We start from the raw sequence: 283,073 nt of genomic DNA on the forward strand, positions 1-283,073 counted from the left end.
CTGTATCTAGGAGGGGTAAGGTAAATCTACAGCACTGCATGGTTCCTTTATATCCTTCTTTACGCCCGCTACTGTAAGCTACATCACTGTCTGAATCATCATCTGTAACTTCCGCACCAGATGTGCTCCCATAAACTCGCTTTGAAGTGAGTGAGTCTGCTCAGTTGCAATGGACTATTGGCTTGAACACCTCCATGCTGTTGGGATTTCCTACTTCCCACAGTCTGCTTTTTGCAGGTCTTAAAATGGAGTGGCTGTAAGAGAGAAGCAGAAAGCAATAGGTATGATGTGCCTTCTTGTTATTAAAAATAGGGAAAACTCAGGAAAAACATACATTCCCCAGGATTATTTTCAGTAGTATGTAAGTGGCTGTAACAAACATTTTATATCTGAAATGACGAAACTGTTAGGTAGTCATGATATCATCAGGTTCTTGCTAGAACTTTGACAAAGAAAATATATGCCTCACTAATCTCTTACTTAAGTGTTGTTTGCCCAGAGAAGCTGTGGATGCCCCATTCCTGGAAGTGTTCAAGGTCAGGCTGGATTGGGCTTTGAGCAACCTGGTCTAGTGGAAGGTGTCCCTGCCCAGTGAGGTGGGAGATGGCAAGCAGGGTGGTGGCTGGCATGGGTGATTGGAAATAATGGCAGTGAAAATTAGTACCACCAGTTAATAAATAGGTATGTGGTTCAGATGCCAGAGGTGGATGGTCAGTGGCCTGTGGCAGCTCCTTGGCAGCTCCTCTCCCATGTGCTCTGAGTGGCCCTCAGACCTCCACAACCTCTCATGGCTGACAGGGTCCGAGCCTTGGCATTGTTGTGCTGAACCAACACCTGCGCCCTCCCCACTGCTCAGCATGGACTGGCAATGGGAAAAGGAGCAGGGAGAATTAGATTAAAAAGAAATGGCATAAGACATTATGGTTTTGTTGTTGCAGATCACAAATCAGCAATCTGCCCATAACCAGAAAAAGGACTTAAAATCTGATCACCACAACAAAGCAGGATTAACAATGGGAGAGTGAACATCAATGATACAGTTACTCTGAGTGAGCTACCTCCCAATAGGCTGGTTATTCTCTAATGACCTATTAAAGCATTATTTGCATTCTCACATGAGGATCCTCCACTTGCTTCTTTACTGAGCCAATCTATTGGGTGAGATGTACATGGGATGCAGAGCTATATGGAAGCCAGTATAATACTTGTGTTTGTACAGTAAGATTCACTCACATTTAACAACATTATTCCAACATTATAACCGCTGTTATAGTTTTGACTGATATATATCTTATGTCCTATTTTCTGAAGATAATATCTGCGTTAACTCTCAAGGAATCCCAAAATAGAATGAACTTCACCAACCTCTTTTGTATGTTTTCACTGACCTCATGTATGTAATATACTTTGTCTCTACAGATAGTTTATTTAGGAGGATGTAAAGAGAAAACTACAAATCAGAGATTCATTATATTTTTATTCCTGTCTATAAAACCTTTTTAGTTATTAAGATTTATGTTTGCCTTTAGTCAGAAATATGGTCTTTCACATCTTTTGTCAGTCATCTTTTGGCTTACTGAAGTTGCCACAGTAAAGAGATACTTCACATTCCCAGGTTGTCTTTCTCCAGCAAATGACCCAAACATAGTATTCATAAGATTTCAGTGTTCCCTATTGCAGGGGAGGAAAGACACAATAACACTGAAGTGGACAGCCGAAGGATAAGAAGGATCTGCTTTTACATCAAATTTCTCACAGCATCAAGTTCTTCTTTGTCATACTGCAAGTACCACAGTAGTCCAAAAAGATTCATTTAACAAAACCACCTGAAATACAACAAACACAGAGACAGAAAAAGCTTTCAGATGCAAACCTGAATAAAACAAATTTACAAAGTATAAAAGAAAACACAATGTAGAAGAGACTGACTTCTCAAGCCCCGAGGGAACAACACTTTCCTTTCAGAATTAGGTACATACAGTTACTGCGGTGTTAGCCTAAACTGCAGCCTTCAGAAGGATCAGGCTGGTGGCAGGCTGCAGAACTTGTTTCTGCACTTTAATTTTAGTACAAGGAAAAAGATTTTAATATTGCTCTTTCTTGTCTAACGAATGATCCAAGTTTTTCACATCTTTGGATGGAAACATGCTGGGCCTATTTTTTTTCTCTAGTCTATGCCCACAAGATGCATTCAGCCTCCCAGTGGAGTAACATTACTTGAGGCTCAGAGAAAGAATAAATAAATTAGTAAGAGGCAGTTGCATGAAATATATATACACATATATAGCTGTGAGGTCCTGGCCCCATACTTGGAGCTCCTTTTTACAGGCTGATCCAACAGCCTGGTGCACTGCTGGCTTCCTGCTGTGAACAAGTTTACCCCTTTTTAGTCACTTCATTACATATCTGGTGCATAATATTAAAGATGTTCTCAGCAAATGAGAAGAATTACAAACACCAGTGATGACGGAGAAATAATCAAGGAGAAGGAAGTTTCTAATGGGAAAATGGAGCCTCCCACAGAGAATTCTGCTTAAAATATCATCTTTTACTAATTGATACAGTCACTGGTTGTTGGAGATGTTTTGTTTTGCACCTGATTTAAACAGAGTTTAAAGAGTACTTAGACATGGAATTTGAAGTGTTTATTTTTTTCTGAGGCAGTGTTGTAAAAAGAGTGTTTTAGAGACCCTGGAAACTCATCAGCCAAGGCCAGCGATGCTCGAGCTGTGTGGGAAAGGGTTGGGACAGTGCAGTTGCATATCACTAGGTGGCCTAGATACTCACCCAGGTATATCCACCTCTGCATATAGGAGAAATTGTGATGATTTCCTGGATCCTTACTTCCCAGAGACCAGTGGTGCTGGAAAAAAAGGAGGAGATGAGGAGAATTAACTCACCTGCCCAGTGAAACCTGCAGTGAGGTGGGCATGGACTTGTCAGATGATTGCTGAAGAGTGTAACAAAGTAAAGGCTGGGTTTCCCAGGCTCCTTTAAAGGACTAAGCGCACATTGTAGTGGGTTTTCTTGCGCCTGAAGTTGCGAATGCAGAACGACAGTTTTCACACAGGACCCCCTGGGACCCTTGAATTCATTCCTGACAAAAAGTAGGCTGCATGCATGTGTTGCTGCATGTAGGAGTTAGCTGTTCCTCTGCCACGAAAGTATCCTCCTCAAAGTTATTTTTGTATAGCCACTCTATCTCTCAGTATGTGCAAAGCCTCAAGTTTTAATTGCCTTCTGATTGCCTTTAAGATTCATGTTTTTATGATCCTCTTTGCAGCTATTTAATTCATATAAACCAAAGCTGACTTTTTCTACCTAATAGAGTCTCTGCATTAAAGTAAGAAAACTAAAGAAAGACACACATTTCTATGAAAGAACTAACTACTTATTTCAGATGTTTTCCTGCATTATTATTTAAGGGTGTAGGAGGAGGGAGAGAGGGAAGAAACGTGCTTCTCTCTGATTCAACCACAGAGGTGCAAACCACGAGTGAAGCTGCTCCTCCAGCTCCCTTCCTAGCAAACAATGGTTCTTTGACCCAGCTTAAGTTCACTTTTTCATCTTATTATTGACTTCCTCAGCATTAACTTTGAGGAAGAGAAGTAATGCCATGCAGTGCTCTAGCTTAGTGGGAGATAGCAGCAATAGCTACAGGAAGCTTTTTTAAGCCTTTCTGAAAGCAACATATTAAAGGGCAAAAGCTAAGCTACAGCGGACGCTCATTGTGCCAGGACAATAGCACAGATACCCTCACTGGAGCTGGTTAAGATTTTCTTTCATGAAGCCTTTCATATTGTTGTCAAAAAATGCCAGCCCACTGAAACTTTTCATGGCAATGTACTGATGTACTTTTCCTCAGTAAGAGCTTCTTTAATTCGTAATATACACCCGGTCAAACAAAGAGAAGATAACTCACCGCGATCCACCGATGTTGCCATGATCTCCAAAGCTACAGTCACTCCTAGATTATTTAATTAAACTTGAAAAGAACCACATAAGCAGCAATGACACTCTCCACAGAAGAAAGTTTTTATTTTTCCAGCTCTCCTTTGTCCTTCCCTAACAGCAACACACTGTGTGTCGGCTCAAAGAACATATGTCTCAGAGAAGCTCTGCCAGGAGGAAGGAACTTGGATTACTGTTGCTAGAGGGGCAGAGCTGGGGTTTCCAAGGTATTTTAGCTATGTATTTCCTTACTTTCAAAAATGCTTATATTTCTTTTAGATTTAAAATAGGGGCTGAAATCATTAGTTGCTACAGGTCTGCTTGTAACTTAAACATTTTAATTCACTTCAGGCTGTTGCCATACACAATGAACTTTAACTTTGTTTAGTAAGATCTTAAGAACATAGTATATTGCCAGCATCAATCAAGACTAGAGCTTCAATGGCATAGTCATCCATGACACTCATGTACAGAAGGTAGAAGCATTTTGTATACTGGAAACCTCTGAATGGGAACGTTAATGCCACCAGAGTATTTCTTTACTCTGGAAGAAACACTGCCAAAGAGTAAACCCCAGTAAACTGAGACGGAAGAAAACTTGAATTAGTATCTGATGTCAAAGTATGTTGGAGTAGACTGGCTTCTTTTTGCATAAAAGGATTTCTAGAACAACATTTCAGAGCTTCTCAATGTTTCGCAGTCTCTTGTCTAAAGGTCTGCCTGCAAAAAGCAGCAGTTCACTCCATAGTGACTCACTTTAGTAAATAGAACACAGAAAACCTCCCCAATGGCGCTTTATTCTGAGTCATGTTTCTCCAAAGTAGCATCTATTCAATGTGTATGGACTGACTGTCATCTCAATCAATTAAAATTTGGAACATTGCATAAATGTTACTGGAGGAAGGGTGTAGCCTAATAGACCTGTACCTGCAATGGTGGTGGAATATATCTGCATAACAATGAGGTTAACATACAGTACTAGCCTCCTGCTTTTAGAGCTTTTGTTTGTATTAAATTGCTGCTTCTATATGTCAGGGTCTTTAGGCAGTACGTAGGAGATAAATCAGGGTAGTTGGATTCAGTTGTGTATATATGCCTATGTGTGTATTTAAATGCATTATACACACATATATACATACATGTATATACATTACATATATATACATACACATGCACAAGCTATTTTTCTACATAAATTACTTTGGTTGGCTATTCATGAAAGTATGGTACAAAAGAGAGCTTGAAGACTCATAGCAGAGTTTGGTGTGCTGCTGGCTGCCTACAGTAAGCGCACCCACAGAGATTTTGGCTGAAGTCAAAGCAGCCTTCATGGGGCAAGAAAGCCTGTCATAGCAAAGAGCCCAGGGTGGCCAGCAGGCAGGCAGGAACCGTAGGCATAGGGGCAGAGTTAAGAAGAAAGGCTTTACTTGCCTCCCAACAGCAAACTAATTGAATTAGTGCAAACTCGAGACTCCCCCAAACTTATATTAAGTGTTTGAAGCTTATTCAAGATAAGAAGATTAAACCAGATAACAGTTTAACAATTATAGTTATTGACAAACCTGACATAAACAGGCTTTGTTGCTCATAATTAAGTAGTAATCTTGTTTAACAGTATTCTGGGAAGGAAATGTGGCTTTCTCAATAAAGATAACAGTGGTGGCTCTTAACCCAGTTATACCTTAGACATGTACAAGGTCAGCATTGATGTTTGAACTTAAACCTTAACTTCCTTCATGTTCAAAGGAGAGCAATTTGTATAGAATCATAGAATCATTTAGGCTGGAAAAGACCCGTAAGATCATTGAGTTCAAGTGTCAACCTAGCACTGCCAAGTCCACCACTAAACTGTCCGTAAGTACAACATCTACGCATCTTTTAAATACCTCCAGGGGTGGTGACTGAACCCTTTCCCAGGCAGCCTGTTCCAATGCTCTACAAGATATTTTAGGATGTGTTTTATTTAATCTCTTAGATGTGGAGTTTAGCAGGAGACTGTGTCCCAGACTCCATCAACTATCTTCATTCGATCTGTTTGTTAAGGGGACCTAAGGAGACTCACAGATAGAGATGTTGGCTCTTACTCAGAGGGATACGATCTTGAGTAGTCTTTGCAAAGAAAGTTGCAAACTTCCCTGGTTTCCTCAGTTCCCTCCCTCATCCCTCCCACACACCTTTCCTGGCGGAGTTCTCTCTCTGCTGCTTTTTTTCCCCAACAGCAGGGAATCCCTGCAGCACAGGAGAATCATGGCTTCTCTTGCCTCCCAGTATGCGATCCGGCTGGAGCATCATGTGAAGGGATCATCATCCCAGTGAACCATTGTGATCTGTATGGTAGGTTTGAAAGAAGGCTCTGGCTCTCACAATGAGCTATTTCACCTGCCTGCCCTGGGTTCAGCCTTTTCAACAGGACATGATGCCAACAGTCCTGTGCTAGATCTCCAAAAGAGGTGAGAGTAGCCTGGATGGCTGCAGCAAAGCACTGTGGTGAAAGAGCACAGCCCGAGGCTGTGGAGTCATGCTGCCATTTGGAAACGCTGTGCCATTATTGTGCTTCTGAATGAGGGAACTGACACAGGAGTACTGTCCTTGAACATTCAAGCATAGTTAAATAAAGGTTTAACTGAGAAAGTATTTGAAAGGAGGTCAGGTTTCACCTGCATGTGGGTCCTGGTATCTGTTTCTTGAATAAGGCCATCAAGAGGAATATGGAGTCATGGTGCTCAACCACAGTGCATTACTGATGCATACAGTTTATTACACTGATGGTTGCTATGGACTGCAGAGTTATAATATAGGGCAAAACACAGCATGCATGTACAGAGAAATGTATGGATATTCATTTCTCAAAGAAAGAGTATGATATTTAGCTGAGTGGTGTAAAAGATTGGCTTCAACAGTAGGCAGGCCAGCTATGTGTTTCAGGAGGTGTAATCACACTGCATATATCACACCTGTGTTATGGCATATAAGTTTTTGAGGAAGAGAAAGAACTTAAACGGCTAAGTAGATGTGCTGATTTAGCTCAGTGCAAAGTGACATTTTGGGGGCAGAAAGAAGGGGTGGTTAGATTTCCGAGTGGGTTGGAGTGTGGTGTACCATTTGCATCCCCACCATTGATAACGGGGGATTTCAGCCACTCACTGTAACTATACAGTAGTTGTCCAGCTATCTGCACTTGCTTATGTATGGAGCATCTTTTAAGCCTCACTTCATATTAAGCATGACCTGCCACAACATTAGCATTATGATCCATACACTTCATGGATATCTGTTTTCACTGTCATACAGATTTTCAACCTTGGCAAATTAGAGACCCCAAATCATCATATACACATTTAATAGTTTCTACTGCTGGAATAACTTCTTTACTACTGAGCAGTTCAGACCTGTGATTAATAGCCTTAATCTTCACCTCACTATACACATATATTTTACCTGATACTGATACTATTCTCTCATCATTAGTTTTAGTAATTTAAGGTATTCTTTCAATATTTAAAAACTGTATCGGTTTCAAGTGAAATTGCAATCCACATGTTATTTAAGTCATTTTAATCTTCAAGTCACTTTATATGACATCATTTCAATTACATCCTTGCTCAATATATAGAACACTTACTCATAAAAGAGAATGAGTTAGTCAGACGTACAGAGTTTTCAAGGTCACTATATTGTTAATAAAACTTGTTAACTGACAGAGGCATTAGTCATGAAGCTGAGTAAATGCAATGATTAAGCCACTCACAGCTCCTCGCCATTCTGTTACATCCTGCCTTCTAAAGAGAGCATTTTTATTTTGGGGCCTGATTTAAACCTACTTAAGTCAGTGGAAAAATTCCCTATATCTTCACTGGGCTTCATATCAGACTGCCACCAAATAACAGAAACACAATCATAGAAGGAGCAGACAACAGGTTGATAACTCAGGCAGACTCCTACATATCAGCTCCTGGCACAGTTTGTAGCTGTAACGTTCATCTCAGCAAAACAGATGGAGCTTGACCAAGCTCTAGGTGGAACTGTAATTACAATTTATTCCTTCAGACATCCCTTCCTGCAGAAAGCACAGAATTTCCCTGCTGCAGAAAGAGTGGAATGATTATTGTTTGGACTTGATGGGGGTTTGTTGATCCCCCAGTGGTAGGCTGTTACTCATTTGCTGGGTGCAAAGGACTAAATGAGAGTATACATGCAACACGCAACCATACAAAGTGTGCAATAAACAGAGTGATGAATAACCAAATGGAGACACTTCAGTTTAATGAAATCCCCACTCAGCTTCTGGTAGAGATCAAAACAGATCAGCTCCCTTTTAGTGATAAGAAATACATTATTTCTGTACACATTACCACTCTATGCTGAATACTAATGAGTACTATGTATGTGTGGCCTGTATTTGCTCTGCTTTACTCACTGAAAGATTAGGTATTTGAATGATCCTTGCCAAACGAAAAGTTGAGAGGCTAGAAAGAAAACTAAGGCTTTGTCAGTGCCAATATGCACAATATTGGATGAATCACGTCCTATGTGGGATCCCACATCTCACCTAGTATGAGACATCTTGGATACTTCTAAATCTGAGCTAGTCACCCTGATCTCCCTTGGAAAAGGAAAAGATGGCAACTTTAGAGTGTCATTTATATGATCTCCTGTAGGCATTGTCCTTAAGTGTGAAGTCAATTATGTCATGGGCTCTAGTGAGTATACTGAGTAAATCTTCATTGACCATGCAAGGGTCCAAGGACGACTCACTTATATGTAGGTTTCCACATGGTGAGATTCATTCAAGACAGTCCCGCCCAAGAGCATCTGCTGCTGGGTACCACGAGGTAAAAGAAAGAGCAAGCTGCCAGTACACATTGCCACTGAAATAGGCAGAATTCTCCCTTGGAAATGCTGAACCACTGCAATACACCCCTTGGAAGGAGAGTCTGACACAAGAGCAAGGGAGCACGGAAGTCCGCTACAAGGAGACTGTCCACTGCAGTCCCATGTAGAAGCAAGGGACTGTCTACAAGTGAAAATATCCAGTTACATGAGCAAGTTGCTAAACAAAACCATACTTACACAATGAGTATATAAGGTGGCTACAGACTCCAGAGAGCAAGGCATTACATACACTGGATGTAGTATGTAATAGTAGTGGGGATTACTATTGGATAGTAGTGGGGGACAGGTAGCACTTCAGCCAGAAAGCTGATCTCGTTAGCACCAGCAAGACAGCGAAGTTTTTGTCATTAGATGGAGCTGTAAAAAACAGAGTATATGAACAGTATCATCACTGCAGAGGGTCACACCGCAGAGGAACAACAGCAGCAAGGTGAAGGGATGACTCCTCCTGTTAGTAATAATAATAAGGGAGCATTTAATTCAAAATCCAAGTCATTTGAAAGATGTATCCAGAAGGTACAACAGACAGCAGCAAAGACTTTGCCCTGCTACAGCCAGCTGCTACTGAAACAGCTTTTTCTAAACAAAGCAATTGTTAATCTAGCATGGTCCTAAGAAAGGAATATCAAGGTTTTGGGAGGTAAATCAGAAAGCAGCAGTCAGTGCACATGTTTAGACTGCTGTCAGCAAATCAGCTAGGAAATGCAGCTATATAACTCTGTTAAGAATTTGAAGTTTATGTAAACCAGCATGGAGTCTTCCTACATTATTGTAGAGTATGCGGTTCATTAAACAGTATATGGATACACACAAACTTCAGTTTGGTCAGCAGAATTATTTTAATCTCTTAAAATCATTTTGATCTCTTTTGTCTTTTAGTTTTGCCTGAAACTACTCTTAACAAATCTAAAGCAATATCTTAGTAGGCAAATACAGCTGGGAAAGTGGTGAACAGATTTTTTTATTGTTAGTGATGTGTTCATTATACTCATGTGAGAGTAACCCCTCTTCTTCTTTTTGCTTTTGTCTTTCCATAATCCTAGGCTGTAAGGACTAAAAAAGAAATTAAATATTTAGACTTATTTTTGCACATTTTTTGTGCATTTTTGTACAGTGCCTGGCACAGCCTGAACTGATGCAATGATAATGCACTTAGAAGATCTAGAAAGGCTGCGGGGGATGAGGCAGAGTTCAGCCAAGTGGGCAGCAGGGTCTGGAGCAAAAAGTGGAGTGGGGAGAGGAGAATTGAGGGCAGAAGTCAAGGTGAGGGGTGAGGAATGTTTGGGATGTAAGGATGGAGCATGTGGTCTGTGCTAACTGAAATGATTTTGAAGCCACAAGAATATAAAAGGCAGTAGGGTTTTGCTAAGGCACAGGCACAGACCTAGTGGAAAAGGCACCAGAAAACTGTAACACAGAGTTTCTGTGTCTGAGACAAAGATGGAGAAGCTAAAAATCAAAGATGAGGAAACACGTGGGAGAGGCAGGGTGAATAGGATTTTTGAGAAAACCTAGATTCTTAGTGCTTCTAAGTCTCCCTTGTTTTCAGAGTCCTGCTCAGAGCCTGTGTTAGTAAATGAGCTTGTTTTGATCACTTTTTGGAAGAGAAGAGAGGGGGAGAAAATGAAGTCCTTGAAAGAGATCAGTGAGAACACTAGAGAGGAGGATGACGAAACGTAAAGCTTTCTTACAGATCTGGGTTTACTTTGCATGAAGGTTGTGACAGTGACATTAAATACAAGTAAACTGGATGCTAATGACAGATTTGATCCCCACATTGTGCCACAACTATCTTTCTCTGAGAGGAGTCAGCTCTGTTTACAGAGCCCAGCTGTTTTAGCTAAGGATGAGGAGCAGACTTTGATATTATTTCTTTGAATTTACTTGGCTCTATGGAATTGAACAGAGATGAAGAGCTACTGAAATTAAACAGACGTACAAAACTGTACCAGAGGTACCAGAGACGCAAATACCCGAGACCATCCTGTGACATTTCGGTAGTATTTGGAGAAGCAAGGAGGATTTTAATTTGCTCTTCCTGTGTACACAGGAATGCCATGCTAGCACCAGCAAGCTGTGCAGGTGAGCAAGGGAAATTCTGGAGAACTCCTGACATCCATGCTAAAAACCAGCAAGTATTCATTTCCTATGCCTGAACAGCTCAGGAGACTGTAAGAACTTTAATACAAGAAAAGGTCACTTCAACTTTGAGTTTGTCTGGGGTTTACCTCTTTTGCTAAGAAAAACTGTAAATTATAAAAAAGCCAAGAGGAAATTTCATCTAGTATAAAATTGCTTATATTAACCAAACTTCCATAACTTGCAAGTTCATAATCACCTTCTTTGTGGATCAATATGCATTTTACTGCCATTCAACACTATACATAATCCATTGTCGTACAAAAGATGAGGCGTGGTATCATGCATGTGCTTCTTAGTGCTTTCAGGAGTATCAAGACTGTAAGATTTTGACTGCATCCTTCTTCGTACCTTTTGAAAGTAGTCAGGTCATCCTCACACAATGATGGAAAATTAAGGCATGGGGAGCCTAGGAGCCACAGTGGTATCTATGTAAAAAAATCTGCCCCTAAGTGATTTGCCAAATATTGCACTGGAAGTTTACAGCTAGGCAGAAAAGTGAATGAGTGTGGCTTTGTCCTAGTTATCTCTGGTTTGGGGCAGGGGGAGATATTTTACGAAGACAGCTCTAGTCTGTATGGCTTGCATGTGATTTGAAAATTCAGTGAAATGCTTGGAGAAGATGAGGATAATAGTGCTGCCATCTGCCCAGGACTTGAGCTGGGGAAACTAACTCCGGGTGATCAAAGGGAGCTGAATAGCCAGGAGAAAAAGCTGAAAAGAGCTTTAGTTTGAAGCACAATGCTTCTGGCCTCTGGCTGAAAAGAGAGCAAAACCAAGCATAAGCCACTGCGACACTTCTAATGAAAAGGGGAACCTTTTGTACTACCTGCAGGGTGGCAAAGGGCAGTAAGCACCTGGTGAGACCACCAGCTGTAAAGCAGGGATGTGAATGGGCAGCAGCAGCTCTTGGGATTATGAATGCTTTTTTGTCCTTAAGGGTTTTGTATCAGGCGGATTGCTGACAGCAGGTTTCTGTTTCTCTTGTATGAATGTGGACCAAATCCTGACTTAACACAGGCCAGCTTGTTTGGCGGCCTAGTTAAAATGGGCTTGTGGTCTCTCCATCCCAGTCTTGGTGAAAAGGTATCTGTCTATGCTGTCAAACACATTCCCTCTCCTGTTTGGCTCTAAAAACTCATTGCTGGTAGTCCAAAATGCGTTGATTCTGGTTATCATCAATGTGCTGTTCAAACAGTTTCCCATGCCAAGAATCCACCTGGCTTAGCACCAGCCAAGCAGTTAGCATCTCCAAGCAGTTGTACGAGGGCATGGACTCTATTGCTAAATTCACAGATTTGCTATTGCCATTTGTAAAGATTTGTCACACCATCAAAAACAATAGTCTTTCAGGCTGGAGTTTTCAAAGAAGTCATTGACTTTAAAGAGGACTGGAGACTAAGTTCCTTTTCTGGTGGCTTTGAAAATCAGTAATTTCTATGCTAAGAATTAACCAACTAATATTTTTGTGTCTCATTCAGTAACTTGATACCTCCTGTCCTCCAAGTCTTCTTTTGGGTCTTACTAACTTTCACTAGAAAATGTGTTTCCCATGCAAGGAGACAAGAAAAAGCAGAGGAAAGTAGGAACTCTGCATTAATAGCCCCCCAAAGCTGCCTTGTTTTTTTTCTCTAAATGTATTTCCTTTTATAACCTGTCTGATACTCTAAACATGCACACATTTTTGAAGTAACATTATCCCAGTAATTTACTTCCACAGAAAGTCAATTTAATATGAAGCAAAAGCAGGAACAGCTTAACAGCAAGAAGAGTGCCTTGATATATACACAATCATATGGATGCATGGATCTTTAATAGATATATTTATCTGTTATTATATATTATTATATATATAATTATATATAATTATGTATTATTTTTTATATATATATTTATATAATATATATGTGCAGAAGTTGTTTCTGCACCTTCTGTTGAAATCGATCCCCACTGGGTCAAATGCACCCCTAGTAAAAATTGGGTCAAAACCTACAAGATATGTACTTGTTTCAGCTGGAATCACAGACATGTTAGACAGAATGTACAAGGCAGTATTTGATCAATCAGAAATGTAGTAAATTTGTCTCTAAACGCCTTAATTCTAAAAATAATCAGTTCTGAATGGTAAAGTAATAAGCAAAATCCTCATTGTTTGTTTTGCTTTCTTCCCTAGAAATGCCAGGGTTTTCATATTTTCACTATCATGTCTCCAACGAAGAAAAATGAATATTCATTTTTATCTCACTGGTTTTCTATTATTATCTGCTAGTCCACTACATTGAATTATAAAGTTGTTCCCAAGGAATTAAGAATAATATATACATTTTTAAGGTAATACGTAAACCACTAAAGTAGGTGGTTTAGCAAGTAGTTTAGCTTGCACGTAAAAACACTTGTCATACATGGACGAGGTGGTAAATCCAAAAAACCCAAACCCTACCTAGGCACTCTGTTTTTGTAATACAACAATTCCAGTTGTAATGTAGATAACAAACAGTTGAATGGAAAGGTCATGCAGTGCACAACTGCCATCTACAATTCATCATAAATCCAAGAAGCAAAGGTACATCTAAATAGCACTTTGAAAGTAACAAATGTAGCATTTCTTACTTACTGCACTTTCTTGGTCATTAAACCAGAATACGTAATTAATCAGAATAAAAATTGTCGAAGTTGTGTTTTAAAATATGTAACTATTTCTGAAGGAAAATTCCATAAACTGTGAAACTAGTGGCTTCTGACTTCAAACACGAAGAAATTAGTGAGGATAATATTGGCCTTGCAATGGAGCAGCTGAGATGCAAATCCAAGATTTGTAGCAAGTCTGTAAAACAAACGAAAAAAAAAATCATCACAGAGACAACAAAACTGCTGTCAACAAAGGAAATCGAAATGTTATAAAACAATGCATAAAAATGAATATAAACATAACTATTAAAATGCACTGCATACAGAGCACTAGCCAGTTTTGGTAGCTTACACAAATCATATGCATTTGCCAAGTACCTCATAAAACTTGGTGTGGGAACAGAGCTGGACAGGCATCTTCTCCAGTGATTTTCCCTTGGTGAAATCTCCAAGATGACTGCTTGGAACCACATGGTTCTTACCACACTGCAGCTTCAAAAAAATCTTAATGCAACAAAGACATCACTATATGATACTATTTTTAGCACTGAAGTATGTCAAATCAATCTGGTTTTCACCTGTAGTACTGCAGCCAGCTTAAACTCTCCATTCACATCATCTGTCAAAGCAGTACCACTAACAGCGTAACTCCAAACAGATGCAGCCTCCAAAACTTACCCTGCAACATCTAAACCCACCTCATTGCCAATGCTCTTGTTAATGTTAGTGCAGCAGCAGGGGGAAAGGTATGTCAGAAAGCCACCATTATGGGTGCCAGGCAGATCAATAAAGTACCAGTTTTTAAGATTACTCCATGATTCCCCATCATGAAGTAAGGGCACAGCAGGCCAACAGCAAGTAGGAGAGCAAAAGGTCATACACACGGGCATAACAGCCCATGACACGGTGGGACTGGACTTTTAACAGGCTTTTGCGCTGCCTCAGAACATATCCCCAACAGCCAAGAAGCAAACAAGCAGGCAAGTCCTAATTTAGCACACATTTTATGCTGATAGACCTGAAAGACATCTAGTGGTTTGAATTTTATTAGAAGACTTCCATTGGGCAGGCTCTGCAATCTTCCCTTTTAATCGCTTCTCAAGGTTGCTACCCATCTACTGGAAAACCTTGCCTTCTGCAGGTACACAGATGTAACAATGATTTTGTACACTTGTATATAAAATATGTGGATCTATAGTACACAGATCATAAATGCACATTTCAAGAATATACGGCTACTTTAAGTACAATGTAATGTTTTTCTGTGCTTTGACACAATGGAAAATTGGACCCAACTCATATACCCAGAAATCCAAAATCCAGTAATTTGATGGTAAAATGTCCAATGTTTGATTTGTTTGTACACCTTCAGCGACTAAGAAAAGAAAAATCCCCTGCACAAATGGAGAGATAGTGTTGAAATTTCTGAGTATTAAAGGACCAGAAGATCGAATATTGAAACATGATGGCAGCCTGCCAAACCAAGTGAAACAATTAGGATCTTCTACTAAATTTCTAGAATTGCTAAAGCTGATTTCCCAGTTGATGAAAAAAGCTCCTTTAGAATGAGGAAAAATTCGCTCCAACCTGTCTAGTAACAGAAATACTGTATTACTAAGAAAAAAAAAAAGAAGTGGTCAGTTTGAAATAACTTCTCTGCAAGGTTTGCCCATAGTTCCATATTGTATAAATGGCTACATGTCCTGTAATCTTAGGCAGGAGTCAAAGCTGCCTGGGGTATCCGATGCTTTCTTGAACTCATGAGGGGGGTAAAATACTGGAACAGATTGCACAGAGAGGTGGTAGATGCCTAGGCCCTTGGAGACATTCAAGGCCAGGCTGGATGTGTTTCTGGGCAACCTGATCTAGTTCAAGATGTCCCTGCTCATTGCAGAGGGGTTGGACCAGATGACCTTCGAAGGTCCCTTCCAACCCTAACTATTCTATGATTCTATGATCCATCTGCAGGCTTTCAAAAGGATGATGTGAAGAACATGTTCTTGTAGTGAACACTGTTCATAGGATGATAGGATCATTCAGGTAGGACCTTGGGAGGTCTCCAGCACAACCTGCTGCTCAAAGCAAGGTTAGCTACAAGCCTTACTCAGCTGATGAATGAAAAGTTCCAAGGATGGGAACTGCATAACCTCTGGGTAACATTCTCCACTGCTTGGCTTCTCAGGGTGAAGAAGTTTTCTGAATATTCAATCTGACCTTCTCTTATTTCAATTTACACCCATTGTCACTCTTCCTCCCGCCATGTACCACTTGAAGAGCCCACCTCTGTCTCTTTGACACCCCACTATGGGTGCCAGCAAGCTGCTGGTGGAATGCCCCCTCCCCAGCTTCGCATGGCTGGGCAGGTGCAGCCACAGTTTCCTCTCAAATGAAATACATTTCATAATAGGAGGAGCAACAGGGTATTGGAAAACACAGCTGCAGATGACTTCCAAAGTCATGAAAAAATCATTCCTTCTTAAAAGCTGTGAAAATGTCAGAAGCGGAGCTCAGAAGGTCACTCTTAGTTTTGTCTCACCCTGCACCTGAGAGCAAAGCTGCCCTAGGTTTGTGCTGAGCCCTGTGAAGTGGTTCAGAGAAAAATCTCCAGGCCTTCTTTTTCTGATATCTGGACTTCTTGCTTGCAAAGGACTTGTACACGCTTCATTTACTGCTCATAACTCCCTCCTGCCCCCCTCATATTCCCACTATGCCTGATACCATGACTCAGATTGGTTACCCAAATGGCAGCGTTTCAATTCAGGGAGGCACTGGGAAAGTACAAGTGAATTCATATGTATGCCTGTGCAAGAACCTTCCAGAACACTTACATCAATAATGGGTCATTAGAAAAACAGGGATGACAACAGAAAATAAACTAATTGAGCCTAACTAGCTTTATTTATGCAGACAAAACAATGTACAAAGGTTGTGCTGGATGAAATGCTCATCTAGCACCATATCCAACAGCAGGTGATTATGGAAGGAAAACTGGATGATTATCAAAGACAATTTTCCTACTTATCAGCCTTCTACAAATTAGGGATTCAAGAATTTTGTACCCACCATGTTTGGGGATCTTCATCGACTTCTCTTTCATGACCTCTCCAACGCTTTTTGAACTCATGATATCCACAACAATCTGTGAAAATGAACTCTGCAATTCATTTTATGCCATTTGTAGAAGAAAACTTCATTTGTTTTAAACTGCTACCCTCAGTGTTCTGTAGTTCCCCATGACAAAACCCAGCATTACCTTTGGACCATTTGTAATTTTGAATAGGTCTCATCCCTATCTCAGTCATCTCTCCCCCAGGCTAAAGAAGTTGCAGTTCATTTAGCCACCCCTTACACAGCAGCCATTCTCTGTCTCTGATCATCTTTGCTACCGTTCTTTGTCTTTGTACCTTTTCTGTATCTGTTAGACATATATTTTAGATGAGGAATCCAGGCATGCACGTATGTAGTACAGAAGAGCTATAGGATTTTAAATTAACATAATAAAATGCTATCTATTTATTTTCTAATATTTTCTAAAATTCTATTTGTCATTAAATATACATAGGAATATGGCATGGACCCCACAATTTTGAACTCAAAATTGCAGGCACTGAGTAAAGAGAGCTGTTTCCCTAACCTAAAATCCTGAACACAGTACACATCTGGTGTACAGGCTGATGTCAAGAAAATAGGAGGAAAACCTGCAAAATGCTAACCACGTGATCAGATCATACAAACTCTAAAACTCACTGTTAGTTATTTTACAAGTTTGATGAGAAAACTGTTTAATTTGGATCAGTAATGACTTCAGAAAGTGACAACACAAAAAAGCCTGCAGACGGATTTCATATAAATGTGCTTTATTGCAGAGAAGTTACATTATTTACATGCTGCAACACATTACAACATAAATCTATCAAGTATTTCATGGTGGATGCTGTTGGTTGCCAGATAGCGTTGTTATAAGAACCACATTATAAAGTGAAGAGACTTACAGCTTTATATAGTCTACAACTTGGAGTAGCTAAAATGTTAAAAGTCAAAAGGCAGTGTTTTCTCAGGCCTGCCTGTTGTCATATGCATGCAAAAGCCTAAGGAGAGCAAATATAAAAGTATTGTCCGGTTTCAGGTCTATGATGCCACCAAAGCTGATGATAGGTGTGTACTGATTTATATTTTAAAGCATATAATCTTGCGTAAATTATACAAGTCTAATAAGATTGGTAGAAATCTAATTATTTATAAACCATGGCTTAGAAATAAAGGAGAAATGCAGCTTGCACATGCATTTAAAAGGACAACCTAGCAAATGTTTGTGACCTTAGTGTTTATTACCTTTTCTCTTAACAGATCTGCTAGAAAACATCGTAATTGTAGAGTTGCACTTCTCTTGGCTGAATAATGACAATGAAACTCCAGAAAAAGACAGCTAAGCAATCTAGCCAATATATGCTGGTGGAGAAAAAACTATGAAATACAGAACATTGTTTATGTCTAACTTAGTATGTCTTCATTAAGCAATGTTTCTAGCAGCATCATAGTGAAACAGACTAGTTGAGTGAAGTTTGGCCCCTCATTTTCTTAAGTGTGAATTAAAGTCCCAATTTAATCTGTAGTCCATGTATCAGTTGCTAAATAAACTGGGGAAAGCTTTGTTGCTTTCTAAAGGGAAGTTCTCCAGTTACATCAGTCTTAGGAGATGTGACTATGACAAGCCTAAAGAACCATAACAGACATTTTTTAAAAAGTGAGGGAAAGGGTCAGGATGAAGGAAAAGAAAACCAAACAAGAATATACAAGCCAAAGCCTTCCCTGGTAAATTAGCCATCGTTCTTTTGCTTGCCATGCAGCTGGGCTGTTTTACACCAGCCAAGGAATGGGCTTTGTTTCTGTGTTTCTAATGAAGTTATCTTTTTTTTTTAAAAAAAAAAAAAAAAAAAAAAAGAAAAGAAAAGAAAATGAGCAAAGAATTGTAGATAGACAGCAGTGACACAGATACAGTCATGCATGAAGGGCTCGATCCTGCCAGTGATGCTAGGGGCAGTGGTACTGTGTGGACACTTTGCTGATGTGGCTTCCCTCAGCCTAGGTGCACACTGCACCCCAACATGGCTGCTACTGAGCAAGGCAGGGGCAGTGTGTCCTCGCTCAGCACCAAGGTAAAAAATGGAGGGCAAGACAAGTGCGGGTGCCAGGGCTGGCAACTGCTCCTAAGAGTATGTCCAAACATCTCCTTTCATGACTCTTCCATGGACTCCCATTTCTGACCTCACCACCTGGCTCCGACAAAGTGCTGACTCAGTCACTGAGTCAGAGCAACCTGCCATGAGCAGCCCCCCCTCCTGTTTACACAAACCATTGCTGAGATAGGCTGCAGAACCTCCCTTCAGGAGTAGGAGAGGTGCAAGGTGGTCACCATACTCAGCAGGTTGAAACTTGTGCCTCTCTCTGCACATGGGGTCAGTGTGTTCTCCTGGAGGACTCCCAGAAAGCTGTGTTCCTAGGCTGGACTTCTTCCCATGCAGGGAAATTTAGGGTTACTTTCGCTCTGAAGCACTGATTAAATCCCACTGAAGTTGATGGAAAAGTTACCGACAAATCCCATGAGTTTCTGGGACTGGGAAGGGAGAATCTGGGCATGCTGAATCTAACCTCAGCTCTTTTCCACACTAAGCAGAAAGCTGGATTTGGGCTGCATGTGGGATGCCACTGGCACTGTGCATGCAAAGTGGGTGCACAAATGTCCAAAGCACCCAGACTCATATGCCTGACTCCCTTTCACAGGTGAACAGGGGTTGCGAGGGTCCTGGTTGGAAGGTGTGTGTTAAAGGCAAAGACCAGATCTCCTAGGCCATAACTACACCCTACAAAAGAGGGGTGGGAGAGTCAGACAGGCCCAGGGTAGCAAAGATCTAAGTCAGCACATCCCCATGGTGGAACTGAGCACCATCCAGGCTAACCAGGTTAGTTGGGCAGTTTGGCCACTTTAATCTGAAGCTAGTGAGCAGAATTTATGATTGAGGCCAATGTGTTTAGACAGCACTGAGACCTGACCCAATGACCTGAGCCAACATGTCTGTAGTTGGCTCAGGTGTTGGCACGTTCTCAGTTTGAGCTTAGCAGAGGCAGTAGGAAGATCCATCTTGATCTGTCAGCGTAGACATGCCCACAGACTCCTTTTTGTCCTTTTTAAAGGACAAAGAAAGTCCTCCTTATGCCCAGCTGGTCTAAGTCCCTCTGCTCATTGCATTTCCTCTTAAGCCACTTTTTCTATGATGCCACAAAGATCAGTTTATACTACATAAGTGTAGGTGCATGTGTGTATTAGATAAGACATTTTATATATATATTAAACATATATAAATATCTATTTTATATATATATTATATATATATTAAACAACACATTCTGTTCAGTCATCCTCATTTCATGTTCTACCAATGAACCCCATCGCTTCTCTCAAATTGTACAAGTTCTTTAGGACTGAGCTGTCTTTGTTTTGGAGTACTGTATAGATAGCCAATTCTAGTGAACAGCACTCTACCGGTACTGCATTTAGATGGCTGAGGGTTTTTTAGTATTAGTGATACTCCTCAGAATCTTCACAATATATCATCAGGCGCTGATGCTGAACCATCACCAAGACTCATAGTTGTGAATGGGCTATCTATGAATTAAGTTCATATGCACAATGAGGACTGTAGTTCTTACTGAAAATTAGCACTGTCTTAAACACTAATGTTTACTGCAAAAGTATGCACAAATAAACAAACAAATAAATAAATAAACTAAATCAAAACAAAGCATTCTGGAGAGTGGGAGAGAGATGCCATCATTTCCATTCCCACTGTCTCTTACAATTGCATATATGGGGGAAGAGTAATATTTTGGACTTCTCTCCTCCCTCCAAGGGCCAATTTTTTGAGGTTTGCCAACAGAGATAAACAATATACTGTTGTTCTATATGAATTAGCTAATACATTTCCCAGGGTTATTTGGTTTTAGTAGAATAGGTGATTGTTTCTGGGGTATACTCATTGTCATTCTTGCTTGTTTTAATACCAGGATATGCTCAGTATCATCATTGATATTTAAAGTAAGATATCTGGTTTGTTAGATGATAGTTTCCAATTAGTAACAAACAACAGATAAGTTGTCCTAAGACTTACCAGAATAAGCAGCTAAGACGACTGAATTTCCCCTATTAACAAAGTCTATGAGCATTAACAGGGAAATGCATAACAAGTAACTTACTGCGTACAAAACCCCCGAATAATACCGTATCAAACTATAAATAACAGATAGTAAACAAAAAAAAAAATTCACTATATAAGTCACAGGAAAGGAAAAAAAATAATCTCCAAAGCCCAAAAGAATTTCCCTATATGAATTACGGCTTCCATAGCCAGTGAAAGATTACTGCAATTCTATATATAAACAAAAAAGTCTACAGCAGGTATTTTAACTTACAATTAGAAGAAATTATCTGCAGATTGCATAAATGCGTTGTTGTGTCACATAATATCAAAGTTATTTGCAAAAATTATACAATCTGGAATGCTTTAATATGAGACACAACAATGTACTTAAACACACAGTAATAAGAAAATGAGAGTAATCATTATATAAAATGAGTTTTGGGGATGCATCGAGTTAGCAGTGCTATCTAGATTAAATATGTAAAGTGAAAAGTCGTCATTTTAATAAGCTGCTCATTGATACCCCTTTTTGCCATCAGGACATTTTGTGTTCCCTGCATCTGCTGGATCTTTAAAGTCCCAAGGGCAAGTTAAAGCCAGTTTTGGCATTCAGAAATAATTCGGTTGAGATCTACACTGCGTTTGTTACCACTGTATTATTTTTCTTTTAAAAGAGAAGTGATTTCACAAAGGCAGGTTTCTTTCATTGACACAGTAAAATCCTTGGAGCAGGGACCATATTCTGGGCACTGCTAATCACATTGTTGGCACTCAAGAAATAAATAATAACAACATGAATGATAATTTACTTTACTTAACTCCTACTTATTTGTAGTGCTGATTCCCTTGATTTAAGTGATGCTCCTTAGGAATTTTCAGATCCTTTTGGCCTAAGTCCCCTCTGTCTTTCCTGTCGTCTTTCTTCTCAATGTTGCTACTCCCCTCAGTCCAAAAGCCTCTTATTTTCGAGGTGTTGCTGTTTTATTTGCACTTATAGCAGAGGTGTTCGATAAAGCTACACTTCTTTCTGCATTTGGTAAATCTGGTGTATCATACTCCCAAGGGCAGACTTCAGCTCGAGATGCTAAAGGTTGCTGTAAGTAACTACTTGGCTTATGGGAGTCAGATGAAAGCACATTTCCTTCAGAAGAGGCATTTCTTTTCTGTTCTGCCAATTTATTGAGGTTTTCCTTTTCTGCTGCTCTCTGGGGTAGCTCTTCCCGCTCCCCAGCACAGGTATTAGGTGTATACCTATTAACATTCTCACGCTTCAGCGCAGGGGAGACTGGAGACTTGGAATTTGACTGGGTTTTGTCATTTTCAAAGATCTGCTGCTCTTGTGTCTCCTGAGCGGCTTCCTCCACCTTCTCTGAATATATTTGATTTGACTGCTGATACCCCTCAGGTGTCTTCAGCTTACGATGAGTCTTCCCCTTTGGCTGGGAAGGGTGGTTTTTCTCTGGCTCTGAGGAAGCAATAGACACATGTTTTTGAACTTTAGAGTCAGAAGGCACAGGACCAGGAGTTTGGTCATATATCTCCCAAGGACAAACTTCTCCTATGTCGAAATTGTCCTTGTGTAGAGACTTACCTGGGCCTGTGTCTGGATTTGCAGGTGTTTGACTAACCCTTTGCTGTTTCATAATTCCAGATTTATGGGCTTTCTTTGCTTCCTCTGAGTGGGTAGAGTTCTTCTGGTGGGAATCCTTATGCTCCCCTTTATCGGAGACTGAGTGCTTTTTGGTGGCCTCCTTACCCTTCGGCTGAGATTTAGTGCTTTCTTCCAGACTTTGTGTTTTACCTGTTAGTCCCAGAGTCTTTTCCTTGGCACTAGCAATAACACTGAGGGATTTTTGTAACACAGATGTTCTTGGATGCAGAGGCTTCTTATCGGCACTTAAGTTATGTGCACTTACTGATTTGCACACCAAAGGGACCGATTCAGTGGAGACTGCTTCAACCTTTTCAGGAGCATTTTTGGTTAACTTGTTACCATTCAATGAGTCCAGAAGTGAATTCTCAGCAGCTATAACTTCTGTACTTTCTGTAGTTAAGCTATTCGGTTCTTCTGTTTGATCCCTAACATGATCGTAAGTGCTGTGGGACTTTTTTAAGGAAAAGACCCTGTTTTTCAAAGTCTCCTCTTTTGGCTTTGCAGAACTTGTGGAATCTGGTGGGTTTTTCTTCAGTGCAGCTGTGTTCTTCATTGCACTGTGCTCCATCAGGTCTTTCTCATCTCTGGAGCACTGCCTGGTGACAGTCTCAGGGATTTCTGTAATACGTCTCATTATCGAGCGCCCCAAGCCTTTTTTAGAGCACCTTTTCTTCTGGAGATGTGGGTTATTAGCAATCATCTTTTTCCTTTTATAGATTTCAAGCTGGGCATATAGTTTCTTCAACTCATCCTGCAAAGCAAAGCGAATGGCAAAACTAGTAGGTACAGAACAAGTACAGTCAAACAAGCAGCCTGATGAATGCATTGCCTACTGCTCTAAAAATGGCATTGTACTTTTCCCGACTTTTCTAATTCTTGAATATGCCATTTCTCCACCAACTTGAATCCCATTTTTAAGTTCAACCCTTGTGCACAAACATGTAACCTTCCACAGCTGTGCATCATACAGCATGTGCAATTCATATACATTCATGCTGTATGTTTCAGATTTCACCAGGCTGTGGTGTATGCTTTCCTGCTGAACTCCACAGCTATTCTTTATTCTGGGAACATAAGCCCTTTTATCATGTAAGGTAGGAATAAAGTATTTTTTTCTGTCAATCGTGTGTTTTTTTAATGTTATCTATATAGTTATGTATAGTTAAAGATATGTTATGTACAAATGACTGGTCACACTGATACCACATATTGTTTGCACTTCAAGACAATTCAAAGAGGCCATGTAAACTGATAAACAGCTGTTGCTGTGGATGATTCCTCCTCTTTAGCCTCCAGTATGACTTCTAATACAACTATTGATGCAGTGTTTCTTCACACTAGTGAATATTTTCCATGAGATTTTCCATGACCTGATACCACAATCACTGAGAGACCTAAGCTGGCCTGTTTCAGCTGATACATGCACAAAAAATTCAAATTGATGCAATTCAGAATTTACTCATAGGAAAAAGTGTTGCTCTTAACAATAAATGCTATTTAAATTAATTATATATACCCGAATATCTTCAGGATCCAAACTATGTTCACTCCATGCTGAATTGATACTGCTGTTCAGATAGGATCCAGATCGACCCATGTCAAGCTCATCTTCATAAGCTTCTGTAGCTATATCATCTCTTGGGTTATTGCTTGAATGTGAAAACTGCAAAAAGTATTCATAAAAAAGATGTTGCCATCAGTTCAAAAGTTTACTTCAACATCACTGTAAGAGTTTACATCAACAGTTTCTATTGCACAATGATCTTTCTATGGAATTCATGTGAATTTCTGAACTCAAATCACTAGCTATCGGCATCACTGGCATAAATGGTACAGAATATCAGTATTGTATGGAACAAACTCCTATAACAATGGCTTAACTTGATAAATCTTAGAGATTTTAATAAGAAAACCCTCTCCCTGAACAGTTAATTTGGTGCTTATTTGAACCTCTTTAAAATTGCATTTAAATTAAGCTAGTATGGAAATAGACTTTCAGCCAGTATTTCCAATTAGGCTGATAAAGCCATAAGACTGGATTTTATAGTCCATACAGTTTAATAACCCTGCAGAAAGCAATTCTCCCATTTTAGATCCTGACCCTGAAAAGGAAGAGATGAGGTGGCAAAAATAGAAAAAAAAAAAAAAGGAAAGACCAGAAGGAAACAAATAAAAAAGGAGACAAGTTAATTTCTCTCTTCTACGTTTTAGCAAATGCTTGGATCAAGAGCAGAGAGAGGCTGTCAGCTATTTTTTTTATTCACAGTGATTCACTCATCTGTAGCTACTATTGTCCACACAGTCATCTGGCCTCAGGACTTTATGAATGGAACTAAACCTTGTGAATCTTCTCTTAATTCCCTGCATTAATTGGTGTGCTGAAAAAAAAGTTTGTGCAGGGTTAACACAGATAATAAACTAAAAATGGAAATGCTGGATCTGTAGTTATGAGTCAGCTTCAGAAAGGTCAACACATTTTTTACGTTAGTCTAGAAAGACATCTCTGAAGGTATGTAATAAAGTACATGAATATAAAATAGAAAATAATAAGACTATTCTAAAGACCAGAAAAGTAATTTAAAATAAAACAAGGTTAGTCAGTATCAAGGTTCCATTGATGTGTCCCCTTGTTATGACTGTTTCCTATACGTATATTTCACACTTAACAGCATGCCCTATTCTGACACAGAGGCAAAAGATAGGAGCGGCTTCATTAACCTGAAAATTGTACAACTTGAACCAAATACCTGAAAATAAGCATCATTAGGCAAGGCAGGATTCTTTCCTCCTTGTATTAGTCACATCAAAATTTTTAGTACTTTAAACTCCCGGAATTTTGAAAGCTGAAAGAAAGACTCTTTGAAAATGTATAAGAGTTTTTAAAATTAAAAAAAAAAAATATTCAGCATTTTAGGTAACATAGCAAAATATTTTATCTTCCTATTCTATCAGTTGCTAATTTTATACAGAATTGCTTCTGCAAAACATTTATCTGCCTCAGTCTTTGAAAAAGAAAAAAACCAGGAGACTCCAATACCTTAGGGATCAGAAGTAGCCCAACAGTGACTGTCACAGTCAAGTGTGTGTGTGCAAAGAACAGCATCAGCATCCAGTCAGACTGAAGTCTCGAAGCAAGAATGAATCTGAAAATAGAATTCAAGGTTGCAATTCACTGCCTTTTCTCCAGTGCATTAGATTTAACATCTTTAATGTTCCTTAGATTTCTTTTCATTGAAAGGCCAGACACAACTGGTTTTATTCTGTACTGCTTTCATATAGACTAAAAATTACATCCTCATGCTTTACCTATATACCACAATTTGAAAACAACTCAGAAAAAAAAACCCAAAGCCAACAAAACAAGCCAAAACAGAATATAAAAGAAACAACAGACCTTAAATGATATTGTTTATTCCATCTTTCTCACTCTATTTAGCTGTCTGTTTGGATGGTTTATACTGTCACAGCATCTTTGGCCTGAACTGAGTTATGGCAGCTTATATACATTAAGGATCTGAATGGGTGATTTTAGGTTAAGTAAGCACATGTACTATGATAAATTGCAGTGCACTTCATAAATACAGGATGCCCACAGATTGCAGCTACAGAGTGCAGCTGGTAAGCCATCAAAGAGAGAACCAAACTGAAATGCATTTTAGCAAGGAGCAGAGAAATGGTCTTGATTGCAGGATCATCCAGCCCAATGCTGTGGGCCCAAGAGCCTCACAAATGCTAGGAAATAAGTGGCTTAACCTCCCAAACCAAGCAGTTCCTTGCTGAGCTTTCTAAAAGAGCAGTAGAACAAGCAGTGCAGTTAAAGCTAGCTGGAGCACGCTTGGCTTATCTGCTTTAGTGAGTTCCCAAAGATAGAAATGGTAGGCAATGCAATGGATGAATGGATGTTCCACTGGCTTGTAATTTGCAGGTTTACAAAAATCATTCAGATAGAAATGACATTTGCAACTTATCCAAGTCCACAGATGCATATTTTGCAGAAGCTTTTGTTAACAGAAATAGTTTGGCATGAAACACTGGCTTATATGCCCTAATAATACAGTCATCATTTCTTGTTTAATACTTTGTACATGAGATGTTTCATGAACACAATAAAATATTATAATTATTTCTTGCAGAGATGTTGGTGTTGAGGGGTGCAGGGATATGAGGAGGCTTAGGCCTGAGGTTTAGCTAACTGAACACAACATGGGATCTATTGAAGGTGGCGTGAGAAACTGCTGGATGTAACAAACAACAGAGCAAAAAGTGAACAAAAGTTGCAGAGTTGCAGACAGTCCTGATAGTGGATGGCAAGATTTCATAGATGGTTAATGGGGAGTCATCTGAAACATGGCCAAACTTTACAGGCAACTGAAGGGAGCACTGGGGGCCTTTGGGGGAGTAGAACTTGCAAGGTCAGTGGTACCAATGGAACCATATCAGTAAGAGCATGTAAGGCTGAGATTACCCAGGTAGTGGTATCATAAGTACCAAATTTGAGTACAGACGCAGCAAAACTGGGACAAATAGTAAAAAAGTAATGAGGGTGGGTTATTTATCTGGGAGAAGACAAGGACAGAGACAGAGAAGGACTAAGGTAGATGAGGGAAGAACAAGCATGGAAAGAAGGGGGGATAAAAAGGGCTAGTGACATGAAAGCAAGTTGTCACCAACTGAGCCCAGTAGCTGATCTCCTATCTTCTCATTGAATCCTTCTCCTAATGTCTGTGTGATCTCACTCTCTATGCTGTGCATGTGTGTATGTGCAATTCATGACCAGACTTCAGGCTGGACTAGCCAGCACACGGAAGACCCACTTTGGGTAGACCCAAGCTCTCAGCCTATGACAGGGCACAGGGCGCCAAACCTGAACATGGATATCAGATTGGCTTAAGGACTGTGCTCATATTCAAAGGACCAGTGAATGTAGTGTGACTGTGAAACTAAACAGGGCGCATGTTTCATCAGGGGACACGATCAGCTGCAGAGGAGGAACAGAACCAGGTTGTACATGTTGGACCTACGCCAGTCCATGTGGCCAGCCATGTGTTGCATGTGACTGCACCAGTGGATGTGCTCCACCTACCTAGGAAACAGCAGCAGCCAAGTCCATCAGGCAGACAGAGGGGAGAAAGCTCCCAGGTCCTGATGCCCACCGGATCTGGTTAACCCTTAACATCTCCAATCCTCATATACTGTGAAGGCTTCTTGCTTGTTTTATGTGTGAAACCTTGACTAAGGCATCCACGCTATACCCCTAAAAGCAAAACAGCATTTGTAGTAGACCTTCAGACCTAGCAGAGATGAGGTTTCTATTTGAATGAGAGTTTTCCCATATAAATTTTGCTTTCCTCAGTAATACAAGAGAAAGAGCAATGCAGGAATTTAATGGTGTGCTGATCTGAAGATAATCAAGAATCCTCTGTTTCTGAAATGGGAATAATACTTTCAAAGGAAAACAAAATGCAAACAGTTCAAGGTTTTATTTAGCGCTCACATGAATCTTATATGAGCTTCGTGAGTTTTCAGACTGGACGGCTGCCTTGTAATATAGTAGGTGTCCTTCAGGGCTCCAATGCTTTCAACTTCACAATAACTCAGGTATGTCATATAAATCTGAGTCTTACATTTCCGCCCTTTCAGCTACATCCAAAACTTGGTGGGGGAAGACAGAGGCAAAAAAGCAAACAAAAATAAAAAGTGAACTTCAAAGAGACTGGATTAAGACTTGTGTATACAGAAATGGACATAATCTCAGGATGGATCATGTATTTCCAGTGCATTTTATTCATTCCTATCCATAAACAGTACATGATATTTCTTTAACAAACTGGCATGTATCACACAGAGTGCAAAGAATCAACACAAAATGTACTTTTTAAATTATTTTAAAGAACAAGTTCAGCAGACCTTAGGCTGAAGGAACAGGATTCTTGATAGGATAAACTGAAAGACCTCATCCTTTTGTGTCTCCTTCATAAGGCATGTATTAATATGCCACATTTTCCCCTTTTCCTCTCTCTAATCTAAGATTACTTTTACCAAGTCCTATTGTCACAAGAAACTTTCAACCCACATCATAATAGCTCTCCAAATGCACTGAAATGTATCTTCTAACATGGCCCAAAATATGGTTTAGGAACACTAATTAATGGGTGAAATTTTTGACTGAGAAGCTGTCATATTTGCTATCATCAATACAAAAGTATTGTAACTGAATTTTCTATCAGGAATGAAAAGAAAATGCTTCTATCAAATACAGATTTTAAACACTATTTTTGAAGATGTTTGTGTTATTTGTGGAGTAAAGAAGATCTCGAGAGTATGTGGATGTTGAGATGTGGGGTTAGGAGAAGTTGAAGGAAACAAAAAGTTGCAAGCCTGAAAAGTGCAGTGAACTTTATAACAATGATAAGGGAAAAGGGCACCTGGAGGGAACAGAGATGAAAAATTCATTTTGCTGTTCTTTACTCGGAAATAAAAAATATGCCTCATGGAAGCAAACATCAAGCAGGCAGAGACAAATGTGAGTTCCAAGACAGACCAAGGAACAGAGAAAAGTATTTGAAGACTGTCAGTGGAGTGATTAAAAAAAAAAGATCTTAGTAGATAAGGTCTGTCCGGAGGCAAAGGAAAGTGTGAGAATGTCACAGAAATTCATTAGGATATCTTACAGGATGAGATGAAATTCATGTGATCTTGCTATTTTGAATATTCTAGGATGAATTCATTTTCACAGGGTGCTCTGTAGGAAAGGCATATATAGCAATTTTCATGTAGCTCTGGCAAAGACCTTTATTTATTTGTTACTACTCTAATAATTTACAAGTATGATATGTAGAGCTCATTATAAACTTTACAAGAAACGCATGCTTTATATTTGTTATAGCATTGTATGCATACCAATTTTTTATATTGGCATATAAACCACTATGCTTCATGCACAAACCAGTACAATTATCTTAACATTCAGCTGCACCTTGCCAATCTGTTACACACCAGGAAAAGTTCATATAAACCAACATTCTTACCTGCTGTTTTCCTAGGGATACAAACCAGTGAGCAGTATGTAGGTGACTGAAGACAGACAGTAGTTTTGCTTTATCTAATTTCTCATATATGCTGAACTTTGAGACAAGACCATACCAGCTAGCTATACTGGAAAAAAACCCTAATTATGCAATTAACAAGTTGATTGTACATATTCTTGAATCGTATGGGATCACTTTTAAGTTTAGTAATCACTTTATCTGCAGAATTAAATATTTATGACACCTTCCATTATGCATCCTAACCCATTCACCCATTTTAAGTTGCACCATATGAAACCTGAAAGATAAATAGTTAATTACTAGATCTACAGATCACTTGCCTAATTGTATGGAATATAGCAGAGATAATGAGCTCATTGTGAACTGCAACAGCCATATAACGTGGCTCATGAAATGCTGATGGGACTGTCCGCACTGCATAGCAGAGATAAACACCCCACAAGAGGAATAAAAATTCAGCTGTGAGAAGAACAAAAAGAAATAATTTGCAATTAGTTTTATAGATGAAAAAGGAAGGAGATTTGAAGTACTATAGCATCTTCTGTATGTGTGAGCATCTATGTAAAGACAATATATGCTTATACAAGTATATATACACACACATAGGCATTCAAACTCTTTCAGGTACTGTCACTGTACATGATAGATTTGGTTTTAATTTTACACACTTCTTTTCTTCCAGATCAGGAAGCTTTGCATTCATGGTGTTTCAGTTTTTCAACTGACAAATTTAAGACAATGTCTAATAATGTCTCGCTTGCTTTTCAAATTGGTACTACATAAGTTTGACATCACTTAGAATAACAAGAATTTTTATTTGTAGCTCTGGTTCTTGTTATAGAGGCAGATACCAGTGCTACAAGCTTTTAAAGACAACAGTTTCATTTCAAAGGTTTATAACTCAGATATAACAATACATTTTGCGTTTAAAAATATCCTCTGTTCAGTTAAGTCTGCTGGTGCCCATAATATGATGAGTCATTTCTGAGGGTCTAATATAATTATAACAAATGACGTATTTCTCTGTTAGGAGAAAAATGAGTAAAGGAAGAAAGGAGTAAGGGGTCAAGATCATCTTAAACTATCCTCTTAGAGCTAACTCATCTGCACCCAGCATTCCTCTGACTTCAGTTTCCACTGAACAGTCTGCTGTGCTTTGTTTTGATTATAATTGAAATGATTTCATATCCATCTTGAAAAAACTGCCCTTTCAGAAGAAAGCCCCACGGCCAGGTATAAGTAGAGCTAGTGCCTGTCCCTCTTGCCTTGCAATCTGGGTTGGAAGTGTTTGAGTGTTATCCAACGACATGCAGTTCCGCGTTAGATGCCTGTAATGCCAGCACTGCTCTAGACCAGCTTCAGAAATATTGTGTTATCCCTTTGTTACTCACACACTGTTTTTGCCTTGTTGAATTTTTGCCATAAAAACTACAGTCAAATGTAGTATAATAGAAAAGTAGTCCCTTTTCATAGATTTTTTTTGCACAATATTATTATACTGTAACTAGAACTGGTGACTGGTGACATCGCCCTACTGTAGTGGATCAGCAAATCATTACTGGTCAGGTTTGGATAAGGACACAAAGGCTTGTGAACCCTGCCATTAGCAACAGATTGAAATAAAACGTCTGCACTGGATATTTCATGAGACAGGTCCTCTGGTTCCTCTACTTTTAATAGTCCAGAACTGCTGTAAATTACCTATATTGTATTGTTACAGCATTTAGAAACTTCTCATTTTGCTGTGAATTTCAGCTAAAATCCTAAGAGACAAGTCTGGATAAAGTGAAAATGAATTCAGTTACACAGATATCTCTGTGGTCTGACAAGAGTTCAGTTTGAACTTTGAACAACACTTTGCCTATTTCTTACTTCTACCAAAAATAGATGGCCTAGCTTTATGACCATTATTTTTACTAGAACATATCCTACATAAACCTGTCAGTTTTCCCAGTTACATAAAACCAAACATCTGAAGACGCATAATCCACACATGCCACTATTTTTGTGTTCTTCCTCACCAAAACTCCAACTATAATAAACCTTTTGACTAAGTAATAGTTTGACTTAGGACCTTACTAAGTTTCAAAATGAAAAAAGCATGGTATGAATCTTCTGAAACTGTGTGATGCGGCTTTTTTTGCTGAGCTCTACAAAAGCACATATGCAGATATGTCTTTCCTACTCACACACACACACACCCACCCACCTCACTGCTTGGGCAAACTACTTCCATTTCATTCCTAGATAATGAGCTATGCTACTAGTGAAGTCTATTACTCTGGTTTCATAAAAACACCTACACAGGAATGAACTACCAAGCCATCTTGCTCCTGAAGTCTTCTCTGAGCAAGTGAAATGCAAATTTTGCTTCAATGAAATAAGATTAAGGGCTCCCTTACAAATGTTAGCAGTTTCGGGTTTTCTCTATAAGTACACGTGCCTCACATATGCAGAATCATGGCACTGAAATGTATTGCCCTTCAAAGCACTGTAATTTATTGCTTTAATTGCTCTGTATTGATTTAGAAGAAACTGAAAAGGGGAAAATGGTTAGCATTAGGTCACTAAAGCCAAATCACTGTATTTTACTGTCCTATGTTCTATGGAAATTCTTCTTATTAATATGGTTCAGAAGGTATTCCCCAGAACATGCCAGAGAGCCTATTTCCTCTCATTTTGCCTTTCATCCAAAGTCTCCCTGTAGTAAAAACCCCAACATTATCACCAGAACTGAAGAGATGAGCTAACTGTGAAATAACAGACATAGTCCACAAAATTGCCCATGGCTCATTCTTCTTTCTCTTCCTCAACTGAAGTGAGAAGAGCCCAAAGTCTCTTACTGATTAAAAAGTGCTAACTGAGGCTGACGCTTTGAAAAAGTTTGGCTTTTAAAGGGATAAAAATACACGTATAAAACTCCATATGCTGAAGGTATTCCTATTTGAACTAAAGAGCGTGGGCCAAATTTTGCTTATTTTTAGAAGAAAAAAAAAAATAAAATCATCTCTAAGTTTGAACATTTAGAAGAATTTTTTTGTTGTTTTGTTTTGGTTTTGGATACAGATTTGCATATAGTTATCTCAGAGAGCAAATGAATGTGAAAAAGCCACACTTCCATCATAAAAACCAATTTCAATGAGCTGGGCTCATTTGATCTCCAGATCAGTTTTCAGTTTCCCAATCATAGTTACAAGGAGTGCCCAAGACAACAAGAAGACACTTCAAAGTATTACTTTACTAGAGCATAATAGTAGTTTGCACCATTTAATGCATAATGTTTTTATAAAAGCTTTACATTTAGAGCAGAGTTGGCATTCCTGTCTGCAGATAATAATTAGTGTGACATCTGGTACGCAACACAAATAGGGAATAGCTTTTAAATCACAAGGTAAAATAACAGAGTTCCTATGCTTGCTAAGCCATACAATATAGATGTTACAATAATTTCATTAGCAATAACAAACAAAACAGACTGATAGAGAACTAATTTACTAACTAAACCACTAATTACAGAGCTTAAATGTAGCATGTAGAAGCCGTGCTTGAGGAGGGAAATTAAGTTCATATAATTAGCTACAAACTACTAGTGGAATTTGTAACAAAAATCTGAAGGTGTTACAAAATTTTGCTGTAACTGTTTTTCTATATGGCCTTTTTGGTTTCTTAATATAAAATAAGGCGACATACTAATAAATACTAATGTATTTATCACACCAATGAAAAACACAGATATAACTAACTTCAAATTGAGGTTGCCCTAGAGGACGTCTGGTGGTCCCTTCCAGCCTCAACCATTCTTTGACTATGTGATTCTGTGATAGATAGATAGATAGATAGATAAATGGAGCACATCTGGCCACCATGCAGCAAGGTTCTTATGTACCACTCATCTCTGAGGTCTTGTTAGTTCTGCCTATGGCCCACTAGTGACTGTTTTCCGCCTAATATCTTTAATGATTAAAATTGGTGAGACGTGGTATGAAATTTCTATTTGGCTTGCTGAATAATTTTCCACTAAAAGCCTGGTGTAGGAGAGTGACTTCCTGACCAAACTCATATCTTAGCATATTGCAAACCTGCCAAGACCAAACTCAAAGCTCAAAACACATGATCTTATTACTTTAAGTATGATTTATCATAAGGCTTGTAAATTAGCCCATTTTACATATTAAGAACAAGAAATATCTTCTTTTCCCCTTCTGAAAAATTATGGAAATTCCTAGGAGAGAGAGCTGTCAACAGCTGCCTGGAGAGAAAACGTGAAGTAAAAAAAAATAAAGCATAAAAGAGCTCTGAAAATACTTGCAGTAGCTACTCTGTAATTGTCCAAACCAGGCATTCAGATTTCAGGTGCAAATCTCTGACAGATAAGAGAGTAAGACAAGACAGAATTGCTTTAAAGGCATAAATGGATACAGACATGAATGGAAGGTAAGAGATGAAAATATAATGTGACCTCAATATGTCATGCGCACAAATGAATTAATCTTTAAATATGTCTCTTGCTCATCACTATCCATTTCTTATCCACATATCCTTTTATCTGGTCTTTGCACCATCTAATAAACCTGCTTAGTTATATTCTTTAGCATTTAAATGCCATGATTGTTTCTTTTATTTGCAATACCCATCATGTTTTCAGAAAATGAAGTACTTTGGAACACTTAGCTTGGTCATCCAGTATACTGTAACAGACTCATGCCTGATGCCACAGCCTGTTACAACTAAGAGCATGTCATGTCTGCTCACCTGGGATTTGTTTAGGCTGTTGCTCTTATTCTGCATCTTCTGATAAGGAAGGACAATGATGTATGTTCACAGTTTATGACATGCATCTGCTTTATAGAAAAGGGAAGGCTCAGGGTTGGTATTATTGACTTAAACTTTGTCAGAAGATATTAGATAATACATTCACTAGGTTTTGCTAAACACGCAATTGTCTGTGTTGCAAATCATTCTTTCGTATTTAAAGCCAGTACAAGGCAAAGCCATGTCAAGACAATCTCTGTGACATTTTCTTTCAGTGTCCATTAGCTGAGTTTTGTCATGCATTGCACAGCACAGTGAATGCAGACTGACCTGCTCCCACCTGCCCAGCCCCCAGCACAAGTAAATTCCCATGTTAATCCATATACTCCCTCATTGCCTGCTCTGCAGATGTCTGTACTTCACCTGACTGCACAGAACTGCAAAACAAGGTATGATGACTGAACGCAGTGATGAAGTCACTTTCCTCTCTTTCAAGATTCGGAAGTCACTGGGAACTTCCTTACACTTGGGCAGGTACGGGAAGAGAACACCCACAGATGACAAGTGGAGTAAAGGCAGCAAGGGCACGACTTCAGGAAAGGTAAGAAAAAACAGATTCAGAGAAGGAAAGATCATATAAAGGCAACATGAAAAATCAAGAGGTGTGAAACTGGATTTTTGAAGATGGCATATGCACCAACTCTTCTTAGAGGCCTTAGGAAAGTACTTCATCGTTTAAAGACAGCTTTGCTTTGCTGTCTTTAAGAACTGGACAGCACTAAAATAAAAATACCACATATGCAGCCTTAACTAATTCTCTTCTGCGTATACAATCTTCAGTTAACTATATAATTTCTTAAAAGACCAAACTCATCTAATGCATGTGACAGAGCAATTCCAGAGATAAATCACAGTTGGGTAATGAAGAAAGCTCTGTAATTTGTTGCAAATAGCATTTATATGTCTAGTGAATGAGAAAAGACCGCAGGTGGAATAAAAGAGCGGTCTTGCGTACATGCACAGCTGAATTCTAACCTTTTCTGTACCTCAAGCTCCTGTGCATATTAAAGACCCTACTAAAGACAAACTTTGCAGAGATGATCACAGAGAGCATTTCTCTTGCTATTTGGATACCAACCTAGGCATTTTTGCTGCATTATGCAGCAGAACTAAGCACACAAGGCTGTATTTGTAGCCAGTGAGACCATACGTAACATGTTATATATAGATTTGGCTAAGCTTTGTAACTGAGCCAAAGGCATTGCAAAATGGGCAGCCAGATTAAATGGACCATACAACCCTAATCTCATTGTGTCTCAGCTCTGGCTGTATGAAATGGGGATAATACCACCCTGTCACTGAAAGATGACAGCAGAAATAAATTTACCCACATTTGTGAAGAGCTTAAATCCTAAACTGTGAATTTCCTTCCTGCCATGGTCAGGAAAGGAAAGGGAGTTACTTCAGGCTGTCCTGGCTGCTGCTTAGGCCTCCTACCCTACCAGAAATGTCTTTCTCTTGTGCTTCTTCAGGGTGTGCTCCTGGTGGAGATGGCTGTGGGCTAGAATTGCTGCAAGGAACTCCCTGGAGCCAGGATACCCATCCCTGTGCTCACATCCCTGCAAAAAGAAGACACCCCTGAAAGATTAAAGCCCACTTTCATGACTCTCTATGATGTTCTATGTCTGATCGCAAGCACTGTCATAGGCCAAGAACAGGCGACTGCTCTCCAAAGACAGTGACACGCTCTGTGCCCTTTCATTACACTAACAAGGGAAAGCCCATTACAGCTGCAGCTTGACCAAATTCATTTGGTATTCTGAACTTTGCCCTGTTGGCTATACAGTACTCTTCCAACAGTTACACCATTTTTTCCTCAGGTTTTGGACAAAAATTACTGATTACAACTCTACTTATATCCACAACACAGCTACAACAACTCATCTACTTCTCCATCACACTTCATCTCATACAGTTTAAATTCCCTCTACTGAAAGTGTGCTATGGATCTGGAAGCATGGCTCTTCCATCTATTCATCCATTCAGGGTGCCAGCTGGAGCTGAGCATGCACCATTTTAAAATAGGAAAAGAATTGTGTCCTCAATTGCTCCTGTGTTGCCAGCCAGCACAGCACAAACTCTTTCTGCCTCACTGCGTCCAATCTCCCACCTGGAGAGTTGCACCATGTCATAGGAGAAGTTCTTTTCTTTAGCTGAAAGGATTTTCATATGTTTCAACGAACTGTGATTACACGTTGAAGTCTTTTGTATTAAGTCCTTCCTAGCAAATTATAAATTACCGGAGCTTCACCTGTCTCTCTGACCATATCACAGCATTGTTTTCATTAGCTAGGCACAGCAATACAGAGACCTATGTATGGAGAAAGAATTAGTGGTGCCAAATCCCGACCTTTTTTCTGTGAGAACTTCCGTGGCCTGTGACTGTGCAAGGCTGAGAAAGAAGACAAGGGGTCTGTGGGCTGGTGGGGGACGCACCACACAGCCACAAGACTGCCTTGCTGGTCCACTCAAAGTAATGCAAGGGACATGCTGTCCCATGGTCTGTGGGTCCCATGGCTTGAGGGTGACCTAGAGACAGCTTTTGCTGACAAAGGAGACATATCCACTGACTTGATTGTGAGCAACATGTCTAGGAGTTTCACTGCACAAAACCTATGCCAGTACTTAGGCCTACAGTCTCTAGGATCTCCCCTAATTTCTGCATTTCTCTTAGCCCTTACACTCATGCATTTTACTCCTTCCTCTACACAGATGTGCTGTTCTGCCTTACTCCTTCCATAGTCCACTGTTATTACTAAGGGCAGCTGGCCACTCTTCTGTCTTCATGTGCCCCATTATCCTCTTCACTTGGATGAAAGAGGAAGAACAGGATCAGAAAGATCTACCAACAGCAGCTGAAAGCAAGCTGAATGTGGGACCTCTTCTCTCACATCTTAAGGAGGATGCAAGCAAATGCCAATGGCATTCAAAGTATGTGAAGGGCTGGAAAAACTTGGAGCAGTACAAGGAAGATATTGAGGTGCTGGAGCAGGTCCAGAAAAGGGCAACAAAGCTGGTGAAGGGTCTGGAGAATAAGTCTTACGAGGAATAGCTGAGGGAACTGGGGTTGTTTACTCTGGAGAAAAGGAGGCTCAAGAGGGTACTTTATCACTCTTTACAATTGCCTGAAAGGGGGTTGTAGTGAGGTGGGGGTCGGTCTCTTCTCTCAAGTAACTAGTGATAGGACAAGAGGTAACAGCCTCAAGCTGCACAAGTGGAGGTTTAGATTGGATATCAGGAAAAATTTCTTCACAGAGAGGGTGATCAGGCATTGGAATAGACTGCCCAGGGAAGTGGTGGAATCACTGTCCCTAGAAGTGTTCAAAAACCATGAAGATGAGGCCCTCAGTGCCATGGTTTAGTGGTGGTCTTGGCAGTCCTGGAGTAATGGTTGGACTTGATGATCTTAATGGTCTTTTCCAAGCTAGTTGATTCTATGATTCTAAGAAGTGAATTCCAAAAAGGGTGGTGCAAAGACAAAAGGAAGTCAGAGCATCTTCCAGCCTCCCCAAAGCCATCTCCTCCCGTGGGTGGCTTGCAGAAGCATCTGAGTACGGCATTTATCAATACATAAACATGCAGCCAAAGCAACCCAAATATGGTTTCCTTAGCAGAAGTACTTCATAGAAATGGTGCCTAAATAAAGGCTATGGGATCTCACCTGAATGTAACAGACACCAAGAAAAAGCAACGTTACCGCAGGCAGTAATGCAACCCAAACTGCTCAGCCTGGGGTTCCAGCATCTTTGTTCCTCTTCCCCATACCTTTTCCAGATTTACCATATCCTAAAGATGAGGAACATAAACCACACACAGTGTTGGTGATGTGGACTGTGAAAGAGGTGCCCATGGTGGCAGGAGGAGTGGGTTACAAGTGGGAAAGGGACACAGCTGAAGGCTCCTTTGTAAAAAAGGATTCTTTGCCTATTTTATACAGCCCTGGCATTATCATTTACAGTAAGCTTTTCACAAGTGATCACTATTTTTGCACTATACGTTTTCTGAGTATCTAATGTGAGAACTAAAGCAGATCCTCATCAGTGTTGAATTCTAACAAGTGCCTCCTGGTTGGGCTGTCCACATGGAGGAGGCTATAAACAGTACTCTGAAAAAAGCAGTCCCTCGATTTCTCAAGACAGACACTCAAAATGGATAGCTACTGTTGACAAGTTTGGCTATAATCTTTGTACATCGATGCTAAGGAGAACATGGCCTAAAAATGCCTGTTTAGAAATCAACAGTTCTTTATTCATTGCATGCTCTGAACAACACACCCCGAATATGGCATAGGGCCACATTAAATGGGGATAACAAAAAGAAATAATAATCATTCATTCACTGAATGCAGCAGGCGGCCTGTAGAAAATTTAATAAAGGGCCTCGTAAGGCTGTATTACAATGCCCTAGCTCAGAACTGTACAGGTGGCCTTAATGCCCAATCTGTCAGAGCCTGTCCTGGCAACTCATGCCCTCTTTAGATGCACAGATTATATACGTTGAATATCAACAAATGAACAGTAGGAGGGAGTTCTTTTGTGAACAGTCTGAAATACTCACTTTGTTCCTTTTCCTGGCTGAGGGCATGCAGTAATCATGGTGCAGCCCTGTGTTTGGAATCCTCTTGGTGCCCCAGCCCCAGAGCATGACCCACTGATTAGCAGGCTATGGCAGCCACTCCAGCCAGCTGTGTGGGAGCAGCACAGCTCCTGCAGCCAGGAATCAAACTGATGCTGAGGAAAAATACCCCCTGCACTTAGTTAATACGTGTCACTGCTTCTGGTTTAAATAAACTTTGAAAAACACATACAGATTGCAACACTACAGCTCAAATCCTATCCATGCTGGGTGAAACCCTGGCTGGGCTGAAGTCAGGAACATCCACCTGCCAAGATGTCACCTCTGCTTTTTATTTGTGTTTGTGCACACATGTTTACCTCTCTGCCTGCCTTTCTCTCCTGCCTGAGGCTTTGTTCATTTAACTTACTATTTTGCTTTTTTTTTTCCAGCTTCTGGGAAGTTCTTTTAAACCCTGTACTGATATCTGTTTCACTTCTAGGATTTTTTCCCTCAGGATAAAGAATAATAGCTTGATTGGTGACACTGCAAGCCCTCAAGTACCAAAAGCTCATCGCATGGTTTTTTTTTCCCCTAACTTGGAATATTGTCTGTGACAGGTGGAGGTATAGAATATATTCAGGCCATAGGAAAAAGGCTTTGTAGGTGAGCATTTTCAAGCAACTCAGGTCTTTCTGTAACATCTCAGACTGTCAACCATGCCATCGTTTGTCAATGAGACAGATGCCCCACCCTTGAAAGTGATGCAGAAATGAACACAAACAAAATAAAAGCATCTAGGCAAACAACAAATAAGCTACCCACACATATCCAACCTCAAGGAAAATACATACTAACTTACATTATGTTTGTAGATAAAGTAAGATTCACTGAATGCTAATTTTTCTCATCAGCATATCACAGAGTACAGAGGCAATGCTAGAAATGGTGACAACCCTTGTGTCTAAGTTTGCTTCTCTCACAGAGAGCATCCTCTTAAACTTAATGGAAATGTAAATATAAAACATTCACTCCAATAAAAGTCTCTGGAGATAGAGCCTAAGTAGCATGATTAGTATGAAAAATGCTTCATAAATCCTAACTCCAATAATCTCTGGTAGCATAAAGGATTCATCTCATTACGACTTTCTAACAGAGCCTTGTTCATTCTCACTTCACTAATCTGCGACCTTGAAAATTCCCTCTCCGCATTTCAGTAAAGTGTTGACAGCTGATTGGAACAGGGAGGTATTCCAGCAAGGGCTACAGGTGACAGGCTATATTCCAAAACACACACTAGTTTTATGTAAAATACTGTGCCTGACTAAATTAAATAACAAGACTTTCATAAATTATCACCCAGCATTTTTATTTTAGCATTTTATATTAAATATCATAATCTATCTTTTGCAAGTCTGCTGGCTGCTCCTGGTCAATTAAAGAAATAAAAGGGGTTTTGCACTATGGATATTTGTCCTGACATATCTCTGAGATGAAGTATCTAATTTTGGAACTAGTTCCTACTAGCTGTAAGCTTCTCAGACTACTAACAAGGAAAATCTTGAAGTGCGTACACACACACACATATATATTAAATATATATATACGTACACACACGCACATTAGTACAGACTTATAGGTGTACATCCTCTGGTACCACTAATGTGCCTGGATAGATTACTGAAGACTTACACAAACATAACTCTGCTTATAAAGTAGTTTGGGTAAGAAGGCACAATGAGAGAACATAGGAAATTCTGCCTGATTTTGTTCAGGCTTGAGAACTGGCTTTGCCTTTACTGCCCTTGAGTGTATTTTGGAAAACATTTTAAACCCCTCTAATTGTAAATATACCTTAAAAAATCATCTTGGGTTGTTTTTTTTTCAACACTAGGCAGACAGCAACTTATACAATTTCTTACCAAAAATGGACTATTGATCACAATTAGGTATTAAGATCTCAGTTGTTAATCACTACACTACCATAGTCATGTATCCAGAGGATAAAAATGTTCATTTACCATTACGCAACAACCACCACTATCAAAGTTTTATTTAACTACACTGTATTACTGTCTGTGAAATGCAGTAAAATTTTGATGCAAAATGGGTTTGTGCAAATGACATCAGCATTTCACATCTAATTCTCTTTTGTTATTAATTTTACATCATCTCTAGTGACAGTACTATTCCATTACTGCAAAGTATAGCTATATTTTATCTGTACACCCCTCCAAAAGGGCCCAAATCAAGATAAATTTCAGAATGTCCTCCTTTATACCCCTTTCTGCATGGTTTACCAGTGAGCAGATTGACACATGGGGTACCAGTGTGCCTGACTGCCTCTGAGATCTTACAGAAAGGTGAGAAGAGCAGACCCCAGGGGTAGCTTGGAGCCATGGAAAGTCCTTGGTGAAGCTGGCAGCAGTGTTTTGCCCTTTAAAACTTCTGTGTGCTGGCTTTCTGTACACCACTCTCAGAGAAAACACTCCTCATACCCAAGGCTGCTTCTGTCCATCTCATCTGCACTCTCATGTGGAGAAGCCACCATTATCTCTCCCTAATCCTCAGCAGCCAAGCTCTTGTTAGTAGGGTGTCCATGGGGGAAGCAGGGTAAGGGCAGAAAAGATAAGAATTTATTTCAGCTTTCAAAACACTGATGTATTTGAGATAGTGAGTGGCACCCCTGGGCTGTGGTAGAAACAACAGCTTTAGGTTCAGAAGCACTGAAAATGTTCAGCCGATGGGAGGAAGCACATTATACTGTATAACTGAACCCTGGCACAGGGAATCCACTCTTTGTGATAAAAGTAAGGAAACAAAAATGAGACATTTTTCTCCTTGATATGAGTTCTGCAGGGTGTCACGTTTTACCTCCTGCCTATCCCAAGCACTGAGAGCACATCAAAAAAATGCATTAAGTTTGGATGCTTGATGTGCATTTTCTATTCCCTTTACTTTGATAATAATTTTTGTAAGGTTATGAATGAGTGGTCTGGCAAGTTCTTTCCCTCCTCACACATGAGAGCTCTGCCCAGTTCTGAGGTGCAGAAGCAGAGTGTCCATTAATCTAGCCACTATTTCTCACTTTAATACCACAGAAGACCTAGATACCTTCTGCCTTCAAAGGTGAAATTTTTTGAGCACCCATCACTTTTTATTACAATCCAAGTTACAAACCTTTGAAAGTCATAAAAGTCTCAGTGTACTTTAATTATGGTTTACTTATCAGCCCATTTAAAAACATATATGCCAATATTTTATTTCCCTAGAAGCTTTTCACATTTTATCAGGCAGTCTGAAAAAACTTTAAGATATTCTAAAAGAACAAAAATGAAAAGGCAACCAAGCTTTATTTTAGAAATTAAAAGATAAGCTAGAAAATGAACATACCAACAGCCATCATGTAATCCCAGCGGTCTATGAGGCACATATTGAAGATCAGGTAGTCAGATGTTTGCCCTTGGCCAATGAGCGGAATATTTCTCTCCAAATTTTGGGTTACTGCAGAAGTCCAGCCAACAAGAAACCAAAAGACTATCAGGAGAATAACAGCCAGCATCCTCATCACTCGCCCACCTGTCATGTATGGAATACGCTGAGCAGTTCGGGACAGGAATACCTTCAAAACCCTGAAAAATTCAGACAGTGCAGAGTTAACAGGAGCACTAGCAGTGTTGCAGGAACTGGATCTTCATCTTAGTTCACTATCGGCTTAGTAAAAAAATTACCAACATTCTTTCCCCTGACAGTATGTACAAGAGTGAAATGTGAAACATTATTACTTTCATATTCATCGTATTTAAATGGAACTGATTGCTGCCCAGAGAGTGCTACACAGCAATAATAGAAAGTATTAACTATGCTTATGTTAGAGACGCACATTCACATGCTGTGCTGTCAAGCTGTTTTGTACCTTCCAGCTCCCAGTGGAAGACTTCTGTCTTTGGAAAAGGGAAGGTCATTTCCGTAAAATAGCAACCATGCGTGTGAGATTTCATTTTGTTTTGACGCTGTCTGTTTGCTCATCCCCAATCACGCTATTTCCAGAGAAAAAAAATTACATTTCTTGGATATTTTTCCCATAGCCACCTTGTTCCTTCTTGGTTTTCACTGAGCAATGAAAATTATTTGGTTTAAAATGCTGTCTCTGATATCCTCTCCTGTGGCCTATGGAGCGTAAATGGTCAAATGAAGTCAGATTTGCAGCCTAACCAGAAGTCACATTGACTTTCTCTTCCACAAAACTGTGCATTTCACAAAGTTTGATGCTTCTGAGACAGTACTCCTTGTAGACATAACTGTGGAAGGCACTTTGCTCATTAAGTGGTTTCTGACTTGCTCAGGGACAACATGTTTGCCAAGCTGGGACAGAACCATGATAAGAAAAGCCACATCATATGTTAGACACATATATCATGTAACAGCCACCGAACACACACCACTCAATTTAAACATATTTGCACTTACTATTAGGATAGGTTTACTCCCACCAAGAACTGTTCAAGGAAACATCACCTGTATTTCCTACCCATCACCACCTGCTAAAGCAGAAAAAGGTCCTGCTTGGAGCATGAGTGCAACCAAAATTTGATGAAATAGCCTTGGGAAGAGCAAGTAGTTTGTTCATGTAGCACAGAATATCTCTTTGTGTTGCCTGCAGCATGGGATCTGCCAGGAGCATCTAACCTCTCCCTAGTGTTTTCCTATGAGAAAAGGAGGCTGCGGAGGCTGCCACTGCAGTGCTTCTGCCTTAACCTGGCTGAGCTAACAAGGCTGGGCAGTGAGGAAAGGCTATCACAACCAGATGGGCTGATGTTTAAACACTGAGATTGGGATGAGGAGTGTTTTAAAGAGTAAGAGTCAGCTGTTTCAGTGATTTTGTCCTCAAAAGCCAGGTGGTTCCTGATTCCTGAGCATGAGCATGTTCAGTGAATATTCTTGATGTGCATGAAGGGACAAATTATCACTGAGGTTTATGGAACTTGAATTTTTTCAGAAAGCCGAGCTTTTAAATGCCCTTGTCTGTTCTCAGGCCTTTTCAGTGTACCAAGCACCAAGCCATCTCCAGAGCTGCTCCATGGCCAGGCTTGGCTTTTCAGCAAAAAATTAATATCACTCCAGATTAATATTTATGCTTATATTTGTCTAAGAGAAGGCAGAAGCAACTGGCGTTGCCTCTCAAACAAATAATAGAACAGTGTCTTTTAAGGCAGAAGCACAAAAGCTTTTCCACATCCATAAAAATGAATCATCGTTTGACTACAAACACAGCCTTCACAGTGTGCATTAGGTGAAGTCAGAGATCTGAATATGTTCAACATTATTCAGCTGTTTCCCTCCCAACAGTTACCCCGCAGGGAGTCACAGTTTTTGATCTTTCCATGTTTGATAGATGTTCTGCTCTCCCTTTACAGATGCTAAGTGGTTTATGTTGGAAGCAGCTTCTCAAAGACTTCAGGCAGGACAGACAGAAAACTCCACAGAGGCAAGGCAGGCTACTTCCCTCTACATTGCTTAGTCACAGCACCACTGTTCCAGGGCAGCACTAGTAAATCCTCATTTTATTGTTCTAAAAATCAGTAAGCAAAGGCTTTCCTCCTCCCTGTTGTAAATGCCAATCAATATTTAGCTTCTCTGAAGAGAAGAAAAAATTATTCTTTTTGTAGTGAACTGGAAAACACCATCTTTTCACAGCTGTAGTTTGCCACTTGATAAAAATCTTGTTGTACGTTTCTGAAGGTTTAAAATTAAAGAAATTATACAAACCAACCCAGAACTACTAGAAACATTTATTTTCTTTGTATTTTGGCTCTCCAAAGTCAATTCTTGGTGATTCTACTGAAAGCCAAGATGTGAGCCTTTTCTGGACATAACAAGGCAGGACCCACTACATTTTTTCCAGAACTAGCTAATTAACTGCTAAGTAGGAGACAGTTTTCTAAGGGAGAGGAGTGGGCTGCTGCTACATTATTGATCTAAGCACAGTGAAACAAATAACATCTTGCAGTACAGCCGTAAAGCCCCCTCCAATTTAGATCAAACCATGTCTCTTTTTTTTCCTCTTCTTTTCACCAAAATAAGCATCCACCACCATTTCTTCCTTGGACATGCAGGCCTACATGTAATGCAACCTTTTTTTTTTCCCCATTTTTTTTCTGAGAAGCTGTACGGAAAGCTGGGTTGGATTTGTAGTGTTGACAATCTCCTTTCCAGAGGTTGTGGCATAAAAGTAGTCTAGCAGAACACAAGCTCCAGAGTTGCAATTTCCTCATCTTCCTGCTCATCACCTCAACACTGGCTGATGTGCTCCATCTCCTCTCATGTCCTCTGTATTACTGAATACGTATGAAAGCAGAGACGAGTGCCCAGGAGTTTTCCCTCCCAAGAGCAGCCCTACTCACCAGGCTGGAGGGTCATTTGCCTTCCAACATCTCTGACTCATATGCTATCAAAGTTCGCCATAAAAAAGTTGAATCACTGCAATATTTGACCAAATTGCCTCAGCAAACATGTACTGTCTGATGACTAATACCCTCCATCAGAAAACTGGGGAGTTCTCCATTCAAATGACTGCTCTGACTGCTGGGTAGACAATACTCAGTTCCCCTTTTCTGCACTGTTTTATATCTATATATTGGATTGAACTACCTATTGAACAAATGAGAGAGATTTCTCACAGGGAGGAAAGAAATGAAGGTTGCGGGATGCATGTACACTAGGAAATTAATTATACCCAGGGTTGTCCCTGGCACTGATGCCAACCAGCAGGTAACAGCAGGCATCCCTACTATTGCTCTCCAGCACAGGGCAGCTACATGCCTGTGCCAGCTCCTGAACCACACTGCGAAACAGCTTGGGAGCATTCAGGTTATTGCAGACCAAGGGCAGGCCAGGGACCACTAAAACAATTCAGCAGGATAGAAGATGGAGTTCCAGCACCCAGGAATGTTCTCTGATGCTACTTAATTTGTGAATATAGATGTAGCCCTGGATTCAAATCCCTGACCAAATTAATGTTTCATTACGTCAATGTCAACTGGAAAGACGACTCCTCCTGTTCTGTCTACCCCCAAAATGCCTTGTAGCGCCAGGCAATGCTCTGGTAGAAGCTTAGGGCACTGTTTTATACATAGGGCCTCTGATCTAAAGCATAAGAAGAAAGTTAACTATCTTTCTCAGCATCCTCTAACTCTTCCCCCAGCTAAAATCATTCAGCATATGCAATCCACTCTTATGGGCTGCTGTTGGATAACCAATCATTTTCAGTGACGTGTCATCAGCTCTGTCTACAGGCAGATCACTGCAATGTACCCTACCTGCTTTGCCGGAAGACACAGCTGCCTTCAAGCAAATCTTTGACCTGCTTGGAATCAGCAAGCAAAGCACATGGCTGCTGCTGTAGAAGTTAAATCCTGAGATGCAATGTGTAATCTTAGAAAATAAATAAAACCATACTAAATCTTCATGTCATATCAATAATCTGCTCTGTGAACAGAAAACATGCCCCTCAAACTATCAGCTGAATGCATAAGCGGCAGGAACAACAGGTGAAGGATCCTGTTTTGACAGCAATGACCTGGCACAATTTGTTTATTTTTTATTTCTAGCATCTGTCATTTTGTGGCTCTACTGAGTCATCCTGTCAAACTGTTCTGTTCCAGACTGATGATTTTTACTGTGATACGAAAGCTACATCAGAAAGATAACGGGTCAAGCTCTTATGAAGAATATTGCCCTCCTGTGGTGCAGCGATTATGTTTTATCTGTTTTTTCTGGAGTAACAGTGAACATGCCGCTAGTTACTTCCAGTTTGTAAACTGATTTGAAATTACTAGAAGTGAAAAGGTACTGATGGCATATGTATGGCACCATGTCAATAGAAGAGAGCCTACACTTGATACTTGACACGCAGGTACACACACATACACAAATAGTGAGTGCAGGTTTTCTTTCCACAAAAGGAAAGATGACTGAAGGAAGAACATCAACACTTCAGGCCCAAGACCTCACAAATCATAGTTAGATCCACTCATACCACCAAGGCTTAAGACCTCACAAATCATAGTTAGATGCACTCATACCACCAGTTACTGGCTCTTGGCTGGGAAGGATAAAACTCAACTGAGAAAAATGAACAGCTTTCTAAACCACATCCCAGCTGAAAGTTTCCAAATTAGTCATCACCTACTTCCCAAGTGATTTCTCAAGACCTCAGCATAGAACAGACTTGAAGTCCAGCACTGAAGAAGATACTGAAATTGGGATTATCTTTCACTTTATTGTGTCTGATAATCTTGAACCTGAGCAAACATGGGCTAAGAGCTGTGGCATGTCAACAGCACAAAAACAGCATGGCAAGACCTGCATCATATGCATCATGTCCTTTCTGCCCAGCAAAAAAGTACAACTACAAAAAGAAGTTTCAGCAATTATTTGGGTGTATGAATACTCCTCATACTTCTACGCCAACCTTATGAAGTTCAACCAAGCCAAGTGCAAGGTCCTACACCTGGGTCGGGGCAATCCCAGGCACAGCTACAGGTTGGGCAGAGAAGAGATTCAGAGCAGCCCTGCAGAAAAGGACTTGGGGGTGTTGGTTGACGAGAAGCTTAACATGAGCCAGCAGCGTGCGCTTGCAGCCCAGAAAGCCAACCGTATCCTGGGCTGCATCAAAAGAAGCGTGACCAGCAGGTCGAAGGAGGTGATCCTGCCCCTCTACTCTGCTCTCGTGAGACCCAACTTGGAGTACTGTGTACAGTTCTGGTGTCCTCAACATAAAAAGGACATGGAGCTGTTGGAGCAAGTCCAGAGGAGGGCCACAAGGATGATAAAAGGGCTGGAGCACCTCCCATATGAAGACAGGCTGAGAAAGTTAGGGCTGTTCAGCCTGGAGAAGAGAAGGCTGCGTGGAGACCTCAGAGCAGCCTTCCAGTATCTGAAGGGGGCCTATACGGGTGCTGGGGAGGGACTCTTCATTAGGGACTGTAGTGGTAGGACAAGGGGTAACAGGTTCAAACTTAAACAGGAGAAGTTTAGATTAGATATAAGGAAGAAGTTCTTTAGAGTGAGGGTGGTAAGGCACTGGAATGGGTTGCCCTAGGAAGTTGTGAATGCTCCATCCCTGGCAGTGTTCAAGGCCAGGTTGGACAGAATCTTGGGTGACATGGTTCAGTGCAAGGTGTCCCTGGCCATGGCAGGGGGGTTGGAACTAGACGATCTTAAGGTCCTTTCCAACCCTAACTATTTTATGATTCTATGATTCTAAGAGTCCCATCATGTGTGTTGCCAGTGAACTTGGACACCTATCACTGATAGCCACCAAAATATCTCAACTCGACACCACACTTGCAATAAATCAAAGTGTAGACAATAGAGTATCTCCCATATTTTTCATTTCAGGAGATATTTTGTATAGCAAATGCACTGTCAAGAAGACCACTGCCATGAAAGGCAACAAATTCTTAGAAGAATTGACTAGCCCTTCCAAGTGCACTGGATTTTGTTATGGACAACAGAGCATAAACTAGCTGAAGGCTAGTCTGCACAGTGAGACTTCATCTTCCTTGTATCTTCCGTAGAGTTTTAAAGTGATTTCCTATTGTAGAAAAATAATATAATACAAATTTATCAGATGTATGGCTAGAAAAGCAAGCTGTGAAGAGGAGTTACAAAATGAATTTTACCTCAGTGCCTGGTAAAAACTATCATTAATAAGCAAAGACGTATGGGTCGTGACTTAATGCTAACCTACTCTGTAAACTAGTTTCCTAGATTAGTTTTAATACTACATATATAAGGGTAATTCTACAGTGCTTAAATGAAAGTTCCCCTTCTGGATCAATATATTTCCAAGAGTTTGAGCAGACTGAGGAAGGTAGGAGGGAAATCACATGCTGTTCAAGTGAAGGCTCTGAGTTTTGGGAGGCAACAGGAATCCAATAGATTTCCCACCGCAATCAGAACCACTCACTCATTCCCATGTGAGCAGCACTGGACTCAGCCTCATGCATATTTAATAACATGGAAAGAGCCTAAAAATATGACCTGCTTTGATGAAAGTGTATTGATTTGAAGCAGCTTTTGTCTGTCAATCTGTAGTTAAGCCTGGAATGAGCAAACAAAATTATTTGTTATTTCTTTCAATGTAGCCTAGATTCTAACATTTTTCATGCTATACATATGCTTTTTCTCCTTTCACCTGCAAGACTGAAGTCTCACCTAAGAAACGCTCAATTTCCCAGTGGACTACAGATCAAAAAGCCTTCTCTGTCTGCAGCCAGTTCCAAGGACCGTAGCTGCAGTCTTTTGACAGACCAGCTGAGGTCTGCTTTTCCCCAGCGCCTCCTCTCTCCCCAGCTCACTGCCTTGCTGCTCACATCTGTTCCGGCTGCCTGCTAGCTCCCATTGCAGGAGACACTGAAACTGTGTGCTGTCTTTTGCAATGCTTTTGTTCATACTGCCATATCATCCAGGCAGGTCTCATCAGAAATGGATGTTCCTCAACTTGATTTGCCCATCCTGGGTGTGTGCTGAGGGATGTACCTAGCACTGAGCAGCTGAGAGGTAAGAAGGCTCAACAAGAGGACTTGCCATGTCACGTAACTAGGTTTCAGTGATGCTGGGACCAAGTCTCCTTATTCATGAAATCCTCATCTGCTTTGTGCTAATTATCTCTTCTAATAAACCACTTACTGCACTAATACCCTCATGAATCCTGCTGAGATTAGCAGAACTACAGAGTGTCAGTGAAACATCTGACCCTCCACTGTCAAACTCTGACCAGGCAGAGCTGTCACAGGGCACACCATGAACTATGTAAACCATTAAATAAAAAGCCCATCAATCTGTCCCCAGACAACTAGCAGTGATACGTCTCCTGTTTGTCAACTTTTCGAGTTTAAGGCTACATCACACAGTTACTTTGGTGTCACCCAAATCAAGAGCTCACAGCCACAGAATCCTGGGTGAGATTCCTAAAATTCTGAAAATCCCAGGTCCTTGGGACAGGGATTTATGAGTCTGCTACAAAATGGCTAACATAGTCAATTCAGTAATTTCTTCCTGATAGGTATGTTTAAACAACTACAGCCCTCACTCAGTAAAAATGAGGTTAGCTCCTCCAACATTTTACTCCATAAGCAAACCAATTTTGTTGAGCTCTCTTCTTCATTCTAATTTGAGGTGGTTTTGTGGCAGAAACCTTAATTCATAGATCCTTAAGGCTCCTGCCGCTAGTAGTGTAGACTGAAGATTATAAATCCTTCGGCCTATACAAGCTTTGGCTAAGCTAATTATCTGCTTCTTAAAAATCATCAGGTGGTTACTATCTTTTTGTAAATCTAAAGCCATTCAGTTCTTTACCCTCATCAAATACTTTGACAACAGGCAGTACAAAGGATCTCAAGGTCATTATTTCTCAGGAAGTTTACACTGTGAAAATAGTCCAAGGAACTGCCTCCTGGTAATCCCTTCCTACAAAAGGTCAAGAACGTTTTCAAGGCGTTCATTACAAAATTTGTGTCACTGAGCACTGTGGAGTTGAACATAAAAGAGCCAACTCCCCTCCTGATCCCGGCTCACAGTGTTTCATTTAACAAAGGCTGATGAGTAAAACCAGCCGGGATGACACAAATTCCCCTCCTTGTTAGTGCTGCTCCACACAGGCATCCTCTCTTGCTGAAAACATTCACAGACAATTTCAACAACCTTTTCAAATGTCAGAGGCATTTTCTAGTGATCAGCAATAAGGTAGCCCATCAAAACCTTATGCCAAATCTTGTATTTTTATTCTTAAAATAGTCACACTACAGATAGGGAGTCTTGCCATGGATAAAGCCCAAATCCAGGCCAAAGTAAATTTGGGAGTGGCTATATACCTTGATACAGAAAGATTTTCTTTCCTTTCTTCTCCTTCTTAGTTCTCTGGCAAGCATTCTACTTCTGATCAGAGAATGATAAGACCCACTTAAAAAAGACAGTACCTTTTCAGCACTTTTAATGTGGCCAAAAAACCAAAATACCTCCTTCCTTTTAAGCCAAAGACAGCAGATATTCTGAGCTGTTTGAATGATACGAAGAGTTGCAGCTTTAAGAAAAACAATGCATATGACATTTTCAACGGGATCATAAGAATTAGCAATCCATAACAGCTGTGCTACATTTCACCACTTTTATAGATTTATTAGGTTAATTTATTTAGGTACTATATAAGAAGAATGCAAAGCTTTTCTCTGGATCAAAAAGTAGTGAACAATAATTTAGTGAGCTTGAGTGAATTACAATTCACTCTGATTGCAGTTGTTTATTGTGAGGACTGAACTATATATTCATAGCATATTTACAGATCACTCTACTTTGCTTTTTGAGAAATGCAAAAAACAGTAGCCAGCAACTGAAGGAAAACAACATAATTTCACAGATAAATGTCTTCATGTTCATGATGGATGCTTCATTGTTTTCCTCTTTGTATTGCATTACACATGTAGTTAATATGATATTGTATTTTTTAGTTCATGTGTTACAGTGCAGATTGAACAAGATAAAAAGATTTCAATAAAAATATCTCATTACTTTTTTTATATCTCTAATTACATAGCAAGTTTCTATGCTAAAGCAGCATAAAATGAAACGTGCTGTTATGTGATCTCTTTTGTCTTACTAGATGTCTTAACAACACTAAAACCTATTAATTTTGCTCTTACAAGAGTATCATACCACTCTGTTACTGAGTCTTCTGGAGCAGGACCTGAGATCCTACAGCTTGCAGTCCACATGTAGCTCTTCACCCAGGCTGGGCAGTTAGCTACTGGCTGACATCCCTGGGACCCCATTAATGCAGAGACCAGTACAGGTGTTTGTTTGCATGGTCTCCGTTGCCCCAGCAATGAGAAGGTTTCCCATCCCTGCTCTAAAGGAACAAACCTGTTGATTTACAAGATCTAATCACAGAGTTTGAGTTTGGATTTGTCATCACAGGAGCTTCAGTGACCAAATGATTTTTCCGAATATTCCACTTGTAAGAGATGAAAAGCAGAGCAAAATTCAGTTATCTTAGGAGTCAAACTGTGTTTTCCTTACACAGTTTCTCATGCTGGTGAGATTTTCCTGAGGATCTTCAAAGTCCATGTGACATCTTGTATTAGCTATATTTGTAAGATACTAAAGATAAAATTCTTTAAGAAATGATGGAGTCAGTAGACTTCTCTGACAAAAGTGATATTGCCCTGTCTGACAATGGACTGCTGAGCAAGCTCAGGAAGAGAGAGATCTGGGAGGCAGCAGTGGGTGACAGTAGGAGACCTGGAACAGATTGAGGAACCTGGAAACAACATTCCCAAGAAACAGAGAAGACTGTGGAGAGCTTGATGCAATTTCAAAATTCATTAAGCTGGATCAAATCAAGACCTGGCCTGCAATGGCATCGTACACAAGTGAAGAACTAGGCACAAACACTGCTATTTCTGGTCTGATATATCTAGTTGCTGTGAGTTTTTTTTCCATTAAAAAAATCAGTCACTTTGACCAGTCAACAGATGCCTAATTTTTTCAGTTTTCCCTTTGCCTTTTTTGGAGGACATTCCTGCAGGAGAAGGTACATACAGCTCAAAGCCGTTGCTGACTATGGGTCTTGCTGCATTGTCAGAGGCCATTCGAGAGAAGTATTTTTCGAAATAAACTGTTTTAAATATATTGCCTTGAAAAAATTCCAGTGAACAGAAAGAGACCAGGAGAAGTTCTGTATCTGTGGAGTGCTCACGAAAGCACTATGCATAAAATCTTTTGGCACAAAAGTATCTCCTCACAAATTTACTTGCAAGCACTTGTTTCATTTTCTGCTGTGAAATGACGTTCGTACACAGTACTTTAAAATGAAAATCCATTATTAAAGACGCAGGAAGCAAACATCAGCAATCGAAGGGACAGGAACCTCTCCCCCATCTTTATAAAATGTAATGCATCACCATTTTTATGCCCTCCTATTTCTTCAATATCTTTTGGAATGTGTTTTTTTCCCTTTCCCTTTTCTTCTGCCAGAATGTTTCAGTGCTGGAAGTTACTGTGAACTGGTGAAGAGGGGTTACAGCTGCCTCCGTATTAAATGACCAGAAGCATGTACGCCTTTACATATTCAAATAAAGCCATATAAATGTTTAAATTTTTTACATACATATTGCTCTCAATCATATCACTTAATTGCTAATCATACACAGATATGGAAACCTTAGTAAAAAAAACAAACCAAACCAAAAATCCTGAATTTCAGCTAACATTCATGAAATTCACATAGTGGAATTTTCCAAAATTCTTGCTTTTCCTTCAAATTAATACAGTTAATATGCGGAAAAATCTCTTCTACTAGTTCATATAAATGAAACATGCACAGTTCTTACATAGCAGCCCTCAAAGTTACCTATCTTGTTCTAACAAAATAAGAGTTACGTAATCATGAACAAGAACCATCCAAATCTGCATTTCTTCTCAACTATGAGGACACTGAGTAGGAGGATGCATTGAAAGGTCCAGTCTTTGGTGTGTTCTGCTCTCATTTATGTGCATTCATTACCATGGCAGATAATTAAACAGCACAGATGTAACAGAAAGAACTTGTCTTACTATTTTATTTCATTTAGCTGTAAGAAAGAGTAATCACACCCACTGGACACAATCCTCCTCTCAGATCCATAATGCAGACTTCCGCAGTTCAGCAGAGCTCAAGAAGAGGTACTGGGTTGCCAACACCTTTATTGTATGATGCAAAGCTGACAGGAGTTAATGAAATATGGTACAAAAAGCTGCAGAAAGACACAACTGTAATATTTAGTTATAATATTTGTTGAGGGTTTTTTGCCCATTTTAATAAAATAAATGTTAACCACTTTATATATGATTGATAGGCAGCAGTGTTTTATATCAACCCTTCTGAAAAAGCTCTTTATCAGCATTGTGTTCTCCTTCCACTTGTGGAATGAATATTAACTTTATCTTCTGGTTGCGCAAGCAGGTATCATGGCTAAGACCTTCATGTGTATTTGAAAAGAAAGTTTATTCTTCAGCTTGTCTGCAAAAGATAAGATTCAAACCACTCTTACAACAGATAAAATCAGGAACATCTCCACGTGTTACGAGAATCAGCAGTGTTACCACCAAAAGAAACTGAGACCATAAACAATGCTAACTTCTTTGGATAAAACTTCCATGTGATAAAATGTTGTTATTATTAAGAATATTCCTTTGCAAATGTGCGCCTGGAGTAGATTACACTGAAGGCAATTAAAATCCTGGCAAGCGTATTAAAGCTCATCGGGCATCTGGGAAGTTTTTGTGTCTCTGGTTGATTCATTCACAGAATGCCAGAATAGCCAAGATTGGAAGTGAAAAATTAAGAAATTGCCTAATCTAACTCTCCTGATCAAAGCTGGACCAATAAGAGCAGGTTACTCAAGACCTTGTATAGCTGGGTTTTGAGTTATTGGTCTACATTAAGCATCTCATACAGCAGGAAAAGGAAGAGGCCAGTTGCTGGCATGGAGAATCAGTGACCCTCTTGTAGAATAAAAAGTGAAGCATGCAAGTTAAGTGCCAAAGGCTTCCATGCCTTACAGTGAAACTTCCAGGTTCACAGGAGATACTTAAGGTGCAGGAATAACATCACATATAAATATGCCTCCACTGTACCAACACAGAGGCAGACATGGCTACTAAAGGTTGCAGTACTACCCACAGATCTTCCTTGCTTTGGCAGTCTTTTTATTTTACATTTTAAAATCCTCTATTCTTATAAGCAACAATGACAAAAAGTTCCAAGCCATGTTCATTTTTTCAAAACCCTCTTTTCTTCCGAACACAGATGATGCAGAGGACAAACAGACATTAGTTGGCAACCAAGCTGCTAGTCACGTAAATTCCCTGACATATTGCCCAACTTATTTATGTTTCCTTCTTAGCATTCACTAAGAACTTTAGAAAAAAGGAAATTCTACAGTAAATGTTAACAGACCAAAATCGAACTTTTCAGGTCCAATCTCACTCATACTCCAGTATGTCAAACACCTCTCCTGATGGAAGAACAAGTAAAGCAATGACCATGTAAGAAAATGAACATCAGTATGTGCACAGCAGTTTGTCAGCTAAAGCAGAAAATAAACTATGGCCAGAGCAAAGCCAAATACAGAAGAATGAGAAGAATGCATCTCTTCTGTTTATAATACTACAGTAAAGGGACAAATAACTGAAAAATCCAGCAACCAAAAAGCCCCAGCTGTATAAAATCAACATCTGATAAATGGCTGAAGAGAGATGGATTCTTCTGCTCTGATTAGCCTCAGCTTGTCTCGTGCAAGCAGCATGGAACCCAGCAGTGCAGACCAGCCCCATGTTTTTGCATATGCTATTTCTGCATGGATTTGGCATGCTACTGATTATTGTTATTGAAACAGATCAGTTACGTTCATGCTCTGGAGGAGACAAATTGCATTCTGTATGTTCTGCTTCCAATGTTTCACGTAAAATACAACATACAATTAAAGGAAACTTAAAGAAATGTAGTCCAGAATCACTGTATAGTGTCAGCAGTATCTGGATAAAATGAATCCTTTCATAAGCTTCCGTGTTCTATTGCCAGGTAAATGCCCATTCAACTATGTTTACTCCCAATATGTATAAGCATGTGTAGCAATCAGAAAATGCTAATTAGGTTAATTATGAGCACTTCCGAGGAAGCTACAGTTTCCTGAAAACTAGTTTCTGAATGTCTGTCTGTATTTAAACTTTGTGAAAATAATTAAAGTTGCATGTTTTGACAAATACTTGCTGTTCCCTCCCCTGCAGTGTGTAACACCACACTGCCAGGAATCCACCTCAACAGCCAGCGCTACCCCCTGAAGCGACGGCACTAATGGTGTCCTTAGAAATCTCTGCTGATCACAAGACTGGAGTGCTCCATGGATGGGTACAGGCACTTTGGGAAGGACAGAATGGAAGGGCAAGTTGTTCTGTTTGTGAGCAGGCAGCTCGGACGCATGGAGCTCCGCCTTGGGACACCAGCTGAGCCAGCTGAGAGCTTATGGTGACACTGTGGTGGGGGTCTGCTACAGCTTGCCTGATCAGGAATATAAAGAGAGTAGGTCCTGATGTAGGCCTTCTTCAGATAACTGGTGGAAGCCTCATGCTTGCAGGTCCTGGTTCTCATGAGGGTTTTCAGCAACCTCAATGTTTGATGGAAGTGTAACACAGCAGGTCACATGCAGTCCAGGAAGTTTCTGGAACACACTGACAACTTCTTGATGTGAATGACTGAGGAACCAAGGAAGGGAGGCACTCTGCTGGACATTATTCTTACAGAGAAGGAAGAACTGCTGAGGCTGTGAAGGTCAGGGACAACCTAGGCTGCAGAAACCATGAATGGTAGAATTTAGGATCTCGGGAGAATGGAAAAAAGCTTTGAGCTCCTCCAAGCTCAAATGGATCTTATCAATGTGCAGGAAATCAAGCAAAGGTGGCAGGAGGTATGCATGGAATGAACAGGGAGCTCTTGACTAAACTCAGACATCAAAAGGAAGCATACAAGAAGTGGAAGGAGGACCCGGGTGACTCAGGAGGAATATAGAGACACTGTCTGAACATACAGCAATGAATTTAGGGAACCCACCAGGAGTTCATTCTGGTGAGGGTCAGTTCAGCTGGCAACAAGAAAGGCTTCTAGAGGTGTAGAGAAGCAAAAAATAAAAAGTCTAGGGAAAATGCAGGCCCTCATTCAGCAAGGCCACCAGGTCCTCGATGAATGATGCAAGGACCTGGTGGCAAATGACACAGAAAGGACTGAAATACTCAGTGCTGTCTTTGCCTCAATCTTTACTAGTAGGACTTGCTTTCAGGAATCTCAGGTCCCCAAGACCAGTGGGAAGTCTAGAGCAAGGAAGATTTAACCTTGATGGAGAAGAATCAGGTCAGGGAACACTTAAGTGAACTCAATATACTGAAGTCCATGCATGAGTCATGACAAGATTTGTCCAATGTCATTGTGAGGCCACGCTCAATAGTCTTTGAAAGGTCACAGTGATCGGGGGAGGTTACTATTGACTGGAAGAAAGCAAATGTCACTCTGATCTTCAAGAAAGGCAAGAAGGAGGATTCCAGGAACTACAGGCTGGTCAAACTCATCTCAATCCTTGGGAATGTAACAAAAATAAATCTTTTTGGAAACCTTTTCCAAACACACGAAGGACAAGGTGACTGGGAGTAGTCAGCATGGATTTATGAAGATGAAATCATGCCTGACTGACCTGGTCTTCTGCAAGAAGATGACTGGCTTGCTGAGGGAAGAGCAATGGATATTGTTTATCCTGACTCAGAAAGACTTTTGACACTGTTTTCTATAAAATCCTCATAGACAAGCTGATGAAATAAAGGTGAGATAAAGGACAGCGAGCTGGACTGAAAACTGGCTGAACTGCCTGGCTTGGAGGGTTGTGGATTAGCGGCAAGAAGTTCAGTTGGATGCCAGTCACTAGTTGCGGTCACCAAGAGTCAATACTGCAGCCAACACTGTCTAACCTCTTCATTGACAGCCTGGACAATGGAGCAGAGTACACCCTCAGGAAGTTTGGAGATGGTACAAAACTGGGAGGAGTGCCTGAGAGACCGGATGGTTTTGCTGCCATTCAGGAGGATCAAAACAGGCTGGAGAAATGATCAAGCAGGAATCTCAAAGTTCAGCAATGGAAAATGCCAAGTCCTTCAGCTGGGCAAGAATAATCCCATGCAGCAGTACATGCTGGGGGCTGACTGGCTGGAAAGTGGCTTTGTAGAACACAACTTGGGGATAGTGTTGGACACCAAATTCACTGTGAGCCAGCAATGTACCTTGTGGAAAAGGTGGCCAGCAGCCTCGTGGCTGAGTATATCTGAGTACTCAGCCTGAGGCAGAGTATATCTAGCAAGTTGAGGGAGATGGTCCTATCCCTCTACTCAGCATTGTTGAGGCCACATCTGGAGTGCTGTGTTGCCACACCTGGAGTGCTGTGTCCAGTTCTGGGCTCCCTGGTACAAGACAGACACGGACATACTGGAGCTAAGCCCAGTGGAGGGCCACAAAGGTTATTAAAGGACTTGAGCATCTCCCATAAGGGAAGAGGCTTAGAGGGCTGTTCAGCCTGGAGAAGAGAAGGCTCAGGAAGAATCTTATTGATATATATAAATATCTGATGGAAGGGAGTAAAGAATATGGAGCCAGACCCTTCTCAGTGGTGCCCTGTGACAAGATAAGAGGCAATGGATGCAAAAAGAAATCCAAGAAATTCCATTTAAACATAAAAAACCCCTTTTTTGCTGTAATTGTTGTTAGACAATAGAATAGGTTGCCAAAAGAGATTGTGGATCTTCATCCCTGGAGAAATTCAGAACCTGACTGTACATGGCTCTGAGCATCCTATCTGGCTGAGCCTGCTCTGAGCAATTAGGTGGGACTATATGATCTCCAGAGGTCCTTGCCAACCTCGACTCTTCTGATTCTGTAATCTTTGTGTAGTCAGTATACAAATGTACAGATAGATGGAAAAAAATGTATTTTCTTAGTTTCTGAAACAAGCTTTTTATTCACACCTTAAATCTTAAGATTTAATACTCTTCAGAAGTATATTAGCATTAGAAGTATAGTTACCTTTAGAAGCTCTTTTCTGTAACTTCCATGGAACTTCCATGAACTTCCTCAGAGCTTTGACTGAATATTCCATAAAGTATCACAGATTCTGCTCTCAGGGGCCCACTTCACTTTTATTTCCCAAATTATTACTAGACAACATTGTCACCCATTTTAATGAAGGCAGTAATGAAATACTCATACTCCCCTGCAAGGTTATATATATCAATGCAACATAAAACTTCAACAAATAAATGAAACATTCTGTTCATTTGTCATTCTGCAATAAAAAAAAAAAAAAAAAAAGTCAATTGCAAGAAAAATTAACTCTCATCTTCTGTGTTTCCTGTCATATTGCACAGGAAGAAATAGCCTTATCTGATAAGCTGAACTCTGAAAAATGTTGATTTTTATGTTCATGATAAAATAATAAAAAAAAGAGACAATTTAAGGTCAAAGGTTTAGTTGTCATTGGTTCTAAGCCAATATATAAAAACAAGGAAAATGTGTCTATTTAAAGATAAATGGAATTAGAATTATTCTGCTGCTCTGAAGGAGCATTAAGCAAGCGTAAGGGAGAGCTGATCTGAATGCCACAATCCTCAAGAAGAAAGAGGTTTATTGCTATGAGATGGATGAAACACTCAGAGGTTCTCACTGAAATCAAATGTAAAAGACCTAAAAGATGCAAACCCAGGCAATCTACCCACTTGCAGCAATGAGACCCTACTGACAACAAAATGGATGAACAGAATGAGAGGAAAATGCAATAAGCTTGAAGCTCCATAAAACCTGCAAAGATGAAGCAAGGATGAAGAGTCCCAGCTCCACTCTGAGGTCACACACAGAGTAGAAAAGTGTTGATAGCCATTTTTTTAAGAGGTGTTGTTTAAACAGAAATATTTCAATCAGAGAGACATCAAACAGTGCTAAGAACTGCTGTGGCAACGACCTTCCTTCACAACCCAAAGAAACAAATGCGGGAAAAAGGAGGAATTAATAAGACTCTTTTGTTATTAATAGTCAGATATTGCCCCAATTCAGACTTGGTGACGTCCATGCAACAAGAACTAATCACACAAGAAAAAGATTTGGACTTGTAAATCTAGCAAGCAGCTTAAATGTGATGTTTCATATAGCATGAAGACAAAACCAAAACAAATTAGCCCAGTCTAGGTGAACATGAAGATAAAAGGGAACAGAAAACATGGCTTGTTTTGATTGAAAATAGTCTTGAGATACATAACTTTTTTTCTGTATTCTATGTGACAACTCTTGCAAATGGCATTGATGATGCTGACTTTGCATGCTAATGCAGATGCATGATGACAGACCTGAGGCTTTCCAGGGTACAGCATGTAGCCAGCTCTTCATACATCAGAGCCTGCAAGGGCTTCATCCAGGCTGCAACAAGCTAAGGAGCAGCTAAGCTTAAATGCTCACTGCCTCTGAGAAGGTAGCTACAAAACCCATCTCACTAATTTTGATCTCCAGTATCTTCAAGAGTCACTTGTTGCTCTGACAAACTAGCAAGGGAATAGGTAATTTTGGTTCTCCAGAAGGAAAATGAAGACTAGATAAAAGTATAACCTGGCCCCTGTAAGGCTACAATAAAAGAAAGAATGTGAAAGAAACATGTGGATGCCCTAACAAGGGAAAACCTGGAGGACATGGACTAGACCAAATGCTGAGGCATCTGTGCAATACCATCATCTTCAGCAGGCATTTCAGGATATGGCGGAGAGATGCTGTATTAGAATAAAGCACACCAGTATCAGGACTGGAAGCACCATGACTTTGTTAGTGAGGTGCGTACCTCAACTCTTTGTTAAGAGTTAGGGTTTTTTGCTCAAGTTGGCCTCAAGTTGTTCCAGAGGAGTCTTAGATTTTAGGTTTTAGGAAAATTTTTTTCACTGGAAGGGTTGTAAAATATTTGAAGAGGCTGCCCAGGGAAGTGGTTGAGTCACCATCCCTGGAGGTATTTAAAAGACATGTAGATGTGGCACTTGGGAAAATGGTTTAGTGGTGAACCTGGCAGTGTTAGGTTTATGGTTGGTCTCAATGATTTTAAGGGTCTTTTCCAACCTAAATGATTCTATGACTGGCACACTGTTGAAGGGCTCTACTGCTTTCAGGCATCTGCATTACACTGTACCTTGTGGGAGAAAATCAAGTGTCAGCACTTGTTTGGTACTTCTGCACCATGCTTCAGTGCATGGCAAATGCCCACTGGGGGCATGCCTAAATTTTCAGTCAGGAAGACAAAACCTAAGTGTGATTTTGGTACAGAAAGAACTCTAGAACAGTCATCAAAGGGTCTAGGTATCTTTGACGAGAGCTAGGGGCTCTGGGCAAAGATAAACGAATACCAATATCAGAATGCCACATGAGAGAAACAGCAAGCACACGAACAAAGTTCAAAGAGGAGTATAAACAGGCAGTGGCTATCACCATCATGTTTCCCCCAAATAAGAAAAGGATATGAAAACACATAGAATGATCAATAAGGATTTCGTGTCTTGCCTGTATCAGTGATCCTGATGGTTCAGCTGCACAGCAAATGTGAATGCAAATCCCAATGAAGAATGTGAAAAACAGTACAAGTTTGTTCATGGGGCTTCCAGCCCTGAGGTTTTGACATAGGAAGCCAACAAATTGAACTGAGTGCCAGCCAACATTTCTGAGGGACACTGACAAAGTTTTCTTGAAAGAGACTAAGCCACAGAGAAAACTGAACATTGCACAATATATGTCCTTGCAAAACCCTACATTCTAGTAGGTTCAAACAGTAAAATGGTCAATGTGTCTTTTTTATGCGTATAATAGGGTTTTATTCATCAGAGCCCAATGCTAGCTGATACTCACCAGAAGCCATCAGTTGCTACTTCTAAGAAGAGTTTGACAGTCAACACATATAGGGTTTCCAGAGCAATACACAGGCTATTTTCTGAACAGCCAAAGTATGATTTTCAAATTGAATAAAAACTTGGAAGAGATTTCGTCATTGCAGCCACATTCTCTAAAGCATCTGAAAAAGTGCAGAGGAGCAAAGTCCAGAGCTGGATTATGTTAATCCGATTTAAAAGAAGAAAAAAGCCTCTCCGGTCCAAGATAGAAGGCAGACTTACTGCTGCGGAAAGATCCCACATAAAGTAATTAAGGCTATTACTAAGGCATAGCTAGGACTGTAATTCCAGCCCTTTCATTAGTTTCAAGGGTCTCAGCACTCTATGGAGTTTTGTTCATGGCCAATGAGAGTGATTTCTGAGGTGCTAGAGAAATATGTCAGAAGGAATAGATGACAGTCATTTATGCATGGAAGGAAACCATAGGACAGCTAGAAAAAACATGGTTTAATAAAAAATTATTTCAAATATAATGTTTAATACACAACTTTATAGAACAAAACAAACAGTAGCATGAAAAAAGTCCTAAAAGCTTGTCACATGTCAAAACTAGAAAGACAAGCAAAAGAACAGAAGATCTGAAAAAATATGCACACAAATTTGATTGCAACATCTGGAAATAAACAGTTTGCAAATTGTGAACCTTATTTCAGTGAGACAATGGTACCAAACAATTCCACACTTACACATATAAATTCTCTTTCTACTACACCTGATGAAACTGCCATGGTACCTTCTGTCACTGGCCCTTGTTTAGAGGCCATGAATTTATGTAGTTGGAACTGAAGTATGATTTCAGACATGTAATGCCAACTTCCATTATTCACAACTGAATAGTAGAAAATGATGACAAAGTAATGCTGAAAAACATATCGGAGAAAGACCCTGCTTCACCTACAGCAACAAGGCAGCACCAATGAATCCCTGGTTGATGCTGCCTAACTTTTTTTTTATAATAGAAAAATGAAAACAAGAACTGCAGTCTGCACTGCTGAAAACTGATGCCAGAGTGAGAGGTGCTTAATGGATATACGAAATGATAGGAAAGGAGAAACAAAAAGCTTAGGAAGATTTGTGGTCACAAGAGTGGCTGCCGCTTCCCAACAAATCTGTGCAAGCCAATGCTTGAGGCAGAGGCTGCCCAAAGCAGGGGCTTTACCACCAGCAGCCCTATACTCACACAAACTTGAAATCTTCCCTAAGCAGACGTGGGAGGAACAGGAGGCATCTCCCTGAAATCCCAGCAATGGCAAGAAAGATTGTTTTGCTCAAGAAGATTCAGAGAAGTAATAGATGTTGCTGTTGCAGAGGCCAAGTGCAGAACATGGCTCCACCAGGACGACTGTGCTGCTATGAACTGGCAGAGCACAACTGGTGGTGATGGCTGCGAGGAGACTCAGAGGCCCTTGAGTAACTCAGCGCTGCCAACTAATTTAATTCTTACATTAGGAATAGGCACTCAACAGTCTACCCTGATTATTAACCACTAATATTTTTAGATTTGCCCAGAAACAGAGGCTCCAGCTTGAACCCTATACAACTAACTGTAATTATGTAGAGAGGCTCACATTTGGACATGAAAGAGGTAGGACGCACATCAAAAAAATTAAAACTCAGCTGCATGTAAAACCTGCCAGTGCACTGTACTGCAATGCTCTGGAACAGCAAAAGAGTTTTAATTTTTAATAAAAATATTCTGTGGTAATTTTTAATTGAAAATATTACAGATTAGGTCTGAAAGGAATTGCGTGGTACTTGCAACTGAATTAATAAATACTGAAGCTTTCTTCAGGACCTACTATCTATGGATTGCTTCTATGGATTCCTGAGCCTCAAGCAGCTAAGGCAACACTGCCTTAGCCTTTCCAGCTCAGATCATGGATCTAATACATTGCATGTAAAATTCTTAGAGCACCTTGGGCATCTTCAGAAAAGCATATATGAGGATAACTCACCAATGTACAGACTGGTACAATGCTGCCAAGCTTTATCCCTGTGTATGTTACAGTATGCCAACACACTATTTTATGTCACCAGTGGTTGGTTACCACTGGTCAGATAAAGACTCGATTTTTCAAAAACGTAATGGCAATTTTTGGCCATCACAATAACCCAGAAAAGAGGAACTAATATCTGATAATATTTGTCCCAGGCACCAGTTTTCCCAGCCCTAAAGATCTGCATTAGGGTAAAAGATCAGGACTGATTTCAAAGCTGCTGGCGTATCCCACTAAACAGTACAAAGATAAATACATCATTTCACTTTATAAATATGCTTAATTTCTCAATAGACCCATAGTAACATGAATGCTATAATTTCTATTGTATGTTCGTAAAATAAAGGCCAAATATAGGACTAACCATTAAATTATATAGCTTGATCAGTTGAAGATCATTACATTTTTCTATAGAAACTCCTGTAATTTGTAGTAGTATTTAACCTTAGAATATCTTTCAAGAAGGGATTCAGTCTTGATCTGAAAGCAGCACAAAAAATTCCTCATGTCTCCTGTTAGTTTTTTCTCAACAGCTAAGCACCCCTCTGAGAAGAATTTGTGCCAGATTGCTCATTTGAATTTCCTCGGCTTTGGCTTCCAGCTACCAGATATTATTAAACCTCAGTCCAATAGATTAAAGAGTCTTTTGTGACTACTTTTTCTCTCCCTGCTTGTTTATACACCACCCAAGAAGTCAGTGCTCAGTCTTTTTGCTGATCTAAAAAACAGATCAGGTTTCACAGTATCAAGCACTTTTCCCAGCCCTCAAATACTTTCTAAACCACATCCACCTATTGCAAACCTCCTTTAAGAATGCATCTGAGGAACAGGACATAATGCATTTGTATTAGTCTCAAAGATGTTACCTCTTTGGTAACATCTTTGGACATGGAGTACACAATAAAGAATCTCCATACCAAAATAATTGAGAAGGATGCCATGATCAAGGTCCTTCAGCAATGGTCACAGAAGGACCCTGGGAAAGTCGACAGTGCAAGCCTGCAACCGGCTCGGTCCATCCCCTCCATTGCTGCTGCTATGGGTGTGCATTCACGCCAGACCTCGCTCACCAGCAACTGACCCTGACTTCCTTCCGATCATCCCCCCAACAAAGAACGAATTTTGAGGAAACCAGACGAACTCAGCAGTGCCCAGACGAGTTTGGCGGTGTCATCAGCAGGCAACAGCCCAACACTACACACCTTCCCTCCTGCCCTGAAAGACTGTTACAAGAGATGGAGCCTGACGTCATGGACTGGATGAATTCAGCAATTTTATAGGGATTGGTCCATGGACTAAGGAATGATATCTCTCTCTTTGTGTGTGGGTGTGAGTGTGTATATATATATATATGAGACAAAAGTGATGGTATACCCAAAAAAATGTGGGATCTGAGCATGACGTGAATGGTATGGAATAAGGAGTGGATATTGTCCTGGGTTCAGGTATAGCAGTCATTTTTTCTCCTTCTTAGCAGCTGGTGCAGTGCTGTGTTTTTGACTTTCAGCCTAGGAACAACGCTGATAACACCGATGTTTTTAGTTGTTGCTAAGTAATGTTTACTCCGACCAAGGACTTTCTCAGTCTCATGCTCTGCCAGGGAGGAGGGGAAGCTGGGAGGAGCAGAGATGGGACACCTGACCCAAACTGGCCAAAGGGGTATTCCATACCATGGCACATCATACCCAGTATGCAAACCGGAGGCAGTTGTATCCTCTCCCCTCACTATTTCCCTTATCATTATTATCATTGGTGGTAGCAGTAGTGGTTTTGTATTATACTTTAGTTACTGGACTGCTCTTATCTCAACCCGTGGGAGTTAAATTCTTCCGATTCTCCTCCCCATCCCTCCAGGAGCGGGGGGAGGAAAAAGAAGGGGGAGTGAGCGAGCGGCTGCATGGTTCCGAGTTACCGGCTGGGCTCAAACCACGACACTGCTGCAAAATCAATCTCTATTGATAACCTCTAAAACTCCTATTCTTCTCAATTTTGTGTCTTTAACTCGTCCCTAACTATGATCTGTCTCTTGGCTGCATTCAAGTGTATCTCTTTAACTAAGCCCAAGTTGCCAAGCAATAAAGATTACTTTTCATTACTATCCTTTCTGAAACAAAACTTACCGTTTCACCAAGCTTTGCATTATCCTCAAATTTTATGATTAATCATTTTGTGCTTGGTTCTTCATTGGAACTGAAAATACTAAATAGTATCAGGCTTCCTCCTGACCCTTCACAGTAGCCCACCAGAAGCCTCCCCTCCCATCATGATTTTGCACTGACAATCAGCATATGTGATCTGCAGATCTCTGCTTCCACTTAACTCTGATCAGCCCCTGTGTGAGTCATATACTTAACTCCTGCTTCACACTCCTCCACAAATAGCCTGTAACTCATGTATTGCAGTGCAATGCCTGGTTCCTCTTTCATGCCATAATCCCACCCAGCTGGGCAGCAGATACCGTGTTCAACTAACCAATTCTGCCCTTCCAAAATAATGAGGAACCCCTGCCAGTCTGTACAGCTACATTACTTGTATTGCAAGTGCATGTGCAAAGATGCTGCTGCTGTACCACGGCACGAAGTTTTGCTACTTGAGTGGGTCCTGAGCTTGAACAAAGTCTCTGAGAGGATGGGTTCCAGCTCCAGTTCTGAAGCCCTTCTGCTATCATGTAATCTGATGAGCAAATCCAGTCCTTTCTCCCATTATCTGCCATGGTGCTCTTGCATGCCACCAAAAGACATCTGAAAGGTCTTGTAATTCCTGTGGATCATTGCAAAGGGCCTTCCAACCCACGGCTGTTTTTTTTCCCTAATTATGACAGCAATATAATTTAATATTAAAGCCCCAGATACTTTCTTTACCTTCTCTTTGAACTTTCCCAGCCAAACTCGGTCTACTACGACAAAGCAAAATGCGTGCTATATTAAGGCGATTTAAAAAAGCAGCCCTTGGAACTGTACAGCTCTATCTACAATATTTTATATAAATTAAATATTAATAGGAATATGTATGAGAATATTTTCAGGATCACTGTACTCTAATAATCTTACATACTTTGTGTGCTGCTGATTTTTTTTGCTTAAAGATAATGTTTATTAGTCCCAATTCTACACTGTGCTCCATCAAGATTAATTCTGCACTGAGTGTCTTCATAACAGCTGTGCTACATTTTATTAGCGTATACATATAAAAGTAGCTATTTTATTCAGAAATATGAAACAGAACCATTATGCTGTCTAGTTAAGGCTAGTTCTTGCTTGAGAATGGCAGGGATACAAAAGACTAAATAAGATTTTAATAACGCAGATTTTAAAAGGAAAAAGCCACAATAAAGCAGAATGTGACTCTTATTTAATCTAGAAGAACTACAAAAATGAGAATGCCATCTTCAATGTGCATCATACAGGAATGCTATATGGAATTTACTAACCTCTCTAAGTTGTTATCTAAAGCCCTGGGGTTTTTCGTATGCTACAAAAATAAATAAACAAACTAGCAAAGGTTGGCTGCAGGCAAGAGAAATGAATTACACTCAGGAAATTAATTAGGTTAAAACATATTAACAAGAAAACAGATTTTTCCATGACCTGTCTAATCAGTGAAACTTTGTTCGTTATGAACTCCTACTGTATGTGCACAAAACACTTTTTCAGCAAATCCAACTCTCTTCCTCACTAAACTGTACCTCCCAGCCTTTCGCTCTGCTCCAAGCCCTTAAAGCCTCCATTTCTCTGCCATTTCCCCCAGCATCCAGGCACGAAGTACAGTGTGGAAGCCACCAGCAGCACGTGCCCACTGACCACCCAGGAACACCAGGCAGAGAGGAACCTGCTGACACTGTGGGTTTCAGCAGGAACCTTTGCATGGTCTGTTTTCTGCCCCAACACTGTTTTTCTCAAAGCTTTGTAGAACCAGTGTGTACAACCTGCTATTCAGTGCTATCTTTGAAGTCTCTTCATCAGAAAGAAGCATCAGTGATGCAAGCTTCAAATAATGCAAATGACATAGGAACGCATTAATATTTTCCATGTACTGCTCTCGTTGTTTGAACAAAGATGGATAAATGTGCTACATGTGGAAAAAGCAGTGGAAAAGGACAGGGATGCCCTGCTCTCATGTAACACTTACTTTTTCCAAATTAAATTAAATTAATAATAAATACCAAAAGTACCCGATGCCTTTCTTTGTTCTCCATGTCTCTCTTAGCTGGCTCTAGGTACCTCCCTTTCATCTGAGTCATCAGGACAAGAAAATGAAGCTGATGATAGTGACGTGACAGTAATGAAGGAAGGCTCTTTTTTAATCTTCAGTTTCTGCACTGCTGCTGGCTCTGATATTCAAAGCAGTGTCATGAAGCTCTCACACAAACACAAATTGAAGAGAAGAGGCACAACAAGGAGCTACAGCTGCAGGAGCATCAGAGGCATGGAGCTCCAGCAGCCCACAGCAAAACGTATATGGCTGTGAGCCCTTCTCTGCCAAGCACTGGAAAATTTGGAACCTTCTTGAGATAATTTTCCTTGCAGAAGAGAAAGTGGCAGTACAAAACACGTATCTTGTCAGTGCAGGATGCTTATTTTCTAAAGTCCAGCTGCCCTTCTTTCTGAAGCCGGAATGATAACACGCAGTGCTCTGGCAATAATGTTCAGCCAAGGGTTCAGACTGGGCGTCTCTCCCCTCTCCAGAAAAAAAGTCTTCATGCCTTCATCTGCCTCTCTGCAGGGATCTGCACAGACTTGCATACCAGACACAGCACTTACTGCTTCTCTGATGGCAGCTTCGTGCCTGACCACATACCCCTTCCCTTCTCCTGCTTAAGGCGACGTAGCCAGAAACCAGGGAAACAGCACATCGAACCTCCTGCTATGATGGTGCATGGAAGATACAGAAACATGGTGTCACTGAGCTTTTTCTGTATTATCAGGAATTAAAGTTAATAAAGAAACTTGAGATCACACCTTTGTTACATAACTGCACAAAACTAACATGAGTTTTTCTCTGTATTAACTGTTAATTCAAACCCAATTCCTAGAGAAAGCCATCTTGGAGTCAATACTAACTCAGGTTGCAGCCTGCGCACTTTCAGCAGGAGAGGGGAAATCATTCAGTTAGAGGAAGTCCCACAAATCCCTCAGAAAGAGAGTCAGATAAATCATCTGTACCTTCTTTCCCTCCCCTAGCTACAAGAGGAGGTTATGCCATGACCTCCTCTTTCATGTTCTCACCATCAATGCAGACCTCTACCCAAGTGCTTCGAGAAGCAAACTGACATCTTGGATTTCTCTGCTAGCATCAGTCTCCTCTTCTGTAAGATACTGAACTGTGACACAGAGAATCACAGACTCTTTTGGGTTGGAAAAGACCCTTAAGATCACCAAGTTCAACCTCAAACCTAACACTACCAAGACAACCACTAAATCATGGCCACCACTAAGTCATATGTCCACCACTGCACACTACCCACACTGGTCTTCTCATCCTTTCTTTATCACCTACAAAGATCTGTAGAAAGGGCCACTACTTGCTCCGACTGTTCCAGATGGCAAGGCACAGCAATGTAATCTTAGCATAGCATTTAGAAGAAGTGCAGAATTGCCTCACAGTGTTAAGATCTTGTCCTCCCACTAACACGCCCATCCCACCATCACTACTTAGAAAAAAGCCATTGTATGTCATTGTCTTGTTTTCCATATCTGGAGCATTATGTTCTCCATACCTTCTCATTCTCCTCACTTCCCCACTTTCCTCTGTTTCTCCTAGTAATATAAGAAATGGAGACTCCCACAAACTAATGACCCTGTTCTTGGGTTTCATTCTCCTAAAATGTCTGTAAGCTGTCCTCTGTATACACACACACATATACATATGTCTGTATGCATAAACCTATAGCTTTCTTCCTTTCTTACGCTTTAACCCAGAGTTAAGGATTTTGTATTAATCCTGACACCAATATGGCAGAAGTTCACAAAATACTGAAAATAATGAGATAATTCCATAAAATACAGTGCTCATAAAAGGACACAAAGAGTCTTCAGAAATATACTGAAAGATGCAACATCAACAGCTCTTTTAAAACTAAAAGGTTAAATCTGAAACATCATTATTCCTTCAGAGAATTATTTTGAAAAATTCATTGTTGAGAAAAGTATTTTTATGTTCACAGGTCTACAGCTGTATGTCTTAAATTAAGCTCATTTCCTTACCCTCAACCTTCCACCCCCATAAACATCAGCTCATTATTTTAAAAACGCACAATGAATAAGAAAGAGGCAATTTAAGATGAGGCACTGTAGAAACTGACTGTGACAGGTGTTGAAAGAATGAATCAGTACGACTTCCCTGTTCTTTTACTCTTCCTTAAGCATCTGCTTTTAGCTACTTTTCTGATTTCTCCTTGATGCTTGACCATAACAAAACCTCAGACACCTCCTTGGGAAGTGGGAAGCTATGGGGGAAAAAAGCCACAAAGAAAACAAATATTTCTAGTGCCTCCTACCTGGCTTTGCATAACTTTCACATTCCAGTGCTACTCAAAGCACCTCATTTGTTGAGAAATACAGCTTTAGACTTTCTAGTTACCCTTAATAGTCACTTTTACACAGGACTGGTTTTCCCATTAAGCTTAGAAAAATCATAAGTTCCTTGCTAGCAATCAGTTCTTCCCCCAGGCAAGACACAGGCTACCTGCAGGTGGGAACCAGTGCTTGTCATGAGTATTTGTGGTGCCTGCAGTTAGCCATTCTTCAACCCTGCAATGACTGTGCATTAAATTAGACTGCCAAAAATTCTACCACATTTCTATTAGCATCGTATTATTCCTAATTAGCATAATTGTTACAAGTATATGTAATAAAACATATCATCTAACTTGACTCAGTCTTTTGCAAGGTGCTCTCCTGGACTGAAATACTAAGTACTAAAAAGACCACGATATAAAGAATGTAGGAGACGAATGGTCAGGATACCCTGATGGAAAACAAAGATAGATTCCTAGAGAAAATAATTCTAGATTCATATACTAAATAGTTGGGGTTTTTTCCTCTTCATTCTTCGCAAAGAAATACAGAATTACTCAGGTTGGAATTACCTTACAAGGTCATCCATGCTCACAGCAGGCTTGACGCTGAATCTAGACCAGTTGCTCGAGGCTTTATCCAGTTGGGTCTTGACAACCTCCAAGTATGGAAATTCACAACCTCATAGGCAACCAGCTCCACTGCCTAATTACCCTAATAGCAAAAATGTTTCCCCTAACCCTGGCGCTAATTTATGTTGTATAAAGTTGAAATCTCCCTTTTCAATTTGTCATCATCTTTTGTTCTCCCAATACACACTGATGTAAAGAGCATGGCTCCACCTTCTCAGTAACGTCCTTGTAGGTGTCAGATAGCTGCTCCCAGGTCACTCAAACACCATCTCTTCTCCAGGCTGAACAAGCCCTGTTCCCTCAACCTCTCCTTCCAGGGCAAGTGCTCCAAGCCCTGAACGTCTTGATGACATTTCAGTGAACTCACTCAAGTTCATTGATGTCTTGGGAGAGTCTAAAACTGGACCCAGAATTGCAGATATGGTCAAAGGCTTGCTGAGTAAAGTTGAATGATCACTTCCCCCAGCCTTCTGGCTGCTGTCCTGTTAATACAGTCCAGTCTGCTGCTAGCCTTCATTGTTTTGTGCTGATCAAGGATAAGGATGTAGTTCATTCTTGGTTTCCTATTCAATCTTTGTCATGTTTGCTGACCCTGTCAGCAGAGGTGCCAAGTAACACCAAACAGCTGAATAAGCAAAGCAGAAGTGCAAGATTTTCTGCCCAGTTTTGCAGCCTGTCCTCACCTCATACAAACAGAAGATCAACTGCCCTGTCAGGATATTACTTCCTCACATCATGTAAAATCATATAAACAACCTCTTAGGGTAGCAGAACTGCAATGACAACGTGAGCCTTCCATAGTCTTAGGCTGTTTCTCTATATATCTGAGCTATAGATAACAAACGATACAAGCAAAGTCATCAGTTCTGTTATCTCTTTTCTATAGTGCCCTAGTTGTTACTCTTTTTGCATCAGAAATTGATCATTCCAGAAAATACCACGAGGGTGTAGGATTTTCTGGATGGATTTCAATGCAAAGATGTGGCCAGACATAGTATTATACAGTCAGAGTTAACCGGCCAACACGTACACTTCTAACCAGGGACACAAATAAAAGAGAGCTGCAAGAAGAGGCTCTATTTCAATGGGAAAGTAGGGTTTTCCACCAAAAATGTGACATGCCAATAGTGCAACATAAACCACAAGATATTCTCAGTCCTCATTCAGTTTACTAGCATAATATCAAACCTTGTCTTTCGAACATGCCAACACAGTAATGAAACTAAGATGAACAAGCCTACTTTGTCCGAGATGTCCAAGTACCAATATATACACACTGCAGATCTCTTTGCTCCAATAAGAATACTTACAGAATGTATCAGTAATTTTTTGCACTGAAGTTTAAAGAAGAAAAAACATTAAGATTTTATCCAGCAGACCCAGAAAAGGCTTCAATTTTTAAGGGGACTGTAGAAGTGGGACTTGAAGTTGGGTCTGTGAATTGCATGTGAATGCACTGCCCAGAACTTCTGTGGAACCCAGAACTTCCCACACATTTTTGCTGACAGGCACTGATATTTGTAAGCACATAGCCTATCTGCTGTGATTGCCTGAAGCAATCAGCCCTTGACTTATGAGCCATAAGAAAACATAGTAAGTATATACACCATTCTGTATTGTTTTACCCACCGTTGCTGTATCTAAACACCTCTCTATGAACACTTTACAAAGAAACTTTTGAATAGTCTACAAACACCTCTGTATTTCCTGTGTTCAAGGAACATACATTCACCTCGTGTGAAAAGGGGTTCTTGTACAATTTCACAGCTGATGTATAGATTCTTCATCGAATCCTGTCTGCATTCACAGTTCTCTACTGGGATTAGTGGCATATAATTTGAGCAATCATGAGGAGAAATGCACAGTGGTTTTAAAAATCAGAAACGGCGCTTGTTTATGATAATATTTGCAGCTCTTCCATCTACGTACCCACACAGATTGCACATACTCCCACAGAGATGGAAATTAATATGCGAAATACCTGTGCAGTTTGAGCGTCACAGTTCCATAAACAGTAGCAAAGCCCAGAAGACGAACCCATCTTAGGAGAACACAGCGAAATACACTTGGCTCAAAATACAAAATGACAACCTATAGAACAGAAAGATAGAGAGAGCTTCAGTACTGTTTTAATGAGAAAGTAGTTCTTCATTCAAATGCAGAATAGTTGCAAAACAGGACAGCAGACATATTTCAGCTCATACTGCTGTATATTTAGATTTTCTAGTAAAGTGGCGGGAGGATCAGATCAACCAGCTGGCACAGTTCTAGGCACTAACTCCTTTTGAAGGGAGCTGGCAAAAGCCCTATGACAGACTGTGAAGTGACAACACTTTAAAATGTAATTCCACTGACTTTTCTTAACTGAGTGAAAACATATATCCAGAGAAGAGGATAGACCAGACAAGGACATTTTCCTTAAGCTATTCCAGTAATACGCAGCTGGCCTAATTCTGGTTCGATGGACTGTATTTACTAGGTTACACTTCAAAGTCATTACTTCTAATAAACTAGCAAAATGACAGCTAGCCATTTTCCTCTACCTACTATTCTGATACACTAAAAATGATTGCACTAGCCTCTCTCTGTCCCAAACCCCCAAATCTCGATGTCATATTTGACCTTTTCTTACTCTTTCCCATATATTTTCCCTCAGCTATACCAAATCTCCCTATGCATCACCACCTGCTTAATGAAAATAACCTATTTGTTCACTTATGGATTTATCTAATCACAACAACAGAAAGGTCCTACTGGCCTTTTGCTCCATCTACCAATTACCATGCATGAGAAAAACGCTCAATAAACAATAACATAAAGCTACTTCTGCAGGTATGGTGCTTATAAAAGCATCATTCACAAGTAAAATGTCACCCTTATCTAAATCAGGGCTACTCAAATAGTGGACTTGGTCATGATCTGAACCTGATGTCCATTTCTTCTCATTACAACAGATGTTTTTCCTGGTGTCCAGACGGATCACCCCACGTTTCTTCCCACTGTGGTTCAGCCACACTAGGAACCTGCAGTCCCAGGGATTTGGTTGTACACTGCCTTTAGCCCACCTGAAGACCCTGCTTGGTCCAGCAAAGCCAGATTCGGTGCATCCCACCTGTCTGACTAGAACATGGTAAAATGACCCAAAGCACCATAGTATAAGTTAATTGGATAATCCTGGTCTAGAGAAAGAAAGCACTGAAACATTTCAGGCCATCTGCCACAGCTTCATTTAGAGTCAGTACATTCTGGCAGTAGAGGTAGTATTGTGCCTACCGGCTGCCACATGATATTATTTTCCTAAGTAAATGCTTTCCTATGTGGGAATTCAAGCCCAGGATATTGGCCAAAAGCCCAGGACTATGTCCTTTGGGTGACACAGACATATTTAGGAGAGTGGGGGCAAAAATGGCAGACATGTGGGCTGAGATAGAAAAAGCTGTTGTGCTTCGTTGGCATGTTTTTTTCACAGCAGAATCAATCTATTTCTTAAAAAAATATGGTTTGTTGAAGCAAACCATGGTGCAAAATTTAATCTGCTTTTTTTCACTGTTATTGGACTGACATGTTTCAAGACAGACATTTTCTGGGAATCTGACAAATTCTGCATGTAGGGAAGGCAACAGAATGCAGCAAAAGGCCCACTTCTCTTTGGAAAATCAGCTGGAAAACCAAAATGCATCCACACACACATGAACATGCTTATCTAAATAGAGCAGATAGCAAGAAGTTTCTCAGAAGGACCTGAATGATGCAATGACCTCTTATCCTAATATTATACACATTAGGATAATTGCAGAACCAGAGCAAAGCCTGTAGCAGTAACCCACCTCCTGAGGTTTGCCAGGGGGTGGAAAACACCCTGTTTAATCTTTGATTCTTCCAAACTAGAAAAACCATGTAAAAAAAACCCTAGCACACAGAGACTCTGAACATGCCAAAGCTGATGTGAAAGCAGAATTTTTCATATTATTGAAATGGGTAGGTCTGCAAACTCTCCTGGCAAAGAATTTTCTGAACAAGGGCAACAGCTCTCTTTGCCATGCAATCTGACACAGCAATTTTATCTGCAGTTGCTTGCTGAAATATTAACTGCTTCTGCCTAGAAAATCTCACTGATTTGCATTGAACCATTTGTATGAGCAGCTGAGGCATTTGGCTAGCTATCAACCAAGAAAACACCACTTCGAATGCAGCATGGTGTGAGCGGACATGTGGCAGCTCACCGTGAAGGCTGCAGAGGCAAGGCTCTGTTGGTGAAAACTGTTCTCATTTTCTTGTTTGAATTATAGACAAATTTTAACTACTACTTTGCCTAGTGGTTAAGTACATTGTAGAAGTAAAACTTGATTCAAGTTGATCCCCTTTTGGGTCTTCCTGTGTTTAGACAATGGAGAATAGTTACTATAGTACCATAGAATGGTTTGGGTTGGAAGGGACCTCAAAGATCACCTAGTTCCAACCCCCCCACTAAAGATTACAAACCCCTCCCACCCAAGGGTCAACACCCATTTCGACCTATTTTTCCGTAACCTGCATATTACAGTCTGCTCTGGCAGGGCCCATTACAAAATGGTCCAACATGGACCAAGGTTTTGAACAGGAAGAATTGCGACACTTTTGCTTGCTTTTTAGGTTTTCCAGAAGGTTACTCTAAGAATACGTTATTCTTAGGGCTTGCCGGGATGTTCAGGTGACTGCCCTCTCTACACTCTTGTCAGCATTAAGGCACAACTTTTAAATTGAATAATCTTTAATAGATTGGAGCCAAGGGGCTACAGAAACACTGCCCTGGAAGCTCAGCTCAACAAAAGCCATGCTCAAGTTTTTCATCTTGCTAGAATCACATTCTTGTAAAGAAAATGTATCTGGTGAAAAGTATGGCTGCTACCCTCCATCCCTCACTCTCCCTTGCTAAAAAGACAACAAAAAAAGAAACATAACACGGAGAATCATAGAGTGGTTATGGTTGGAAGGGACCTTAAAGATCATCTAGTTCCCACCACCCTGCAATGTGCAGGGATATCTTCCACCAGACCAGGTTGCTCAAAGTCCCGTCCAACCTGGGCTTGAACACTTCCAGGGATGGGGCAGCCACAGCTTCTCTGGGCAACCTGTGCCAGTGCCTCACCACCCTTACAGTGAAGAATTTTTTCCTCATGTCTAATGTAACTCTCCCCTCTTTCAGTTTAAAGCCATTCCCACTTGTCCTACCACTACATGCCCTTGTAAAAAACCCCAAACCAGGTTTCTTGTTAGGCCCCCTTCAAGCACGGGAAGCTGCTCTAAGGTCTCCCCAGAGCCTTCTCTTCTCCAGGCTGAACAAGCCCAACTCTCTCAGCCTGTCTTCATAGGAGAAGTGCTCCAGGCCTCTGATCATTTTTGTAGCCCTTCTCTGGACTTGCTTGAGAAGGTCCATATTCCTCTTGTGTTGGGGGCACCAAAGCTGAATGCAGTACTACAGGTAGGGTGCCCTCGAAGAAGAAGTCTTGGTTTTGTTTTGTATCAGCCTGTTCTACCTTCTGGTTATCAAAACCCTATTCTCTACTGTTATTCTCAGATAAAGGCTTTCCTTAAAGTGACAGACAATACGCAGCAAAGGGTTGATGAGTTCCAAGCTAGGAGCGTAGGATGAGCACAGGATTCACCCACTCTTGTTCTGCTCTCAGCAGAACAAGGGAATCCCTCTGCAGTTCTAAAAGACTACTCTGCCCACCAAAAATCTGACAATCATTCTTTTCCCCTTTTTGCTTTTATAATGCACTAGACCATGACAGCCGCATAAATCTCATTAAAAATGCTCAGAGGTTTTGCTGATGGAAGTCACAAAACCTATTTACTGTGCATAAGGAAATGTGATATCCTCTGTTTCACTAGATCCTGAAATCCATTTAAATACTAGACATCAGTTTCTGTTCGTTAAACACCAAAGAGCTGGGGAAAAAATGGCTGGAAACCAGCAGAGAAGTCAAACAGTGCCTGTTCATATTGCAGCTACTGCAGCTGTGCATGAGACTTCATAAACAGTGGCTCGTCTTTGTCATTTGGACAAATGCATTTAGATGTTTGCTTTTAACCTCAATGTATTTTAAGCTATTATTACCCTTGCCAAAACACTTTCCCAGTAGTCACGCCACCACTTGTGGAGTCAGAGATGAAAAGACTTTCTAAGGTCATCAGCTAACTGTCAAGTATGTTTAGAGCTGGAGAATTACGGACATGGAAGAGAGACTTTGCTTGCTGACACAGCGATCAGCCAGCTCAGTTATCAGCTGACACAATGAACAGATGCACATGCTCTCTAAAGACAACAGCTAAAGTTGATGCAGGCACCTTGCCCACTACAGCAAATCTTTGTTATCAGGACAGGTAGGACAGTAAAAGTGCAAAGAGAACTAACATTTAACAATTTAATGTTCAAAAGCATAAAAGACATTGTCCTGACAAGAAATGAGCAAATAACGAGTTTTACAGCCTCAGTGCCACTGCTCCTTAAAAGATATACAACATTTAGAGAGGTTCTTTATAAGAAAAAAAAAACTAGCACAACTTTATCAAACTATCAGAGCTCTGTGATGTGAACAGTGAGCAATACTTCCATGCAATACAAAATCCTCTTTGTTTTCCAGATTAACTGTGCTGTGCGCATTATAACACAATAAATTTTGCCCTTCAGCTTGTGCACAAGATCCAGGTGAAAATATTTTAAATAAAAATGCACAGTTGTCCAAGGTGCACTGACTGGGATTCAGTCTGCCTAAATCAGGCATATAATTTCTACCTACATTGTAGGGGTGTAGTAAATCAGGCCTACTAATTTAAGTTCCACAGGCAGCCCATGGATAAAGGCAGGTACCTTGAAGGACCTTGAAGAAGTTTAGGACTTCAGCTACTTGAACAGTATCTTTGCCTAAAAGCTTCATATAATCATCGCCACTGACTAGAAAGGTACTTCAGCACTTATTTTAGGGAAGTCCCTTCACTATATGTCAATTAATAATCTGCATTAGGAAGATAAGACAAAAACTCTGTAGCCAGCTCTAACAATTTTCTAATGTAAGATAAGTTGCTTTTAACTTCAATTCTTAAGCCATAGAAGTCACATGAATAGATCCAATCCTCATTTTCTTTTTCAATCATCAAATTTCTACACTCCATGTTGAGAGGGAATGGGCAATGCTATAATGTCTCAAAAGATCAGTAGTCAAACAACAAATCTTTTTAAAAATACATGGAATTGTCATGTAAAATTTTGAGCAGGACCTTAACTCACATAGCTGCAAAGCATTCACTTTTGAACTCTTCTTATTTTTGTCCTCAGTTGCAGAATCATAGAAAGGTTTGGGTTGGAAGGGACCTTTAAAGATCATCTAGTTCCTAGTGCTGTGGGCAGGGATGTTACACATGTTAGATACATGGAAATGAGATTCAGAGCTTAGAATCTGAGCATCAGAATTCTCTGTTTATGGGTCTGAAGTGGAAGTCACCTACACTAGACAAAAGAGATGCAAAAGTAATACTTTTTTTCTCATTTTCAAATAACCAAATTTCTCTTAAAACTGTGCCCCATTAACCCAGAAAGCTTTACAGGAAAACTACTTTTTTATTTAACTTAACAATTTGCTGCATAGTTCAATGCGACACAGCCATTTAAGATAATGCCTTTTGGGCTAATTCCATTAACGAGTATCTAGGAGATACTGTGAAGAGATACATCCGATCTGTTCCACTGCCCAACACCATCTGCCCTTGCCTGGCTGCAATAGCTGTCTTGGGCTGTCTCTAGGCAATTCTGCTATGGAACAAGCCATCAGATGCTTCTTCTTGGTACCCTGCTGTGCTTCGAGATGGGCAGTTGTCGATATTTCAGTAGTTTCTTTCAACATATAAAATATCCTCTAGGGTAACCTAGTACATCAAGTCACCTATTAATGATTCAATCCCAATACTGAGAAGGGATTTCCTGCAACAGAGATGCTGTTTGCAATATTAGATAAGCTTGCCATCCAAACTCATAACAGTCTGGCACTATGCTTTCTAGAAAAGGAACCAATCCACTTGCATATGGGCACACTGCCATCCTAACAGATGGGCATGAATAGAGGGATTCATGAGCCTGTGTACACTGCGGGTACCACATACCACTGTTCGAAACGTGACTCACAGCTCAGAGCAGCTGCTTAAATATTAGTGAATGCACAACTCATTATCCACTCCTGTACCATCAACAAATATTTCCGGTGCAACTACACAAAACATTTTAGACATATCGTAACAGTTGAATACATACTTAGGCTAATTACATAAGGACACTTCCTTCCATCTCCATCCCATTTTTTTAAACCACATGTGCTTTCTAAGCCATAACATTTTATTCTAATAGACCTGTGGACACACAGTACCACCAAACCCTGTCATCCTTGAAAATCTCACAATTTTCAAGCAGAGCTGTGCTGGATCATTAGCTCAATGCCCCTATGAAGCACACAGTTGCTGCAGGAAGCCACAGTAACTATTCAGTAGGTTTTATTCTTGCCTTTGGATTGGAACTAAACCAGCTCCTCAGTACACAGCATTTAAGGCTCTCTGCTGCTGGGGGCAATGCGTTTCAGATGTATGGCAAAGTCAAAATAATTAGAGCCGTTTAAGATCTTTTGGGTTTCTTCATAGAAGACCAGTTTTTTCCTAGCCACCCACAGAAAGTCCAGCTTGAAATTCTGAAAACCTTCTTTTCCCTCCCACTATACTTTCAACTGTGGCTAGGTTTTCTTCATTGCCTGCCTTAAAATAAACATTAAGCCTCTGGCTGTGTTTCAGCTAAGACACGTCTTGCCTGTAAAGTCTTTTGGGATACCATGACATAGTATATGTGCATAACTACCAGGAGCGGTGTAAGATACAGGGAGAAACTTCTAGAACTGGATTCATCAGAATGCTTTGCTATCAAAGTTTTATTACACTTTGGATTCATCCCCATCAGGCACTAACAGCAGATCTTTAAAGCTCTTTATGGAACATATATTTTACAGTGGAGCTCATTTAATATCCTGAGAGATTTATCTCGCGAGTAAGCAAACAGAACCTTCAAGATCATTCTGGTTTTATACAAGACTGCATATTTAGGATCGCTTTTTATTGATATGTCTTTGATTATGCTAATACTTGACAGGGCACCTCTGAATAGGTTATTTTGAGGAAAATGAATGTCCATGTGACTTCCAAGATGGCGCCATGTCTTTCCTTCAATTTGAAGAGAAAAAGTGGTATGTCACAGATCCTAACAGCTCTGGAAATATTCATTTGTAAGTGACTTGAACACATGGCCTGAAAATCCACTTATTTGCCATAAATTCTAGCCTCTAGTTTGTTACCAATGATTCAGCTTCATTGTTCCTATTTACATTGGCCTAACGAATAGCATTTTCAAGAAATACAAAGCTAACACATAATCCACAATATCTCTAAGAAGAGACATGCTTGTACTCAGTAAACAGATTTGTTCACAACAGATGAACAAGATAAACTTGTTATGCCCAACAAGGTGCGCACATTAGAGAAGTGTATTCTGGGTTTTCCTAATAATGGCACTTCCTTAGTTTATGAGAGACATCAGTTGATGCCCTGGCTGCATCAGTTATAAACGCTAAGGGTTGCAGGGTTCCCCAAGGGTGAACTCACAACCAGCGAGAGAAAGGGGATACAAAGAAAGACAACACACTATGTCTGTATTCTCTTTGGGGAAAGAAAAGTGTTATGAACTAGTACTATCAAAAGGACTGGACCTCTGCCCCCACGCAGCTGCAGGAACCATCTGGGGAATTGAGGAGAAACAGAAATTACCTTGAAACCAAACTAAATCAAGAGACGGGTTATGACATACCTTCTCTGTATCTGTCCCCAAACACAGAAATTAATGCCTAGCTTTTCACTGTAATAGAACTTATTCTATTTATCTTTAACTGTAGACTTCTCAAATACAAAGAGAGATTTCAGTGGTACTGGCTCAGGGAGTGGTGATCTTAAAACAGTAAAGCATGGTCATTCAGAAAGTATTAGGTCTCTCAGCCTAAGGGGCTATAGGCATTGAGCTGCTGGCAGTGGCAAATCCAATTTCTTGGGGGCACATATTTGCCCAGAAAAGGTGCCTTCCTGACCATTGTGAGTTACTGGATGCTTCAACAGTCAACTGAATGTCCTAGTTTACCTACTTCATATGTGAAGAAAAAAAACCAAAACGAAAACCAAACCAAAATAACCCCTTTCTTATTGGATGCACTTCTATAATGTTTTCCTAACAAAGATGTGACCACCAAATAAGCAGCAAGAGAAACATGAGCTGAAACATCTCTAATCAAAAAGATAAGACATCCATTCAACCCAGTGACTTGCCAAATACTTGACATATTTTAACAGGGTTAAGAATATGCTAGTTTCGTTTTACGAGTAAGTGCACTATGCAGTACAATATTTTATTAAAAAAAGGAAAATCTAACAATTCATTTTAAGACCATGTCTGTGATTTGAAGAAAAAGGAACCTTTTAAAAACATTATGGCAGTCTATATTAAAATAAATCTTGCAAGAGCTGAAGCTAAATCAAGGCATAATAGACTAAATTATTCAGAGCAACTTGTCAAGTATACTTAATGCAAGACACAAGTCATAAAACAGACTCTCACAGATGTCTGCATTTCATTACAAAATGGCTGAAATCCCTACAAACATACAGTGCGGAAAAGGGATTTTGTGGAGTATTTTCAAACAGTGACTTCTACCTGGGAAAAGAAAACGTGCAGCTATTTAGAGTTCCAAAAATACCTTATCTTCTCATCTCAATCTAACCAAGCCAATGAAGTATTTAATACCAAGTTTGTGAGAAAAAAACTACCTGATGGTTCCAGGAATACCTCTTTCCTGGCTGCATGCTCTCCCTGAACTACACGTTGGGCAGATTCAGGGGCTAAGGTAGGAATTTTATTGACATAAACTTTTAAAATGGTTACTTGGAAAAGATAATAGGTACAAAAAGTCTTTGAAATACCGTGTTAAACCACAGCAAAGCGCAGGACAGAACTGGCTGTTACCCTCTGCAGGAAAGTTTTTGTCAATATTTGTTTTGACAACTACTGATTTAGAAAATCTCGTTACACAAAATATCAGCTGAACATCTCAGTCCAGCCGCTGCTTATTAGTTTACTGCAGACATCACTGCCGGAACTATTGACTTTTCATTTTCAGCTTATATACCTGTAGCAACCACAGCAGCGGGGACAAGCCAAGGGCCACAGTGCGACAAACCTCCAGCAGAAGTGGTGGGAACACTCCACCTCTTCATGTTCCCAAGTAAAGAACAGATGCCGGTCTGGGAAATCTGCTTTAGGTAAACTGAAGCTATCAGCTTCAGTAGAGGTAATTGGGTGAATTGTGAAAATGAGCAACATACTCTGATGACATGATCATGGTCCCATTGGACTTAAATCTATATTAACACTATTAAGCAAATGTCTTTAACATAATTAATTAATTATAGGTAATTAACAAAGTCCAAAAGAAACCAGCCACAGCTTCAATCTCAAAATTCACTCCATAGTAAAAACTATAGAAATAGGAAAGAAACAATTTCTCTTCCTACTGTTTTTCTTATATTTCTCACAGCATGCGGATATGAACATTGTTGCCTTCCAAAAAAATTGTGGACAGTTGGCTTGGGTAAGAGGGACAGAGTGCTCATGATCTTTGGTTCTAGTCAAAAGGAAAAAAAATGTTTTATATAAGTCCAGGCAAGAAAAATACTTACGCGCTGTTGAACAGATACTGAGAAATTATTATGACTGAGAAATTAAAACAAACTTAGCAAAACAAGTTTCTATATTCAAAACAATCAACTTTCTGGAGATTTCTCTCAGTCATATATGAACTCGAGGTAATTTTTAAAGAACGCATAAATCAGCTCTGCTCCTCTTTGCAGCACTAGAGCAGAGCAGCCTGCAGAACCAGCCCTCTTCTGCACAGAACATAGGCACATGCACTATGGATCCACTTCTTTGGGAAACACATCCATAGGCAAGTCACTACTTACCTACAGATGGCTCAGGGATGCTGCAAAGCAGTAGTAAAATAATGGCCTAATTAAGGTGAAGTGGATGTGATAAATGTGTGAGTGGGATTACTACCATGGTTGCCTGGAAGAGCAGGGGACTGATCTCAGTGAAGAAGGAGACCTTTCTTCTTACGTGTTCCCAAGGCAACTCTTTTCCTTCAGATTTTTAACTTTTCCTTCACAGAACTTATATTTTGGGATGTATTTCTGCCATTCTGGTTCTTCAGCATGGACAGAAAAGAAAAAACTCAATCACCTCTATAATTAGAGAACAGCTGAGATAATGGAAGGACTACAGTCAAGGAAACATACTTCTTATCTCCTGACTGAATTTAGGCCCCCATGTGCAGGCGAATGAAGACTACAGCAAACTTCTGTCTTCCTATTTTGACTGTCAGTTGGCCATGGAAAACATACTAGAAATAAATTCTGCTATTGCAGATTTGCTGTTGCAAGGACTACCATTTGTCTAGGCTTGTAAAGCATGCACTGCATTTCTGACCATTGCTCTTGCTACCCAAGAAGTGCTGGGACTTGAGCACTCTTTCAAGTAGGAGCTCCCAGCTCTTGGCATCTGAATTTGAACTCGGACATAGCTGGGCCTTTACATTCCTTGCTATGCACATGCAAGATACAGCCAGATCAATTAATAACATTTTTACTCTTCTAGAGATAGGATTCCTATCTTTCATGCCATTTAACCAGCACACTTAACCCTTAACTAGGGAAATCTGCCTCACCAGCTTTTCAAGTCCTTGCATTAAGGTGAACAACTAGGTCTCAGGAGACATTTGAGTCCTACTTCTGTCACAGCACTTCAGAGGAGGAAAATATTCTTAAACAAACAAAAGCAATACAGAGTAAACACTTAGACGGTGCAAAAATCAATGCTCCCAAAAAACCTCAAGATCCTACAGGCATATATTGACACTAAGATGCTGCAGAATTTTATTCTGTGTTTATGGGTATATGTGTGCATATGAGGGGATAGCTGTAAATAAAAATCAAACTTTTTTTTTTTGGTATGTAAGTTCTACATACACAGACATTTCTTAATCCCTTTTCTGGTTGGCATGTATGCACGTGTGTGTACATAAAATGTACAAAATTATTCCCATGCTTGTATGAGTATTTATCTATCTATATATTTATATACAGAGTAGATTTGCTTTCCTTGTGATTTCTTTTTTGCCTGCAAAATCATGATTCTCTTTCAAATGTTAGCTACTTTTCATACTGATTCTACAGCACATTGATTCCAAAATAGCAGCATAATTCAATTCAAGTGTATCTGTGCCAGTGTTTTCTTCTTAATGAAAAGCAACACAGAACTTTATTGGTATCAGCCTCCCGCAATCCTAAGCAACTCTGAAATACACTTTTAGTGTAGAAGGGATCAAGAGGCATCTCCATGAGCCAGAAAACACTCCTTCACATGGTATGTGAGAAAGTCATATTCTCTATATTCACTCTCCTCCATCACATGCAGCTAGTGTGATTTGATACTTATAATCCCTATATTTCTACAGGGAATAGAAATCTGGAGTGGTGCTTCTACACACCTGACCTAGGGAAGACAAGTGAAACACATAAGTCCAAGACAGTCAGCCTAAGATCCCTCTGTATTCAATGAAGAACATCACAGAGGGCAACTCACATCGTCGTTCTACAAGCCCCAAGATGGTTTATGAGCGCTGTCCACCAGAGTTGCCTGCTTTGCTCCTCAGACTATAAAGGGAGCCTAGGGGTAAAATGTGACATTCAGAGTTGAAATTAATAAAAAAAACCCTGCACTGCAAATAGCCACTCCAAAGTTTTAGTCACCGTTCCCAGCACTCTCACCACTCTCTCCTTCCGAAATGAACTCATATGCAGCTAGTAACCTGGTAGACCATATAAATCACATCCTTCAACTCTGAAATACTACAGAGGAGAACAAGCTGGAAGAAGCTTCAGAACTATTTAGCCTAATTTAATATTTATTACTACTTTAAATTGAGGTTCTCAAAGGAAACAAAGAACTTAGGACAATTCAACTGATTTAGAAAGAAATGGGCCTATAGCACAGTGTATGTTTCACGGATTTTAAGGTAACTATTAGGAAATGCAGAACACAGAAATAAGATGGCAATGAAAGTAACAAAGACATTAGCTTGTTGAGGGCTATGATCTGAATGGACAGGTGTTAGCTCCATTACAGAAGAAAAATACAGAGGTCTTAAAATGAAAAGCAGTGATCTCAGACTAGTCACATTGAATACAAGCTGTCAAGAAGCAATCTCAAGCAGTATATCGGCAACATAGCTGGATGATCTCAGAGAAGCCTGAAAAGGATTCTTTACAGAGTGCAGGAGGAATATTTATTGAAAGGTACAAGAACAACATACTCGACTCTGAAAGATCAGTTCTCAAAGCTTCAACACATGTAGGTGGCAACCAACTAAACAGAGCAATGAATCAGAACACAAATCTCCCTTTGGACATGCTGCACAGAAGTGTGAAGTAGGAGGGATGGGTCTTGGAGCAGATCTTGAGGAAATTGCATGTGGCCTTGAAAAAGTTTAGTCTGTGGAGGTCATTGAGCAGTTGATGAGAAGTCTGAAGTAAAATGGTTCAGGGAAAAGAGGAATCAGGTGAAAAGAGGAGTTGCACATTGTGAAACCACTGACTGGAGGAAACTAAGGGTAATAAATTCTCCACCTCTGGAAAACCAAGTTTCATGACACCTTAATGATCTGTATTGCTGCCCATCACCTAAAAAATCGGCAACAGTAAAATCCCTAAGGGATAATAGGCATATCTCATCTTCCAAGAATCACATTTGCTAACCTTTGCATACATTCTGGCTTTCCATAAAACTGCATTGGCAAATGCACAAGTAAACATATTGATGAATTCTTGATTGTCTGACATGGGCAATTTCTTTTTCAAAAAGAAACAGATAAACCACAAAAGCATTTGAGATGTAAGGTTGTACCGGTATCTTTGATCTTTAATGTCTTTTTCAGTTGTCATAAAAAACATAAAAAACTCTTCTCAGGTCCTAAAGATTTGAATTCAAACACTCAGAACAGCATTAGGATTTGCAGTCTGTTTTGCTGAACTATGCTTTCTCTGTAACTTACTGCTTGGGTTTTTGTGATTAAAATTGCCTTTTAGTTCAATCATGTAAAATAAGTGCAGAAAAATCAATTGTGCATAAGGAAAAGAAACTCAGAGGAGCCAATTTTTCATTACTTTGAAAATTTAGTGGAACTAGACAAAATAACACACCTGTCCTCAGTGCAACAATCAGCAGGTTTCTGAGGCAAGTCCTTGAGAGTTAATGCTTTAACCTGGAAAACAACCAACTTTGAGCTATGTTTTTCCAGTGATAACAGTTGAGGTCCATATGCTACTCACTGCTCATACCTAAAAATAACTTGAGTATTCATTGAGGCAGGTATTAGAAGCCAGGTCTCCCCCTGCTAACCAACAGGTAACCTAACCAATTGGTAAAAATACCTTTCCTACTACACTGTAGAGTTAGAATAATATTTGTGCTTATACCCATTTACTACTGCCTAACAAAGCAATGTGAAATGGAGCATTAGCAGCATAAGAGGCTGAACACTTCTCCTGCTACAGCATTTTAGAGCCAAAGTGCTAAAACCTTCTTCCAGGTGGTACAAGTTTGTATCCTCTGAGCAAGAGAGGGGAACTGAACCCCAGTGTCATATCCAGAATGGAAACAGTATCGAGTGGTATGCTGGATAAAAAAAGCTATCTATAGATTGCTTTTTTTACCACCTATACTTGGTAAGGGTTGCATGAGCACCTGAAGGGAGGGTTCAAATCTGCAGCCCTTTGTGAAGGAAGGCATTTTCCCATGCATTAAAACTAGGCAGATCATAAACCACAAATCCCTCCCTCTTCAGCACGTCCAACTCGTTAAGCTAGCAAAGCGGGCGTGCTGGCTTCTGTGCCTCTGACTGCCAGCACACAGTTCTCTAGCGTTAGGAGTACCCCACTTGACCTCAAGGCACCAAAATTAGGCACTGCAATCTGAAGTTGCAATGCATAACCCTATGGCTAGAAGCTGAGTCCTTAAAAGACTTGCTGTGATAAAAAATGAAACTATGTTAGGAAACACGTTCCCTGCTAATGGCTTAACTAGTGAACCATCTTTGGTCTCCTTTCAGGGACACTCACCAAAATAGCAATAACCAGTACCTGCTGGTTCCCTCCTGTGGCTGCAGCTGTAAAAATAATTATTAGAAATACTGATCTTCGAGGGCAAGATCTCTCATTTGCATTCCTGACACACCTCACCTGCACAGTCCACAAAATGCATTCATCAGCAGACAATGAAACAGCAAAAGGAGGCTTTCTTCCAATGTGCCATTCCTTTCCGAGCACAGAGGGAGTCCTCCAAATATTTCACCATTTACCAAAGAAAAGGCTCACTCTCTACCAGGAGAGACATATTCTACTGCATTTTGTTGTTAGGCAGTCCTCTGCATTTAACACAAATTATTTATTTACATGAACTTCCTTCTTCATCCTCCCTACCAAGCTGCTTGCGGTGCTGGATAAACAACGCAACAATAAAAACAACCTAAAAGCAGAAGGACAAAATATTTAAGAGCAAAATAAACAGTTGTCACCAGAACTAAGAATGAGATGGTAAATAGAAACCAAAATAACCAAACTCCAGTGAGGCAGGGAGAAACACAGCACTATTTTTAAAAGAGAAGTCAGGCTGGTACAAGAGATAAAAAGGCAGACAGCAATGATACAAAACATCCAAGCAGGGAGACCCCATATCTGAGGCTGGCCAAAACAAACACTTCAAGACCCACAGTTAGATGAGAAACTGGGAGTACTGAGAAGGCCATGACCTTGTTTTTCTTCAAGGATCTTGAACACTTACTATATATATCACAACTACTTATGACTTAAAACAAACCCATTCAGGCAAATTTTGACAGGATTGCTTGTGACACGTCTGAGAAAAATGCATTACATTACACAGTCTAAGGGAATGAACCTAGCAAGTTCAGTGTATCATGCTACAAAACTTCATCTACTTTATGAAAGACACACATGGAGGGGAAAAAAACATTTCTTTAAACTTGCTTAGGTAACTACAAAATCTCAAGAATGTCTCCCATGCTCTCTAGACCAACAGAATACTCAGACAATATTTAGCTACAGGGACTTCTCTATCTGCTATTTCTTTTCCTCTCTTTCACTCCGAGTGTTTTCAACTTTTTTCTTTTCTCTGTACTCTACCCACATTTCTTAATCAGTTAAGATTAAACATTACTTGAAGTTAGATTAAGGTTCCAAACTTTTTTTTCATTTGTTGAAAATAAGAGTGTCTTTTCCAACTTTACTGTCTTTTCAATAATTCATTCTCTGACAACTTGTTTGTTTGTTTCATGTCTGTGGCCTTGTCATTAATATAAAAACACCCATATGCTAATTATGGTATAAAATAGGATTAGTTATCTACTATGAAATTAATTTCATGTGTACAAGTTCTTGATCACCTCTGATGTCTGCTATACACATTGGAGAGTTAAAACAGAAATGCGTGCCTCTTACAGAGTTACATCATTGAATATGAAAGGCTTTTGATGCTATGACGTTAGCCCATTTACAGACACTTGAGGAAATTCTGAGATACTAAAGGTTTCTTTTCCAAATGCAGTAAGCACTGATGGCACTTACCCTAAATAGAGGAGATACCCTCCCTGACAAAGGGAGTGCTCCTTATTGTTTATTAACTCCCACAACCAACAGCAGTAATTATAGCCCTTAGAAAGTCATCTTGGCTTGGGGTCAAACTGATCAAGTTTCTTTTCCTATAAACCTAGCAGTCTGGCTTGTCTTTTGGTTCCAGAAAAGTTACATGAAGAGCAGCTAAAAATTAGATATTCTTGGTGACATCTGAAATTTACTGATACCTTACTGTTACCAATACTAAACCTATTAATCTTGACTAAGACTTACATTGTAAGTATTTAGAGTATGTTCTGATGCAGGTATATTCCAAAATTCCTGGATCTTCATAAAATAGAGCATATAACTGTCTAACAGAGCCTTATGTTGAATTAATGGTTAATACCCATATTCCTTAGGGTTTGAAAAGACTTGTTATGTCAGCATTTTGCTTTTTCTTCTTGTAGCAATGACTGGTGATTACTTTAACATAGAGTGCCTGCTACTACAGCAGTAACTTACTTGGATTATGACTTCCAAGATGTAAATACGCCTCAAGGCTTGGAAAGTAGATACAAGTTTAATAAATACAGATATGAACAGCTAACTAAAAAACCTGTACACAGACTTTTACAGATGAGTTCATTACAGATTTCAAGGCAATGCCATCAATAAAGACAGAAAAAAATGATGAGCTGTCTCTCCATGGGTCTGGAAGCTCTGACAAAGCCTCAAAAAAGCATTTCAGTGGTTCAGCATGCAAGCGGCTTTGGGTTAGGAGTGAGCTGAACATTGAGAACACTTCCTGTGTACCCCAATACATGCTATATTTGAAAGGACTAGGCAGTTAACAAATTAAGCAAGATTAGTAGATTTAGCAACATACTACTGGAATATATAAAAAAATTACTTTGAACTCTGACGAATATGACAACTTGCACACTTTGATTGACAGGGGAGAAGAGATCTGAACATTAAACCATAGCTCCAAGGTTTAAAAACAATGGTTATACTAATTATTTCTTACAGAAAATTCCCAAATTTAAAAGGAAGATAAAACTCTAAATAAGATACAACACTCGGAAGAAAAGTGGAAAGAACTTCCTTATGTCAATAAAACTTCCTTTACTTTTCTTCCTGAATGTGATTATAGTCCGTATAAGTACCAGCATATACTATACAAAATATACCTGTTGGATATACATGTAACAGGTTTAAACATGCCTTTCAGTGAAAATGACCAAAAAGCTTTTGATCATATGGGAAAATTAGTATTAATATGCATTTAATTAAAAAAAAAAAAAAGTTAAACAAATAATTACTCAGATTTCTCTTTATCCAAAATTGTTTGTTCACCAGACTTCGTACAAACACCATGAAGCAGAACCAAACCTCTTTGCAATATGCTCTCAGACAGCAGGTGCCCACAATGGTGATGTGCTTCCGCCTGAATGGCAGCTAGCCACGGCAGCCACAGAGGGCATGTCTTCCTCTGAGAAATTCATAACAAAACTTTCCTCCGCCACAAAGCACCAAGATTCCAGCACACCCAAGGAACATGCTCCACCATTGCAGTGGATCTGCCCATGTGCACCATGACACATTCAAAACTTATCAGAATTCATGAGTATGTACACTATGACTATGTTTTGCATTTCCCTTCAGATTACTTTTAAAACCAATGACCCCAACACTAATAAAGTTTCCAGGTATTCCAAATGACTCCTTAGGCTTACTTTTGCCTGCTTTTTAGCTTGCTGCCTTTCTCACTACCCTTCAGTCAATCTCGCATTGGATATATAAAGAAAGGATTTTCTATTGACTGCAACAAATAATAAGAGGAGAAGACAACAAGTAACTGGTAGTCCTTACTTGCCAAGGGGCCTAAGGCATGTAAATGAAGTTACATTAACTTCAAGACTTACACACAGATGTTAGTCACAAAAAACTTGCCTAACCTAGCATGCACCTGAACCCCCTCCAGCACTACCATTCCACACAAATCAACTGTCGTGGTTTAAGCCCAGCTGGTAACTCAGAACCACGTAGTCGCTCGCTCATTCCCCCGTTTCCTCCTTGCCCCGCTCCCGGAGGGATGGGGAGGAGAATCGGAAGAATTTAACTCCCACAGGTTGAGATAAGAGTAGTTCAGTAACTAAGGTACAATACAAAACCACTACTGCTACCACCAGTAACAACAATGATAAGGGAAATAACAAGGGGAGAGGACGCAATTGGTCACCACCCGCCGACTGATACCCAGCCCGATCCGAGCAGCGATCTGGGCCTTTCGGGTAACTCGCCCCGGTTTATATACTGGGCATGACGTGCTGTATGGAATACCCCTTTGGCCAGTTTGGGTCAGGTGTCCTGTCTCTGCTTCCTCCTGGCTTCCCCTCCTCCCTGGCAGAGCATGAGACTGAGAAAGTCCTTGGTCGGAGTAAACATTACTTAGCAACAACTAAAAACATCGGTGTTATCAGTGTTATTCCCAGGCTGAAAGTCAAAAACACTGCACTGCTCCAGCTACTAAGAAGGAGAAAAATGACTGCTATAGCTGAACCCAGGACACCAACCCATGTAACTCATGCCAGTGCGGAACTATGGAACATCTAACTCCCTTCTGAGCCCTCGTTAGCTGTCGGCATGTAAGAGCAAGACTTGCTGGCAAGGCCAGACCAAGGAACTGAGCAACCTCACTCAAGCCATGGAGAAGCAGTTTTAAATCCCTGATCAGTTAGAGAAAGTTCGAAGACCTTTATCTGTAACACCATGCCAACTGTGAGACAGCTCAGTGATCTGAACCTGGCCTGTTCTCAACCCACACTAGCAGAATGGAATTCTGCTAGCAGAATAAACTGTGAATGCAGTCTAAATGGAATGCTTGATTGCATTCACCAGGACAGTCTGTACCTTAGACCTCAGGTCAGGCCTCTAAAATCAGTCAAATCTGAGTTACAAATTCATGGTTCCCTGACTATTCAGTAGAAGACTGAGGCATTTACTTAAGTAAAATTGGGATCTCTTCTGGCTCTTGCTCTTTGACATTGTAAGCATTCCCACTGTTCCCCTATTACCTTAAATCCTTCAGATTGAGAATTTCTAGTGGGAGTGACGGTTTTTCTTCTTACTATTGTCCGCTGCTTTTTTTATCATCTGGTCATGCAAGTGGGGTGCAGCTCCATAGAAATCAGTAGAGTAGTTCTAAAATACAGTCCACATGGGACTGGAATCTGACTTTTTTCTGGTAGTATTTTTATAGTTTAATCTTTTCAAGCCCAAATCAAATATTCTCAGATCATTCTCATAGAATACCTATCATCTCTGGCAGTATAAAAACAGTTGCATACCACCAATCCTTTGAGAAGATGAAAAATTCACCATCAAATATGTCCTTGCTCACATCTTTAATAAAATATTTTTAAACACTTTCATTGTTATTATTAGTAACAGCCATTTGTAATGTGATTCCTACTCATTGATCAGGACCCTGCTGTGCACGGCACAGCTATGCCAAACATCCCTGTACCAAAGACTTCATAATTAAAATATGAGATGAGAAACCACAAGTCAATACAGAGGAAGCACAAGGAAAGAATAAAAGATTTATCTTCTACAATTATGTAAGTGGTGGTTTAGGAAAGGAGAAGAAAGCTTGCAAGGAGTACTGAGATATAACTATATGCAAGCAAAGAACAAGCACTGAAGGTACAATCTGTGGTTTTACAGGTGTCTTCTATAACATGTAATCGTGACAACGAGAGGAAAGCCAGCACTATATCAAAGTACAAGATGTCACTTCTGTCTTGTTTTCATTTCTCTATTGTTAGTTGCTCAACTTTGGATTAATTCTCCTGTTGCTTTATTTGACTTTAGCAGTGTCTTAGTTCTCCGGGCAAAGTTCCCCATTTTGCTTTCTCACTAATATCCTTTCCTTTTTCTCCATACACTGCTTTTACTAATTAAACAATATACAACAAGGCTTTAGAATCCCATCTTATTTAAAAGATTAACACCAAAGAATAATGAAAATTGTGGATGATTGAAATAATTTCATATAAATCTGAGAAATTATACACTGTAAGAGAACTGTATAAACATGTTATTTTCCTCCACTTGCAACTTGTTGTGTGATGAAAAAACATCTCATTTCATTATTTTCTATGGGTTTTTTGTCTGTATATATTACCTTAGAATTGCTTCTTTTATTTTTTTTTTTTTTTTGCTTTGAAACCCACCCATCCATTTCCAGTAAGAGTTTTGATTAAATTGATGTATTTCTCTCTTTGCTTTTTTTTCCCCCAAGAAAGTGCAGAACTTACTGAACTATATCATGCTACTACAGGAAATCTACTTTGGATTCATATTTCAAGGAGAGATCAGTACACAGATAATGTATATTGGCTATGAAGGACAAGATAATTTTTAATAGTTTCCTCAAAACCTGCATATATTTGCAGATCTGTACTTAGTCCCACAAAGACAGTGGATCTAGAAATCAAACAGTTTTTATAAAACACCGTTTGCTGAAAAGACTATTGCTTTTTCTATGTGGGCCTAATATACAGTGTCACATGCAATAAGGTTTATATTACACAGGAAAAAGCTATTTGTTTGCTTTAGTGAACATCTTCTGTTCCACCTTCAGTACTACTGCTACTTCAAGAACTGCCAAGAGGAAATACAGCATATATTATACACTAGTACTTGTTGATGTGCTTGGATAATTTTATATTGCAACTTATATTTTAGTTGTAAACTTGTCTCTGCTCTCATTTAGATTACTCTTTCCAGTTCCCCTCTACAAGTAAAAAGCTAATTTCTTATTTTCATCAGGTAATAACTGGTTTTGGGGTAAAAGCATTGATTTAAATCCCACTAATCCCTTATCCCAGAGTTTAGAAATGAGAAGTTTAAATGTACTACACAGTAATGAAAACTTCCCACTATTATTATTACAAACCTGTAAGATTTTTCCAGTGCAAAGATTTCACTAGTTATCATATCATTTTGCATGTAAACTGAAAACTGCTTAATAACATCTAGCAGTTGGTATTAAAAACCATAAAGATATCATTCCATGCATCTTCTCGGTTCTCAGAATATAGAACAACTGACTAAGGGCAATCTCATCGCTGATGGATGAAGTCTCCTTTCTTAGGGATCTCTTCCAAAAACATCAACTTTTCTCTTTCTCCATTGCAATGCATTGAATTTCTCATCTCTCCTAACCATTAATCATCTTCCATGGTGTGACACTTTAAGTAGATGGTTAGGAAATATTAATGCGTTCACATACATAAAAGAAGAGGGACTGAGAAGAAAAACTGAGTGAGGAAAAAAGCATATTTTAACTCCTGTATTATTCACAGTGAACAGGCTTTGAGATGGAGATTCTGTCTTTCCCTTTTCCTCTCTGTTGATGTGGAGCACTCTGTCAAATGACATGGAAGTTTATAGGTAAGATATCATATTTCATCTCTCAGCTGTACATTTTATACCAGTCTGTGTCTTACCTTTAATATCCTAGCCTCATATTCCAAGGCATGGTGAGTTATCATACCACCCATGTCACTCCGACAGCACTGGCTTACAATTGCACTCAATTTCATATCAGAAACAGCTTGGTAGAATCAGATTATCTAAGTCAAGTCTTCCTTAGGCATGAACTGCTTCTGCTTTCATTTTGCTTCAGCTTCTTCTTGATGCAGATAGCAATAACTCTGAACTACAGAAGCAGGCAACAGTTGAGCCAAGCAAGTTCAGCGAGATTTAACAAGGTTCAGGCTTTTCACTTGACTACAGTTGTTGCTCTGTGCATCTCAGGTATGAAATTATGAATAAACAGTGAGAAAGGACATTTGGTGGAAAAACATGAATATGCCCCTAGTTTCACTGAAAGACACCTGGGTAAGTGAAAACAAATGACAGAAATTTATCTCCCATTAACATATAGTCTCTCAGGCGCTAAACTAATTAGTGAAGGTAAACCACTGACATCACGACTATGCTATACTGAGAATATGTCAAATGTTGAACACAACTTTTAATATTTTCCTTTCTGTTACAGTTCAATCCTGGCTCATCTATATTAGCAAAAACTCTTGTTACAGTTTAATAAAAAATGTGGTATATCATTTTTCATCATTTTCCTGTAAAAGTTCTATCACATTTATATACCTGAGAGAGCTTTCTTCATGTGTTGATTTTTTCATAAACTTAACTCACTGCAGTAAAATTTGAACATATTCTAAAACATTGTGCATATTGACCCAGTTCACTTGCTCAGTGGTCAATGTGATTATCAACAAATGTTTGGCCAAGAAAAACATTCCCATCCTTTCCAGCTTATATGCCACTGAGATCCAACAAGAATTAGATAAAGTACATAATCATTCATTAAGACTTTTTTCCTGTTTTGTTACTCTAATTCAGCAGAAAAGTGGGGCCAGGTAAAGGCTTTCACTAATCAGATTTTTTTCCTACTAGGTGTTCTTCAGTAATTCCTTGGCTTGCCTACGGCACTGCTGTGGTCTCCTGCTCAAGTGCTAGCCAATCCTCTAATGGTTTAGCTTCAGATAGCAGGGCAAAGAGGATGAACTATTATAGCATAGTTCCAGGCACTAGTAAGGACTGTACCATTAATACTTCCAGCACTATTTTCTTCCATATGAATGTACCCATATTTCACCCATTGATAATTTTTGTGTGTCAATGATTAGAAAAATGTCTATGATTAGAAAAGAGCTCCCCGCAACTTCCACTTTTCAAACGTAGCAGATTTTTAACTTGTGCACATGTTATTACACTGTATCAAAAAAAGTTTAAAACTCCTGGCTAAATACTGTGCATTGTTTCTCATGATTGTGGTCAGGTTTTATAATATCACTTTGAATAGAAGATGCTAACGTAGGGTCTTTATCCACAAATTCTTATATATGCAAGGAGCTGTATTATGCAAGTTACTTTAGCAGAATTGAGTAAAGACCACAAGATCTTGCCCTGCTCCCCTCACCACAAAGATTAATTTCACTGAATGAAGGGCTGACAAGACTGTACCACATACGTCCCTGCAAGCCAGCAGTGCAAGACAGTCATTTAAAATAAAAAGGTCAATGAAAACCCAATGTGGCAGTTGGTTCAGGTCACCGACTGCTGTCCTTTTCTCTCCAGCTCTAAGACCTGGCACACACACATACACTTGGCTATTCAGTGAACCTAGATTCTGATGAATGTGTCCTTCAAACTCAGTTCTCAAAAAAGCTTTCAGAGTAGCAAAAATAACACTGTTCTCCTACAATCCTGTACTGCACCTTTGGATCGAGGGAAGGAGGAAATCAGGTTTTGTCTCAGTATCACAAGCAGTGTCACAAGTATTAGTGTGAGAGTCCAAGAAATGAAAGAATAGTAACATCAGTACCTGTACCTTCACTGACCTATCTACAGCCTGCCATTTAGAAACCTCACTATATGTTCCAACAGCATCACATATTTCATCATGATTCAAAACCTACAACCATGTAACTTTATTATGTGCCTGCACACTGCCCAGGTTTTTAAGACCCATCTGCATAAAGCCCTTAGTAACTTCGTCTTATAGCTAGTTTTATAATTGACTCTGCTTTGAGCTGGAAGTTGGACTAGAGACCTCCCGAGGTCCCTTCCAGCTTGAGGTATCCTGTGAATACAGCACAGACATACACAAACACACAGAACTATCTCCTCACCAAATTCCACCTGTATAAATTCTTAGAATTTATTATGTCATAGCTCTATTGAGTTTCCAATAACCCAAACATTTGTCATATACACAGAGATAATTTGAATAAAAAACCCAAAACTATTAGTTTACTAGTTGCATGTTAACTTCAAAAAGTATGTTTGTCTGATAAGGACACTGACTGAGACAAACTATTGCATAAAAGGACAAGGGGCAATGGCTTTAAACTAAGAGAGGGTAGATTTAGACTAGATATTAGGAAGTTCTTCACTATGCAGGTGCTAACACTGGCACTGGTTGCCCAGAGGAGTTGTGGCTGCCCCATCCCTGGCAGTGTTCAAGGCCAGGCTGGATGAGGCTTTGAGCAACCTGGTCTAGTGGAAGGTGTCCCTGCCCATGGCCAGAGGGTTGGAACCAGATGATCGTTAAAGGTCCCTTCCAACCCAAATCATTCTATGATTCTATAATCTTCTGCCCAGCTCCCTCACTTCTCTTCCCAAGCAAGACAATGTACGTATAAAATCCTGTCAACACAGTTATTCATAATCTGCATTTTCCACTGCTGAACATCTAATCCAAATAAAATGGAAAACCCCTTTTCTAGAGTACTAGGGAAATCTGTAGCAATTATCTCAGAGCAGCTAGTTACACTGCGTCCTTGGACTTTAGTGACATGAACACTATACTGAAGACACACAGGTTCTTTAGCTACTGTGAAACAAGAACAATAAAATGACTGGTGCTTATTGTAAAAGCTTTAAAAACTATTTTATGCATAAAGAAGATGTAGTTACATGCTGAAAAAGAATCAAGCTAAAACATCTGGGGTATCAGAGCAGGCTTGTAGCACTAAATGTGTTGGGAAAAGCAATTTTTTTCAGTTGGCCCCAGTGAACATTAACATGTAAGGAATAAACAGTGGCTGAGCTCTTGTAATTCATCCTTTATAGGCATACTTGCGGGACAAATGCATAAAAGTATTATGCACTATTTCATTTTCACATTCATTAATGCCAAAACCAGAGGTTTCCAGTGACCTTCTCACTCTGATCAGGGCTGTGACTGATGGAGCTACTACAGCCTAATCCTCCACTCATGGCTCACTTTTTTCATGCTAATGTATATACATTATGTATGTACGTAATGTATGATTATTTGAGAGCAAAAAGCCCACATCCACATCTAGGCTCCACTGCTCCCCACTTTCTATTCCTTCTCATATCACAAAAGGGATAGGTAGGTCATTCTAGCTTGAGTGTGAGAACGGGAGTAGTACAGTCCCAGAAACAGATCCTAACACCTATTACATGCAACAAGATGTCTGAGAACAAAGTTTATTGCAGGCTTTTGCTACCGAACTGCCTCATGAGCATTAGGAAGTCAATGCACTGCTGCCCAGAAGCTCCATTTCTCCAAACTTATAGCTAGATTGCCTCACTATAACTAGAGGTTTGAAAAAACAAGGGATAGCAGTAAAGACAAGGAATTTGGATTCTTAAGCCAAAAAAAAGAGAAGACTGAAGGGAAAAATCCTAACAGTCCTTAAGAAGATACTCTGCCGCCTCCTAAACTAGTTCATCTTATGGTCTGAGCTTGCTGTTATAAAGATTTTCCTCGCACCATCTAATAAAACTTTCACTTGCTGGAATTTAAACCCAGTACTTCTTATCTGCTATGTCAAGAACATGCAGAAGAAATAATTCCCTTCCTCTTTGTGTCATGGTACTCACTAACTTTTATTACTGGCTATAGAAATTATATAATAATACTGCATGGATTTTGGAGTGCATTTTGGAGTTTCAGTTAAAGTTGACTAGCACTGTGGAAAATTTTTAATATATCAGTTACCTAGGGTAGAACTCATCACCATTTGAGGCAAATACCCCAGGCTTTCTTTATAATCAGTTAAGCCTTGGCCATGATCTAAGTCTAAAACTAGTCCTAAAAGGCCCCGTTTCTTTTCACTAGCTACTTGGTGAGCGTAGAACTGTTTCAGCTATGGATACATATATAAGAAACACAGACTCATAGAAAAGTTTCATTTGTGAGGATGCTCCAGATGTCATCTAGTCCAGCTTCCTGCTCAAAGCAGATCAAGTCACTCAGAGCTGTGCCCAGTCAAGTCCTGTTACCTCCAAGGATGGATATTCCACAGACTTGGACAACCTGTTCCAGCATTTGACCACCCTCACTGTAAAAAAAAAGTTTCCTGGTATCTAAATCAGAATTTCCTATTTTCCTACTTGTGTCCATTAAAGATGTCTAAAATCAGCTGAGAGCTGACCCCTAACGCAATTAACAGGCTACTCTTTTATAATATTGTGCTTGTGCTCACTTTATTCAACGGTCTTTGCAGCATGAAAAGAGTTTTCAAAGCTGTGTTATTGCAAGACGTATTTCAAACATTAGTAAGATATGGAGTTAGAAAAGGCTAGGAAGAAAAGGTTAGGAAAAAAAAAGCTCCACCATAGTTAGTATTTCTGGAAAAGGAAAGTAATGAGAATCCTCCCATCAGATGCCAAGTATAGAAGTTAAGAGACTCCTCCGTAAGACAGTCAGCTTTTGGCTCTCTGTTCAAAAACTAAGAACAAAGAAATATAAGCAAAATCAATTAGAAAGCCCAGTGTTCATTTGGATGAGGTCCATCGATAATTGGAAAGACTAAGTAAAGGGAAATCAGAGATGTTACTATGAGAACTAAAGAAAATATAAGAAATGAGTGTCTCAGAAATGAGAGCTTCCCAGCAACTCCTGGGTAAAATCTATGCATTTGTAATAGACAAAGCTCATCTGCCTGCTTATAATTCAGGAAAGATCCATGTGTTGTTATCAGTACAGCAGAATTTGAATAATAAATTTTGGTGGAGACCATCATTTGCACTTCCCGTTTGGTTAGAAGGGCATTGTAACAGATGTTTTTCTCACCAAAAGCGGCTGGCTGGTGATATTATTTTTCAATTAATGATGCTACACTATGAATAGATTACTGCATGTAGATACAAAAACAATGACAATCAGTGAAAGAAATTAAGCGATTAACAAAGTAGGTTTTGGTTTCTGTTTAATTGGAGGGTAAGGAAAGTCAGAGATGCAATAAAGCCCTTCTAGACACAGTGAAATTTGTATGCTGAAGGCTCTCAAAACAATCCAAGACAGACTGGGTGAATGGATCTAGAAAAACCAAGAATTAGTAAATGTAGAGAGACAGAGAGTAAAGACACAAAGGACTTACAGCAGTGTTGGGAAAATCTAAGGGGATTTTGCTTTTCAAATAAGAATGTAATTTTGCACTGAATCCTTAAAATAACTGCGATTTGCATTATTTAGAACTGAAATACTGTCATTTTCTCTCTTTACATTGTACATGCAATTACATGTAAATTACATGTAATTAAATTACAGCTGTGTAATTCTGCACTTAGCATGAAAGTAAAGCTTTTTGGTTTTACCCTTTTAGAAGAAGAGATGATGCAAAGAGGAAAACAGTCTTATGTTAAAGAACACTTTAATATAGCGATGCTTGTCTGGCCCAAACTTCTGAACTCCATTCTGTATTTTAACTTGCATTTCATGCTAGCTATGAAAACATAGCCTAACGCAGGTGCATAAGAGGTGAGATCTATATTAATTAGCCTTCAATCTCTAAGTACACCTCTATTGAAAAATAAGAACCAAATCAAATAGCTGAAATAACTCTACCTCTGTGCATGTGTATCAGCAGAGAGGTCATCTTTAACCACATCAGCGAGTTACAGAATATTGCCAATTCTCCTCAGAAAAAAATAAAAACATCGAATAATAGAAAGAAGTAACAGAAAGAATAAACAATGGATATGACTCATGAGAAAGATGATCTGCTTTGCACGTATGTGTCTTAACCAATATGATAATTGATAATCTATGCTCTGCACCTTGCTATGAAAACCTGAGTGTGAATGTCAGCTGGTACAAACGAGACTCTCCATTCAGAGCTCAGGTTTTCTTTCTTTCCCACACCATCCTGCTCTGCATTGTATTCCTTTTCCAGACAATAACCAGGTGAGCACATTTAGATATTGTCCATGTACAGCAAAATGTCAAGAGTTCACATTTCCAGGACTCACACCCATAACTGCAGAAACACAGGCTCTTCTTTCTTAAAGATTGTATAATAGACCTCTCTGGCTATGCTTTACAGCCTTCACACATTTATCGTTCCACTGTCTTGCGCTGGATCAGAAGTTGATGAAATCTTCCTTGCAGTGCATTGAGGGATAGCGATATTGAAATCTGGGTATTTCTGTATCAGTCCCAATGTTCTTTTTTTTTTTACAAAACCATATTCTTGCAGTTGATGAAATCAGGATTAATTTCTCTGTCTGAACATTAAGATGATTTCCCACTACCAAACTCTCTACATCCCTCCCCTAAGATCTGGAAAATAGAAACAATAATTTTTTGTTTTTCAGCCTGATCAGGAGTCATAGCCTGATCAGTAATTACCTACATAATAAAGAAGGAGAGCAAACAGTGGAGGAGCACAAAACACAAAAAAAAAGTGTCTAACAGAGTGTGTTCTCAGTGGACAGCTTTATATGGTATAAGAATGAAAAGTGCAGAGAAGAACAAGCTCTAGTCCCAACTTGGCTAATCAGGAATTTTCAGCAAAAGATTTTCCCTCAGAATACATTACATTGTCAGAAAAGAGAAAAAAAAAAAAAGGGGGGGGGCAGGGAAATGTTTAAACATCAGTGAAAAGCTGAGGGGATGATGTGGTTATCAAACCCCTCCCTCTCAGCTCCATTTCCTTTCCTCTCTTCTCCCTCTGCATTTAAAGGTTGTGTGGATGGCCATCTCTTGGCACCTGAAGGTAGCCAGCCACCAAAGAATGTCCTTTGTGAAATAGAGGATCAAGACAAAAACTGGTAAAGAAACTGAAGAATCAGTGACAGATGAGCAGACTGCAGACACAGCAAGAGCTATGAGGCTCCTCGCACACTTCAGAGTTGAGGCTGTGCAAACACTTTTTATGGAGTCTCGGCCTGGGGAAGCCACTACAAGGTCTCAGGGTTCTCTAGGAAAGCACAGAGGAGACAGCCATGGAAAGGAAAGCCCTCGTGTTAATGCTTTATGCTATGAATTTCTATAAATGCTTCACAGCATCTCCACACAGGCTGACGAAGCAGTGTGTGGGCTTTCTGTTCTGCTCACTGGAAAAGAATATGAAAGAAGCACTTGTATAACATAGAGAACCCCAAAACTTTTCTTCCTGGCGACTGCAAAGTGAAAGATGAAAAAACACATAAAACAATCCTAGAAATGCACACACTTTTTCTTCAGAATTTAAAAAGCATGCATGATTAAAAAAAACTGTATAAAAATTCCATTGGGGATTGTGTTTATTATAGTATTCTTCACACCTCATTCAACTACACTTGTAGTACTCTGCTACTTGTTCTGCAACTGCTAAGAAGTTCTGTTTTCCAGCTAGTCTCTCAGTAACTAAATGATGGTCTGTACAAGCACAGAAGATTGTGGCTACTAAGGAAAATAGAATGTGAATATATTTTAAAATAATCCAAAACTCCATCTTTGTTTCTTCTGTCTCCTGATATGCACACTATCAACTTCATTCAATTTACGTCCTTTATCTATTCATTATATTGGTTTTATGTGGCAATTAACAAACTCAGGTTTTCTGGGATTTTTGAAAAGAGAAAGGACTGATATTTGTATGAGTTTTGTGATGTATTCCTCATGTGACTGTGAAATTATTTTTTTTCCTACTTACAGCATAGGGATAATAAAACATCATTTTCCCAAATACATGTTATTGCAAATCTCGCCTAGATTCAGAAACATCAAAATGTATGCCAATAATACCCTGAAATAATTACTTTTTATACTACATTCCAAAGAAATACTTGGTATAATCAGTGTCTTCCTTTTACACCCCTTACATATTTTTCCCACAGGATAGCATAGAGAGGTATCGTCTTTGAAAGCAAAAACTCAGCTTAACCGAGAACACCTAAAAACTTTTAAGTAAAAAACACTGGAAAGTTCCTTAAACCGAAAATGGAGTATTACAAATATAGGAAAACGTTTGAGTGTTCTTAAGAATACTGACTGAACACAGCCCATTTTATAGTCAGATTAAACTAATCGTTACATAAATAGTTTTGACATTTATATGTTCACCAAGGTGATTCAATGTATTAAGATGTCAGCAAGGATGTAATTTTTCAAAAAAGCTATAGTTTGACTTACCGGGAAGTACAGAAGAAGTGATCCAAAAAGAATGGTTTCCAGCAGCACCAGCCCTGAAGCCCTGATACTCTAGAAGACAAAGAACAATACAAACCATTAGAAAATTCTCTCTGTGTCATATTTACATGCTGGGTTCTTTGCAGCAGGCACCTTCACTTCTGTCAGTATAACGCTTCCACAGTAATGCTTATTAAAGTGCGGTATTAAGCTGTCTGTCATATTGGCATGCTCCACATTCCTTAATTCACAGGCCCATTACAATGGTTGTGTTTTACAAAATCCAATTTAAAAAATCATTCTTTCCTAGGTTAGATACTATTCAACACACATTACCTGGATACCTTTTGAAACTGCTAAAATTGCTCTCAAGTGTGAAGAATTATGGATCGTGGGAATTACAGATATGAATTTGACTTTAGAACTTGTTCTGTACTATTTAAATTTCAAGAACTCCTTTGAACATTTTGACTTATTTAATATTAATGACTAGGCTTCTACAATACATATGAATAATCTACAATTTTAATGAATACAGACTGTGCTCTTAGATTGAAAGCACCCTTTATTTTTCCTGAAATTTTGTACTAAAATGTCGATTCAGACATTAACTTGTCAGGATTATGAAATACCATGGCATTTCCTCACTCATTCTAATTCAGTCTTTCCATTATTGTTTTCTTACATTTTAAAATTTCAAAAAGTAAATTCTTTTTTCTAATACAAAATATATTTCAATAAGTTTGATGATTTATGTATAGTGCATCTGCATCTTAAAGACAAAACATCAACACTGCTTCCCATTTCTTTAACCGTCTCGTTCCCCTGAGATACTGTTTCATACACTGCTCTGGAAGAATGCTGTGTTTTCCTGACTCCAAGCAATGCAGGCAGATAGGGCAGCAGAAGAGGCTGCGCCAAGAATCTTTTGAAAAATCCCCTTCTTTTGCATCACAAATTCCTCTTGTGGGCTGGAATCAGTGGTTTGTGGTAATCTCTCTAATGGTTTTAGATGGGAGTAGTTGATCTTTCAGAAGTAAGGCAATCATTAAGAAAATAAACTATCTATCAGAATGGATTCACAGACAAATTTTTGGTGCCCTGAGGTCCAGTTTCTGTTTACTGGTGGAATTTTCTAGATAAAATGCAGAGTTTCAGTGAATCTAGAATCTTATTCAGGTTTCCTATTTCATCATTCATTTTTTCAACTAGTTACTTTTACAGCATCAATGTATTGAACATAGGTTGAAAGACATGGAGAAAATTCTTGGGAAGACTTTTTAATATGAGACAATTATGGAGCTACTCAATTTCTAGCGATGGTGAAATCTGCAGCCATGGTTGTCCAAAGCATGTATATCAGCAGAGACATTAGCAACATCTTACACAAGTGTTCACCTCAAAAATTATAATGAGAAGTTACTACCAATGGGTATTCACATAAAAGCTTGTGCTTTAAGGAAAACACTAAAATAACAGCTCCAGGACCATATTGGTGCTACTGATGCTGTATTAGTCACAGATAAAGCCTGGAGGGAGAATTATGAATGGTTTTCCACTGATTATAATGGCAGCTGTTTGGTTCAACCACTGCAAGATTTTCTCACAAAAATCTTGGGACCACAGCTCATTTCCTTATTTTTTGGCCAGAATAATGTATTCAAGAATCATTATTCTGGCTCCTCTTTTGTATGCTTTTCCAATTCTTTCACTTTTCCTTGTGGATCTTAACTTTAGACTTTCACATTAAGAGTTTCATATTAAGCATTGCAAAACTGTTCTGCTACCTCTCTCTAAAATCGCACCCTGAAACTGAGACATATATATTTTTAGCAAAATTTTCATGGAAATTATATACTTCCATGAAATGTTCCTTAAAAAGAAAAAACAAAACAAAAACCAGCAAAAACCAAAAAAACAAGCAAACCCAAACACCAACAAATACCTAAAATACTGCAAACATCTTCATGAATAGAATATGACTGCATTAACAATTGGTGAAACTTGAATACTGACCAAAAAGTGCAGCTTATATTTACAGTGGGTTCCTACAATGCAAGGCATTGGTTTCAAGAACCCAAATTTAAATGGTTTGGATTTTCTTTTTCTCTATTATGATGTTGGGTAAAGCATAAACATAATCCCAGCAAAAAGCTAGGAAACTGATAACTGAAAAGCCAGTGTCAGGTTTTTTAGGCTCAAGTGATCCCATTGTTCAATGACATATCAAATTCAACTGAGTCAGTACTTTATAGAACTTGTTTCTGTCACTTGGATAGATGGGCAGCCTCACCCACTAGTCTGCTGATGTAAAGATGGTCCAGCACTTCCGTACTGTATTTCCCCATGCAATAGCCCTGCCTCATTTCATATGTAGAAGGATGCTCCAGAGAGACACTCACAAAACATATATATCAACAGACAAAAAATTGCCCAAAACACATTTATTCTGTATTTGTGAGACAGTAATTTGTTATAAGCATCCCTAAGCAATAAACAAAGACCCCAAGGGATGATGCTATCTTCCATGGCTGCTGTAATAAAATTGTTAACGTACCCATATTTCTGTATTCGGATGCATTCAACTTTTTCAAATAGCACTATAAAAATCAATACATATAGACAACTTCTCAAAACTGCTTTCTGCAGACACTTCTGATCTAGTATAACAGCAAAAAGCTGGAAATGAATGTTTAGATGCTGGTTATGAAGTCATCAAATGGAATTCTTCCAGGTTACTTTAGTTAAGAAGTGACTAGACTCCCAATTATTTTATAGCTTAACTGTTTGAAGCTATGGATCATGGACACTGCTTGGATATGCATACTAGAAAGTGCAAATATTTTTATAAATTATAAATGCAGCATGAGTTGTTTCACACTTCTAATGAACACATAAATTTAGCCTGAGCAAGATTTAAATTTCGTGTACGGCAGATGAAAAAAAAGCTTAGAAAGATTAGAAAAGGTTAAAATTTGCCTCTGATAGCAAAGATTTCACACTGTGTGATGTCAAACTCCCAGCAATACAGCATAAATTAAAAAAAAAAAAAATAATTATAGGACCGTGTCCACAAGACTCCTTTTGTGGCCCCAACTCTGCCATTGCTGGGATCTCCACACATTTTGAGACAATTTTTCTTCACAACGTCTTTGTAAGACAACAGCACATTATTCATTGGGAATTACTTCAGAAGGGTCTGCCCAACACAACACACAATACTGGCAGAGGTCATTGAACTCACATCTCTCACAATTGATCAATACTCAAACCACTGAACAATCTTTTTTTTCTTATTTTGTACAATGCATCTGTAAATGCCAGAATAGCCACAAAAGCAGCTGAAATGGGTATCATAAGGAGAAGATGGAAATGATCTAAAAGAGCTGGTCTTCAGTCAGCTTCTGTGTGAACACACTTTTCTAAACAAGGCCTTTGCATCCTGATCAGTCTTTTATATCAAGCTTTTTTCCAGGCAGTGTAATCATAAGATAACCTGCAGGGGCAAAGAACTTCAGTGTTTCCAGCTTTTCTTCCAAAACAATGAATTAACCCATGATTTTCTTGTCACCTGTGTTCTGGTATAAACCATTCTCTGTGAATTCTGCCTATGTACTTAATTCAAAATGAGCTTTAATCCATGCTTTGCCTGTCTTTGATACCTGGAGAATGGGGGTTTTAACCCAACATTACAAATACCACAGCTGCTTTTAACATACATTGGAATTTTTGCAAATGGAGTAGACATTCTGGCAGAGATGAATGCCATTCACAGCAGTGAAGAAAAGCACAACCAAAGAACTATTTTTACATAAGTGTAGAGAAAAAAAAAAAAAAAAGGATGGAAACAGGAGTATCATAATTATCCCAAACTACATTTTTTGAAACTCTGATTTTTTATTTTCTCTGCTGCAAAGATATTTTAAAATCAAAAAAAGTAACATGAAAACTTTTGATTTAGAGAAAACACATACATCAATTGAAAAAATATGTAAGACTTTTTTCTTCCAATAACCTCCATGACAGCCCAAGAGGTATGGTCCAGGAAGCAAGGTTTTCATCCAGCACTGAAGCTTTAATAACAGGGAAGAGCTAAAGAGGAGAAAATCAAACTCAAGCAGGATGTTTTTTAATTAATTTATTAGATAAAGATATTCTATATTAGATAGACAGTATTGCCAGCAGTCTCTGAGCACCAATTTTTCCACCAAAAGTTGAATCTTCCACTGTACAGACTTTGCAAATGCAGGACTCTAAGGCATTGCTGTGGACAGCATCCCAAATGATTAATTTTATGGGAATCTGCAAGATACACAGCAGTGAATATGCCCACATACCTCAGGGGAAAAGCCTCTGCTCTTCTAAGAAAACAAATAAAAGAATGGGAACAAACGATAACCTAAAGCCTCCACCAACTGATGTCCACCTGTATGGTCTGCACAATTAAAGTTCTCCAATGAAATTCACAGAAATCAAGGAATTTTAGGAAATAGCCCTGAAATTGCATGCAGTGGGGTTTTCTTCCACTTGCACGTAACGTTTGCTTAACTCCTTTTTCTCTTCCTTAACAGCTGCTTGGGTTTTTTGCATCTGCCTTGCTTGCTGGCATTTATTTTGGTTTTTGCTTATTTATTGCTGGCTGTTCATCTTGTGTACAGTTTGTTTATTGCCACTTCGTCTGTGTGCTCATTTCCTTTTTGGGGTTTTATTTCTATGTTTACTTATTTGTGTCAGTAAAACTGTCCTTTCTGGGTTTCCTTGTCTCACTAAATGGTTACATATTGCTGACACCTAAGTGATATTGCAATTTATTTTGCTTCTAGTTTCATACTAACTTTCATACTTAGCTTAGCTACCTCTACCATACATTTTCCACATTCTCTAGGTTTGTTTGCTTTTTAATTAACTGAGATCTTAGTTAAAACAACATTATGATGGTGATGAAGATGTACAAGGAGGAAAAATAAATATTGAATTAGGCGTTAGCTTCAATCCAGCCTTCATCCAGAAACACTGGAATCAAACCAAAAAGAAGCAATTTAAATAGTATGGTAGGTATTACATTAAAGGTCAAGGCCAGATATGTATTGATATCTACCATCTTCTGAAAGAAGATGAAGTAACACCACACAGCTAAGTAAAATGGTAACTACTGAGAAAGTCATCAATTAGCTGACTTAAAGCAATACTATTCACTAAAATTATGTCCAGGAGAGTCTTACAATTAGAAGTTTCTTGTTCTAATCTACTTTATCCAAAGAAAGTAAATAAGGAAAGTTCCAAGTCTTGATATTCTCTATGACACCTAATAAAGGGAATATGAACATTACAAACAACTACTCATGAGCTGAAAGAAGATTGACATATCTTTTTCTTTTCACAGTTCCCGTTATCAAGCATGCTTTGTATCTAATCACTAAACACTCTAATATGCCACAATGTGCATAATAAAATCTAACTAGTCTCACAGAATCACTGACCAATAGAAATATTTGTTGAAATGGAGTTCTACAAGTAATCTAGCCCCACACTCTGGTCAAAGCAGGAGTATTGCCAACACTAGACCAGGTCAGCCACAGCTTTGTCTATTCAAGTCTTAAAAACCCTCAAGAGTGGAGCTGGGGAACTGATGTGTTACCCAGCTGACTCTGGTCTGGCACTTCTCTCCTAGTGTGAAAGTTTTTCCTAATGCTCAGCTTAAACCCCGCAAGCCATAATTTGTGACTGTTGTTCCTTGTTAATTCCATCACTGGCCATTACTAAGGAGAGTTTAGATCTGTCTTTGCAACCACCTTCAAGTAGGCTGCAACTAAATTGCCCCTTAGCTTCCTCTTTGCCATCCTACCAAAGCTTAGCTCCCTCATGCTCTACCAATACATTTTATGCTCTAGTCCCCACTAGTAGTCATCCACTGGACCCTCTCTGGTTTTTCCACACTCTTTTTGAACCATTGAGCTCAAACATAGACCCAGTATTTCAGAAGCAGCCTCACTAGAACTGAGGAGAGAGAAATAACAGCTTTCCCCTGTCTGCTGACCATCCTCCTGTTGCCCACTAGATGGTTTTCCTGGATTGTGGCAGAGCTCACTGTTGACTCATAATAAGCCCGATTTCACAGGAGTTTCTTGGTCTTCTCCAGCCAGGCTGCATTTGATTAATGAAAGTATCAGGATAAAATAAAGACTTAGACATACTACACATGAACAGCCTTTGTTAAGATGACTATCAAGGGAAAGGGTTTTCGTTGAGCTCCCTCATCCATCTCATTCCAAGGCTGTGCTTCAGCCAGAGTTTTTTATCTATCTGACTACTGGTTTCAGTTTTGGATCTGAGTGAGCTAGAACTGCATGTGCGCAGAGCATAAAACTGGAATTTCATTCTCTATTCTTGGTATTACCTTCAGATACTCCATAAAGAAACTGACCAAAACAAGATGGCAGCTCCTGGAGAAAAACAGAAATGGTGACTACAAGAGCTGAGGAGCAAGCACGTGTATTCTAGCTCTCGGATGTCCCTGGAGAAGAATGGGTGAGGACAGATCATGCTCATGTCACAACGCTTCAAAAGTGGGATTTCAGTGTTGATGCACTGTTTGGTTTGCTGCTGAGCCTTTCTCCGTGCTACGAAGGAGCTATTCATCAGCATCATGCATGCGATGATCATATAGTGTAGATTACTTATGAAATTCATGAGTGAATGGGGAGTTCCTAGATAGGGCAGGCCAAATATCCCCTATCTTACCTTCTGTTGCCCCCTCCCAATTGCCTTAGCGGAGCACACTTACTTGACTAGGCCTGCAAAAAATACTGTTTGGAAAAATTTCTGCAAATGACTTGGAAAGACTCAGTCTTCAGTCTATTCCTAGGCACTGTTTTTCTAAAGCCCATTTAACTTTTTTCCTGATCTTGTCCCATATACCTTTTCCCAACTACATGTACGTTGTTAATGCTTTCAGTGAAGAAGCTGCATGGTAAAACTAAAGTGCTAATTTTCAGAAATTTTATTTCACTTTAAGTTTACCTTTAAGAAATAGAATATAGAGATCCTTTTTTCTGTACCTGAGCCTGAGCTACAGCAAGCAAGATGTTGGCTACTTGGTTAAGAGACAAAAGCTGGATCTGCCAGTTCCCAGGTTTACTGCTGACATTTAGAGCAGAAAAGAGTGGAACTGCATTTCATTGTGGTAGTTATTTTAATACTGTTCACACCTGGATGACAATTACTAGGAACTAAAGAATTGGCACAAAAGCAACTGGAAGGAGTCCTCTGAATGGTGCTGTCATTATTTTTTTCTTATTTTCTTGATAATAAATTCAGGCCCTGATTAGGACTCCTACCCAGGAAATGGGAAAATTCAAATGCCATCGCAAGGCTATGCTTTCATTTTATTGTTGTTGGTTGATGTACGAAATTCAAGCTACTCATTTCCCAGCTAACTGCAGGAAACACTCTTGACTTCAAGCGAGAAAGGGCTGTGCCTCTTTTGAAAATTTCTCTGTAAAATAATCAAGATGAAATTCTGTGTCCTGTTCAACCTCTTACCACACTGACAAATACTTTTAATGATAATTGTTCTATTTGAATAATAGCCTCCTAATAGAATATGGATTGCAAATACAGTAAATTTCATAGCAAAGGCCAATTTTCCAAAGATAGACCTACAGTTATGTGCTGCCACTTAAGCCATACTGGCAAACTGTCAGAAATTTCTGGCATTTGCAGGTTTTGTGCAGTATTCCTAAACCATATAAATATAATCCTCTTGGGTTTTTCATTTCTCTTTAAAGAATACTAACACAAAGGTCATTTTTTTTTTCTATTACTAGTTATAGCTGAATTCAAATAAAACATAATTATTAAATTTACTTTATACTTGAAAAAAAATTAGGAAAAGCAAAGGTCAAGCAGCCATCAATCATAAATCAATTTCATTCAAAGTGCACAAGATGTCAGGGAACCAAGAAATCCCCAAATACTTTATTTTTCAACTCATGTGGCCCTTGATCCTTTCTGTTATACAAGTAATGAAATATCATTATGATATATCATGATGAAGATAAGGTGTTATGCATTTTAAAACATGGGTCCTGCTGCATATAAGTTGCACTACACCACCTACAAGACAGATACTTGAAAGAACCAGTATCTTTTTATGAACAACCCTCACAGTGAAAATTGTTAATATCCCAAGGACATCTTTTCTTATAAGAGCAGGAATTTGTTCCTTGGGGACATACTGCTTAGATCAAGATACCTGGTTCTCATCAAACAGCAGTGAATATATAGACAAAGGAAAATCAGTAATGAGGGAAATAATGCCTAAGTTCAGTTTCAGTCTGCTCACATCCTTATGGTTAATATAAAAGCTGAACACATAAAATGATTATCATAAAAATTCTGGATCATTTACAGTTCCTGTTTCACTAGGTTATGCATTCAATTAATGCTGAAATTAAATGAAAGGAAGATGCAAAGGCATTATGGTCTTAAAGAATAAAATGCACTTTAGTATTGATAGTTGTTTAATCAGCAAGAGACCAAACGGAATTTACAGAAAATGTGATGGAATATGACACCAAATTTCATAAGCAGGAGATAGAGCTCAGTTAGCACGTTCCCCTGATTTAGTTTACAAATAGCTTCAGAATACCTGAACTGAATTTCAGCTTTCTTATTCAACATGGCATCACCTGCTACAGAAGGTAATACCACAGCTCACTAAAACAGTCTGTATAAATTGTAGTTCAACCATGTAGAAAGAAATAATTTATGGTAAATTACCGGAGAAAAAAAACCCAAAACAAAACCAAAAAAACCAACACAAAAAAACAACTTGACTGCAAAGCTCAAGATTTGTAATATCTCGGAAAAAAACAAACTGAGAATGATGTAAGAAGGGTTACAATAAATCTGATAAAGATAAAATATCATTATTCACATGATTGGGAAGGCAAATGAACTATAGATGAAGAATATTATACTAATTTCAAATCAAACAAAACCTGGATTTTAAATCCAACTCCATTTTATTTTATTCACTTTTACTTTACAAGAGCCAAGTGGCTAAACTAATAGCTTATGATTGGATTGGAGAAATGCTGATCCCCCAAATGGCGAGATTTTTCAGCTCGTCAGAATTTATTACTGTAAGTAATAAGTTTGGATCATAGATTGCATGTTTCACTGAAAATAAAAGCACATTTGCCTTTGATGGAAATACTGCTATGTATAGCTTAATTATTCTTCCAACCACTGTATTGCTGAAAGCCCCAGCCTCAGGTGAGCATCAAGTTATCGTGGGTCCTGCACAAGAAGTCTGTAAAAAAGACTGTCCTTCCTCCATAAAGATAAGGGACAACACAGGGATAAGGACGGATGGGAAGAACAAAAAAAGACGGAAGGCAATATCACTTATCATAACAAGCAACCAATAGTCCCAGCCTACCAGCATCCCACCTGTAGTCACATACTTTGTCAACGCTTGGATCTGAACACATGATACAGAGAGCAGGGGATGCTCTGAAAAAGCTGCTACCAAGCATGAGGAAAGTATGAAGGGAGCAAGGGGTGATTTGAAAAACGTAACAAGACGATGATGATGGAGGCTGGTGTTGACACTTATACATCAAAGAAATGGCATCAGGAGGGAAAGAAAAGCTCGTGTGGGAGTTCAAAAACTAAAATGTATAGCTCATGTACAATGTCAACAGGGAGATGCAGTAAGGACAACACAAAGTGGCAGGACAGAAAATTGCATCATTCCGGACAGAGGCAGGCCATGATTGTGAGGCCAGCTGAAAGGACATTGCAGTAATCAAGACACAACATAACAAATTGAAACAAGAATTTTAGGTCTGTAGATCAGCAGAAAACATGTATTAAAAGGGAAATAGAAGGAGTTCAGTAAGGCTTAGACATACCTGGAGGCTAAGTGAGCTCCAGAATCCAAAATGATGTTAGATAATAACCAGGTTGCTACAGTAACTAAGAAAGCAGTAGCTGGAATGTCTTAAAGGGAAGAAGGAGAAGATCAAGGTTTCTTTTCAGCTATATTGATATTGATGAGAAGATGTCAGAGAAAAATGTCAAGATTTTATTCCAGACAGTGGGAGGCACGGCTGGGACAGGGAAGGGGGAAAGCAGTCTGACTGTGTTCACAGCACGAAGTCCTAAAGAGAAGCTGACAACATAAGGCAGCTGCTTGTGAGCCATAAGCCTACAACTTTCGGCCAAAGAAATGAAGAAAAGAATGAAGAACAGGCATATGTTTTAGTGTGAAGGATCTGTGTTCAGCTTCCACCACATGATACGGCAAAAAAACCCACCACATAAAAAGCAGCACATACAGTTTCTCTAAGGATGCTACCATTAAAGTTTTACAGTAAAAAAATATTTAGTAAAAAATGCAAGGCTTTTCCTAGAATAAGGTTTCCAACACAGTTTTATTTCTGCTATTTGAAAGTTCACATACTACGTTTTTTCTGATATTGTTTTCCCAGTTTCTTAATGAAAACTATTCCTTCCAAGTGAAACTTAAAAAAAAAAAAAAAAAAATCATTTGCTCATATTCAAATGTACTTCTTAGTTATACTGTTTCTCAGTGTCAAAATATGGTCCAGACACTGGCACACTGGAATGCAAATCCTAGCTGTATGAAACCCACATTTCAATCTCCAAACCTTGGCCCTGTTTATGGGCCAAATGTTTTTCCCAGAGACAAAGAGCTCATCAAGCAAATGACTGTCACTATGAAATTCTGCAAGCCTTCCTGGTTGAAAAGCCCCTCCACAACAAATTGGACTCACACCTGGAAAAGTTCTTCTTAGACCCTTAAAACAAAAAAAGAGCCTTACTTCAGACAGAAGTCTGCTCTTGGAGATGGAGGCATGCCAAAGACGTCGTGCAAGCCACCAGGGACTTTGCTATTGTTATTGATTGTACAAGGAAGGTTCACAGCAGCATACAACTCCAAGACAAATAGCAGGATAAATAAATAATGTCGCTGTTATTCTGCTGACATGACAGGAGGTCCCTTCCCAGCCAATCTGCAAATGCCCATTCACAAACCCAAATGAAACTTCAGGTAAATGCAACTGTCCTGAAGTTACTGCATCAAAGAATCAGTGGGGAAAGCTTATTATCATGCGAAGTCTACTCAGCTTCCCTACAAGGGCCATAAATACAAGACTCAGCAAGAATTAAAGACAGAGTAACACACAACCAAAAATCTTACTGGTTTGATCAGTTTAATTTCTAGCTCTGAAACAGTTTTGGAAAAATTATTCTATGTTGTAAAAGTTGTTCTCATTAGAAAACATACACTGAAATTCAAGGATTCAATTACCTTTATTTTACATAATTCATTTTAAAAGCAAAATCATACTGTAATACAATTAAACTTCTATATGCCTTTAAAGGCTACTACAGCCTTGTCTCTGGTGACAGCTATCTTCCCAGCTAGCACCCTACACTGAAAGTACACTCCTATCAGCTCCATTAATTTAAACTTTGGGGCTCTATGTTGCAGAGTTTTGTGGACTATTGGTGGAACGATATTGGTGGAAGTTGGCAATGATTCATAGACTGCAAGGTCTTAAACAGCAAGACATTAAGGTTAAGAAAGTAAAGGCCAAGAATCACTCTCAATACCAAAGTGGAGCAAACATGTCATAGTCCACAGCTGATTCACATCACTTCAAAGGCAATGCACTTGCTGACAAACTGAGTACTGATGAAAAGTCATTCTTAAGACCTAACTTGTCTATTAAGGGTAGACTCTGTCTAGACAACACTGTATATAGCCTTTTTGTGCTCACTACTGCCGTGCTCTTCTCATTATCTCTTCTTCATAAGACTGAACTGAAATAAACCAACACATTTTGTATCTAGATCTTTATTTTCTTTACACTTCAGTTTTATCTTAGGCCTAAAGTGTCTATAGTGGAACGAGGTTTATTCTTCTATTCATAACCACTTCATTCCTTTAAGCCATGTATTAGAATGCAAATTTATACAGATGTGAAGCCTTTGGGCTTATGAAGTTAATGCCACAATACTCTGCAAACACAGGCCAATACCACCATTGCAGCCATGCCTACTGATGCCTGTTGTCTTTGGGAACTCCAGCAGCCATTACATCACCTCTGATTCTCTACTGCTGCCACGGGCTAACAGCTCCTGCACTTCTTATCTTTTCAGAATGGCACTCTGCAATTATTTATGTGGGAGTTAAAAACATACAGCATCCCTAAAGGCATATCTTAACTACGCAGAAAAATGGGAAAGGACATTTTATGAGTCCTGGTTTATGAATAAAGGAAATGAGAATACCACTAAAAACAACAACAGTTTTGAAAACAACATCACCAGTGTCTTTAAAGCTGAAAAGCTCAAGACTACAATAAGCTTGCCTGAGAAATCACAAGAAACTAGGTTCTCACCCTAGGATATGATGAAGGAAGGGTTTATAAAGCACTGCACAGAATGTGTATGTGCTGAGTGAACTGTCAGGTATGCCCACCATCACAGCATGTAAAGGCAGCTGCTCCATCTGCGCAAGATCTCTTCCCTCTATCAAGTTTCCACTTCAGCTGAAATGTCAGAAATCGGTGTCTAGGGAGAAAAAAGCAGAATGTGCACCAAAGATGAAAGGCATCCAGAGAGAAGCACATCAAGATGCCACTGTAGAGTTAAAAAAACCCAACAGGATTGGCTGATTTACATTAGCAGAAAAAGGTATGTTTGCAAAGCCAGCATGCTTTAATATTTAAACATGTATCACACATCAATAGCCTGTGATTATCTCACTCTGAATTACTGCATCCTACATGACTGCAGTAAGGGAGAAAAGACATTCCTGATTTCTTAGTATTAGAAAGGGGAATTACAGGATTAATTTGCATGTTGCCTTTCCATCTACGCACAGTTTTGTGCAGTATTTAAAATCACATTGTTCAGGGACTATCTTCACAGTTTTGAAATCAGATTTAGCAGAACACTTAAAAGTATTTACGCTAAACGGAAAAATAGAAAAGTGGTGGCATAGAATATCTAGCCACCCTGAACTCCAAACACTGGAAATCTGTATTCAACAGAGTGTAAAAACCATATAAAACCAGTCAGTTGCTGTTATTTGCCACAGTTCCCTCAAGAGGGGTAAAATGATTTATTCCTGTTGATGATGAGCCATGTGGTCTTGTTAACTTTAAGTTTGTTCCTTGATCACTGTTCCAGATACAGATTTTTCTCCTCTCATTAAAAGCACTTATATTTCTGTATTTCCAACAGTTCTTGAGTTTTCATAAATGAGGGTAAAAAAAAGATGTAAGGTTGTTTTCTTATAAATTTCAAATATTTGGGATTGGAAATCATCTTCAATAAGGCAGAGCTCTTCATTTCAGTGGTCTCTATTGCAGCTCTTCATCATCGATAATATCATATGACATCACCATTCACAACTACTGTTTTGAAGACTCTCCTCTAAATATTTTTCCATTATTTTTCAGAGCTGAAAACATCCTTTTCCAAGCATGTTTACTGTTGTCAATTTTACCTTGATGTGCTGGATTTACATCCACAGGTACATCAGGAAGATGAAAAGACCAGATTCCCTCAAATGTTTCCTCCAACATGCCAATGGTTTCCCTAAACCGCTCAGACCCTGGCAGCACCACAGTGCATGACAAAGATGATGGCGAAGTAGCTTGGCTTTAGTGCAACTACTCTGAAGCCTTTAGTGTTAATCTGAATGAGAATTCACAGCAAACAAGACCCTTCTGAATAGGTCTAGTGTGAGTCAAGACTGGCATCACATTCTCATGTGTCTTTCACCACCAAAGCAGCAATTAGCCTCTTCCACGCTATGGCTGAATTCAGGTTCTCTGGTGTCTTTGGCAGTAGTGGTTCTTAGCATTTCTTAAAGGCACTTACAGTTCCTCTACCTGATAGCTCTATGTTTGAGTTCGTATGCCGCTATGCAAAGGTCTGTTATTTTCGGCTCTTCTTTCCAATTCACTTGAAAAGGCAGCCCAATAGCTGATGAGCTCTTTAGGTTCTCTGCAGGTAATGTCCTTCCACAGTCCAGTACTTTTATAAGAATGTGTTTACAATGCAGATGGTTTCCTGTCTAAAGCTCTGGTAGATCTTTAGCCCCCGAAATCCTATGTTAACTTTGAAATAATTTAAAAAATAATCTGTTTTTTATTTATATTTAAATATTCTGTTTCTTTCTGGTACCGTACAGCTTTGCTACCACAAAGTTTGCACTGCATGTAATCAATGCTGCAGCTGGTCACTCCCTGTTTGAGCTCTCCATTGACTCATATAACACTACTTACATAGATTAATTCTCCTATTTTATTGATGCTTTTTCTTAAAAAATCACTGTCCAGCTTCTTACTTTTAAGAATATTTGCTTTAGCATCAGTGATTTCTGTCCTTGCCTATCCAGCTACTTTTGTTAGCTTAGCCTCATACTTTTTGGACATGTTTTTAGTAGTAATGTTTGCTTTATCCAACCAATAATAATGCCACAGCACACAAGGATGTTTGCTAATGTTCACCTTGAGCTGATTTGTTTGTTAGTTGTTCAACTTGGAGAATATTTTGCACCTCTGTATACAGTCTTGAAGATGTGACTGGAGGGCTGAAATTTACTCTGCAAGATCCTTTCATAGTCTGTCAAGGACTTTGAAAACAAAAGAAATAAGAGGAGCCTATTCCCTTATACACTCCTCTACAATTGCTAGAACACATACGTAGTTCATCCAAACTGCTGAGTGCCTCAGTTGAGCCTGTTCCTTGTTTTGCATCCAGTGTCCCTTTACCTCCCTTACACTGCCGAGGCCTCAACATGCCAGCTACAGTATTCAGCAAGATCAACTTGTCAGGGCAGTCTAATAAAAGTCAGTATTTCTACTATTCAGGAAAAATCTCTTTTTCTCAGGCTTCATTGCACAACTCCCTCAGTGTCATCGAACTGGTGCTGTCAGGTGCTGTCAGCTTTCTGATGGGATTTCATCCATTTCCATCTCCCAGAGTTTTTCAGCCTCTTGCAGATTGTGTCAATGCCAGGCTCAGGGTTTCCAGCTTTCACTACTGCTTGGCATGAGTATTGTCTAGAGTAGTTAAAAGATTTCTCTGAAGTGATCTGCACATCTGCTTTCCCTTCTGTATTACCAGTGAAAATTTTTTTCTTTTTTCTGTGTTTGGCACATTTCCTCAATTTACTCTCCTGAGGAAATGCTTTGTCTTTTCCCATTATAGCAGTAGCATCTGCTTTATCTGTTACATTTTTCATCTTTTTCTGTCTTTCCCTACAATGCTTTTCACTAGTGGTTTAGCTTCTGCTACTCCTTCTGTTCATTCTTTCTTTATTTTTATTCTTATCATGTTGGAATTCTCCCTTCTCTCGGCAAAGGGCCACATTTTCTGCCTGTGATTTTCTCTAGTTATGACACTTGCGGTTTAATAACATTGCTAACATTGCTAATCCTGGGGCTGCTGAGTCACTTTCACCTGTGTTTGACAAAGCCTCAAATGAAACCCTCAGCACCGATCTGAGCTTTCTCACAGGATCTTTCTGCAGTTCCATTTTGTGTTGTTTGCCAATGCTGACTACTGCTTGAAGTCACTAATTGGCAGTTTCATTTACAGGTTGGCAATGCCAAGACTCTGTTCATTGGTACCAGTCATACTTTGGAGTAACTGTGTTTTGGACAAAGGAGTTGAATATTGCTTTGCCGTGCATCAAACGTGCAAGTCTCTATGAGTAACTATAATGCTTTCGAGAAGAGGCATGAAATCTAGACTCTACCATCCTACCTCAGGTCATTGCCTGTGCTGTATTATTAAAGAAGGAGAACAGCAGAGAGTGATCCTTCTTTGTCTGTCCTCCCAGGTTCCAACAATAAAAGTTAGGGACTTCCTGCACTAGATGTTTCACCAAAACACTGTGTTTTAACAGCCAATAATGGAAATATCCTTCATGAGTCCTTCTAAACTCTATTTGAATTGATTTATACTTTGGCATCCATGTTATTTTTGGCCAGCAAGTGACATAAACCAACTGAAAGTTCTGTAAACCACCTACTTGATATTTTTAACCACTTGAGATCCTTTGAACATCCTCTAGTGATATCATAAGAGGAACCATGATACTTGTTCACATGTCAACATGTCTCTGTCTTACATACTTTTATACCATATTTCCTGCACTATCTTTTCCTCAGTCATTTCTTGGTTACCTACAAGAAGTGTAGCTCGGCCCCTTGAGATCATATTTTTTAAGAGCTTTTGGTGGCAAACCTTAGCAAAAGTACTTTCATATCCACACACTCATAATCCACCTTCACAGAGCCATAAATATATTTGTAGGGTGTCACATTCTCACAAAAGCCCACTTCCCACACTCATCCATGGAACAAGGAGTTCTATTTTTTATTATTGTTCCTATGAATTTGTAAGTTGTGTAAGTTGGACCTAATGATCTTTAGTACTTGTCACCATTAAGGGAAGTCTTTGTAAACACAGATGTCACATTTCCTATCTTCCATTCTTCCTCTACTGCTATTAATGTAAGCAGTAGCTTACTCCACAGCAAATAATTCAGTAGTTCTGTAGAGTTCTTTCAGAAACCTAAGAGGACTCTTTATAGGAACCTTTAGACGTTCTGAAAGAAGAAACTTGAAACTTCAGAGACTTCTAAAGGTTCCTCTAAAGAGAACTCTGGCTTTTAGAAGCCAGTCATCTGGCTAGCTGTAGGCTTTGCCTATTTATTACCATTCATTTTGTCAAGATCTTTCACTCACTGAACCACTTCAGTAGATATTTACCAGGTTTCCCTGTAGCTCATTATTATTGTTACATCCTAGGTCAGTAAAAAAGATCATGTCAAAATGGAAGTCAGATTGTCGCATTCTGTCAATAACACTTTGGCAGCAAATGTTGAAAACATCTCTGTTCTCATTGCTATGTTCTTTGGAAGCAGATCACAAGATCTTTTATCAACGGTGGATCATTTAGTAACTGGCTTGGATCTAGCATGTATTCCACACTATTGATGAAACAAGCTGATGAGTGACTCTTCCACAGCAGTTTTCATTTTAAGTACTGTTCGGTCATAGTACGTGTAACCACTATGCTACAAATATCTGAAGTATTTCTTCTCTAAAATACTTCTGATGTGCATCTGCTCTTAGTGATCTGTTCATTTTTTTGCAACCAAGGTTGTCACTTCCATCGTGATCTAAAGGGTCCTTATCATTCTTTGAATTATTACACTCACAATATCACAGTCAAGGTGCCAGAGGTGTTTCTTCCCAAAGTGCTTTCTGTTGGCAGACCTTAACCTCTCAGGACCTTAGTTAAAGTCCTCCATCCTTAGTTAAGACTTCCATTTACCAGAAGCATTAAGTAGTGTGTTGCACAGTCACTTTTTCTAGAGTGGTAGTCTGATCCCATTTGCCTTCTCATTTTACTGAGCTCATTTTACTGATCAACAAATGTACCAAAATGCCACAAATCTACTTTTCATTCTTTTCAGCACTGGAGCTTAATTTATCATTTTTTTACTCTTAACCCACATCTTTTGCTCTTTTAAAGACTTTGAAGATTGTTTCTTGATATGGTAACAGTACACAGCTCTTTCTGCTAGAAAGCTGTACTAAAAATTACTTTTTGTAACTATTTGAATATTATAGTGCCACATGTGGGAGAGAATCCAAAAAACATTCTTCTCTGACAACCACCCAGCACAATGGAAATGAGCAGTTTAACAGAGTAACTTTAATCACAGACAGATATACTAACCTAATTAAAAATTGTTTCACTAAGAGCTGGAAATTCTCAAAATGAAGATAATCTGGATATATTTCAGTATCTGTTCTTTCATTTTCATTATTCTTCCCCCTTGGCGGAGAGTACACAACCAGCTACTGGTTTTCTTCTTTCACTCCAAATTCCTGTCATGATCCAATGTAACTGGCAGTTTTCTCATGCAAATACTCATTGTTCTCAGTATGTCTGCCCTTCATACAGCTTCTCATTTCATGGTAATCACACAAGATCTTTTTCTTTTTAAAATCATGCTGTACCAACAAGATAAAAGAACATAAAAGGAATCTAAGAAAAAAAAACTCAGCTGAATGGCATGGAAAGCAATGGAACATCTATTTATCATTTTCTATTCCTTGAAAACATTGATCATACAGGAAAGGACTGTTAATCACCATATTATTTTTTTGGTCTTATTTTTCCTCCCCTTTTCCTTGTGAGATATACACTTAGAGCAAAGCCAACACTCTTCTAAGGTAGCAAAATTATAAATGAATCCATCTCTGTCCAACTGAATGAAATGCAATGTCTCAAAGGCATCACATTGTTTTCTGGAAAAAAAGAAGTTTTTGTTTTATGTCTAGTTGTCATTCAGATGTCATGACATCTAATAGTAAAAAAGTAATCTGGAAAAAGATAAGCTTAAACTTTTTCCTAAAGACTGAAAAGTTCTTTAGAAACAAGGCAAGGTGTGTATGGGCCTCTTTGGTATTGCTTTGGTATTAAATATTCAGATCTCATCTGCTTCTTTACTTACAGCCTACTTTGGAGAAATGGCTAATCATCACAACAGTAAAAATGCGCCTTTCATTACTAGCAGGTTTTGTGAAACACAAGACTTCTGTAGTATGTTTAATAAAGATGTATCTTTCTTTTACTCAAGTGGATATGTATATCAGAACATAATGTAAGTGTTCAAGTGCAAGAGTGTACACAATTTTACTCATATCTGATCTCAAACTACTTATAAGAAAATATTGAAATTTCTTACAAAACAATCAATATTTCAGTGTGGAAAAATAATCAAGCCAAACTTGCAATAGCTGCATATCAAGAAATCTACTCTGTTTCACTTTGTAGGTCTAGAGGGTAAAGTTTTACAAGAAATGCTTCTTTCAGGAAGCTGTCTATGACATTAAAAGCAAGTTACATCACCATGTGGCCTAAAACCTCACAAAATTGAAATGAAGTTCTCCTAAGTTAATGTTAAGCAACTGAACAGATGCCTACAACAGACTTTTCCATAATGAAAACTTTATAAATACAATTAAGTCTGTAATTTGAATCATTTTATGCAATATCATTAAATACAAAGACTCTGTCAGAAACAGAAGAGAATAAAACAAACACTGTTACTGCTCATTCTGTGATTTCCTGCCAGGATATTAAAGTCTTTCAAAATGAACCACACATTTGCAACACAGACACTATAGGATTAGGAAGACTGTGGGACCAAGAGTACCAAAACCACAAATGGAAATGCTTATCTAGTTATGGAAAGTGTATGAAGCTATTAATTTCAACAGTGTAGCATACTACTGTGTGCACACCTACATCTCCTAAATATAGGTAGTGAATATTTGCCAGCTTCTATTTGTTCCTTTTTTTTTTTTTTTAATAAATTGGCAGTTTCAGACAATATTCTGTATTTACTGAGGCAACAATGAAATTCTAAGACATGTTACATGTTACAAGGTTCCAAGTGAGGTAAAAGCAAAAAGTTCATTAGGTTAATACATAAAACGTAACCACAGCCTGCATCAGCAATTTATAAACACTCCTTAATATATTCACACTTTAGAGAAAAAAATATCTTTGACCATAGGACCAAGATTAAACTCTCTAGGAACTAAAATTATTTGGAAAGATTTCTCTTTGATATAATCATTCTCCAGCTAGTCTCTCAAATTCATTGAAATTAAACATCATTCCCAGAAGTGGTAAAACAAACTTTCAAGATCCCGAAACTATAAATACCCACATGCCTCCTTAGATACCTATATAATTGGCTTAATTTTCCAAAATTACTTTGAACATAGTAGTTTCCTTGATTTTTGCTGATCATCCATAAATGTAAGCAGATTTCACTGGGAGACATATGTTGCTCAGTTTCCCACCCCACTAAAAAAAATATAAATACAATACATAAACAATTTAGGTACCTCCACACCTAAAGCAAAGCATTTCTGTTTGTAAAATCCATCCCTCCTTGAGTTGAGCTCCTTACCTGAGAAATGGACTGCCAAAATGAGAAGCTATAACATTAATGAGTCTGTACCACACAATGAGCTGAATATCAAAGTAAAAAACGTCTGCTTACCTTTGCCTTGCGAAAATGGTAGACTACCAGCATGCTTATGAAGTCCAGCAGCATACAAAGCGTTTGGAATGAGATGATAGCCAGCCGTAAATACTTGTCCTCCTGTGCATAGCAGGGAGTATCATCTGTACAGTAAGAACATCCTTCCCTGCAGGGCAGGCAGGTGTATACTTCCTCTGACAATTCACCACCAGAAAAGCGATTTTCTGCGTCCTTTCCTGAAAGCATCGGGAGGGTAAACGGGAGACACCTTTAGTTGTACAGGATGGGCAGTTCATCCATACAAGAGAAGTCTTCTGCTGATTCTTTCCCTCCCTGTTGGCCTTTCTCGCTGAGTTACAAAATGGCTTGCCCCAGCTGCTTTTCTCGTTTCACTCTCCTTTTGTCACGTTCAGAAAACGCAGACCAATTTAGACACGAGGGAAAGTGAGCTTATTAATTGCCAAAGCTTTCCTACTGAATTTAAAGTGGGCTAAATCTGCATGGAAATTCTTCGAAGGAGACTTCTGAATCGGGAAAAAATTACATCAAAGATTTGGGAAAAAGGAAAGAACTTTACACAGGCACACGAACAGCAGACCCATTAACTACTTAATGTTCACAGTACAAGCTCGGATCCTATTTCAGATTGTTCCTCGATTTCATAAAGATGCTATCTAGTGAATTAATTGGCTTCAAATTAGATAAACCCCTTCTTAATTAACATCTGTGCATCATGATGTTGCATGATTGCACTACTCTGTCCCCAAAGCAAAGCCAGTGCACTTACATTAAGTATAATTTTCCGTTGTTCATACAGCACACCAGAAATCTGGAAGACCTACTGGCAAGTTAACATTTTGTCTACAAAAATCTATGATTCTTGGGCTGATATCTTGTCCATCAAAGCGGACCCAGCAACAGAGCAGAAAGGAGGATTCCTTTTTTTTCCTGATCCATGAGCACTTGCCCATAACCCCTGAAAGACTGCTTACCCTACAGGCAACAAATGGCGTAAAAAGGTAAAAGAAAAAGGGGACAGAAAAAGACTATTGTTAAATAAGAAGGAAAACTGAATTTGCTGAAGATGTTTGATGTAAGCAAGACAGCCTTAGGAGCTTCCAGAAGCAAGAGAATGTGGCTGAAGACAAATCAATGGTGTGTTAAAATGTGCGATGACCTTTCTGTTTTTCCTAAGACTTCACCAGCCTATCTCCACAAAGAGATCTTCGGTCAAAACTGCTTGCAGGATTCAGGTCTAGAATTCCTGTACTGGTACCAGTTTGAACCTCCAAACACATACTACAGCCATTTTAACCATGTCATCTTTTTGTTTATTCTTTTTACAGAATGTAGCTGGGTAACAGGGTTAAGGTTCCTTGAACCACTGTTTTTTCTCCCATTACTTCAGTCATTTCCAGTCTCACAATAGCTGTCTCACTGTTCACTTTTTGAAATCACCTGTAGAGCTTGGCAGATTCAGCTGCATCTGGATAAAATTGAAGCAGTTTTTTATTACTGGCTGTATCAAAACTCATGTTTATGTTAGCTCTCAGTAATGCATGCTCAAATCAAAGTGACCCCAGATCATGTAATTACACACTCCAACAAACCAGCACATGAAAACACTTTAATGAGGCAAATTTCACTCTATGTTAGCTATTTAGAAGCTAAATATCAAATCTAAGGTAGCTATATAGGCTCCTCCTTCTATATTAAATGGAGAAAATAAAGGTTATTTGCCTGAAGAGTTACTTTTCCCATCTAAAGACAATTTCTGCCTTTCTAAAGCAGCAGAAGTACCCTCCAAGGGAGCCCTGCTCTCAATGCTGACTGCAGTTGAAACCCAGGTGACTAACACATGCCAAGCATACACATTTTAGACAGCTGATATGAGGTAAAATAAATCTCATCCTCATCCCTAATGATCAATGCTGTTATGATCTCTAGCCACATTATTTTTGTGCTTTCTGTGGCATTTGGTATGACAAAAATCTAAGAATTTTTTTTTTATAGTAGTTAAATCCCAACTCTATCATAACTCACTGCACTGCAGGAGGAACCAAACATCATCCTTACTCTACCAAAAGATTCATACAACCTAGACAAAAAGCACTATCACAAAGCTGCCTTCTGCAACACTCCACAGTATGAAAAGGGAAACAAATACTCACCAGATAAACTGTTGAACAAACTGTGCTACTTATGCTACATATATACAGGACACACGATATATATGTCTCATATATACGTGTGTGTGTGTATATATATATATGAGATAGTACTAAGTTATCTTGGCCAATCTACATGCAAATCACATCAAATCCATAAAAAACAGGCCAACCCATGACATAGGTCAAAAGATTTAATATCTGGAACTTAGGGCTGTGAACAAATAGGGAATTCTAAAGCTTTCCTAATATTAAAAGTTACTGACCTTTCCTCTACAAGCCCCATCACTTTTTACATAAGAAAGCAGAGTTCGAGAGTAACTAATATAGGAAGGAACTTGGAAGTTTTATTTGCAGATCTGTAGTATGTGGGCATGATTTTACAAGTACCAAGTAATATAATCCCGCACACGATTTACCAGTACAAAACCCTTTCATCTGTATATAGGAGTAGCACAGAGGTGCAAATCAAGTGTTGAATGATACTACAGGTATTTCTGTAGTGGAACGGGAACAGCTAGGGTTCACACAAGGCAGGAGATAATACACACAGTCATGGATCAAGCTTGCTGAAAGCTACTCATTCCCAGGCATTTATACAAACTGCTCCTGCAGCAGAGAACTGATGACATGAACCTTTGGCTAAAGGATGGTGTGAAGAAGCTGGGGATGGTATTCACACGAAAGCAGGAGGCAGAGAAGGATGCCTTGTTACACCTTCAAGCAACAGCTTTACACCTGTGACTGCAGCATGAGCTCTACTAGCGTAACTGCAACAATTTCGGCACAAAATCTGTGCAGAAATTACACTTTGGTCATATGATGAAAGTAACAGACATCAGCTTTGGGCATGCAGTTTATATATTTTCCCTCCTGAGTATCAACAGAGTTCTGCTTCTCTTATGGTGAGCATCTCAGTCTAAAGTACCACACAATGTGTGTCCCAGGCAAGCATGGGCTATATGTTATTCATATCATAGAGCCAGCCAGACTATCCGGCCTGACCCATCTCTAACACCTCATCAGGAAGTATAAAAATTTGAATGCTCCTTTGAATTCTCCTTTGCAGATTAAGTAAAATGAAAATGTGTTCAAGGCCAGGCTGGACAGGACTTTGAGCAACCTGGCCTAGTGGAAGGTGTCCCTGTCTATGGAAGGGGGATTGGAACTAGATGATCTTTAAGGTCCGTTCCAACCCAGACCATTCTATGATGATTCTATGAAAACAATTAAAGCCTACACAAAGCTAGAGGTTAGGACATTCTCATTTGCCCTGGACAAAGAGAAAACTACTAGAAAATTTCCTCAATACTTGTGCTTGAGCACAGATGCCAGAAATATGTAGCAAGACTTCTTTTCATGTTTTTAAATTTATTTACAAATCAAATATTCTTCAAGTGGGTATGTTTTACAGGATCCCCAAGAGTATCATGAATGACAAACCAAAGGGCTAGAACTCCTTAAGTGATTATATAATCTGAGAGTTGCAAACCACTGGGATTTTACTGTATAACCCTGATGAGGATAAAAAGGAGCCCTGCATTATTAATACTAGCTCTGTTCTCTTTTTTTCTATTTTTTTAAACTCATGCAAAGGCACTTACTCTGAAAGCTGTTCACTGAGAAGATGTTGGGATCATAGAATCCAGCCTTGCAAATACATTTGTAGGCTCCGAGCACAAATCCAAGGCCTTTAATTGGCATGCACTGTGAGAAAGGAAAAAAGAAAAATCATGCAGATGATTATACAACTATATACTCAGATGTACATTCAAGCATAAAAACATTACAAGATACTGTGAGCAGAATTCTAAGAATAAATAGGCAGCCCTTCCAGTCTGACAGTATTTTCTCAGCAACTTTTCAAATAGTCATATCACTCCAGTATTTTTTTTTTCCCTTGTTGCTCATCACCAACAAACAGCAAAGACCTGCAATCAAATCTGTCCCACTGATAAAATGAATGGTCACGTGCCAAATTTGACTCTTGTAGTTAAGGCTCTAGGTGGACATCAGACGGCTGTGCTTTTTCCTGAAGAGTTTCCAGCACTTTTCCCAGCACAGTAAGTAGGTTTCAGATGGCTGGAGCTCACGCTACCTAAGGAAGAACATGGACACCCATAGCCAAGTCACCAACCTTCCGCAGGCAGCATGTGTTGGTGCCCCCACCACAACAGCAACCATACCAGAATGGAGACTGACCTGGTCAAATCAAAGCCAACAGCTGCTTAGAGAAAATGGCTGCAGAACTAAATCCAACCTAGGTGAAAGAGACCAAAGCTATGCCAACAGGAGCCCCATGCTTCTGAGCTCTCTTGTCCCTTTTCGAGGAAGTAACGTGAAACAAGTTTTATTTTAACCTCACTTTTGCTTAATTTTGACATCAGGACAACCACAGCAAATTTCTTACAGTGACAGAACATCTACTGTCAGACCATTTCTGTACAACTCTGCCTAATAGAGAGGGAAGAAACAGTTCAGCAACATAAAGGTAGAAACACTGGTAAGATCACTTTCCCCCAGTACAGCTTATTTCACTTTATCAGATCAAAGTAGTTTACTGTACTAGATGACTTTCCCATCCATATGGGTGTGCCTATATCAACTTGCCTCCATGAACAGGAACAAGACACTAGCAGCTCCTCAGTGAGCAATTGAATGATTTAACTAAAACACCCTCTGTCCCCTCACTTCCTTATGTTTCACTTGTTTGTGACTGCGACTTTTGAATATGCTTCAATCTCTTAATGCCCACGACTGGGAGGAATATGCAGAGAACCTGGCTTATTAAAAAAAGAAATCTGCATTTCAAAAATCAAATGCACACCAAGATAGGACAAGTCTGCAATAACACTCAAGAAAAACTGGATTTTCTTATCTCAAATTTCAGCTTTGTGGCATAATTCTGCCTGATGTTAGGAAAGTCACTTTGCTTTTCTTTGCCTCAGTTCCCCAGATGGCATTGTCTTTTCTTGCACCTTTTGCCAATCTGATGTCCATGCATGCAGTGCAGGCCTGTGGGTGCTATTGGAAAACAACTAATAAACAGAAAACTGGTATACAAGAACAGTGAAAATTCATTCAGCCCTTGCATAAACATGGAAGTAAGAAAAAATGGAAAGAGAAGGCACAAATCATTGTCCTTCACATTTCATCTTCACCCTACAGAAATGTGACTGTTGACAGAATGGAGGACAGGAGAAATCAAAGTGGGATGAGGGTGTGTTATAGTCCAATAACAGCAAAACGTCTTTAACCCAGTACAAAAATGTAGTTAAAGTAGTAAAAAGCATTTTTTTTGGGAAAAATCTGTTCTGCCTTTCTGGCCTCTTGCTTTGTAACAGGAAGGTACATGCTGCTATAGAGACTGCGTTTGCTTTTTGAAGGCAAGGAAGAAAAGAAGTAGCTTCTACTGTATTCTGAGAACACAGCAGCAACCCTCGTACCACATCCACAATCCACTTCCACTGAACAAATTCTCATATAAAGTGTATCGCAGACTCTATTAGAATAGAATGAATCTATTCTGCATTAGAAGAAATGCTTTACTGATGATCCCTTCAAACACATCCAATACTCACGTACACACAAGTCTGTAAAAGTCCGTAACTTTTATTCTACTGCCACTGACCAGTCTAGAACTTTAAATTTAGCAAAATATTTCAAAACACTATCTTTCCTTGGTCTAGAATATTATCGTTGTTTCCAGTCTTTGGCAGCTATAATGCATACCTTAAAAACCATTGGTCAAATTCTGCTTCTTGCAGTCTATATAGTCCCATGCAAAGGTGTACTAGGGTCAGTCTGTTATAAGGAGGGATGAAGAGAAGGAGAGAAAGCAGCCTAGATCCCTCTAGATGCAGTTTCAAACCCTGAAATTCCACCCTGCTCAACACCGCATGGAAAGAGAACAATTTACAGCCTGACTTTTTTAAACAAATTGCAGCAGCTATGCAAGGAAGAACACTAAATATCATGGGCTGAAAACGCAAAAAATACTTTTCCTGGAAAGAAAAAAATACCCTTCTTTTTGCCAACAATATAACAGTTACTATTATATTAACCAACAGTGGTAAATATTATGATGAAAAAAATAATAAATGAACTAGGAGTTTGCTGGTGTACATAAGGAATTTAGCAAACCAAGCCCATATTTGTTTAATCAGGGTTCTTGTGTCAGATACAGACGCTTTTCCTGGCTGTCTGTGGGTGAATCCACATAATGCATAGCAGACACATCCAACCAACTTTTCTCCTTGCTCTGGCAAGCGGCACCCTGGTTTCCAGTGACCCCCATGGCAGACCCCAAGCCTAAGCCCTGCAAAGCTGTGCTAGCTCAGCCATGGCAGCCCACAGCATCAGTCATGGGCTTCAGACCTCCAGGACCACAGAGACTGAGCAAGCCACAACAGAACAGAACCCACAACAGCCAGTAAAATATTAATCTGCTGCTGAGTTACTTAAGATTTGACCCATACAGAACTCAGCACCAAAAAAAGCAGATGTGTGAAAAATATCTGCCTCCACATAAGCAAAAAAAGGAAGCATAAAACTGACCTGGTTTCAGATTTCATTATAAATGTGAAAGTAAAGCTCTGAGAATAAAACTACCATATTCCTGAGTATTTTTTAATTCATCAGCAGTCATTGGCTTTTTTAAAATCATGCCCTATTTAATTCATAGGAGCAGCTACCATAGGTTAGATCAAAAGCTCCATTTCGTCTTGTATCACATCTCTTCCATGCCCAGCAGTCAGTGTCAAGGCAAACAGTGAAAGATGCAGGGTGGCTATCGAGTGAGCCTTCCCCCCTATGCCCTTCAGGACATCATTCTCCTAAATGAAATTTGCATTGCTTTACCTTCCAGCCAGTAGTACTTATAGATGACTTGGTTACAATTAAGATGAGCTTTATCATAATCTTTGCTAAAAAGAGAATAATAGGTGCCTGTACCATTCACACAGCACATTTATTCCATCTGTCTATTCTCTGGTATTATACTTTCAGCTTTACAGTATTAGTATAATACAACAACTCCCAAGCCTAACAAAGTATGCTTTAAAATAAACAGGCAGCTCAAAAATAAGTTATTCAGCGAATATTTATCTTGAAATTCTTTATAAATATATAGCTCCTGAATTAACACATACACAACATCTAAACCAGTTTAAAAGAAAAAAAGGTTGTATTGGTTTAATTTTATGCTGCTTGTTGTAAAGGACAAAGTTGGAAAAATTTAATGCAACAAAGAATAACTTTGTTGGAAAGAAAATAAATCCTTCAAATAACCTGTGCAATTGCTTTGGAAGTCTAAGCCAAATCTTCTAGTGTAAGAGAGGCAAAGCCCTTCATCAGATCTGATAGCCAGAAACCAAGTGGCAAAGTATTCAGCAGATACGCAAAGCAGGTGTTACATCCACAACAAAAAACAGAAGAGAACAGGCAAAAAGAAACTAGTAGTTTAAGAGAAAGTGTAGGGCGCCATGTCCTACATGTAATTGAGAAACTCAGATAAACCACTAACGCTAAAGAAATCTGTCCTGAGGCATTCTGGAACAGAAGGGTTAAAAACCAGTAATTTTAGATTTTCTTTTTTTTTTTTTTTCTTAAAGAAGTCAAAAAATGCAGCCAGACTTGACTTGAGTATTTCAAGTTTTTCAAAGAGCACCTCTGAAAATCTGTATTTCCACAGACATACAGCAATGAGGACATCTCCCTTTTCTAACGCCAGCTCCTTGCTCAAAGGCCGTAATACAAGCAAAGTCATGATGGATAAAGCTTACAGAAATAATGCAAATAAGCCCATATTCTTTGCTCTTGTTAGGAGTAGCATGGAGGGATTGTCCAGAAAATTTGACATATGTGAAGAGTCATTTTGTGCCTGGCATATGATGGCAGTTGGAGAAGATTGGTGTCCTGAGACCCTGAGAGCTTCTTTCTGATCCTGTTTACCATGTGGTCAAGCACGCTCACTCATAGAAATAAATGAAAGAAGATAAAAGTCAGAGTAAAATTCTCTCAGTCAAAGTCAGTGACAGCTTTGTCATTGAAAAGGCTTTACTTGTATTTTCTCACTTCATTTACCCTTCAAGTGCAGAGTTTTGTGTTACAGTGTGTATGCAGCCTCAGAAGCAAACAGTGAGCACATCTGCACATCCGAGGGCGTTGTGTACTGCCTGGGAGCCCCCTGCTTGCCTCTGGCCAGCTCAGGAGGCAGCCAGCCTGCCAACAACACTAGTCGTAAGTTTTTTCTCTTCACATACAAACTCTTCCTTCAAAAGGGCAGGACAATGGTTGCCACTTCGTAATTTACACTGCATGGTTGCACGATAGGCCCCTATAGCTTTTGTTGTCCCTTCTGAGTGCGCTGGTGGAGTTAATGATTTTTTTAAATTCAAGTTTAAAAATGTGTTTTCCAACAACAAGGGACTTCCAATGACACTGAATTGTTTAAATCCTGAGTCAGGCAAATCACAGCAATAGCTGATTTGATTCAGCTTAAAGCAGAGGTAGCCGTCAGGACAATATTTGCCTTGACAGCTTGATGCTTTGCTAAAAATTTCCCATTGTTTTTTAATGTGATTTTTCATTATCCTGGTTTTGTTAAGCCATGGCATGAGAATTAATACCAATTGCAAGGAGCCTCAGCTCATTTACACAAATAATTATAATTTACATGTTACTACTGACAAACCACAAACAGAAAAGTCAATGTTAAATCATCCCCAGCTCGAGCAGAAGGCATTCACTAAGTGTAAAAAGACTGCAGTCTTTAACTTCTGATTAACCTCTTCTGCAATGTGAATCAGTTTGGTGACCGAGCACTATGTCTGGGGGCATACAGGATTCCCTTTTGGTTCTCATCTCCCATGATGCCAATGTTATCAGCCCATTGGTGGACAAACATGACAAAAATGCAAGTGCTTGCGAAAAAAATAAATAATGGTAGAAGCAGAGCATTTTACAAAGAAATGGAAGAGAGATCAGAAACATGCACAAATCATAGAAGTTGCTTAGAAGGCAGAGAGGGGGTAAAAAGTTTAATTTAGCAGTGTTTGAAAGCAAGTTACTTGGGGGCCACGTAGGAGCTAAACAGAAAACTCGTCATCAAAGCACATGGAGAACCCAAGGTCAGCTTATGAACTGTGCTTCCCACAGTCAGGATCCTTTACAGAATGATGAAAGCACAACAGTTACAGCAGTTCTCAGAGGATGGGTAGCTTGGACACTCAAAGGTTCTCAGCAATGACAGATTTTTCATTATTGCTGGAATTACCTGTGCAGGCTACAATCAGGCTACTTTAAAAATCTTTTTAAAAATCTCTTCATATAACAGACTGGAACTGTCATTAGTAACCTGAATATAATTTTAGAATACATGCTAAACAACTAAATTACGATCTCTCCTAGAAAACTGTGCAGCAATTACAAGAGAACCTGTTAACAGACACCAAAGGGACTGAGAATTTTATAGCCATTAAATAAAGTTGCGTGATTAATTTAAAGGCACTTTCTCAGGACTAGATTTCCTTGGTGTTGAAGATAAATTAAGACTTTTTTCCACTACTAGCACAGGTTAAATTGCCTTTAGAGCAAAGTCTAATTCACTTCCTTAGCATCTTACCTACATTAGAGGGAATTATCTTAATACTGACTCTACCCATTTTTTCCTACCACCAGGATATTTTGAGCTTTACACATAGACAATACTGGAAATATCAAACATTATCTGCAAAACACCTTCCAGATGCTGTTAAGTAATATGTCAAAATACACACAGTTCCTTTACCTCTGGATGTCTGATTCTGTCAACTACTTCTGCATTCATCTGTACTTGGCAGCAAGTGTTGTAGAAGTTTTCACAGTTGGCCTGCCTCTGCCAGTAAATGCAATTATCTGCACTATGACAATACAAATGACCTTCATTCTGAAATCCATTTTGCACATTTATAAACTTTATTAAAAATATTTATTCCCAATACTAAGAACACACATTCACATTTTCTGCTGAAGGCTAATAGGAAATTCTAGAATAGCCAGTCCAAGCCAGTAACTCATCAAGAGAATTGTGGAGTTTAAGCAAAGAAAACTCATTTAGAATAGGAAAGAGAGTGCATGGGAATTGCCCAGACCATCTCACAGAAGCGCACGGCCAAACATCTTGTAGACTGCACCATTCCTTAAAAACAGTCTGACTGTTAAAATACTGCCAGCATGGGTAGCCTGCTGGCCCTGCTAGTTGGAAAGGGAAAAAAACCCTATAGTTCATCCAAAAGCTAACATATAGCTGCTATAATAAATGGGTAATTTAGATGCATCAAGAAGGGGAATTTCTGTAATTTTTATTGCATTTCCCAGCAGCCATTGACATAATTATTTCTTGACCCTTACACATTATTTTTAGGCTGATTCCATACACTAGGAAGACATACGTGATCACACTGCAATTGTGTGTAACAGTTTCTGTCTGTTTTCCCAACCCAGGGTAACTTTTTGAACCTCCTGGCTGGTTCCAGATAGTGCAGTCGGGGTGAAAAACTTGCTAAGTTCCTGCAAGCTTCATGAAAATAGCATCCTGGTAGAGAAGAGGGACCCTATCAATGTCCCTGCTGAGGGAGAGATGACATCATGATGACATACCTTTTATTGGACACTAGAGAATGCTCTCTGAAATATCACAGTCATAAGAAAAGCTTTACCTGGCACTGGTGCCTTCTTAGACGTCAGCTAACAGCATAAGAAAATGCATTAGGAAAACAGGCTACAATAATCTGATGTTCCTGTTCCTCGGCATTCAGTCCATCTTCAGGACAAGTTGGCCCATTTTTCCAGAGGTTTTTATTACTCAGGACTGCCAGGAGTCTTGAGTTGAGTCCAACTATGCGAAGTTCAGTAAATGATGCTCTTAGTCACAAAATCATTTCTTACTGAAGTTCTACTTGAGTATTTTATGTGAAACATGATTGAGGAAACTGCTGCATGAGGAATATGAGTTTTATTATCTTTGCTCAATTTTGCAGTATTTTTTCTTTTTATATTAGTGCAACATTAGACAGCAATTGAAGGAAAATACCCACCTCAATGGTACCTGAGTGAAGACACAGCATCTTTTATCACAAAATAGAATCTGACATGATCAATTAAATGAGCCTTTCTGTTTACTTGGAGGTCACTGGTAAAACAAAACTCCCAGCCAGAATCTGTCCATCAGCAGCACATATTTTGAAAACATATTTCTTTCATTCAAGAAGACACTCCAGTCCTGCAGCAGAGCAACTGCTCCATCCATGACTTGATCAATACCCTTTTATTAATTTTGCTTTATTCAGGACTGTAGCCTCTACAGTTTGACAGTGTGTCAGCTCATCAAGAAAGTTAATCTTGCTTACAAGATAGTAACAGAGTGTGAGCTTTTCTGCTTGTCACACATACCTCCATGGTTCCAGCCACAAGTCTCCCATCCCCTGGGTTGGGATGTCCCTTAGAAATGGAGCGCACAATTTGCTAGTTTATTCAGCCTCTTCTTTAGCACTAGGTGAATACAAGGGTTTTAAAAAATGCACTTGGGCAAGACATATAGGTATATGTTTAGGTAACGAATCAGAAACAAAAGGTTGTAACTAAAACTAATATCAAACAGCAGTACACTGTCTAGTTGCTTACTGCTTCACCCAGGACGCCAAAGAGAGATCAGCCATGAGAGTACACCATGAAATCCTGTTTTTTTTCTCTGAACACTTGCTTTCTTCTTGCAACCTTTATCAGTTTTGAGGAAAAAATGCTCTCATTTTGAGTAGTAACTGTCCTATAGGTAAGTCCTCACTTCTAGGTCTACAGCTAGCCAGAGGATTGGTGGTCCAGCTCCCCATATGGAGCCACCATATTGTAGACAGATACCCCAAAAATCTTTCCTCTGTTCTGCTTCCCTTATGTCAAATTTGGACTCTTACTTCTTATCCAAAGCCAGTGTAGCCATGGCGATTCATATCTCACTCCTCCATCACCTTCTGGAGCTGGAGGGTTTGGCCATGAATGTAAATTCCTTGGAAGGCTCTCTATAAATGACCACTTCTGATACCTAGTGCTGCTTCTCTCTGACAGTCATTATTTTTCCCCCAGGTTTGCACTTAACCCAACAAGGCTATTGCTGTGCCCTGGTGATTAAAAGCCACTTTTTCCATTCCTGCTCAACTGCCATTTTCTGCCCAAGCTGACCTCCTCCTTTATACAAAGCTACAGCCAGCCTCCATTTAACATTACAAAAGCCACCCATTATAAAGTTGTTCTTCTGAAGCTGGTGGTGTAACACCAGCTGTGATACAGACCTGTAAGAAGCATTCTTATTTTAACAGACTGAGAATAAACTATTGTGTCTAGACATGTACATGAAATATTCCCTTGTCCTCTCCAACACCAGTCCCTGTGTCACAGAATCCTCTTGTAACAGAAATTTTAGGCAGGTGTCTAACCGGAGCACATCGCTCATAGCTTAATGAGTCCGAGAGCTCTGCTGGGGCTTTGAGTCACTGTTATGCCACAACCTCTCCAGAGCAGCTAGGACTCAAAAGCATTCCAAGGTGGTTTAAAAGCTTGGTAGTAGCCCTCCTCCACTGTGAGACTCCAAGCAGGACAGCTTTCTTCTTGTATAAATCTGATGTATAACTAATCTTTACTATAAAAGTATAGCCACGTTTAATTAATCTTCCAAGATGTATAACAATACACACACAAAAATGAAAGCTAAGTTCAAATTTAAGCTGGAAGGATGAAATACACTTTCAGTTTTAATTTGTTAGGTACTCTGCTTTCCCTCGGTTCAGCAATGCACTGGTTTTTGAGCCAAGGTCCCAAACCAGCAGACAGCTTAACCAATTCTAAAATGAGCTCCCTGCTAACCCCAATGGCATATGGCAACACCACGGTGATACAAGAAAGATGACATTGTTCCGGTTTGCAGTGGGAGGCCAAAGCAAAGTATCAAACAATCCCTGGAAGCAGAAATTCTGGAACTTTGTATTCCGTCTCCTGCAGGGTAACTACTGGTAATGCTATCTGAAAAGCACACGACTGCAAATATGGAAGCCAGTTTCCTAGGGATCATTAAGAATGTCAGAAAATTCAGCAAGTTCACACTAAAACATGGGAATCAAAGTGGCCTTCAGGGAGTAAGGTACCTGTCACCCACCAATTGTATTTAATGAACTCAACTGAAAACAGGTCCTAATGAATAACAAGTAACATGGTACATTCAGTGGAGAGAAAGCAAACTGGAGTTTTCTCTCTATTATTCAACAGCTGCCAGGAGCTGGTTCACAAAGCAGGATGGACTCGATCTTTTCTGACATTGCTAAAATTAAAAAGGAAATTGTTTTCTATTATTTATTACAGAAATGCACCTCTTGTTCTCAGACCTCTCAGAAATGGTGAAACAGCATCTGGTAGCAGTACACTGCAGACATATAGACCTCGGCAGGCAGTAGGATGCTTGGAAGAGTTTGTCTCAGACTCAATAAAATGTCAAGTTTACTTTCCATCTGATGGAGCAAACCCATTTTATTTCTCGCAGCCCAGAAAGCCAAACGTATCCTGGGTTGCACCAAAAGGAGCGTGACCAGTAGGTCAAAGGGGGTGATCCTGCCCCTCTACTCTGCTCTCATGAGTACTTGGAGCACTGTGTGCAGTTCTGGTGTCCTCAATATAAGAAGGACATGGAGCTGTTGGAGTGAGTCCAGAGGAGGGCCACGAGGATGATAAGGGGGCTCAAGCACCTTGCGTATGAAGACAGGCTGAGAAAGTTGGGGCTGTTCAGCCTGGAGAAGAGAAGGCTGTGTAGAGACCTCATAGCAGCCTTCCAATATCTGAAGGGGGCCTATAAGGATACTGGGGAGGGACTCTTCATCAGTGACTGTAGCGACAGGACAAGGAGGAATGGGTTTAAACTTAAACAGGGGAAGTTTAGGTTAGGTATTAGGAAGCAGTTCTTTACCGTGAGGGTGGTGAGGCACTGGAACAGGTTGCCCAAGGAAGTGGTGAATGCTCCATCCCTGGCAGTGTTCAAGGCCAGGTTGCACAGAGCCCTGGGTGACATTGCCTAGGTGAGGTGTCCCTGCCCATGGCAGGGGAGTTGGAACTAGATGATCTTAAGGTCCTTTCCAACCCTAACCATTCTGTGATTCTATGATCCTATTCTATGAAACCGCTATAGAAATAGCACCAAAGACCTGCCAGCCTTAATGTGACACACACATGCATGCATGAAAGCCCCTCCTCACTCCATCCATCATCATCTCGCTTTTTAACTCTCACTTTGAAATCACTTGAAGAGGTTGCAACACAGTTATCTCTTCTATCAAGTGGCAAAATCCCTGAGATCAGTGTAACTAAAGCCAGGACACATGAAGGCAGAACCAGGTCATTTCGCACATGCATAATTTCTATTGTGAGACTTCTAAAATTCTATCTTGACCACTGACTTCATTAAAACAAACAAAAAAACCTCCCAAAGGCAAATTGTATTAACATGTTTCTGTATGGTGAGTTATAAACCAGCCAAGTTTGAACACAAGAGTTTCTATAGAGTTTTATTGAGTGTGAGGCAAAGCCTCCCAAGTACTGTCATTGCTTCATAGATTCCAGGAATTTTCTGGATTCTATATACAAAAGTTGTAATTCTATAATATAGTGAATACAATCCTATAATATGATAACTATATTCAAAAAATTAAAAACTTAGTTATATTATAGGATTGTATTCACTATAGAATTATAAAGCTTCATGAATGGATCACGGCTTATAATTACCCTGACCTGTAAAAAAAAGTTAATATTGGCAGTGATGCTGGTACTGGCAGAGCAAGTTATAGACACTGAAGTTAATTATATTCAAAGTAAAGTAAATCTGGGAAATGTACTGGGATGCACTCAGCATTTGGCTACTTTTCAAATTACAATCTACTGTAAATGCACAATTTCATTTCCCCAATGAACTTTTATAGGCTTGTGTTAGAACAATTAGCAGTCTTGTGAAGGAAAAGTTCCCTGCTTAAGGACCAAATGTAAAGAAGTGAGCAGGCAATGAAACACCTCCAGCTACAGAACGCACCCTTCCCCCAGCAGTCAAGTGAGTGCCAGGTGCCCCTTCATCCACCTCCAGCTCTCACATATGAGAGGGGAAGCATAGGCAATTATGTACTGCAGCCATCATGCTTTTTTCTCATTATGAAGCTGTGGAAACAGCTTCAAGACAGAAACACTACTTTCAACAGCACTCTTTAGCACCTTATAAAATTTTACTCTGGTATTCATGGAAACTATCAGTAGCCTGAAAACTGTCCCACTCCCTTAGAGATATGTTACAGGCTCCTCAGCCACATCTCATCACTAACTCCTGTTACAAGACTGAAATAAATACATGGCTGGAAGTGAAGACACCTCATCCTGCACTGATCTCTTACTAATAAAAGTGAACAGTACTGATAATTTGAAATAATAATTACATAAATCTACACAAATACCAACCATATAAACTTAATATTAAAAAAAAAAAATACATAACTCATACTTAGCCACCAAAAAAACATGTCTGCATGGAAACCTGCACTGAAAATAATCAAAATAATCACTAGAGTGGATATTTAAGATCACCATCAGTTAGCCATAGCTAAAGCAACAGAGAGGACCCTCATGGATGGTTTGGCAATAAGAAATTTCTAACTGTAAGAGTGTAATATAGAACAGTATCAAGCAAAATTCCAAGAAAATGTAGACAGAATCCACTATAAACATGTAATGTTGGGGGAAGTGGGGGGGAGATGATGAGAACAAGCCTGTAACCAGAAGGCAGCCTGCTGGAGGAGCAGACAGGTGCTGCGGCCCAGCCATGTACCAGGGTAGTCTCCTTGCCTTTCTTCACCACGTTGAACAGAACTGGTATGTGCCCTCAAAAAAAAAATCACATCAATTGAACTAGTATTTTTTATGAAAACCTCTTTCCATCAGAAAACTGCAGCTAAGCTCCTCTTAATAATTTATTTAATTAACAATATAGAGGGAGGGGGGGAAATCTACTATATCTTATTATCCCAAGGACCCAATCCACCGTCATCCTCCCTCATATTTCTTCCCCAACCCAAATTCTTCCCCAATCACTAAATCTTCCAAAGCAAGCCATTTATCTTCACTGGCAATTGTGCTGCTGAACCTCAAACTACAGCTGAGGAAACACATTTGAAAGGCAAACCAGCTTCTAGTGGCATAATGTCAAAAGCAGCTGAAAATACACAGTGGTTCATCAAAAAGGACAATTCTTCAGGAAATTATTAGTGGTTATTTTCAGAATCACAATAACATGCTTCTATGATTCTACGCTCAGAGCTGTGCAGAACAAAAGACATATACAGTCTCTGTCACATTAGGTTTATTGTAACAGACACTTGAAAGACAAAATGAGAAGGATCCAATTCTGTTCTCATTTGCCTTTGTTTTAAATAAACAGAATTCCAGTGACTCCAGTGCTTCCAGTCACCTTATTGATATTACTGGCTAATGATGCGAGCATTAAAGACACTCTGTTTCATTCTGCTTTTATACTTTTTACTTAATTCCTTTAATATAAATTCATTTGTTGAGACTACTAAGAAGTTATAAAACCTAAAGAACAAAGACCATCATCATCTCAAGTGCCACCCACAACATCAGCTTCCAGCAGGTTCCGGAAAGACCCAAGGTAGGGCAGCCTTGCTGCTCTTGTCAATTAGCAAATAACACTCATTAAGCCACATTATTTCCCAGGTCCTCATCAAATTCCAGCTTTAACAGTGAATACTTTCCTAAAACTTTAATCCCCAAGTCCTGTTTTTCAATTCACAATTTCAGCAAGCCCCTCTTCCTTGCTGTAAAGTGTACAGTAAACTTGCCTTGAGATGCCAACCAATTGCTAAGTTTTACCATTGAAACAGCTGGATTTCAGTGTTAGCAGGTAGAAAAAATCCCTGAGCTATTCTTGAAGTCAATAAAGTGGCCTGTGGGATCTGTGAAGGAGGAAGAGAGTTATGATTGTTAACAGGACTTGAATTATTTTTGCTGAACATCCTACTCACCATAATCAATGCCAGAGATATTATGGACACACCCTGAACTTTACAAGTAGGACTAACAAAGATAGGATTTTTCCAAGAAAAAGCAAAGATCCTTTGGAATATCTATTTGTAGCATCACTTGAGATTACGGGAAAAAATGGCTCAGAACATAACACTGTGCCATGGCCTGATACACATCTTTATTGGACAACAGAAATAGCTACTAGGTTGCAAAAAGCCTGTCTCAAAAAAGCAGTTCTACTGGCAGAACTTCTGACAGCCCGGAGACACCTTTTCACTCTCAGTAGATTAGCCAATTTCTATGCAGCAGCAACTCAGTGCTGAGCTATGAGAATTTCACAGTTTCAGTAATCACCTACATCTCTCCATAGACAGCAAACTCTCCCTTTATCATGTAAACCCATCGTACTTTTCATGTCCTAAATTATCCTTCGTGCAAACTGCCCGCTGGATTGGAAAGGCCATGTGCAGCAACACACAGGTTGTGTTTACTCTTTCTGCCCTCATGCCTGTAGCCCTGTTTGCATCCTTGGGAGGTTTCTCTACCTGCACAACCTGAAATGGTGTCAGTTAAAGCTCTCTCTTCTCTGCCCTGCTTCACATATTCCCTTATTCCACTTTCCTTTCTGGTCTAAGACACGCTGCTTAATTTATAGGAAAAATGGGGAAAAGTTGCTAAACGGTTTTAGGCCATCATCCTAGCATTCACACTTCTTACACACATCTCCTTAATTGAACGTGTCAGCAGCTCCTTAGAAATTAAAATTGTTAGAATATTACTCCTATCAAGATCATGCAGATTTCAATCAGGACACATATTGAAAAATTTCATCCTTTAAAATAACAAAATTATATTAAACTTATTGTCCAAATAAATTACCTCTTTCATAGAGGTAAGAGGCACTCCCCAATTGAAGACACTAACTTCATATATATTTTCTCCTCATTTGCTCTCAGAGAAGTAGGCGTCCTAGGTGAATACGTCCTATGGCTACAATACCTTCTTTGCATGGGAGATTCTGCCATCTTCTCTGTATGTTTTGCTGCTTACTCTGAAATAGCTGCTTGGATTTTCATGGTTGCCTTGCTGGAATAAGAAACTACCAAAGTAAGCAAGACCATCAAAACGTAGTCCTAAAATAAGGTGCATAACAAAGCTGTTATCCTGTTATCTGTGGAGATGTCAAGCGTTCCTGAGCTTTTGGAAGAATCATTTATACAAATATTTAAGCCCTCAAAGCCAACACATTTACCAATCATTTAGACATAATCATCTTGTCACTTACATACAGCTCAACAAACATGTCATTGGGGAAACCCTACAGTGTAATTAACACTGGGTTGAGTGACAGCTGAAGAAAAAACATCATAAGCATTTTCATCCAAACCTGAAAGGCAATATCTAGTATGTCAACACTCGCTTCACCAGGAAGATTAATTTTTCCCCATTTTTATTCTTAATTGTACACATGTAGCTTTCAATTTAATTTCACTGAGTATTTTAATCATGGCTTGGCTTTAAGGTTTCCTGTTTAGCAGCGCAGTCCACATCTTTACTCTCAGGAACACAAGAGATCAAGCCACACTGTCTGATGGCACAGTTAAGAGATCCAATGGTCAGAGAGGAAAGAAAAGAGAAAAACTTACTGTGATTTTTAGGAACCTTCAATTTTGTAGGTAAAATTTTAAAAAGAAACAGTGCCAGTTCCACTCCACTAACCATATTTTCCTAAATATATACTGTCCAGTCTTCTAAAGGAACTGTGGCATCAAAAGGCCTTTTTTTGCTGTCAGTGTTAAATTTCACAAAGTGAAACAACTTGCAGTCATGTTTACTTATGTTATAATATATTTCCTCCACTTTGACTGCAGAGATGTAAGCAGAGCTATCTGTCAATGTATCATTTTAAAATACAACTGTTCTCTAAGCAGCACAACAGCCCGGAGCTCCAAGATGCAGCAAAGTCTCACCAGCATATCTGAATTCTGCATAAAGTGCTATTAGTGTCTGATTAAATATTAATTACAAGAATGTAGTTGTACAGCATTTAACTGGGGAAAGGCCATTAGTGAATTGCATTTTTTCTGCCAAAAAATACCTAGCACAGCACAATTTCTTACTTTCTACCCTATTTAATATAGGTCATAAGGAGGCAGTAAGTGGCCTGAAAGCATCAATCCCACCCAGCGGCAAAGGCTGTGGTCCACCGTCGTCCTCACTTTTAACCAGATAAAATCCTGGCTAGAACACATGCCTGCCAGACATGAGTACTATTTGTTTCAACAGAAGGAAGAGAATATCCAGTTTCAAAGAGAAGCCAAGCCTGTAAGCAGGGAGCCAATGCCATGGCTACTCCTGAAGTCCCCTGTGCTTCTCCTCCCCTGCTGGCTGATGCCCTCACATCCCAGCTGCTAACCATGCAAGGGTACCCGCTGACCGCACATGGACCACAGCCATCCTTCTCGATGAGGGAAGGACCATCTCAGCTACCCACACATATTATTTGCAGATCAGACCGAGGACCCTTCCCTTGCTCCCTGCCTTGTCCAGCTGATGCCTGTCCTATCCTGGCGAAGAGCACCAGCTCTACCCGCCAGCACTGCCAGAAGCTACGCAGCAATGACACCGCTTCTTCCCCTAACAAACTTGTGTTGTGTGGTGGGTATACTACAAAGACTCAAATTCTACCGAGGTGAGCACAACTAATGCCTCCATCAAAAAATTGGGGTTGTTCCTATTTTGCTGATTTACAGTGATGAGATACGGGCTGATGGAAAGCTCTAGCACTACTATGGGCAGGGCTGAGCAAACACTTTTCAACTATTATTACCAAAATAAGAATTGTTTGGGTAATATTTAAACTCTTTGACTGCCTATATCTGCTCCAGTAAAAAATACTGGTGAGGAGAGGGAGAGCTTAAATTCTGTATGATTAAAACATTGGTTCAACAATGGTTGCAAGAATGTCTTCCAACTGGGCACTGACAAACCAGGAGTACCTATACCTGCCGTAGTGTAGTTGGCATCACAGGTCCAGGTCCTTCCCTTGCGCTGAAGGACCCAAACCTTCATCTCGCATCCCCAGAGACTGCTCTAGCACTCAGAATTGTTCTGAGAGCAGTTCCTCTCAGACTCCTCTAAGCATTTTAGTTCAAGTCTCTGAATATGCCTTAGAAAAAGTATCTCACCTCTCAGATGCACCCTTTAGCCACCAGGCTACTGGTCCATTCACACCTTCTCAGTGCTTCCATGCCTCACGGCAGCACTTAAATAAAGTGATTTATTAAGTGACACTAGTAGGGTAGAGTTGAAGTAAAATTCATTTCCCATTTCCTCACACCAAAATAACACCCTCACATATTTTTTCCCCACACACTTTTCTCCTGTTCAAGGTGCCTTCTAGGCTTTCAGATGTTTGAACTGAGCATTGAAATATTTTATAGCACTCACGAGAGTGACAGATGGCAGAGACACATGGTCCATGTCCAAGGGACTCACAGCCTAGAGAAGCAGGCAAAGGTGAGGCAGCAGGATGAAGGGAGCAGTTTGGTGTCACAATTTCTGAGCTCTGGGAGATGCCCTCCCCCAGCTTTGCCATTTAGTGCTGGGTCCTCTCCTGGCTGCCTCCCTTGACTTTCAGGAGACATCTTTACAATCCTGAGCTGCACCAGCAGGAATTGCTCTGCTGATCCTTTTCTTTTTTTTCTTACCCCCTCCCCCCCTTTTTTTTTTCCCACTTTTTTAATTTCGTTCAGAGTCTTTTGCTGCTTCTGGTTTTTCCTTCCTTTTCCGTTTCTTTGTTAGATCAGTTTGATATCAAACCTATTACCACTTTCGATTAATGAATGAAGGCAAAACTCAATCACACTGTTCTTCCCCATAACACAGGACACATGAAATGCTTGGGAATTAAAAAGTCGTCAAGCATAGGTTTATGTGAGCTAAATATTATTTCTATTTTTTCACAGAAACTTATGCAATCAAAAAAGGACACTCATCAGAAGCACTTATAGCTTGGCTGGAGCAGCTAGGCACCCTCAGTCAGGATGAACCAGCTCCCTACAGCCCTGTATCACTTCTGCCACCTTGCCAAGGCACTTCCTCTCAAGTGATCTCTATTACCACATTTTCAGTATTTTTTGTGTCTTCAGAGCAGTTGCTATTGGAAAGCTGGTAACCTCTAAGAAGATTAGAAATGAGGCATGCAACCTGGTGGAGTACCATCACATTAAAAGCTCCCAAGGGCTCTGTAGGAAGTGCTTGTCCCACCTGGGGCGCATAAGAAACAGTGCTGCAAATAGCACCATGTGCAGAAGTATGAAACTATGCTTGGGGACAGAATTTGAGGACGTTTTTTCATTCCACTTGTTCTTTGCCTGCAGCTTCCTTAAATACATGTGGAATTGCTCCACGTGACCCAACTTCCTCAGTTTCTACATTTTAGAGTTTTACAGTTACAGAACAAGCTGAGCTCAAGATGGTTGGCTTTAGTTGTTGCCTCTGCAGTAAATACGTTACACTGAATGCTTAGGGAGAATGAAGAAAACCAGATTTCTTCTTAAGTGTTGTCAGCATAGGATTAGCCTACTAGGAGATGAATGCCAAGGAACCTCTCACTAGGCAGCCTGGATTCAGGCACTCTGGAGCTGCAAACACCTGGGGGGAGCACAGGCTTTTATTTGCAGATACACTTGATCCTAGCTTACACTTGTAATTATTTGTCACTGCTCATCTCCATAGAAAATAAAGGATTTACACCTTTTCCAATAAGTGGTTTAAAATAATATGTAAGGGTTTGGTGAGTTTTCAAACGTATCTTACAAAGACAATCAAAAGTGTTCAGTCTGCATTACCTAAAAAGCAGCTAGTGAAGAAAAGCAAACAAACCATTATTATTCCCCCTTCTTTTACTAATGCTTTTTTGTGTTCTGCACACCTCAATATTTAACTACATATTTTTCAAATGAATAGATGGAGAGCTGCAAGCACTATTTGAACATTACAACTAGGATTACTGTGCCATTTCTCAGGAGTCACAGGGAAGATTTTTAATACGTTTTTCCTTCTGTAGTTTTGCTCTCCTTTCCTATGTTTTTCAACTTTCTACTGCAGCATTTGAAAACAAAAGTGACCCAGAAAGCCCAACAATTAATTCCAGAAGCAGTGATTGCAACAAGAAGTTGGTATAACAGATTTGAAATAGGCTAGTGCTCTAATGCCCCTGCCTTCCACAGTCAAAAGTCATAAATCCTAACTCATTCTTTGAAATCAGAAGCGTGTTGCAGATGCAGACAGCTCCAGTTTCACCTGGGAGGCAATGAGGTGAAGTCATTGCATAAGAGAGAAGAAAAATATAGCCAGCTGACTATGCACCATTTAACTCAACAGCTCCCTAGTGGGAAGCATCATCAGCAGGGGTGCAGCTGACAAGTGAAATGCTGCTTTGTATAACGCTTTACTACTCGTTTGTGTGCTATCGGTATAGCAAATAGTCAAAAGGCCACAGAGGAACAGAGCCCCATCAAAGCAATCTGCAATCTGCTGAACCCAGGATATACCCTTAACAGTTAGTAGGCAAGAATTCAGCAAGCTTGTAGGTTGGCGCAAGGCTTTGTCCCTTGAATTTTGTTAGAAATTAGTTTTCTCAAAACTGCGTTCTCAGACTGTGCAATGCTTGACAGTACTGACAGAATGTAAGGTCCTTGTTTTTAGACCTTAGGCTATACAAAGGGTGGGTGACAATAAGATTTAACATCTCTCTTGCTACTCCAGATGCCTTTGTTACCACCTAAAAAAAAATTCTACAGGTAGTACAATGAAGGAAGTCTGGTTTCTTAACAGATGTACCTCATATGAGATTCACTGTGAGGGTGGTGAGGCACTGGAGCAGGTTGCCCAAGGAGGTTGTAAATGCTCCATCCCTGGCAGTGTTCAAGGCCAGGTTGCACAGAGCCTTGGGCGATATGGTCTAGTGCAAGGTGTCCCTGCCCATGGCAGGGCAGTTGGAACTAGATGATCTTAAGGTCCTTTCCAACTTGAATCATTCTATGTTTCACTGGGAGCTCTACTTGAATTCATCTTACATGGCTGGGACACTTAAAACACGCCCTGCACTTGTGCAGCTTCTCCTGTCTGAAGCAGATGAAATCACTCCACATCTTTCACCTCATGAAGAGTTTTCACTCTCCTCCACTCCTTTCTCTTCACAAAGCATCTAAGACCATAACATATTCGTGACCATAACCTCTATCCCACTGTCATATTGGCCAACTGGCACAAATTTTCTGTGTGAGACAACCCAACAGTCATGCAACACAGTCACAAATGCATCATTTTCATGGGAAATGAGATTAAAATTGCAATAGAAATATATCCACCACAGTTTCCCCCCACTCCCATCACTCGCAGATCCTCGATTCTGGGCTCATTACCCACCAAGCTGCAAGACTGCCCCAAACTTAACCTGGATGGCTGGCCTCCAAAGCAATTCATAGCAGACTCCCTGTTCAGCAGCACTGGGGTACTGGAGTGTGCCCACAAATCTACCGAGATCTGAAACTTCTTTATCCCAGGGCAGCACTGAACACTATTAGAGAGCGTTCAATTTCAGCACTTTTCTGCTGTTGAGCTTTGCCCATCTCTGCAAACAAAACTTCAACTGTATGACCTGGATCAAGAGGTGCTTGGAGTCACCTGAAACACAAGAGTGAGAAATATATTTGACACTTTACCAATTAAAGTAGAAATCATCAGAAAAAAAACCATTGCTTTTCTTAGGATCATTTATCTCCACCATAGCTTCCATGTCTCTACAAGTGCTGCCACAGCTGCAGATAGGTTAATCTCACTACAGCTATGTCGATCTAACAAAGCATCTCTTATGCCCAGTACCACTATTTGAGTCAAGTACAACAGACAAACGTTGTGACATTAGGATGTTAACTGCCTCTGTAACCATCTAGCAGCAGAAAGAAGGGCTCGTACTGATTGATGGTATCTTCAGAAGAGAGGGAACCATCCAACACTACATGCTTTCTGAGCAAGGGGAGTATACTAGCCAGCCAGCAACCCCATGCAGCTAACAATCATCTGCTCTATTTGATAGCATGCTGAGGCACTCATGCCCACCACCACTGCCATGACTTCTCCTTCCAAGTATGGCTCCTGCCCTGTTCAAAGCAGCAACTAAGCAAGGATAATGATATAATAAATACTAACTGCTTATTGATTAATAATTACTTTGATTATCATCTGCAGAAACCAGCTTCCTGAGCAGAATTTACCCAGTGGCCTCACCAGCAGATACTCTATCCTTCCCTCCTAAAAAAAAAAAAAAAAAAAAAAAAAAAGGCAAAAAACAAAAACAAAAAAACCCAAAACATTAATAATGACCATAAACAAGAGTATAAAGGTTTCCTTATGGACTTCTCCCAACCATGGAGTCACTTGTCTGCAGCCTAAAAGGATCTGCTCCAAAATCCAAAGGTCCAAAGATCATACAAAAACTGCCTAAACGATTTGGTAAGCATCACTGACCTACACCGAGCCAGAAAACACAGTAGCATTTGGTCCATCCCTTGCCACATTTGTAGCATTGATAGCAAGCTGGGCAGCCCCAACGGGCACCATTTCAACTCACTGGAAATTTCCTCACATCTGGGGGGCTGCTGCACCTTGTTGAGACAAGCATTGTTAATTGGACTGTCCTCAATCTTAACCAAGGCTGCAGTTGCAACTTTACAGATAGGAGGATGGACTACAGAGAACTGCTTATGAAAAACAAAATGTACTTTCTAATCTTGTTTTCCCAATGGATTCAATTCAGAACATTCTGATTTACACACAGCAAGAAACCTATTTTCTTTCCCCACACACCAGGAACATGTCTTTGCTACCCCCTAAGCAGTGCAACAATGGCGTGAAAAGATTTCTAGAATAAACAGGAGTCAGAGCCTAGGACACAGACAACATCTATTTTCTTTTTCCTCTTAGTAAGTCTCCAAAATTTTAATAATTATTAGATGTCTTCACTAAGAAAGAGCTTCAATGTCATAACAGAAACTTATAAAAAGCAAGAAAATGCAGGAACTGAAGTGTCATTTCACTAAGGTAATTTTTTCATTTAAAAAATAAAATCAAGTTCAAGGTTGAATAAACCACTATTGGGTTTTGCTATTATCATTACTGACAGATAAAAATGTCTTTGATTTGTGTGCTGCTACTCTTTCCAGTGAAGATATGGGTACACATTTGCATTTGTGGTTAGCCTTCTGTTTGAATTTAAGATTTGCTTTCTGGTGTATTGGGAGATTCTAATAACACTCTGATAAGATTTTTAATTAGCAGATATGTACTTACACTTTCAGCTAAATTAAGGATGAGGTTTTTTGTCTGGAATTTACATGATTTTTCTTTCATGTCTCAGTGCCTGTGGACTGAAAGCACACAATGCTGATACTTCTCTCAAAGTGACTTTCCTTATAAGGATTTAAATTTTATATACCACCTTCTTTTCAAGTCATTCAGTTCAAAAACACACTTATCTAGGAACTAATGAAGTGTTTACATTAGGATCATTGTATTGTTTTCATAAATAAAAAAAATCACACTTTCCTTAACTATCTAGCAATACAAATAGCTGTCATTCCAAATATGCAGTATCTTTATTATTCATAAGAATGGTATTAAACTGTTAAATACACATTTTGACATCTTTTCATCGTATTTTTCACATAGTACTCTGGAATGATTAAAAGTTTCAATGAATCTTCTCTACTCCAAACTCCCACATAAAACCAGCCAAGCAGTTTGCCAACAGAAATAATGGTGCGAACAATGAATACCGAGTGGCAAATGCCTAATAGCTAGACATTTGTAATATAAACAAGCGTACAGAACATATGTGACGAACATGTTCTAAGAAAACCAGAAAAAGTGGCTTGAATTTGGAATATTAAGTTGTGGAGAAAAGCTAAGGCAAACCAAGAATTAGCCACCAAAATACTGTGTGAATGTCTCTGCAAAAAACATACCTAAGAAGTCAATTTCTAAAACTAATCTGTATGGTTTTCGGTTTTCTCAGTGCTAACTAGTATCCATGAAATAAAAGAAACAAACAAAAATACCAAAGTTGCACAATAAAGAATTTAAGTCAAATACAGTCAAAATTAGTGGAAAAATTCCTCTTGCCTTATTACAGTGTTTATACCTAACTCTACATAAATATCAACATGAAGACACTAAACAGATTTCTGAAGAAATAGAGTCCATAGCATTCTAACTGCATTTTCTTTTTGCTTTAGTAGCTAACTCGGTTGCACAGCATCTTTGCTGTTTGTAACTTACTCGTTCTGCATTTCATGCATTTCATCTCCTTTACACCACAAGGCAAAGGTTACTCCAGTAGTAGTAGTTTCCTTCTTTTGTTTTTCTTTTTTCCTTTCCTCCCATGATTAACTGCATATTCATATATTACCACAACTCTTCCCCAGATCATATGGGAATAATTTCAATCTGTCCCAGGATAATTTCTGTCATTATTGGCTATTCATTCCCATTAGCAGCTGTTACCCATCCTGTTATTCAACATAAAAATGAACTCCTGCATTATCCAATCCCTGCATCACAGTGATGCCAGGGTTCCCCTCCTGCCATCCGAGCAGTTTGTGGCAGTGACAAGAAGACTACCACTCTTAGAAAATTTGCAGAGGTGCAAACCACGCCAGGTTGGAAGGGGTTCCGAGCAACCTGGTCTAGCGTGAGGCGTCAATGCCCACGGCAGGGGGTTGGGACTGGATGATCTTTAATGTCCCTTGCAACCCAAACCGTTCTGTGATTCTATGAAACCAAGTCATCTCACTCATACGCGTAACACACATAAGTTTACCAGCTGCATTATTAGGCTGTCAGGAGTGGCATTATATATATAAACCATTCTGTATCTGACTCAGTTGAAGAGAAGTCAGTGTTTACAACTCAAATAACAGTAATAAACAATGGTACAAATATGCCAGTGTTCAGTATGGTGAAACCAGGCAGTGACATTGCTTCCCAGGAACTAACTGATCCTGGAGCATGGAAACCTGACTTTTATCTCCAGCGAACAGCAGTTCAGGGAAGCAGAAGCTGTAGTGAGAGATCCAGGTCTATCACTGCTCTGGACTTCTGGACAGTATTAGGAGAGGACCATGAAAGGACAAGTGATCGGTGGTCTCTATGCTCCCACTTCTAGACTAAGGAAAACCTTCTTCCCATACTTTGCGTCTTTGCTCACACTTTCCTTACAGAAGACACGAGTCTGTCTCAGATGTGATAAACACCTAATACATTGCACGTCAAAGGACTACAGCATAAACTGTGAACTGTCTGCTCTAAGTTCTGACCAGCTCTGCTGCAGCTTCTGACTGATGGGAATAAACAACAGTTCAGAACGTGTTTTCAGCCCCAGTCCTGCACTGTACCATAGCTCCCAGGAGCCTGCTTTCTCAGTCACAGCTCCTTCCTATGGGAGACATCAATCACTAAGATTGCTCCCAGTAAAGCTTTGGAGAGCAAACTGCAGCCTCGCTCCCCACATGCAGTTCCCTTTGCTTCCTGAATTTTCCAACACAACTCACCATGACTGATACCATGCCAGTGGGAGGGGACCATTCCTGACCACCACTCTGACACTGCTGGTGATGCTCCAGCCGTAGTGAGCCACATGTACCTCTCCACTGCAGACTCTCTGCGCTGTCCTTTCATGGCCATTTCATTAGCTGCATTTCTGAATGCCCTACACTGGCTCCTTTCTCTACCATTTTCTCAAGCCATGTACCATAAATATTACACATTTACTTGTCTCTGAATTGATGTGACTGACTGTTCCATTTTACAAATCACACCCAGCTCCTTCCTGATGCCATTTCCAGCTAAACCACCTGGTCATCTTTTCATTTGTTTTTGAACATAGCAATAGACTTCCTGGGATGACTTGCCTGCCCTTGTCTTCCACCTTCACCCCATGGTCCTGAAATTCATGCGCCTGTGACCCTTATAGCACTGCTTTATCTGACACTGGAAGCAAGGAGCAGAACTTGGGATGGCCCGCCCAGCAAACAAGACAAAGACAAGAATCGCAGGATACTATCTGTAACTGTATAATCCCAGGCTGTCACCCCTTCTTCATTCAAGACACAGGCTAGATCTGGACTCGGGACAAATCCCAGTACTTACTGACAGTGCCTGCTGCCTGAATAACCCTTGCTTCATTTATTGGGGTAGTAGAGCAGTGCATTAGAGGACTTGTCAGATGATTTTGGGATTCAGATAACTGAATGTGCTTCCCTGAAGAACCTGTTTCTATCCCTGCCCAGACTGCAAAGAGTAGATGTAGTCAATCTGGCAGACTTGAGCTCACCCTGCCTTTTCTCCAAGTCAACATGAGGTCACCCTGCCAGTAAGCTGATCCAAGGCCATGTATCTCCACAGCACAATGCCCAGGCTCATACGCCCTTTGTGAGAAGTCAGGCACTCACAGCTGCATGTAAGGTGCCTGGAGTCAGTAGTCAAGTGTTTACCAAGAATGCTGTCTTTTTTTCTATGGAGGTCATTTTGGTTGAACCTCATCACACTTTCCTCACTGCTGTGATAAAGATATGCTGCTCGAGGCACTTATCCTGAGCTCTCCTGACAGTTTTCCTATCAAGACAGGAAGCAAAAAAGAGTTTTCGAAGAGGCAGAGATCTGCTGAAGCCTGGGCATAGTGGACTTTGGTTAAACCAAAATCAAGAGAAGCAAAGCAGCAGAGATCAGAAGAAAGAAACAAGCATCCAGCAGATGACATTGCACTCACATGTTTTGCTACTGCAGAGGGAAGCCAGCTGAAGCATTCTGATAACCACACATGGTATGATCAGCAACTTTAACAGTTAGACAGATGGGAGCAGGAAGTAAAAAAGATGGCATAGAAACAACGCCCAGGAGTAAATAATCGAAAATAATCCCAGTGAGAGCTGCCTTAACAATGCCTCTAAAATTTGTGTGCAAAGAGTCTTCCGAAGGCCACTACACAAGGAATCTGAAATAAATGGCAGTGTCAGAGTGCTCAGCAGCTTGCAGCTATTTGCAGGTTGGAAGCACCCTGTGTGCTGAGCACCAGGGTTACAGACTCACAGGGTGCTTGTTCACCCTCCCAGATGCACAGCAAGAGGCACAGATCCCGGCGGCACTCAGTCCCAGCGGCAGGAGCAAGCTCTGCTGGCTTCAGTTCACACCCGCCCGGTCCCAAAGCACCCTGCATGCATCAGCTACATCTTGCATGGAGGTCACCTCTGCCCCTGGCCCCTGCCACCTCTGTCAATGGATAACAACTGCTGCAGTTCTTCCTATATATTTGTATGCAATAATAGGACTCCACATATTTCTACATGGCCTATCAAACACAAGGTATGTTGCACGCTTAGTTTTACTTGCATAATGCTAAATCTAAACTAGTATTCCCAACAGTGTTTTATAGCTGAAATAACCTGTAAATCTTCTAAGAGTTAAAACACTAAAAGGATGCAGACTGTGCTGTTCTATTTTTAAAGAGGCAACTACTGCTTTTCATTTTAGCAAACATTTCTCTTCATTCTCATTAAAAGGAAAAGCTGTTTTCACAAGGTTTGATAGAAACCGAGTAATGGATAGCTATATGCCTTGTGAATCCTATGTAATTCCCAGCTTTCACAAGCCTTCAGAGTTAACATAAAATAGGAAACACCCAGCCAACACTTCCTATAACTTAGAAACAAGCACTGGGGGTTAATATGCTCAGAATGACTCCAACGGTAACCTTAGAATAAAGCTCTGAACAGAGTTTGATGATCAGATGGCATGCACCAAGGTGTCAAGAAATAAGTGTATTCAAACACTGTGAGACATTGTTTTCCCTCCCCCTTCCTATGATCTCTGACCCTGCTCTGCAGTGATCATACTCCACAGCTTTTATTTTATCTAAAAAAACTCCCTGAGAAAGTTACAATAGGTGAAGTGATAACACTGTAGACATAGCCTACTTCTCCCTTTGTGTGGCAGTTTTCTGAAATACTCATAAAATATGCATGTTTTAAGCTTCTTCGTGGCATTGACTATTGTGCTAGACAGCTTGATGAAAGCAGTGCAGTAGCAAATTTAAAGGGACACTGCTAACTGGTTTGAGGCCTTAAAAATGGTTTGACTCAAATTCAGCATCTGTGTTTGGAGGTGTTGGGTATTAAACGAATCTAATAGCTACAGAAATGCATGCTGCAACAAATATCTTTAATTAAGAATAATTTGAATTCTTTCAAATTATATTCCATAAAGTTGTGAAGTCCCTTCCAAAACATGACTAAGTAAGAATAAAGGAGAAAGAACTTTTTGCACCACAAACATCCCCGACAAAGATCTTCCACTATTCCACTGAATTGCTATCTTCTGAAAAGATGGCCCTAAAGTAAAGATAACACCACAGGAAAGTTCAAGCATCTTGGTTAAGTCTGAAAACTTTTCAGTCTCAGTGACAAAACCTTCAGAGAAGCTAACCCCACTTCAGCTCTGAGTATGCATTGCTTCATACCACTCAGGAACGTATCCAAAAATGGCAGATGGACTTCAGCCTTAATGCTTCTTCCATTACTAGCCTTGATGACCCACCCATCCATTCCCTCCAAAACAAGTGCAGAACTTGGGTCATGAAGGCCCTAAGTCTGTTGACAGTTTTCCTTAGCAAGAGCTAACCAGGCTTTTAAGCTTTCTGAACAGATGCTGACATCTGAGGAAGGCACCGAACCTAAGTACTCCTGACCTTATACGTGGTGTGCAGCCTGGCAGGCGCACAAGTACTGACAAAGCAGGCTCCCTGCAGAAGGCAGCCGCTGCAGTTGCCTGGTTGAACATCTGTCCTTCTCCCCCATTTTTCTAACAGTTTTTAGGTTGGACCAGTTGCATAGGACATGGAAAGACATAGGTTTAGATCCCTCTTGTCTGCACAAGGTTTGGACACCTTTTAAATCCCAACACAAAGCATTAACTGCCAGACTCTGGACTCTGCATGTGAAAGGAGGTGAAGGGCAGGAAGTGGAGAGGAGCACTCCTCGGCCATGTAGCTGAAGCATTATAAAACAGAATTAAAAATTCATTATACAAGACAAAGAAATTATGTGCGCAGCAGGAAGAATGCAAGCCTCCTCCATATCTAGGGAAGTCCCTAACTATTTGGCTACAGACCAGCATTTTCCCCAGCCCTTTTCTCCCATCTGATTCATCTTGAATCCTTGGTTACACAGTAGTATCAAGTCAACAAGAAGAGAGGTGAGTGTCCCAGCTAAGAACATCGTTAGCCTGGTGGCATACTACTCCTCTGATCCGAGTGGGTTTGTGTTCACTCAGAAAGAAAAATATTGGAATCTGGTCTCCTTCATCCTGGGTGAAAGTTTTAATTACCAAGCCATTGCAGAACAAGGATACCAGCAGCAGCTCTTCCTCCAGCTGTGTTTTAAATTAAGAGTGAGGCATGGTGGGTTCCATGGGAGAAAATAGAAAAGGCTGCCCATAATGAACGGGGGTGCTCAGCAGCATGTAAAGAAACTTCTCTGCTGCCCTCGCTGGATTGCCAGAAGTCATACAACAGGTCAGCAGCAGAGCAGAGAACTAAATCTAACCTGCCTCCTAACCCAGTGCCCCTTTTGCTGCATCGTCTGAGCTTCCAGCGTTGAAGTAAAGCTCAGCAACCCAAGATTGCCCAGCTTAACACGAGTTTGCCTTGCAGAGTGCTGAAGCCTTTCAGCGCATTTCCTCTTGGACAAATCCAAGACATACACACACTATTCCTCCCCTGCTGGTTTTATGTCTAGATGCCATTCCCCTACTTCGAAGAAAAGGTACAAAGATGCAGAAGGACAACCTGCCCAGCCTCTGGGTAGCCTTCTCAGAGTGCAATGGCTATGGTGAAATGATCAAAGCAAAGCAATTTTTGCTGCTACCGCTCTTCTCTGGGTCCTTTGAAGAAAAGAAATAACAGCTCACCAAAAAAAAAAAAAAAAAAAAAAAAAAGAAAAAAGTAGATATTTACTGTTGCAGTTTACACAGCACATGATCACTATCCAGCTTCTTTGGCTTTTGATACAGCTGGTGACACGCTTCCTACAGCTATTGGAGGGAGGAAAAGCTGATTTTCAGACATCAGTTATTTCAGCCTCTTAAGGCTTTTCACTCTCCTTCTCACAGTTAACTGGCAAAGACTCTCTCTAAAACAGTGTCTCCCAAATTGCTGCCCATGGAGCTTGGCAGTCAACGGAATAACATCTGATAATGTCAAAGGAATAATCTATACTTTATCACCATCACCTTCTTCCACCTTCCCCTCTCCACCAAAAGGATAAATCAAACTAACCATCACCTGCTTAAAGATTTTCCCTCTCTTTTGTTACCCCTCTCTACCGTCTACTTAAAACTGTGGCTCGGAACATTTCTCAGTGTATGGCAGATAACACACTGATAGACAGTAGGACAGTCTTAATGCCAGAAAATTTGGAGTGACTCATCTTCATGAAAGCAAGCCATGTGAGTCACTGCCATGATGACTCAGAAGCCGGAGGAGAAGGCACCTTTCTGAGAAGAAGAATTGAAATTGTCCTACTTTTCCAAATATACAACTTAGAGAGGAGCTTCCCATAGAGGTAAATTTGGGGGGAAAGGAGTGAGGGGGAATTACATCATCAAAAAGTAAAGAGTCAACATGTATATTTAGTAGAACAAAAGAAAACCACCACTGACATTGTGACTCACCATATTTTCATTATTAGACCCCCTATTTAATAAATAACGTCCATCTTTTCTTGTTACGGCAAATCAAACTGTGTTAGGCTTTTTGGTGAAGTGCTTGATTGCCTGACTTCATTGACCATTCAATAAATGATTTCATGAGTGACCACAGGAAAAATAAAACTCAGAAGACCTACAGCTCATTAAAGCTGTCAGCAGAAGTGGATAAATGTGACACATTGAATAACAAATTGTAATGTTTCCAGATGTAAACTTGATATGGCATTTATCCATCATGCTTCAATTGATGGCAACAGCAATATCTGATTGGATCATCTAAAACAAACAGTACGACCTTTTAAGTCTGCTTTTCATAATTTATATGTAATCCATAAATTATAACTCTGTTTATCAGAAATTGTGCAAAGATCAAGCACCCAAATGTGATGGCAGAAGTCATGCACATTTCCCTGAGAAAATGTGGTCTTCTATGGACCACATGTGCTCCAGGCTATGTGAACCACAAGGCAAAACAGTCTTTGTAGAGCTTACAAGGCTTTTCTTTCAGGGTCTTACACAGAGCTACAAGGGAGAAAACCCATTGAATAGAAAAATTCAGCTACTACAGAGACAGGTAAGCTAGAACACTTCATCTGGTATCTGGTCAGAGCCATCAAATTTCAGCTAACCTATCCACTGAGTGCTGAAGCAGGTGCCTCAAAATGGTCTCTCATACCCGGGACCTCACTGCCAGCACGGATGGCTCAGTGCCAAAGCTGAGGGCACACTGAACAGCATCGCACAGTTGTTCATCATTCATCTTGTTGCGTGATCAATGCACTTCCCCCCCTCATGATTTTTATCTGTCTTTTTTGTCTGCCTTCTATGTCCTTAAGCTCTCTACGCAGTCTCTTCTGTGATCTCACCTTCCAAATTTTCAGTTTCCTTTTCTAAACTCTGTGAAGATAGTTTTGTTCAGTTTTTTTTTTCAATGCTGCCAATAGGATCTGCACTACTGTCGAGTAAAATGTCCTTTGAGTGCTTCCAGTGTTAAAATCACTTTATTCTTCAAGTTTCACCCCTTTCTGCCAGGTTTGTCTGTAAAAATCTGATTTTTCTTTCTTAAAATTGACCATCCTACCCCTGCAGCTGTTTTGGCCACATCCTTTTACACTGTCGCATGGACTAGACTAATCAAGGGCTGTCTCTAAATACGGCTGTCTCTAAATACTTTCTCTTCAACCTGCTTCACATTCCCTTGAATTTATTTTTGTATTTAATTTTAGTTGGGAAGACCAGGAACATGCAAATGAACTCCTGAGGTCCCTTTCAATCTGAACTGCTCTCTGAGTCTATCGGGTTGATAGCCACTGTGCCTTAAAAGAAAAGCAGCAGTTTATTCCCAACCAGAACCTAGCTATTTGAGAAGGCACCACCATTTGAAGACACAGTTTACAGTGCATACCTACCACCCAGGCAGTTGCACAAAGAGATGCTTTAAAAGGCTGTGAGTGTTCAGATACTCCATAAGGAGAGGAAGCACATCAGCATGCAAAGCAGACAGGTTTTGCAGATGTTCCTGGAAAACCTACCTGTTGTTAATTATTTTGAATATTTAGCCAGACAGCCAGCAAAGCTGGCTCTGGCTGCTGAGGACATTGCTGCCCTGGGTGTTTATTCTGCCACAGCCACGACCGAATTACTCAGCTCTCACTCTGGCCTTACCATCAGCAGCTAGTAAAGGTGAGTTTGCATTAAAGCCCAGGATGGAAAAACAGTGTCCATAATCCCTTGCTGGCACCTTGTGGCAGGGGTGCCACCTCTGACAGCAGGGAGGTACAGAGAGCTGGGGCAGCAGTGTTTCAATCTATCACATATAGGTTTGCCAGCGAACATCTATTAGAGTCTGGAATTTCTCTGGACTTCAATTCAGGTAATTGTTTGTCTTCTTACAGGAGACTTATGGATGCAGGTGGAGCAATGCTCCCCTCTGACATTTCTATTATTACCTCAAAGGTACGTATAGATCTTGCCAACATTTTCTCCAGCCGCCAGCTCTTGTACATATTCAAATTTCATGATGCCTCTGCTTGATTCACCTGAAAAGGTCCAGTGACCAAATGCACCAAGTGCCAGCTCTTTCCAGAAGCACATTGTGTATATTTGAGTAAGTAGACTGCTATTGCTAGTTCAGTAGAGAGTGACTTTTTACAAGGGCGTGTAGTGAAAGGACAAGGGGAAAGGGCTTTAAGCTGACAGAGGAGAGATTTAGATTAGATCTTAGGAAAAAATTCTTCACTGTGTGGGTTGTGAGGAACTGGCACAGCTTGCCCAGAGAGGTTGTGACTACCCCATCCTTGGCAGTGTTCAAGGCCAGGTTGGACAGAGCTTTGAGCAACCTGATCTAGTGGGTGTCCTTACCTATGGCGGGGGGGTTGGAACTAGATGATCTTTAAGTCCCTTCCAACCCTAATCATACCATGATCCACATTGAGGAGGCTGAGCTCCCCAGTCCCTCTGCACAGCCAAAACACTTGATCTGCCTCCCGGGCTCTTCCTCTTTATCAGGCTAGATATGTGGCAGGCGTGAATCAGCAGAATTCCCACCGGCTAATAGAAATTTTACTATCATCTTCTGACAAGTTTTCTACCTCAGTTGTCACAGACATATTGCTCTTCAGTTTTCCATAGTTTTTAGTCACCTCTTAAAAACAAACTTGAGTTCACACCACAGTTATTTATTTTGAAGCAGCAAATACAGGCAACTTAGAAGAAAAAGCACGAAATAGAAGCAGAAACCAAGCCAAAATGACTTGCTAATCTGTGTGTATATATGCGATTATATGGTATTGCTACTTTTCCTGAGGCACACTAATAGAGTCAGTGGTTTTGGGGCTGTCTTCAGAAAGACAAGCAAACAAATTCCTCTGACACAATTGTGTTTGTGTTTATAAAAGTCTGATTTCCCCGAGCACAGGAGGAATCCAACAGCAGGAGATAGTGGGTGTGTTGATGCTGCAGGATGCAGTGCAGCTTAGAGAGATACCATCTCCAAACAGGCTGGCTCAAACTGCTGCCTCAGCAGCACACAACTCCCATTTGGGCCAGCACATCCATTCAGGTTTGCGGGTTAACTCCTTAACACTTTCAGTATCTTTCTTTGGTACCCTGACTGTAGTGCTAAAAATCAAAGAAAACATGATGGGAGCACACCAAAGCAAGTTGCAATGGTGGTGTTCTCAGCCAGTGTGCAAGCCCTGTGGAGCTGTTCGGAGCCGCGCCCTGCTCTCTGCAGAGCAACCAGGCAGTGCATCCAGGACTGACGCCTAGACTGCTCCAAGAAAGCACAAAAGTTTCCTGAGCCAGAGTGACTATTCCCTAAACCAGGTGCCCTTATATTTAAGCGTCTCCAGTGCCACTGCATGCCTTGCTGCTATTATTTTTCCTACCCACCCAGAATAATTTACATGAGACTTCAGGAGCTATTGCAAGGTAAGACTGGATGTGGGAACAATGCAGTCACTGTACCTTAGAAAACATATTTACACCTTACTCAAATACATGCATATCCTTAAGGAATACCAATAAAGGGAACTTCAGTGGCTCCAAGAGCTAAAATCGGGATTAGGCTCAGGCTTGTCCATACTCTTGGCTCAGCCTGTGAGCCCCCCTTTCTCCCCCAGTGCCCAAGCACTTTTGCTCTCTCCTTAGCTCCTGCCATTCCCTCTGGAAAAAAAAAGAAAATCACTCAGAGGTGCTGAGTGTACAATGAGGACATTTATTATGCCCTGCACTACACCCCACCTTGACAAGCTGCTTCTGCAAGCAATTGATAAGATCCTGAATTACATCAACAACAGAAATTAGCATTGCGGCACAGCAGTGTTAATGCCTCTATTAATTCACGACCTCCATGAAACCAAGGCCAAAATTCACGGTCATCACTTACAGGAGATTCCAGGCACAGCCCAAATCAGACGATCAGCAAACCATATGTCTAATGATAAGGTATTGATACTATTTGACATTGAAATTACTTTAGAACTTCAACTCACGAAGGCTATATATTTTAATTATGAAGTTACTTATAGCCTTGATAAGAGGATAAAACTAAGTCCCTTCTGCCTACCCCTGGTTGCTGAGCACAAGGATGTTAAAGATCCTCCTTGCATTCAGGAATCAGAATAACCCATCTTACTTGTCCAAAATAACATTGCTCTCAAAACTAAGTTCACAAGTGTTAACTTTGTGTTTGTCATCATGTTTGAATATAAATAAATAAATACCATTAGGAACAACTGCCTACACCTTAAGATACTAGAGCAGTATAATGTTAAATTGGCAGTAAAAGTAAATTGTTCTGTTTTCACTGGTGAAGAACACAGCTTAGAATACAACAGTTGTATACATAACATACATAATTATAAACATCTGTTCTGATTTAAAGAAAATTAAAAGTATATACATAAGTAATTCATAAGTAATAAAAAAAGTAATTCATAAGATGCTGTTTACTACAAAAATAACAGATGCAGAAGTAGATTTTTTGAAGCAGATAGTGTTTTTTCTTGTGTTCGCAGCCAGCTGAAACATAATGTGAAGTTATGCAGATAAAGGAGCAACATACATGAATTTACCTCTCGCCATCTTAGACATACCGCTGCACTGCAACTGCAAGGACCCATGGAAACCAGCAGTACTTCTAATTCAGAATTATCTCTGTAAAACCACTTGTCCAGTTTATCAATTCTGACAGAGCAGTTTGCTGTACTAAAAATGGTCCCACCATACTGTAGGCTGGAATTACAGCATTATTCATTTTTAACCAGATTTTTCGGGGGGGGATGGCAGGGGAGAGGACATAAGGAAAAACAAACTCCTCCAAACTACTTTCTATTGCAAAGCATTCTTGAGTTCAGTGTCCAGAAACTGGACTCCGGCAGGTAAGAATTACGGAGAAAGCACAAATTGCAAGCCCAGCCAACAGAGAAGAATCCTGCTAGAGCCAGAAGTCAGAATCGTGCCTTTCAAAATCTAGGCTTGCTAAGCCTTCCTGAATTAATAAAGAGAGAAGCTAGATACCTTCCTATCTTTTCCTTTTCCACAATTCCCAGTTCAAAATATAGGTTGGTTGTGCAATCTTAAATTCCCACTTGCTCTGCAAGAGCTAACGCCTTCCTCCCTATCCGAGAGTTTTTACAAAACAAGATCTTCAAGAAACACCCTGCACGACAAGCAGAAGTTCCAGAACATTTGGATGGGACTGCTCAAGTAAACATTAAGGACATCTGTTCTGAAAGCTAAACCAGTCTTTGTGGTTTTATATGAGTAATATGCTAAAAATGGATCATAAGTGGTCAAATTCTGTTCTCAATCAAACTTAAACAACTTCAATGATTTCAACACTACCACCCTCATTATCTCAGCTGATATGCATCACTTCTGCCCATTGGCAAAGAAGCTGCAATGTTCACTATATTTCAGGATGAGGTGCTTTCCACAGTTGAAATTCTCTCTTTTCATTGTTTCTTCACTGATAATTTTATTCTTGCTAGTCTTCAGTCTACTATAACAGAGTCATTTCATTCCACTTTCCACATTTTTCATCAAGTTGAGAATTGCAGTTTGAAAAAAGTGCAGGAGGAGAAAGGCAGAAATGGAGAAAGACTGGCATTAGCATATATTTAATCCACTCAAATCACACTTCTGTTCAGTCCAACAGCAGACTATGAGCTAGTCACAGCCATGGGTAACACAGTGGGATAGATTACCAAAGGAACTAGGGAATTTCTCATTGATTAGAGTCCTTAATTTCACATTGTGGGTTTGTCTCAAAGACATACCTGAGATCAGCTATAATTTATCAGACTTGACAGCTTTTACTTACATCCTAGAAAGATGAATTTCCTCCACAGCAAGAATTAGTGACATTTTTTGCTTTGAATTATGCAGGTGATCAGACCAGTTACCAGCATCTTCTCTATATAGCCTTGAAATTGGTGAGTCACAGCTGAGGCTATGAAACCTGATTTTGAGTTGCCTAGACATTCCAAATAAGTATTTCACTTTGCAGACTAGTCTCTATCTCAAACAACTGCAAGGTGGCACAATTTCTCAAGTTACCAGGTCCTGGCTGTTTCCAATTCTTAGTATTCCAATTCTTAGTATTCATGTTTCTCAGCTTTGGTTTAATCTAAGTTCAAAATTAGGAAACTTCATGTATGCACACGCCATAGCCCTGGAGTAAAGCAATAAACAGTTCTAGGTTGTAGGCAGCAAAGAAAACAAAACCCACCAAATATTTTCTTTCAATAACAACAATACATTAATTCTGATCACTGCTAACTTTTAGTCATTTTGAGATAGAAGAATACAAAGTGATCTTTTAATCTGTATTGTATTTTGTGTCTTTGAAGAATTAAAAGAATAAAAATTACTCTAGTGCAAGACTCAGTGAATTCAAATTTCCACAGCTCCCCACAGAAAATCGTTCAAAGCTGGGAAAGTTAATATCTCACAGGCCATCAGCAGCAGAACAACCCTTGCGCTAATGGAACACAGCAATTCTCAATTACCAAATGGTAGAAAGCATTCTATTCAATTCCTGGCAAGAGGCACAATAGCAGACATATTAAATCACATAATTTCATTTTTACTTTCCTCCCCCCTCATTGCAATTTGGATGTGATATTAGCAACCAATAACTCAAGAGCAGCCAGAAATAGAGATCAGATCCTTGTACTACCCAAGAATAGCTTTAAAAAATAAAATAAAATTTCAAAGGCTATGAAGCATTAACCTTCTTTAACTTTTTTTTTTTTTTAAGTATTATATACTGGATCCTTAAGTCATATCAGAAATGGGAGGAGGCAACATTAGAACTAGGTATCAAAAGATTACATCTCACAATTCACAGTAAATACTTACTTTGGCAAAGACAGAAGTAATACAAGGTTATATAAGTATTTCAAATATTATTTGTACCCTGTAATCTCTTTCAATAGCAGTAACATAAAGCACCCTGCAATCGACTGCAATGTATTCCCTTGTCTCATTGCTTTTACACTGCAGTAACCAGCACAACAGCAACAAAAAAAAAAATATAATTATGGCTGAATTTGATGAGGGGAAGTCCACAGGGACCAAAATCAGCCCTTCAGAGAGTATCACACTCCAGTGGCAGCAAAAGGGGATAAATATGAGGCTCAACTTGGGCCTGATGTAGAAGAAATTGAAGTCAGTGGAGTTAAATAAAATTTTCCTACTTTGTCTCACCCCAAAGGATTCTCAAAATTGACAAAAAATAGATTAGAAACTTCTGTAAAATTTCACAGAAACAATACAGAAGTTGTAGCAAACTTCCAGTGATACCACTACACCAAATTTGAAGTCTCTAGTGTTTTTAAATAAAATTTAAAAGGACAATTTTTCACTTCATGCCTCGACTTTTACAGTCATTTTGTTCCAAAAGTAGTCTAGAATGATATTCTGCCTTTTGTAGTGCTGCTGTCCAATCCAAGCTACTGTGAGAAACCATGTTCAAGTCTCCTTTCAAATACAGTGCAAACCAGCACCACAGGAAAACCCAGAGGGTCTCTCCATAGCAGGGAAAGGATTTGTCACCACTTTTACATTGCTGCAAGGACCAAAGGTCTTCTCTCTCCACCATTTTCATTAAAAGAAACCACTTTAAATGACTGTCAGATGTTGCCAGCTGAGAATATAGGTATCAAGCAATGAGATTTTTAGCTGTGTTATTATGACAGCTCAGCAAGGTCTCAGACACCTTGATATTACATGCATTAGAATAACATAGAGTACACCTGCCAACAGGCAAAATTGCTTTATATTGAAAGAGGTCTATGCTAATTGCACAAACCTGCAGAGGAGTTAAGCACTAATAACTGTGATCCCAGCAGTATGGACAGCATTGAGTAACCAGGTGGAACTAACAAAGCCAAGAAAGAATAGGTCATTTTAAATTAAATTGATATATTTATGGGTTTAACTGAAAATAACTATATCTGGAATCACAGTACATATTACTTGCATACCATAATAATTTGAAACAGCTACAAACTTGTGTATTTTAGGTGTACACAAAACACAAAGTAATAAAAGAGCAAATCTGGCACCTTTTTTCACTGCGCACATACATGTGTATAGTGTATGAAAACCATTGTTTAAAAAAAAAAAGTAGCAAATGCATTATATGATACACTGGGATGTTTACTGGGTAAAAAGGGAGCTATAAATCAAGCAGGATAGCTAAACTGAACCAGTGTGGGCTACTTGAGGTGCTGTGAGTGGTAATTCTGCTATTAAATCATGTTCATAACTTAACAGTGCTGAAACTAGAGGCTAGAAGACTAGAAGCTCACACCTTGCCATGGAAAGCTGTCCTGTGCTGAGCTACTGCTCAGCTCCAGAAAGAGAAATTCTGCGTGTAGTGAGTGTTGCAGATGAGTTAATAAGCCCCCTTGTTGGCAAGAGTTACCAGCTCAGGACAGCCAGCTCAACAAATACACAAGGAGTAAACAAGAAACTGCCATCTCACTTGTTCACCCTGGAAAACCAGGGTTGAATGAAAGAGCCTGTATCACAGCCTCAGACTAAGCAGCCATGAGAGCCAGGCATGTATTAGGAACCACTCCCTGCTTGAGGGACACCACAAGTTGTCCGTAGCAGAACTGAAGAAACTATTAGCCATCCACAATCAAAATATAATCATATGTAAAGACAACTTTATACTAGGAGCTGTAGTGTAGATTTCCAATTTTAGCACAGATCTTTATAATTATTCAGCTTCTAGGAGATCACTGTACAGTTACATGTGTCCTGTCCAAGATTATGCTTGTAAGAGGATATCTTGGGGAGGGGGGAGAAAATCCACAGGTTTATCACTCAGTAATGTATAATGATAGGCAGAGAGCAAGGGGAGACTTCAGAAAGCTGAGCAGGAGAGATTCACTACTGGTTTTAACCCTTCCCATTCTCCACTGAGGTAGAAAGCTTTAGCTACATGGTGCCAGCTACCACTTTCTGTTCCATACCCTAGAGACCTCAGCTGGCTTTCCTAGTATGAGCATCCTTTGAAGAAAGCCATCAAGAGCACAGGACAGCCACATTAAATCAGACGAAAGGTGCAAAGGCACCCAGCATCCAATCTGGTACTTTCACTAATAGCAAATGTAGGGAAGCCCGTAAGGACTGGTATAATACACAATGATACTTCTCTACAACACTCTCTCAAATTCCAGCTCAGGGATAAGTGGTGGTACACCACTGGATTTCATAATCCCCATTTGATTTTGCTTCCATGTGTCCAAACATTTTTTGAACATATGTGAACTGTTAGCTTCTGCAATGCTCTCTGTCAAGGAAATTCAGTGCTGAACTATTCAGCACACAAAGGAATTCTTTCTTCTTTTTGTCACCTGCTTCATCTATTTGGTATCTTCCTTCCAAGAATATCATTGTTATTGAAAGAGAAAGTATCTCTGGTACCACTTGTGGGAAAAGAATAAAAATCAAATCAGACAGATCTTGATCTCCTTGTACACAGTAACAAACCAGTGCTGAAAGAGAAGGTTAGTACAAGATGGTGTTCTCCAAGCAATGTGAGAAACCAGAGCCACCTTCTCCAGGGGAGAGCTGTATCCCAAAGGCTACACCAGTCCATTAAGACTGGTGGTTGTAACTGTAGTCAGTAGCAGAGATTGCAGAGCTCTGCCCCAGGCTCGAGAGGAAGTCAACTCATTGCCACAAGTATCACAGTGAGGAACCAGAATTGTTTCTGGGTCTGCCAGCCTGTTTGGGAGGGATGGGAGACAACACTGAATACACTAATAGACTAATCAATAAAATTACTCACATCCAAAGGAGTTAGGTGCATGCTCCAGTGTGTATTTATATCCAGCCATTTAAGATTTTTATGTAAATGTTGAAACACTTCTGACTGAAACAGGAATGTGCAACATATTTTCCACAGAAAGCTCCTTATAAACTGCGTTTCTCACCTGAACATGGCAAGCAGTTAAACATGCTAGGGTAAATAACCATGGACTTAGGAAAGTTAACTAACATAGAGCTAGTCCCAAGGAAGGGAGCTAAAAGTAATGAGGAAATAACCACCCTACAACAAGAAGCAGAATTGCAGAAGTTTCATCAGGACAGGCTTCCAATAGTAATATAATTTCATAGAATCCTGGGAGACCGACAGTAGACCTTGCTTTAAAAGCAACTCCTGCTATGAATACACGATAAGCTGAGCTGATCTGTACCAGAAAGCCTACAAAAGGCACAGTCTTGTCTGATGGCACTGGTAACAGATAACACACTTCAGGCTTGGAGGCAGATGACTGCCATCACATGCCTTCCAACTCCCATACCAACACAGAGTGCAGTCTGGCTGCAGTTCTTAGCACACTCATGCACTAAATTCCCAATAGACATCTAGTCCATACTGTACAGAACTATTTTTAAAATATTCCAAATTTAAGAGATATTCACCTGTCTTCAACAGAAAGCTCCACTTTGATTCTGCTACATATGTTCTAAGTCTCAATGGGTTTGCATTTTTCCAGTTCGTTATTTGGCAAAAGTAGTAAATGGCCTTTCCTGTTCACTCTTCTTTGAACAACTGTTTCTCCAAAATAAAATGCAAATCTTCAACAGCTATGTTATGTGTACATATATACACACACAAAGCCATGCCTTTTCACATCCACTATCCATTTAATGAAAAATCAGACTATTTTCACTAATACAAACAAGAACATGGATATATTTGCTAAGGAATCCAAGATGTCTTCCTTTTCCCCTTGCACACCATCTCACTTGTCTATTAATTTATTGAGCACATTCTGCTATGTGCTTCATCAACCCAAAAGTCAATTTAACGCTTAAATAAGAAAAATAACCAGACATTTATAACTAGAACAACTTCAGGTTTTTTATTATGATTTTTTCCCCCATTTGATTTAGTTCCAATTATTAAGTGTTTACTGTTTTAGTAGTTGATTGAATTTGGGAATGATGCTTGCTGACAAATTGTACATTCTGCTTTTCAAACATTACCCAGCGGGTTCTGCTGGTGTTTGCCATACCAGACGTGTGTGTTCCAAACTGTGCTTTCATTGACTTCTTTTTAAACTAGAAAGAGCATTATCTGAAAAATCTGTTCCAAAAACAGTGCTAAAGTACTAGCCTTCATATTGTAAGTCCTTTCAAATATTAAAGACAAGCAAGGGCAGGGGGATTGGGAAGGATCTTTAATGTCTCTTCCAATCCAGACCATTTAATGACACTCCATGCTGTATGCTGTGCAATGGAATAGGGTGTAAGGGTCAAAGTGGACTCCAATGTCAACCAGCCATCAGCACACCAACTGATGCTACCTACCACTCCAAGCAATTCTTTTGAGGAGGCAAGGGGAGGAGGCTACAACCCTTTTTGTCTTAGTTCTCACGCATGACCATGGTCTGCTACTTGGATAAGGATGCTAAGATGTGCCCTAAAATTAGAAACACTTAACAGTGTTTCTGTTAAGTTCAACAGCTCACATGATGTTTTCAAGATTAAAGCGGACTATGGCATAGGTACTTCAAGAGAAAAACAGATGCCATAGGGATAGGCATTGCCTCTCTACACTGCAGTCATTGTTCTTACAGTAAAATACCGTGTATTGATGTACACCCCAAATAACACCATGATCAAGGAAACCGCTGCCAAGTGCAGCCAAACCTCTGCAGTTCCTGGCCTCCATAAACACAGCCAACACCTCATGGAAGCCAGGTGGTCAGTACAGGTTCCTGGTGTCTTCTTAGGCAAGGCACAGCTGTGCGTCCAAGTCCAAAGAAAAAAAGGAATGGAAACCCTTTGGGTCTTGTGCTCCTGACACCTCTCGGCATGGCTCCTGACAGAGAAAGCTGAGAGAAAGGACAAGGAGGAACAATTCACAGTTTCTTGTAAAATGGCTAAAGACAGAGAAAAACTACTGTTTCCCCTGCAAAATGTGCTACAGTAAGCAGGGGCAGGGAGCTAAGACATTTTGCTCCAGTCAAGTCAGCATTTAAGCCTGGCCAGCCTTGTAGGATTTTGTGTGCGTTGGCTCTCATGGAGAACTCGGGCATGAATTTTAAATATTAAGTTAGTGGTTTTGTTGTTTTCAAGATAGCAGAGTATCAATTCTAGGAAGACTTCTGCAGAAGATTGGAAACAAAACTTTGCAAGACTGAAGTGCTTTCATTTGCTCTACAGAATTACCTTTATTCTGTTATGTTAGTGACAGCCTAAGTAGATCATATTTTGCTTTCCTTAAGTTTTGAAATATGCCTATCAAAACCCATTACCACAGCAGCAGCCATTCCTACTTGAAGCCATTAGCCAGCAGGAAATAACAAAACTGTTCAGACACAAGCAAGAAAAAAGGAGCAAAAATTAGAAATGTGCTAAGACAAGAACAGGCTAAAAATATCAGTGAGCAAGTTTCCAGATATAACTGAAATACAGTCATAGAAAACACATCCAGCTCCCAACAAATGCTGATGCTTGCTGTACACGGGCAACGGTCACTTACTTGAAGCAAAATTTTACACTATATAAGAACAGAGTAAAATCTCAGAACTTGGCTGAAGAAGCTAAGAATACTTCTGAAGATCACAGATCTACTTTTTCTGTGCTAATAGAGGAAAATCTGCTTCTCCCAGGCCAAGAGCCACATGAACATGAAAACCTGTCCTAAGTGTACAGATTGAAAAGGATTAACCATTTTTCATAAAGTCTTCACTTAAAATTCATTACAGCATTTATTTTGACTCACCAAGTTTGCCCTTTAGTAATATTTAACTGTACCACAGAGAGGGAAGCATTTTACTTTTATACTTGATTGACAACAGTAGCTCAGGGCAAAAGCAGACCAGCATCTTCAGGGTAACAGAGAGCCAGCTACTCTATTTGGAGTGTATTGGGCCAAGACACCTAGAAAGCCACTGTAAAAGTCCTAACCACCCTGTGAATCATTCCCACTGCTGACCACTTACTGTGATCTCCACGCTCAAAAACACAGACTACAGAACGACACAGGCACTGCATAGCAGTGCCTATGGATGTATCTCACACTGAAGCAGTGAGTTGTGGTAAAGGCTACAAAGCATAAAAAGGACCAAGACAGCTCAGCCTTGCTGTGATGCTGCATCTCTTTAATTGGTCATTCATTTGGCTGGACCTTACTAAATTGTAGGTCTTCAGAAGTTAAGTGCTGTTAATTTTAAAATGCCACAGAACATCTGATAATCAGTTTTATCAAAAAAGATTTATAATGAACAGTAACAGTAATATTTTAGAGGAAATTCAAACCTTCAATGAATAACCTCAGGAATTTGCAATAGGAATACAAACTAATTTCTTCTGTTTCAAATACATGCACTTTTTTTCTGATCAAGATTTTTGTAAATTTTTTCCCCCCATATTCTGTATGGCTACTTAGTGCATGAGGTCTGCTCTCTGAACGGTTCCACAACCCTACAAAGTCATCAGTTACACAGTCGAGGCTCAGAAACAGCTCCATTCCTACAGCTGCGGCTGGGGGTGAGGGAAGTTTGTAGAAACAAAATCTCAGGACAAAAGCATCCTGTCTATTTCCATTAGGATGCCACTACCAGGACATTCTGTTTTCAGAACTGTCCCAGCCAGACACAGATGTCTAGACATATTATGTAGCTACTACAAACCTGAAGCTTCATCTGTACCCCAGTACCATCCTCCTGCTGACAAGCTACTGCTGAAACTACAAAGGAAAAGGGTGTATGTCCAATAGGCAACACTGCCCTTCTGCTACAGAAACATCCGCAAAAAACTTCTCATTCACATGAGCAGAACAAAATTTCACCCAAAATAAAGACGCAAAATACTTCAGTTCTGGATACCTAAAAGCACTAACTCTTACTTGCAAGAAATCCAGGGCAAATAGGGTTACTGGAGTCTTCTGACACCTACGCTAAAACCAGGCTTGGGCAGGTAACTTGGATAGTATGTCAAAGATAACTAATTTGAATGGATAAACTCAGTCACTTTCTTTACCTAATATCAAATTAATAAGCAGCTACTGTAAAGACAGACCACCAGAAATATTTCCCTCCTTTTTAACTTACGGGAAACTCCTCCTGATGTCCTATGAAATGGAAAGCCAAAGTTGGAAAACTACTATTTAAAAGGAAGGCATAATCAAGAACAAATGCTACTAAGATTACATAGGAAAAATAGGAGTGTTATAGCTAGTTATGAAGGTTCACAGAACATGAAATTTAACATAGCTGTACTTGAAATCATATAACTAAAGGAGCAAGAAGCTAAGGCAGATCATGACAGCATTAGGGAAAACAGTTACGCAGAACATGACTGAAGCTCAGATCTTCAGAAAAGAGAGTCTGATAACCACTGAACTTGAAATCAGGGAAAGTTATGGATTTATGAAGGATTGGAAATTAGTAATCTAAATACATTACCAATTACTACTGACTGCTAAGACAGCAGGGTTGATCCAGGCATATATCATCAGGAGGGGAATACTGCAAGAGTGAATAAACAATGCTAATCTACTATGGCATCCATGAGACCATAATTAAAAGACAGTGGCCTGTCTTCACGTTCAAATTTCAGAAAAGATATGGACAAATAAAAGTAATCAAAAAGAGCTATAGGAATAAATCAAAGGTTGGGAAATATACACCATGATAATCTAATTCATTAAAAATGATAACTTAGTTTCATAAATAGTTCCCTGCCAGACAGATTTCTAGTACTGATAGCCTCTTTATCCAACAAAATGGCCTGGCTCATTCCAATTATTAAAAACTGAAGTTACATAACCTCAAAATGGAAATAAGTTGATTATTTTTGCCAGTTAAAGTCACAAACTTTTGGAACAGCCTGTCTTCTCATGTGGGTGTGGTTATAAATGGCTGGAAGAAATTCAGCCAAGATCAAATACCTTTATAGAAACCTTGTTAAAACTGAATGAGTAATTACAAACATGCTGTGGAGACACAGGCAATTGTTTAGTCAGAATTATATGAAGACAGCAGATCCTCCCAGCCCTACTTGACAAGCTATTTTAAAAGTTTCAGACTTCAGTGCATCAGGGCAACTCCACTCATTTCAGATAAGTTATCCACGACTCACTTCAAGACAGACGACATCAAGCACTGGCACAGTGACTCTGAGTAACACACTAAAGATTACAGCATCCAGTTCAAACTGAAGTAAGTATGTTTTGAAAGTTTTAAGGAAAACTGATACCTAAGCATGCTATATTGTTAAATATTGCCGACAAAGGATGTTAATTGATACTATTTGGTATTATGCCATCTGCTCTTTCCAGTGGCATGTTTTAAACGCTGCAGGATGTAACAGACATACCAGCAACAGGCCAAACAAAAAAGTAATTATGGTTGGTTCAAGTAACCCACCCACTTAGGGAGGCATCCTAGGTAAATACTGAAGTACCACGCACCTGCAAGCACAGTTCACTTCAGATTTCCAATTCTTTTTCTTATCAGTTACAGATATATAAACACACTATGTGCATGTAGCTCGCATTTCAAATTCTCAAGAGCAGAAAAAAAAGCGTAAAAACATCAGTGTGTACAAAATTTTTGAAAATCACTTCCTAGTTACCTCCAGGCTACATTCAGTTTACAGTTTGAGTAAAGATACCATCCAATTTGGGTTTTCTATTTCCCCACAAAAAAGTTTGAGCCACTCAGAAACAAAGGTAAACATTCCAGTCACATAAAAGACTGCAAGAGAACATAATATTTGAATATAATACCAGGAAAAATATCAAATACTGAAGTAGGGAGATGATATCATCTCTGAATGCAGCAATGGTGAAGCACATTCTGGGATGTACGCCCATTCCTGGCATATATGTTTTGGGAAGGATCAGTGGTACACTGGAGTAAATTCAGAAAGAGAACCATAAAAATGAACTGAATACCAGAAAACGGGCTTTATGGGAAGACTTCTTCTTGATAAAAAGACTGAGTGGTTCAGATTGAAACACATTTTCACAAAGGAGGCAAGTTTTATTTGATTACCAACCAAGTATCTGTAGTGGAAGAAGTTAATAGTAAAGGAGACCTTTAGATACAAGGCCTGTAAAGGTTGATATTTACATGTTATCTAGGAATCTGCATATGACATTTATGATTAAAAGCAAACCAAAGCTAGACAAACAGAAATACGGAATAAGTTATTTATCATGCCACCAAACAGACTATTGAAATGTAAAACAAGAGGAGATCTCCCTCTCCAAGTCATTGCCTTGTGGTCTACTGATTTCATGGAGGAATTTGTAGGTAACTTGGTAACCTGTGCTGCACAAGGGCTTGGTCTTCTGATTTCTTTTCTCATGAAATAATTGCACAGAATTGTTTCACAAACAATGTAACAAAGAAATCCTGGAATACTCTCTTTGAGTAATAATGTAAGACAAGAAGGTTTCTAGTCTAAATTTTTAACTTGATCAGTTAGGACTACAGCTGGTGCATTTGATTTTTGATTGCTTGACCTTGAAATACTCATGGTCTTGGCATTCTGCAAAGGTAGAAGACAGGAAGAGCAGCTGCAGTTTATTACAATGATAATACAGTTAAAACAACCACAAAGACTTTCCTGAAAGCAAGAGAAAAACAATCAGAAATAAAAGTAACAGCAGACTGATGAAATATGGCTGTTCCTTCTGCAAAAATGGATGACAGAATCCCTTAGCTTTTTTTTTTGAGTTGAAAACATTACTCTACTTTTAATGTTTGTGGTAGGTAGAGCTAGCCGGGACGAGGGTGGCAGCAAGAATCATTTCTCCTAAGAAATAAAGGATTACGATTATTCAGCATTGCTATTGATTAAAAAAATATTTTAGATGCCAAAAAGACACACATAAAACTATGTATTTTTCTTGCTTTTATGAAGCCTTAATGAAAAATGTGTCTTCACCCAATGACAAACCAACTGATCTTAATCAAAACAAGCTGTGGATGCAGAGTCTGATGGCTCTTATCTGTGTTAACCACCCAATAAACATTCCTCTTTCCCATCTAAGCAAGGAATTCCTTGCAATCAGCTAGTATCAGACCTTGCAAAAAGGACTGTCCAGACTGAAATGTCTATTTATTACAAAAAACCCAGAGATTGACAAGATCAAGACTGAAGGTGGAAGGACAAAAGAAAAAATGCCTGAAAATAGCCTTTAATAGTTTCTGATTAAATAAAAATGGATGTTTTAAAATCACTTTGTAGTGGGGGACAAAGAAGTGAGGATTCCTATATTCTGCAACTCTTATATTAAATAGCACTTTTTTCTAACCTCACTTCACTATACCCAGTAGAGCTGTCTGTGAATTGAGGTGTAACTGAAGTACCGAAGAGTAATAAGCATCTTTCTCAGAGAATGCAATGGGAATGGTCCTGTATTTCATGAAACTTATATTCATTGTGCCTCTAACAACAGAATTGTGATACAATTTGCACATTATTTTGTCTTTCTACTGATAGAAAGAGATTTCCCTATTTCTACTAAACACTGGTAGGGAGCTATGCAGTGGTCCACATCAACACGAAAATTCCAGTATTTCTTTCTGGTCTATTAAAACTAATAATCAGTCCTACTGCTGTGTCAGTGCTGACAAGTTAAAAAATGTGAATTTTACTCAGTAGAGAAATTATCATTTTTGCAAGAGAACTGAGACTAAAGAGATTCTCAGTAGATAAAAAGATGACATCCACAGGGCTGAACTCATCTGTTTGATTTCCCCAAACCTCTGTTGCTGCCCCTCCCCATCACGAAACAACCCCAAACACATGCAGTTTCCTTTGCCCAGGGAGTCTTACCAAGCTCACTAGATGATGCATAAGCACTCTTACCATTCTTCGTATGCCTTTCTCAGTCTCCAAATAAAAATAGCTTGCTTTGTGACTGTCAGACCAGAGAGGTTTCTAGTGTTCAACTACTCAGACGAATGCTGACACATCCTTTTGACTACCACAGGCAAGATTATGCCATCCATTGTGGCATTTTTCTGAGCTTTTTTCCTCCTTATATAGTTCATACTTTTTCGACATTACTTATGAAGTATGGTGCCCTTTAAGTTTTTATGCAACACTTGGGAAATCATGTTTTCACCATGAAGAGGAAACTATTCAGCTACCTGTACTTAACCAGGCAACATACAGACATGTTGGCATAATCTGTCTCAAGCTGCATTATCTATCTTCCTTCACTACTGCTACCTGGCATAGGTAGACGAAAGTTGTCTTACAGACCAATTTTTGTCACTTTTATCCTTATTTAAATGTGAAAATACCTTTGCCAGAAAAGAGTGACACAAGATGGACCTATCAATCCTTTTCACTATTACAAGCTTCCTCTCAGAGGCATGTAAAAAAAGGATGGTAGTCCACACATCAAAAGAGAGTGGTCTTGTACTCTTTTCTGACTGAAGTTTTACAATGTACTGTCCTCATTTCTTCAGCCAGCTCTAAGCCAGACTTCCTATCAGGAATGCAGTTAAGCTAGTGCTGAAAATTAAGGTTGTGTTTCAGTATCATTGAGGTTTAAGTCCTTCTATCTTGTTCCTGATGTTTTCCTAATCCAAGACCTTGAACCAATACACAAACAGATTCAAGGTCAGTCTTCATTTGAGAGCAAAAGACTTCAGACAGCCAACTTTACTGCTGGCTCCTTTATTCCTGTTTCTCTTTGTTTGCAGCCTTATTCAGAAATGAGGGTCTCAAGCCTTTCTTCCTAGCATTGCTTTGTTGATTTGGGTTTTTTTTACAAGGTCATGAAGGTCTAACGACCCTATAGCCACTAAACATAACACAGGTGTTATCATCAAATTCCTGAGAAGTGCAATTCCTCAATTTTTCCACTACATTCTTAGGAAAAAAACCCAGAACTGTAGAGTGCTCAGCACCTAACAGTCACAAAAGAATCAAACTTTCAAAGTGTCCAAGAGCTGAGCTCTGCTTCCAAAACCAGCTTGTGTATTTACAGTCATGCCTTTTGGCTTATTTTTCTTAGTTTCCAGCGGGAATACACAACCTAAAAACCATGGAATTTAGTAATGGTTCATAAATAAAAATTCCATTTTGGTACTGTCAACCATACAGGGTAAGCCCTGCCAGTCTTTTCACAGACTACACGTGGATACTACTTTCCTTTCCTTTCATTATTGGCATTGCTACCTACCAATTAATTGACAAACATTGTAGACAAAGTGCATACAAATACTTGGGAAAAGTAAAGTCAAAGGAACATTTAAAGCTGAAACATTAAAACACTGCACTGGAAACTGTTTAGATACATTACTTGCATTTAACACTCAGTGCTAGACGCAATACTGAATTATTGTAACTATTTGTAAGTTTGGCTCTGCTATAGACCTAGACAGGAAGAAAGAACCTTACCCAGGATTACCCCCCTCACCCCTAACTTCACCAGCAATACACACACAGATCTTCAGAGAAAGGTGCTCCTCAAGTGCCTTAAAGACCAACTAACTTAGTTTCAAATGGATAAACAAATTTTATTCTTAGTTCTGAATTCAATCATTGGTATGTATATGATACACTACTACAACTGGACAAACTTGAACCTGATTTTGTTTCCTATAAAGAAGCAAAAGCAAAGAGCACATTAATTTTGAGATTTCAAGTTGAGTTTGTATGGGTGGAAGTTAAAGTGAAAACATCTGTAAAAAATCATGAATACAGAAATCAGATAGTAGCCACAAATATAAAACCAAAAGGCAGAGAAGGAATGATAATTAAAAACCCTCTGAGTCACGTTCTGTGACTCTTGTGGGAACTAAACACCTTTGACGTGACAGTTGCTAGAGCAATGCCTCAGGTTGAAATTGCTAATGAACACAAGGCTCAGTGATGATTTGACAGCCTAACTCGGAAGCAGTTACTTGGAATATATGCAGTCACATTCAGGTAAACCTCATGTAAGCAAGAGGAAAAAGTAATCCTTTATTAACCTGTCAGTATTCATCTTCAATAACCTTCAAGTATTTTATACCTTCCTGCCAGGGTAAGAGTGAGACATGCATGAAGTTTCATGCATGTTTCTTGCTTGCATGAAACAAGCAGCAAGATATGCTCCCTACCATTCAATATTTCAGCTGGGCTTTTTCTTAAAATACCTAGTTCTCAAATCAGAAGTTTCTCACCCACCCAGGCACACAATTATAAAAGCAAACTCAGGTACCAACTGTAGCAATAAAACAATTCTCAAAAGTGATGCCTGCTGCTGGAGTTTCCCATTTTAAAACTAGGTCCAGCCTTTTATGTTGGGTAAACTGCACTGGGCACCCTGACCCTGATCTGGCTTCTTACAAGCCAGCACCAGCAAGAACATTGTTAAAATTAAAGAAAAAAAAGAAAAAAAAAAAAAAAAAAAAAAAAAAAGGAACAAGGGGGTTTTAGCTTCTTCATTAAATGGAAGGAAATAGATCATATACAAAATGCATGAACTGGGAGCAACAGAGATGAATAATGTATCTGTTACTTGTTTGCATAATGGAGTCATTTAGGTCTACTTTGACTTCTCAGGCAGAGCAAAAAAGTAATGGTTTTCCCACCTTCCTCCAAGAAAGTCCTCAGCAGGTCATGTCCTCCTAAAGGCCAGAGGATGCTACAGAATACTAATACTGTGGGGACATCTATAAAATAGAATAGCAGTTTTTGGCACTTGCATTGGTAAAATACCAACTGCTGGGCATCTGCCTGATTTCATGAGAGAAGCTGAAGCACTCAGGCACATGGCAGACAGATGCCCAATTGTGCTCAGATGGCAAGACTGCATATGGAAGTGAAGAACAAAGGCATTTCAGAGAGGTTCTTTTAATGGATTTAGGGTCCTTTTCCTCACAAACCAACCATACTTCTTGCAAACTTTCAATACAGAAGTTTCTCCCCAAGTAAGCATTTTAGAAAGCTCTGAAAACTTCTAAATGCTTTCAAAAGCCTTAATCAATACTTTCTGAATTCAAAGGCCATATGGTAACATCCAGTCATTTGTAGGGCAAAGCTTTGCAGTGGGAGGTTCAGTCCTAAACTGAAGTCAGTTGCAGCACTGTCCAATGAGGAGCAAAGATGCACATTTCTAAGACCCACACCAGACCAGCTTCTGTCGATGTTACACATAGTAGCCATACTTGTGCAGGTGCACATTGCATTGCCAACTCCTATGGCCTTAGGGCAACTTTCACACAATTGTAAGCTTCAGGTCTTGGAGCTCCTGCAATAATCTCTCAAACACCTTTCATTCCAGTATCCGAACCAATAGTATTACAAAAGTAAAAAAAGTAGTTTTCAAAGTTTTCCAATTCAAAGAATTGGAAGACAAAGTATCTTGGACTCTGAGCAATAAAGCCAGTTTTATGCACTAAAAATAGAGGGGGTTGCATTCTTTTAGACCTGCACAGTTAATTCTTTGCTCCTAGCATCTTCTGGCATGAACCTTGAGATTTATAAATGACTCAGCAGTGTGAACTTTTACAGCCAAACATCAGTGAAAACACAGTAAAACAACAAAAAAACTCTTCAAACACAGCAGATTCTTTGTCCTCATTTCATCCGAAAAATTAAGTTAACAGTTCCCAAAGGTTTGGTCCTGCAGCTGAAGAGGACTACCTGGTCTGCCCAAACTGTTATCATGGCTCTTATGTAAGAATTTAGGGTGTAGGCAGATATTGGTGTACTTGAAAACCCCGAGACCACCTAACTGTACGGGTGCTCATTATCGTCTTTATGGGAATGACTTCTTGCTCTGCTCTTTATGAAAATTTCTTAGGAATCCATGTTTTCTGTAACGGCAGAACTATACTCCTACCAGGTAAAATAATGTCTTATTACAGAACAGCTTTGCCATTACTTTCATTCTGGATAATCTAAAATTAACGTTAAACCCAGGGATTTTCCAATTTAAAAAAACCTGTCTGATAGAAATTTATGTACAAGAGAAATATAAACTTAAGAGTCTAAAATGTAAGTTAGTTCTAACTTACGCTGTAATAGCTTCCCTCATAGTGCTCTACTGAATAAAACCGTCTCACTTTCCTCAATGAAAACAATTACATTATAGGATTGCATTTTTCTTGGTGTTAACAATTTTAAATTTAATAAAATGGTTTTTTCCCCCCTCTGATTTGTTTAGTTAATATCCTCACTATAGTCTCTGAAATAATTACATCCTCAAGTATGAGGCTCCTGCTATCTTTCATTACACTTTGGGGTTTTTTAGCTAAGAAGCCTGCTGATCTCTCTTCCTCATTGCTTCTCATACCTGAAAGCACCTTTCATTCTATCAGTAGAATATTGTTGTAATTTTTAAGTTCTAGGATAAAAAAAAAAACCCAATAAGAAAGGATCCTCTCATTGTGATCTAGAAGATGCTGAGTTGTGTTTTACAAAGCAATAGCACACAGCAAGGTGCACTGGCAATGCATCAATACCACTTGGTTCCTCTGTCAGAATTCACTTGTGTATGCTGAGAAACTGGGCATTAATGCTTTAATCACTTCAAACATGACTGTATACAGCCAAATACAGCCCCACTTTTAAATTACTGCTCTTATAAAACAACTAACTTAATAGCATCATTTTCACGGACAAAGTACTTAGCTTTAGTCACTATAAATATTTTCAGCGCAAGCCATAAGAAAGAGCAATTTGTTTCCACGTTTCCTATCCAGCATCCCTGACTTCCTATCCAGAATGAGGAAAGGGATCATCCAAAATTGCCCAGCCAGGTCTAAACCCATCCCAGTACTGTTAATTACTGCCCTAAACACTTGCTTTGTTATTGATAACCAGATTCATTACAAAACATAAAAATATCTAAAAAGAAGAAAAAACACAAAAACCATAGGCCTTTCCCACTAAGTGGCATGTTTTCCCTCTTTTCCCTTTTCCTTGGTTTGAATACAGTCTACTTGATTGCAAACTCTCCAATTTTGATTTACATTTGCTTGCACAAACATTCACTTACATGGCAATAAACATGCCTGTATACCTTACATTTATGATGTAGAACCCATCACACATTTTCCCAGCACAAGTGGGCTTTTTTAGGGAAAAGTTCTTAGCACTGGTCTCCATAAAAACTAGGGCAAGTCTGGCACATGACATCACATTACAGAACACATCATCATCTCTGCTGAAGAGGCTATACTAGAGGCCCTTCCTGTGAAGACTGGATAGTGCCTCAACATCCAGGACCATCAGATCTGAATTGTCAGTTAACAGCATTTTGACAGAGACAAGAAAAAGCAATTCTTTGTGAGAAAGGGGAACAGATAAAAACAACACTGTTTTGAAGGAGTGCTGAAAAAAAAATGCTCGTTTTGGAATCTACATTGCCAATATCTTTAGACCTTTTGACAACTCATTATCTCTCAAATAAGTAATCTTTACCTTTCAGTCAGAGCACAATGTCTTGGGTCAACTCTTACAAGATCAGTGTTTGCAGTGGTTTACTTTATACAGGTAGGAAGAAAAAGAGAAAAAGACAAAGTTAAATAAGTCTAGAGTCCACTGTTCTGAACCTAGATTTTTCCTTACAATGCCTGCCCACAGTGTTTTGAGGTGAGTGTGTGAACAGTGCAAGTTGCTTTAAAATAGCTGTGCCGTTTCTCTAAAAACTTTTCTTCTGTGCAAAGACTGTCAAAGACTGTTACTATGAGACTCCACACTTCTTCATGTATCTATCCTGAACAAGATTCACTCAGTTCATATCTCTATCTTTTCCTCCCCAAAGCCAAACTGGCAGTCCCAGGCAAGCATCCAAAAACTAGTAGTTATTTTTCTTCTTACAGTCTATTTTCAGGGAAAGAGAGATGTGACCAGTAGGCTGCCACAGCATCCCAGTGCATTGCTTCATTTCTCTCAACAAGACTAATTCTGTAACTGAAATGTAGCAGGATATTTAAGAGGGCACAGAGAAAGTAGTTAGAGGCTAACTGGACACCTTTCCTTGATTTTCATTACAGAGACAAGCTCCATATGGATTAGGCTTTAACTGTCCACCAGTTAACAAGTCTGAGGAAGACTCATGAATAAAAAAGTTTCTTCTGCTATTATTCTATTTTTGTTCAGCTGTGCTAAGACGACTTCTCACCTATATGAGCAGAACTGGTTCAAAATAGAGATAAGCTGCTGATTTGGTGAGCCAGATGCTGCCATTTCTGCATTTCCACCTCTCACAGAAGAGGCAGACACCTTCCTGTTACCCACCTGGAGCCACTCATTCTGTACCAGCCTTTGCTCCAGGAGTTTTACAGCAACCACATTAACTCCTGTCATCTTGAATTTCATTACTTTACATTTTAAAGCTTTACACAAGTTTGGGGGGGGGGGGTTTTCCACATGCATTGTGCTGTTAATGGCAAAAGCTTCATGAATACGAGTGACTGAAGCAAAAAGGAAAACAGTTCTAAAGGAGAAAGCTCTCTAATGGGGTTAGACTAAAAATTGTACAGGACTGTTGTTAAGTTATCTAGGTTTGGAAGACTCTCAGCCAATTTGGTTTAGAAAAAGACATCAAAGGCAGTGAGATATTTACTGTATTTCAAAAACCCTCAGCAACTGAAAGAAAAACAAGACCAAAGGTACAGATGATGAAATGATCCAGCGCTTCTGTGATTTCATTGGCTGTATTTTAAGGTAAAGAGGAGTATTAGACCACACTGCTCCAAACAAAACACCTCTGCCTGGATCCCAACAGCACGTGAAGGGCTAATAAAGGTCTTCCAGAAAGGTATCTGGTCTGCATTTGAAAACCAGAGAGAGAAGAGGTTGGACCATTTGGATTTTATTTTCATGGTTAACAGTGCAAGTATCACCACACTGCAATGCATTTGCACTTATGGTCATCAGGGCAAAACAACACAAACAAATGCCTAATTATACCTTCAGCCCCTCAGCCTCCTCAATGGCCCTGGTATCAGACAGCAAAAGGGATTTCATACAGGCAAGAGGAAGGCCCAGGTCCAAGGGAGAGTGCAGCAGTCTTCTTCCCTGCATGCATAAACATTTGCACACTTGTACAGTACTCAAGTGTCTGCTGGTTTCAAAACTCACTTCAATCCAAGACATTCCAGCATATTTACTAGAGGCACTATATAAACTAGTAAGAAAACAAAAATAACAGGAAGAGAGTAATAGATCAGAAATACAGCTAGAAACGAAAGCTGAAACTCCAAAGCATTTCACCAAATAGTCACTTCGTAGAGGAGAAAAAACAAAAAGCAGATTTACGGCACAGAGTTGCACACAAACAGCTTCATTTACATCTGCATACTTTCCCATACCAGGAACACAATATAAAACTAAGGCTAGGCTAAGCTTTTAAAATTAAATTTTTTCTTTAAAATAAGACTGCAGAATCAAGAGCACAAATTCATACAGTTTCTGGGATTGTTGGCTTTGGGTTTTGGTTTTTGTTGGTCCACCCTCCCTCCCCCCCAGAAAAATAAAGGCAAAGCACGGTGTGGATTTGGCAGGGGGGAGAAGGTAAGAAGGAAAGAGTCTGATTCCAATTATGACACTGTATCAAAAGGCAAAAACAACAATGGGTAACATCCAGGACAGTTGAACAGCCCCAGGGCCCCACTGCACCAGGCGCTAGGCAGTCAGAATTCACCTCCACTCAAAGAAATTGCCAATGAAAGTAAACATTAAAAACACATCACTACACTGGTGGCTATTAATACAAAGCTGCTTCTTGAGAGGTAAAATATGACCACTGAAGTCTGCAGTCATTCCAAAAAATGAAGGGAAATGCCACTAGTAAGGTAAGTGGTTACTTTATTTCAGAAAATAAAAGGGTTCTCCTTTCCAAAAGGGGAAGCAGAAACTAAAGACTCTTTTTTAACCTGCACAGAGGTGCTCCAGAAAACAGAATGAATGCCTGCCAGAAACCAGTCTGACCTCAACGATTTGGATCATGTCCACAGAGCTATACTTACAGTGAGTATGTTGCTTATACTGATGGTTAAATTGAACAAGATCAATAGTACCTGAGAAGGTGATAAAGGGAGAATGATCCAGTGAATGGTGTGCTGATTAGCCTTTGTTACAAGAGGGAAGAACATACCCCATTTGCTTTCATTCTCCATCCAAGATCTAAAATACCTCATTACAGAGGATTCTCCAAAAAGCTGGTCACAGAATGAAGCACAACAGGGACTCTGAGGGTCAGCACAACAGGTCAGCAGCTCCACACATCTTGGTAGAGATCACAGATTACTGCTGCTGTTCTTCCAGATCAAACAAGGATTGAAATCATATTAGTGAGAACTGTCTGCATGCTCCAGACTGAAACACCAATTCCTAATTGAAAGCTATTGCTATGAAATCATACAGCTATGGAACATCTGAATGGATAACTATAAAACATACTCACACTTGCAATCCAAAATTATTCATCACTTAATCAAGGCAAGAAATAATATGGGGAGGGGGAAATACCCAAGGACTGTTCTTTGTAACTGTGTTTATATCTTTGGAGATAACAAATGGAATGGAATAAGAGCACAAAGTCAAATGTTTGATGTTTGCAACTGACAACTGAGACCCTATTTCATTGTAAATAAGAGTTAATGTTAACAGTGTTATTCTTATTATGTAACTCTTACTAAGAAGGTAAGTATTCAGCTGTTGTACAGAACTTTTCCTTTTCAAGCCCTTGTCTTCCTCCATCACTCTTCTCCTGATAGGACATTGAAGCTTGTAGCTCTAGCTTAAAGGGAGCCTTCTGCAACCATAGGATCCCACTGACATACATGGTGCTTTACAGTTGTAACAAAATGTAGTGTTATAATGTATTATTTTGTTAAGCCATGATAGAAAGCAGCTAGAATGATGCATTGATGTATAATTAAAATGAACTCTCAATCACCTATGGAAATGAAACATAACTGAGATATGCATTAAATCTATAAAACACTTCTTTAAATGTCTTACTAATACTTCATTAAAATTGTTTTTTATAATTACGCAGAGTACGTAGCAATAAAGCAGTCCCTTAGAAAGCAATAATTATTATGGAGTCCTGTCTTGCAAGAAAACTCAACTTCAAAATTATACTTCATTCCATTATCAAGAAAAAGTTTATCACAAAAATACTCCAGAAGAGTCATATCAGGATGATTGAAGCACTTTATTTAGACATTTATTTCAAATGAGCATCCTATTAGTTATCTATATAAAAATTCTGTATAATTGAAATACCAAGAAATGCCTCCTTCAGCTATCATAATGTAGTATTCGCTTTGAAGGGCTCTGGAACAATATGAATTGAGGAGTTTCAGCTCTTCAGGGCAAAGGTTTGCTCTCACCTGCTTAAAACTAATTTGTGCCATGTCTTGTACATACTGGAATATAAAGATATTTTACCGTGCCTTGTAAAAGTTTACAAGTTCTGGAGTGCTGCTTTATTTGACGTCCTTTCTTGGATGACAGACAAGCTGTTTTGGCTGAGCTAAAAACCACAATGACTATCCAATGGTATAAGATAGATACAATTAGCAATGAAACTGGATAAATGATATCAAAAGTTTCTAAATTGCTCAAGAGAGAAAAGCGTCACTTTTGGTGGGCCTGTGACTGGTAGATATGTTTCTAGAATTGCTCAAAATGTTATCACCAAGCCATTTTCCATTGCCATAAAAGAAGACTTTGTCAAAATATAGGGGCAAAAATGAGATAAAGATAAGGATTAAAATTAATGCACATTTTTAATAAATGTTTTATCAGTCTTTAAAATTATACAATTTCCTAGTGCAGCTCCCCAAAATACATTCTTCCAAAAGAATTTTTTTTTTTAATGTTAATTCAGGTGTTGGTTTCTCCATTTCAAGATGAAAACAAATATTGAAATGTCAATTTCAAACAAGCCAGTAACAGTTTACTGAATAGCCGTAGCAAATCTCTATCTCTAGGACAGTATCCTACACATTGTAGACCAATTTCCTCTGCTCAGAAAACTCGTATTTTATAATGCAGTGTATGTTGTCCAAATAAATCCCACTAACATGTCTATATTACAGATCTTTACCCCCTTCAAAGCTTTAATCATTAAATACTTCAATAAGATATATGATGGGATAAATATATTTCAACCCTAGCCTAGCAGAGGAATCCTGATCCTGCTGCAAGAAGAAAAACAATGCAGTATTACAAATTCAAAATTGTCTTACTTGTCTCCATCTATTTTTCCTCACCATCTCTTCCAAATAAAGGAGAAATCAGTAAAGATAGTAAATATTTATCTTAAGATGTTGGGGAGAAGTGGTTTTTCTTTCAGTACTTATTTGCAGCAAGAAGAGTAAAACCTTAAAGGAGATGAATAAGAAAGAAAAGCAGTAATGCAGTGAAGCTCAGTAATGGCTTATAAACTATCCAAAACATAAAAGAAGAAAAGAAATAAAGATTAAAACCCAAATGTTCTGCATTCCCATGTTAGTACTGGTGCTTAACATATTCACGATCCAAAACAGCACAGGATGACAAAGCAATGAAGAAACACAACAGATGTCAAGCAGGATAGTAAAGACTATAGAGAACAGAAATGTCTACGAGACCAGCCCCTGCTCCTTGAATGGATGACCTAAGAGCCATCAGTTTATACTACTAGCAAATGCAAACTAGAAGAACAAATCAAATTAATTACTGGGATTTGATCAAAAGCATAGGTAAACCAAAAGCAATTTTCATTTGCAAAAAAACCATTCGCCTGCTACCAGAAGTCACCAACAAAAATGATGGCATTTGAATGTCTAGCGCTATAAAATTGTGCTCCAAAAATAAAACTAACTGAGTTTGTTTCCATTAAGGATATTACTATGCCTCAGTACATAGATTTGAATATGAAGATTCAGTAGCTATTCTCTCTAGTTTTTCATCTCGGGATCTTTAATACGTTTTCAATCTAATTTTGATTTGTTAGAGAAAGAGAGGAATGAACTGTCTTCTCAAGGCTAATTTAAACTTGTCTCTTCTGCAGGTACCATGAAGTATAAAAAAGGCAACATTTGCTACATCTAGTTGTTTTTTTTTTTTTAAAGACAATTTTTTTCCAACCGGTTTACTGTTTCTCGAGTCCATGTTTTTTCAACAAATTATTAACTGTAGAATACATGCACAAGCAGAATTTCCATATTTTATCAACCAAAAAACTCTCTGCGGTATGTTGCTTGAGTAAGCAAACAGCTAAATATGCAAGTCAGGAACAGAGTCTGCATACTTCATAGGATGTTGGTGTCCTTTGCAATGACAGCAAGTGCAGCAACAGTGCGTTCAGCTAAGAGGAGGTTAGGTGACTTCATTTTTGACCAGAAAGCTATCAAAAATCAAGAAAAAAAAAATAAACCACACTCTGAAGCTGGTCAGAAACAGGTTTCAAAAATATATCAGGATGCTTAACTCTTATCTGAAGCATGGGGTGGATGCATGCTGTAATGCACCCTAAAACCCCACTCTAAAGGTGATCCAGTCTAGGCCCTGGCTGGAGCACATCAGGACTCCCTTTCAGGTCAAATGTCAGTGCACTGTTCTGCAGAAACCAAACTGTGGGGAGGGTAATTGCACACCTAGACATCATACTTCAGCCTGAGCCAGAGTGTCTATTGGTTTAGAGATAATAATTTTGCCTCTGAATCCCAACTGTAAGATGGGGGTAACAGTCTTTATATTATTCACAAGATATAGGAGTGCTTGCATATCTTCCAAGATAGGCATACCAATTCTCACATAGGATGGACCAGATGCTTTGATACTGATATTTATCTAATTGTGCTTAATGCTACTAGAGACATTCTTCAGACATTGTACAGTCCTCTGAAGGTAGTGATAAAAAATGAAAGTTCTGAATGAAGCTGTCCTCTGTTTATGCCTGGATCTGACATAGCTACTGCCACTTCACAAAGGTAACCACAGCCATTCTGCCAAAGGAGAATGGTCCGGCCTGGCTGCAGTGCTCAAGCTCCTTGTTGCAAGGTTTTCTGTGGCTTCCAATAGACCCCCATCTTCCTTTTCTTGCCCCAGCCTGCCAGTTTCTCAGTTGCTCTCCAGGGAAGAGCTTTTTCGCTGTGCCCACCCCCCTCCCTGTGACTTCCTGTTTGCTCCCATCAGTTATATTTTGCCCACATCCCCCCAGCTAACTCAGCTTCTGGACCTCACCTCTTTCCTTCCCAAATCCGATGGGGAGAACCACCAGCTCACCTAATTGGTGTTGCCTAACTGGATGCTCTGTCAAGCAGAGAAAGATCTGAAAGCTGTAGCAATAGATCTGAAAACTGGTAACTGATGCAATGCTATCATTGCCTGTCAATTGCAAGAGAAACCAAATACCTCCCTGCTATTTTCATTCTTGCCAGACAGCATCATTCAGCCAATCATCCACAGTTTTTCACTTTTTAACTCTGTGGGAAGGAAAACAGCAGTAAATACGACTGACCTGGATTAATTTAAATGCTCAAGTTAACACTGCTAACTAGGATGAAAGGAATTGTTGGAAATGTTTTCTTTGAGGAAAACACTGATAACCAAAATTAGCTCCTGCAAAACAGAGGCATTTAAAATTTTTGTCTAAAAAGGCTAAGATGCTGTAGCTAAGCAACCTCGCTCTTCCCTAAACTGAAAGTTGGTTTTCATAGCACCTTGTTTATCACTGAAAGCTCTGACAAACCACCACCCTATTTTATGTAATTTTATGTAATGTCTGAGGGAGTGCCAGATTAGATCTGGTATACTGTCACAGGGACTTTTCCCATGAATGCAAATGATGGCAAAGTTATTTTTAAAATAGCATCCAAAATGTTCTTTTGTCTACTGCATGCTCTTCAAATGCACTGAGTTGTGCAAGCAGCCATCACTCAGAGAATAGATATGCCTTTCTGCTTTTGGAGCCAAGAAGCACTGGCTACATTTTCTTTATCTGTGTACTGAAATAAGCCGCTCGCTCCCCTTTCTGTGTTAGGTTACCCCTTCAGCACAGGATTTGATATAGCATTTAGTATTTGTATTCTACCGCTAAAGATCTTGTTCTCTTCCAAGAGAAAATGTATCCCGACGTATGCTCTCTACCCTGGTTTAGGTACTTCTCTTGGCCTATCTTGGATATAATCTGTAGCCCTAAGGATGACAATTATTTCCAAGTTAGAAGTTCACTATTTTATATAAATCCTGTTCACTCAGTTTGAATCAAACAGCTTTCTTTTGATTTTTTTTTCTCATTCTGACTGCATTTTTACTAATGGACAGGACAGAAAATACATGCAACTAATAAGCAAAACCAATGATACCGGATATGACCCACTGGGTTACGACTTAGGATGCTAATCTCTTCTCAAGCTTCCCCTCCTATAGAGTATGAGTATTAACAGCCTTTTCACAGTTCGACAAGGGCACTGGTAAACACCTGTCCAGTCCCTGCCTTCCCCTTTTTTGGTAGTCTGTCTGTAATACTACATACAGTATAATAAAATATGATGGTCCTAAATGTTTTGCTAAACAGAAAAAAAAAAAAACCAAGCAAAAAAGATTTTGGCTGTACTGCTCATGTGTTTTCTTTTCTCAACTGGTTTTGTTTGTGCAGAATAAATACACACACAGTAGGCCTGTGCATCTTCCTACACAGATATACACACACTATATACAAAGAGCAATGCAGCTTTTCTGTTTACTCTGCCTCTCTCATTCCCTCTAGATATTTTTGCATGCTGTCATTTGTGGAATACTGTTGAAACCCAACGGGATGTCAGCTGAGCCTGCCTCGCATTGCAAGCTGTTGGCAGCCTTATTAAAGATGGGGGAACAGTGTGGAGTCCGCTGCAGTTTTTCACAGACTGATGCTGCTGGTTGGAAGTGTTTGGCTGAGCTCAATGGGCTTCAGACTCTCCTCAGCCTTGATTTTACTGTTGGAGTCTCAACAAGGACTCCAAAGTTGTTACTAAAAGTGCCAGCAGCTGCTGCCAGCATGTACAAGGAAGGAATTTAATATTAAAAAAATCCACAAATATCAAAAGGTTTTAAAGAGTGCAAAAATGCATGTTTTCTTACCCCATAACCAGCCTTGCCTGTACAATGAAATTAATTTGGATTTGTTATAGGGTAACTATATTTTTTCTATGTTTGTTAATTTCAAAGTTATCTGCAACATTTTGTTCTCTACTCAGTTCATTTTAATTATCTCTAACTCTGCAGATGTTACCCACCTCATTTGTTGTAGCCCCACTGAATCCACACAATCATAGAATAGTTAGGGTTGGAATGGACCTTAAGATCATCTAGTTCCAACCCCCCTGCCATGGGCAGGGACACCTTGCTCTAAACCATGTGGCCCAAGGCTCTGTCCAACCTGGCCTTGAACACCGCCAGGGATGGAGCATCCACAACCTCCCTGGGCAACCCATTCCAGTGCTTCACCACCCTCACTGTAAAGAACTTCTTCCTTATATCCAATCTAAACTTCCCCTGCTTAAGTTTGAAGCCAACATGCCACTAATTCTTCAGATTGCAGCATGTCTGGTACAAGACCATACTCAAATGCTTGCTCAGCGTGTGTACTTAATTCCTCTGGCTTGTATGTGTTGTCTCTCTTACAAGTAACCTCTATGTAAGTTTTCTTCTGGAAATTTTTATATACCTTTGTACTAACAACGTGTTTCTAAGGGCCTGCTCGTGATACCATACAGCAGACTCTTAAGGTGTTTCTCCTTTCCTAGCAGTAATTAGTTTACCCTTAATTTCGCTATATTTTCATAGTGTTAGGGAAGAAGGGAATTGACTATCTGAAATACGGAGCTTTATGCCTTAGATTTAATGACACTGGCTGCCCAGCCACGTAGTATGGGCTATGCAGTAAACAGACTCAGCGCCAAATCAGAAGTTCCCTACAGCAAAGACTTACCAGTCACTGGAAAGGCTATGCTGCACTAAACACTAAAGTCCCCTAAAAAACTAAAGAGAGGAAGGAGGATCTAACTTAAGCAAAATTGGAAATCCAGAGATCTCCATTCTCTCCCTTACTCTGCTGGAGACAGACTTTGTAATCTGAGACAGAGCATTCCAGCATCAGCAGGTATTTCTGTATCTGCCTCTAAGAAGATTAATGAAAGGATGGGGAATATCATTTCATTAGTATTTATAAGGCAAACTGTGGAAAGCATTGCCATACAACTATGTAATTTACCCTTATTCCACAGGGTAAATTCCAATGAAACAAAGTGTGAAAAGCAGCATATGGGTCCTGCTTGTAAAGAAGTCCCCATCAGACTGAGCTCTCCTAAAGTGGTGACCATAAGGTAAGAAGAGAGAAAGCTTCCCTATAGATTGTTCCCAGCAAGTCCCCATCCCTAGAGTCACTGCAATTAAGCAAGGAGTCTTATACTCTTCAGGTACAAGAAAGAAAGGCACTCCCTGCTTGAAACTTTCATTAGGGAGAGATTTGTATTACCTATATATCCTTCTCTTAATCGTGAAAGCACTGGTGATTTAACACTCTAAACAAGTGCCATGGAGAAGGAAGAACAGCTGGCAGGTTTTTGCACTACATACAACTTGAAAAGCCATTCATGAAGTGACATTCATCTCCTTACCTATGTTATTAACACCTTAAGGTGTGAACATGAGCCACCTGCATACACAGCATCACTCACTAAAGGACTTCTGCCCTAGGATGTGTTTTAATTCTTTTGCATCACAAGAACTCTCTTATGGACTACAGCATCACAGTAAGCTTATTTAAACAAACACATGCGACCATCCAGCATGAAAAATAAAACATCCTTTGTAACATCCGCAAACATTGTGCTTCCTATTGTCAAAGCAGCACAAAGCAGCAGTGGTTTTACACCGATATATCAGGTTGGGCTCAACATTAGTAGAAGTGCTGTATAAAAAAAATTATTGTAAATTATGTAGAGCAGTCTGTTAGCCCTAAAAATAAGGAAAACACTATGCAGAATGAACAGGGGCAGAAAGAAAAAGTAAAAATCATGTGAGTCTGGTAAAAAAAAAAAAAATCTCTGCAAAGAAACTTGCTTGAGCACAGCCAGCTTTACAACACCACACCCCACCATGAAAAACTGCTCTGTAATTTGAATTCAGAAGTCAAAAAGTACTTAAAGCAAAAAAACACCAAAAAAAAAAAAAAAAACCACCAAAAAAAAAAAAAACCAACCTACCACATTTTCAGAAATACCAAAGAGGAGGTTTACAAAAATTTCAAGTTTTTCTTGCTCAGAAATGCTAGTAAGTGAATGCATCAAAACCAACTCTTTTCCAAAATTTAGATTTGTCTTTGATAAATTGGCACAGAAGTGCATGAGGTACCTACTCTCACAGAAAATAAATGGGTACCTTTGAAAACAATATCATATGCCAGAATAAAAAGAAAAATCATTGAATGCATTTTGTTTTAAAGTTTCATTGAACAAATATGACTAGCCAGGCTGAATGATCTATGATATGCTGACAGACGGAGTCAGACACAGACCTTCAAGAGAAACGGGAAGCAGGAAGGAGCTGAACAGAAACATTTAGTCAGCTCAGTCAAAATGTTGGCATTCCTATTAAGAACTAGCTAGAGTATCCAATTCCGCCTGTTATTTTGTATCATTCTCCCAAAAGCCCATGTATTTCTGAATAATTATTATTAGCATTTGAGATACTTTTACTGTATTTTGCAAGGCTGCCCAGTCGAAAGTGACACTGACATTAAAAGCCTATTTTGATTTTGAGTGCAAAATAACTGTCTGACTTGCAAGCAGAACTTCATCAATCATTTCACTGGCAATATTCTTTTCCTCATAGCTGTTACTTCTGCATAATAACTTAGCTTCTGCTTTATCAGTAATATTAATGCCAATACTCCTGAAATGCAGGCACTCCTGAAACTCATGCATATCATAACGCCTTGTGCAGAAAGATCTTTTCAGCCTGGAAACCACAGTTAAAAGTCTGTCAAATAGGTAGCATTTATACTACAGAAAATTATTCATACTGGAGAGACTTGTTATTGAAGTGTAGCTCACTCCTTAGGGAGAGACATACCTCAGAATTGTTGAGATGACACCTGTGCGTCCCCGAGAACCACCCCTCACTGGAACACTGGTCAATGTCCACCTTCTGCAGATTGATGTCCACTTTGACAACACCTCTGAAAACACAGAAAAACAGCCTTGAACACAGCAACTACAGAAACAGGTTCAAATTCTTTATGATGCTGTAACCTGAGAAGTGGAACTACCTTTTTCTTCTAAATACAGAATTTCATAGAATTGTTTGGGTTGGAAGGGACCTTAAAGAGGATCTAGTTCCAACTCCCTGCCATGTCCATGCTAGGGACACCTTCCACTAGACCAGGTTGCTCAAAGCCCCAGTCAACCTGGCCTCGAACACTGCCAGGGATGGGGCAGCCACTTCTCTGGGCAACCTGTGCCAGTGTCTCACCACCCTCATAGTAAAGAACTTCTTCCTAATATCTAACCTAAATCTCCCCTCTTTCAGTTTAAAGCCATTCCCACTTGTCCTATCCCTATGTGCCCTCGTAAAAAAGACCCTTTCCAGCTTTCTTGCAGGGTCCCTTTAGGCACTGGAAGGCTGCTCTAGGGTCTCCCCTGAGAAGTGGCATAACTCCCAATACACCATCAGAAGGTCAGCACAAGCCAGGAGTAGGCCATTGATATCTGTGAAACCCCCCAAAGAAAAAATAATGTTTCCTAACACACAGGTCCTAAAGAATTGCCTGAACTGTTTTAGTTCTATGCCAAGAACATTCAAGTTTTCATCAAGTTTCCCTCAAATTTGTTTGAATAAAAAGCTAACGATCAGATTTCAAAGCTAAGACTATTTTATAATCATCTCAGAAATCACAAGGAAAAAAAAAAAGCTGTAAGACTGTAGCTCTTTATTTTTAAAAAGCCTTCAAAAATTTCTTTATTCTCTCTAAAATAACCTCCAGAATTACTTTGTATGTAGAATATTTATAGCATCATCTTGTGAGAACACATTTGTGACTGCTTCACTGTGCTGTCTGGTTTAGCAAAAACATCACTATGCAGCTTCTGCTAGTTAGATCATTACATGGAGTCACTCATAACAGATGAATGCTCTGTACTGATTTCTTAAGTCTAGGGCACCATTCCTTTTAAGTCAACCATTTCACCCACTTCAGACAAAAGTTCTATTTCCACAGCCTGAACTTCCACAACTATAAACACCAACATCCCTCCTTTCAGGCTGTGGACTACCAAAGGCATGACCCAACCTCTATCTCAAGAATACCTCGCTCACCTCAAACCATGTTGCATTTTTTAATTAAAGCTCAGTGTATGCAAGAACAATAATAGAACTGCAAAGCCATATATTTGAGAGAGGCCACTTGTGAACAAAATCAGAGCAGGAATAGGAGTGAGCTTGATCAAAACCCAGGACATTATTGCTCGCTCATACCTGGCCCCACTACAACCAAGTGCAAAGTGCCCATAACAGCTATATTTAGGCATTCATTTTCAGACATGCTGTATAGTCATTGGAAAAACACACATCATTTAAGTGATCTGAAGAATGCATTAGGAAGTTATGTAGGTTTGCCAGTAGGAAGTGAGACAGTATAGGTGCACTTCATGCCCCTCCATCTCCTGCCTAAAATCTAAGTAATCTGATACTGGGCATACTTAGATATTACCTGAAATATTGAAGTACTGGCTCTAGTAAGTTCAGTTTGAAATAGTACACACAATGCTTCTTAGAATATTCAGAAATATTTTTATTTTATAGCTCTGTGCCTTTCCACTCTTGTTTTGAACAACAGCTTCTCCATGGACTGCCAAAACTATACTTCCACCCCAACGAAGTGAGTTTTTTTCCTCCATGTTCCAGGTGACAAATGACCTCCGGGGAAAAAAATGCCATAACATACACGCTTATCTCAACATGTTAACAAGCTATCTGTCTCGGACACTCACAGAGGTAACTAATTCCTCATCTGGTCACATGTAGATCCCACCAGATAGCATTTCTAATTTTCTGGATCTTTCTGAGCTCATTTCTGAGCTTATATTAGCACGGGAGCTGGGGACAGGACCTGTTCTGCAGGTGAATCCTAGAATCATAGAATAGTTAGGGTTGGAAGAGAATAATTTCGCTGTAGCTGCATACAGGCACAAAGCAGGTAGTGGGACCAGGACCAACACTACTCCTTGCTCTCCTAGTTAGTGTTATACACAGAGCAGCTTGGCAAGGGGGTCTCAAGCATTAGCATCATTCTGACTGCACTAAAAAAAAAAAAAAAAAAAAAAAAAAATCAATTTATACAGTAGGAATAAGTGATGATTCATCCTGATTAGGACTGCAATGGGTCTTTATTTTCTTTACAAGGAAAGCTTTTCCCTTGTGTATATTTTGTTTTTAACTGGTAGGACAGGAAACTCCCCTTTCCCCCTACAAACACTTCTGCGAGGAGAGGTACAGATGGCAAATTAAGGGTAAACTAATTACTGCTAGGAAAGGAGAAACACCTTAAGAGTCTGCTGTAGGGTATCACGAGCAGGCCCTTAGAAACACGTTGTTAGTACAAAGGTATATAAAAATTTCCAGAAGAAAATTTACATAGAGGTTACTTGTAAGAGAGACAACACATACAAGCCAGAGGAATTAAGTACACACGCTGAGCAAGCATTTGAGTATGGTCTTGTACCAGACATGCTGCAATCTGAAGAATTAGTGGCATGTTCTAGTGGGCCAAAGGCAGAAAGCAGGATAGCACCCTAACACCCAGAGCCACGTAATGAAAAGAAAAAAAAAAAAAACTTCCAGATTTTTCACATCAGAATTGATTAAATAACTTGTATCCTTTGAAAACTCTTTGATATGATTATTTTGTTCAAAACATATGTGGAAATCAGATTCATATAGCAGCTGTCACCTCTTGTGATCATCCTGTCCAACCAACCACCTGCTCAAAGCAGGCTCAGTTCAGCTGGGTTTTTTTAATACTTCCAACAATGGAGGCTTCACCACCTCTGGGAAACTTATGTAGTGTCTGACCACCATCACAGTGTCAAAAGAAGTTTTCTGCTATTTAAATGCAGTTTCTTGTATTTCTTTCTGTACTTTCACCAACTGCTCCTGAGAAGAGTCCAGCTGTCTCCTTTACGCTTTTCCCTCAAGTATTTACACAGATGTAAAATCTCCCTGGAGCCTTTTCTTCTCCAGGCTGAACAGTCCCAGCTCACTCAGCCCTTCTTGTCTGTCAGATGCTTCAATCTTTAATCTTCTTTGTCACCCTTCACCAGGCTAACTCCAGTATATCCATGTGTCTAGGACTGAGGGGCACAGAAGTGGACACAGCACTCCTGATAGGACCCCCCCACGAGGCTAGGCAAAAAGGAAGGATCACCTCCCTCAATCCTCATCAATGCGCTTCTCACAGCTCAGGAAGCCATCAGTCTTTTTTGCTGCAAATACACATTGGTGATTCATGTCAAATTGATGTCCACCAGGACCACAAAAATGAAAGTGTTAAACAAAGCTAGCCCCACTATCACCCCTGGGTTATATCAATAGTAACTGACCTCAAGTCATCTATATACAGAAGGTTACTGGGTTAAATACTATTTCCCCTCCATAAGCCCATGCTGACTACTCCCAATCATATTCTTCATGTATTTCAGAGTAGTTTTCAGGCAGATTTTCTCTATTGCCTTCTCAGGGACTAAGGTGAGACTGATCAGCCTTGAAGTCTTCTTGGAAGACATGAAATACCTTGGCATTTTCTACATCCTCCGTCAAAGTCCACTGCCCCACTCAGCAGCAGGCCCACATTCTCCCTAGTCCCAGTTTTGCTGCGGGTGTACATAACTTCTTTTTGCCCTTCATGTCCCTCACCAAATTCAGCCCCATATGGGCTTTGGTTTCCCTAACCACACCCTGACACAGAATCATAGAAACAGAATCATTTAGGTTGGAAAAGACCTTTAAGATCATAGAATCCAAACATTAATCCAGCACTGCCAAGTCCACCACTAAACCATATCCCTAAGCACTGCATCTACACATCTTCTAAATACCTCTAGGGATGGTGACTCCATCACTGCCCTGAGCAGCCTGTTGCCATATTCAACAACTCTTTTGGTAAAGAAATTTTTCATACTATCTGACCTAAACCTCCACTGGTGCAACTTGAGGCCATTTCCTATCATCCTATTGCCTGTAACTCAGGTGAAGAGACCAACACCCATCTCACTACAACCTCCTTTCAGGTAGTTGTAAGACAGTAATAAGGTCTCCCCTGAGCCTCGTTTTCTCCAGGCTGAGTTCACTCAGCCATTCCTCATCAGAACTTGTGCTCTAGACACTTCAGCAGCTTCATTGCCCTTCTTCAGACACGCTCCAATACCTCAATGTCTTCCCTGTAGTGAGGAGCTCAAAACTGAACACAGTATTCAAGGTGCTGCCTCGCCAGTGCTAAGTTCAATTCCCTAGTTCTGCTGGCCACACTATTTCCAACACAAGATGCTCATGTTCACAGTCATAGTTATGCTCAGACCGTGCCTCCATATTCTTCCCAGGTTACCTGACCCTGCTTCCATTTCTTATGCACTTTCATTTTTTGCTTGAGTTTTGCCAGGAGTTCCCTGTTAAGCCATGCAGGAGGCCTGAAAAGCATCCAGTTTAAAAATGCTTTTACACTACTTCCAGAAACAGTACAAAATTCTTCCATTTGTAACTAAATGCATTCTACCTTTGCTTCTCTTGTGTTAAAATTTTTCTTACAAGAATGTTTGCGTTCCACAAAACCCAATCTTCATGAACTCAAGACAAACATTTCTACTTATGCTTTTCTCCTTTCTGCAACTCTTCTGTAGCACAACTTCAACTTCTGATATGATTAAGCTACTTTTTTTTAAGAAAAAAAAAAACACCTCTTCTCCAAGGTTTACAAATTTATGGGGTGAAAATTTACAGGAAAGAAAAATAGTATAATCCAGAAGAAGGCATATGAAAACAATCTCTCCTGGCAGTTACAGTCTACCATAGGCTTTCCATTTTTTAACGACATGGTGCATATTATTCTGTTTTCACTAGGCCTCTGCAATCTATGTTCATGCTTCATGGTAATGTCACAGTTCGGTTGAGGTAGTAACAGGGTCTGCAACTACCTGATGATATAATGCTTTCAAAAGAAAGGTTTCTTTAAGCATACATGTGGCATTTAGAGAACTGCATTCATTTGGGATGCTTTGCCATTTTAAAACACCATCTCAGACTTGTACCCCACCGTTATTACACATAGAGTACACCAACATGATGATATATTTCTGAAATTCATCTGTGATTAATACAGTAGCTGGCATAGCCTGTTTGGCCACCCACATTTTCAGTTATTTTTGATTCAGCATTCGGAAAATGGAACATATGGAAGAACACATCCTCCTAGAATATATATGGACCAGCTACCTGCAAGTGTTGCATTTATTGAATTAAGTGGGAGTAATTGCAGCTCTGCTATCTTAAGAGATCAAGACAAATATCAATGGCTTAAGAGTAGACTCAGCTTGTCTGCATAACACATTCATCCACACTGACAGTGCTATCCGGTTGAACTCAAGCCACAGTGATGTTATTGCTGGTAATTATGTACCACCTTGCAAGTAAGTATATTTACTGTTATAAGGAGATTAATAAAATCTTTGTCTTCTGCCACAATTTTACAGTCCTTACACAAGAAAAACCCCAGATGCTTAAGGAGTGCACATTCATGTCCAACATACAGTTAAAGAATTAGTTGAATTGTATGTAATAGATGATGATTGAAGAACGATGTCATCAAGGATTTTCTGTCAGGTCAGAGGTTTGATTTAAGAGGCTTTCATGTCTGTCTTAATTTCCAGTACCACTGTTTGTTGGCATGCTGTTTGCCTTGAAATCTGTGCCAGAAATTGATTTAAGCTTATTTTCCCAACCTACTAGCTATCTTGATAGTTTCAGTAGTTATAATATTTCATTGTAACAACATGTTGTAAAACTTATATGTACAGAAGAATTTTTTTTGCCTATACTGTTACATCAGAAAAAAGCAGGAGCATGTTCTCTTTCTCCCAGCCAGCTTAAGCCAGAACTGTACAGAATAGTAGCCTGCCAACATTTAAATGGTGATAAACAGTATCTTTGTCCTCCAGATCTTCAGAAGCTTTTTGGCACAGAGGTTATCACAGCTCAGCTAAACAGACATTGAAGTTTGTCTTCTAAGTTTGTACACTTATTTTCGTGTTCATAAGCATTGCACGGAGCCATAATTAAGGTATAAGGCATGGCTGAAACTGACACCATCCCCCAAATCTAAATGCCTACCTAGATTCATGCTGCCATAATCACTCAGACCTACACACTGTCCTTCATAAGTCCTCCTTACCACAAAACAAGGAGATAAAAAAAAACCAAATCCTCCACAGCCATCCCAAATCTGCAAGTGCCCAGCCCTCTAGATAAACACACACTGTAATTAGTATAGGAAATGTTTCCAGAGCAGATATCTTTCCTGACTATTCTCATTTTGGAGGCTGACACTTTCAAGAATATTAACTTTCAAACAGTGCATACTACCCGACACCTGAGGCTCCTTCAGTGCACCATCAACTGAGCATCCAAAAATAATTCTGGTATCAAATGCTCAAGTGACTTTCAGCCATAAGTCTTACTGGCACAATCAGCAGCTTCTGCAGGTTCAAGTTGCTTTTGAAAGTTAAGATTTAGGTTTCTGCACCGCTTAGGCATTTTTGAAACTATTACCTCTGCATATCCAGCCAGATTCACAAAAGGCTACTAGGACAGTATATACAACATGGTTTTGATCTGGTCATGCAGTTACCGCTGATTTCTTACTAATAGGACAGAGACAGACTTACCCAATTTCTCAGCCACAGCACAACTGCTGCTTTTAAGCACACATTTTCACAGGAGAACCAGCTTTCACTAAAAATAAACTTAACTGAAGTATAAGGTATATCTGTGTGGGCACGTGAATTACGATTCACCTGTAAAAACAAAAAATCCCTCTAGGCCATTTGGAATAGTACTACAAGGGCAGAATACTTAAAGCTGAACCCTCTGTCTGAAGAATTATTTCAGATTTAGACCTGCCTTCAGATTTATGGCATGCAATGCTGCCTCTCTGGGGATTTCCCTGCAGTTTAGTCAGAGAGCTTCCTAGGTACTTCGAGGGGCAGTGATTTCTTTTTTTGCTTGAGGATACTCCAGTTGCTGTTAGCATCTTAACTGTCACAAAGCATCACCTTGTATAGGAATGCAAGGTGTCAGTGATCGTGGGGCACCACTTACTTCAGATTCTCCCTATGAAAATAAAAAAAAGTCTTACAGCTAAATTCAAGTTATTTAGTAAGAAACCTGCACGGCTTTTTAATGCTGCCATTACTTTCCATGGGGTCAAAGACACAGGTGAAAGAAAGAGACCTCAAAGAACAGTATAGAAAGTGATATAAGAAAAGAGGCTGGAAATAGGAAAAGCTTTTGAATTAGAAGAATCCTACATGGGAGAGACGGCCTCAGCCTAACTACCCAATCTTCTGACGATGAAGATTTAAAGGTAGTAAGTTAATTTTAAAAATGAAAAGTGGAAGCCAACATTAAAAACAAAAACAAAAAAAAAAACCACCACACAAAATATGTAAGACAAAACCAAAAGCCATTTTTAGAAGCAGCATGTTAAAAGCTTAGGCTCTACTACTAAAAAGCTTTTCAAATACCTCAGAAGAAGGAAACCTGAAGTAGAATCTGTAAGGCTTATAGACAACCAAGATACAAAAATTGCTTGCAGTAGAGGCAGCCTTTTGCAGAAAAAAATTTATTTTCATCACTGCACACTTCAGAGCTAGGAAGGCTCCAACCTTTGAGCCACTCTAGAGTGTATCAATGCAACCAATGTCAGCTTTCACATGCAAGGATATTAACAAGCTGAGCAACAACTCTCCCTTCTTTGTTCCACACACTCACAGATGACAACAAATGGGCAACCAGTGACTTCATATAATTTGTATCTAAATCTAACACAGAGAAGATGAATGAACACTTTCCAAAGTATTTTTTTTAATCCTAAGAATCTTCATTAGATTCATGAAGCAAATTTAAAAACAGAAAAAACACTTTTTCCCAGACATTTCATAATTATATTATGGAAGCTAATGCCAAGACATATTGCAGAAAACAAAAAGAGTTAAAAGTGAACTAGAATCATGGAGGTCAATTATACCCATACTCACTATCCAGACTCGGTCGGTCTGAAAAACTTCCCTTTTTTTACTGCTTATTATTCATAAATGGGACATATCCAAGGTATGAGAACTTGGCACTTCTGTTGCTCCTACGTTTTTCCCTGAGCACCTGCCAGAAGCTGCTTTTGGAGAGAGGGCTAGGTAAGCATTTCATCTGACCTAACACAGCAATACTTTTGTTCTTACCCTTAGGAACTTTTAGTCCTCTAACTCAGCCCACCTTCATGAATAGACAGAACAGGTGACAGTCCTGGATCAGAATCTCAGATAGTAAGGACTGTCACAAGTCCATTCCTTTCAAAAAGGCTTTCATAACCTGCTGTGCTGGAAGCCTTGCCCAAAGGGAGTGATGGCAGAGAACAGAGGAGTGGAAACAGCAGTTTGGCCCAAAAAGGTAGTTCCTTTTATGGCAACTTACCATGTGCTACATAATTGGGGACATAAATGCAGTATATGTTTCAATCTTACAGTCATATTTAACTTATTTCTTCAAAGACAAACTTCTCTTTCTCCAATACCGAAGATAGCTGAATCATGTTTCTATAAAAAGAAATCCCTATTTATTGTTCCTTCTGTTACACTGCCATCCAGTTTCCTATCTTTATCCATGACCTCGTACAAAAAAGGCAGAGACATAACTGGTTGCCTAGAGAATACCTGAAACATGCTGGGGGGTTCTTTAAGCACACAGTAACTACAGGAAGAGGTTTCTTTCATCTCACCTCTTTCCAGGAATATAAGTCCAAGACTTTCAGAAGTTCTAGGAAATAAGTTACTCTCCTTCTTAAAACCTGTTCAAAATCCACCCACATTTTCAATCATGTTGTATGGGCCTTGGCATGTTATAGAAAAAAATGCCTCACCATCTTAAAATATTTTCAGGATTATACAACTAATGCATCATGTTATAAAAAAATTAGAGAGCCTCCTTAAACAGTTAAAAATCAATTTTCTTTCTTATTTCAGTACCAAGACTGAAGGGAGATGGGGTGGGTGGGAAGACTAAGAAAGAGGGCCAGAGGAAAAAATTAAGCCATACTTAAAAACTAATTTTTATAAAGTTTTATGTCTACATTTATGGTTATTTTACCAAACAATTTAACAGCTATGAAATATTTAGCAGAAGATGAAATAACGTGCATTCCCTAAGAAATTACTTACTTGTCATATATACTTCTACCTCCACAGTTTAATTTGCCTTCAGTAATGTTTCCTTAACTAAGAGCCCCATTATGGCCTAATGCTGGAGTGGTCAGAATCATTGTTAATGGTTCAGTGGAAATCACCACATTAGACTGCCTTTAGGGAAGAAACAGCTAAATTTAACTGTGCAATGAAGATTAATCTTTGCACTCAGGAAAACCTTTCTAATAATTGGGAGAAGTAGCAAATGTCAGGAAGAAAAAAATATTAAGAGGTAACACTTGATTCAGCCACGCTTCAGAACAAAGTTATCAAAAATGCTCCAGAACACATCATAGTTCAAAACGAAAACAATTTTAAAAAGCCTTATTTATCTTGCTGATTGTGTACCTTTCTGCCAAAACAGCCATTATTCCATTGTATTCTCCCCAAAATCCTTTAAAAATATTGCAAATATTGCCTTGGATTTGGTGAAAAACCTACCTGCCCTTGCTGGAACATGGTGGAAAGGAAAAAAAAGTCCCTAAAAATCCTAAAGCTATTCTGGCCTCCTAGATTAAAAACAGCACAAGAACAATGACCAGCTCCCCAAATGTTGACATATTACAACATAACATTAAGGAAAATGAGAACAGCACACAAGAGAACATTTTGAACTACAAAAGCAGCAATTCATTCATCAGAGTTTGAGGATAATTGATGTCACTGCACAAGGCTGAAACACTGCACATGAATCTGACTAACCGCATTCAAGAAATGCTGGAACAAGACTTGAGAAGAGGGACCATGGCAACAGAGAACGTGTAACAGGAGACTGAAGAAAGCTGGTTTGTGTAGTCTAGTAAACAAAGGTGGAAAAGGGACTGCTGCCTATAAATAGGTCAGGGCAGTAAACATCAGTGCAGAGTGCTTTTTCAGACAGAGGGCAGCTCTGGAATAGAAACAAATGGATGAGAACTGACTGTAAGCTCAGATCTGAAATCAGAAGCAGCTATCCAACCATTAGGCCTGTCATGCCAGTGGACTAGAGAGTCAAGAGGGAAACTCACCCACTTTAAGATGGAGATTGGTCAGCTGATGACATAAAGTGGGCTTGTGACAGCAGGAGATTGACTCATCAACCCAGGAGGATCTTTTTTTAAAAAAACTTGCATGTTCCTATTAGCTGACTACTTGCACATCTGTCTTCCAAATCGAGTGATCCTCCCCACTGGCCTTCTAGCAATGAAAACCTCACATTTTCTCTCCAGGGGCCAAGCAAGTACTTTTAGAGAAGGAAATGTGCTCACAACATGCAGCTTCTCAGACCTTTCTGCTTCCACAGTAGGGCTCCAAAGAGAACAGCTGGATCGCCATGAGCCACGAAATATGGTTCAGTCTCATCATGTAACAGGAAGAAGGAGGGTCTCTAAAGATCCATGACAAATGTTATGGTGCTCTACCCTCTGCAGCACTAGAGTTGTAGAGTGACTAGGCACATTAGATAGTGAATTCCAGCTGCAAACTGCATCACCTTAGACTTTTAAAGAAAGGAGATAGGAATGGTTAACATCACCAAGTGATAACTTCTAGTCCCTGTAGATTCTAATTTCTGAATGAAAGCCTACACTGTATTTTGTAAGCAGGTAGTAATGTTCTCTCCCTGCACTATGGGTGGTCCGAAGTCCGGTGAATGCAAACAACAGAACATCAGCAAGCACTGCTAAGCAGCTGTGGACAGCCAGCATGCTAGCTTAGCATTGCTCATGTGGTCCCACTCGCTTCAACAGCTTCTGGTACATTTATCAACATAATCAAGTCGTCTTTAGTTTCTCCACTTCATCTCAGTATCAGCCTACAGTGCTAGCCTTGGCAAAACCACCATATTCTCTCACCTTCCTTGGCCTTCACTTTGGACAGTTTGGCTGTCATCTCTTGAGAAGGAAAGGAGGAGAGGGTGGGAGGTGAAATTTAAGATGGATAGCAAGCTGTTTGCAAGAGACCCCCCCACCTCTAACACTCACTTCCCCTGCCATATGCACTATAACCCTCCACAACATGAAGAACAAAGCTTTTTTTTTCCCCCCTCTACTTTCAGAATGTCATCGACAGCTGCAGTAGTAGCATGTATTGAACACACCAGTAGCAATCATTAGTATTGCCTTCATTAATTCTTTCCATTGCTACGCCACATGACATATTCATGCAACAGAAGAAATACCAAGAAACAGAAGCAACAGTTTTTCCTTCTGTAATCTGAAAGAATTCTTTTCCACCAAGATAGTGTTCCTAAATGTCTCTTAACCTAATGTACCATGCCATAAACCTAAGTCAGCAAAGAAGAAAGTACATAAACTGTCAGAATATTCAAGGAGCATGCACTAAATTACCACCAATGACCTTCATGCCAGACTATTAAATGGAAAGAGCATGTAAACTGATCCATTAACATATTCCTAACAGATGGTTCAGAGATACTTTGTTGAGAGAACCAATGTAGCTTTCTCAAAGATGGAGGTTAATACATACTGCTTTTACGATATGGGCCTTAAACAGGAATTTAAAGTTGAACCATTGTGTCACTTATAGACAGATGGTGAGGGGAAATAAAGCTTATTTCAAGAAGTGCCTTATAGTATTAATACTAATGTTCCAATAACTTCATTAGATTTCACATTTTTGTATTACATGCTTATACTTTAAACCATTTCTTCTCTTAAGAACTCACACTGAAGCTGTATGCCCATCAAGTATAGAAAATATCACACAAATATTCAAACACATCCCACAAGTCTTGAGAAGTGTATTTTGTTTATAGGATTTCCTATGTAGCTGCAGAGTTACTTTCAATATCCCAAACAGTAAGCTTTTATTAGAAGACAATATACCTCAAACTAGGAACAGAGGAACTACCAGTTAGCCTTGCCAGAATATGTGTGTATGTGTGTATATATATGTACTTTTTTCCACCAGCTTCCTTATATAGTTACCAAAAACATGCTGACCCATTTTCTTAGAAATGCTTACCAACTCATCTCTGGTTTTGATACAACAAAACTTTGTTAGTTCCGTCCGAGCTATTGCTGTCCTACAACAATAATACAACACTTTGAACTTGCACAGCATACCCCATCACAAGATCTCCTAAATTAGAAGAGGTTCTCCAAGCTTACATGTGCTTAATGGATGCCCTTTGAAGTATCACACAACAGGCTATTCTATTTCTTCAACTGAAGTGACTCCCACATGGTAAACAGAGGGTGAGAAGATGAGGAAGTGAAGGCAGTGCTTTGTACTGCACCCAGGAGGACCTCTACTGGTTGCCTTGGTTGGCTGGGGTTACTCCAAAATGGACCTAGTGTGTTCTCACACCAGAGCTACCACAACAAAAACCGACACCACTGAGATGCTTCCTGGCATCGGGATCTTGGCACAGAGCTGAGATCGAACCTTTAGACTTCTGCTTAAAGGGATATGGGTTTGTTTTTTTTTTCCTCTTCGCTGAAGTCGAGACAGAAGTTTCTTTGATTTAAATTGATATAAAGATCTAAATTCTCAGGTAGCTAGTTAGTAGCTGCCACCCCACCCCAGCCTGGTAGTTCTTCAAGTTATGTGAACCTCTGTCCCCAACAAGAGAATATCAGCCTACACCAGTTTGCATCTGCATCCTGAAGTTATAGAACAGAACACTGCATTTCAATGATCTATAAGTTTAATGAACTTTTCTGGACCACCTGCAAGGTCCAGAAGACTCCTGCTACAAAGCTATTCTTGTATTTTGGCATTGAGAGGAATTCAGCAACAAGCAGCCTGCAGATGAGCTCGTTTTACCTTAACCCTGCTAGCCCCATAAGTATGAAAGTTTCAGGGCAAAAGGTGATTCAATAGAGAAATAAGTAGACACTCTTTAGTCAAGAGTTGTTTGGGTTTTGGTTTTTTTCCAAGGATGCATGACTGCATTCATACCTGTTGGATCCCACTGGATTTCAGAGTAAGCCAAGACAACCAGTGTTCATGAACACTATTGCCTCACCACCTAGGTGTGGCAAAATCTCTTCAGCATCTGCTGTGTTCTTGTCTACCTTTACCTACTACTGATTTGCAGCACAACACAAATTCTGTGCTCTTCTCGCACCTGACAAATGCCAGCTGCTTCTGGGCAGTGGGTATTCCCCAAGGGATAGTGCTACTCTTGAGCCCCACCACAAAAGCGCAAGCGCGAAAATCTAGCATCTTATACACCACAGGTTGCTCTCATATTTTGGACAAATCCCCCTTTGCTGTCAAGATACAAAGACACAAGAATGGTCCTTTCTATACCCTCCTCTCTGCCAGTCACAACCCTGTAGCAAAGTCCTGGGGTAACAGGAATAAAAAAAGTAATCAATTCTTTACATATGCCAAGCATCAGCTCCGCAGCTATGTAACCAGGGGGTGTCCCCAAGGCAAGCTTTCCAACTGCCAGTTCAGGCTGTAGCCACATTCACTACAACAGAACTGCAGTCACAAACATTTACCTACAAACATACTGACCAGGCTTGAAGTACCCCACAGTGGATGTGCTCTGGAAGCCAGAAATCACAGCTTACCAGCATAATAATGTTGATTCCCAGCTGGTTAAAAATCACAGCTGGGGTCAAACTATGTTTAATTACACAGTGTAGCAAGAAATTGACACCTCAGTAAACATCTCCCTCTTGTAGTCAGAAATAACTGCAACTGGCAACTGCTGCTTTCCTCTCCGCACCTGAAGCACACCAGGAGCATAGCCCACACACACCCCTGTTTCAATGCATGTAAAGCAAACACTGTCTTACAGATGGAGATGAAAGTGATTCTTTTACTGAGCAACTGCTCCCTAAGGCACACTAAGGTAGTGCTTAACAGGAAGGCCTGAGGTTGCTCTGCGGTGTGACTGAGCAGCCAGTCTGGCAAGGGTTGGTCAGGTCACTCCAGAGACACAGCATGCCCTTCCTTAAGGAAGGGGGCATAACCAAGCCCTCATTCTACCCCCTTCTCGATAGGAAGCAAACAGAGGAACACTCCTCCTACCTGAACTCGGGGAGGAGGTTTGGCCGCAGCCCATAGAAAGCCGCTGAGAGAGTCACCAGCCAGCCAGGTTTGTAATTCCCATTCTCACACTCCAGGTAAGGCGAGGACCACCTGATGTGGTTCTTATCGGCAGTGAAGCTCTCCCACCTCTTCCAGCTGTTCTCTAAAGTTCTGGGGCCCGCGTTTAAGACCTTCCTATGCAGATGTGGCCTCCACTTGCGCTTCAAGCTGTGGAACCACTCCGTTTCCACAGAGGCGTTGGCCAGGCGGTGAGCCGAAGAGGACAAGTCCTGCAGGAGGACCTGGCTCTCGTGCCTGCTGGCCTGGAGGAAAACCTGGGGGGTGGAGGAGAAAGGCTCCGTGCTGAAAGTGATAGCTGCCCTGGAGATGTTGGGGTCCCCCTCCAGGAGGCTCCTGATCAAGGCGCGGTACCACTCCAGGTCCTCCTGCAAGTTCTGCTCCCGCGACTTATTGCTCTGGAGAATCATGTTGAGAAAGTTGGTGGCATGGGTGAGGGTGTCCAGGGCCCCGTGCAGCGACGGGTGCGAGGTGAAGCGCGACTTGCCGGCCAGGCTGGCCAGCTCGTACCGCCCGGAGCAGTTGGCACGCCGCAGCTCCCGGGAGTCGCCCGTGTAGAGGAACGAGGCCACGTCCTGGGGTACCTCCTCGGCGAGCCGCTGCGCCAAGATGGTGCTCGCCGTAGAGCGGCTCCGCGGGGCCGGCGGAGGCTCCCGGCTCTTGATGTGGTTGTAAATAGGCTGTCTCCCTCTGAGCGCCCAATCCTGGCTGCGCACCGCCTGCCCTTGGCCGGCGGCGGCCCCGAGCCCCCGCTGGGCGAGGAGCAAGAGGAGAAGGAGCCGGAGCAAAGCCATGTCCCCCGGCGCTCCCGCAGGGGCGGCGAAGTGGCTGAAGACGGGCTTCGCGCAGGCGGCCGCGGCGCAGGGGCACGAACGTGCAGAGGCAGCCGAGCGGCAGCGGGGCGGAAAGCGGCCCCCGGCCCGCGAGTCACCTGTGGCGGCGCCGCCCGCGCCTTCCCCAGCGCGGGTCGCCGCGCAGCCCCGCCGCCGGCGCGGAGTGGCTCGCAGCCCCTCCGGCGACGGCAGCGGCCGCAGCGAGCCCGTCTGCGCCTCCTCTCGCCGCGGCCACCGCGCTCACTGAGCTGCTGCCCAGCGCAGCGCGCAGGGGCGGCGGCGCCCGCGCCCGGCGCAGCGCAGGACCCCCCCGCGGCGCCCCGCCGCCGCCCGCGCTCCTCCGCTTCGCATCCTTCAAGCGCTGCTGCCGGAGAGGGGGGACCGGGACTGCCACTTGCTGCGGGATCAGCAGGCGGGGCTGCTGCCGGGGAGCCAGCGGGCGAGCGCCCGCCTCTGCCAGCACTGGGCTCCCCGAGCGAGGACTCCCGGCTAGGTGAGGCTGCCCACTGTGCAGCTCCGCCACGGCCAGCTGGACGCCCCTTCCCCGCCGGCCCTTATAGGTGTACGCCGGGCGGCTGCCGCCCTGTGTGGCAGCCTCGGCTGTCAGTCAGCCGGCAGCCATTCACGGGGCAGGAGGACGGCGCCGTGCGGCGCGGAGGGAGGCGGTGCCGCCGCCGCGGAGAGGCGTCGAGGCACCTCGCTTCACCTGCCGCCGGCTCAGCTCGGGGCGGGGCGAGCTGTCTGCTGCAGCTGCAGCTGCTCCGCTTTCCCCCTGGCCGAGGGGCGCAGGTCGCGGGCGGGGAACCGGCCCGCAGGGGCTCCACAGCGCCGGCCCTGCCGCGGCCGGGGCGCTGCGCGGGGCTTGCCCGGGGAGTGTGGCAGCGACACCTGCTGGGCGGGCGAGGGGCGCGTCGCTGCGCCACAGACCCGGGGGCGGCCGGGCGGGAAGCGCCGTGCGGCGGCCGCTGGGGCTGGGGGAGGCGGGGGGTGCCGGCCGGTAAGAATACCGCCACCGCGGGGGCACGGCAGGAGCCCGGCGCTCCGGGGGAAGGCGGCTGCAGGCAGAGCCGCGCAGCGTGGGCTGGTGCCTGTCCGCTGTGGGGGAGGCGCGCTCGCCTCAGGCAGTTCTGGGGTGGGTGACCAAGTGGGCGCAAGCCTGAGCTTCGGCTTCCCTCGGGAGGCATGGATCAGCCGGGCCGCACCGGGAGGGAGGAGGAAGGCGTTTGGCAGCGGGCACGACGCTTGGGTGGGAATGGGCAACTTTGTCTTCTCCAGGCCCACGACCCAGATGCCCCCATCGTCTGCAGATGCTGTCACATTGCCCAGGCTTCTTGCATGGGCTGCCCCATGTCACCTCACGCATAACTCAGAACGGCCCAGACAGGCTGCATCGCACTGTAGTGGGAACTGAGTCGTGTCCCTGTCCCTTCAACTACAGTGGCTGGCTGATTGTATTTCTGTAACCATAACCTTTCGTCCTTTTTTTAACTCCAAGGTGCTAATTCCTACTGCTGTCTTCAAAACTAAGCAAGCTCTTAATCCAATGGCTTTCATCGCTGACCTGCAGAGCACCTGCGTGGAATCAAAGCAGCTCTGGCTGATCACCTAGCTTTGCCCCTTGCTCTGCTGAAACCATCCTTGGAAAAGCACAGGTGGATTCAAGAGGTAGTTAGGATTTTCCAGATAAGCCATGAGTTATATGGCCATCATGATCAGTAATATGGATCTAGTTTGCAGAGCGTGTAAACAGATGTTTAAATTCGTGCATTGTCGTTGGCAGAAGTATTCACCTGCGCAGTATTTTACTGTTGAGGGGTTTGTGGCAGGAGGCAGGTAGCAAAGGGTGAGTTTTTAGAGGAGGCAGCCCACAGCAAAATCTCCTAATTACAATTAATTCAATTCTGGCTTAATATAAAACTCAATTTTGAAATTCAAAAGTGCAGATGAAAAAAGTAGTAAAAAGAGGATCCTCTTTTTTTCTTTCTCCCACACACACATGTGCATGCACATCCTATAAGGAGCAGATTTCAGTCATGCAAAATATATGATCTAATTTTAAACCACTGACAAGATGTGCTCCTTAAAGCATACTCTTATTTTAGAATTATTTGAAACTATACTTAAAAGAATGGTCGTTCTAATACAGCTAACTATAAATCACATTTGCAATCCATAAATCCTAGCGATGTAAATGCACTTTATCTTTACATAAGGTGACCTTTAATAATTATAGTATCACGTGGATAAGAGAGAAAGTTATAAATGCGCCTTTTTTTCTGGTTGCATGCAGATGACAAGGATATTCACTGCTTAACAATAATTTACTTGTTCTGAACTTTCCCTCAAGTGAATAGCCTGTGAGATTATTTCAGAACCCCATATACTGAGAAACTCAGAAACTGATATTTATGGTTTAGCACAGCACAGGGAGTCTGTGTTTCCAAGTCTGCACTGAACAAATACCTAAAGATGCAGTATTTGCTGTGGATAAGTGAGAACCAGGGCTTTTGTCAGGAGCAGCTGTCAGGACTGAGCTAAGCTAACATGGGATCAGTTACATAGGGACATATCAATGGAAACATAAACAAACAAGCATTTTTTTTAACAGTGTGCCTGTGCTGATTCTCTTTACTGACTGTCACAGGCTGCTCTAAAGGAAAGGTCGGTTCCCCGGTGGTAATTTTCTTCCCCTAATGTAGCCTGACTATTAATATCCATCTAAATTGCACTCAGGCTGCTAAATGGCCACATTCACACATTGTTAGGGTAATCAAAAATCCCTTAATGTACCTGCATAGTAAGCTCCTTCTATTTCTTGACTTCAGCGAATCATATCATAGAATGGTTTGGGTTGGAAGGAACCTTAAGGACCATCTAGTTCCAACCCCCCTGCCATGGGTAGGGACACCTTTCACTAGACCACGTTGCTCAAAGCCCTGTTAGCCTGGCCTTGAACACTGCCAGGGATGGGGCAGCCACAGCTTCTCTGGGCAATCTACCTCACAGTAAATCTACCTCACTCCTCATAGTCCTTCCAAATTCCATTTTCCGGCAGCATCCACCACTCCCCCACCCACTTGTCCTTCACTAACATTCCCAGAAGCTGTTGTTCTTTAACCCAAAGGTTTGCCAGGAGCAAACACACAACGAGTTAGGGCACAACTCCAGCTGCTGGAAGTCTCTCCCTTACCTCAAGAGTTAAAAGGCTCTTTCTCCCGTCTTACCCGTTTGCTCTGTGTTTGTGCTCTCTGCACTACTGAGAGAGAGAGGAGGAGAGGTTAACTAGAGGACTTTCTTATTAAAGGGTGCTATGTTCACTGTTCAGTTTCATACAGCTGCATCGCAGAGGATCCAGCGAGCCTTTCTTTATCCTCTTGGGCTTCCTCCTGCAGTCAGTTCAGACTTGCCTCCAAACAGCTGTTGTGTACAGCCGGGTCCAAAGTGAGGTGCAAACAGATTTTAAGCCATTGCAAATGTGCACCTCCTTATGGCTTTGTAAAAACTGTGCTGTGGGATGCAAAGCCCATCATTCAGTGCCCAGATCCAGGGCACTGGCAATATGGAAAGATAGTACCCTCTTAAATTAAGGAAATCTACCAAACATTTTATTTACAGGAGTTTACTAGGGATTGGAAGAGATGTAGGAAACTTTGATCATTGTATTTTTATTTTGGTATTGAAATGCACTGATGATCCTGGCCTGTCATTTATAGTCAGTTGACTGTGTTAGGAACCTGTTCAGCTGTGACCAGTACAATGTGAAAATGGACTGGGAATCCTTGAGACACAAAATTACTGTGATTGAATAATGTTTTCTCTGTTTCTGCCTCAGTTCTGCCAGAGCTGCTGCTTCAAGCCATCCACCAGCAAGGAATCGAGGCATCTGACCACTGTCCTGCATATTTCTGAGTTGTTAACAACTATCACAATTGCTGCATGCAAAGTACCTGTACATGAAGGGTTTTGATTCATTGTATTACCTATCAGGCTAGAAGGCTGCATTTAGACGTGGCGTGAGCTCAACCTGAGTCTAATTACAGTGTAGAAAAAATAGCAGTGCAAAATGTTACCAATTTTTAACAGACTAGAGTAAGTGTAACCTACTTTCTCCAGATACGATCTGTGTAAAAAGATCTTGGTTTATCTGAACTATTTGCAATGCTAGAAGCATCAGAATTACTGCACTTTTAAAACCAATTGGAATGAAGGAAAGACTGTTCTAGCCGTGAAATGTATTTCAAGACCCATTTATTAATATTTGTCCTAAACTAATTAGGTGATACAAAGAGTATACTTACTAAGAGTAAGTGCTAAAATTCTGAGAATGATGCATTTTATTTCTCTCAGAAAACAGAAATAAAATGTTTATCAAAATCATTGCTAATGGTATTTAAAAACAGATTAAAAATAAAGTGATTTTGAAATAATAGTACTCTTAGCTTGATTACCTAAAGAAATAATGTTCTTGCAGTCATATTTTTGTCTGTCTGATGAGTCCCTTCTGTCTGCCAATAGCTTCTGATCTCATTAGTTAATTTCAGCTAAGTCTGACAGCATTGCAAAGGCCTCAAAGTTTCTACAAGCTTCTACAAATCTTGTGAAACTCACATCTGGATCAAAGAAAGCAACCCACGTCAATATTTGTGCTAGGGAAAAACTCCAGAGTGACTTCAACAGTTACACGGTGTCTTTGGTCTTTCTTCTGGCCGCTTATATTGGCCAATAGCATAAGTATACCCTAAAACAGCTGGAGCACATGGGCAGCCTCCCTGCTCAAGAGACAGGGAACAGCCAAGGGGGCTGGTGACGGAAAGCTCACAAAGACAAGAAGGAGCTGGAGGTACTGTTGGTGGTGGGCACAGTGCCATGAGGCTTGAATATAGGATGCAAAAAGTACACAGGGGCTGGAAGAGATGCTGGGCTTATTGCAGGAGAGGATGACAGAGATAGTGAGTACAAATCCGTTGTAAACCAGGCTTTGTTAGTTCTCTTGTTTCCTCTCACAAATGAAGTAAAAGCACCACCTAAATATTTCGGGGGGCGGGGGTGGGGGGGCAGAAATAGCCAAAATGCAGAGTACAAAAGTTCTTACTTAGAAACTAATGGAAGAAGACGAAAGAGCTTACATGTAAATTAACGTTCACTTATAGTGAGAAATTGAAACCCACTCAATATTTTCTTAGAAACACTGGGACAGAAGGAATCTCGCAGAGGTTACCCAGTCAGCACTCCTGCACTGCAGCAGCATTACTTACAACATCACTGTCTCTGGCGGGAGTTTATCCGCTGTCTCTCAGAGAACTTCCAGCCAGGTGGACTCCACAGCCACCCTACCTTGTTCCAGGTTTCATCACCTTAGCACCAAGTGTAGGGTGAGGGGGTTCCCTAATATGCTAAAAGTCTTCTTTATTTTCTTTGTTTCTTTGCTTTCTTCTCAGAGTACAATCACTGTAAGCTAGTATCTGTCTGCAAAAGACCATTTTGACTTACTCCTTTTTTTCTTTCCTCTGGGCTAAATGAAACAAAGTTCTATGCTTTCCAAAACTGTTGTTGACCCTTCTGTTCTCTTCTGGACTGTCCATTTTGTTAGCCTGTTTCTTTACCTGTCCCAGGCAAGGCCTCCTGCAATGAATCTTCTGCAGGCTATGTAAAATTCTCTGTTAATACACCCCACATGGATGCTTGTCTACTTCTTCACCTTCCCCGCTGTATGGACAACTACTTGAGTCTGTAATGCTATGTAATCCTCATAACCTTTCAAAACATATTGCTGCTTAGTTATCCATTTTCTTTTTTTGTTTGAGGATTTGAGCTCTTCTTCTGCTGAGTAGTAATTTGCACCTGTCTTTGTTGAATTTTACCTTACTGATTTTAGGCCATTTTTCTGACTTTTCAAGATTATCTTTAACTCCCATTCTGTTCTCCAAAATGCTTGTAACCATCTCCTTGTTTCTTGTAGTCATTTGATTATTTTATGACCTTTTATTTCCTTACCAAATTTGTTCATTGTGGCTGAGATCAAAACCTTCAGGAACCTACTTGAAATGTCCTCCTTGTTCGACAGCGTACAACTGATACTTACTTTTTGAGAATGACTTCAGAGGCAATTTCTTACCCACTCATGAGCTGCCTACACAGTATTTCCTTAGCTTCCTGGTGAGAACCTCATGCTAAGTATGTAATGTATGTTGCTGATGCAGACATATAGCACATCCACTGCTTCATCGCTATCCATGAGGTCAGTTATGAGTCAAATAAGAAAATTCAGTTTGTTTCATATGGAGTTTTCTTGACAATCCCACTCTGGCTGATTTCAATCAATTCAGTATTTTCTAGGTGATTGCTACAAAGTAGTTTAATAGTTATTTTCTGAATCTTTTGGTGATATTTATTTCTTGGGCGTCTTTATAATCTCTCTGATGTCGTTTTCTGAAAATACATAGTATGATTTTTTTCCAACTTTAGAATCTTCCTCCCAAACACTTGGATTGGCAAGTGGTAGTATATATTTGAAAGATCACGTCTTATCTCCAACAGAAAATGTTATTCTAGATTAGGAGAAAATTGTCTGTCAGACAACATATTGATGGCTTTGACTCCTAATTGTTTATGGAGAACTTGCATCTGACATGCAGATGTATCTAAAAATGCAGATGCAGGCTCTGCATTTTAAATAAACACTGTTCAAAAGTTTTGTAAGATTATCCACAGTTGGGAAAAGATAAAGGCATGCTGAAGTTAAGGTTGCAAACAGTCCATTCTGCTTGTACTTTATGACATGATTTGAATGTTGGGAAACATTGCACACATATACTGAGAGTTGTTAGTGCCTTGGGACTGTGGCAAGGACACACAGCATAATGCACTTACTTACACTAGGGAGGGCAAAACTGCAACTAAGAGAACATACCAAAAGAAGTCAGATCCCTGAGACAGTTTCCATTTATTTATTTATTTTAAATTAAAATAAAGGCAAACCATAAACATCTGCAGCTATAAAGGCAGAGTGCAACAAATGGAATAAATAAATAGCCTAGTACCTGGGCTGCCTTCACAGAGTGAATCTCACATCCCCATAATTTCCAGTATAAATGGTGTGCCAAATAAGAACATTAAGTGGGCAATGCCCCTGATAATGGTAGAATAAGACTCAGTGCTGTATCCAAAAGGAGATAGTAGCGTTTCAGGTCCTGCGTTATGAAGCCTAAGAGGTAGCCTAAATCCCCAGCCCCTGCAGCAGAATGAAGAGCTGAACTCGGCTCCTCAGCCATCCCTAGGAGAGCAGTAACACGCATGGAGGAGGACGACTGCTCACTCCCCTGTTAATCTGTTCTGGCTGCAGCGAGGACAGCATTTGACTGCAGCCTCTCACTCAGATGGTAAAAATATTTCTTGTGCTTAGCCACTGAAGTCATGTATTTGGGTACAGATTAATGGATGTCTGCTAAATCTCAGCCAGAGGTGGTGGTATTGCTCACCTTCAGATTAATAGCCAGTGCCTAGAACATTTCTGTGGCAAGTAAGAGATGAAGGACCTTCTCAGCAGGAGCTTCAAAGCCACAGCTTTGAGAAGACAGCCCAACAGCAGACTGCCAGCCTGGCAGGGCTGGAATGAAGTGAGCAAGAAATGAATAAAAGATAAATGCACCAAGAAAAGAAAAAGGAGAAATCACCTGAAAAGTAAAGTTAAAAAAAAAAAAAAAAAAAAAATTATAAGCATCAGAAAAATTAAATCTCAACTAGCACACGCTATACTGAGTAGTTAAGTTTCCTATGAGTACCTTGCCTTCAGTAATGAACCTGTTGATTACAATGAGCATCCTAATCAATACAGTGCTTTTTAACAGCTTAATATAATTCATTCAGAACTATCAGGGAAGAATAATTTGCTGGGTAAGAGCACAGACAAGGTGGGTTTCTTTGTTCTCTTATGACAAGAATAACATTCATAGTATTTCAACAATATTTCAACAAAATTAATTCTTTTATCAAGCAATAAATCAAGAATGCACACTATACTGCCAAAGTCTTATCCTCCTATCCTAATCCAGTCAGTACAGCAGTAAAATGCTATCTGTTGTCTCCTTCCTTGGTTTCTCTCTGCTGGAGATTTAGGGCATTTTCAACTTTTTTGAACTTTCAAAGGCGTGACCCAAAAGACGACAGTATGGTGACTACTTTGGATTTACCCGTATGCCTGGATTCAGGATTCTTCCTCCCAGTTATTCTGCCAATGCCTTTTTTTCCCAAATACATTTCAAAACTAAAATCATCTTGCATTTGCTTTCAGTTACATAAAATAGAATAAATTGTCATCTGATGTAGATTAGCATATCTTTCCTGAAGCCAATGAAATTACATGAGTTTATATAGATAAGTATTTGCCCACTCGCCTTATATACAGAAGGCAAAATCCAGAATTCTTATTAAAATGTTTCAAAAACCTACATCCTGTTACATTTTGTTCTAGGAATCTGCAGATGTCAGCTAATGAAAATAAACTTCAAAGGGCGGAATCATTTGAATTAATTGGGAGCTAAATCACAATCTCAAAATAAGTTCTGTTTGGAAATGGTTGCTTTATACCGTGTGGTTAAGTGAGTATTAGCCTTTTAACAGCTCTGGTGTTTGATGCAGAGCTGTCCACTTGAAATAAGAAGTAAATAGCTGAAGCTACTGACCGTGGGCCTTGAGGTCTGAGGCAGCCCTTCCTCATGCTTCCATGCTGATAAAGTATTCAAGTAAACTGTCAGTTAAGATGCTGGTTTTTATTTTTCTTCTTGGAAGAAATAAGATTTCTCCAAGAAAACCAGATTACCCTCCTTTTACTGCTGTCCTTCTGCCCCATGCCACATTCACAGTGAAGCCAGAGGCAAGATGTGGTAGATCCTTTGACTCCTATTAACAGTGAATGAGAAGGGAATACCAATGATATCAGAGAGGGAAGGAGAAAGAGAAGCCAGGGTAATTAAAGTTTCTGACTCTTTTTTGATAACTTGTAAAAAGAGAGGCTCTGCTTGACTGTATGTCAGCCAGCCTGCTCTCTGGAGGAGAAAGGTGATGTGCTGAAGGCAGTGAAGTGAGAGGGGGGCAGTAAAAATACAGCCTCTTGTCATATGTACAAGTCTCCAAAACATCCATCTTTTTAATTACGTGAACAGTTTTAATGGACAAGAGGGCACATGGCTGGATAACCATGAGACAAAGTCTTCAGTAGTCATATAAAACCTATAGGGCAAGGACAGCAGACAAGCAAGATTACACAGCCATTTTCCACAGCAGCACTGGGGTGCGAACTGTGTAGGGTTGACCTAGACTCAGGAGTCCTCTGGCATTGCAGAGGGAGGCCTGACATGAAGAAATAAGGCAGACAATGGATAGGAGTGGGCTGGCAAATACACTTTCAGGTCTCCACTGAGATTGTCATCACTAGTGTCCTTTATTTGCAACTGTGGCATTCATATTTCCTCATGTGGATCACTGACCACTTGGACTTGTAGCAAGTAATGATGCAAAGAACTACATCCTTCATACAGATGGTAAAGAGGTCTTTTGGGGCTAACTGCTTGTGGTCTTTGAACTCAGAAAAAATCCTATAGATGAAGAAATCTCTTCAGCCAATCCACCATTCCCCTAGAATCCTCTTGAAAATGAATGCACAAAAGCAGAAAGAGAAATTCTGTACATTTCTGTAAAATTGGAGACACTCAAGCCTATGGTTTTCAACTGAGCAAGGATGACACTCGGGAAAAAGTGTTTTTCCCTGACTGATTCTACAAATTGGTGGCTTCCAAAAAGATTCGAAGCTAATGCAGATGACATAGAGGGAGGACTCAACCATTATTGTCAAGAGGAAAGCTAATTTCAGAGGAACATTTCAACTTACCTTCTCTAGAAAGAGTGATGATTTCCTGTGAGAAAATAAAAAAAGGACTACTCAGAAATAGAAGAGGATAACTAGTTTGCAACACCTAGCTTCATTCTGTAGTTCCTCTCGCTAAGACATATTACAGTCAGTGGTTCAATTTGTACATTATCTCAATCCAATAAACATTCAATAAGTGTTTGCAGCAGCAGTCCAATACAGAACTTGATGGTGTGTCTCTTTTGCCAATGTATGCTAAAATACCAACTCTGACAAAATCTGTGGGACTGACGTCCCTTGAAAACATTTAATGAAAGAGAGTGGAAGATATGGATAACATAGCTCTTGACCCTATAAGTCCTAAGTCCTTCACTCTGTCTGCCCTTGGTGCATGTTACATGGATTGAAACAGGAGCTGGATAATACTGTAAAGACAGCTCAAGTACATCCATCCCATGCTGCTGGGCAGGATTTGTGGAACGTGGGCACCCTTCACATATAACTATGCTGAGGACCATTCAGGCCAATGTATTTTTTTTACTTACTTGCAAGTGAACGTCTTCTAGTTTTACCCTGTGTAACCTTCAGCTTTGCTCTCAGCATCAATCATTTACAGCTAATATTTTCAGCAAGTGTAAGCAGCCTATGCACCACTGATTCTTTTGAATCACAATGTTTTAGTTAAAATCATTCTGGAAAGTGAGACTTGGACTCTTCAGACTTGGGCAATTCACAACGTTTTACTGTTTTTCCTCCACAGATCTCTAAGAGTTACGTTAAAAGATATGTAAAGTATCTGTTCTCTTCCACAAACAGGAGAGGCATCTTCTGTTTGATAAGCCAGAACTTATCAGCCATCTTATCTCAGATCTGCTATTTATACTGCCCTTCTGCAAATGTGTTATGACTGCCCTGAGCACTGTTCTAAGGCATTTGCCACAGAACTGACAGATTTCCACATCTGAAATGAGCACAGCCCAGATCAAATTTATACAGAGGCTGGAACTCAGTCCTCGCTTTGGATGGCTGCATGTGGGAGTGCGTGCACGTATGTGTATTTGTGTGGGAGTATCAGCATTCATTTCATAAATTCTGTTCCTGCTGCAAAAATGACTTGTATAGCGGTTTATTTTAATACCAAATTGCAAGGTTAGTTCATTTTACAAGATGGCAATTTAACACATTGAGAGAAGGAGGGAGAATAGATTTCTCCTAAGATCCGCAGTGTCTGTGATGCTCTATAACAAACAGAGCAGAACAAAATTCTGGTGACCATTTTGATGAAAAAGTGAATGTGCTCAGTGAGCAAACAAGAAGCAGTCAGGGAAATCAGCTATGAGACTTGATAATCTTTTCCTCTTCCAGCCATTCCATCTGACTTTCTGTAATTTTATTTAAGGCAGAAATATTGTACTTTAGGGGCTTTAATGCTTTTTTTAATTAAATATGCTCAATTAGTTTGTGAAGAAACGTTTCCCTATAAAAATCAGCTGCGATACTTGGTGAGTTCCTTCTTTCCCTAAAGCTAAAATCAGCTTTAATAGCTTCCCTCTTAACTCTAGAAAAAACATTCTATAACTTTGGTACTTTAATCTCCACAAAGGCCTTATTGAAACAATCACAACAAATGAAGATTGAAGAATAAAAGCAAGCTGGCTTTAGGGCTTCATTACACTAAACATGGGAAGAGAAAGGAAGTATGTCTTCAGAGCCTACACAGTACTGTAGCTTATGCTACACAAAAATGAAGATCTCAGCGGCCTGCAGCTGGCTCGTGTCCCACTGTCCCGGCAATCCAAAGCAGTGGGAGTCTCCTTTATTTCTGCCCATATGAAAACTTTTCACTTGACATTTGGATGTACCTATTGGGTAAAATTCACATGCTCTGCTTAAAGCCCGTCATACCTGCAGGCTCTCGGTGTCCTAGTGTCAGGGTTACTGTTCAGTGTCCCACAGGCTCACCCAGGAGGGACCCATCTTTTAGGAGCATACCTCCCAGTAGCCCCACCCTGACCCAAGCACAAGATTGTGTACGCTTGACTGGGGCTCCCTAAGCTCTGCCTGAAACCCAGGCACTGTTAAATGAGAAGGCAACACCACACAGTGTGGTACAGACACTGGCTTAGTGTCTGGGGGCAGTGCTGCAGGTGGATCTTCTGCTGCCTTTTTCTTTGCTATGAATAACAATGCTTTTGTACTAGCAGAATGCCATGGGCACTGGGTACCTCCATTAAACTATCAAATGCTACAAAAATAATCCAACACTGAAAAAAACAAAATCCCTTTCCTTCCCTTACCTTCATATTTTGTTTCACAGCTCTGATCCTGTGATACTAATTAAGTTCTCTGCTTTTGTCTCTTTCATTGTGCTCTTAATGGGTTCATCTATTTGTGCACACACACACATACATCCACATGCTTTGAGCCATGCCAGTAGGAAACTGACTTAACCGTGTTGCTTTTCTACTCCAGCCCCTTTATCCCGCCTACATTTTTAACCCTGAGAGACTCCATTGAGGCAATGTCACAGCAAGCATTTGGAGGACAAGGAGAGGATGGCACAGCTGGCTCACACAGCTGGAAAGGAGCAGGGGACAAGACTGCTCCTTCTTCTTGGTGGAAGAGCTCTCTCAGCATTTCCATTATGCCCAGGACCAGTGCCTGCTGGCTATAGCAAAGACTGCAGTGTGGGAGGTAAGGGTTAAGCCAGCTGAGGTCCAGGGCACATATTCTGGCTGAAGCTTGCAGTGCTTTTACTTTTTTGTGCACCCTGTGAGCTCCACAGAGGTGTGTAGCTGCTGTTCTGTTCACTGCACTGCAGATGTTCACGTGTCACTTTGCTCTAGGCCATCAGACTTGATAAATTCCTATGGCAAGCAGAAGATAAGCTCCATGTTTAGCTAAGTTGAATTATACCAAGTCTATTTTCATTTCCGCTACCCCAGGAATATGCATTATGCATGTGTTTTACATTTATGCCAATTGGACTCAATTCTGCATCTTCCTGTTAGCTGAAATTATTACCTTTGGTTTTGGCAGTGGTGTGATGATGCTGTATTTACCTGAACATTGAGGGATTTTAACTCATGAACCCACTCAGCAGCTTAATGTATTCTGCTTCAAGACACCTTATTTTGAATGAGGATGTGGAAATTTACATGGTCCTATCAGTAGCAATGGTAAAGCACCCTCCACAGTCCTTTAATCTTTCCCATCCCTTGGAGTTTTGGCCTCTGTGGGGACAATATGTGACAGGGGGAGCAAGGGCACAGTCCTGAGGAGCAGCACCCAGCCTGCACAGATAGTTGGCCTTGCCACTACCATGTGTGTTTGGAAGCACCACTTCCATGGCAGTGTTTGGGCATTAATGCCAACCTGGGGCCATTCCCAACAGGCTTTCTGGGCATGGCCACCCTGTTCAGGGGTCTAAAAGCATTTAGCCCTACAGGTGCAAATTGCACTGGACCAGTCAGCTTCTGAATGATCCCTGGGCTGTTTCACAGTATGCAGACACAGCTTACAACTCTTGCCTGAGTTTGCTCCCGTCTTTCCTGTTTTCTCCCCATAGATTCAGCCATTTCAAGCTCAGCTGCACCTCTCCAAACAGGCACGCTCTCTCTCTCCATCTCTGCATTCTTATTTGCAGCCAGCACTCGGATGTTGCCTCTTTGCTCCCTTTCCTGCTTTCAGTTTTGCCAGTCCACCAGCTATTTTTCCACCATCTCCCATTTCTTGCCATCTGAAGACTCTCTCCTTCAAACCTTCTGTAAATTCCTGCTGCTCTCCATCTTTGCTATCTCCCTTCTTTCTTCTTCTATTGATTCTGGTGGCAGCACCCTGGCAATAGCACCTTTTACTGGGAAGCAATAACATATGATAGTAGAGATTTTAAATCTTGTAGTTCTTCCTTTTTTCTCTCATTCCTTTTTCTCTTGGTTATCTTCTCCATCAACTTTCTTTCCATGTCATTTCATATTCATTTCCCACATCTTTACAATTCACCAGCACTCTGCTATTCCCTCTGCTTTGCAAGCTCTTTTTTTCTTTTTTTCCTTTTTCTTCTTTATAGGTGGAGGCCACTCTTAATCTTTGCAGGAACTATTCATCTCTGTGTAACACCTGCCATCTTTCGTGCCCTAGCTTCTCATTTTACATCTGGTCTGCATTGCATAGTCTAGTCTTCAGCTGGGTTTCCTGGTGCCTTTCATAGCTTTCCCCACATCATTTTTAATCTTTTCTGTACTGCTTCTCCCTTCCTTTTCATGCCAGAGGCAGAAGGGCCCTGTTTGATAGTTCTGTTTCATAGGAAATTAGCTTTTAACAGCGAAGAATACCAGACTGCAAACACTGTTAAAACTAGCGCACATCTCTCTAGGTCCTGGTGAGTTATAGCGTTGGAAAAAGATTTATGCCCCAAGATTTCTTATTCATCCTTGGGGTTTATGCCAATCAATTTCATCTAGCCCAGAGGTTTTGGCACTCAGTTGATCTCTTTTTCCATGTCTGTACTGCTGTGCCAGTTTTAAAAATCGTTGTTTCACCAAAAACCTTGTCCTGCTGTTCTCAGTCACTCACATTTGCCACTAAAATGCACACTGCATGTATACTTCTTGTCTAGGATAAAATAGTTTCTCAGAATTCCTTACTTGTAGAGCTCCCACAGGCTTCCCAAGCAACATGACCCCTGTCCCACCAGCCTTGCTCCCTAGCCTTGCTTGTCTTTGTTGCAATGTCAGCCTATTTTTCTTGTGCCAACACAGTGGATGCGGTGAACTATTCACTCTTTCCTCTCTCCAGGTACCAGTTAGATTTTGCACATATCTGGTTTCAGCCTTCCCTTCTCTGGATTGAGCTACCACAGGGATTTCAATCTTTTTTCCTTGGGTCATGTTTTCTAGAGCCCTGACCATTCCTGTGTTCTCTCCTCAGGTCCCTCAGGATCTCTCTCCCTGTCAGGTTACTCATACCAACACACTAACCCTGCTTTACTGATGAGAGGCTTTTGCCTCTCCATTCGTCTGCTCATTCCCCAGTAAAGTTTATACTTACACTCTTCTGTATTGGGAGGAAGCCTCAGTGCTAAGGTCTGTGGTTTATATATGATCTAAACATAAGTGTGAATGCTCTGTCATCCTTATAACATAGGGTATGTTGCTTTTTCCTAACAATACTTCTCTTAATTCTCTTAGTAGCAACTTTGGGCTGAGGGTACCCTTGGTTTCACTGCCAATTACTGTAGTCTGCAAGATTTTACTTTTAAGTAGTTCATTTCATTTTCACTAGCAGCTTTTTTTCTCCCGAAAATAGCAGGGGTTAATTACAGGATTTGTGTTATCCATCAGTATTTCATTTCTAGAGTTTCCTGAAGACATATAAAGGGCCAAACACACAAAGTTCAATGCTGTATTTCTATTTGAAATAACTGAAGGATATAAATCCACCTACAACCAGTGACCTTTCAGGATTTGCAGCATTAGATGACATTGGAAAAACTTTGACAAATGAAAAATATAAGCATTGAGGAAAAGTAATATCTGGGATCCCTGGTGTAGTGTTTGGAAGAAAAGATTTAATAGCAGTTATTTTACCCCTTGATTTATTCACAACTTTTGCATCTGTCCTCAGGCCAAAGTGCTCAAACTCTCCATAAAAATTTCACATTTGGCCAGATTTTTCCTCTAATGAGATATTGGCTGCCTGTGGTAGTTTTTTTCTCTGAGAAACGTAAGTTTTTCCTCTGACAAAGGTTGCAGCTAATGTTAAGCCTGTATTTCCTTACAATAGCTTTGTGGCTCTTAACAATCCTGTAGGAAATGAGGATGCACAGAAGGGCAACACAGTAAAATGAATGGTGAGAAGTTGCTCTGAGCAATACGTAGGACCTATCAGAATTGGGTGTCCACCTGCAGACATGCACAGACACACGCAGAGTGTGTTAAGGTCACAATGTGAAATTTTGCACTGATGTTTATTACAAATCTCACCAGGGAGTGTTTTCTACTTTTTAAAACTAGGTTGACATTAATATGAAAGAACTATGAATGCTGAAATACCATTTCTTATGATAGATAAATCCAAGACAATCAGCAACACCAGTTCTTTTACCCAAGATTCCTTCATCTCTAGCTTTGTTTCAAGTTTTGCTCTCAAGTCATGCAAACTCAAGTAAGTCTTTCTAAACCTTGTCTGGTTCCCTTCTTTCAGTAGTTCAAATAGCCTTATATTGCTTGTGGATATTGTCTACCACAATTTTAGTAAAGCCTTTGGCACTGTTTCCTACAGCATTTTCCTGGAGAAACTGGCTGCATATGGCTTGGATGGGTGTGTACACTTCACTGGCTAAAACCTGCCTGGATGGCTGGGCCCAAAGAGTGGTGGTAAATGGAGTTCAATTCAGTTTCCCATGGCTCAGTACTGGGGCCAGTTCTAGTTAATAACTTTATAAATGATCTGAATGAGGAGATTGAATGCACCCTCAGTAAGTTTGTATGTGACACCAAGTTGGGTGGGAGCGTTAACCTGCTGAAAGGTAGAAAGGCTCTGCAGAAGGATCTGGACAGGCTGGTCGATGGGCTGTGGCCAATTGTATGAGCTTCAACAAGGCTCAGTGCTGGGTCCTGCATTTGGGCCACAACAACCCCATGCAATGCTACAGGCCTGGGGGAGAGTGGCTGGAAAGCTGCCCAGAGGAGAAGGACCTGGGGGGTTTTGGTAACAGCTGGCTGAACATGAGCAGCTTGTGCCCAGGCGGTCAAGAAGGCCAAGAGCGTCCTGGCCTGTATCAGAAATAGCATGGCCAGCAGGGCCAGGGCAGTGATCATCCCACTGCGCTTGGCACTGGCGAGCCACACCTCAAATACTGCGTTCAGTTCCGGGCACCTCACTATGAGAAAGACATTGAGGTGCTGGAGCAGTTCCAGAGAAGTCTCTGTAATATTTCTCACCACATGACGATATATATCAGCTCAAGCTCTGCCAGTAGGCAGCAGAATTCAGATAACTTACCTAACCCAGCCACAAACCTTGCCCAGAATGCCACCCCCTCCAAGTCACACTGATTTCTTAAGTGCTCCTGTGCCATGTATAGCTTATGGACTTTTACAGGCTTCTACTCCTCTGAATGAAACCAGGAATATTCCATATGATAACTTTTACCTGTTGATGTTTCATAAGAGAGTCTTCATCTGTAAAAAGCTTGTGCACTTCAGAGCTCTTCATTGGGCTTTAGAGATGAGATGTTTGAGTATGTGTAAAATAGGGTAGATTTTACTCTCCATAAACAACAACATTTTCATTTCTTCTTATGAATGCAGGTTTAAAAAGAAAAAGAAAAAAACCCCACCTGAAACAAAAAGAGCTTATCTTTACTACGTAATTGCCACGATCTGCCACAGGGATCTGTGGCTATAATAAAAACAGCTATCACTCCTGAGATCCTCTAGGCTGATTAAAGAAACATTACATAAAGCTGTAAATTCAGTGACTTAACAGCAGCTGAATAATTCTACCTGAGCCAATACCCTGGGACCTGCAGTGGTAAAAGGCAATCCTCTGACATGTCAGAAAGTGGAATTTGCATTTAATCCTTAAGGGTAAGCTAGAAATTTAGTTTTCACTTTGTTTCTACTTTAGAGTTTGCAACCTGAATAGCTATGAAAAGCTCTTCCTGGGAGGCTGGGCAGCAGGAATAGCCATTAAATTCTTACATGGCGTAGTCTTATGAGTGGAACCAGCTAACACCTTTGGGGCGGGCTAACAAAGACTCCTTACTCAGGTACGGTACCCTGAACATCTCTGTGTGTGTGGGCAAGTATGCGGGGCACCCATAGCAGCACCCATCAGGCTGCCCACCCTGGCCTGGCCTCCCCTCCCCAGCCAGGGGCCTTAGGAACCTGCAGCCCGGGGGATGTATAATATAGAAACAACATTAGGGGGAGCTCCACTACCTAGTCCAGTTTTTCAAAAGAGCTTTTGTGCCAGTGGCAGAGCAGTGGCTGCAGTTCTCGGGAAACCACTGCTTTCCTGTTCAGTCTCAGGCTGCTGTGCAAGGGTAACGAGTGCTGGTGAGTAATAAGATCAGGTTGATTACAGGTATTTGCTTATTGGAAAAACTGGCAGGCAGCTAATCCCACCCTTCAAAGTGGCCAATTACCAACAGTGATTTTATAACTTCTGGCAAAATGTCAGAAATGCCACAGAGTTACTTTTAACTATAGCTAGTCTTTACATCCATGGACTGATTAGCTAATGAGATCAATAATTAGTCATGGGAACTTTATGCTCCCAGGTTGTGGTGCCTCTACAATTAAATGTTTTGGCAGTTTCCCTGCAATTTTTAGGGCTTATGACCCAGGCAGTTTACCACAGTAATTATCCCAGAACATTTGTTCTGTAGTGCTGCAATGTGCATAATTTAATTCATAAACACTCATTAGAGAAGAAACGGAGAAAAAGTAAAATGAAAGTTCTGATTCAAAGGGGATGGGATGAATCTGAGTTACAGAGAATAAATGTGGGCAATTTGCAGCAGAGTGGTCATGGGGAAGGGCAAAGATGGGTACTCTAGGAGGGTGGAGGAGAGCAGCTGAGATTGGAAGAGACAACAATGTCTATGTAATACTACCAGAGATATTATTATTGTCTTTATTTCTTCTAGTGCTGGGACACAAAGATCAAGTCTAGGCTAGGAAAAATAAAGTGCTTTTTATTAAATGGTCTCTTACCAATCTTAAAATGCTTCCTTCCCTAACTAGTCCCCTGAAAGCTGTAGCAGTGGTCACACAGCAGTCCACAGTTATGCCTTGAAGCACATTTTTAAGCACCTAAGACAAAAGGAGGAGGCTTTGTTTTCAGGTTCTGTGTGCACCATCTGCTGAGAGGAGACATACAGACTTTGAGAAGGCTGCCAGCTGGCTGGCCATTCCTCTCATTTCAAATAAACATTCAACATGTTTTCAGTAAATTCTGAATGATGGAAGTCTGCTTTTTCCTCTCTGCACTCCTCACTGGAGAGGGTGACAGCTTTTTTTCCCCCCCTTGGCTATTTATATATTTCCAGCAAGATGAACTTTCACTTCAGATTGTAATCTCATAAAAATAGCCCACACGTAGTAATAGTCATTATTAGGGTATTATATCACAAACTTTAAGGGAGTTATTAGCTATCTGAAGCAGGCTAAAGAATAAGATCACTTAAAAATCCTTTACTGAGCCAATACCTGAACTATTCCAAGGATGTTCCAATAAATGAAGAAATTTTAAAGAGAGATTTTTCTTCCTAACTTGTTTCATTTTAAAAAGTGAGGAATGCAGGCAGCTCTGGCATGAAACACAAACACTGAACTACTTCCACTGCATAGTGATCCAGCATACCAAGTGAATGTCTTGTCTAAGTACAGGACACTGATAAATACCATGAGTCAATCACTGTATTTAGCAAAGACCCTGCAGCCAACACTGGGTGTCTTCAGGAGTTAAGATCCCAGATTTACGTCTCTGAGGATGCTCATCATCCATGGACATCCAGGTGTTCATGCTTGAAGTGAGCGGGATGGAGCAGTCTGGCATGGAGAAAGACACTTCTGTGATCTAAAAGCAGCACACGCCTGAGCTACACTGTCACCCTCAGTAGGACTGCAACACTATAACACTGCTTTCAATTTCTATGTCAACATTTGCCAAATAAAATCACGAAGAGTATAAAGGTTATTGGAGTACCTGGCGCTCCCCACCTCTCTTTTTTAATGCCTGTGAGAATATGCAAGCAATCAAGTCATTGTTATTAGAGGAAATTCCAGACCATCAGCTAGTGCCTGATAATTGCTCATCTGAATGCTCTTCCTTGCAGGACATGTGAGGTCATTTTCTCCTCTTTCACTCACAGATAAGCAGTCTCAGACCCCTTGATCTGAAGAGGTACACTCAAATACCGTGTAGCTCAAGCTGTAACTCCCATTTTGTCTGCTCTCCTGTGCCTATGACCATACCAACACCGTTATTCACACAGACATTAACACCCAATTTCAGATTCTTAATCTGTCCTAGCACTTTCTTCCATCTGCTGCTTTGCATCTTGCATAAAAGAACATAATTTTTGTTCAAATGTTTAATATCTTATGAGCCATGAACTATATAAGAGGTTTCATTGTACAACTTCAAGTGTAAGTACCAGGTTTATGTCACAGGATTCAGAGTGTTTTGGGTGGCAAAAGACAGGTGGACAGACAGACATACAGAACAATGTGTACTTTGAGAAACCTGGATAAAAATATTCATAGCAACAGCCTGATCCTTCAAACAAACATTCAGGTCAACAACTTTTCTTGGGCATATTCTCTTACCACCTCAGTAAGCACATGTAAAATTATTCACATGCATAAACATTTACATAATCTTTCCGGGGGTCATTTCACATCACCCAGTATTTTAAGCTCATCTTTTTCTTTGGTGATACATATTGTTCACACACAAGAAGCTAAATCAAAAGCACAGTGACATTTACTGGTTTAAATTCTTTTGGCTCAAACCATAGGACAACTTCCTTCCCAAGAGGATGTGTCATTCAAAACAAGTTCTGACATAGCCTTTCACCCTCCACCTACCCTAAAAATGTAAAACATTTCATATTTGGCTCATTTCCCTCTGGGACAGAGAAATAATGTAAGTGAGAGTACATAGGAGATTTGTGTCCATTAATTTACTGGCAATACCAATAGCCTGTCCAATGAAGTAGGAAGGAAGTATAGTTCATTTTAATGGCAATTCCTATTGTAAGAAATATTTCACATGCTGAAATGTTCCGTATGGCCATGAAAATGCATCCTCATGCTACTAAATACAGCCTAGGAAATTGTTACATGCAGAAACATAAACAAAAAATCCCAAAAATAGTATAAAAGAATGAAGAAAACAATTAAGTTAAGGAAATTCCGAACGAAGGTGGTAACTACATCAGGCAGCGGCATAACAAATATAGCTCACATAAATAAACCGAGACATAATAAAAGGTAAATTTACTGATGTGCATTCCACACTACTCATATCCTGCTGCATTATTTCCTGTCATTAATTACCCCATCTACATTCAAATAGTATCAATCACCCAATTGGAAGCACAAGTTAATGAGCAAAATTTCATACTCTGGGGTCAAGTTCCTTTTCCTTCATTTGTCTTCATTAGCAGCACCTCTCAAGGCTTTCCCAAAATAGAAGGCAGTGCATTAGTCAAAGAGATTTTAAAAGTCACACTCAAGAATGCTCAGAAATAAAATAGTAGGATTAGCCTCAGAGCTCTTCGGATGAAATGGAGGTGGTGGTTGTTATTAGAGAAGATTACTAAAACTATGTGTCTTGCCTTCCTGATAATTTTTACCATCTGTACTCTTGACTGGGTGTCCCATTTGCCTGGCACCTTGGCACTGAAGGATGTATAAATGCTTTACAAATTACTGCCTCGTCTGTAAACCATAAACCATAACGACTTTCCTTCTCTGGTTACTCCTGTTCAGTACATTGCACTCAGTGAGTTTCCCTTCACAACACCCTATCCTTTCTTCCTGCTCCAGTTAAACTGGGCTTGCCACTTTTCTTCCCAAGGACAAAGCAGGAAAATCAGCCACCACTGCTATGCCATAGCATCTGCACAGAAATAAGGAGACCAATGCAGCCATGGGATCGCCACACAGAGGTCCTGTTTCTCCACACCCCCTCCTGGGGACTTCCAGTCTCTGCAGAGTCCAAATACCTTAAAAAAATACTTATGAGCAGGAGCTGGGGAGGCAAATAGGAAAGTGGGAGGTTCCTGCATTCATTCTAGCAGGTAATACATTCATCTTACGTCCTTTCTGCTTATAAGGTTCCAGGGAAAAGGAGAAGGCCGCATCTCAGGGAACCCTTCTTCATCAGTAGCCAGGGTCAGCTTGAAACCTCTGCCCTTGAATCACAGTTGGGAAAATATAAAATAGCCTTATAGTCCTAGGAAATATTTTTGTCACCACAGATAGGCACCAACATGAGGTGAAAATGTGGCAGTTATTGAACAGCTCCAGCAGTCTGCATTCACATAGTGAGGTGAAGCATCAGCCTCATTGAGAGGCCCTGTGGACCAGGGCAAAGGAGGTACTAAGGGAGGTCAGTGGCAGTTCTTTCATAGCACTGTGCAGAGGGAGGCAATCCCCATTCAAGGAACAGGAATGACTGAAAAGTTCAAGGTGCACAGTCCTACCTGAGCGCTTCCACCCTGATCTGGCTGGGCAGAGAGGATAGAAGAAAGGCTTGGCTTGGTCTTTCTTAGTTTATAAGAAGCTTTAGCTAATGAGTCTGAGTGGATATAGAATCATAGAATAGTTAGGGTTGGAAAGGACCTTAAGATCATCCAGTTCCAACCCCCCTGCCATGGGCAGAGACACCTCACACCTAGACCAGATGGGAGGTCATGCTTAATAGATGGATCATATTTAATAGATGAAATAAATAGAAAAAGTAATTTACTTAATTTCATCATCTATTTCCTTGAAAAAGCTCAAGAGAATTGCAATGACAGACTCTAGATAGAAAATTCTTTCTTCAGGAAAACAGATGCTGAGCTGCAGAACTGGGCCCTGGAAGATTAGCCCAGGTCCTCATAGAGCAGTCTGGGTCTTCTTTTGAAGAAATCTTCTAAATGCAGTTTGAATAATTGGCTCATCTTTGGTGTTTCTAGATCCATAGACAGTTCCTGTGAAAGAAAAAAAATAGTCCAGCCAACATTTTGGCCCTACAGAAAAGCCATATTGGTAACACTGACAGCTGCTAATAAGACAGCTGTTATTGCTATCAATTTTCTGTGGAAAATAGACAGAACTCTGTAGCCAAGCCTGATAAAAGGGGTATAAGATTGATTTTTATACCAACTCTCCATGTATCTTGGTCAGTCATTTATACTGGCAGATTGATAGTAAGTGGAATCATGATCATTTTGGAAATCTGTCTATCAGCAATTTATAAATTCCAATTAAAAACTTCTATTACAAACTCTTAGTATGCGATAGCAACTACATATTAAATTGTAAACTTCAGTTTCTGAGGCTAATCTGACTTTCTTTCCAGTTTTTCCGGGGAGTAGATGCCAACACTGATGGCAAAAGACAAATGTCAAGATTTGCTAAAGCTTATGTGCCTCATACTCAAACAGAAACCTTCGTCAGCAGTAAAGGTGGCCAGCTGAAGAAAAGTGGCTAGTGTCTACACAACAGATCCTTTGCTGTAAAGACTTTAAACATCTGGTGGTGGTGATTAAGGGTTACATGATATGTGACAGTGATACCCCAAAGCCCTAAAACTGTGAAGCCTTATGATTGTACCTGTACAAACTAAGTAGTGGTGTGCTGGAGTGTGTGACAAGTCAGCCATTAGACATTAAGCCTGTCTGTGATCCCTAAAAGAGCTAACAAAAGTTGAGTCAAGACAACTGTGGTACTGCTTTGAGAGTGACCAGAAAATGACTAAGTGTGGCATTAAAAGACATGCAGCATGAACTGCACACGCAGATGTAGAAACTTCTTGAATAATCTTAATTATTCAATATACTTCAATATTCAATATTATTGTGAGCTTTGGTATGGCAGATCGTGTAAAATAATCTAGAAGTCATTTAAAACAAGAGAGGTAGAAGAATGTGACTGAATGTTACCACAAGCCTCAGCCTGACTTCAATCATGCTAATTTAGGCTAATAGGAAATAAAGTAACAGGAAAGCATTAGAGGCAAAGAGTGAGAGATAAGCCTTGACATCCTATCTGCTGGATTAACAGAAAGAAGCTAGACTGCAAGCAGCAAGGAGCTATATCTGCCGGCCTTGAAAAGACGGAGATAATTTCATATTAGAGATAAGCTATTATAGGAAGAACTCAACCCATATCTGAGCTCATGTTCAAGGAAAGATTCATATCTGCAGATGTCTTGGGAGCTTCCTTAGAGCTCAGGCGAGTTTAGGTAAAATTTCTCTCCTGCCAGAGAAACTGGCCCCCTTATCAGTGAGTGATCTTCAAGTCAAGACTCATGGCTTTCAGCTATAATTCCAACTCCAGTACCTGTTATCAGAAATTTGGTACTGAAGCCTTATAGAAACTTTTGCTGTAGCAATATTGCATTGTCCTTTTTTCACTCTTTTTATCATGTGTTCAAAAAAAAACCTCTTTTTCCATCCACAACAGTGAGCGCATAATTTCTGTGGAGTGCATTCCTTGGACTTTCTTCCTTTCAGCTCAGGTTTACAGATCAGCAGCTGCTAATGACAGGATCCTGCTTAGCACATGCTTAGTATGTGGGTAATATAATTAAACCATTAGAAAAATGCAACATGGCCATAGGCAAACTAATAAAAGAATGTATGCTGTGATGTATAGGGAAGCAACTGAATTGTGTAAAGGATGATCGCTGACTGCACCTCTGCACCTCCTGGCTGATCAGCTCTCTGTTCACACCAGGTAAAGAAATCTGCATTACAAATCCAGTGTCAGGCTGAAGTGAGGAGGTCAGAGGGAGAAGGAGGTGTCCCAAAAGAGGTGGCTTTAAGCAGGCTCCAGGGGCAGCTGCCCATGGCCATTGATGAGCAGTGCTAATGGTGACCAGTGCCCACTGTCAGCAGCAGCTGATAGGATAGTCAGCCCTGGAAGGGGCATTCACCACTCGGGACAATGAAAGAAGGCTCCTTCACTTCCCAGCTGGTACCTTGCAGCCAGGTATGCGTTTCCATTAACCCTGTGAAGACAAACTAATCCATCCAGAAGCTGGAGCTCTGAGAAGAGCCATGCAATGAAATGTGTGAGGTGGAGGGTTTTTTCCCTGCAAACCTGCAGCCAGGCCAAGCAGGCACCAGGCTGGTGCAAGGAAGGCAAATCTCATTATGAAACACAGCCATCAGGTCAGCATCTGCACAGGGCACTTAGACAGGACCACCTGATGGTGTGCAAACCTCTATGGGTGCAGGAGTACAGGGGCATTGCTCCAGCATGCCCTGGAAGCATTGCAGAAATCCCTGAACCTGCGGAGATCTGAGCAAATGTTTCCAAGAGCTCGGTGGTGCTTGTGCAGGGCAGCTTGGGCCGGGGTGGCTTGATCCCATTTATGTTGTGCTCCATTTGAGCAAGGAAACTAATAGGTCTCTTGATGTAATTTATTAGCTTGGATGAAGCCTGATGTCTGTGTTGGGGGACGGGGAGCAGGAGTTTGTCATGAACACTGTTGTAGTGCCTGTCTAAAGGTGCATACACTGCATTAAGCTTCTTCCCCCATAACTGCTTTGGCTTGTCTGCAGTTGCGTGGCACTGCAGGGCCACAGCTCACCAGCTGCCCCTTCTGACCAGCTGCCTTGCCAAGATGCTTGTCCTGTCTCTCTGCTTCAGTGCCCAGTTGAATTTTGAACAGTTGGACAAACCCAGACAGCCATGGTCCTTGTAGCTGTGGCCCTTGTCATTGCGGGGAAAAGCTTTAGCACATGAATTGGCTGAATCCACAGCTTGTGAAACAAACAAAAATGAGCACAAACATATTACATAGAAAATCTTGTGATTTTAAGCCAATCTCTTCCCTGAGGATCATTGCCAGTGGTATAAATACAGCTAAATGGAGTTTACTTATCCTGAAGGAAGAAGTTCTTTACTCATGAGGGTGGTGAGGCACTGGAACAGGCTGCCCAAAGAAGTGGTAAATGCTCCATCCCTGGCAGTGTCCAAGGGCAGGTTGGACAGAGCCTTGGGCGTCATGGTCTAGGGTGAGGTGTCCCTGCCCATGGCAGGGGAGTTGGAACTAGATGATCTTAAGGTCCTTTCCAACCCAAACCATTCTAGAAACCAGTTTGGTTAGGTTGCATGAAGGGTGCTATACATAGTAGAGCCATGACAGATAGGTCTCCTTTCCTTCTCCTGGAGTCTGCCTACGTATGACCCCAAACATCCAGCTTCCAGGCCCATCGTGCAGCTGCTGACAATCATGTTTCCTTCACTTGAAGTGGGGCTAGTTTCTGGTGCTGTTGGAGCTGATTAAAACTCTTCACAAGACCAGCTGATGAACCAAGACAACAGAAACATTGATCAGCAGAAAACAGCACATCCTGAATATTTAGGAGTAAAATTTCTTTAATAAATGATACCCCCTCTTTCTTGATGGCTGGAAGTGTCTCATTTGTGACTACTGAGTGAGCAGCTTCCCCCCAGCCTCCTTGCACAGCAGAGTCTGTGCACTATCATGCTCAGGAAATACACTGAAAGTACTCAAACAGGGTGACATAGACTTGTCATGCACTGACTATCTGTCCCAAGAGAAAGTATCAACCTAACCTTGATAGAAGAAAGAAACTTTTTACAGTGAGAACAACCATTCACTGAAAAAACCTTCCCAAGGATGTGGTGGAGTCCCATTAATGCAGATTTCCAAGATGGGCCAGTCCCAGAGTGCTAGATAGTAGGCTCCCTTTCCCTCAAAACGTTGGACCAGATGGTCTTTTGAGGTACCTTCCAACCTGGGCTGTTCTGTGATTCTGTAATAACAGTGAATATGAGCTCCTGAAAATATAAAGCAGGTGATCACACTTCACAGGTCTCTGTTTCTCTGTTGGCTTTGACCAACCATACCTCTGAACCCACTGCAGCCTGGTAAAGCAGGCAAAGGCAACCTTAGAATCCCTTCGACCGTAGCATCTCTTTCATAAGCAGCAGCAGCCAGGACTCTGCAGGAGCTGAGAGTTCTGCAGCGTGTCAGCACCCAGCCCCGTGCAGAGCAGCTCCAGCAGCAGGGACAGGGGTGACATCCCCAAGGCTGAAGACCTTTTCTCTCCCTTTATTGTGAGATTAGATACAGGTAGTTTGGCATATTCCTGTGCACAGGGAAGTCTGATTGGATTCATTACATCAGCATTTGCATACATTAGCATCGCCACTGACACAGAGCAGCTACTATTATGTAACTGTCCCTGTTAGGAAGGGGCCGTCAGTCGGCCACCTACGGCGCTGGCAGGAGGCAGTTTGTTGGCGGAGAGACTGCTGCAGCCTGCTCTGCATGACATGTGTTTGACAAACAGCACCATATCTGCAGGAGACTTCACTATCTGTCACCACAATGACATGTGTCTGCTCTGCCATTAAAAGGGAAATCTCTCTATTTGTATGTGTGTGTGTGAATTGAAGAGGTATTGTTTCAGCAGCTTCTTACCTAAATAAATTATGAGCGGGGTGAATATAAATTTTCCATTAGACTTTTTGTCCCGTTTTATAAATCATAACAGAAGCTGGGAGATCTTTCATGTATGACTTTAACCAGAAGCACATGCTGAAACAAAATTTCTTATCAGTTATTCACAACTTTTTGTAATGTATAGAAAATGACAGGCTCTGTAGCACAATCAATAAGTAGTTGGTATTTTCTGAATTAGAAGACTTTTCATAGAAATGTAGAATCATATAGGTTAAGATCATAGAGTCCAACCATTAACCTCACACTGCCAAGTCCACCACTAAACCATGTCCCTAAGCACCACATCTGCACGTCTTACAAATACCTCCAGGGATGGTGACTCCACCACTGCCCTGAGCAGCCTGTTCCAATGTTTCACAACAATTTCGGTGAACAAATTTTTCCCAATACCCAGTCTAAACCTCCCCTGGCACAACTTGAGGCTGTTTCCTCTTGTCCTATCACTTGAGAGATCAACACCCACCTCACTCCAACCTCCTTTCAGGTAGTTGTAGAGATTGATAAGGTCCCCCCAAGCTTCCTTTTCTCCAGGCTGAACAACCCCAGTTCCCTCAGCCATTCTTCACAAGACATGTGCTCCAGACCCTTCACCAGCTTCATTGCCCTTCTTTGGACACACTCCAGCACGTCAGTGTCTTCCTTGTACTGAGGGGCTTGATGGCATTGGAGTAAGCACTCTGATTTCTAAAAGGTTTTGTCTGGTTTTCTTTCACTGGAAAACAAGCACACCATATGACACGCTTAGAAACCCAATGTTAATCTCAGCTCCTGACAATGACATCATCCCCTCTGTGGGTCCATATGAGGTCAATTCTACTGATGGAAGAACAGAAAATTTCTGAAACAGAAATTTTAATTACTTTTTGATACAGAATTTGCCTGGAATGTTTTGCAAACAAGACAGATACCATATTTAAAATTATTTTTATTTTTACAAGTAATACTATGTATTTGGTATGCAAATACATGTCTCATGAAAAAAAAAACCCAAACAACAAAAACATTATCAGCCTGGGAGGTGCACTGCTTTATCACACAAGTGTCCTCACAAACAGGACTGAAGATCACAGATAAGGAGCAAAACCTGAGCCATTAGTGGCTGTATGGATAATACAGCTAATGCAAACAACAAAGCAGTTCTGCAACCTGCAGAAGCCATGACTTTGCAGAGTCACATCTTCCTGCTGCTCCGGAGGACTTTGCTGATGATTAGAGTCCTATGGTCCTAGAGACTGCTTTGTGACAGCCACGTAAGCTGGGTGCTGCTGGTGGGTCCTCCCAGGAAGCTGGGGATAAGTCTGTTTGTGACAATCTCTGTGATAAGTGCAAAGCAGCCCCTATTCTCAGCCTCACTAGAGATAAAACGTGTGATGGGGAAATAATGGGAAAGGTGGTGAGATACTGTCAAACACCTGCCAAGGCAAAAGCCAAATGTCATTTCCTACACAATGCTGCTGTATCAAAAAGGCACTGTAACAGAGTGCTTTATGCAGTGGAGGATCAAGATGGACAGTCTGGCAGCAGTTCAGTTACTTTGGATGAGCAGATCACTGCTAGTTTTTCTGGAGGACAAGTTTTAGCTAATTGATACGCAATGCTAATGAAGGAACCTAAAAACCACAGGTCAAAATCAAAACTTCATTTGATGGAAGAGACCTACCAGTTACACTGAAATACAAGATGACATTATACTTTTTGCTAAGAGAGGTTTGAAGCAAGGCTATTTTATTATTTCTGGAGATACATGAGTATTAAAGAGAGAAGGCACGATGATGCTGTCACATTCCCATTTAGGATACCTCTTCTGACAAGACTGTTTTGGTACAGTCCTCACCATTTCCCAACAGTGGATTGCACATCTGATAACATATAACGTGTTTAGTCTGTTCTGTGGACACTTCTTCCTCACCACAGAAAAGGAGCCACAACACAGTCAAATTTGGAAAGAATGTGAGAAACCGCACTAAAACCTGAGAGGAAGTGCTTCAGGGAGAAAAATGCAGCTACCAAACTGAATTCGACCATGATGTTCTTCAAAATGTGTTCTGGGCTCTGTCATGCCCACAAACAGAGAGTACCACACTTTTGCAGAGCAAAAATACCTCCTGCCAGACATTTGGAGTGTGCTGCAAAGCTTTCTCAGGCACAGAGCTGGATCATCCATCAGGAGAAACACTGAGCTCCATCTATTTGCCAAAAAAAAAAAAAAAAAAAAAGAAAAAAGAGAAAATCAGCATCAGGTATCATTAGAAAAGTACGGGGGGAGAGGGAAGGGGGGGGAGGTGGAATTAGTCACAACTTGATAAAAATAAATAGCTTTTAAAAACAAAGCCATGCTTTGGTGAGCATACAGCCAGCACTTTAGAAACAAGCTGTTCTGCCCTTTGCTCTCCTTGATGAAAGGTGGATGGCAGCTCCCTGCTGCACATCATCCCCACAGCCCCCTCTCCAGAGGACATGGTGCTGCAGAGATAAAGAAGCTGTTAGAGCAGCCGTCGCTTCCCTCCCAGATAAGGATGACTAATAACTCACTCAGCAGGCCCCTCTTTTTTGGAAGTGCCATTCTTAAAGGCTTACAATTAGTCAAGTCTGACTGAGGAAAATAAGGTTTCCCGGGGAGTGGTAACTAGCTGAGAAAGCTAGTGGCCCCAGATGAATCAATTAATCCTCATCAGCCAGTCCCCAGAGCAGCAGATTGGTAGAGGTCACTGGGGCTCTGCATGAAAGCCCACTGCTACCGAAGTGTGAGCCACTGTGCACTGGTACCCTGGGCGTTTTTAGAGGATGGGTCCCCATCCATCCACCAGTGTAAAATCCTGGCATGACCAACCTGCCTGCAAGAGAGACCACCAAGCTTGCTGTGCCCTAATGTGACATTGTCTTGATGGGCGCCCCAGTCACGGTTTTACTGAAAGCTAAGCCTGCCGTTCATGGGGCTCAACCGGAGGAATGCTGGCTGTTAGCAGCCCAAGCCTGTGTGGTCTTGGCAGGAGGGAGGGCAAAAGCATCTTCACACCAGGACCCTCTGCCTGGACCCTGGTTTTAAAGAGATGCTGCATCTCAGCTGCCGTCACTAATGTTTCATAAAATCTGTGCCCCATACAGCAACATAGATGCACTTTTTAACCCCTTGCTGACTTTTGTTGCTGTTCCCCAGTGCTGCAGCTAAGGCACAGAATTGAGTAGGTTCAAGCTCCTGGAGAAAACTCAGTGGCAAAGGCTGGGGTTGGTGATGCCCGTCAGGAGCAAAGCAGTGCTTTTGCTGTTGCTGTGGAGAGTTCTTGCTGTCAGCAAATTCCTGAGGGAGGCGATGCCAAAATTTAAAGGCACAAAAGCAAAGAGGATTTGTGTCTGATAAAGAAGGCAGGATGGCACGACTACAGGCATGCTACTGAGGGGCCTCAGCTCTCCCACTGCACTGATCCAGGCACAGTGACTGCTGAACAAGAAGAGACAGGAGCAAGCACTCCATTCCCTGTGTGTCAGCAAAGGGAAACAACAGTCGGATTAAAGCCTGCAGACTTCAGTCAGCACCCACTGCTTACGCTGAGAATTTTGGGCTGCAGATAGAGGTGGTGTAGATGTTTACACATAGCATTTTAAATCAGTTCCTGTGACTCGTCTTAATACAAATATTTTCCTCACTGAATGCAGGCATATAAAGATTACCTGTGGAACTGCAGCCACATTTAACTACTGCCATGTTGTGAATATCAATAATTAAATAGTAACCATTCTGAAGATCACAGGAGACAACAGCCTGAACTTACGATGCTGTGAGGAAAGATTTTCCTATAATAGCTCTGAGAATGTCTTAAAAAACGTCTCGTGAGACTGCGTGTTTTCCATGATCTATGTAGCAACTCTTCAGCTTTCAAGGGAAAGCAATATGAAGGATTAAACCAACTGTAACTAAAAAAATTCAATTAAGAGAAAAACTCTCATGAAATGGCACTTTCATTTTACAACAAGTATATGCTCTCTCCTGCTTTCCCCAGCCACATTTCTCACCCACCAAAAAACAATTTGCCAGCCCTATGAATATAGCACAAGAGGAGTGCAGCAGAGTCTGCCTGCCCTTTGCATCGTTGGGAAAATGGAATGCTGCCTTCTACCTTTCAGCTACCAATGTGCAGGCACTGCAGAAAACCAGCCAGGCTTTCCAGCATACGGGTTATGTTTAAAAGGACTGGGATGAAAAATGTCCATTGTAAGCCAAGCAAATAATCTGTGGTGTTTATTAAAAAGATAATAGGCCACCCCACAATTGATAGCTACAGTTATGGCTCTAATACTGCTTGTTTTACAGGACAGAGGAGGATTGGAGAATGGTCCTGAAACACAAAACCGGGCAGGTGACCTTCTCAAGGCAGATTAGGTAGCTACATAATGATCAGTATGAAATGAGCTGGTAATATCACTCCACTTCTGGAGGCAGTAGATACTCCCATTAGAAAAGTCATCATTGAAGCTATCGTCTTTCTTACCGGAGGCAGACAATTCAGTCCCGGGCCTCCATCCCTTCCCAGAAATGGTCAGGCAGGGATGTGGGTGCTCAGGCTGCACTCCTGGTGCTGCTCAGCAGGCAGGCACAGGTATTTGCCTGCCCGGGGTCTCAGGGCAGCAATTCTACCAAGGCAGCAGCTCTTGTAGATGGAAGAGCTGTACCAGTCCATGCTAGCCTGGCAATGCAAACTGTTACAGCCACGTTGGTAAAACTCCCTTAGACATACTCATATTGGGGATCAAGGTCTTTTTTCTTAACTTTACCACCATGGACTAGGAATCAAAAATCTCCTGTTATTCCAGAGATGTGGTTTCCCTATGGGGATTTATACCTGTTCATCCATATTGGCTTACATGTATTAGAACAAACATATCAGTAACTGGTAAATATCCCTAAGCTGTTTGGAAGTATAATGGAGACAAAAAAGGCCTGGGGAAAGGGAGAGAAAGGGAAGAAGGTAGAAGGAGAGGAGGCAGAGGGCTTATCTGCTTAACTGCTCTCCAAAGTAAGAAACCTTGGAGCTACATCCGTAAAGTGAGGTTTTTAGGGGATGCAGACAACCCTTTCACATGCTCTTTATCAATTCCAGGAAAGCTGATGAGACTCTCTTTCTGAGAAAGCAGGTGGCTCTGCTCCATCCAGCTCTTTGCAATCACCTAATGAGATCATTTCATCCAGAAAGGCTGAGCTGAAGAGCCCACACTGCACAGCAGCACCGAACAGCAGAGCAATAGGAAAGTGAAGGGCGTTCAAGGTTTCAAAACCACATCCTCCCTCATCTCAACATGATCGAATCAGTGATGAGATGGCGTCTGCAACAGCCCTTGTCAGCGATGAAGATAGAGCGACCGGTCCGTCAGCCAGCGACTGGCGGGTGAAACGGAGAGCATCCTGGTCCTGGGGAGAAAGTAATGAAGCTTCGTTTCCCCTGCCGTCTGCTCTGTGACAGATAAAAACTAGATTTTGCTGCTGAGTTTGTCAGGTGATAAATTCAGGTTAGTTTCAGGCAGGAAATCCGGAAAATGCTTATGAATGTTGTCGGCTGCGGGTGCACAGCAGGGACCCTCGCAATGCCTTTCCCACCTAACAGGAGTGACCTGAGCAATTGCGATGCTGTAGAAGTTTAAAAGCCAAGCAGAGACCTCACACTTCATTATCTTAAAGTTCAGGTAATACACAGCCAATGTCACCATCCCTGTAGCATCAGGAGATCTGTTCTTCCAGCCACTGATCTTTTTATGCCCTTAAAGAAATAACCCATCTGTCTTGTCAGTCTGGCAGGATTTCTCTAGTACATCTCCCTGGCTAAGGGGGAGCCAGCCGGAGTTCAAACTCTTTTCCTAGTTCATCATGTCCAAGGGGAGAGTGCCACTGAAAAAGAAAAAACCAAAAACCACAAAAAACAAACTCAAAATTCGGGTGCTGGATTTACAGCCCTTTCTTGTGGTCAGTCTTTGGCTGGGCAGGAAAGGGGGAAATGTCCTCATGCTGTTATTCCTTATGCCATAAGCAGTGCTCTTTGACATTGCCTTTTTTTCTATCCTCAGCTCTACAGCAGGACTTTGGGGTTTGGAGAGCTGATTTCTCTCTTTGGCTACTGCTTTTCCTGGCTGCTCACCAGTGATCATGGAGGAGCTCAAGGCGGGAAACATATTCCTGAGGCACCACTGAGCATCTTCAAAGCATGAGATCCTGGGTTCGATAGAAGCAGTTTAATACAGTAGCTGTTTCCCACTGAGCTACAAAGCACCAAGATAAAACAAATGCCAACTGTCTAAGTCAGAGTTTAGGTTTCTGTGCTGCAGCGAGATACTAATTTACCTGGTTTTGATGTGGATAGTGCTTTTGTTTTTTATACAGCTAGAGTAGCATTTACACTCACTTGGGGATAAGCAAGTTTAGGAATGCTGAGTATTTGAAAATGCATTACTGGTGGGGACAGAGAGGGAAGCTCTCCTTGAAGGCAGGGAAGAAGGACCTAGGGCAGACAGCTAAGTCGCTAAGTCCCATCCCCTGCTGTCACATAGCCCACATAGCCCATAGCTACAGATGCCAGCCACTTCTCTTTGGCAAAATAGCAAAGCATTTGCTCTGTGAGCAGCTTGGAGGGCTTACTGCAAGACCTCAGTTTACGGGGTGGTAGAAACTTTCTGACTTAAATATTCTCTCTGTATGTCCTCTCTGTATGCTGGTTTGTGAGTCGGTACCATCCTTTCAATAGATGCATCTCTTCTTTCCCAGTGTTTCCCCTTCAGTGTATCAGCAGGCAGGGATTTGGTTTGCTGGGCTCATCCTGCAGCCACACAGGACACCGACAACCCCTAAGCAGGCCAGGAACATCCCTGAGAACACTGACTGAGCTCTGCAAGGAGTTCATGCAGTTATCCCTCAAGTGGCAGAGCAGCTTTGCTCTCCAGTCCATGCCGATGGGATAAAGTCTTATGGGTCTCCCTGATAAAATCACCCCAATGTGAAAGAGAAGAGAGCAGGAGTCAGAAGAGGGTCAGGACAGGGCGCATGAGCCTGCAGGGTGGCTGAGACAGCCTTTCATTCTGCCCATCACTAAACTTTATGCTGAGAAATGAGTGAGTTTTCTATTATGATTTCTTGTTGCCATTGTCATCTACAAAATGTGCTGTGTTTAAAAGAGGTTCGTGCAAATATTTAGTTAACATGCTTTAAACATCACTGCATGTTGTCCTGGTATGAAGAAATAATGTCAGGACTCTGTTTTGATCAGGCTTTTCCCTTGTAAGACATCTTCTACTGATAATTTGGGTCCTATGTAGAATCCATCCCAATTAAAGCCCCACTGTAGAGCTGCGTGACTGTTCCTTCCCCTTTGAGAACAGCACCTGAACCATTCTTAAAGGGATGCAGTGGCTCGACTCCTGTAATGTGCCCCCATGCCATTGTGCCTAGGAGGAGAACCCTGCTGTGGTAGCAGGCAGGTGCAAACAGGGCAGCCTTGCTGGGGAGGCACTAAGGGGTTGGCACAAGGTTTTGTTGTTCCTGTTCTGCAAAGCTCCTCAAAGTCTCAAGGACATTCTTTAAATTCCTTTCTCCCTACCTGTTTTTTGATAGCACGTATATAGCTCCTTTTCAAACACAATGCTGAAAGCCCCAAGAATGAGACAAGAGTAAGAATGTTTCAGTATTTAAGCATTTCATTGTATTTGAGGAGGCCAAAAGCTTTAGTGCTTTGTTCAGCTTTAATTTTTATCATATTCAAGAAATGCTATCTAGCTCCTGAGATTCTCATAAAACAGGGCTGTTTTCCTTCAGTCATCACAAATGACTGGAGAGCACAAAAGGTTGTGAAAATAGCAAGGATGAACTGAGCTGCAGCAGATCTGTGCTTTCATGAGGTCAGCTTGAAGATCATGGCCAGGGTTTTCACATTCAAATACCTAAATATAGAGCTGTGCATTGCCAGGAGCCTTTATGTTCAGAGCTGGAACATGATCAACAATTTCTAAAAAATTCTCTGTCTCATCTAATTTTGGGTACCAGAAAGCAAATGTGTTTCAGAACACAAGTTACTTTTGGAAATATTGAGATTTATTTTCTCTCGTGTCATTCATGGGATTACTTTGTTCCATGACTGCGAAGGCAAGATCAGGGAGCAGTGACCTGAGATTTCCTAGTACTAATATAATATTACTTATGAATGTCATACCAATAATAACCTGGTTATCCCACCCTGTTCATTCAGCACCTCCTCAGAGCAACATGAAGTCTATTTTCTGGCTTTAAGGCAAAGCAGCGCTTTTGGGGAAAGCACTTTCCAAAGGGAAAGAAACATGTTTTGCCTCCCTGGAGACTTTTCAGCTGTGCCAGTGTACATTGTGTTAACCGCCCTATTTGTTGCTGGGGTGTGCTTCTGCTGTACATCCATGCACAGTGCACTGTTCATGAACCCTGTGCCACTGGCTAGTATTATTAGGAGTAATTTGATGTCATCACATGATAATCCATGGATTGCAACAGAGTAAAATATCTGTTACCAATTTGCCTCTGGGGTCTAAAAGTGCTGACTAGTCTTTTTTATCCTGCCAAACCTGACCCCTTGGCAACACGATTAACATTTCACATTAAACAGCCCTTAGTATCAGGGATGTTTATTTAGCCCCTAACATAGCCTTACTCTGAAGCATGTGTTTACCTTTCCATCTTGGAGTATTCCTTGTAAATGATAGGGCCTGTGCGATTAGTTTCAGTGCACGCTAAATTGCTGCAGTAGACAAGGGTCTCCAGGAGAAACACCCTCCCTTTCCCTGCATCGCTGCCGAAGACCTCTGCACCCCATCCATCCTGGAGCAGACTAAGAGACTGAAGACATATTGCACTCATTTCAGTGATAGCTGCTATAAATATTAAGTGGACTGTGTGGCTGGGAACATCCTGCGGAAAGCAACCATGATATATAATAAGTCATGATAAAAGTACTAGAAATGCCTCACAGTTTGTCAGCTGATGTATCTTTGCAGAGGAAATAAGTACAAGGAGAAGAAAACTCATCCCTAATCCGGTCACTCTCACATAACTTCCTTGCATTGGCAGGAGGTGGTTGAAGGTGTCATTAGGTCTCAATAGGTCTTGTGATGGCTTGGCTCCCTGTCCCTGGTCCTAACCTCTGCAGTCCACTGAAACACAGCCTGGGAATTTGGAGGTGGGTCTCTCCCATTCCCACTTTGCAGAAAAAATTCCATCTCTCTCCCCTGCTCAGGATGCTGCTGTCTCTCCTGCTTCCTGATGGGGAGAGACTTGTACCTCCCTGAGGTCTCCGCTTCCACTTGCCCTCCAGTGCTGTGAGGTCATGGACCGATGCATGGAGGAACTTGTTCTTCTCCTGAACTGCCTCTATCTTCTGGTTCTCCCCTAATAAAATGAGTTGTTGGTTTAAGATGAAGCTGTCTCTCAAGTTCTCTTCCCATTCTAGTAAATGAGAGGACTTGTTTTTCAACTTGATCTGACAGTTTAACCAGTTACTCAATCAAATGCAAGACCAAACATTATGACATTTTTCTTCCTTCTGTAGGCTGTAGATGCAACTTTTTCCAAACGTCTTCCTACTTTTATCTAACCATTCACTCACACATCATTCATGAAACAAAAATGGGCAGGAGCTGTGAAAGACGGAGCCCCTAAAGATTTAAGGAAGACCTTCAGCTGGTACAAATGGCATTTCTCCAGCTGGCCAATGGAGTGCTGCAGCCTGTAGAGCAGCCAAGCGACCAACCCTTGTGGTGCCTGGACCATGGGAACATGGCATGGTGTGTATCACAGCGTCCAGGCTGGAGAGGGAGGCATTGGAGGCATCCTCAGCCACGGGAATCAGAGTCGAGACAAACCCAGGCTCACCTCACTTTGAAGGAATGCCAAGAGCTACTCCTAACACAGGAAAATGGGTGCACTTTAATGCACTTTGCAACTTTAGGCCCATAAACAAGAGAAAACTGCAGGCCCCTTTTATAAGCAAGATGACAGACAAGCTCCGTAAAGACTACTGGGTGCTTCCCTGTTGCCAACCTGCGTTGACCTCTGGCTGCAGCTGTGGGGTCTGTCAAGGACCTCATCACAGTGCCACACATTCCCAAGGAATGGAAACTAGAGTAGTTTTGCTTTAACATGTGTAACTACTTCTGCCTCCTGCTCCCAAACTGTACCTGGTGATACCCAAACCTAAGAGCCAAATAAGGATTCAGATTACTTTCATTTATAGAATGACATCAAGGAGTCAGAGAAAAAAAGATATGTTTTCCCTTCTTTTGGAATAAAATCTAATGTAAAACAAACAGTCTCATCTTCAGAAGTCAGATTGCTCTAGTACAACAGTCAGAAGCCGATCAGGCTTACAGACAAAAAGCCTCATCTGTACCGAAAGGAGAAAGTTATGCTGGCAACTATTTGACTATCAGTTCAGGAAAGGGAATCCCCTCCAGGCCAATATGGAAATGATGGGTGAAGAGAGTGTATCTTTGCTGCCGTGATATTAATAGCTCATTTGCAAATTTTTACCCAAATCCGTTCACTTCAAAAGCTCAGCTTGGGGACTGAGAGAGACCTATTTTCAACAAAACATTAGTCTCAATTAACTAAATGTAACTAAGATGATAAATGAGGTGAAAAAAAAAATAATAAAAAAGGAAGCAGATAAAACTGGTGAGGCCATTAAACCTATAAAGGGAAGATGCTGAAACTTGGAAGGCACCCGAATATAATCCTGCAAGGATTCCAAGGCAGGGTCAGGAAGGAATAATGGGGCCCTCCCAGGCCAGAGATGCTGAGTGGCCAGACGGTATTGACACAGACAGCCAAACAACAGTGCAGCCCACAGCAAACACTGTGCACTAAGGTGGGAAAGAATTTTAATGAGCAATTTCAGCTTCATACGTGCTATGAAGAAAGGACTTGGCATCGTTCCCAATGACAGTGCCCTCCAGATGAGAGACTAAGTCGCAGCATCCTCAAGGGAGGATGAAAAGAGATAGCAATAGAGTTTCTTTCTTTCTTTCTTTGATCCTGATATACTAATAGTAACGTGTATATAAGAGCTATGTTGGAGCAAAAAGAGCAAGCTGAAGAATTAAAAATAAAATAAAGTAGAATAAAATCAAAAAAAACCCCAACCCAAACCTAAAATAAAATCTAAAATAAAACAAAAATAAAATAAAATCGTAAATAAAACTAAACTAAACTAAACTAAACTAAGTAAACAAAATAATAGAACCACAATAAAATAATGACAACTGTTTTAAGGCATTAATCCACAGTTTTATGAACACCTATAGCAGGTCATGCACTCTTAGGTAAACAGTAACTTATTTAACCAATAGTGTCCCTTTAAAAGACTCTTTTCTGGTGTCTTCAGAAGGACCAACATCCCATTTATCTCAGACGAAGCAGATGTACAGAAGCAAACAATACTTTGTGGGATGACAGGTTCTGCCCTCAAAAACACCGTGGAGGAACCGATGCGTACAGTGAAGGCAAAAGGAACAAAACGCTCTTCAGGGGGCATTAGAAAGCTCAGCTGTCTCCTGCAAAATATCTGCAATATGTTATTAGCCCAGGGTAAATGAGTCACATGCTTCCCCCAGAAGCCACTGCACCCCAGCCGGGCCAGGGGACTGGCAGATGGCTGCTGGGGATGCCTTTCTGTCCTGAAAACCAGGAATGAACAGAGGGTGCCCCTGAGCACAGCTGATCTCTTAATGACACACTCGTGGCAGCTCATCCCCAATTCCGACGTGCCCAGGAGCTCTCCTACCCCGGGTGGTGTCAGCACCAGAGCTGGTTTTGCTCTCCTGAGCAGAACACAGGCTGCCACAGCATCTTTGTGGCCTTTATCCTGCTTTAGGCTACAAAAGTAAGATATGATAAGTTGGCAAAACTCCTGAAAAAGCCTACTAATTAATACCATTGTAAGGCTGAAAGAGCAACGTGCATGTTATTTGCCCAGCTCTGCACCACAACATGCCATGTAAGCCCTCCAGGAAAGCAGCATCTTTAGTTTTCTGAGCAATTTTGCTGCCATGCTATTGTAGGCTCGGCCCCCTCGTGAGAGCAATTCCCCAGCCAAGCTGAGGAGGCAGGGAAGCGTTTGCTTCATCTGCTACTGCCATGGCTTGTTAAAAGGATGGACCCTTTCACTGTCATTCCATTCATTTCTGTTTGATCATATTCAGTACTTCTAACCAGCTTTTTATAAATCAGAGTCCTGCAAGAAATCCCAAAACTGAGTGTAACGGAGACCCAGGCACATACAGTGCTTGTATCTGGGTAAAGAAATGCCTGTTAAACTTTAGATGGCTCTGTGTGATGCTGAATGTGCAACCTTGCTGCTATTCACATGGCTTCAAACATAGGTCTTTCAGCAGCCCTGAGCCAGCTCACACAGCCAGGACCACCTTGGGTGTCATCTGGATGTTGCACAGACACACTCGTCCTTTCAAACTTTCCTATAGGAATATTCAGGAACTGGAACACTTGAAAGCAATTAAATGTTTGAAAGGAAAGATATGCAAACTGTTTGTTCTCCCACGACCTGTGAGTAGTGACATTTTTCTAGCTATTTGCAGAGGTTATCATTATTTTTGAGAACATAAAGCAAATCTTTTCAGAAAAGGCTTTAAACTGTTAAATTTTTTCCTTTTCTTTTTCCCTAGGTAGAGCCATAAACCTTCAGTGTTTTCTACATCAGTGGCTTCCCTCAGATTTTTCACTTAAAAATCAAAAAGGTAAAACTTTAGCTCAATAGATTATTTCCTATTACTTATTTGGGCATTTTTCTGTAAACAAGACTGACTACTTAATGGAAAGTCATCTCCTGTGTTTCTCAAATAAGAAAGTAGCTGCTGTCCCAGAGGCAGCAATAATTGCTTGAATGGCAGTGAATAATTGCTTGGTAACAGCCAGTGCAGGGCTTTGCTTTTCATCATGAACCTATTCCCTACACAGAGACTAATTAGCTACTGCCAAAAGGAAAAGGGAGACTTGCAGAGCTACTCAGCCACTCTCATTCCCAGTGATTTGCAAGGTGTTTCCTTACAGCTCCCAAACTCAGACCAGCCATGGTCTGACTCCAAACCCTTCCTTAGCATGTTTGGCCACTTGCTCTGTACCCTTCCTCTGGGATGGGGTTTACAAACACACTGCATTTTTTCTGTCTCTGGAGCAAAATAAAATCCTTAACCCTCAGCTAGTAAGGATGAGCTCTTCCAACCAGGCAAGGGGCTTTTGGTTAAACAGCAAGTGGTGGGGCTGTATTGCTGCGGAAGTACTGACCATCACTTTAATAGAATCATACAATGGTTTGGGTTCGCAGGGACCTTAAAGATCATCTAGTTCCAACCTCCTGCCATGGGCAGGGACACCTTCCACTAGACCAGGTTGCTCAAAGCCCCGTCCAAGCTGGCCTTGAACACTGCCAGGGATAAGACAGAGAAACGTAAGGGAGAAGTGGATGGGACAGACATGTGGCTCTTCTCTCTTCTCTGGAGGCCTCCACAACTATCCTTGCTCAGGGTTGTCATGCCAGGTTGACCTTGCCCTTGAAACTTTAGGAAATCAAGAGTTTAGATCAACTCTGTCTCTGTTGTCTTCTAACACTACGCACTCTGTGAAACACGAAGACCCAGCTTATAGGGTTATACATGTACGCACAGACATAACAGGAAGAAATTTCAGGAGTAAATTATCTGTGATGGTAGAATTAAATACTATATTCTAAAGGGAATATATAGGGAAACTGAGCTAAGGCTGCCTTGGAAGTTATGACATGGTTATTTCCTACTAGTGAAATGTATGACCTTGGAACTGTGGCATTTCTTCGCCCAAGATTTCACGTCATATTAGTAGGGAGCTTCAGTAGGTTCAATCACGGACTTGACAAGTCTCTCCAGTGACCATGTCCCTTGTTGTCTTTCAGCTTCATTACACATGGCAAGCATGAGGGAGGTGGAAAGAGTGAATGAGAATTTTAATTGCTTTGGAAAGCATGATGTTCTGTTCATGTCCAAATGTATATGGAGTCATTTGTTGGGGTAGCTCTTTTAGCCTGTGTAAAACAATAATGAAAAGGTTAAGAGGGAATGCCATGGATAATGATTTTAAAGTTAATAAATATATAATTATTTTCCAGTCTGCCTTTTGCAATAATCCAGCCTCGCTCCTGCTGAACTCCATGGTAGTTTTATGATTCACTTGAAATGAATCAGGTGGCAGAGCTATCAAAAAGTAAAATCCAGCATTTAAATAAAACCCTTACTCTGAAATTCCAGGGTCTTCTTCTAAGATATATAGTACTGTTACATCCTATTATAGATGTAGATGCTAATGTTACACAGATTCAGCCAGATGGTCAGGTCATGGACAAGAAAAGACTAATTTGTAACCAGCTTAAACAAATGAGCTTCAGTGAAGCTGCAGATTGTATTTCCCAATGATAACATCATTTTCATCATTTACAAGGGAAGTTCAGCTTCTTCTTGCAGTCTATTTTTAATCACTATTTGGAAACTGTATTTTAAATATTTATTAAAGCTTAAAATATTACCTTATCTTTTAACTGTTATCTGTTATTGCCTTCCCTAAATACCCAAATTAGCCCAAGGGCTCTCAGCAGTGCAGGTAAAACCACTCGCTATGGGGAAGGACAGTGGTACCAGGCAGCTGCAGTACTGCACCAAGAAGAGAGGACGAAGGGGGTGGGATGGAATGGGGAAGCTGGCACTGGCAATGCAGAGAACCAGCCCCATGCTCGCCACGGGTGTGATACCCACCTGCTCCCCACAGCTGGGCAGTGAAGTTCCCCAATTCCTGCACTCGTGATGCTCTGAGGGAGATGCGATAGTACTGCTGCACACAACAGTCACTATGGCAGCACATTGCCTCTCCCAAGACTTCACAGTCAGGCTTGACATCTGCAGTTCACAAAAGCCTTTGATGAATCAAGAGCGAATCTTCCCAGTTTTCTCTGGAAGTGCCTGGCAAACACAGCTGCATCTTCCAATACAGCCTCCAAGCTACTGTTTGTTGTGTCTTTTTCCCATCAGGGCACCCATACGAGTGGTTTGGGATTAGGCACCTTGCCAGCCCTCTAACACACTCTTATTCCCCTTGGATGGGCTGTATAAAGCAATGGGCATTTGCTTTGCATCTTTATTCTTGGTCCTGGTTCCCAGCTGAATGCTGTTCAGACTTCTTGTGGCATAACAGCACCCAGTCTCCTCAGAGCAAGATGCGGATTTCTGGTAGTTACTCCACAGTAGTGACTGCTGATTTTGTCTCACAGCAATGAGTTAATTCCCCTCTCTTTGATAACTCAAAGCGTTCCAGTTAGAAATTATGCGTTAAAACTGAAAATTAGCAGTGTTTTTATTTTTTTAATAATAAAAGCAACCAGCATTTCCAAAAATACTCTTCTCATTTATGTATCAATCACCAGGCAGAAACTGCTCTTGAATTATCATTGCTTGTAGGTAACTGCCTTAACTTTACAGATAGCAGACCAAAGTGCTTATTTTTGTTATCATGAAAGAAAAACTCTTATGTCCTTCAGCCTGCCTACATTTCAAAGCCCATCTGAAGCAGAGCAGCAGGTGTAGCAGTTTTTCGCAGTCAGTTGAAAATACTGATGATGAATTGCGTATATGGCCTTAGATCTCTGCCCCTCCTACAAAAGACAATCTCTAGGACTAGGCTGAATGCAAACTGGGCTGCACAGGACCACCTGCTCTCCCTGTGATACATAATACGTTTTCCAAGCCCAGATGCAGCTGGAAATTTAGTGAATCCAAGTTTGGAGGAGGCAACTAAGGACAGTGGGGTATAATGGAGTGGGCTGCAGAAGAGGATCATTTATTTTCCAGTTGTCAGGCTGCTGCAAGTCTGGCTCTAACACGTACCTTTTGACTGTTCAGCAAATGCCCCAAAATAAATGCTATTGTACACTGTGCAACAACATTTCTGGCTTCAGCTTACACCAAACACAGACTGCTTTGCTTAGAGGAGCTTGGGCAGCAGCAGCTGCTACAGAGCAGGAGCTCACAGTGTGACCAGGGAGCCTTCCTTCCTGAGTGCCTTCATCTCTTTCTTCTGTTGAAGTCCCGCTTCTCCAGGTTCCTGAGGGATTTAATCAAGTTGGCAGCTTAGTTCATGGGATACATTTTCGTTTGTCTGTATCTAGTTCACACTTCATAGCTACGGAGATCTCTCACCAATATAACATCTCACTGCTACTTCGCAGTTAACGTTCATGGGGGTTTTGTTCGGCTGCACTGGGAAAATCATCTGAGAACAAAGTTTATAGGCCAAATTGAGGTCACATCTTTCTCTGTAATAAACAGACTTCCAACATGACAGACTCATTTCTTCCCAGATAAAAAAAGCTCCTTTTTCAGCTACCTTTTGTTTCCTGCTTTTTGCCCAATTATCAGCCTAATGAGCCAACTTTCCACTTATTCCATTACTCTGCATCAGAGACATTGTACTGTGACCTGAAACTTTGCCAAATGCTCTAAAAAGCTATTGCACTCCCTCTGTACACCATGATATTAATATCTTCAAACAATTCTGCTACATTAGTGAGTTATGACCTTTCTTCCTAACACTACAATCACTTCCCCATCTTCTGTCCCTGACTCTTGGTTGGTTTTCCATCACTTGTTTATTCCTCTCTTTAGTTAAGAATACTCTGAAGGAGTTTCTTAACCACTTCAAGTACCAATTCATATCTCTATTTCCCTGAATGTTTCTATTTATTTTCTAACCTTTAAGGTTTTTCTTTAAATATCAGTTGGCAAGTAGTGAGCATCATTCGTGCATTTGAAGTTACAGCTGAAATCCACAAAATCTCATTATATACTCACTATATTATATATTATATTATTAAATATTTATTAAAGCTTAAAATATTACCTTATCTTTTAACTGTTATCTGTTATTGCCTTCCCTAAATACCCAAATTAGCCCAAGGGCTCTCAGCAGTGCAGGTAAAACCACTCATTATGGGAAAGGACAGTGGTACCAGGCACCTGCAGTACTGCACTAAGAAGAGAGGACAAAGGGGGTGGGATGGAATGGGGAAGCTGGCATATTAATATATATATATAAAATATATATAATATATATTATTATATACTCATATTATATATTATATTATATATTATTATATATTATATATTATTATATATCTCATTATATTGTATATATTTATATACAATAAAAATGTATCAATTGGTCTGATTGAAACTAGTGAATGAAATGTAATTTTCACTATATGCCAGAAAGGATACTTTAGGCAAAATCAGAGTTAAATTCCATTTCAAACTTGGTCCTCAAAATTGACATTACAGGGACACTGAATTGCCAACCATTTTGTGTTTGCAACTTCATTAAAAAAACCCCAACAAATGCAAACAAACCCAAATAAGCAAACACCCCCCCCCCCCGAAATTAAATGGATAGAACCAATGTATACTTGCAGTCCAGTTTAAATTATCCAAGTAGTCCCTTTTAGTCTAATGCCCTTTTGCTTGCTTAATCACCTGGTTTGAGAAGTGAAATGAAGGGATTGGCAACAAGAAATACGGTGCTGGCAGGAACAAGCCTGTTATGAAGGATATGCAGAGACAACGAAACACAGCATCTCCAGTAAAGTTTGAGGAGCTTCAGAGCATGTGCCAGATGGCACACACATTTCTTCCATGTCCGAACCAAGTGAAAACCAACACAAGTTCAATAAGGCTTTGCTGCATCTAATGACATCCAGTTATATGCATAATACACCCAAACATTAAGCCTATAAAGGCACGTAGGCACTCCCAAATGAGATAACTTCTTTAATCAGAAGGATTTGAAGGCAGCTGAGAGTCTACTTCTGCCACATTTGAAACGTGGTATGCTTCTGGAGACAGCTGCTGGCTTTAGCCATGGCAGCAAGGGGGGATCTGTGCCAGGGCCCAGCAGCCTTCGTGACTGCCATGACTGGAAAGCAAAGTAATTTTTGTCTGGGTGCTTGTGTAAGCAATAGTGCAGGCTCTTTTGTCGTTAGTCCGTACCCCAACCCTGGATATGCATATCAGGGCTGGTAATATTGCTCTTGCTCCTCAGCCCTGATGCTAAGCTGGGCACCTGCATGGGTAGCCAGAGGGCTGCCTGGCTACTGCAACACTCCAGGGCCACCACGCCAAGCCCGCCAGTGTGGACACTGGAGTCAAGAGCAGTGAGAGTGCAGTACCGCATGCCAAGTGTGCCTTCAGAGTTATATGATGCAAGTGATTTCACCAAATGACTTGAGAGCAAAGCAGTAAAGGGTGTCAAGAGGCACTTTTGACCAAAGGCTGATTGGAGAAGCATCACTCAGACAGCTTACGAGGGACAACTCAGGCAAGAGGAGACAAGGATCACTGCAGAAAAAAAATATGGGAAAGGAAAAGGGAGAGAGGGAAAGAAAAGCATATGAGGTGGCTTCTGTTGCTTTTTATTGGTATGTCAGACTTTGTATTTAGTAAGAAAAGTATTTCAGTCATGTCAAAATACCCCAGTAAATCAGTACAAGTCCTCAGTTGCAGACATGCCATCTTCTAAGTGTTTGCTTTCTCCCTCAGGTTTTATAGATCCCATGTCAGCATTTTGTCCCCAGTCCCCAAGACACGCTCACCAGCTCACCACTTGCAGTTCTGCCTGGTTTTACTTTTCTTATCTTGCATGGTCTCAGTTTACATAGTCTCACAGCTCAGCGACAGCTTTCTCAGTGATAGTGAGCCTATGTCAGGCAATGGTGCTGCACAAACCCAGCCAGGGGTCAAGACCAGCCGCAGCCCTGGGCCATGGACCGTGCCACATTCCTAAGCCTGACTGCAGGGCTCAGGAAGGTCGTGAGGTCCCTCTGACATCTCACACGCACTGTGTAGCGGGGACAACTGCATAGGCCAGATCCCACCTGGACCTGCTGGTGCAGCACACTGGTACCCTCAGGCATGCACCTCCCTTTCAACACATGATCTGAGATGCATCAGTCAAGATGGCTTTCACAATGATCCTATGAGCATGATCGTTTGTGAGCACAGTCAACTGAAATAGACATACAATCTATATATTTGTATGTTCCAGTACTGAAAGGCTGGCTGTAAAGAAGACAGACACTCCCTTTTTACCAGGAGTCACATGGAAAAGATGAGAGGTAATGGGCACAAGTTACTCCTGGGGAGATTCTGACTGGACACAAGAAGAAAATTTTTCACATTGAGAACAATCAATCAGCCACTGCAATAATCTCCCCAGGGAAGTGATGGATTCCCCAAGACTGGACACTTTTAAGATTCGGCTGAACAGCGTGCTGAATTTACACAGATTTCTCAAGAAAACCAAAGCTCCACTTTTACAGCAAGATTTTAAGGCCAGAAGTGGCCTGGTTTAGTCGTGGCCATGTTCAAAGGAATTGTTTAAGGAGTCAGAATTTCAATCTTGGGCATTAATTCACACACACTTGGCAGAATTGTGTTCAGCTTCTGACTATTCACTGGATCTGATTTTTGTCACTGTTCCCCCCCCCCTTACTTTCTACATATCAAAGTCTAATTTTCAAAATAGCTCTTAATTTTTGTGTCACTCATTTATGAATGTGAGGAAGAGAAAGGCAGGAAGAAAACACCAACATCCCCTAATCAGTTTGAACAAAAAGAAATGTTGCAAAAATCACCACTTTCAAGCTTTCTGAGAAAGAGATCAGCTTATCAAATATCAGCACACTCAAGCATGTACGCCTCTCCTCCTCTTAGGTCAAGTTACAATAACATAATAATGTCTTCTGGCTTTCCTCTCCACTGAGAATTGCTGCGTGCATGCACTTTTCCTTCTGCTCAGAACTCATGGCAATTTGTAAAATCCTGCTGCCTGATAGCTGTCAGAAGGAGAGGTAACGACAACACAGTTCACGCAACTTCAGTAAGAACATGCTGCTGGTACCTGAAAGGGTACCTGATTCCTCTGCGGAAATAAAACTCTTGATTTGCAGTTCCAGCATCAGCCCGAAAGGAACTTAATTACATCAACTACAAAACGCTTATTACAAGATTTTTATTTTTTTTTTTTTAATTTTATGATTCTGGTATTTTGAGTTGTAGAGTTCAATTTACAAAGACTGATTTTAGATTCTCCTGTGAAAAGGATTAGAAAATTAAAAACCAGTTATGCTAAAATGACTTGATGATAACGGGTGATCGTGAAGAATTTGAGGGCATTGCATACACATCTGCTTTTCAAACCAAGAAAGAATTACCAAAGTGGTCTCAATGACACTCCAAATGTGGCTTATTTCTTCTGTCTAGCCTGTAAAATCAGATCTACAAAGTGCATCCTCACTAACATCTACTGCAGTTGGCAAAGAAGGAAAAAAGGAGACAAGGCAAAGGAAACATGGTGCATACAGAAGGGAATTTAGGAACACGAAACTGGGCAACTGTTCCGGGGGAACAGGAAACAACTGCATAATGAAATTACATTCATAAGTTGATCAAAACCCATCTTAAATTAAAGTGACAGAAAACTCATTGGGGGAAAGTTAAGGGACATGGAAGGTTAAAGAGACCAATTTTTGTCTTTTTCGGTCTTTACCCGCACAGCCACAGTAGCCATAAGGCACAATAACTCACCCGCTTCTCAGCTGCACAATTACTTTTAGGCTGTTCCATTTATATGTAATTTGATTTATGAAGCACATCATGCAATTAACACAAGGAACAAAACCTCATTGCTAAAGATGACGCTTCTGCTGCCCCTGACCTGACCGAACAGCCACCATGGTGGGAGGTGGGAGCCTCGCTCCTCACCCTGTAAGCTTAGCACCACAAGCTAAATGCTCACAGAAGGCACATTTTATTTTGGATGGATTTAAAAAAAAGAGAGAAGTAGTTTATATTTCTTCATTTCCCCCCGTCAGCTGTCAGCTGTGCCTTGCGGAAATGAGGAACAATTTGTGATATTGGGCGCTACAGAGATCTTAGTAGTTTGTCAAGTAGTTTTCATCTAGCTTTTATACCGGCTCTGGAAAGTTCACTTTGCTCTCAAATCTTCCTGCTCAGCCTCGCCACTCTGCATTTTGAAAACGGGTTGTCTGTGTATCAGGTTTGATTTGTCTTCTGTAAAGTAATTCAAGTGTTAGGCAAAAGTAACAGAGTGGACAATTGTGTCTGTTTCATATTCATGGGCCGTTGAGAAGGAAGGGACTTTGTAACTAACTCTTTTCACAATTATATAAATGAGTAAGAAAGTAAAAGCTTTACCATCAGTGACCCAGGAGCACAAGGAACAGAGATGTTGGCAATTCAGGTGTTGCACACTTCCTGGAATCTGGACTTCAAAGCTAGTGCTAAGAGTTTGAAAATGTAACACCTTTTTGCTTTTTGTAAAGGCAGTGAGGACTGGTTTTCTGTTTACAGTAACCATCTTCAGCAATCAATATAAATTCAGAGACTCCAGCATGTTTTCTTGATCACAGATACAGTAAAATATATTATTTGGAAGTATATTAAATATTTAAGTAACTGATAATTTTCTAAAATGTGTATTTCTGGATTTCTGAGACTGAGGAAGAGAAAGGGAAGGAGTGAAAGAGATTCTATATTACTAACCTGGATAAGCAAATACCCATGTTGCATAATGACCTCTGTATCCATCCCACCTATTTAAAAACCTCACGGAAGTGCTTTATAAATTTAACTTTTCAATAGGCAAACCTGGTCATCTATTGAAGGTAAAGAACTAATTTCCTTTGGAGCACAATTATTCCAGAAAAAAGAAGTTCATTAAAAAATGTAATTCAGGGTGATAAATCATTTAGAGCAATAAAATCACTTGCATGAACAAACACAGCTTCTGTCAGTAATTGTGCTTGCTTGCCCTAGGCATAGGTTTGTTACATATGGGAAGTGATAATACTTGTGGTTATAGTTCCCAGTATCACATTTTCCTTTCCCAGTTCACATTCATAGCTATGCTTATCCAGCAGCAGTTACATAAGATGCAATTCCAAACATTTATAACCCACCTCTTACAAACAATAAACTACACCAAATTAGCCCCTGACGTGCTTTGTACTAGCAAAGCAATTTGCAGATCCATCATGAAGCATCAGTACTATTATTTGTCAGCAGTCAGTATGGCCATTTTTTCTGACAGTGTTACCTGCAAGTGCTTGTTATATGAACTTATAGCGGCTGTCACGTAGCTGAGAGACCCTCAGGCAAAAGGACAAAGTCAGTGTCATTCATTTCCCCCATTTATGGGAGCTGGAGTACCCATCTATCTGATTTGACATCACGAGATGTCCCAGAACCAACATCAGCAATGGCCGAGACCACTGACTTCCAGTGGTGGGGCCCATCGCACCCTACTCGTTATGGCATTTTGGGGAACCCTGAACCCTGCTGTTGCCTTGACTAACCTGTTTCACTTGTTCAGCTGTGTATATTTCTACTATGAACTGTCCTTCAGGATAAGCCCTCTCCACATGACAGCTATCAGCTCTTGAGAGCAGGGAATGTTTCTTTCCTCAGTACATTTGTTTTTCCTTTTTTAAACCTCCTCTATGGGACAGGCTTCTTGCTCTTCTCAGTGGAATCCTGTCCCCATCTAGTCACCTAGTGCTATGCCTAATTACTACAAAGAAAATTCAGTGTGTAACTTAATTGGAAAGCTAACAGCAATAAATCAAACAACACTGAATAATTATTATGTGTAACTTTGTACTGCAATTTCCATATCCTTGAGATAGAAATTTTCACTTTACCACATTTCTTTAAAATTTGCAGCAAGTGTGAGATGTTCAGGCCCTCAAATTTCACTGGTACTCAACATGAGACACTATTAACTCAGCAGGTTTTCCTCTGCAGTCCGTGTGCCAGCAGGCAGGTTCTACCAACCTGATCATTCTGAAAGGGCTTTTTTTACTGACTATTGCTTTCAGCAAACAAAAATTCATATTCTGTTTTGCATAGCCACCTTTGAGAGATGATAGAGGTATAACAGCATGTTAAGAAAAAGAACATCTGCTTAACGTCAAAGTAGTACCCACTCGCTCAGCAAAGACTGTCATTAGTGTCAGCAGCAGATGCAGCCACTACTCTGTCCTCTCAGCTGTGTTAAATGGTAGGAATCAAAAGCAGAGGACTTGGGCATCAGCAGGGGGGCAGCACATGGAGCAGGATTAGCAGGAAATGTACACATGCATTAGAAAGATGCCATGGAAGTTTTGCTACTACAACGGAAAAAAAAAAAAAAGAAAATGAGTTTTCATAATCCTTTCTGTTGACCTGAAATAGATTTGAAAAAATTCCACAACTTACATTGTATTCCAGCTTAAACACAAACTTAAGGTAATGTCTTTTTTTCCACACCAAAATGCAACTAGGGCACTAGCTAAAATGGAAATGATTACTTAGCTCAGGTCCGATCTTATAGAGTCAGCAAAAATGAGCAAAGTAAGATCAGGACCTTAACCATGGCGGGGGGAGTGGGGAGGGGAAAGCAAGTATAATATGCATGTCTCTGTTACATAAAATCTAGTGCACTTGCATTGGTTTAGTAGGTTGCACTATGCTCCCTTCATACTTGTATTTAAGGACAAAGAATAACAAAGTATTTGAATTTAGCATGCAAAGATTACAAGGAACTGAAAAAGATATAAAGCCAGAAAGAAAGCAGGGCTGCCTGTGGGCTCTGCTATCAACTCGGATGACCGGCATTTGAAAATATGTTGCTTAGTCATTTTAACATTAATCTATGAAAAACTCTCCCGTGCACAGCAAGACATAATATTTATACTGCTTTTTCCTGTGAGCACTGTTATCTGCTCTTCTCTATCCCAAAACTCATTGCAAGTCCCATATGCTGCACCATATTCAAAACCACAAACACTCGGGTTTAGCATAGAAGACCATGGTATTATTTATGATCTTGATCTAAATATTAAAGAATTGTGGGGTTTTTATCTTTAGATTCTTATATTAAAGCAAAATTGAATCAAGAGTTACAGTTGAAAAGTCTGTAGCAGCATATAATGCCATGAATTAATGTGGTGTTTCGCTGACCCGGAACCATCACATCTTTCTGGGTACTCCACGTATCATTGAGTATTAACCTAATTTACATCAAGGCTTCTTAGTTAAATTGCTGTTAATTAAACTTTATAAAACGGCAAATACAAAAGGCTCATATAATATTACAAATGCTTATGCCAGCCTTTCATTTAGAGCCCTTCAAAACCTGCACGAAATTATCCTGTCTAGCAAACTTCTGCTAGGAATGCCATCTTGTGGTTAAAAGCTGTATATAACAACGCTTCGAGGTAATTTAAACTACATTTTCACTTGCAAAATACTGCTTTTGCAGAAATGAGCTATTCGTGTATGACTTTTCAGAACTGTATTCTTTTATTAACCATTCTGGATGAAAACAACGGTGAATATGGCTTTCCTGTCCTCATGTGTGTACAACGCTAATTAATCATGCAGGGAGCACTACTTTCATTAGGAGATGGGACGCATTTATTAGCATTTTAAACAGAAGCAGATTGCCACATGTACTTACCACTCTATTTAGATATAATTTAATGAATTATTCTAAAATGTATAGAAAATACATTTTTCTCAAAATACATTTCTAGAGCAGAACCCTATGAGCACACTTTACCTTCTCTAAGCTTTATGGAGCACCTTTGGTTGGTATATAAAAGGTCGAGTTTAACTATAAAAAGGAAACATTGGATTTTTCAATTTGTCTTATACAGATCTCATGACGAGCTGAAAATGAATTGAAAATGGCCATTCGATTGCAACTTGCTCATGAAAGCAGAGAGAAATGCCAAGTAAACAAGAATGTTAAGAAGGGATCCAGAAGCATCTAATAAACTTCAAAAGATCTCTAACTTTCAAAAGCTTGGAAAAATAAATAATAATTAGCTGCATTCAATAAAGCTGACATTTGCATAGGCACTTTCCTCCTGTGTGTGTTCGCCTCATTTTCATAATGAAAGCATATATCGCCCAAACCATCACAACACATATTATACAATGAAATTTAAAACTAATGAGCCATACCCTAATAGCCATGAATCAAGTCAGGGTGTGCATTAATAGTCCATTTGAAATTGTCTACAGACAGGAAGAACAAGGCTAAACACATAAAACAGTAGCCTGTTTAGCGCATAACTTGTTCCCTGTACTTATAACAATGCCACAGCAGAACTGAAATGAGTTCACAATCTCTAGTACTCAAACCTCTGTGAAATACTGTTCATACTTCTGCTCGCATGCGAGTTACTATTGTGGCAGCCAAATGAGACTGCTGGGATTACTTAGTTTGACCTCTTGCATAACGGATCTGACAGTCCTCCTTCTATCAAATCATATCTTTTCAGGAAATTATCTAACACGTCCAGACCAGAGCAACCTTTACTATTCTCTTACGTGCCTTTATCTCTTCTTGAAACATGTCCAACTTCTACTTACAGTCTTGGATCATTTTGTCTGCTAGATGGAACGGACCTTTATTACACAATTTTGCTCCAAAGATGCTTCTTCTAGGCTCTCTCCCTTCACTAGACTAAGTAGATTCTGCTTATTGAGACTCTCAAGCCAGTGATTCTTTTTAATCCTTTTATTGCTCTTGTGACTCTTGCATGTCCAATTTCCCAGCATTACTGGAAATTGTGACTGTTGAAGTTAGGCATAGCGTTCTTCCAAAAGGTTACACCAAAGTCAAAACCAGACAGCAATATTACCTCCCTGACAATATTCTCATTTCTAAACCTGAGGATCTCACTGGTCCTTTTGGCCACAAGGCATGCTGAAAACTCATGTTCAGTTAAGCGTGCACATCTCCAGACACTCGTCAAAGTCAGCATTTCCTACTGCAAATTGTTCTACTTGCTAAGTATGTTCTCAATCCTCTGTTCCTAGACACATAGGTCTACTTTAGGCCACAGTAAAACACAGACTGCTTACAGCTCCCAACCAAGAAATTCATCTTATCCTCTCCAAGTGGCTCCTTAGTATTTAAGTTTTGTGGCACCACCGATTTGAGCAGTCATGATTTTATTTCTTCTGTGTTCTTAACAAACTAAACTCATGGTTAAGAACCAAATTGTGTGTGAACTCAGGTAACAAACCTGTTCAGTCACAGTTGTCCTTTCAGACAAACATTTTGAAATAGTCCAGGTTGTGACTCAATTAGTGCCATGATGAATTTTAAATCTGGGGGTGATACATTGCATGTTTCTATAGCAATAACTTATATTTAAAAAAAAAAGAAACTATTTGAGAATTTAAGGGTATTTCAAGTACCAGTGATGAAATAGCTACATAAAATGCTAGAGCAACAATTCCTGTGCTATGTAACCAATTTTATGAAGTTTGAGATAAACTTTTAATGAAAAATGTGCTCCTATGTCGCACAGGGAAAACACTGTGGTTTCTCAGTCTGGTTAGATGTTACATGATATTGTACATAGGCAAGTAAATCAGGCATTTCCTTAATTGCGCTGAACAATTTTCCTATTAAATATTTTATTTCCTGTGCTGTTAAGAAAGCAGCCAAAGACCATCTTAAACAGTTACCAGGGAATAAAATCTTCTCAAGTAAGGCACAAACAGCTTAGATCTACCTCCATGCCAGGAAAACGTCGGAAGTTTTACCTAAATTGGAGAGCAAGACCAAGATTCATGTCTTTTTATATGGCTGTATTCTGAATTGTTGAAGCAACATCCTCCCAGTTCTGATAAGGCTGCTGAGCACATTTACGACTACCTCTGAAAAACACAGTAACATTCAAATCCTCCTCAAGCTGCTCATACATGTTCAAGATTAACCACATGTTCACACTGATTCACTGAAATGAACTACTCATTCCTTATTGTTTATTAAGAAATTAAATAATTAAAGATTAAGTCATTCAAAAATTTCTTTGAAAAGTAATTTTTAAACCTGTGATCCTGAAATCATATTCCAACTGAACCAAAGTTGCTCTGCAACCAGTTCATCCCTCCACTCAACTAAGCGTGAATAAGAAAGCTTAAACTGTCAGAAGCTTCCTTTTCCATATTAATTCCTCAGAATACAGACGTTCCGTGCAGCACCAGACAAGTCTGTGATACAACATAAACTGAGTGTTTAGACATTTGCTATTTTTGAAGAGGGTTTATTTTTTTATACATACTTTCCTTCCAGGATTATGTAAATTATGTCAACATCTGTCAATCTCAGCAAAGTGAATTATTAAATCATTTACTACACACCTAATTTTCAAATAAACACAGATCACCTCTTTCAAGATTTAATATCAAAATCTGAAGCCACTCCTTTTAGTGGTATCACACCGATAAGGATTTAGGAACACATTTGCAATGAAAGTGCTACAGGGTGGATCCCACAGTATTTATTTACCAAAAATATAGTGGATACAAATGACTAATGCATATTTCAGGCATGCCAAACATGATATACTTAATAACAATGTGTTCTTGATGTCCTCGAAGAGCAAAGTTGACCTCTTGAAAAACAAGAATCTTCCCGTTAGAGTTCTGTTTGCTAAAATATTCCATCACCTCAAAAACAGAAATAGCAATTTTAAATTGTAAGATAAGAAAAAACAGAATTATCTTCTGCAGTCATCCCTAAGTGCTCTCTTCCCCCTTAACCTCAAGTCACTCTCTGTCACCCTGAGAAGCAAGACTGTGACTAAAGGCAAGTAATGAGCAACTGGCAAATCTGTAAGCAAAACAAAAGTATTTTCCATCTAAATTATAGACATTACATTTGTGCTTCCATTTCTTACATTTGTCCTTAAGTTTTATTAATGTATTATCAGTGTCCAGCAAATATTTATCTGTACAGAAGAATAATAGCTTAACTACAGCTATGCTATTACTTCAAGCCAATGAAGCCAATGGAAATGTGTCTATATGCATGCTCACACTCTCTGTAAACCTGGCTTATACTGATTTAGACTGCAAAATCCTATCTTCAGACAAATAGAAGCAAACTGTGTATACACCAAGCCTGAATGGCTTAAAGAATCCTCTTAAAAATCCCAATGTAGATTTGCTTTTGTGTATCATTAGCACACCATTTTGCCCGAAGAATAGAAAATATTGCATGACAACATTTGGTGTACACAATGTCTGCAAAAGACAAAAAACTGGCACTTGTGTCCAATCTTAATCATTAATGCGCTTTGAATCTTCCATAATACTGATAGTGGGGAAAAAAAAGTGTAACAGTGACATAGTGTTTGTTAAGCACAGTATTTTGCTGACATCCACAAATTTGAGCTGTGAAGGCAGGACTGCTTCCCTCACTATCCTATGCCCCCACAGCCAGCTACTCTGAGCACACTGGAAACTGTGGCAAATGCACATCATGCTTGAGTCTTCTACCTTATACTGCAAGAAATGACAATTCTTTAGTTTGCTAGCTGGTGTCTTCTTCACCTCTAATGTAGAAAAAAAGTACAAGCAGACACCCAGAGGAAGTGGGTGGCTCTGGCAACAGTTCAAAGCCCCAAATGAGTCCTGACATCTAGAAGATGTTGCCTCTCAAAGAGGCAAAAGATGTTATCAGTTACCACCTCCCTCAGCAGTGCTTTCCCTATTTGAATCTTGGTGGGAAATACAGCCTCCCATAGCTATTATGTCTTCGCATCTGAGGACTCCTGGCTCTATACCTGTAACTGCATACCATTCAAAACCTGCCCATACATCCTTTTGACATTTCTCTTAGTGTGAAATCTGTATTTTATGTCCTTGCCAAATATAATCTACGTTTAGCAGAGTACATTTGTCCATTACCACATGATGTCCCAGGCCAACTTGCTCTATTTTTTTACGATGCAAAAAACCCCCCCAAAAACCAATAAAGAGCCTGTCATTAGCAAAACCAGATTGCTAACATAGATCTACTTCAGGTAACACAATTAATACCTCGGATGCTATTACACTTTCCAGACACTGGAATTCATCCTTCACTTTCCTTGATGAGATGCCAAGCACTTTGGGAAGATTCTTTCTTAGACTAATTCATGCTAAGCATGAATAGAATAGAATGTCAAGGAAATTAATTTGACAAAAAATATTAAAATGGAAGTAATTAGCACAAGCAAACTATATGACCTCAAAGATAAAACTTACATTCTAAAAACCTAGAATACAATAAATAAATGTAAATAGATAGTGAAGTCTGGGTTTTACTTAAGGAGAGTGCAGCTACTACTAGCAAATTCTTCTCTAGCATTAAGAAAGGACTCCAAAGCTGAAAATTCAAATAGAAAAGATCTAAGAAAAAGACTACCACACACTGGAGGAAGAGTCACATCTCAAAAAATATTAAAAACTTTGAATGAAGGATTCTATTTCACAGAAAAATATCAGGCGGGATTCTTCTTTTTTTTCCCTACATAAACACTGGCCTCACAATACATAAAAACCATACAAGAAGATAACATACCACCAAATTGAATGGTTCAAGGACTAACAGTACAAGTTTACCTCAATCTTTGTAGTGAAATCAAACCTCATTTAATAACACCAAACATCATTACAGTATCTTCTTATGTTTTGGTGCCCTAAGTGATGTGAGCTAAAGTGTAACTAATCACCCACTGACCAAATGATTGCATTGTTCTTGCAACAAGAAAGAGCTATTAGCTTCAGAAAGGTCAGACTTCATTATCTTCCTTCTTCCATGGAGGATACTTCAGGCTTGCAAAGGAGACAGCACTGCCAAGGAAAGCTGGCAGTACTGGTGTCTCTGCTATGTATGACCTGCAAAAAAGTATTCCAGTCTTTTATACTCTCAATTCACAACCCTTCATCACTACACGTGTTACTTGTAACACTGCTGAAAACTCAACAATTGAGTATAAAACTGCAGATGTTATGCTGCGGACTGGACACAGGCCAGGTGAATCATGACTTTATTAAAACATGCAGCTTCCTAAGTAGGTATCGCAACTGACACAGTGGACATCTGATCAGTTGCTCAGCGCACCCTCATAAAATGATTTTGAATTAAGGTTTCTATAGCAGACATCAGCATACTCATATCAGCAGCACAGACCTGGTGATCTTCATTGCCCTTTTTTTTCAGGGTCTCTAATAGGCCCCAGTGCACTGGAGGCAAAGGGCTGTAAGAACTCAGCAAGCGAAGCTGACTTAATGGATTCTGGTTTATTTCTGCAATCTTCAAGGCCCTCAAGATAGCAGGTGCAAACTTAGAATAATGAGCTGTAGATGAAATAATAATTGGGCAAGTTCTGTCTTGTAATCGATCTGCAACTACTTTAGCAACAGCTGTGTGTGTATCCAAAATATATCCTGTACTGCTGTACACAGAGTGAATGGCAGTCAGGCAGTCCTCCTCGGAGCACCATCCAGCCACAAGGTCCTGCTGAAGCTTTTTGAGTAGATCTTCCTGCAGCTGGAAGTGGCCCTGATTTTCCAGCTGGTTATGTAATTGTTTCACTAGCTGTCCATCCTCATTAGCAATCAGGTGCAAGTATCGCTCAAGATTAGAGGACTTCAAAATATCTACTGCTGGTGAAAATGTGGGAACTAGTTTTCTTCCCCTCAAATCATAAACACCTGTCCTTATGAAGTCAGTCAAAACATTGTTTTCATTGGAAGCACAAATACATTTTCTAATAGGAATTCCCATCATTTTAGCATACAAAGCAGCCAGTATGTTGCCAAAATTTCCTGTAGGAATGCAAACATCTACAGGGCTCCCAAAAGAAATAACATCTTGATGGACAAGATCAAGGTATGCAGAGGCATGATAAACTATCTGAGGAAGCAGTCGTGCCCAGTTTATGGAGTTTGCTGCAGCTAAAGCTGTTCCATATTCTACTGTAAGAAAGCCAGTATAATCAGAATTAGTAAAGATTTGCTTTATAGCTGTCTGGCAAAAATCAAAATCAGATTTGACACCTACTGACCAGGCATTTTCTTTCTGACAACCAATCATCTGTGATTTTTGAATTGGGCTTACTCCATCCTCAGGAAAAAAAATCATCACAGCAATTCTCTGTTTGTCAGTGTCATGGAGACGACTAAAGCCATCCAAGACAGCACTTCCTGTGTCACCAGAAGTAGCTACTAGAATCAAGTAATTGCAGCTTCTGGGAATGCAGTATGCAAACATATGTGGCACTATCTGTAATGCAAAATCTTTAAATGATGCTGTTGGTCCATGAAATAACTCCAGGAGAAACTGATTGCCTGTCAGATGCCTGACTGGGGCAATTTTAGAACATGCAAAGTTTTCTCCATAAGCAGTTTCAATAATTTCTGCCAGCTTAGAAGCAGGAATATCAGCAGGATGTATGCATCTTTCTAGTATCACCTGGGCTCTTTCAACGTAAGTTGCTTCTATTAGGCTCTGCCATTCTGCAGCAGTGAATTTTGGAAGTCCTCTTTCAGGAACAAAAAGTCCTCCATCAGAGGCTAAGCCCTGTGTAACAACATCACTGAAGTATTTACCAGAGTCTTTTTCCATACTCCTTCCAGACCTACTAGACCTAGTTGAAATGAAAGTTTCCAGTTCTGAGTTCTGGTATCTCTTCACAGCATCAAGTACCTTTTCTGCTGCAACCTCTGCTGTAATATCCTCTCCACAAAGAACACGGACATCATACCACCTCTTGTAGAACTGCTTCCTAAACTGAAGTATGTCCTTGAGAGAAACACTAGCAGACTGGCCCACAATGCGATCCACTTTCATTGACTTCAGCCTGCCCATAATGACTGTGGTGGGCACATCCAGATAAACAACTATTCCGTTTTTCTTCACATGCTGCATGCCAGCAGCATGCATTGGATTGGACCCAGTAAGGGAAACGACACTTCCAGATGCTGAAAACTCCAACAGGGCTTTTCCTTCCTCCTCTAAAAATTGCTCATTACCAACATCCTGCAGTTTTTCCGACACACTCATATTCCAAGTAGTTTCAAGGACATCATCATCTATGTCTATGACAGGGCAATCTAGTTTCTGACCTACTATTCTCCCAATAGTTGTCTTCCCAGCACCTGGAGGTCCCATCAGGATAATATTTTTGTTTCCAACAAGAGAATGGCTTGAGAACCATGACTTCCATATCTGTGCAAAGGCAACAGGTCTTGAAGGCATCAGTTTTAAATACATGCTAGAAAGAGTGTTTTGGGTAATTAGTCTTAAATGCTGATATTGTACAACGTGGAACATCTTCTGCTGCGCTGTGGGGTGGGGTTTGCTTTGGTTTTTTTTCAAGCCAACTTGACAACCTACTTAGCTGCTTCAAAAAGACAAAAACCCGGTATTAGTCCTTCGGCAAACATCTGGGAAAAAACCTAAAGGATACGAAATTCAGAACAACAAGAATGCAAACATAAATCCAGTTTTGATTTCATCAGTGCCAGGGAAGTACTTTTCACAGTGAGACTCATTCCCCTCTCCCGCATAGCTCACTTCCACTGACAAATACACCTTCAAACAGTCCATGTCCTGAGGGTAAACAAAGACATCCAAACCTAAGACTACAGTACTATTTGCAAGTAATAATGTTTATAGGAATTCAAAACCAATCGGGTTTTTCTTTAGTAGACCTACTTTTAAGAATCATAGAATAGTTAGGGTTGGAGAGGACCTTAAGATTATCTAGTTCCAACCCCCCTGCCATGGGCAGGGACACCTCACCCTAGACCATGTCGCCCAAGGCTCTGTCCAACCTGGCCTTGAACACTGCCAGGGATGGAGTATTCACAACTTCCTTGGGCAACAAATGCATCTACAAATAATGAAAATGAGCTAGATTACCTTCTCATAATCAAAATGTTAATAAAATATGCATTTGCCCCGCCTCCCAAAATACCTCTGATTTCTTATACTTGTTTCTTAAAAAAAAAAAAAATTAAAAAAAAAAAAGCATAACCCACTTAAATACACAGAAAACTCACGGACTTGTGCAACAGCAAGGGTGGAACAGTTGCATCCAATTCTCTTCTGAAGGGATGGCAAACCAAGTGAAGATTTGTGAAGACCTCCTATAATGGCATTGTACTGAGTGTAGCTGGTATAAAGCAAGAGACAGAGAGAAAGAACACATCATGAAGACACTCTCCCCATAAAACAAAGTCACTAGGAAAGTTGGATCTCCAACAAAGTTTAAGCAAGAAGCTCTCAACAATGTATTTTGTTTGCTTAGAGAAATCAATATGTGTATCAGCACAAATTGCAACACATGATTTGCATCTGATGTTCAAGGCAAAGGGGGAAGGGCTCTCAAAATCTCCATAAAAGTCAGGAAGAAGAGGGGGAAGAAAAAAGCAGAAATTTGCACAGAAAATCTCTAGAGAGTCATTTTTTCATTTTAGGCAGGCTATTGGTATAGACGCAAAGTTTGCAACAACAGAACCTGTGGTTCAAATTCAGTACCCAAACAAGCCAGTGGCAGTAGGCAGCTGCCAAAGCCCTCAAGGTAGCTCAAGGCTGATAATTTCTCAGAACTTTTATGCAGAGAAAAACAAACCACCTAACTCCCAAAGTAAACTACCCAACTTCAACCTTCTCCTGATTATGCCACAGACCGGGATCCTGCAAGGCTCCCGCCTCACCACCGCGCTCCCACCTGTTTCGACGCCCTGAAGGTGCCAAAGCGCGATGCGAGGAGGGGGCCGCGCCGCACGGCACCGGGCAAACGTGACATCACAGAGCCGGGTCAGTCAGTCAGTCACTCCCTCCCCCCCTCCCTTCTTCCCTCCCAGCCAGCCGAGCCCCAGGCTCCCACCTCCCTTTGGGGGGAGCAGCAGCAGGAGCAGCGGCGGCAGCGCCATTGTCCTGTCCTGCCCTGTCCTGTCCTGTCGGCCCGGCTCACTCTCAGGCGCGCCGCGCGCGCGCACGCACGTACGTACGTACGTACGTACTGGCAAAGGCGGGAAACAGCTGCCGCAGGTACCGCGCGCGCCCCCAGCCTCCCCCTCCCTTCCCCTCCCTGCGCACGCGCAGCCACCTGCCGGCCCCGCTCACCAATCGCGACCCCGCCCCCCCCCGCCTTGACGCAGGCGCAGTCAGGCTGCCCGGCGCGCCCCGATGGGCGGTACCGGCCTCGCCTCCTCGAGCTGCGCCTGCGCGGGCCCCGGCGTTGCCTCGGAGCGGGTGCGCCTGCGCCGCCGCCCCGGGCCCTAGCGCGTGCCGCCGGCTACCGTCCGCAGGGGGCCGGCGGAAGCGTGGCGGCGTAGGATCCGCCCCCTCATGGCGCTGTTGCCTGGCAGCGGGTTGCTCTGGTAACCGCGAGACAACAAGCGTGCCGGCTCGCGCCGCCGCGGCCTGAGGGGACGGGCGAGGGGCGATCGCTGCGGTGGGCCGCGGGCGAGGAGCTGCGAGCGGGGAGGGGACGCGAGGCCCCTTATCGGGGTGAGCGCTTCCCCATGTTCGGGTCCCCTCCGCCACCTGCGCGCTTCTCCGTGTCCGGCCGCAGGGCGAAGAAGCCGTATGCCGAGGAGAGCATCAGTAACCTCCTGCCCCGCCTGGAGGAGAAGCCTGTCAAACCTCCCAGGTAGGCGGGTACCACAGTGCCACTTGCACACACGGTGACTTGTGCCGGCAAGGCAATAGGTCTCACTGGTAACAGGTACTTTAAGGAAACCATAGTTTTCTTTGCATAGTTATTGCTCCTCCCAATCAGTCACGAACCGGCACCTGCTCCGTGAGCTGATGGTTCAGTTTGGTGAATGCCATCTTATTCATCGACAAAGAATTGGCAAAGCACTGTCTCTGCGCAGGGGAATTACGTGACATCCTTGTTATTTGCACTTACAACAATTTTTTCAGTGAATAGCTGAAAAGTTGGCTTTTTTATTTTTTTTTCTCAGTGCCACACTTATTCTTTTCATGTGTCAGGTGTCTCTTCTGACATTCTTTCTTCGCTTCTCTTTCTCACCCCTTACCTTAAAAACATTAAAAAAAAAAAAAAAAAAGGCCTTTTGCCCCCCTAGTATTAATTCTTTTGAGAGCTTTGATGAAATTCTTACTTGATAGTTATGGAAACATACGTTCTTTTTCCAAGGCTCTATTACATTATATGAAAGAAAACTGTTACAGTTACCATTTTCAGTGCAAGTTTAATGTAGATCATAACTCAATAGCTTTAAGATGTGTAGAAATATCAGTGACACTCGTTAGAACAAAGATAGTTACCCTGTTTCAAGTAAAAGGGTTCAGACTTATGAGATTCCCAGTTCTGAACCTTTTCTATGTAAAAACAGCTCATATGTCTTTTTTTGTTTCCAATATGAATGAAAGATACCTTTGGCAGACGGAGGAAAGTGAAATGACAGTATGGCAAGGCACACAGCGCACTAAATCCACTCCTGTCCTAATACCATTCAGGAATTTGGATACTCCATGACTATCAGGTTCAGTTTAGGCAAGAGATTCCTTAGGTTGGATACAATCTGACTAAATCCCCTTCTGATCTCATTGACTTCTGTTGTTATCCCACTTCCTGCTTTGCTTCACAAGGTGCCCAATATCCAGCTGGTAACAACAGTGTTGAGATTAAGATTCTGAAGTTCCCCATAGTCATGTTTTCTTCCCTCTCGACACTCTCTAACTCTATGATATTGGTGTATGACAGCATTTAGCCGCTTTCTTAGCATGAGAAGTCACTGAAAAGATAAAACTGCCACATCTCTTTGTCCAAAGGAATGCCTATAGCCATCTACAAAAGACGTCTCTACCTTATGCCAATATGTAATAAACTCAGAATCTTCTCATTCACTTTTGCGTTCCAAGGCTGTGTGAACCCTAGTAGGTCAAACTCCTCATAAAGTCACTACCTTTCTCTACTGTGTGGCTACAATGCCGCTCCTAGCAAATGGTGAGGAATGCAACGATTTATGAATGGGGGGGAGGGTTGTCCCTATGTCTATGGCTGTTTACCAGGAATTTAACAGAAAAAAAAAAACCCAAACCAAAACAACAAATAAAACCTCATTCCTTATAATTAAAGGTATTTCTGGAATTATAGATATATTATGTACATAATCCTCTTTCTGATTTTGGAGACCAAATCTCCAGAAGACAAAAGAACTCCACATTTTTTATGAAGTCCAGTACAAATACATGTATTGTACATTTGCAGCTCACATACTAAAGCTTTTATCAGTGTTGCTACTATGATTCCCCATTCGCTAGCTCATCATTACATTGTTTCTTTCATGCTATTTCATTATTTCTGCAAAATAGATTGCATTATATCTATTTTTTTTCTTTACATGAAAACATGGTATATTTTTTTCATAAACATGTTTTTTTCAGTGAAAGAAGAGCATAGTTGTTTGTCAGCTTTTGTCTACCATAAATTAATCTGACATGCTACCTGAAGATGGGCAGATTTGAAAAGGTACAATGAGGTAGCCTTAGCCTCAAGAGCAGGGAGTTCTGCTCACTGAGAGAAACATCTGTGACAGCTCAGTCCTTCAGATAGTGGCAAGATGCTATTAGTACGCTAATGATCAGCATTTGGCTTCTTTTGGAGAACATGTTTGCATACTTTTGATTAAAGCAAACTCTAAATGAAAAGAGCAATGTGTGCATACTGCATGTGTACAGCTTTCCATGTCTGAGCCATTACCCATTTTCACATTAGCCATTTCAGTTAGTGCCAAACCCACTACTGATTACAATAGCTCAGGATCATAGTTTGAATCTCTGTAATGTAAGAAATACACAGTTTGCTGGGTGATTTTGGAACAGTCATCCATCTCATCTAGTCACTTACAGTAGTCTATAATGGATGGTTCAACAGGAACATTGAGACGATACAGTGGCAGTCAGTAATGAGGTACATTGGCATTTGTACCTTTCTCATACTACAAACTTCCAAGTATAGAAAATTAGCAAAGTAGGCTCGTGATTACTGTTTTCCTGTACGTGCACAACAGCTTCATATTTTGGATGTGTTTTTGAACAAAACAAACACCCACATTAAAAAAACTTTTTGAAATTGAGTTTATTCAAAAATAAAGACCAAAGTATGTAATGCACAACATCAAAATGAAATAATGCAAGCAATATTCAAAACAGTTTATTTCCAGAATTTAGGTTTTGTTGAGTTTCAAAATGTCTGTGTCAGTATCTATATGAACAGTTCATACAGGAACCATTCCCTAAGTGTGATAATACTGACCTTGGAGGCACAAGAGAAGAAGGAAGAAGCAAGCTAACTTCAGAATCAGAAAAGCCACTCGTCAGTGCAGTGCTGGGCTTAACCTTAGTATGAAATTTATATGAATGATGGCCTTTATTTGGAAGAGAGTACAAAACAAAATAGCTTAGGCTTTTGGCATGAACTATTGCAAAAATGTGTATTCTTTTAAGAGGATTTTTAATAATTTTCTGACCTTTAACTTCTTTATGGCTATTTTTTAATGTTTAAGATATATATCCATATATAGACCATTTGTGAAGTGTGAAGCAGAGAAAAATAAAGCTCAGTGGAAAACTATGGGACCAGCAAAAGTTGCAGTGCCATCTCCAAAAAATTTTCTGCAGAAACATTCAAAGGAACCCAAGCTACCAGCTAGTAAGTGTAGACATGAAATAAACTGAATGTAATGTACTGTTTTAATTTTAAAATTGATAATATTGATGTTGAAAGTAACAGTTATGGAGAATCAATTTTTTTTTTTATTCAAATAGTTTTTGTATGCTGGGCCAGTGTCCATTGTTCCTTGTATAGTACTTATGATACCGAAATTATTTCTTTATTTTACAAAAATGTTTCTTATTGTGTAAAATACTGAAGCAAACAACAGGGAGGTTATATATGTGATTAGAAAATATGGGAACTATTTACTCTCATATGGTACAAAACCAGATAAAACAAAGAAAAATTCTCTCTCTTTTGGCTGCAGCTGTTCAGATGTTGAAGATGTGTTGATGGTATGTTCTATTTTGCTGATACTTTGATTTGTAATTATATAGTATAGATTTGTACACCTTTTCTGCAACTGATCATTAATATTAAAGTAAATAATATGAAAGGGAGTATTAAAAGTCAAATAATTGTTTTTAATGCTTAAAGAGATACAGGAAAAGTACGTGTGTCTTTCTGGATGTTATAAGCTACATACAGCTTGTACTCTTCAGCACTCTCTTGGCTCTTAATCTCATAGCACTGAATTGGCTGGCAGTGCTCAAAGCATAGAATTTTTTTGTGAGCTGCATGTCACAGAAATAAGAAAATTGGAGTATGTTGTTGCAAAATGCATCCTATCTTTGGGCATCAACCATAATTCTGGATATGGAGGGAAGCGATGCCATCCAGAGGGACCTTGACACGCTTATGAGGTGGGCCGATGCCAACCTTATGAAGTTTAACCAAGCCAAGTGCAAGGTCCTACACCTGGGTCGGGGCAATCCCAGGCACTGCTACAGGTTGGGCGGAGAAGAGATTCAGAGCAGCCCTGCAGAAAAGGACTTGGGGGTGTTGGTTGACAAAAAGCTTAACATGAGCTGGCAGTGTGCGCTTGCAGCCCAGAAAGCCAACCGTATCCTGGGCTGCATCAAAAGAAGCGTGACCAGCAGGTCGAAGGAGGTGATCCTGCCCCTCTACTCTGCTCTTGTGAGACCTCACTTGGAGTCCTGCGTACAGTTCTGGTGTCCTCAACATAAAAAGGACATGGAGCTGTTGGAGCTAGTCCAAAGGCGGGCCACGAGGAGGATAAAAGGGCTGGAGCACCTCCCGTATGAAGACAGGCTGAGAGAGTTGGGGCTCTTCAGCCTGGAGAAGAGAAGGCTGCGTGGAGACCTCATAGCAGCCTTCCAGTATCTGAAGGGGGTCTATAAGGATAGTGGGGAGGGACTCTTCCTTAGGGACTGTAGTGGTAGGACAAGGGGTAATGGGTTCAAACTTAAACAGGGGAAGTTTAGATTAGATATAAGGAAAAAGTTCTTTACAGTGAGGATGGTGAAGCACTGGAATGGGTTGCCCAGGGAGGTTGTGGATGCTCCATCCCTGGCAGTGTTCAAGGCCAGGTTGGACAGAGCCTTGGACCACATGGTTTAGAGCAAGGTGTCCCTGCCCATGGCAGGGGGGTTGAAACTAGATGATCTTAAGGTCCTTTCCAACCCTTACTATTCTATGATTCTATGATTCTATGATATAAGGAGTGGACAGTTCTAATGTTCAGCCTTATGGACAGTTCTGCAAGGGTGGATTTACCTTCTTAGTACTTCTGGAGTTCTAAGTATATTGCTGTCAGAATTTGTAATTGAGTTATAAAGTTTGAAATTTCAGCTTGAAGTTGGTTTTAGCCTGGAACTATGGAAGAGCTTAATACACTCTCTCTTTCTCTCTCTCTCTATGTATATAAAGCTCTCTAAGAGAGTAGAGGAGTCCGGCACCCAAATTTGCATGGCACATGCAAATGGCTTTAGCACTGAAAATAGAGGCTGTCTGAAGGAGCCTTTGGAGGCTTAATGCCTCAGGCAATATAAATTATTAGAACGTGAAGGTGAGCTTTGGTCCCAGAGGTCCTGTAGGTATCCTGGGTCGGTTTTAAGTAAAGCCTTCACCTTTTCAGGATATCTGAACAGTGTTCAGTATACTGGAATATAATACTTCATGACATCTAAGCATGAATGCTTCCAAGCTGAAGACCTTGTTAACTTACCACACCAGCATTTTAGATGGGCATAGGAAAGAAGGTTGATTCACCAGTAAGTTGGAGCAGTCTGTAAGATCCCTTTTAAGTACTTGTAAAATTAGTGTTGTCTACTTTAAATTTGCTATATACAAAGACATACAGCACTCTGTCTCATTTTTCTTAGACAAGCAGCTCATAGTATTTCTATTTCAACTTGTTGATTCAGGGTTTTGTGATCGCAATATGTGTTTTGATGTTTGCATTTGGAGTCAATGTTCCAAAGCCTCAAAATAACTATGACGCACCATAGCTTTAATCCAGGCTAGTAATTTCATTGTCAGGATTAGATCCTAACAGATCTTGAGAAGGAACTCTACCATTAACTCAAGAAGTTCTTGTACCTTTATTGGCTGGAATTTCATAGCTGCCTCTGTGAAGTTACACTGCTTAATCACCTCCTTTGAAACATGACTTTCATCACTGGAATTTAGCTGGTTGTCAGTTTTCTAAATGGGATTATAGTACTGTGTTTGTGGTATATGTGCTGCCTTCAAAACTGGGTTAAAAAATACATTGCAAGGACAGAACAAAAAGATTGATTTCTTTTTTTTCCCCCAATAGTGTCATTGTTTTAGAGTCTGATTACACACCACTTCCTCACAAAAGGTGTGTTTCCTAACTCCAGCTGATTCTTGTTGAACTACTGAACTCTGGCATTCGTTTTTAATCAAGCTCAGTTGTTGGTTCCAGAAGTGGGGACTCCCATATAAGGGAGAGATAGTGCTCACTGAGAAGCTTCAGAGATCTTGTTTCCAAAAAGACATCCTAAGAGAAATAGAGATTTAAGTCTGTGTGTCCTACAGTACTAAGTTATAGCAAGCTATCAGGTTGTGAAAACAAAACCCAGGAAAGCACCAGTTTCTGAGGTCAGCATCAGGAAACCAGCTGTTGTAGGAATGAGCTCTGTCACTAGTGACATTACACTTGTTTTCTGCAAAAGAAGAACATGAACTCAGACAACCTGAATCAAATCATTATCTCTGGTAATCACTGTGATTTATATGTGGTGGGAAATGAGTTGCCTTTCATCACTCTCCTGAAGTGAGACTACTCAGGAGACTACTGACTTTCTGTTGGTGCCTTGGAGAAATGATTACACTGAAAAGGAAGAGTTTCTATATTCCCTGGAGAACGGATTGTGAGAAACTGTTGGCAAGTGTGAGGGAGTAGCAAGGGCAGGGCTTTTCCCTAAGGGGAGGTGAGCCAGAAATTGAGAGCAACCACAGTGCAGGCTGGTTAATGACCTCACCAACAGAGTGCAGTCCCACCACACCAGAGCCAGGCAAGCAGAGGTGGGGTGGTGATGAGATGTGTCCTATCACTGGCTGAGAAGCCATAAGGCAAGGTGGACCAAAAGGCCAGGTCCATCCACTGATTCCACATAGCTCTTCAAGACTAGGACTAGGGGCAGGCATGGCTGAGACAGCTCAGCCAGGCACTGACAGCACAAGGCTGAGCTGAAACGGGGTTTCTGAGCCCAACGGTGTGGGGTGAATGCCCCAGGTGAGACAGGGTAGAGCCATTAGTGCCTAAGGGCATTAATTAACAATGAGCATCTCTGGTAAAAGAGATGAAAAAAGTCCCGTACTACTGTGGTTGAGAGGAAATGAGTGGCATATTGTAAGGAAACCCCATCTAAACCAATGTAGTATTTCCTAGGTTATAAAGTTTCTGTTACGCCAAACAAGCATACTCATTTTTGTTATAGCACATTCCCAGACAGTTCTTAAATTGTAGATACAGTAGGTTTCTATTTTTTATGTAATTTTGTACATAATTTTTCCCTTTTGAAAAATATTATAACGTTAAATTGCAAAGCTCTTCATGGCAATCGCTGAGAATGTTTACATGCTCAATTCACAGGAAAAAAAGAACAGGATCCTAAGAAATTGCCTGAATTATCAGTGCCACGGAGGACAGATCGCCCAGTTATGGGAATTCAGAGTAAAAAGAATTTTATAAATACAAATGCAGTTGCTGTTATCACAGGGCTGCCTAAAAAACCTCAACCTATTTATGTTGATAGAAGACAGGGAGATAAATATCTGCTTGAAACTTCAGGACTTCTTCCAAAATACATTAAGAAAAAGGTAAGCTGTATGAAATTATAGTGGAAATACTAGTAGCCATGCCTATTTTAGTTTTTCTATTGCATTCTCCCATGGAATGTTTATGATTCTTTCTGAGATGTTTAGATACCACTGCTATTTGTGGTAGACATCTGAAATTCATCAAGGAGAAATCACTGGCACTAGAGTTGGGCCTTGCCTTTGCTCTGTATTCACTTGCTTATGCTGTCAGCAAAAAAATTGGCAGAATGATGCTGCTAAAGCAATAGCATATGTGTTGCATTGGGAACCCAAGGAGTATCTAATCGGGAGACAAATGTAGTTCTGTGATGAATTAATACTGGGTCTTTAGGAAAGATAGGCAGGGAGGAAGAGATGGGGTTGCCCTTTGGATAAAGGAGCTGTTCATGTATATGGAGGTTTTCTATGGCACTTGCAACAAGCTGGTTGAGCTTGTGGGTCAGGATCAGAGCAAAGGCCAGTAAGTGTCAAAAGTCTGTTTGTTATGGACTGCCCAATCAGGTGAGCAACTTGAGGAAATATTTAGGTCACAGTGCAGCTTCTTATGGAAGACTTCGCCCTCCTTGATACCTGCTGAAAGGACAGCACAATAGGATGAAAGCAATCCAAATAGGTTCCTGAAACATATCAGCGACAGCTTCTTAACACAGATGGTGGATGAGCCAACCAGTGGTCATGCTCTTCTGGTTGTGCTACTTACAAATGAGAAAAAACTGGTTAGAGGTGTGATAATCAATAGTAGTCTTGGTTGCACAGGCAATGAAGTACTTCAAGATCCCCTCCTCCTCAAGGAGGCAGGTGCACAGATCCTGTACTTCAGGAGAGCCAACATCGTCTTATTCAGGAAACTAGTAGGTAGGACCTTGTGGGAGACAGCTCTGGAAAGCAAAGGAGCTTTGGAAAGCTAGCCTGCCTTTAAGGACTACCTCCTCCAAGCACAAAACTGGTCTATTCCACTACTCAGAAAAACAAGATGTATCAGGAGCCTGGCTTATCTAAACAGATAACTCATGACAGAGCGCTATGCAAAAAGAGTCAGGACACATGACACAACTCATGACAGAGAAGATGAAAAAAGTGAACTGACAGCCCTTGCAGTACTTTTGCATGGCTAAACATATATATAAACAATGCTAGCCGTGGTGCTGCCCAACACTAAAAGATTTGTGAATCATTTAGCATTTGGTAGAAAGGAGGTAGACTCCGGTACCTTCTGGCAGACCTAGATAGGCTAAATTTTACAAAGGAAAAGGCAAATTAGATGTGTTCCCCCAAGTACATCTGGGATATTCAGGAATTATTTTTCCTCCCTGAAACACAATTCTGCCACACTCCGTATGGGATAGCTTATCATCCCTATCTGGTCCAATTTTCCTCTACATGTTAGCACTATTCACTCTCTTCTGTGGCATACAATGTTCAGCAAAAATCAGGATGCAGGAAGACCTTTCAAAGAAAGTAAGGAATGTGTTTCAGAATGTAAACTCTGACATCATATAAAAATGTAAAATAGCTTTAAAAATTCTAAAGTGGTGAGGTTTCAAACTCCTCACTCGACCATCAATTCTTATAAAATAGACATTTTGATTGCTGGGTCCTGTTGTCTTCCCAAAAGAAGGTTGCAAAAAGAAACTGAAGGGAATTGTTTATGCATTTTGCTCAGGCTACAAAGACAGTCATGTCTGATACTTCTAAGAACACAGCAATTTAAAATGTTATGGGTCAATGACACAAAATTCTATTTCGAGCTGTCTCTGCAAATGTAATATACTGTGGATGACAGGTATGTCTTTGTTTCCTTCTTAAAAGCATGTATAAGAAACTTCTTCCTTACCCTTACAGGATTATGGTGTTACACCAAAATACGTAACACGGAGAAATGAAGAAAGGGAGAGAGCTCAGAAAGAATATGAGGCCAGTATCTTGGAGAATCTCAGGAAAAAAGCCATGAAACGGCTAACTGATGAAGAAAGGAGAAGTCTTCTGCAGGTGCATATTTTGATTTAGTGTAATTAGTAACATCTATAACGAGATTAAACAATGTAATATGTCCATATAAATAATAGTATACTAGATTTTAATTAGCTACTTTTTCACTAGATGGAGCTATAGAACAGTTTTAAACTGAACTGAAGGGAGCTGATGCAGCTAGTTTTAGTCCAGTTTTACAAGTAGTTCAATTCCAGTAGATAGGAAGGGTGAAGATTAAGATATTTTTATGGGGGGAAAGGCATGGGACAAGCTGATGATCAGCAAGTTAACTATGCAGCAAAACCACATGTGCAAAAAGGCATGTGAGTTCAGCTGCTCACAGTTCTGCATTTAGTTTGATTAAAATTATATTCTGAATGTTTAAAATACAGGAGTGCACTGAAATATTTTTTAATTAAAAAGGTTCAATTTTTTTTTTTCCATTAACTCAGTATTTTCTTTTCATTTTTTCAAAAATGATTACTCTTTCATGGGCCAGATTATTATACAGTTATATTGTCAGGAGGAATTAGTGTCCCCAGGGTATGTGGCTTCTACCCAGTGCTGAGCTGTAGACATATGGGAATTCTTCTCTTTTAAAATAATTGACATTGCTACTGAACACATGTGCTCTCTCTGATTTGAAAGAATACGTGGCAATAGATGTTTGAGAACAAAATCAAGCCTCATGAACTTGCAAAAATAAAGGGGAATAATTTGTGCCAGCATTTGTTGAACTCTCCATTATGCTTACTTTTTTTGGGAGAATAAAAGAGAATATTGATAAATGCAGTACATACTTCTCATTGATCCTGCATGTATAAGAATTCCTTATATAGAGTAGATATTCAGTTTGCGATCTAGCCCATAGCATAGCAATAGTGGTCAGCATATTACATTGCTGTTGGAGGAGCTCTGAGGGAGATTTTTATAGAGGGAGTCATGGTCTGATTCTGATTTCCCCACTCTGTAGGGATAGAGTAAATTGTGATGAATGCATGCTCTAATGTGTTTTAAAATTCACATTTTTCAGTCATTTCCAAACTAGTTTTTACTAATGTACACAAAGACCAATTATTTAAAAGAAGTTATAAATGACTCTTCTATGAAAGTTTTGGAAATACAGTATTTATTTTCATGACCGTGTATTTGTAAACTGTACCTGATGCCTTGTAGACTAGGAGATTTACTTAAGTAAATCAACCTTGGATTGCAAAGACAAGTAGCATTGCAAGGAAGTACATAAATAGCCTTGTTGCTCTCAGTTTCACATGTTGAAGTAAGGTTTTTAAATTTATGTAGATATTTGTACAGGAGTATTGTTGGAATAACCTTTATGGATAACACTTAGGTGCTTAATACAAATATGCAAAAAGCACAAATTGCTGTGCAATAAATGCACTGCTTTGAATATTAGTTCACATTTAAAAGTGTTTTTCTTATTATTGGCAAGGAAAGGTCTTCTATTTTCTGTGAAATCGATTCATACAGTGGACAAAATCAGACAATCTTTTAAGTGAGTTCTGAAATAAAAGCAACAATCTTCAAAGATAAATATGTATTAAGAATAATTCCTCTAAATTTAACTTCAGAATGTTAATCAATTAGCCAGTCTGGGAGAAAAGGTGCTTAATGATAATGGAGAAGAAGGATATGAGGTTGGAAGTCACTACATGCCATAAAATCAGTGTGTTGGCTGAATCTCATTTTAGTTATGGAGGAGAGTTGAAAACTGCACTTCCCAGGAGAGTAACTTCAGTTCTCTTGGGGACTGAATTGTCCCTAAGATCTCCACTAAGGAAACAGAACTGAGAGCCAAAAATGCTTTGGAAAAGTGTTTTTGCATTGCTAGCCATACTGTATTATTTATCGCTTGCTATATGAGTCCCTTGTAGTAGGTGTGATCAATAAGTTCACTCCTAGTTTTCACAAGGACATATGGTGCACTGAATAAACTCTACTAAATCCTCATATATGCACGTATAGGATGTGTAGATTTTTATTATCCTTTTGAGGAGACAAAGTAAGAGCAATTGTTGCAGTAATTGTGAGGATATAAGGACATGTTTTACATTTCATTTTCCTACTACAGCCCGGTTCCATTCAGCATATGTTGGTGGATAAAAGTTTGTCTCTGCATGATTTTTATTTTAAGGCGGGGCTTTAGCCTTGGGCTTTTATATATGGAAGACACAGTTCACTTTGTCTAGTAAGGTAATTCTTTGCATAGCAGCATTCAAGAAAGCTAACAGTTATTGAAATTATTGTTGATAGGGTCAGTGACAGCTGAGTTTTTTAGTTCAAATGTTAAAGAAGTTGCCCATAGATGTTATCATAAATGTAGATTAGGAAATGCAATTATTTAGCATTTTTTCAAAGTATTTCATTGAAGTTAAAATATTGTGGGATCAGTTTGGTGTCCATGATCTGAGCAAAGTCTCAGTTATGGAAAATGAAGCTGGTGGTGAGATGAACTGAAACTGCCACTGAATTTTGGCTGGAGTTCCAAGTATTGGTACTCTTTGTGATTACTTAAAGTAGGTAACACCACTCTGTGTGATGTGGTGATATCTGTGGTAGCCAGGTTGCTGTTTACAGGGAAGTGGTTTCTGTAGTGCAGTTTGTAAGATAATTCTTGTTGCATTCTCATATATTTCCTTTTTCATTTAATGGCACTAGGGGCTGAAAAAGAACTGGGAGGAAGTGTATCATGAATTTCAGGGTCTTCCAGTAGAAATGGACACCATCCCCAAGAAGATAAATAAAGAAAAGCTGGAAATACAGATGAAACAACTGGAGCATGACATAGATGTAATTGAGAAGCACAAAGTTATCTACATTGCAAACGAGTAAAGACTTTTTTTCAGATACCATCTCTTTCCTCCTTTTGTTTTTCTCTATCCATGCATCTCCAAGAAGCACTCCACTAAATTCTCAGAAGAGATTGATGCTGCCAACTATTCGGAAGGAAATATTCAACTAATATCAGTATGTAGCTTCTTATAAAAGTTGTTACATATAGCTCTCATCTGTACAATTCACAGAATGTTTTGAAATAAAATTAAATTCTTAGATTTTGAGTATAAAACCATGAATTTAATCTATTATTTTTTGTAATTTTTATTAACTGCTAAGATTTCCATAAACATCATACACAACACATGATAAATACTGTTTCATATGTTTGGAGCATTTCTTTTCTTGCATAGCCAAAACAAAGTGAAATAATTGGCTGCTGAAGAGATCTTGGTAAATACAACTTCAGGGTGGGATGGCTTCTGGACTAGTTACTAAAGAGCTGTCATGCTTTACTTAAAAGCTTGAGTGATGGTATTTCTAGAAAGCTTGGCTTCTGCATAACATTTTGTGTAATAATTTTTTGTTACAAAAACACAGTTTTGATAGTGGAAGCCTGTAATGATATAGACTTCATGCAAGACAGATACCACATGTAGCTTTCAGTGTGTGTTTACGTATAAATAATTCTGTAATACTATAGTAAATCTACAACTAAAGTAGAAAAATGTGTTTTGATTTCTGTTGTGTGTAATGTTACAATGAAAGCAATATACTAGCAAGTGAGTCAAAACCTAGGCAGAAATTATATCTGCACACTATGGTGCAATTATTTGCATTAAAAGAGAAATTGTTTTTCTTTCCTACGCTTAACCTTTGCTTAAGCAAAAGGTTTTTCTGTATGGTATCAATCACTACCACCAGCAGCTGTTGTGACATCATAGTATCTGACATCAGCAGAGGATGAAGTAAAAAATTTCAAACGAACTATGAAAAGCCAATTTTTCACGTACATGAAGTTCCTTTCATGAATGTGTCATGGAATGGCTTTGAAGACTCCGCAGTGATTCTAGGCTATTATTTCTTGTGCTTCTTAAACTTGTCTATGACATGCACTATGAAAGCGTGGGCGAGCAGGAATGTGTATTTTATTCTCTGTAACTTATTGTTCAGCAATCATGTTTATTTTGAAAAGATATAAGCTGGAAGCAAGCTGTGGTTTTGTAAAATATGAATTTCATTTACTGTTTACTCAAGAGAATGATTTATACTGTATATTTTAACAAAGCCACACCAATTACTGGCACTTAATAACATGTCACATTATCTCCTAGTGAAGTACAAGATGTCTTTCTTAAGAAATTCAATATAATCAAACATGGCTGTTTCTTGTGGCTTAAAATAACTTAAAATAACTTAAAATGACTCTAGAACAGCGTGCATTCCCACTGCCTCACTTTCAACTTTTAGTTACTTGTAGACCATTTGGCTGAATTAGGTTAAGGATGTGGGTTGGGTTCTCCCATTTGTCATCAGTAAACTTTATGGAAATGCAAAGTAAGTGATGGTTATCCCAAAAATTGGGACAAGCAACTGGGCCACACTTGGAAACATTCAACATTCACCAGTAATAATGACTGCTTTTTAAAATTGGCAGAAAGACCTTGGTATATTATGGGGAAGTTAGGAAGTGCATGGGAAGGGATGCAAAAGTATTCCTGCTCAACAGGAGAGACCAAAGCCAGTACACTTCTGTAGCTGAGTGGGCTGTCACTAGTGTGCTTCAACAGTACTGTGGAATTTTTTTGCATAAACCTTCAAAGGTAGCTCTGCTGCCACGCAGGATACATGTCCTTCTCTATACATGTGAATAACTTCTGTCATCCTCTGAGGAGGTTATAACTCCTTCCATCTGTTTTGATGTGTATTCCATGTGACACTTCTGATTATGGACCAAATATATGATAATGAAAACCATTGAAAATACAGAAGGAAATCATACTTACCCTTTAAATCTCTTTGGCAAGTTTGACAAAATAAATTCACAGAATCCAAAGAATGTAATTTATTTATGTATTTATGTATTTGTATGTTCAGGAAATGCCAATAATTGAAGGCGTAATGTTCATAAATCGATTAATATGTACCATCAGTATAACTAAAGCAAAAAAGTGAGTAAACCCAATTGTTCTGATAGAATTGTTCCTTCATAAAAAATATTAAATATTAACAGAAATAAGTCTGTCCTCAGGACTTCGTATTTCAAGAAGTAGCATTGCCAGTTGAAACGTTCTCTAAATTCACTAGTCAATTACTGATAATCAATGAAATAATGAGAAAGAAAATCATCAAAATGCTTCTAGTACTTCACAATTACCAAACTGGTATTTTTAAACAGTCCATATTAAATTGGATGACCATCAAAAAACACATGCTAAACAGGGTATGAATGCTGTATCAGTCAGTAAGAACTATGTTGCCACAAACAGAAAATATTTCCTGTTGGAAGTTGTGCATGACAAAACTGTGTACCTATTTTTTAAAAATAGCAACATGAAATTATGATAAATATCTCACTGGCTGTTCTTCAGAATGAAACTATTTATATCCAGGAAGGAAGGGATCAGATATGGCATCGTCACAAGCGCACGGAGTTCCTGATTGTATGGCTCCAATAGAGCTGCCTCGAGCAAGCATCAGGTCTGACCGGAGCATATGGGCTCCATGTGGCTGGTCTCAAGCACGGTGGTTTCTTGGGCTCTGCATGCATTCCTGGTGACCAAGTCTGGGACAGTTCCTCAAGAATCTTCCCTATAGAGGGGTAACCTCATTCCCTCCAGGATTCAGTAAGGGCAAAATTCTGTGGGAGAAATAATACAGGAGAAATTCCTCAGTGATTTCATTTTCCCTAATCTCTGCAGGTGGGTTTTATTGTAGGAGGGCACATTCTGTCCTGTTGTGTATTTGTGTGAAAAATTGTCATCACAAACTGCTACTGTGATCGCTCTGCCACACAGCTAAAATCTAGTCCTTTCACTGGCGTACAATGTATCCAACAAGTTCAGCCCTAATGAAGGCAGACCTCTTTCAGATAAGAAAATTTCACATATGTGCAGATTAATGGCAGTCCTAGATAAATGCTAGTCCTAGTCAACACTTTCATCATCGGCTTTATGATGCTTATAATAATAATAATAATAATGTAATTACAGGAGAGACAGGTCGCAAAACCTATTATTAAGGTTGCCTGACATTTCCCATAGTTAAGGAAGCCAGCTGCTGAGCCCTACAGCTGATTGGGGTTGTGCATGCCAGTAACTAGAGGCATACCAAGCCTGACTAAGCTACATATCACTGGCCATTTCTTCCCATGAATGGACATTCAAGGCAGTGATATGTACTTGACTGATTGTAGGTTTGG

General features: G+C 40.3%; 4 protein-coding genes and 1 long non-coding RNA gene across 15 annotated transcripts in view; 2 read left to right on the plus strand and 3 right to left on the minus strand.

Moving 5' to 3' along the window:
* LOC115613787 overlaps positions 1 to 13,377 on the minus strand; it is a 24,539-nt gene extending 11,162 nt beyond the window's left edge. The window contains exons 1-2 of the long non-coding RNA XR_003993522.1: positions 13,367 to 13,377; positions 9,848 to 9,857 (exon numbers count right to left, since the gene is read on the minus strand). This is a non-coding gene — a long non-coding RNA (uncharacterized LOC115613787). The remainder of the gene's footprint in view (positions 1 to 9,847; positions 9,858 to 13,366) is intronic.
* A 4,074-nt stretch (positions 13,378 to 17,451) lies between these two features.
* GPR158 (G protein-coupled receptor 158) lies at positions 17,452 to 206,482 on the minus strand. Of its 2 annotated transcripts, XM_030503477.1 has the most exons (12): positions 205,038 to 206,482; positions 190,624 to 190,729; positions 126,240 to 126,342; positions 122,486 to 122,703; positions 102,337 to 102,405; positions 72,547 to 72,656; positions 42,270 to 42,508; positions 29,831 to 29,969; positions 25,499 to 25,604; positions 23,978 to 24,124; positions 22,399 to 23,212; positions 17,452 to 22,272 (listed from the first exon to the last, which is right to left on the minus strand). In XM_030503477.1, exons 1-12 carry the CDS (start codon positions 205,907 to 205,909, stop codon positions 21,767 to 21,769), a joined length of 3,429 nt encoding a protein of 1,142 aa, XP_030359337.1. In that variant the 5' UTR covers positions 205,910 to 206,482; the 3' UTR covers positions 17,452 to 21,766. The 2 variants fall into 2 exon arrangements, with proteins under 2 accessions (XP_030359337.1, XP_030359331.1); XM_030503471.1 differs by having other exon boundaries at positions 17,452 to 23,212.
* Positions 205,908 to 210,377, plus strand: LOC115607168 (collagen alpha-2(I) chain-like). The gene is made up of 3 exons (XM_030484121.1): positions 205,908 to 206,156; positions 206,463 to 207,613; positions 209,781 to 210,377. Exons 1-2 carry the CDS (start codon positions 205,908 to 205,910, stop codon positions 207,357 to 207,359), a joined length of 1,146 nt encoding a protein of 381 aa, XP_030339981.1. The 3' UTR covers positions 207,360 to 207,613; positions 209,781 to 210,377.
* A 49,975-nt stretch (positions 210,378 to 260,352) lies between these two features.
* Positions 260,353 to 267,118, minus strand: THNSL1 (threonine synthase like 1). Of its 10 annotated transcripts, none has more exons than XM_030494383.1 (3): positions 267,009 to 267,077; positions 266,043 to 266,155; positions 260,353 to 265,590 (listed from the first exon to the last, which is right to left on the minus strand). In XM_030494383.1, the coding sequence occupies exon 3, from the start codon at positions 265,309 to 265,311 to the stop codon at positions 263,089 to 263,091; it is 2,223 nt and encodes a 740-aa protein (XP_030350243.1). In that variant the 5' UTR covers positions 265,312 to 265,590; positions 266,043 to 266,155; positions 267,009 to 267,077; the 3' UTR covers positions 260,353 to 263,088. The 10 variants fall into 10 exon arrangements, 9 of the variants coding, with proteins under 9 accessions (XP_030350243.1, XP_032775985.1, XP_030350283.1 ...); XM_032920094.1 differs by lacking the exon at positions 267,009 to 267,077 and adding an exon at positions 266,873 to 267,006 and having other exon boundaries at positions 260,353 to 265,381; XM_030494423.1 differs by lacking the exon at positions 267,009 to 267,077 and adding an exon at positions 266,873 to 266,994 and having other exon boundaries at positions 260,353 to 265,378.
* Positions 267,119 to 267,200: 82 nt separating this feature from the next.
* Positions 267,201 to 280,985, plus strand: ENKUR (enkurin, TRPC channel interacting protein). Its single transcript, XM_030494446.1, has 5 exons — positions 267,201 to 267,640; positions 270,525 to 270,670; positions 274,659 to 274,885; positions 276,728 to 276,874; positions 279,536 to 280,985. The coding sequence occupies exons 1-5, from the start codon at positions 267,513 to 267,515 to the stop codon at positions 279,707 to 279,709; spliced, it is 822 nt and encodes a 273-aa protein (XP_030350306.1). The 5' UTR covers positions 267,201 to 267,512; the 3' UTR covers positions 279,710 to 280,985.
* The last annotated feature ends 2,088 nt before the right edge of the window (positions 280,986 to 283,073 follow it).

The sequence above is a fragment of the Strigops habroptila genome, chromosome 1 (assembly GCF_004027225.2).
Source record: "Strigops habroptila isolate Jane chromosome 1, bStrHab1.2.pri, whole genome shotgun sequence".
In the NCBI taxonomy this organism is placed as follows: domain Eukaryota; kingdom Metazoa; phylum Chordata; class Aves; order Psittaciformes; family Psittacidae; genus Strigops; species Strigops habroptila.

Excerpts from the sequence above, each read along its gene's own strand:
- LOC115607168 (XM_030484121.1), top strand. The coding sequence starts at position 205,908 with ATGTCCCCCGGCGCTCCCGCAGGGGCGGCGAAGTGGCTGAAGACGGGC. Across the intron at positions 206,157-206,462 it reads GCAGCGGCCGCAGCGAGCCC|CTCCGCCACGGCCAGCTGGA; the intron begins GTCTGCGCCTCC and ends CCCACTGTGCAG.
- GPR158 (XM_030503471.1), bottom strand. The coding sequence starts at position 205,909 with ATGGCTTTGCTCCGGCTCCTTCTCCTCTTGCTCCTCGCCCAGCGGGGG. Across the intron at positions 190,730-205,037 it reads AACCTCCTCCCCGAGTTCAG|AGGTGTTGTCAAAGTGGACA; the intron begins GTAGGAGGAGTG and ends CTGTGTTTTCAG. Across the intron at positions 102,406-122,485 it reads ACCATTTTCGCAAGGCAAAG|AGTATCAGGGCTTCAGGGCT; the intron begins GTAAGCAGACGT and ends TTTGTCTTCTAG.
- THNSL1 (XM_030494415.1), bottom strand. The coding sequence starts at position 265,311 with ATGTTCCACGTTGTACAATATCAGCATTTAAGACTAATTACCCAAAAC.
- ENKUR (XM_030494446.1), top strand. The coding sequence starts at position 267,513 with ATGTTCGGGTCCCCTCCGCCACCTGCGCGCTTCTCCGTGTCCGGCCGC. Across the intron at positions 267,641-270,524 it reads AAGCCTGTCAAACCTCCCAG|ATATATATCCATATATAGAC; the intron begins GTAGGCGGGTAC and ends TTAATGTTTAAG. Across the intron at positions 276,875-279,535 it reads AAAGGAGAAGTCTTCTGCAG|GGGCTGAAAAAGAACTGGGA; the intron begins GTGCATATTTTG and ends TAATGGCACTAG.